Genomic DNA, 288358 nt, shown 5'->3' on the forward strand with positions numbered 1-288358 from the left:
TCCTGTCATCGCTCAGTATGCCAGCGGCGACGTCAGCAGTCCGCACACAGCCGGCCATGTTCAGCCCGCCCTTCGGTCGTCGCCCAGGCTGTCTGCGATGATGTCGGTCGGTTCGTCGGTCTTCTGACCGCCGGCCCTGTTCCGGCCGGTCCTCCTGCCGACGCCAGCTCTGTCGGCGCCGACGCGAGCTGTGTTGTCAGTGCATTCATTGCCCGCCCTGCCACGGGCAATCCTCTCGTCACCGCCGCCATCGCCATTCCCGCGGCCGACCCTGTCGTCACCACTGGCGTTGCCACGCCAACTCAAGCGGCCACTTGGAAAGTTGCTGCCCCAAAGTTGCCGACAGTTGCAATCCGAAAACAAAGGAAGTAGGTTACAGTACGCTTGTTCGCTCACTGCTTGAATACTGCTCAGCAGTGTGGGATCCGTACCAGTTAGGGTTGATAGAAGAGATAGAGAAGATCCAACGGAGAGCAGCGCGCTTCGTTACAGGATCATTTAGTAATCGCGAAAGCGTTACGGAGATGATAGATAAACTCCAGTGGAAGACTCTGCAAGAGAGACGCTCAGTAGCTCGGTACGGGCTTTTGTTAAAGTTTCGAGAACATACCTTCACCGATGAGTCAAGCAGTATATTGCTCCCTCCTACGTATATCTCGCGAAGAGACCGTGAGGATAAAATCAGAGAGATTAGAGCCCACACAGAAGCATACCGACAATCCTTCTTTCCACGAACGATACGAGACTGGAATAGAAGGGAGAACCGATAGAGGTACTCAGGGTACCCTCCGCCACACACCGTCAGGTGGCTTGCGGAGTATGGATGTAGATGTAGATGAAGATGTAGCGCTGACGATCCCGTCCTGTCTTCTTCCGAGCCTTTGGTTGCACCTTCCTCAAAAATTCGTATCAAGCCCCCGACGCTCGACCGTCCCCGTCGTCGTGTGGGGAGGCAACTTGCCATTCCCTTACGAGAATAAGGCATGCGTGATCCGTTGGGATCATTTTCTTGTGTTAATTAATGGCTTAGTTCAATATATTCTTGTGCCTTTCGCTGAGCTTTTGAAAGTTATCATGTTTGTCAGTTTCTTCTCTTCATCCGTATCAAACACCATGTGTTCTAAACCCAATGCTCAACAGTCTTCTTCATTGTATTTTGCGTTCTTATTCAGAGATGTGTCAGTTCAGGGACTTTCGTTACGTATGTTGCTTTGGTTCTGTTCCAAGCTTGTGGACTTGCATGCCAATTGTTTGTTTCCTGATTCCGTAGAGTTTCTGGAGGTCACTGACGGTGGCGAAACAATCTCAACAGAGATGTTCACGTCAGTGGTAAAATGATGTCAGACGGTTCGTCACTCATGGTTTGTGTCGCTTGTGTATATGTCTGGGCTCGTCCAGTGCCTCCTCATCAGTTTCCAGCATCTCCTGCTCTGGCTCCAGTGTCATTGATGGATTTGCGCCATCTCCTGCCATGAAACTTCCTGACAGGTTAAAACTATTTGCCGGACCGAGACTCGAAATCGGGACCTTTGCCTTTAGCCGGCAAGTGCCGAGTCTCGGTCCGGCACACAGTTTTAATCTGTCAGGAAGTTTCATATCAGCGCACACTCGGCTGGAGAGTGAAAATCTCATTCTGGATACATCCCCCAGGCTGTGGCTAAGCCATGTCTCCACAATATCCTTTCTTCCAGGAGTGCTAGTTTTGCAAGATTCGCAGAAGAGCTTGTGTAAAGTTAGGAAGGTAGGAGACGAGGTACTGGCAGAATTGAAGCTGTGAGGACGGGTCGTGTGTCGTGCTTGGGTAGCTCAGTTGGCAGATCACTTGCTCGCCAAAGACGTAGGTCCCGAGATCGAGTCTCGGTCCGGTACACAGTTTTAATCTATCAGGAAGTTTCATGTCAGCACACACTCCGCTGCAGAGCGAAAATCTCAATCTTCTGCCATATTCCACACGATTCAGCTCCAGGGGTCATCACCCGTGTCGTCCTGCCCAGCAGCCATGCCCGCCTACAATCACAGCGCCCAGCGCTGCTTCCGTCCTTCTGCACCCGACACGCGCAGGCGTCGGCACACCGGAGAATATTTTCCAATACGACACGGTCATCAGACGTTTCATGGACACATTTCTGTATGTGAACAGTCGTTGATACACTGTCTTTTACAGGTGCCACTAGAGGGAACCATCCGCGCTTCCGAGCAGAGTACGTATCAGAAACGCAGCGGCGCTGCTGTCGGGGAAACAAGTACCTTCCACATCACGTGGTTGCGGATGTACTTCAGTCTGCTGGGTACTTAAGACCAAGCACAGCGTGCAGAAGGCAGTAGTGACATTGAGGAATTGGTTTGTAACTGGAGGATTCAGTGTAATGCTGCTAAGAGCCAGGCACTACTAGTTACGAGACAACAGCATATGGCAGTGGACAATATCACGTAATGCGACACCCCATTCCTTGGGCACAGAAAGCCAGATACCTGGGAGTCACCACTGACCAGCAGTTGGCCTGGAAGCTTCATGTTGACGGAAACTAGAAGAATGCGTCATCTCTGCTAGGAGCTCTTTATCCCTGTTGAATGAACGGTCCACGTTGTGGTTGCAGTGTGGCCTTCGACTATACAGACCCTCAATCCGTACTAACACAGACTATGACCGCCCAGTGAGAAGGTGGGGGGTAGGTGGGTGTGGACTGCCGCCAACACAAATATAGTGAAATTGCAGCGCCTCCAGAATAAAGCACTTCGGAACATTTTCCACCTACCACTTTAATTTCCCAGCCTATAACCTTCACGAGGCAGCGAAGGAACGAATTGTGCTCGCGTGATTTCAGGAATACGCAGCAAAGCTGTATCAGAAGACACAGTCATTACCAAATGCCCTAATATCAATATTAGAACGTAATGAAGCAAATGACCGCTTTAAGTGCCCCGCGGCTCTACACCGAAGCCATGCCAATTCGTAATGGTCCCATGGACATTACAAAAGGCGAGACTTGGTTGTTAATGTAGTAATGTAGTAATGTAGTAATGTAGTAGACCACTGACGGCAATGTATGTCCCGTAAAGTGCTCCTACATAGTCGTAACTCTTGTACACATTACTCGTAGTGTGACGTTGCATTCGTTCACCAGCGCCGTTGACAGCTGCTGGATGCTCGTTGCTACATGTGGACGTGCTGCAGTACCTATCCCCAACGGATCACACACGTGCTCGGTGGAATTTAAGTCGGCTAAACGGACTGGCCTGTTCATTCGCCGTCCTCTCGTTCAAAAACTCCTCCATCTGGACCACAAAAATAACTATGTTCGACCCTGTTGGACGTATCCTCATATGGTGAATCGTTTTGGTTGTCGAGGTGTGATGATGTGGGCAGGCATAATGCTGCATTGGCGTAACAATCACCAATCTTCTAACACGACACACTTACCAGTCAACGTTATTATGACACTGTACACCTTCCCTATGTGCGTCTTTTTAGGCGCGCATTCGGTCCCGGCTTCGTTATTATGGATGACGATGAGCAACGCCACCGAATAGCGCAGATGGAGAAGCTGTTGGAGCGAGTGAGTATTGGGTAAATGGAATGGCCGACCTATTCCTCTGACTTAATTTCCGTCGAGCACGTGTGGGATACGTTGGGGAGACGTACTGCAGCACGTCCACATGCACCGACGACCATCCAGCAGTTGTCAACCGTACTGGTGGCGTGATGGGACATCCTACCTCAAGAACTCCTTACCAGCCATGTGGTCAGCATGGCAGCACTTCGCAGAACATGCATTGCCGCCCGTAGTGATCACACATCCTATTAAGAATCACATCCGACCGTTTTTAATCTGCAGGCTACCACCATGAATCCCGTTGACATCAGTGTCATTATTGTATTCGACCAATAGTGTCGTTTCTGTCGTGTCATTTGAATCTCTTTCAGTTATTTTCTGTGGTGTTCTGTGCTGTGCTGTACTGTACTGTACTGTACTGTACTGTCCTGTACTATACTGTAGCACTCCTTTCTACTTTTATGTGTATAAAATCCACTTTCCTTGTTGGCCGCCATAGTGGCCCATGTTGTTAATCCATAGACAGGATTCGATCCGGGACCAGCACGCCTTCCCCAAATCGCAGAAGCGGCGCTGTAACGCGTTTGGCTATCCACACGAGACCCTCCTATGTAAGTGGTTGATATTTCAAATGCAGAGTGCCAATATCCTTCTCGGATGTTTTATCCTTTTCCTTGTTTCTTATAACATTTTTCGTCGACTGTAAAACTTCCTGTGAAATGTTTGTTGTATGTGCACAATTTTTCTAATTTATTCTCAGCCCCCTCTCGTTTAACCATGTGTCGTGAACTTTAGGATCAAGAGCTTAGAGAAATGTGTAGGAAGTATACTGATAAAACAGTGTTCGTCAATTTTAGTCGCTAATGGGGTGTTTTTGTCGTATCTGATTTACACTTGATTGGTACCACACTTGCTTTTCTATATTTGGTGAGAACCTTGGACCGTACACCTCACAAAGACATATTTATTTGCCACATTTGAAAGATTTCGGAGCTAGGTCTGTTGTACCGTTTGATATATTAAAATACCTGGATGGAAAAACTTTGCCGGCCGTGGTGGCCGAGCGGTTCTAGGCGCTACAGTCTGGAACCGCGCGATCGCTACGGTCGCATGTTCGAATCCTGCCTCGGGCATGGATGTGTGTGATGTCCTTACGTTAGGTAGGTTTAAGTAGTTCTAAGTTCTAGGGGACTGATGACCTCAGAAGTTAAGTCCCATAGTGGTCAGAGCCATTTGAACCATTTGGAAAAACTTAAAAGTCAGACAGTACAGACATGCTACAATTTTGTGCACGCTTCCTTCATTCTCGCCTCGATTGTGGCTGTAACGTAAATGGATCTGCTCGATGTTCATATCTGAACATGTTACATACAATCTTTTAAGAGAGTATAAGTGTGGCCACTGAGATGTAAAGAACTATCCACATTCCCCGTACCTGCTCTGAGGCAAGGAGCCACCATTATGGATCCCAAGACTGCTTCTCATCATACGTCATGGCTCCAAATGTAATTCCATCGAGCAATTTCTACGCATCTCTCAGTTCCCGTCAACTTATAGAACATTTACTTACATGGCACGAAAATGCTGCGAGGGCATTTCCGACTCAACGAAGCATCTGCTGGCCGTGCTACTATAACAGGGATGACTTCTAGTTGCCAGCTATAGAACAGGGGGTCATGTGATCAAAAATAGTGCCAGAGGCAGAGATTCGTGTGACATTATTTTTAATGTCTTGTCCGAAAATTACTTCGAGCAGATATTGGAGAACCAGCTCGTGAAGATAACGTCTTAGGCCTCCTTGCAACACACAGACCTGAATTTCTCCAATAAGTTAACTTCCAGGAGGTTATCAGTGATCATAAGGCTGTGATAGCGTCTATGACTATGGGTATTACAAGGACTATTAAGAACGTCTGGAAGATATTTTTGCTTCGCAAGACTGACAGGATACAAGTTGCTGAGTAACTGATTAGTAAACATCAAATATTCACTGCTGAAGATGAAAATGAGGAGCACAAATGGGAAGAAATTCAGAAACATCGTTCAGTATGTTTTAGATAACGATGATCTGAGCATGGTCTTAAGGGATGGAAGATAGTTGTGTCAGGAAACTGCTTCATCACAGATTCAAAAGAAGTCAAATCGCAGCGACCAAACAGAAGCTGAACGAAGCAAAAATAAGCACAAGGAGAGCAATGACACATGTGTTACATGGCTTTGAAAGTAAAATTTTGCCAACCGGTCTGACTGAAAGCCCCAAGAGGTATTGATGTTACGTAAAATCAGTAAGCATATCTAAATCATCTATTCATTCACTCAGTGACCGTAGTGTTACAGAAATGGAAAGTGACAGAGAGAAGGACGAAATATGGAATTCCGTTTTTCCAAAGTGTTTCACTGCAGGATTCCCTACATTCAGGTATCGTACGAATGCCGAAATGGCAGGGAATTTGGACGAGTTATCGTGAAATAGAAAAGGAACTGTAGTCACTTTGTAGTGGAAAGACATCAGCACAAAATGGGATACCTACAGGGTTCTACAGAGATTGTGCGAAAAGACCTGCTGTCCTTCTACTAGCTGTTTAAAGTAAGTCAATGGAGCAACGAAGGGTACCTAGCGACTGGAAAAAGCGCAGGCCACTCCTGTGGCGTAGGACAGATGCACATAATTAAAGATCTACATGGGTGACTTTAATCGGTTGTAGAATTATGGAACCTACTTTACGCTCAAGTGCGATGAGGTTTCGGGAGAAAGAAAATCTTCTCTATAAAAATTAAAATGGATTCCTCAAACACAGATCTTGCGAAACTCAACACGATTTGTTCCTCCATGAGATTCATAGTGCTGTAGACACCATCACAAACTAATTTCAAAAGTACCCCAAGGAAGTGTAGGACAGTTACGGGATGGTTTAGTCGGCGCGACGGCGATACAGAGATACTCAACAGACTTCACTGGCAGACGCTACAAGTGAGGCGTTGTGCATCACGTAGAGGTCTGCTATTCAAATTTCGAAATATTAATTTCCGGGAAGAGTCGGACAACATACTCCCAGATACCTCTCGTGTAGTTACAACGACGAGAAAATTCGAGAAATTACAGTGAAGACAGAGGCTTATCGACAATCTTTTTTCACACACACCATTATCGAATGGAAAGGGGAAGGGGGGACTTACTTCGTGGTAACAGAAGTACCCTCCACCACACAACGTCAATTGGCTTGACAGGTATCGGCGTGAATGTAGATATAGACGCAGATTACTGTTCACAATTTATAAAAATGATCTAGTAGAATGTGTTGGAAACTCCTTAAGGCTGTTCACAAATGATGCTTTGTTCTATAATAGGGTAACAACGCCAGAAGACTGTAGCGATTTGAAAGAGGATGTGCAGAGAATTGATGAATAATGCAACGATTAGCATTGACGCTGACGTCAGTAAAAGTAACATATTGTTCATACGGAGTAGAAGAAATCCGCTACTATACAACTACACAATAGATGAGAAATTTCTGGAATGAGTACCTACCGTAAAATATCTACGAGTAACAACACGGAGCTACCTTAAGTGGAATGACCACACAAAACATATCGTAGAAAAAAGCAGATGCCAGACTGAGATTCCTATGACGAATCTTAAGGAAATATAACTCATTGACGAAAGAAATGGTATACAAAAGCCTTGTTCGAATGGCTCTCGAATATTTTTTATCGTTCTGGGGCCATTAGAAGGTAGGACTAATACGAGAGACAAGGAAGATCCAACGAAGAGCTGCGTGTTTCGTCAGAGGATCGTTTAGTCGTTACAGAGACCCTCAAAGAAGTCGCTACAAGAGAGGCGCTGTGCATCATGTAGAAGTTTATTATTGTAAGTCCAAGAGTGTACGTCTCGGGGAGAGTCAGATAACATATTACTTCCTCCTACATATGCTTCGCCATAACGAGAAAATTTGAGCAATTAGAGCTAATACAGAGGTGAACCGACAATCAATCTTACCACGCGCCACTCGCGAACGTAACAGGGACGATAGCATCACTTAGTGGGACCAGAAGAAACCTCCGCCACGTACCGTCAGGTGCCTTACGGTGTATTGATGTAGATGTAGGCAAATTGTTTTATCTCAGGCCTTGAGTATGTTTCCTCCCTCGTTATTTGAATGATACAGGATTTTTTTAAATTATTTAATGGCGAACTGGGTCCAGATCACACTTCAGTTCAACTTAAATAAATGAGTCTTAGCAAGGGGATGTCGTAGACAGTGTAGTAATTTTCCCTGACCATGATTTCAGAATTCGTGTCCGAAATGAATACGCTATCTTTGAAGCTGATCGTCATGCTAACATGTAGACATTACCATGGGCTACTTTCATCCAGGAGAAGAGATAAATTTTTGTTAAGTGGCTTGCGTATTGGTCTTTAACACTTACCTACCTGCTCCAGTACGAAGATACAGCTATTTGTATGGCTTGTAAAGAACAGATGACAGTGAAAAATATTTCAGCTGGTTGCATTTTATACGTTGACTGTAGGATGATCTTTGGTTTAAATGAGCACTTGCCTTCTGTCTTAAATAATAACAGTATTTTTAGCCTTTTGTGAATTGTTAGAACTCCTCCCTAAAATATTAGGACGGAGTTTTCAATGTGTTCCAGGATGGCTTGTTTATGTTATATGTTGCGTGATTAAGCAACCATATACATCTGCATTTCTGTAAATGAAATTATCTGTAGTTTAGAATGCTGAGTGTGTGTGTGTGTGTGTGATTGTTAGTGTTATCAGACACACATCCAAAAGATTTAATGTATTCTAGAGGTTGGGTTCTTCGAAATTTCTGTGTTTATGGACAGTCAGTCACACAGACCTGGGAGAGAGTTTCAGATACTTTGATATTTTATTGGGTCATGGTTAAAAGTACATTATCTAATGACTTTTACTGCCATTTTGACATACTGACTCAATGATTGTATAAGTTGTTAACTTACTCAACAAAAAAGAATTTTATGTGACCACAGATAACCTAGACTTTGCATATTCCTAACCTAAACAACGTCAACTGCTTACTTGTCTGTTGCGTGATGTGAGAGATGAAAAAAAAATTGTCTCTGTGTTTTTCTAGGACGCTCCGTGTCGTTCATCTCCAAGGGACAATGAGAGACGTGTCAGCAGCCGCTTCTCACTGTATGAAAAATTTTGTAGACGCGAATATCGTCACTAGCCTAAAGTGTAAACTAGAAGAACTGATAACTTTATGTTTTTCGTGAAACATCGGACTATACCTGTATCTATCTTGCATTATTAGTGCAAATGGCGGTCTCTCATGTTACATGTGTCCAGTGGTAATGTTTCGGATTCCACAACAGTGTAAATGCCTTCTCCCTGCGTTTCTCAGTGCAAGTGGTCATGAAAGACAGTGGCAAAGCTGGAATACGTCTAACAATGCAATCCGAAAGCTATTCATTAGGACCATTGGCCCTGGTGGTGATGGATTTAACTGAATGGAAATGTTTATGGTAGACATGTAACCCAGCGCCCCGTTAAAATCCTAGCGAGTAAAGAAGAGATTGACAGTAATAATCAGACCACTATTAGGGACATTGAAATTTCGTATTTTGCACATCTTCTGTCACTCACGAAGATAGAGCAATTTCTGATGACATTCTGGACAAGTACACCTTGAAACACTGTATACAGTAAGATGCGGGAGTGTTGTTTCTCCAACATGGCAGCTTACCTTGGTTCAGTTATTCACCAGTTCACACTGCAAACTGCACTTGTTCATAGACCACCTAATTGCATTTCAACCAATGATAGTGTCCGCCCCCGGTAGCTGAGTGATCAGCGCGACAGAATGTCACTCCTAAGGGCCCGGGCTTGACTCCCGATTAGCTCGGAGATTTCCTTGGGTGTCGTGTTGTCCTAATCATCATCATTTCATCCCCATCGACGCGCAAGTCGCCGGAGTGGTGTCAAATCCAAAAACTTGCACCCGGCGAACAGTCTACCCGACGGGAGGACCTAGTCACACTACTTTTACATTTTACCAATCATAGTCACTACAGCTGCTTGCATTTGCTATGGTGTGCGGTCTTGTGTTTCCAAGTTCTCATATGTATATTTTTATATACAGCCGCCACCACTTCCACAGGCCATAGAAGTATAACGACTTTGCCACTTAGCAACGTTATTTTTAATCCTGCTTCCTACTCCCGTTCATGAGACAAAATGCTTTGTGCCTGCTGCTTTGATGCCATTCCTGCGCATTACCGACATTGTTAAGCAGTTGTTCAGTAATGCTCAACGGTGCACTTACACACAAGGCGTCACGCGCAGCAACACTGTAGAGGTGACTTGCGATTAGCTCGCAGCGGCAAGTGTGTCAGAAATTATATCTCAGATTGTTTCGAAATTGACAGAAGATTACTTTGTGTTGCTCATTACAACAGAAGACCTGGAAAAACCTTTTGCACATGTACATAACATAATAACGGTAAGCATGAAACACATATAGTCCGCCATAAACAGTGCGCATTGCTTATTTAGAAGAAAAGAGGCTGCCATGGGGAGAAGGGTGTGTGCCAATAGTATCATGTTGAAATTCGCTGACCAATTTCAGTTTTTTCCATGATCTTTATTGAAATCTAAACATTCTTCCAGGAATAGATGAATGAAAAGGCGATTGGCAAAGAAACGGAAAGTTACAGGACGACTTTCACCCATGTTAACAAATACAGTTCCTGAATTCTGTCTTTTATTGAAAATTTTAGTGGAATATTCATAATAGCACGTGCAGAGATATCCAGTTTCTCATGTGTGAGAAAGAGCTGTTGCCAATAAAGATTTTGTTTCTAAACCTTCTTATTTCCCTCTGTATCAATGAATGAGGTTATTGACGGTTACGTAATGTTTTCCTGTGGAATAACTCCAGCATGCTCTTCTTTCCGTGTTATACTGTATGGTGTTCAGACACATTTGAAAACTATTTCTAGGCCCAATTTTGTGTCTTTCATGGCAAGCCATCCTAGGCTTACATTACAGCAACATAATGACCGGCCGCACACGGCTAGAGCTTCTATTCCTTGTATTTGTGATTGAAAATAACTACATTGGCCAGCAAGGTCGTCGGCTCTCTCCCAGATGACAACTTTGGGTGCACTATGGACAATGCTCTCCAACCATCTTCAGATTTTGTCGATCTAATGCTCCAATTCGACAGACTTTTGCACGGTACCCCTCAAGTGGACATCCAACAACTCTGTCAATCAATGCTAAGCCAAATAACTGCCTGCATAATGGCTAGCGGTGGGCGAACGCGTTACTGACTTGCTCAGTTCGTGAAGCTTTTTCTCTTGAATAAGTAATCCATTTCTTCTGAAACTATAATTATTTGCTTGTCTGTACACGTAAATCACATCTAGCGATTTCTGTCCCATTTAGATAGTTGATTCGTGGTGCGTCGAATTTCTTGACAGGAAAGAATTTGGCAAGGAATCATTGAAACAGTTGCAGATTTAAAAGAACGAAAAATACAGGCGTAAGACGCTACTAAGTGCCATAAAACCGCACTATCTGAACCCATAACTATTCTCGATATTTACGTTGGGACACACTTGGTTTCCATGCTCTAGAAAATTTTATTTGTAACCTCTGTTACAATCATTCGTTTTGTGTTGTTCAAACTGCCTACAAGCTTAGCATTTCAATGATTTTGGCTACAGCCATGGACATTTTCTGAACAGAAATTTTTTACTAACTAGTCTCGTCGTCCTATACGCCGCACCATCACACCGTGGGAAGGGGTGCTACTAACTTGACGCCATCTGCAGCAAATATATTGTTTCTCTCTCACCCAATGATACATCCTTTTTACAATCTTACAATTTCCTGCAAGAGTCCAGAACTTCAGTGATGACTGATGACACATGAGGATAATACTGAGTGAATACATGAAGGAAGCAGAGCTAGCGCATTTGCTAAAAATTTAGATTCTTTATTCATAAGACTTAAATGTCACAATGAACAAAACTGACAATTATATGTAATTTAAATATTGTGGAAAATGTTTTGTATTATTTATTCTCATTTATAACATCCCTTTCAAATCTTAAACGTCCTTATTTAATCGTTACTAAGAATTCTGAATATTCGTGTTACACATAATGTGAAATTTACAACAGACATCATCTTGCAAACACTTTTAAACACACTGGAGGAAAACTGGAATTAATGTTGTTCCCAATTCTGTTTATAATTAGAAATATAAATGAGTTCAGAATAATTTTAGCATATTACACGATTTATTTTCAAAAAAAATATATTTTATATGTTGGTTTTATTTTAAATTAAATCTAAATTGGTATTTCTCCATGCACCCAAGTACCTTCGAAGTAGAATTCTGCTAAGCGCATTTCCATTCATAAACGTCATTGTTAATGATACGAAAACGTCACTGAGATGTGTTTGGTATGTGCTGGGAAGGGGAAGACAGAGTAAGGAGCTAGAAAATTAATTAGTGCCTTGTTGTTCATCAATAAAATTCTAAATCAGAAGAGGGATAGTACACAGATTACGCAATGTACTAGATGTTGGATTGTGTCAGGTCGTTATCTAGATTTGAATTAAAAACTTCAAAAATATACATACGTAAAATCATGTTCATTCCATCTTCTGATTAATTAAAACAGTGCTTCTGACATATTTACTTCTGCCAGTCTTGATTCAATCCTGAAAGGAAGTTATTTCCTTACGGTGATGATTTATGGATTAAACACAGCACAAGCAGGCTAGTTAATAAATAGATTATCTTTTAAAGAATGATACACACATTTCCTACGAAAGTTTCAGTTAAGGTTCGTTTGAAATATAGTCATTAGTCATGTTATAATTAGAATACATTTATCTACATACATTGGCTTATAATTGTTAGTGCCAGTACACTCAATAAATTACAAGTGGAAAAGAAATAACATCGAAGAACAAGCACACATATATACAGTCACTTTATAATTAATTGGAGATACAGTACAGTTTATCGTAAGAGTGACCTTCAAATATCAAACCAAAATAACATTATTATAAGTATCTGGCTACTGCCAGTTGAGGTTAGTAGTAAGCAGCTCTTCTTTGGTTATACATTTCATAAAGGACATACGCTGGGTATGGATCAAGTTTGGTTATCCAAAAGACTGGAAACTGTCTTTCTTTCCTTCAAGGTAAAATGGGTCGCATATTCACTCTAATCTTTTACTCATGTGGGAGATCAAGGCTGGTTAACTATGTAGTTAACAGCACACAGGATCAATGGATAACAGCTAATGCTAGAAGATATCTTGGATTAGTTCCTAATGCGATTTGAATGTTATTACGAACATGAGCTAATACAGTTTCTATTAATAGATGTAATGTGCGGGATTGTATCATAGTGGTTAAATTTCTGATTTTCACAATTAATCATGTAACATGTAACGTAAATCGCCGAGTTTTCATTAAAATTCTTAGACACAGTGTAGAGCTGATGAAGCAAAGAAAATGTGAAGTGTATAGTGTCTACGTTACATCTACTGCTTTAAACTTTCTGTGTTGCGGAACTACAGCAAAGTAAAAAATAAAGAGTGTGATACATTCACTTTTCAGTTTGAAATATCATATCAGCTTCCCAGTTTTTTCTGACAGAACACGTATTGTCCTTACAGAAAAATTCTTAAAATCAAAAGATCTGATGAACATGACATTCCTAAACAAAAGTAACTCTACACGAATATACAGTTAAGATACATGTTCTACATGGTTAGCAGTCAATGTTCCTCTCTTATGTTTTGAGAATATTCTCCAAAATGTACATAACGTAAAATATGCTACTTTATGGTAGCGATTTCAGTTCTTCCTGTTCTACAAATCACAGCCAGAACACAATAAAACGAACATGCTTGTTTCACGTTCAAGCTTTGTCATTCTACTCAAAGGGAACATTACCATGGCTAGAGATATTACTCTAGAGATAAACATTCCAGTGATCTATTTCATGTGTCTTTACTCACACAGAAGGATTCATGGACGTTTGTACTACACATCCTTTACAGTTATGTTCAAATGACATGAAGAATTAAGGCTATAACTGTACAGTTAGAAGGTACCACATGCATGCACTTAATACATATTTCTGATACGATAAGCGTGACATCTAGATACACATTAGTTACTAAGAACGACTACACACATAATGGCCACAGCAAAGATATTCATAATAATTGTGAACTTGAGTAGACTTCCAGACAATGGATGATTAGGATGATACATGATACATTATATTGATAGACGTCACTAGACGATAAGTTATTTTGAATAGATCTTCATGGAGACAAGGAAACTAAGACATTTCCATTATGCCATATTTACAAAGCGTGACAACTTTGGCAGAGGTCACTCCTTAAGTGTATCAAATCATTAGGACACCCTTTTCCAGTGTAGAAGAAAACGACTGATACAATTATAAGAGAAATATCATTGACAATCTTAGTAATACGCACCAGAGAGGAAATCAGTTACGTGACCTGTCAGTAGAGTATCTCAGTGCAGAAGGACCACGCAGTTATATAATTTTAGATGTGGTGTTCAGCATGTTAATCACATTACTCATTCCTACGTGTATAAAACTACAACAAATAGAATATGTAGTGCCGGCTGGTGGATGTTTTCCAAAATCATCACCGAACTATGGTAACATTTACAATACAAAGAGGTAAAAGCAATTTATCCTGTTCTGGCGATACTTTCATACGGTAAGGATGTGTTTATCTGTGTGAAACAAACATCTCATGACGGAATGTGTTTCTGATATGGATTTTTTATAGTTCACCTTCTTGACCTCTATGATGTACTATTTCTGGTTACATTGGGTAATCGAAATGCATTATTGCAGTAATGTGTGCAACATGGTGCGTACTTCAAATTCTGGCATAAAACACCACGTCAGTGTTTCTCAACCCGAGATACAATAGGGACATTTTCACAATAAAATTGCAATGTAGAAATATATTCTAAGACAGGACCGCATACACCTTTATTATAAAGTAAATAACAAGGTGAAATTACCTTAGTCCCACACAGTTTTGTTTTCCACTACATGTTACATTAATTATGAAAAGGTAAAAGCATAGAAACTGTTATAATCATGCATGGTGATTTATTACAACCTCTATTTGTAAAATAATTTTCAACGACTTTTATAACTCTATGTATTACACATTGTAACAATTTTCTGAAGAGGAGAATATTAGACAACTAATTTAAAGATATGTTTCATGAGTTACAGCAGGCTATTAATACGTGAAGCATAGGAGTCTAAGTATGTTTCGAAACAGTATATAGAGGAAAATTTAGCATGTGGTGAGGTTGAGAAACGCCAAACACTGGTGGGGAGCCACTGTTGTGACACGGTAGGTCACTTCAATCCAAGAATCCGGTATTGACGAGCTTTTCCAGGAAGAATTTTACGTCGCCCAGCTCTGAGTCCTTTATTCCAAGACTCTTGAGCATTCCCAGATCGCCGTTCTCCACAGCCATGAAGACTGAGCGCAGGTGTTCCAAGTCCGATCTCATCAGATGTAGCGCCGCCCCGAAGTCCTCGATGGTCTGTGATTCTGAAATTACAAAAATACTGTTGTAACATTTGTTGTTCTCGACAGCAACAAGCACGAAAAATATTTGTTGTTGATTGCAAATGAACAGAAAAATATACGCGCTTAGTACTTAATATGATAACTTCATTTTATCTACTTTATCATATACTTCGAAAAGTCCATATACCAACATGTGACTTTTTGAATTTCCTAATTAATTAATTTACACCAGAGTGAGAAATTCTATCAAATGTTTCATAGCTTTATGCTGCACACAACACCATAAACAGTTGCATTGTGTTTATATCAATGAAAAATCAATCACTTTTCTAAAAGACTGAAGTAATTTTAGGGTTCAGGTTTACGTCGCCAACAAGATCATCACAAACGGAGTTCAAGGGGATTTTGTACACAGATAGGGCAGCAAATAGGCCTTGACATTTTCACAGGAACCTTCGGTCATTTGCCTTAAGTGATTTAGGGAAACCGTGGCATATTTAAATCTTGTTTGTGGGGATAGGGGGACCAGGATTGGGATATACTCGACAGGAATCTAGTTACTTAACGCTAGCGCCACTTTGGACAAACTCTCACATTATGAAAATTGAGTGCTACAGGCAGTATACAGCTCACCACTTTGTGTCAGAAGGCCCACATTAAATTAGTTTTGTATCACAGCTGTCATGGTTTGTAGATGCCTTTTTGCGTCCACGACGAGCTACATCATGAGTGATATTGACCTGAGGGATATATAGCATAGGTAATGCAAAACACCTGAGCAAATGCCATTTGAGCTGAGGTAGTCTACAGTTGCCCTGCTATTTACTTCTTTTGTGGACCATCAAGTAAACACTCCCTAAAAATAAAAACGAAAGGTAAGTACAATTTTTACATTCGTAGTGGGTGTGAAAGTGAACACTACATTAAAATAAACACAGTCTAATTTTTAAACCACTCTTTCGTGTTTTTGACATGACTTGATATAGAGTTTACAGAACCTAATATCTAAATAGCAACACTCGGTTTTACAGAATATGGGGAGAACGGAAACGTACTGAACACCTGTCTTGTTATTTGGAGGAACGAACTGAAGATGCGAGCGTTTCTTGGTGTTCAGTTAAAAGCATGAAACAGATCTATCACGTGTTGTAACATGTTTCGGAATTTCCAATCACATTTAAGAAATTAAAATAGCTTTCAATTTTATCTCTTTAGAAAGTACTATAAATCAAACTTTATGACGTTTATGTTGGTTTGAGATTGTTTTCGACTAGGATTTTACACTACTGCGATTTTTTTTCCGACGGAAGTATCCGCACAAGCTATAAGACCAGACTGTTATTTTGAAACTGCCGCTCACCCTGTCCTAGACTCTACTAGTTCAACGCTTGCTGTGTTACGGCAGGACTTTTGCATTTCAAAAATGTGTGGCGATACTACAGACAGAAGGATGAAGTAGTGGATTTTTGTAGAAAACTCGCGTGGGACAGCGAACGGTTGTTTATGATTGTTAAGTGTGGAGCTAATGCATCAGCATACACTGAAAGAACCTAATTGGCATACAGTCTGGACCAGAAGACTTTCTTTTATTAAGTGATTTAAGTTGCTTCACTACTCCGGGGATATTTACTTCTACGTTACTCACGTTGGCAGCTATTCTCGATTCGAATTCTGGAATATTTACTTCGTCATCTTTTGTGAAGGCTTTTCAGAAGGCTGCGTTTAGTAACTCTGCTTTGGCAGCACTGTCTTCGATAGTATTTCCATTGCAATCGCGCAGAGAAGGTTCTGATTGTTTCTTTCCGCTAACATACTTCACATACGACCAGAATCTATTTGGATTTTCTGGCAGGTTTTGAGACAAAATTTAGTTGTGGAAAGTGTTACAAACATCTCGCATTGACGTCCGCGCTAAATTTCGAGCTTCTGTAAAAGATCGCCAATCCTAGGGATTTTGCGTCTGCTTACAGTTGGTATTTTTGTTTCGTTGTTTCTGCAGTAGTGTTCTGAACCGTTTTGTGTACCAAGGAGGATCAGCTCCGTAGTTTGTTAATTTGTTTGGTATAAGTCTCTCAATTGCTGTCGATACTATTTCTCTGAATTCAAGTCACATCTGGTCTACACTTATATTATTAATTTGGAAGGAGTGGAGATTGTCTCTCAGGAAGGCGTCAAGTAAATTTTTATCTACTTTTTTGAATAGGTATATTTCTCGTAATTTTTTGGAGGATTTTGGGATTACAGTATTCAATCTCGCTACGACAACCCTGTGCTCACTAATCCCTGTATCCGTTTTGATGTTCGTTACTAACTCAGGATTATTTGTTGCTAAAAGGTCAAGTGTGTTTTCACACCCGTTTACTATTTTCGTGGGCTCATGAACTAGCTGCTCCAAATAATTTTCAGAGAATGCGTTTAGCACAATTTCGCATGATATTGTGTGTACCTCCGGAATTAAACAACTATTTTCGCCAATATATCGAGGGTAGTTAAAGTCACCACCAACTAGAATCGTAATAGTCGGGTACGTGTTTGAAATCAGACTCAAGTTTTCTTTGAACCTTTCAGCAACAGTATCATGTGAATTGGTAGGTCGGTAAAAGGATCCAATTATTATTTTAATACTTTTGCCAACAATGACCTCTGCGCATACCAACTCACAGGAACTATCTACTTCAATCTCGTGACAAGATAAACTACTTCTAACAGCAACAAACACGCCACCACCAACCGTATTTAGCATATCCTTTCGGAACATCCTTAGGTTCTTCGCAAAAATTTCGGCTAAGCTTATCTCTGGCTTTAGCAAGCTTTCAGTGCCTAAGACGATTTGAGCATTAGTGCTTTCTATTAGCGCTCGGAGCTCTGGTACTATCCCAACACAGCTACGACGGCCGCGCGGGGTTAGCCGAGCGGTCTCGGGCGCTGCAGTCATGCACTGTGAGGCTGGTCCCGGCAGAGGTTCGAGTCCTCCCTCGGGCATAGATGTATGTGTTTGTCCTTAGGATAATTTAGGTCAAGTAGTGTGTAAGCTTAGGGACTGATGACCTTAGCAGTTAAGTTCCATAAGATTTCACACACACACACACACACACACACACACACACACATACACACACACAGTTACGACAATTTACAACTGTTATACCTATGGTTTCTGTACCTTCGTTCTTCCTGTGTTCGGCCTGCGCCCTTTGTGACTGAAGCCCTTCTTGTGTTTCCCCAGGACACTCTAACCTAAAAAACCGCCCAGTTCTCTCCACACAGCTCCTGATATCCGTGTAGCCGCCTCCTGCATATAGTGGACACCTGACCTATTCAGCGTAACACGTAACCCAACCACCCTTTGGCGCAAGTCGAGGAATCTGCAGCCTACACGTTCGCAGAACTGTCTGAGCCTCTGATTCAGAGCTTCCACTCGGCTGTGTACCAGAGGTCTGCAGTCGGTCCTGTTGACTATGCTGCAGATGGTCAGTTCTACTTTTATCTTGCAAGCAAGACTGGCTGCCTTTACCACTTCTGTTCGCCGCTCGAAACCAGAGAGAATATCTTCTGATACAAAGCAAGACACATCATTGGTACCGACGTGAGTAACCATTTGCAGTTGGCTGCAGCCTGTGCTCTTCATGGCATCTGGGAGGACCCATTCCACATCTGAAATGTCCCACCTGGTATGCACACGGAGTTCACATTGGTTTTCTTTCCCTTCTTGGCAGCGATTTCCCTAAGGCCGGTATTACACTATCAAATTTCTTTGTCAAAGATTTGATCAAAGATGTGATCAAATATTCCGTCAAATATATTTGACAAAGATCTTTGACGTAGTGCCAGAAGGGGTATTACACTGTCATCAAATTTTTCGTCAAAGTTCAAGATGGCTGACAACAACTTGTTATTAACCGCAGCAGTTGCACTTACCGCAATTACATTGTGTGCACATGCGGAAAAGATGTGAGGGAAAAAAAGTAACCATACATACAAGGTTGTCAGTCTTTAATTCCTGGGATTACAAGTTGATAATAAATTCAGTTGGGAGGAGCACACCACAGAACTGCAGAAGCGCCTTAACAAATCTGTATTTGCAATTCGAGTGTTAGCAGACATAGGCAACATAAAAATGAAAAAGCTTGCGTACTTTGCCTACTTTTATTCCATAATGTCGTATGGTATAATATTTTGGGGTATATCGTAAAGTCAAACAAAAGTTTTCAGAATCCAAAAGTGTGTAATACGTATTATTTGTGGAGTAAATTCACGGACGCCCTGCAGAAATCTCTTCAAAGAACTGGGTATACTAACTACTGCCTCTCAGTATATTTTCTCCTTAATGAAATTTGTCCTAAATAATATATCTCTTTTTCCAACAAACAACTCAGTTCAGTTCATAAATACAATACCAGGAACAAAAATGATCTGCACAAGGACTTAAAAGCACTTACTTTAGTTCAAAAAGGGGTCAGCTACTCAGGAACACTCATGTTCAGTAATTTGCCAGCAAACATAAAAAATTTAGTTACAAATGAAGATCAGTTTAAAAGAAGCCTGAAAGACTTACTACTGGCCAACTCCTTCTACTCCATTGACGAAATTTTTCATAGAAACGAATTATGTATTTATTCATACTATTAGTATTGTTATTTCAGCTTAAAAAAAATTTATGTGTTCCACATCCACGAGGATCTCCTCAGCACGGATCTATGGAACGAAAAACTAATCTAATCTGGGTGAAGCCGTGGGTTTTACGACGACACGATGAAAGCATTCGAGAAAACTTGTTACGTGAGCTTACAGTGGAAGACGTCAAGTCATGCATTAATTACTTAAGAATGGACGAGCATTCATTTCTGTATGTGCTCAGTGAAGTGTATCCTCATATCACAAATCACAATATTCACTCAAGAACTGCTACATCTTCAGAAGACAGGCTCACTGTAACACTCCGATTCCTTGCTACAAGAGAGGGTTATGTTAGGTTAGGTTAGGTTAGGTCTCCAATCTTCTTAATCTATTTTTGTATTCAGGGTGCCTCACGTTGTAAAGCGCCTCATCAGCTTCATACATCTCTATTAATTTTGTAGTTGTCGGCACACACCAATTGTATTTACTGGCAATGTTTATAAAAACACTACAGACGACAGAATGCTGTAGCGATGCTAGTGCTCCATGTGGTAACATGTCACATTGCAGTGAACAGAAGACAAGCCATTTCTTTGATCAAATCTACAGCGAGGCCCTAGATTTGATCAAATATTGGACGACATTTGACAAAGTCCCTATTACACTATTAAATATCTTTGACAAAGTTATTGGACAAGTTATTGGACAAAGAAATTTGATAGTGTAATACCGGCCTAAGGGACAGCATAACGCGCCTAACGATGGAGCTCCCAACTATCAATAATCCCACCCTTTGTGATTGTCCGGATCTTGCACTCTGAGAGGTTTCCTCTGTAACAGGACAGGCGAGCATCTGTCTCAGTGACAATGTCAGCTGCAGACAGCACCTGGAACCTGTTTGTCAGACAAAGCGGGGAGGCCTTACGTGCGGCCGCTTGGAAAGCCTTTCACCGCCTGCTACGCCCCAGGGCCCATTCGACCACAGGTGAGGGGCCAGACTCAGTGCGTGCAGTAACTGTGCTGGCCACCGGTGAGGACCGATCGGAGGACTCTGACGTGCTGGACGTCCGTTGGATCCCCACGGACGGCCTACAACAGTGGTGCCCATCCACTGCGGCTTCAGGCTGTGTAACCGAGGCCATCAGAGCCTGAAGCTGAGAGCGAAGTGTTACCAACTCGGCTTGCATCTGCACACAACAATCGCAGTCCCTGTTCAAACTAAAGACTGTGGAAAAATAAACTCTGCAGATGAACGGACTATCAGCAAGTGCAGCGCGACTCTACTGTAGACCCTGACGAAAACGCACAAACTGTGTCTAATAAATTAGATTAATACGCAGAGATTCAAAAACCTAGCTACCGAAGCAGTCAGGTGAAACTAAATAATTCGCCCCTGATTAGGAATTTGTAATATGTCACAAAACAGGTTTACTTTCCGACGCAAACGAAAACGCGAGAACTGTGGCTATTAGATATTAAATAAACACGCAGAAACTCAAGAAACTAAATTATTAAAGCACACAGATGGTATTATCAAATTCGCTTCTGGTTAGGAACTCGTAAAAGTCACAAAATCGGTTACGTCCCTGCTGCTGCTTGTATCTCGGCCGGCTACTTCTGCCTGACTGTTGCTTAGTTGTTTAGTTAGTTTCATGTTCCATGGATCATTTTGCACAATGTATCGTAATGATGTGGAGCGGGTCATTTTACATTCACTCTCCAAAATAATTTATAAATAGGGCTACATACTAAAATTTTGTAAAATTTTTTATTCATAACATACATATGTGAGTTAGTAACTCCTACACCCCACGTTTTTACACATTACAATAACAGAAATTCTTCTACGGAACAGAAGCAGTTATCAAGGAGAAACATTATCAATTTGTTTTCAAATTTTATTTTGCTGTCTGTCAGGCATTTTGTGTCACTGGTTAAGTGGCCAAAAGCTTTAGTTGCAGCAGTGTACAAATCTTTTTGTGAAAAATACAGCCTTAATGTTGCATTAAGGATGTAATTTTTCTTTCTGGTATTGTAATTATGTACATAATTGTCCATTTCGAACTGCAGTGTATTACTTACAACAAACTTGGTGAGGGATGTAAATATGAATATAATGTGGAGCAGCAGTCAGAATGCAGAACTCTTCAAAAAGATGTCTACCAGATGATCATGGTGAACACCGCATATTATTTTTATAGCACATTTATAAACAATGAAGACTTTCTATCTTAAACTTGAGTTACCCCAGAAAATTAATCCATATGAAATAACTGAATGAAAATATGCACGATATGTCAACTTACTGGTTTTTCTCTACCCAAGATTTGCAGTGATTCTAAGTGCAAATGTGGCTTACCCAGGCTGTTTCAGGAGTTCCAAAATGTGCTTTTCTCAATTGAAATTCTCATCAATATGGGCACTTAAGAATTTTGAAATTTCCTATTCGTTCCATTCATCCTAACCAGAGGGGATCCATTCATTTTGTAGTAGCAGACATTATATTATAAGGAGACTCTAAACCAATTTACATGACCTTTAAGAGCAAGATAAAAACGTCTTTTCTAGACAAAGAAAGATGTTGTTTCTGGGGAAGAAACACTCTCCTTATGTGTTAATGTACTTGCCCTTTAGGCCAGTGCATCTCGTCCGACGTATTTCGTTGATCAAGAGATGTGGCGCAGTAGTTTTGGGTTGCCGTTCTGGGCATCTCCGCCCGATTGCCCATATTTAAATATTTTGTGATTTCCCTAAATCGATTAAATGTTGTGATGGTTCATGTGAGGAGGACAAAATTTCCTTCCCATGTTTTCCAATCTTTGTGTGTGCTCTGTCTCAAGCAACATTGTCGTAGTAAATATTTTGAGACCGATGTTTCCTTCCCTATTATGTCCCGTGAGTACACTCATCCCCAGAAATATTGTTGTGGAAGATATATAGTTATACGCAAGACGCTCCGTAGAATATAAATTTTTGTTTTTTATGCTACTGCCACAGCAGTATCAACCCCACGGTCATCTTGAGCGACATCTGCATCAAAGAAGACAAAATACGTTTACAGTACGTTAATATCTAGCGCATAGACTTCTGTATCAGTTAATGTGACTGCTTTCTTTTTCTCATAACATTATAAACTCACTTCACGCACCGATTTTCAGTTAGTTACACCTTAAAGAACAAAAACACACAGACACACAAATAAAATAATGCCTATCAATTCTTCACGCCGCCTAAAATGTCAACCTGCTAAATATTTTAGACGAAATAAAAATTTTAACTTATATGGGGGAACATCCTAACATTATATTGAGCTAAAAGGGAGACATAAGAAAAAGTCATCGAAAATTTCACCGATATTCTTGTAAACCTATAGTCGTTAAGTATGTTTCTTTGTTCTAGATAGTTCAGCAATACGAATGAAAAAAATCAGAAATGAAATTGTATAGTCTATGGTACCAACAACTCACAAATAACCTACGGATGCAACGGACGTTGACTTTACCGAGTGCACAACATCAAAATTCATATACTGATTACGACGGTTCTTATACGGATAATTACATGAGTGTTATTAGCAGAATGTAAGTAAAAACGTGATTTGTTAATGAATAGTATCTTGTGAAAATAGCTATACGCTAGAGATAAAATACTGTTCAGGTAGCTCGTACGAAACACATAAAATACGACTACTATCAAACGGTAAATAAAGAAATATGTTAAGCGGGTGAAAAACAAAGCTAGTTGAACATATTTTACGTGGCTTACGTAGATTTCTACCTCACGATTTCAGAAAACCAATATTCTGTAGAATTTATGCAGAAGCTGAATGTAAGAGACGGGACCTTAGAGTGAGAGACACTGAGCAGGCGGCTCTTCCTGACATGATAGCAGATTTGCTCGCCACAGGGGTCTGTATTTCACAGCGTCGCACTGCCACCTCGCCGGAGTTGGCCAGCTCTGGAAAAGTTGTCTCCCTGGGGTGGGAGTCTCCCTGGGGAGCGGCGCACTTCACGACACAGTTGCTTGCCTCCCCCCTGCATTCTCCGGGGATGGCATTCCGCCTGGACACAATAAGGGAGCAAACCGTTGACCTTCCCTGTACAGTTTCATTTCAGCTCTGTTCACCACATGTTGAGAACATCAGAGAATTTTGTAATTTAAGAATATGAACATTGTATACTCGTTTTGAACAGTACATTGTAATTATCATGTTATTGTGGCGTTCAAGACGTATTCTGGTTTGCTGCATCTCTGCACGATAGTCTACCCTTTGAAAACCTTTTCATTTTTGCATGTCTATTACTACCTACATATATCTGACCTAAGTGCTGTATTCAAGTCTTAATATTCCTCTACCGTTTTTACCCCCACATTTTCCTCGATTGCCTAAATTACGATTCCTTGATGGTCCAAGATGAATCCTATAAACTTTTACTCATGTTGTGCCATAAGTTTCACACCATTTCGATACGCTACATCTTTATTAGTAACACGACCTCCCCATCTTATCTTTGCGGCATTATCCTGTAGCTCGACAGTTCAAAACTGCTTATCGTCCACGTTCCATTTTCGTATAAGATTACACTCCACCCAAACACTTTGTGAAAAGACTTCTCAACACTTGTATTTATAGCTGATGTAAATAAATTCGTGTGTAATGTTAAAAAAATTTCACAAATTGTATCTTTACAGTGTGACGATTATACAAATTCCAGATAGATTAAGACTCCTTGGTGGACTACCAGTAAAAATTGAACCCTTGAATCTGATGTGAAATGTTGCCGACTGTGGAGTTCAAGCAGCTCTCACAAAACGTCTTCAGCAGTATACTTCTGCACTCTTCTAAGTTCGAAATGCGTAGATCTTCCCCTACAGGCCTACATTACAGATGTCACTCACTGCTCTCAGAATTGCATAATGCGTAAACACATTGCCCGCGATAAGCAAGTGTTTGAGTTTCATTCCCGATACGACACAAAGTTTCAATGTCAGTTAGTAGATTACCCTCAAACAATCAGTTTCAAACATGATGAGTTTTAGTATTTATCACCTGGCAAAGAAAAAAATGGTTCAAATGGCTCTGAGCACTATGGGACTTAACATCTGAGGTCATCAGTCCTATAGAACTTAGAACTACTTAAACCTAACTAACCTAAGGTCTTCACACACATCCATGCCCGAAGCAGGATTCGAACCTGCGACCGTAGCGGTCGCGCAGTTCCAGACTGAAGCGCCTAGAACCGCTCGGTCACTGCGGCCGGCGGCAAAGCAAACTAACGCCCTAAAAGTATAGCACCATTCGCTAGTGTTCGCCTGGGAGAGAATGAGACGAAAGTAGCTATAGCGTACACTTCGGTATTCTTATAAGTTTGGGCTGAACTATTTGTGAGTGTTACATTTCTAACGATCTCCACCAGTTGTACACAGTTTATTTTTTGTGGGTCAATATCTTTAAATATTTCCAGAAATAACTGTTCCACAGCTACGGTTTTTCACTCATAAGCCAAAACGTTATAACCACTGTCCACCGTGGCGTTTGACACCGCCTGGTAGCGTTTCAGGCACGTGACGCGGTAACAAAAGTATGTAAGTGGAGCAGACACAGGCGGGGGATCACCGTAGCGAATATTTGGGCTCCAAATGGGGAAATACCTTGAGATAGACGACTTTGAAAAAAGGTAGATTATTATTATGCAGAGACAGTGAACGAGCATCACGCAAACGACGAAGCTTGGTCGAATGTTCACGTGCTACGTCGTGAGCATCTACAGAAAAAGGTGAAGGACAGTGAAACTACAACTAGGCGCTAAATGGTTGGACGTCCACGGCTCTTCGCAGAAAGTGGGGTTCGGAGGCTTGTCTGCTCTGTCAAGCAGCATAGATGGTAAAGTGGGAATGAGCGTATGGCATCGTTGGCCGGGAGGCCCCATTCGCCCGGCCGCATTCAGGGAAGTTCGGCCGCTAAGTGCAAGTCTTATTTAAGTCGACGTCACATTGGGCGACTTGCGCGCCGGTAATGAGGATGAAATGATGATGCAGACAACACAACAACCAGTCCGCGAGTGGAGAAAATCTTCACCACGGCCGGGAATCGAACTATGTCCCGCTTGCATGGGAGGCGAGCATGTTACCACCGTGCTAAGCAGACGGACAGGATAGATGATGATCTATGGCATCTCTGCCGGAAGAGCACAATGATGGTGCACACACAAGTGTTTCGGAGCACACCATTCGTCGTACATTGTTGAACATGGAGCTCCACAGCAGACCACCCTTACGTGTTCACTTGCTGACACAACTAAATAGTAAGTTACGATTGGAGTGAGTACGGGACCATCTGGATTTGACCGTCGAATAATGGAAACTTCTCAGCTATTCGGGTGAATCACATTTTTGCTACACTAGATTTATAGTTGTCTCCACAAACGGCGTCATCGAGGTGAACGGCGACTCGAAACGTGCAGCGTGCCACGGACACAGGCTGGTGGGAGCAGTATAATGCTATGGAAGGTATTCTCCTAAGCTTGCCTGTGTCCTGTGGTAGGAATCGAAGGCACGCTGGCAGCTGCGAGCCACCTGCATCCCTTCATGCTTGATGTCATCCTTCAGCTGTATAGACGTCCGTGTGTCGGAGCCATAACCGTACTACATTAATTTGAGTAGTATTACAGTGAACTCACATTGATGTCTCCGAGACCAAATTCGCCTGATGTAAATCCTACGGGACACATCTAGGTCGCTATCGGGCGCCATCACAGCTTACACAAATCAGCGGCTCGGTATTTACGCGAATTACATGACCCTTGCGTAGACATCTAATGCCACACACCTTCACAAATCTACCAACAAACTGCCGGATCCCTGATACGCAGAACCAGTGATGTATTTCGTTCCAAAGACGGACAAACAAGCTATTAAGCAGGTGGTCAAAACGTTTTGGCTCGTAAGTATATTTCCTTGTTTGACCTCAACTAGTTTCAAGGCCTAACCCCTATTATTAGGTGCCCATGTTTGTTGAAGCTAGACGTAAGCTGTCATCGTATTACTCGGCAAACACAAGAATCAGAACATCTAACATGTGTCTGCTCCCTAGTTACAGACATAGAACCTTTGACTTAAGTGCTCGTTCACGAAATTAATTATGACAAAATAAACAAAGAAATAAAGTGTGATTCTTAACAGTTATTCCCAGTAGTAAATGAAAGCTTCTTTTCCGCCAGTACTGTTGTCCTTCAAAAACATAACAGAATATCTCAAGCATACCTCTTTGGGCTAGCTCTCCTGGAGTAAAGGAGGCTAGCCACAGCCTAAGGGTTGGTTTCACTCTTTAGTGCATAGCCTAAGGGTTGGTTTCAATCTTTAGTGGAGCGAAAGACTCACTCTGAAATTAAATGTTGATCTCCATTTTTTTCCACAAGACTCATTACACACTACAACGATGACTACATTTATTTACACTGTAACGTGCAAAAATTGTACGCTGTGTCTAAATAAACCACTTGTCTTTTGGATTCCGATGTCCCATCGTGCCGAAAAAATCAACTGTAGTGCGCTCTTTTTCTAGTTGCCTACTACCGTTCACACGTGATGATCCGTTTAACTTGGTACCTTTTACAGCCTAAATCTTTAAATAGAATAACTTTTCTGAGAACTTGATTGTCAATGAAGGATAATTTTGTGTGACAAAAGCTGTGAAAACTAGATGAGTTACTCTTAACAGTATGCTAGAAAATGATGTCTCATATTACACTTCTGAATATCGTTAAGTCCAGTACTTCTTATGATCATCTCATTTCTTCTTATTCGGGAGGACGACGGTTCAAACCAGCGCCAGGCCATCCTGATTTAGGTTTTCCGTGATTTCCCTTAGTCCATTAAGGCAAATGCCGGGACGGTTCCTTCGAAAGGGCACGGCCCGTTTCCTTCTCCGTCCTCTCCTAATCCGAGATTGTGCTCCGTCTCTAATGACCTCGTTGTTGACGGGACGTTAAACATTAATCTCTTCCTCCTCCTCCTTCTCATTTCTTCTTCTTATTCAGAACAGACCCTTGATCCCACTCATTTGGCGTCGTATCCTTTTTTCCAAAATTTACATGTAATCGATTTACTGAAATACGAGGTTTTGTTATCACGTTTCACCGCCTCCTAAGTTGCCAATGTCATGCTTTTCTCCCCCTTATGGTCAATGAATGTAATATTTGTAATAGGAAGCTGTTGTTACGGTCCACGTGGATATTTCCAGCGTCATTTTCTATTAATTCATTGTGAGTCAGAGGCAAAAACATGCACTAGTTAGAGCTGGAAAAAGAATGCATCCAGTTACGTTATAAAGTTAATTTGCTCTGCGGCCGGACTTCACTAGGCTTTGTCGAATAATTAATACTGTCCGCGAGGCATCCGCCATGAGAACGCACGACCTTCTGAGTGCAAAATCATGTACCGTTGTCCACCACACCGTAAAAACTTCACTCCCCCACGGAAAAAACAGTGCTGTTTTTGTCACTCTGAAGATGTGTATTCACAGGCGGGCTCGTCTGGCGAACTGGTTGAGAGGAGCGGTCGGCCACGCTCGACCGTCGCTGTATTGAGTTGCGTCTGCCCGTCTCAGTTCCACTTTCTACCCACGGACTCACACCACACTTATGGTGGCAGTTTTTATGTTCATTGCTACTTATCGACGGATCACTACGTCAGTAGCCCCTGTGATAAAGCTGACAAGGACGTTTATTTCGTTGAGTTATAATAAGACCACGTTGAATAGTACGTCTCATAATACTTACGACATCTTGCATCGGTGGAATGTCTTAAAGTGATTAACTGTTATCCATTATGATGACAAAGCCATGGTTTAGCCATATGCACATATGCAGATGACAGTAGTATTGCGTACACAAGGTATAAAAGGGCAGCAGCGTTTGCTTAGAGTTGTTAGTGCTAACACACAAGTAACATTGCATGAAATAACCGCCAAAATCAATGTGGGACTACAACGAACGTATTAGTTAGGACAGTGCGGACAAACTTGGCGTTAATGGACTATGGCAGCAGACAAACAACACGAGTGCCTTTGCTAGCGCCACGACATAGCCTGTAGTGTCTGTCCTGGGCTCTTCACCATATCGGATAAATCCTAGACGACTGGAAAACCGTAGCGTGGTCGGATGATACCGATTTCAGTTGGTAAAGCTGATGGTAGGGTTCCAGTGAGGCGCTGATCCCACGAACCACGTACCAGAGTTGTCAACGGGACACTGTACAAGATGATGTGGCTCCATAATGGTGTGGTCTGCGTTCACATGGAATGGAATGGTTATGCTGGTCCAGCTGAACCGATCATTGACTGGAAATGGTTATTTTCGGCTACTTGGAGACCATTTGCAGCCACTTATGCACTTCATGTTCCCAAATAACCATGGAATTCTTATGAATGACAATACACCACGTCGCCGGGCCACATTTGAACGCGACTGGGTTGAAGAACATCTGGACAGTTAGAGCGAATAATTTGGGCACCCTGGTCATCCGATATGAAAACCCCCGCAAGTTTATGGGACATAATCGAGAGGTCAGTTAGTGCACAATATCCTGCAACAGCAATGTTTTCGCAAATTACAGATGGCTATAGAGGCAGCTTGGTTCAGTATCTCTACAGCAGACTTCCCACGACTTTTTTTTGAGTCCACGCCACGGCGGGTTGCTGCATTGTGCCGTGCAGGAGGAGGTCTGACACTGTATTAGGAAGTATCTCATGACTCTTGTCTGAGCGTAAGTAAATGATATTAGCTGCAATAGAAATAAATATTGTTGTAAACTGGCAGATGTTTCGCCATCTAAGGTTTTTTGTCGAGAATAATGAATATTACATGTTACTAACAGTTGAGACTATGTCTCATAGATACACTACTGGCCATTAAAATTGCTACACCAAGAAGAAATGCACGCCGGCCGAAGTGGCCGTGCGGTTAAAGGCGCTGCAGTCTGGAACCGCAAGACCGCTACGGTCGCAGGTTCGAATCCTGCCTCGGGCATGGATGTTTGTGATGTCCTTAGGTTAGTTCGGTTTAACTAGTTCTAAGTTCTAGGGGACTAATGACCTCAGCAGTTGAGTCCCATAGTACTCAGAGCCATTTGAACCATTTTGAAGAAATGCAGATGATAAACGGCTATTCATTGGACAAATATATTGTACTAAAACTGACATGTGATTACATTTTCACGCAATTTGGGTGCATAGATCCTGAGAAATCAGTACCCATAACAACCACCTCTGGCCATAATAACGGCCTTGATGCGCCTGGGCATTGAATCAAACAGAGCTTGGATGGCGTGTACAGGTACAGCTGCCCACGCACCTTCAACACGATACCACAGGTCATCAAGAGTAGTGACTGGCGTATTGTGATGAGCCAGTTGCTCGGCCACCATTGACCAGACGTTTTCAATTGGTGAGAGATGTGGAGAATGTGCTGGCCAGGGCAGCTGTCGAACATTTTCTGTATCCAGAAAGATCTGTACAGGTCCTGCAACATGCGGTCGTGCATTATCCTGCTGAAATGTAGGGTTTCGCAGGGATAGAATGAAGGGTAGAGCCACGGGTCGTAACACATCTGAAATGTAGCGTCCACTGTTCAAAGTGCCGTCAATGCGAACAAGAGGTGACCGAGACGTGTAACCAATAGCACTCCATACCATCACGCCGGGTGATACGCCAATATGGCGATGACGAATACACGCTTCCAATGTGCGTTCACCGCGATGTCGCCAAATACGGATGTGACCATCATGGTGCTGTAAAAAGAACCTGGTTTCATCCGAAAAAATGATGTTTTGCCATTCATGCACCCAGGTTCGTCGTTGAATACACCATCGCAGGCGCTCCTGTCTGTGATGCAGCGTCAAGGGTAACCGCAGCCATGGTCTCCGAGCTGATAGTACATGCTGCTGCAAACGTTGTCGAACTGTTCGTGCAGATGGTTGTTGTCTTGCAAACGTCCCCATCTGTTGACTTAGGGATCGAGACGTGGCTGCTCGATCCGTTACAGCCGTACGGATAAGGTGCCTATCATCTCGAGTGCTAGTGATACGAGGCCGTTGGGACCCAGCACGGGGTTTCGTATAACCCTCCTGAACCCACCGATTCCATATTCTGCTAACAGTCATTGGATCTCGACCAACGCGAGCAGCAATGTCGCGATACGATAAACCGCAATCGCGATAGGCTACAATCCGACCTTTATCACAGTCGGAAACGTGATGGTGCGCATTTCTCCTCCTTGCACGAGGCATCACAACAACGTTTCACCAGGCAACGCCGGTCAACTGCTTTTTGTGTATGAGAAATCGGTTGGAAACTTTCCTCATGTCAGAACGTTGTAGGTGTCGCCACCAGCGCCAACCTTGTGTGAATGCTCTGCAATGCTAATCATTTGCATATCACAGCATCTTCTTCCTATCGGTGAAATTTCGTGTCTGTAGCACGTTATCTTCGTGGTGTAGCAATTTTAATGGCCAATAGTGTATATACAACGAGCATTGCTTAAGTAACGTTTAACGCGACAATAAAAATCATTTAATAATAACGTACCGAAAAACATGTCCATTAAAACCTGTTGTGGGATTTCGGGTTCTCATTCCCTGTCTTGACGTCAAAGAAAGAAAGGGAGTTTATTAGAGATGAAGTACTGAACACAGGGTAGTATCAGGCATTCGGCATCCTATGAGGAATCATCCTGGTGCAATTTACCTTAAGAAGAACGTAATTTGGAGTCCCGATCCCTGTCGTTCTGATTTAGGGTCTAGTTATGCTGTCGCGCGAAGTAGCCGTGTGGTCTAAGGCGTGTTGTCGCGGTTCGCGCGGCTCTCCCCATCGGAGGTTCGAGAACTCCCTGGAGCATGTGTCTGTGTGTGTTGTCCTTAGCGTAAGTTAGTTTAAGTTATATTAAGTAGTGCATAAGCCTAGGGACCGATGACCTCAGCAGTTTGGTCCCATACTCCTTACCACAAATTTCCATATTTCTACATCTACACTGATCTACCATCAGTCTCTTAAAGCGCTACTGCAAAACGTAACAGTATCCTAGAATGTACCGTAGGGTTACATTATATCAGAACACTAACCTACGTTACTGTTTCATCGTAGATTAATAGAAACGTTCCAGGCAGTTAGCTGATAATATTGAAGTAAGTTGGAGCCACCAGTTTACGGTTTTAAACTTCGATATATTCTCATTTTATCGGTTTCACATTATTTACCTGGATTTTGATGCTGCACACTCTTAACAGAAACTCGTCTGAATGTGTGACCTTGCCGTTCTCTGAATGGGAAGTGTGGTTAATTGTCACTGATTTAAAGTATTTATATGATAACACTAAAGTTTTCACTTACTGTAGAGAGTGAAATAACAGATTCTACAACAAGAAGTAAAATTCCACATAATCGGAGAAAGCCATAAAGAAGTAACAACTTGTCGCAAGTATGCAACAGGAAAGTTAGAACTTAGGCTAGATATAGGGGTAGACACTGAATATGAAAAATGACCAACACGAGAATTTCGCTCAATTTCTTATGGGAGACACTGAGCCATAATATTTTCTAACTACAATGACGTTACGGTAAACAAAGTTGATTCCTAGTTGGAGAGATAATAGAACAGAACCAGGTGCTACCATCACTTACAAGCCTGCAGTATTCGTACATCCTCGTTACTTCGTTACTGTCGGAGGACGACAGTTCCGCTGCACTTGTTTTGTCTAAGAACTATTTATAAGCTATTAATTTATTCGCTATGACTTCCATTAAAAATGACCTTAATAAAAAGTAACAGAAGAAACTTCCACTGAGGTGGCAAAAGTTACGAGATATCTCCTAATATCGTGTCGGACCTCCTTTTACCCGGCATAGCGCAGCAGCTCGACGTGGTGTGAACTCAAAAAGTCGTTGAAAGTGCCCTGTAGAAATTTTGAGTCATGCTGCCTCTATAGCCGTTCATAATTGCGAAAGTGTTGGCGGCGCAGGATTTTGTGTACCAAATGACGCCTCGATTGCGTTGCATAAATATTCGATGAGATTCATGTCGGGTGATCTGGGTGGCCAAATTATTCGCTCGAAATGTCCAGAACAATTATGGCCCGGTGATAATGGCGCACTGTTACCCATAAAAATTCCATCGTTGTTTGGGAACACGAAGTCCATTAATGGTAGCAGAGGGTCTCCAAATAGCCGAATATAACCATTTCCAGTCATTGATAGGTTCAGTTGGACCAGAGAACCCAGTCAATTCCATGTAAACACAGCCCACACTATTATGGAGCAACCACCAGCTTGCACAGTCTCTAGTTGGTAACTTGAGTCCATGGCTTCGTGGAGTCTGCGCCACACTCTAATCCCTACCATCAGCTCTTACCAACTGAAATCGGGGTTTATTTGTCCAGGCCACGGTTTTCCAGTCGTCTTGGGTCCAACTGATATGGTCACGAGCCCAGGAGAGCCGCTGTAGGAGATGTCGTGCTATTAGCAAAGGCACTCGCGTCGGTCGTCTGCTGCCCAGTAACGCCCACTTTCGCGGTACTCTTCCAACGGATATGTTCGCCGTGCGTGCCATACTGATTTCTGCGGTTATTTCACGCAGTTTTTCTTTTCTGTTAGCACTGACAACTCTACGCAAACGCCGCTGCAGTCGTTCGTTAAGTGAAGGCCGTCGGCCACTGCGTTGTCCATGGTGAGAGGTAATGCCTAAAAACTGGTATTGTCAGCACTCTCTTAATACTGTGGATCTCGGAATATTGATTTCTGCAACAATTTCCGAAATGGAATGTCCCATGCGTCTAGCTCCAACTACCATTCCGCGTTCAGAGCCTGTTAATTGCCGTCGTGCAGCGATAATCATGTCAGAAATCTATTCACATGAATCATCTGACTACAAATGACAGCTCCACCAATGTATTACCCTTTTATATCCTGTATTCGTGATGCTGTCATCTGTATATGTGCATATCCTTATTCCATGACTTTTTCCACCTCTGTGTAATAAGAATGGAAGAGAAATAACAATAATAAATATTGAGAGAGAGTGATTAGAAAGGTAAAAGTAAAGAATAAATTCATCATTACTACAGAAATACGTGGAGAAGATGAGAAATCTACGAAAGTGTTTTGAGTAACATTAAGTAATTTCAGTAGCTAGTGTACTCCTGATCAGCCGGCCTGAGTGGCCGAGCGGTTCTAGGTGCTACATTCTGGAACCGCGCGACCGCTACGGTCGCAGGTTCGAATCCTGCCTCGGGCGTGGATGTGTGTGATGTCCTTAGGTTAGTTAGATTTAAGTAGTTCTAAGTTCTAGCGGACTGATGACCATAGCAGTTAAGTCCCGTAGGTCTCAGAGCCATTTTGTACTCCTGATCCAGTCTCCTTTTCACTCTACCTTTGGGAGTCTCTTTGATCCAAAAGCAAATCGACAGCGTTGGCGAGTATTTGCCATTTAACCAGATGCGTACTAAGTGAGGTTCTGAAGGGCCATTCCGCCTTTTAGACTTGCCTTCGGATCCGAAGACCACTCGGAGAAGCTGACGGTCTACTAAACCTTTTTCTGTGCATTCCTGTCCTGATACTGAACCATTACCCTCCTCCACGGCATGTCATATCCTTCCGTCCTGGACATGCAGTAGTTGGTCTGCTTGCTCTCTTTTGGTTCTCTGTGAGAAGCTGAAGGTAAATTTCCCTCATTACTCACTACCTCCTAAATACGATTGCCTTATGCTGCTGTCTCCCTTCTGTCATTAACGACTCATAAGCAGGACATTCCCGTAGGATGTGGTTAGATTTATGTATGGCTCCAAATTCACAGCTGGTTTACTCTTTCTTCTGGATTCTATATACGTGACAATTGAGAAGACGCAATAATTTCGCGTGTCAGAGGCAGAAGAGTCCCATCTCTCTTGCTAAAAATCCGTAATACGCTGTCTGGTAAAGATGCGATTATCTTTACGAGTCCCTAGTATTTTCTAGTATTTTATTTCCTTCTTGCGGACATTTGTTTCTTCAGCAAGAAGATGGCAGCTCTCTCTGTGACATGCAGATCAAGAGAGACAGAGCCCCAAACACTACTTGCAATGCGTCACTTGCGCCAAATGCACCCTAGAAACGCAGATGAACCATACGGAGTACATTCACAACGGAGAGTTTCTGTCACCACCGTAGTAGGTATTTATTACTTACTCTAAAAATAGTGGCAAAAATATATCTTAAGTTTGTATAATTTGTTTTAAAATGTAATGTACAAAAAATAGTCCATTTAGTTAGTTGATGGAGGCCTGCTCGTATAGCGTAAGGCACAGTGCGCTAGCTCATGAGACGAGGAGGTAGGTTATACCCAAAGCAAATCCACGCGCAGATGAACGAGCGTGGCGGTATTCCTACCTGAGTGTGGTTTTTTGACGGTTTTCCACGCTCATTCAGGCAAATGCTGGGTACAAATTCAGCCTCAGCGTGTACTATACACAAACAGTTAAAACAGAATAACATACAGAACCAAGTTTACATGAGTCACAGACCTGATGGCGATGATTACTACCCTCTATTAGGTTACTTAGGCGACTGTGGCGTAAGGAAGGGGATCCGGCCACAAAGTGAAATAATGAAATAAAATTAGCCAAATACGGAAAAAGCAGATTCGTACTTAAGGGGAAAAATGCTATGGAAAAGAAAGAAGAAAGAAGTTGGCTATGTGAGGGAAAAATCGTTAAATAACTTTCGGCGAGGGCCAGAATGTTTCCGTCAATTACTGGAAGATCAGTTCTTGGACGTGTTACCCTAAATGGGTTCGTTTACAACCTGCAGCGACCTCGATTCTGACGCAGACTTTATATGCGAACAGTAATAAATTCGTTATAATATCTTTGCCTTGTCTTTGGCCTGTAGTTCAGTTTCCGTAGAGAATAATAACGAGGACATGGGTGAAGCAGATGACAAATTGCACAATATGGTGATTGACTGCATTCAACGACACGTGATTTTCCCTTTGATTGCAATTAGATGGAATGCAACAGTCCTTAACCAAAGGACGAAATTTTGTATAGCGTGTGAGGACTTGCACATGCAAGTAATTCCCGCAGGAAGCAGCTAATAGAGCTCCTCTATTACTATATTTGGGTAGCCAAATAGTAGCGATTACTTCCCGCTTGCACAGTAGCTTAATAGTCTTCAAAGATAAGGACACTGGCTAACATTTATGGAGACAGTTGCTTTCGAACACCCGCAGAACCTGGATACACGCTGTGTACCACTACAAGACAAACTAAGTGAACACTGCTAAGTAGTTGGGAGGCACGTGAGAAGGGAGTTAGTGTATGTGTGTGTGTGTGCGTGTGTGTGTGTTTGTGAATGAGTGAGTGCAAATTTGTAAATTAATAACAGTATCTATTAGATGTTTTCCTGAGATGTGAGTGCAGGAGGGTTGGGGGAGTAATGTTTCAAGTTTGAGGAGAGGGTGGACATCGATTACTATTAAGACAACCCCTCCACCCCGTCCTCCTCCCCCCCCCCCCCCAACACACACAAACGGATACGAAAACATTTGTATTGAAAGGTTGGCAACACTCACAACCTACATAGAGAACATATAAATAAACTTAAACACTATGCTGAGTGAGTGTGGAACACATGAAACAACAGCTCTAGTTCTTCTGTGAAGTTTTAACAAAGATAAGTGAAATTTAAATAGCACCAATGTAGTGTAAGAAAGAATGGATTCGAAAAAGATCGAAAAATTGCCGTGAGTGCATGAGCTACCAATATTATTCCGAAATCAACATCCACTAACAACGAAGGGATAAGCTGTGGTTCGCAGAATATACAAACAAGAGAAGAACATCGTTGTAAATTATAACCCAGTTTTATAAGGAAATACTGTTTTAAATCTACAAATACCGAAATTCATAGACATATTATGTACACACATTTTCACAGTAACCACAGAAGATGCTTCAAACATAAAAAGGGAAACGCCTCTGGTAAAAAATACTCTATTTGAAATAAGTTTAAAACCAAAAAAACAGTAATAATTGTATATAACGGGACTGAGCCCTGCTTGGCGCTCGAACATTCAGTGCGCGCAAAATTCCTTGCGAATCAGTATTCACCATGTTTCGAAGTTCAAACAACCGCCACAGAACTAGGATGGGCGTTGGAGAGCTGGAGTGTATACGCTGGCCCATACGCGGTAATTTCATCACGCACCGAGCTAGGAAGCAGAGGTACGTACATAGCACATATCTGTATTGTATTTGGTCTATGAGAAGTGACTCAGGGAAGTTTTATATACTGTTTGAGGCCTTATGCACACTTGCAACTAATCCATTGATCCTTCTAAATCTTATAATTGTATATTTCATATCATTTATGTTATTGTGAGGTTGCATTAAGTCAAAAGACTAATCGACATATTGGGTCGTCTTAATAAGCTTCACATTCCGAGCATCCATGTGATTTATAATTGTAGTTTCAATTCCAGTCTAGTTTATGTATACTGATAGGATTACTAAATAGAGCGTGATGTCGATCGACAGTGTTATCGTGTGCTATTGAAAGACGAGAAAGACATAGAGGCAATCTGACTGGTACTTACTTGGAGCCAAATACAACTCGCGTACAAATGTATGACAGGCTCACAAACCGCTGGACACACTGCAGTTTACATATACTTAACACTCCCCGTGCTCCTTTTCCTTCTAGCGTTTAACATGTAGTCGACGACGAGATCGTATAACAAAACTCGGTTGAGGTGGGGTAAGTAAGGCCTTTTACAAGGAACTATCCATGTGATATAGTGAAACCACGGCAAACATAAATCTGCATGGCTGGTTGTCGATTTAAATCCCATTCCAGCCGTTAGCGGTTGTATCTCACTCAGTAAATACATTCAGAGGAGAAAATGTATAGGTATTAGAAAATTGTGGAGCTGCAGGTGCTTCACTAAACCGAAATTTAAGACGATACAAGGGAACCGTCACTGCAGATACCGTAAATGTAAAACAGTATTTGAACTGCTCTATAAAAATTTATTTTACCTCACCATTCTACGATAGAAAGTCATGTTTTCTGATACATTTAAAACTTTGCCAACGGTAGACATGATTGCAGCAATGGTCCTTGGAGTATACGTGTGTTATTTTTTTAAATTATTTTTATAACTCTTAACTCTCATGGTCATCCTATATACTGATCATTTTGACAATGTCATTTTCCAGTTCTGTCCAGTAGAAAGGAATTAGTTCAAATGGTTCAAATGGCTCTGAGCACTATGGGACTCAACTGCTGTGGTCATAAGTCCCCTAGAACTTAGAACTACTTTAACCTAACTAACCTAAGGACAGCACACAACACCCAGCCATCACGAAAGGAATTAGTTATTCTTGATAATATCGGCTATGTATCCCGGAACTGAAATCTCAACATTTAGTTCGACTGTATCTAAGCAAGTTATAGGTTTACAAAATATTGCTACTTTTCTTGACAAGTATGTTGATTTATTTAGTTTTTTCTTAAATTAAAAGTATATTACGAAGAGAGAGAAGATAAAATATGATAGAAGAGGTCTGAGTGAGTGCTTCCATGAAAAGATATGCTCATGACATTTTTAAAATATAAAAACTACCCCAGAATTAAACAGAAAAATGTCGTCATTATGTATCTGAGTTTATAGCGTGACAGGCCCATCTCCTGCCTTGTGTCAGGTTTTATAGTTGACGCGCGGGGACTGTGAAATGCTTTCCTTACGAAGAACACCATTTCCTGCCATTTCTCAGCACGGATATTGCGGGTTGCGCGACTTAATTGCTATGTGCACAACAGCGCTTCGGCGTAACGAGCAGACTGTCGCCAGGCCTTTGTGCTTCGAAGAACAGTCCAAACAGAGCCGCTGACGTGTGCACAGGAAATGTTAACTGAAAAAGCCACGACCCGATTCCTTGCCAACAGGACGTACAAAGCCTTCCGTTTTCAGCCATCCCACACATTCCATCCTCGTTTGGACGGATTAAACCGCATAAAAGAGGGTGTACCTCACTAACAGTTCTGCTTTCAGTAAATTGTGGTCTGTGCCGTAATTAATTTGTCGCTACCGCACTTCATGCTATATATGCACTTTACGTCAGTTACCTCCCACGATGATGCGTATTAACATTCCAGCAATGATCTTTCGTTGGTTACCGACTACCCCACACAAACAACGCGTAATAACTAAGATTAAGCTCCCGGAAAACTGCACATTTTCACCTAACTTCGATTTGAAAATTCTCTGTTAAAAATTGAAGTTCACATACTCTTCCTTTTATTTACTCCACTTTTGGTTCAGACCTAGGGAGTACAAGGTGCGTGAGAAAAGTAACGAGATCATAGTTCTTATTTTTTTTTCAAATAATAATATTGTTCCTTTCTAAGTAGTTCCCTCAGGAGAGTTGTTGTTCGCAGTCTTGGTAGCAGTGCTGTAAGGCTTCAACTCGTAAGTCCTTTAACATGTCCTTCGAATGCATTTGAATGTTCTCCAGAGGTCAAAAACGATGACCTTTCAAGACTTTCTCAATTTCGGGAAAAGAAAAAAGTCGGAAGGATTCAGATCAGTTGAATAGGGGTGGGGGGTAGGGGGTTTGGGGGGATGTGGACACAATTTTAACGCCTTTTGAGATCATGGGGTGTTATCATGTTGCAGGTTCCACTTCTTTGCAGTGCCCGCTCTCACTCGATTCACGTTGCACGATACCTCTACTGTCAAAAGTCATGTTTTGAAATTGACCTTCTCCCCGAGCGAGCTTCATCTTCTACGAATTCTCGGCCTTCCAGAAATGATCTGCACCAGCGAAAAACTTGTGCTCCTGATAAGGAATGTTCCCCAAAGACTTGCTTCAACTTTTCAAAGATCACACTCACAGATGTTCCAAGCTTAACACATAATTTGATGGCATAATGTTGCTCCAAATTCGTCTGTTCCATTTTTGTAACACAGAACAAAAACAAAACTTCACTGATGGCGCTCTCAAAAATCACGTGATGGCCTTACGGAGCTGAAAGACTGACTGAACGGCAGGAAGGGATGAACATACTGATCTACACAACCAGAGCCGGCCGGAGTGGCCTTGCGGTTCTAGGCGCTACAGTCTGGAACCGCGTGACCGCTACGGTCGCAGGTTCGAATCCTGTTCGGGCATGGATGTGTGTGATGTCCTTAGGTTAGTTAGGTTTAAGTAGTTCTAAGTTCTGGGGGACTGATGACCTCAGAAGCTAAGTCCCATAGTGCTCAGAGCCATTTTTTTGAAAATTTACGTACTATTATTAGGATCTAGCTATAGAGGATAGCTTTTTCTGGGTGAAGGCACACCTTCGAGCGTAATATGGCCAATTAATGAGTTCTTGAGGTCGGAAAGAAATGGAAGCACTGAAGTTTTCACTCACGTTCGAGTAACAGTTGTGAAGAATCAACAGCGCGATTTCTCGAGGGACCTGTACATAGTATGGGTTACTCCACTGTTACATTTTACAGGAAATCTTAAGCCTTGCCTCGTCTTCAGCATTAAAAAGTACTCCAAATTTGCCTTGATAATACACTGCGCAAAAGTTGTAGCTGTAGCATTAATACTTGGCTTAGAGAAACAGAGGTAATAGCTTGACTGTAGCTTGTGATCGAGCGGTAGCCGAGGAACATTCGCATGTTGAAATCTAGTGTTTGCTAGAAAAACTGCTGTGAGATAGCACAAGGATACGAACACCTAGAAGATTTGCTCACTTCATTTACCGCTCACCATATTTATTACCCAGTATCGAGACACAGGACGATCAAAAATCTATACTTGAAGCGGTTAATGACAAGAATTATCATTCAGTACACACCCTCCACGAGTATTTTCGGAAGTTCCGTAAGTGTGGTGTCACATTGTGCCCTCAAAGTGATATGCAAGTCAAGAAAGGGCGGGTGGCATCTGCATAGAACGTCCCACTATAACATTCCACATATGATCTATGAAATTCGGGGTAGGTAGGTAATTTAATTCATGCTGAATGCCCATTTGTACTTTCTCTGAATTGCCGCTGGTTCAATGGGAACAAGAGTCGTCGCACACTGGAATTAATACAGATCCTGCTGCAATACCGAAAAGCCACCACTACCTTGGTTCATTGCCATTCTCCTGTGGCAGACACTGCTACAAAGATAGGAGGTGTCTTGTACTGATGATGATAATCACCTAGTAAATGACACCAAGTCCACCACAGTCATTACGTTTCAGTATGTTTCTACACGATAACGTGATACTCATTCTCTTCACATCAGTGTATATCGTTCGCGTGCACGGGATTTGTTAGTGTTCTTAAGCAGCTTGAAATAGCCTTGACTACGGCCAAGCAGTTAGAAACTGCTGTGAATGGGTGTATCGTGAGGCCAACCGAGATTTGTGTACCAGACATACCAAAGGTTTCCTCAAGTACTATCCGCTGTTGCGGACACTGTCTCGTCTACAGGATGTAAGGGAGCTATTACCTCTCGTACACTGGACTGTGAGTGGCGTGAGTGTCAATGGTAGGTGTAAGCTCCCTGCACACGGTAAACAGGAACAACGGAGACGTCAATGTGTACACCCATGCCCCTAAACAACATGTTCGACGAGCTATATCCCACGGAAACTGAAACTAAGCCAATGACTCACTTGATCTGTTTGAAACTTTCTGAGTGTCATATAAATGGGACGAAAATGCATATGCCAGGTTAACTGTGTGGCAAACAATGGTACCCTAAAGGTGAATTGGAAGCAAGGGATGGAAAGGAACATCATATGTACTGAGTTTGTGTTCCTGGTGTCCTCGTTCAATGGAGTGAAGAGACTATTTTAGAAGCACCTAAGGTAACAGGTTGTATCCAAGTGCATATTATGGCGCCAGTTAGGACAAGCGATGCCTGTCGTCTGTGCTCCGACCTCATACTTGGGTCGTTCCAGTGACTGGCAGATATGTTTGAGAACCTCAGCCTTTCTCACAGAGCTTCAACAAAGCTCACAATTTGCAGCATTGTTTCCACAACTGATCGTGGCCTCCTGGATCTGAGTCTCACGGAGAGCTTCAGAAAGATGCTCCGAATGTTCTGTAACTCGCTAGGCTGTGATTACCTAGACATGCACAGTAGGGCTGAGAACTTACAGTAACTCTAAATGGGTCAGGTATGCACTACACCTCATAGCCTGATACCCACGTAATAGAGTGTGTGTTCGGTGCACACAAATACTTTTTAGATCAGACAACATCTAACACAACGAGCTTTTCCAGGACCGTCAGTTGGCAAGACGAATGCCTCGGCTGCCACGCGAATGTGCAAACAAAGAGAGACGCGTGATGGAATTGTTGTTGTTGTGGTCTTCAGTCCTGAGACTGGTTTGATGCAGCTCTCCATGCTACTCTATCCTGTGCAAGCTTCTTCATCTCCCAGTACCTACTGCAACCTACATCCTTCTGAATCTGCTTAGTGTATTGATCTCTTGGTCTCCCTCTACGATTTTTACCCTCCACGCTGCCCTCCAATGCTAAATTTGTGATCCCTTGATGCCTCAAAACATGTCCTACCAACCGATCCCTTCTTCTAGTCAAGTTGTGCCACAAACTTCTCTTCTCCCCAATCCTATTCAATACCTCCTCATTAGTTACGTGATCTACCCACCTTATCTTCAGCATTCTTCTGTAGCACCACATTTCGAAAGATTCTATTCTCTTCTTGTCCAAACTATTTATCGTCCATGTTTCACTTCCATACATGGCTACACTCCATACAAATACTTTCAGAAACGACTTCCTGACACTTAAATCTATACTCGATGTTAACAAATTTCTCTTCTTCAGAAACGATTTCCTTGCCATTGCCAGTCTACATTTTATATCCTCTCTACTTCGACCATCATCAGTTATTTTACTCCCTAAATAGCAAAACTCCTTTACTCATTTCCTAATCTAATACCCTCAGCATCACCCGACTTAATTTGACTACATTCCATTATCCTTGTTTTGCTTTTGTTGATGTTCATCTTATATCCTCCTTTCAAGACACTGTCCATTCCGTTCAACTGCTCTTCCAAGTCCTTTGCTGTCTCTGACAGAATTACAATGTCATCGGCGAACCTCAAAGTTTTTACTTCTTCTCCATGAATTTTAATACCTACTCCGAATTTTTCTTTTGTTTCCTTTACTGCTTGCTCAATATACAGATTGAATAACATCGGGGAGAGGCTACAACCCTGTCTCACTCCTTTCCCAACCACTGATTCCCTTTCATGCCCCTCGACTCTTATAACTGCCATCTGGTTTCTGTACAAATTGTAAATAGCGTTTCGCTCCCTGTATTTTACCCCTGCCACCTTCAGAATTTGAAAGAGAGTATTCCAGTTAACGTTGTCAAAAGCTTTCTCTAAGTCTACAAATGCTAGAAACGTAGGTTTGTCTTTCCTTAATCTTTCTTCTAAGATAAGTCGTAAGGTTAGCATTGCCTCACGTGTTCCAACATTTCTACGGAATCCAAACTGATCTTCCCCGAGGTCCGCTTCTACCAGTTTTTCCATTCGTCTGTAAAGAATTCGCGTTATTATTTTGCAGCTGTGACTTATTAAACTGATAGTTCGGTAATTTTCACATCTGTCAACACCTGCTTTCTTTGGTATTGGAATTATTATATTCTTCTTGAAGTCTGTGGGTATTTCGCCTGTCTCATACATCTTGCTCACCAGATGGTAGAGTTTTGTCATGACTGGCTCTCCCAAGGCCATCAGTAGTTCTAATGGAATGTTGTCTACTCCCGGGGCCTTGTTTCGACTCAGGTCTTTCAGTGCTCTGTCAAACTCTTCACGCAGTATCTTATCTCCCATTGCATCTTCATCTACATCCTCTTCCATTTCCATAATATTGTCCTCAAGTACATCGCCCTTGTATAAACCCTCTATATACTCCTTCCACCTTTCTGCCTTCCCTTCTTTGCTTAGAACTGGGTTGCCATCTGAGCTCTTGATATTCATACAAGTGGTTCCCTTCTCTCCAAAGGTCTCTTTAATTTTTCTGTGGGCAGTATCTATCTTACCCCTAGTGAGACAAGCCTCTACATCCTTACATTTGTCCTCTAGCCATCCCTGCTTAGCCATTTTGCACTTCCTGTCGATCTCATTTTTGAGACGTTTGTATTCCTTTTTGCCTGCTTCATTTACTGCATTTTTATATTTTCTCCTTTCATCAATTAAATTCAATATTTCTTCTGTTACCCAAGGATTTCTACTAGCCCTCGTCTTTTTACCTACTTGATCCTCTGCTGCCTTCACTACTTCATCCCTCAGAGCTACCCATTCTTCTTCTACTGTATTTCTTTCCCCCATTCCTGTCAATTGTCCCCTTATGCTCTCCCTGAAACTCTCTACAACCTCTGGTTCTTTCAGTTTATCCAGGTCCCATCTCCTTAAATTCCCACCTTTTTGCAGTTTCTTCAGTTTCAATCTGCAGTTCATAACCAAGAGATTGTGGTCAGAATCCATATCTGCCCCTGGAAATGTCTTACAATTTAAAACCTGGTTCCTAAATCTCTGTCTTACCATTATATAATCTATCTGATACCTTTTAGTATCTCCAGGATTCTTCCAGGTATACAACCTTCTTTTATGATTCTTGGACCAAGTGTTAGCTATGATTAAGTTATGCTCTGTGCAAAATTCTACAAGGCGGCTTCCTCTTTCATTTCTTCCCCCCAATCCATATTCACCTACTATGTTTCCTTCTCTCCTTTTTCCTACTGACGAATTACAGTCGCCGATGACTATTAAATTTTCGTCTCCCTTCACTACCTGAATAATTTCTTTTATCTCGTCATACATTTTATCAATTTCTTCATCATCTGCAGAGCTAGTTGGCATATAAACTTGTACTACTGTAGTAGGCATGGGCTTTGTGTCTATCTTGGCCACAATAATGCGTCCACTATGCTGTTTGTAGTAATTTACCCGCACTCCTATTTTTTTCATTATTAAACCTACTCCTGCATTACCCCTATTTGATTTTGTATTTATAACCCTGTATTCGCCTGACCAAAAGTCTTGTTTCTTCTGCCACCGAACTTCACTAATTCCCACTATATCTAACTTTAACCTATCCATTTCCGTTTTTAAATTTTCTAACCTATCTGTTCGATTAAGGGATCTGACATTCCACGCTCCGATCCGTAGAATGCCAGTTTTCTTTCTCCTGATAACGACGACCTCTTGAGTAGTCCCCGCCCGGAGATCCGAATGGGGGACTATTTTACCTCCGGAATATTTTACCCAAGAGGACGCCATCATCATTTAATCATACAGTAAAGCTGCATGTCCTCGGGAAAAATTACGGCTGTAGTTTCCCCTTGCTTTCAGCCGTTCGCAGTACCAGCACAGCAAGGCCGTTTTGGTTAATGTTACAAGGCCAGATCAGTCAATCATCCAGACTGTTGCCCCTGCAACTACTGAAAAGGCTGCTGCCCCTCTTCAGGAACCACATGTTTGTCTGGCCTCTCAACAGATACCCGTACGTTGTGGTTGCACCTACGGTACGGCCATCTGTATCGCTGAGGCACGCAAGCCTCCCCACCAACGGCAAGGTCCATGGTTCATGGGGGGCGTGATGGAATTAATAATCAATTAATCAGACGACGTATTCAGGACCGTTCAATCCATCCGTAATCTCCCTAACGATTTTAACGAAATTTCCGAGAGAAAACAAATTTAATGACAATGACTCCCAACATACTGTGGAACCAAAATCTGGAAACACATTTAGGCTGCCGTCATTTTGACCGGACTGATAATTTACTCAAAATTGCAGCAACTCTCAAAAACCAACAAAGTTTAAACGGCTGTTCTGCTTTCTTGTATGGTCATAGGGATGCAGTGAGGACCACCTTTCCAGCAGTTGGAACTGAGACCGAATAGGAAACCTCTATCGATAAAAAGACATTATCAGCACCTATGTCAGCGTAGGCAGGCTTTGGTCCATGCACTCCCACGTACGCTTTATTTTTTGAAGTTAGAATCTGACAGGAGTGTGACACCAGCTAAGCCTTTTAAGATTTCTCTGTCACCTCGTCCTACCCATTCAGTTTGAGGTTCAAGACGGACCTGCAGCTGCAACTTCGTCGCTGTCGTGGAAGCGTCTTGCAGTCATTTTGAACAGTATACTGTAACGGCGCTCAAGTTCGCACGACGTTCCGTCAATTCGTCGAAATTCAAGTATCTCGTGCTACGGCCGCAAACCATTGGCGCCAGCGTGATGAAACATTTCATCAGAATCGTCACATCTGGCACATTGATCTGCGCCCATGTTTCAGTACACTTCCACCCTCTCTTCCCCCCCCCCTCCCCCTCCCATCCACCCCTACAGCGAGTTTGATTGTAGTTCTGTGCACGTGCATATTGTCTCAATACAAGTGCTCTCTGTAGTTTAGCATTATGTAATGTCAGTAAAGGCTGCCCTCGGCTAAATATTATGTTTTGCTAAATTATGATTACTGAATATTCTAATATTTTTGTTGCACCTGATTTCTTTGTTATTAGAGTTGTGATATACTCCCACCTTTCGGACGTTTCCAACAAATCAGGGACTTCCTGCAAGAAGGAACGCTGTCCAAACCTTACGTGGTTGGAACTGGATAGGTAAACAATTTAAAATCGTCGCAGCAGGTTAAAATTTACTGCACACGAAGATGGAGAAAACGCCTTTCGTTTTCGCCGTCTGGGATTGTAAGAGCTGTGGGAGACAGTGAGGTGAGGTAGCTACGGACTTTCCATCCAGTACAGATAATGGTAGCTGAAGTAAACAGGAAGTATCAATGTAAGATCCATATAAATAGCCTCCCAAAGGCGAGAGCATTAAAACGCTAGCATTTATTTGCCACAGCATTCGCAACAATGTGCTAGAGTTGGAAGCACTGCAGAAAAGTAATGAACCCCTCATCTGACCACTAAAATCACCCTCTGATGTAACTGAAAACTTACGAGATAATCACACCTTAATCATCATGACGATGACGAGGAGAGTAGGGGACGGTACGGGAGTCCCGCACCGCCGACTAGGCAAGGTCCTAGAGAAGATGGTTTGCCATTGCTTTCCTCCGACCGTAATGGGGACTTAATCATCAGATGAGACTTTAACCATTCACCAACAGTCAATTAGGATAATTAGAGTTTTACTCGTAGTGAGTGTGATAAGCCACCCTGTGAAACATTACTAAATGCGAAGCGAAGAAATTCTGGTCTTATTATTACACAGCAGTTTATGTCCAGACTGTCATCTAACTTATATTGTAATATGCATATCCCAGTAGACTATAGTCGGTTGTTTAATTCTGTATGAAAACTGTAGACAATATTCACTGCAGCCAATGATTGCACAGCTAATTGCTTCTGCTTCTACTTCGTTTTGTTATGGTGATGGGGACGTGTTATTATCTACAGCGTTGGGAGCTTTCTTTAGCTGGTTCCCGACAGGTAAGGTAACAAAGGGGGACGAGGGTGTCATAAAACTGTTTGTCACCGAAAGCAGTCCTCGAACAGTTAAATAACAGGATGTCACGTGGTCGCATCTCCACAATGCAGGGGTAGGAGGATAGCCCGTTTTCCATAAAACTATGTTGTGCTAAATACTAAAAGGAATAGTTTTTAGCGAAATGAAGATCTGAAACGCAGGTAAAGTACCCAGAACTAGAGACTGTGGGACTGGAAGTTGTCCATGGCTGTGCCACAAAAGAATGTTCGCTTCAACCTGAGTAACAGTGGCTGTGATTGGCTCACAATAATTATTTTGGTAGAAGGTTTATTTTCCCATATGTGTCTACGTGCAAGACTTTTGGTTGGTCATGTTTGGAGACCTCTAATGTAGTGGGAGAGATGCTCTGCCTGGCACCATTGTTGGTTAACAATGACAGTATCCGTGAGAGTAGGAACTTGTGAAATTTGTTTCTTAAACTGATTATTGGTCGGATCTCGCAAGGTCTGCTGCAGTTGGCTGGCAAGATACAGCTACGTTTTAGGGAACAAAGTGTGAACAGGCTTACTGCCAACAGACTTACTGCCTCAGGTGCTTCGTCGAAAATACACTTCACTTTAGCCAGATGCAGAGACAGATGTCTCCGACTTAGAGCATAGCACAGAGGCCGGGTTGGGCCCGGAATTTCAAGCCACCGCTGCAACCATCTTCCACTCTCATTCCGTCTAAGAGTGGTAAGCATGTGCTGGCAATGCAGCCACCGAGCTAAGGGGGACGTAAAGCTATTTAATTTACATTTAGGTTTAATTGTGCAGTTTTAACATTCACAGTCTGCTAGTTGCATCCCCCATGCTCTTTCATGAAATTAATGGTGTTTGTTTTTTTACAGGATTATTTCTTCAAACGAATAAACATTTTTTTCAGTCATTGGCCTTATCTGCACTATACACTGCAGGAAAGAAAACAAGTAGTACACCCTTTTAGAGGTTTCCATTCATTCTAGATGTATTGCTGCAGCAGTGCATATGGAGTACATGAAATGAATACATTTACAGATCGGCGGCAAAGCGGTTCTGAGGTACCAGGTATCAAGACATGCTGAAACACCCATCTCGTACTTGGTGTAGCCTCCATTGGTGGCGATGCAGGCGCTGACTCCGGCATCCAGTTTATCAAACAGATTACGAATATTGTCCTGGGATACGTTATGCCATGCCTGCTCAACCTGTCCACGTAGATCGGTAAGAGTTGTTGCCTGATGAGCCACACGAATCAAATCTGTCTCATCCCGTCAGTGCTCGACTAGAGACAAGTCTGGAGATTGTGCATGGGCAATAACATTACTGGCCGGCCGAAGTGGCCGTGCGGTTAAAGGCGCTGCAGTCTGGAACCGCAAGACCGCTACGGTCGCAGGTTCGAATCCTGCCTCGGGCATGGATGTTTGTGATGTCCTTAGGTTAGTTAGGTTTAACTAGTTCTAAGTTCTAGGGGACTAATGACCTCAGCAGTTGAGTCCCATAGTGCTCAGAGCCATTTGAACCATTTTTAACATTACTGCACTTCTTGCAGGGCACATTCAGTTAGTTTCACGGTCAGTGTGTGAGTGAACATTATCCTGTTGAAAAACACATCATCTTTCTGTTGCGAGAACAGCAAAAGAACGGGTATAACAATATTTTGCATGTAGCGAACGCTGGTTATCGTCCCCTCCAGATATACCAAAGGTGAAAGAGAATTGTAGCTGATCATACGCTAAACATTAAGGCCACGGATGGGGCCAGTGTGTGTCGGAGGAATGCACTCTACGAGTCTTCAACACGTCTACATCGCATGCGCAGACGATCATCATTTGCGTCCACACAGAATCTGTTTTCATTGGTGAAGAGCACGGCGTACCATTCCGAGTGATTCTCTGATGGCACAAGTCCGGCCGTGGGCTTCGATGCTGTGAAAGACAGGCTAGAGGTGTGCGTGCCTGTAGTCACACAGCTAACAGCCAGTTGACAGCAGTTCGTGTTGACAGGTCTGGGCTCACAAGTACTCTCATCTGTTTTGTGGTAGCCGTACTTGCTGCCACTGCTGCCCTTACAATACAAAGAGCCTGAGCCTGGCGGGCGTCTGTGCAGTGTGGACGTCCTGAACCTCGTCTTCGGGTGCGAGAATGTTTGCGTGACCACTGCTCAGCATCGTTGTACAACTGACGCAGCACGTCCAACTTGTGTGGCAGTTCTCCGAAAGGGCCATCCCGCACTCGGAAGACCACAGTTTGGCCCCGTATAGATATGGATGTAGGTGTATAAGAGTTCCGAAAATCTCTCATTTCAGTCAACTGCGATTCATCTACCTCTTGTTGTTTCCAGTCTGTTATGATGAATGTGCATACCTAACTAATACAATTTTACCTATCCCCTTTTCAGTTCGTCCACTTTGCATTCCCCTCCAACACGAACCACATCCGGTTCCATATGAAATACTAGTACGTCATATAAACACACTCCGCCTAAATACTTCTAGGAGACCTCACTGATTCCATTCCCACATCATGGAAAAAATCCACATTACCAGTATTTCATTGTTACTTTCATTTTTTGGTTAGATTATATTTTATATTAGTTATTATTTGGAAACAACAATGAAACAGCAGTCTAGTTGCTAACAGTACACCCAAGAAACTAAACTGAAAATTACTGACTATAAAAACAAACACAAGTGTACATTATTAGGTGGATAAATGGTCGTCCCTCTCAGTCGCCTATAAGTGGAGAGCAGTTTCAATAAAGAGGAAAAGTAGTATATTGCAGTGCCTGTGTTATTCTGATTACGATGCAAAGTTCCTTTGGATACGCATGTCCAAAGGAACTTTGCATCGTAATCACAATAACATAGGCATTGCAATATCGTATTTATATGCTGATACCAGGCAAGCGACTTTCAAATGCAACGTCTGACCTGTACGGGAATATGTATAAAGGATGTACGAGTACAGGTCGTAGACGCACGGTTGACAACATATGGAAGTTGGTCTGGCCGTGAGTCATGCACAGATAGCCAAATGGCAAAGCGACAGTTCGCGATAAGTGGGAAATACGGGTTTGGGTCCCGGTCGGGTACAAATTTTCATTGTCCTCATTCCATTCTACAGCTGATCGTAGTCCTTATGCGCAATCGCGAATTCATTTGATGTATTTAAGAATAGCTGTCAACTCTACAAAGTATGCATTAAATCTAGTAATGTCGGCCTCAAATTTACATAAGTGTCTGAAAATAATAATACTGTATTAACTTCTATAGAATTTCTAGAGTGGGCATTTGTAATAACATCAATTGCTGCAGGGAGACTATGCATTTGCAACAGTTGCTGGAGTTGTTAATTCCTCCAGCTACATTACCATCTCAGCCGTTAAGGGCCTCATACAAAGTAATTTGTATCACAAAAAGTAACGCAGCTGATACAGTAATTCTAGTGATGTATGTCGTAAAATTTGTCCTATCACTTAGATAGATGGGTAAATTCTACTCTTATCTTCTTTTCTTAGTCTATATACTTCAGAACAACTAACGGATTCGTTGAAGAATCCCATCTACACTCCTGGAAATTGAAATAAGAACACCGTGAATTCATTGTCCCAGGAAGGGGAAACTTTATTGACACATTCCTGGGGTCAGATACATCTCATGATCACACAGACAGAACCACAGGCACATAGACACAGGCAACAGAGCATGCACAATGTCGACACTAGTACAGTGTATATCCACCTTTCGCAGCAATGCAGGCTGCTATTCTCCCATGGAGACGATCGTAGAGATGCTGGATGTAGTCCTGTGGAACAACTTGCCATGCCATTTCCACCTGGCGCCTCAGTTGGACCAGCGTTCGTGCTGGACGTGCAGACCGCGTGAGACGACGCTTCATCCAGTCCCAAACATGCTCAATGGGGGACAGATCCGGAGATCTTGCTGGCCAGGGTAGTTGACTTACACCTTGTAGTGCACGTTGGGTGGCACGGGATACATGCGGACGTGCATTGTCCTGTTGGAACAGCAAGTTCCCTTGCCGGTCTAGGAATGGTAGAACGATGGGTTCGATGACGGTTTGGATGTACCGTGCACTATTCAGTGTCCCCTCGACGATCACCAGTAGTGTACGGCCAGTGTAGGAGATCGCTCCCCACACCATGATGCCGGGTGTTGGCCCTGTGTGCCTCGGTCATATGCAGTCCTGATTGTGGCGCTCACCTGCACGGCGCCAAACACGCATACGACCATCATTGGCACCAAGGCAGAAGCGACTCTCATCGCTGAAGGCGACACGTCTCCATTCGTCCCTCCATTCACGCCTGTCCCGACACCACTGGAGGCGGGCTGCACGATGTTGGGGCGTGAGCGGAAGACGGCCTAACGGTGTGCGGGACCGTAGCCCAGCTTCATGGAGACGGTTGCGAATGGTCCTCGCCGATACCCCAGGAGCAACAGTGTCCCTAATTTGCTGGGAAGTGGCGGTGCGGTCCCCTACGGCACTGCGTAGGATCCTACGGTCTTGGCGTGCATCCGTGCGTCGCTGCGGTCCGGTCCCAGGTCGACGGGCACGTGCACCTTCCGCCGACCACTGGCGACAACATCGATGTACTGTGGAGACCTCACGCCCCACGTGTTGAGCAATTCGGCGGTACGTCCACCCGGCCTCCCGCATGCCCACTATACGCCCTCGCTCAAAGTCCGTCAACTGCACATACGGTTCACGTCCACGCTGTCGCGGCATGCTACCAGTGTTAAAGACTGCGATGGAGCTCCGTATGCCACGGCAAACTGGCTGACACTGACGGCGGCGGTGCACAAATGCTGCGCAGCTAGCGCCATTCGACGGCCAACACCGCGGTTCCTGGTGTGTCCGCTGTGCCGTGCGTGTGATCATTGCTTGTACAGCCCTCTCGCAGTGTCCGGAGCAAGTATGGTGGGTCTGACACACCGGTGTCAATGTGTTCTTTTTTCCATTTCCAGGAGTGTATATTGATGCAGTTTCGAGCTGAAGGCCTAGACATGCTGTAGATGAATGGAATTTCAGTAAATAAATTCATTTAATCACTGTATTTTATACGGTTATAGAAATTCCAATGTTCAACGTGCTGGAGTCTGGGAAGGAATCTGTAGATTCAATTGATTACTGTGTTGTATATGGCTATACAGGGCGATGCAGCTGCCACTACTGATGTCTTACGCGACCCCTGTATAAATGAAGGCGTTCTACGTATAGGAATTGAGGGAAGAGCTATTTTCATTAAAAAGGTTCATAGTAAATTTGGGTGAACCTAAAGTATATTTCTGTAGATGACCAGAATAAGGTGCAACGACGAGAGAAACAAGGAGGTAAATAAACTTACCTGAAAGAGCAATAGCGACCTTCTCGACTCCTCCGAGTGGTGCCAGGGCGTCTCTGGCTTTGTTTCCAAAGAGTTTCTCAAGGTAGTTTGGTCCGTGGCTCGCTAGAAGTGACTGTAGAAAGGATGCTGTCTCTTCAACTGGTGGTCGCTTTGCTGCAAACAGTGACATGATTTTAATATTTGATTTGAGTACAAGTATACATTATTATTGTCATCTACGTAGTCGCCTTATCTATGAGTACTGCACCTAGCATCCGTCGTGACATATGACACAATTACAAAAATTTATGAATCTCTGTCAACACTACGTTCTTCGAAATATTATCTATGATTTTTCCCAAAGAAAGAATGGAACACAAAATTATTTATATACTTGTTTTCACGAAATTTATACGTATTAGTTTACTGTTTCTATTCACAAATCGTTTTTTAAGAGATTATTGGTATGGTATTCACGTTTTCAGAAAGGAATGGAGTTTTTACGGCTGTTGTAATGAATTTCCGTGCATTTGAATTATTATCCTGTGCTCTAATCTAAGGAGTTTATGCTCACACGCTTACCTTTCAACCGTAAAATATTATTACTTGTATTTACACTCCAGGGCGTAATGAAAGCTTCTTAGTTTGCCAGAACACACCATATGGAAGCGATTCAGTTTATTTCTTCCCTATAATAGTAATTCAAAGCTAATAGGAACGGAATGTTTCGACAATTTGTACGTAAAGTGTAGACTCGATAGTTTTACACAATGCGGTAAACACAGGTTACCAAGATCAGAAGAGTATCGGCAGATCTGCGTGCGGATCTTAGGCAGCTTTCCATGTTAGGTCAGGATACATCCGAGATGATTCGCTGTAATACACACGATATGCAAACCAGTAAAATATCGACACGCACGCACACACACACACACACACACACACACACACACACACAACGTCAACAAATGATACGATTCAGAGACAGACAACTTATATTTTAAAGCGAAAAATGTCTTTTGATGACAAGGAATGCCTCATCAGAAACAGAGCACTAGTACGGGACGAAGCAAAAAAGTAAAGAAACAGTTGTATAACACTGATACATCTTAATATCTGTAGTTGATGGTCGTAATCGGTAAGAGTCGAAAATTTTGTTGCAGCTGGAAACAGGAATCCGTTTCTGTTGTAATCACTACAAATCCCCAGTTAAGATGGTACGTAACAATATGCTGGTTAGTATAGATGAACGAGTTATCCGAGCCTACGTTCACACTCAACTTCCCACTAGTTATCAGTTTACCAACTAGCGCCGTTACCATTTCATGGATTACAAACGCTCCAAACCACTAAAACTGTGGAATGCATCCGTTGTTGCTATATTATTGTGTTTGGTATCAATCCATAATTAGCAACATGTGTGTATCCATCTGCTTTTAATGTGCTACAGCGTCACAGAACTTACGTGTTATCAAACCTATAATTACGTTAAGTCATCGTTAGCTGGTCACTGATTCAGTTAGAAACAATAATGAAATATAAAGTTCATTCATTTTTAAGGTCGTGAAATGTGAAGAAGGTAAGCTAAGAGAAACATTAGAATCTATATGACTGAATTTTTTGAGGAGTTAATGGAACTATGAGACATAAGCAATGACACATTCCAAGGAGAACTGAAAATATTCGCCGTGAAACTGAAAACTATACAGATAACACAGCATAAATAAACTATATGAATGAGAGAATACTTCCAGATATTACATAGCAAGCATAGCATAGAAGAATCTTCGGGAGACTAAGTAATGGATTGATAGAGGGACTGTACGTAGCAGCTATGCGTACTTTGATAAGGGGAATGATAACAATGAAGTATGTTTCACATTGTTGCTCCAATAGTCACTTCTGTTGCCGAATAATGAGCCATTCCCTTTCAGAGTAACAACGATTTTTGCTCAATATACGCGACAATTTGATCATATGTCAAAATTTTGCAATAAAATTGACTTTTTTGTGGTTTAGTGACAAAATTTCTGCTTTTTTATTAACAATGTATTTTCTTCTATATTCCGCCAAAAACTTGTTTATGTTTGCGTTTTCGTTAGCCACGTCACACCCAACTAGTTCGCGCCGTACAGGACATCGGTGAAATGTGGAAGCATTGGGTGCGAACGGGAGCTGCCTATCTTGCAACTATAAAGTTGTGGAGATGCATACTGACTCTGTGAAAAATGCAATAACAGAGAGGACTCGCGTGACTGAAATTATCTTTGCACCACAGGTTAAATACTGTGGTGAAAAACAATATAGAAACGCCAAAGCCGCAAACCACTACCATGTCCCATACGGTGCAGCAGAAGCGTTAGCGTTCAAAAAAGCTTCCAGTCGTCTCCGAATGAATAAATACAGGAGCTGTATGGTTTTCAAGCGAACCTTATACTTTTTTTCCTGCAAAAAAGTGGCACATTCGGGTAACGATAATGAAGCTGTATAGCGATCACGCGTCGTTCTTTCCAAAGTAGATCATAAAGGCTTAATAACGATGAGATTGGCGACTATGGTGGCCAGGGTGGACGCGAAAAATCAGCCTCGCCCTCACAAAACAATGAACAATGCCAGCTATGTGAACAGGGGCCTGCTCTCTTGGAACACAGGATCACCACTGGGGAACAAACATAGTACCATGGACCGGACATGATCAGCTAACACAGTCACATAATTCTTGGCAGTTCTTCGACTGACGAGTAACCATGGTGTACTACGATATGGCTGCCCAAATCAACTCTGAAACCTCGCCATATTTCACTCTTGAAGTGTAGACTCGTATAGAGGGGGGAAAGAGTGTGCAACAGGACTCAACCGAAAAAATTATTTTCTTCTGTCGTTCCATAGTCCAGGATTTTATGACTGCGTCACCAACTTTACCCGTTACGGGCATATCCATAACCAATGTGTGGTTTTGGAATTTCATTTCGCCCTATAATTTCCAGTTTCTGGAGCTCCCTTTGGATTGTTTTGTTGCTGACAGGGTTTGCGAGTGCAGTCATGCGGTAAATTTTGCAGCTGTTGTCCTCTGCTTTTCGTCACAATGCTCTTCAATGAATGACCGTCATGCCCACTCAACACTCACTTTCGCCCACGTTGTGTCTTTGCGCTTTCCAGTATGCGGCGTAAATCTACGATATGGTGCCTCTTGAAACACCAAACGCTTCGGCTTTCCCTACGTTCCAATTTACTTAACTCCGACATGATTCACGGCCAGTTAGACAGAACACTGTTGTGGCCGTGACTGACACTTCCAGCATATTGAGGACACTGCAGAGGAGCCGTTTGTGTTCAACCTACAGGCTTTTCTAGCATCTGCATTTATTTTCAAGCATTCATTTCTCACTGGTTTCCACATTTTTGTCCAACCCTTGCATTTACATTTTCTTAACCTATGCTGTGAAAGTCATGTTTTTATTCTTTCGTCTAACTGACTTGTTTTAATTTTATATTACTGTTTGCGTACTGTACATTTTCGAGAGTATTTTCGGCTTTCGTATCTGTTTTTTTTTTTTCATTTCGGTTTATTTATACACCGAATCAGTAATAAGATAAGTATTTGCGTTCTATGCTATTTTTTGTTGTTGTTGTTTCTTGTTTTTTGTTGTAATAACCCACAGTCAGTTTCTTGCATATTACAATATAATTATGGTTTTCGACATATTCTGCTTCATTTGAAACTTTCTGCGTGAGAAGGTATGTTACTTCGTGACCATCACTTCACAGCAAGGACTTTCCTTACATTTATCGTTCATTTTCTTACACCACGAATGTTACAATTTTGGCATGCCCATATTTGGGGCACTAAGTGTAAACACTTACTAAACTGAAGTAGATTTTTGAGGTTGATAATTGTAATGATATTGTCAGCGGTCACTGCGGCTGGTGGATGTTACACTGTGTCGCTATATTGGTAGTGTAGTATACAGCTGCATTAATGTCACTCCTCACTGCAAAAAAGTCAATTTTATGCAAGAGTAGATGAACAATGAATGTAGGTACTTAACATACAGGGTGTTACAAAAAGGTACCCCCAAACTTTCAGGAAACATTCCTCACACACAAGTAAAGGAAAGATGTTATGTGGACATGTGTCTGGAAACGCTTAATTTCCATGTTAGAGCTCATTTTAGATTCGTCAGTATGTACTGTACTTCCTCGATTCACCGCCAGTTGGCCCAATTGAAGGAAGGTAATATTGACTTCGGTGCTGGTGTTGACATGCGACTCATTGCTCTACAGTACTAGCACCAAGCACATCAGTACGTAGCATCAACAGGTTAGTGTTTATCACGAACTTGGTTTAACAGTCAGTGCAATGTTTACAAATGCGGAGTTGGCAGATGCCCATTTGATGTATGGATTAGCACGGGGCAACAGCCGTGGCGCGGTACGTTTGTATCGAGATAGATTTCCAGAACGAAGGTGTCCCGACAGGAAGACGTTCGAAGCAATTGATCGGCGTCTTAGGGAGCACGGAACATTCCAGCCTATGACTCGCTACTGGGGAAGACCTAGAACGACGAGGACACCTGCAATGGACGAGGCAGTTCTTCGTGCAGTTGACGATAACCCTAATGTCAGCGTCAGAGAAGTTGTAGCTGTACAAGGTAACGTTGACCACGTCACTGTATGGAGAGTGCTACGGGAGAACCATTTGTTTCCGTACCATGTACAGCGTGTGCTGGCACTATAAGCAGCTGATTGGCCTCCTCGGGTACACTTCTGCGAATGTTTCATCCAACAACGTGTCAATCCTCATTTCAGTGCAAATGTTCTCTTTACGGACGAGGCTTCATTCCAACGTGATCAAATTGTAAATTTTCACAATCAACATGTGTGGGCTGACGAGAATCCGCACGCAATTGTGCAATCACGTCATCAACACAGATTTTCTGTGAATGTTTGGGCAGGCATTGTTGGTGACGTCTTGATTGGGCCCCATGTTCTTCCACCTACGCTCAATGGAGCACGTTACCATGATTTCATACGGGATACTCTACCTGTGCTGCTAGAACATGTGCCTTTACAAGTACGACACAACATGTGGTTCATGCACGATGGAGCTCCTGCACATTTCAGTCGAGTGTTCGTAAGCTTCTCAACAACAGATTCGGTGACCGATGGATTGGTAGAGGCGGACCAATTCCATGGCCTCCACGCTCTCGTGACCTCAACCCTCTTGACTTTCATTTATGGGGGCATTTGAAAGTTCTTGTCTACGCAACCCCGGTACCAAATGTAGAGACTCTTCGTGCTCGTATTGTGGACGGCTGTGATACAATACGCCATTCTCCAGGGCTGCATCAGCGCATCAGGGATTCCATGCGACGGAGGGTGGAGGTATGTACCTCGCTAACGGAGGACGTTTTGAACATTTCCTTTAACAAAGTGTTTTAAGTCACACTGGTACGTTCTGTTGCTGTGTGTTTCCATTCCATGATTAATGTGATTTGAAGAGAAGTAATAAAATGAGCTCTGACATGGAAAGTAAGCGTTTCCGGACACATGTCCACATAACATATTTCTTTCTTTGTATGTGAGGAATGTTTCCTGAAAGTTTGGCCGTAGCTTTTTGTAACACCCTGTATACTAAGGAGGCAAATAAACTGGTACACCTGCCTAATATCGTGTAGAGCCTCCGCGAGCACGCACATGTGCCGCAGCACGACGTTACATGGACTCGACTAATTTCTGAAGTAGTGCTGGAGGAAATGACACCATGAATCCTGCAGGGCTGTCCATAAATCCGTAAGAGCACGACGGTGTGGAGATCTCCTCCGCACAGCACGTTGCAAGGCATCTCAGATCTGCTCAATAATGTTCATATCTGGTGGGACTGGTGGCCAGTGGAAGTGTTTAAGCTCAGAAGAGTGTTCCTGGAAACACTCTGTAGAAATGCTGGTCGTGTGGGGTGTCACATTGTCCTGTCGGAATTGCCCAAGTCCGTCGGAATGCACAATGGACATGAATGGATGCAGGTGATCAGAGAGGATGCTTACGTATGTGTTACCTGTCAGAGTCGTACCTAGACGTATCAGAGGTCCCATATCACTCCAACAGAACACGCCCCGCACCACTACAGATTCTCCACCAGCTTTAACAGCCCCTGATGACGTGCAGGGTACATGGATTCATGAGGTTGTCTCCATACCCGTACACGTCCATCTGCTCGATACAATTTGAAACGAGACTCGTCCGACCAGGTAACATGTTTCCAGTCATCAATAATCCTTTGTCAGTGTTGACGGGCCCGGGAGAGGCGTGAAGCTTTATTTCGTGCACTCATCAAGGGTACACGAGTCGGTCTTCGGCTCTGAAAGCCCATAATGATGATGGTCGTACGGAATAATCCCCGCTTCATCGCTACGTCGGAGATGCAGAGTCCCATCGCTCGTTCGCCGACTATAATAGCACATTTAAACTCACCTAAATCTTGATAAACTGCCATTGTAGCTGCAGTAACCAATCTAACAACACTACCAGACACTTGTTGTCTTATATAGGCGTTCCCAACCGCAGCGCTGTATTCTGTCTGTTTACATATCTCTGTATTTGAATACGCATGCCTATACCTGTTTCTTTGGCGCTTCAGTGTATTATTACACAGGATATTTTACTCGACTGGTGTTAGTGATATCAGGGTTTCAGTGAGCTTCAAACTTTTTCTTCTCCGTTGTTCGTATTTCCTCCCCGTATCTGCAGTAGCCCCCATCATGAATAATTTCACTGACGTAGGGTTTCGTCGAATTATACTGTTTCCTTAGATTTAGCTAGCTTATTTAATTTCTTCCATAATTCACTTCTCAGTTTCCCTCAAAATGTCACTATTATAATTCCATGGCCCTGCATCACAAAGGAATATCGAAGATTGTTTAGTGGTATGAATTACCACCTAGGCTGGGATATACAGTTTTTGCAAAATAGACTGACTCACTTTCAAGAAAATCTGTTCTAACTGCGCTTGAGGAACCAGGCGTTAATTCGACTAATGTTACTGTTCCAAAGAATATAGACATTACTGTTATTAAAAATAGTATTATACATTATAAAAAAAGTGAGAAAATCACAAATGATGGAGGAGTCATGCAAGAAGATCTCATATTATCAGCAGAGCTAGAGGAAGTTTTACAATGGAAACTGAGCAACGAATACGGGTAAGTGGGTTGTACCTGAACCATCTTTACGTAGTGGATGACACTGCACTGTTTGCGTCAAGAGTGGATAAAATTTAACCACGAAAGAACTTACTTAGATCAGTTAGTTTCAAATATGTCTTGAAAATAAATAAAAGTAAGGTTAAAGTAATGTAGCATTTAGTCATCCCGAATAAATAAAAACACAAATTAACAATGAGGCCCAGAGGAAAAGTTGTTATATTAATAGCTGTGGATGAAAATGACTGGGTACACAAGAGAAGAAAGCGAAATAAAACAAAGCTTTCGATGAGTCTGAAAAGAAAAGCGTGCAAGGAATGCGTATTATGAGTTTTAGCATATCAGAGAAGAGCACCTCAAAACTGAACGTTGCTCAGCGATCAGCAGCAATATGCATGTTGAAATTACCAGGAGGGACAGGAAAACAAGTAAATTGATAATGGAACAGACGGGATTATGGGATGTGGTTATAACCGTAATGAGAGTGAAATGGAGATGGTCATCCCCGTTTTCAAGAAGGGACGTCGAACAGATGTGCAGAACTATAGACCTACATCTCTAACGTCGATCAGTTGTAGAATTTTGGAACACGTATTATGTTCGAGTATAATGACTTTTCTGGAGACTAGAAATCTACTCTGTAGGAATCAGCATGGGTTTCGAAAAATACGGTCGTGTGAAACCCAGCTCGCGCTATTCGTCCACGAGACTCAGAGGGTTCACAGGTAGATGCCGTGTTTCTTGACTTCCGCAAGGCGTTCGATACAGTTCCCCACAGTCGTTTAATAAACAAAGTAAGAGCATATGGACTATCAGACCAATTGTGTGATTGGATTGAAGAGTTCCTAGATAACAGAACGCAGCATGTCATTCTCAATGCAGAGAAGTCTTCCGAAGTAAGAGTGATTTCAGGTGTGCCGCAGCGTAGTGTCATAGGACCGTTGCTATTCACAATATACATAAATGACCTTGTGGATGACATCGGAAGTTCACTGAGGCTTTTTCCAGATGATGCTGTGGTGTATCGAGAGGTTGTAACAATGGAAAATTGTACTGAAATGCAGGAGGATCTGCAGCGAATTGACGCATGGTGCAGGGAATGGCAATTGAATCTCAATGTAGACAAGTGTAATGTGCTGCGAATACATAGAAAGATAGAGCCCTTATCATTTAGCTACAAAATAGCAGGTCAGCAACTGGAAGCAGTTAATTCCATAAATTATCTGGGAGTACGCATTATGAGTGATTTAAAATGGAATGATCATATAAAGTTGATCGTGGGTAAAGCAGATGCCAGACTGAGATTCCTTGGAAGAATCCTATGGAAATGCAATCCGGAAACAAAGGAAGTAGGTTACAGTACGCTTGTTCGCCCACTGCTTGAATACTGCTCAGCAGTGTGGGACCCGTACCAGATAGGGTTGATAGAAGAGATAGAGAAGATCCAACGGAGAGCAGCGCGCTTCGTTACAGGGTCATTTAGTAATCGCGAAAGCGTTACGGAGATGATAGATAAACTCCAGTGGAAGACTCTGCAGGAGAGACGCTCAGTAGCTCGGTACGGACTTTTGTTAAAGTTTCGAGAACATACCTTCACTGAGGGTCAAGCAGTATATTGCTCCCTCCTACGTATATCTCGCGAAGAGACCATGAGGATAAAATCAGAGAGATTAGAGCCCACACAGAAGGATACCGACAATCCTTTCCACGAACAATACGAGACTGGAATAGAAGGGAGAACCGATAGAAGTACTCAGGGTACCCTCCGCCACACATTGTCAGGTGGCTTGTTGAGTGCGGATGTAGATGTAGATGTAGAAACTGTAGATAGACGAACGGATGATTGATGGACCAAGGAAGTTCTTCGCATGATGCCAAGAGATCAGTAACGACAAAGACGACGACCAAATGCTGGTGGTTTAATGACATTAGAAACATCAGGAAGCAACACTGATTCTTAGGGCTGAAAGCTGTAATTCTTTAAAAGGTTCAGAGCGCATTATTATACATGACTGGAAGTCAAATGGCTGACAATGATGATGTTAATAATGATGTTCATAATGACAATAACTCATTAGTGGTATGTCACTCGGGGTCTACCCCTTCAGTTCAAAGAGTTCTGTGACTGGTTCAGTAAAATGTAGAGAAAAGTTAAGATGTCCGTTTTTAATGCTTCAAATGTTCAGCACAGCACACAGAGCTTTCATACAATCATAAGAAACTATCCGAATGGTACCGGGGTTGCCCAGAAAGTAATGCCCTCGTTTTCTTTCTTCGAGGATTCTTTATTGAACATAATGAAAATTACACACACGAAAGAATGGTGTCTTTCTATACACCCTACTTTCCACGTAATCTCCATCCCGTTCTATGGTCTTCCTCCAGCGTGAAACAAGGGCGTGTATCCCTTGTCGGTACTAATCCCTGTCCTGGTAGCGGAACCAGTGCTTCTCTGTGTGAGTCACCTCCTCATAGTCCTTAAAATGTCTTCCACGAATGGCATCCTTTAATGGTCAAAATAAGTGGAAGTCCCAAGAGGCTAGGTCAGGTGTGGCAGGTCTCAGGTGGGACAGCCGTGGATGGTCTCCCCGAACGCTGCAAATCGTGTTCTGCCGAACCGGCTTCTGATGACCTCACCCTCCGTGCCCAGCGAATAGCTGTACTTCTGTGGACAGCAGATGCCCTATAGACTTTGCACAAGCGTTTGTCAATATTCCTCACAGTTTCTTTTTCTGCAGCGATAAATTCAATGACGGCACCTTGCTCGTAACGTACATCACCTAAAGACGCCATTGTGAAACTGTCCTGCAGCTACGCTATCTGTCAGAAGTGACGGAAACTTGGCGCGCTCACTCAGGGGACTTCAGCGTAACGTAACGTGTCGCATTCGTAGCATTGTTTTCGGCTGAGAACAAAAATGCGGTGCGTTACTTTCTGGGCAACTCTCGTACTTCTTTGGAACGTTGTTCAACATGTGCGTCATTGTCGCACCTTCCTCGGTCTTGGCGAATCATCAGAGAGCCATTCCGTACTGCGTCGTTTTCTGGTAGGTTAGTGCTGGTAACACCAAGTCAATTCTCCAGTGATGATTTTTTTCCATTTTTTAACTTCAATCACGTTGCTGCCGACGCCGACGCCTCGTTGCTTTTGTTGGGATCTCGAGGTGTACAGATTAGACTTTGCAAGCACTTTTCTCTTCCTGAGAACGTTGCGGAGAATATCTTGAACCCTTGATTTATAGACGTTCTGTTCCTTTTTCCGTTGCTATTTGTGACACAACAACGTTGACACACCACGGGTGCACGTCCATACGCTGCTCTAAAACTGACTGATCGAATGCACGTCTGCGCTGACGTCGCTTGTACGTCAGAAATATAAACCGTCGCGGAACCTTTTGGACGGACGGCGTGTATAAAACTTTTCTCTTTTTCAGATTCAGACATGATTTCATGAAGTGCTTCTAATCTACTATACTGCGCTTAATCATCTTTTCAAGCCGTAAAATGTAACCTAAGAGATTTAGTTTTCTACTCGCACTCTTTGTAGCATAATTCTGAAAATTTCATTTTTATTCCTGGTACTGAGTACAATTGTCTCTTCATTCGTATTAAATACTTTGTATTTCATACAATATGAATCAATTTTTTTATTCTTGCAAATAATATTTCCACGTCTCAGTGATTTCCCCATTTTTTCGCAAAACTATGACAGTGATACAGGAGTCCCAGCACACAGTCAAAAGCTTTCCTTAAATGTTTCAGCAGTTTTAAAAATACATCTCCGTGATTTACGTTCACTGAATATCGTTCTCTATACAGGTGCTGTATTTTGCGCACGACTGTTTATGGATTTTCCTGAACAGTTGTTTTCGCATAATTATTAGGTTGGTGCATAAGTTCGTAGCGTTTTTGAGTTGCATGTTGGTATTCCGATTGCTCTGGGTTTGGTTATCGATTGTCATTTTTTTAATTTCTAGTCCACTGTTGATATCTGAATTAATGTATTGTCATTTTGACATCTGCAGAAAGTGAGTGGAGGTGTTGACACTAGAAAATGGAGCGCCAAGTGGAGAAATCGGAACATTTCCAACACATTCTGCTGTTTGAGTTAAAGAGAGGGGCAACAGCAACGGAGGCAGCCAGAAATATTTGCGCCGTGTATGGGGATAACGCCGTTGGACACAACCCATCAAGAAAATGGTTTTCTCATCCTGAGGATGATCGTTTTGACATTAATGACACACCCTACTCTCAGGAAGACCTTCGGCGTCTGATGAATATCTTTCAGAGGCATTAATCCACAATGACCCATTTTCAGTGTACTTGAAAACTGGCAAATGCGATGAACTGTGATCATTCCACATAGGGAACCATTTTGCATGGACTATGTAAGGTTAAAAAATCGGGTGTATGGGTACTGCATACTCTAAGCCAAAATCTCAAATACCAGCGAGTTTCCATATGCGCATCTCTGCTTGCTCGTCATCAATTGGCTCGTGAACAACACACACCATTCCTATCCTATATCGTTACTTGTGACGAGAAATGGTGTCTCTATGCTAACATAAGGGGGGAAAAAGGGAATGGTTGAGACCAAACAAAGCAGAGACTCCACGTACAAAGACCAGAGCGGATCCACAAAAGATAATGTTATGCATCTCGCGGGACAGCGACGGTGTACTACAAATTGCTTCCCGAAGGTGCAGTCATCACTGCCAACATTTATTGTTAACAATAATTGAGAAGTCTTGCAGAAGACGGCGTGAAGTGATACTACTCCACGATAATGCTCGCACGCTTTCTGCTAGACTGACATAAAAACACCATACAGGGGTTGCGTTGCGAAGTCATTCCGTACCCACCTTAGTTACCCGATCGTGCGCCCTCAGATTTTCACCTTCTCAGCTCTCTATCGAACAACCTTCAGGGAACTTCCTTTCGGGATGAAAATGCGATCAGGACATGGCTCGACGATTTCTTCGCCTCAAAACTACGTGATTTCTACAGTCTCCGAATCTAAAAGTTACCTCATCGGTTTCCGAAGATCCGCTAGGCTATCCAGGCGGGTCGGGGAATGACAAGGCACCTCATTAGTATACTGTATAGGAAACCAGCATGGTAGATTTTTCACTATCGTAATACTAACGCAGATGGTGTCTCTTTTACTAAAACAGTAGTTGCCTCTGAACTATGGGCGTCGTTTTAGCGTTAAATGAGGTTAATCTGAGTACTTTCTCCAAATCATATAGGACGTATCCAATTAGGAATGGCCACAAATGAAGCGAAAAAAATTTTTCTTGTGATTAACGACGTAGGTGAAACGTAGTCGAATTATCGTCCTTGTTATTCGTTCCGCAATAGACAAAGAAAAGCCCTTTGCTCTGTTTTAATTCCAGAGTTTGGCGGCGAAAATTGAGAACTCGCCAAACTTTTCCCTCTCCATTAATGCCGTGAAATTTGTTCTTAAGACAAGGAAATAAGGGTGCCAGAAACACAATCAGAAAAAGCTCTACCAACTTAAATCAAGAGTTACCAGCGCATTATAAGTACTCTAAAGACATAAGGCCCTCGCGCCACTAATTGGTTGTCTTATAAATTGGCCGAAGTGGCCGTGCGGTTCTAGGCGCTGCAGTCTGGAACCGCGAGACCGCTAAGGTCGCAGGTTCGAATCCTGCCTCGGGCATGGATGTGTGTGACGTCCTTAGGTTAGTTAGGTTTAACTAGTTCTAAGTTCTAGGGGACTAATGACCTCAGAAATTGAGTCCCATAGTGCTCAGAGCCATTTGAACCATCTTCTAAATTCTCGCATAAAATAATAGCAACCAACAATTTTCAAATCTGCTTATAGAAATACGTATAACTTAGAATGTTTCGGGACTCCATGAGAGTACCGCTTAGTTAGTGTTTACTTGTAATGAATGATGAACACTATCTGACAATACTGAGATGAACACGTATCGTTGATAGAGATACGATTTACGAACTTTTGCCTGCTTGGCAAGGAAAGAACTGCATTCAGCTTGTGCTTTCATTTGCTAACGAGGCTTTCAATTAACTGACATCACATCTCTGTAATTCATATTACTTACAGAATGGTACCAAAGCCATTTTGCGAATTGCATTGGCGTCCTCTCGAGCAGGTCGCACGTTCTAACTAGTCCCCTTTGTACTAGGGAAGGTACTACTCAGGTCCAGCCAAGACGTTCATGATTATGACTCCTCGGAAATCATTAATTTCGTGTCTCTTTTGGTCAGGATGTTTTCGCATACAAACTTAGTTCCAACAGTATTCGGTAAAAAATGGCTAATCTGTCTTGTCTTTCTGCTGACATTATGGGTTTACAAGTGTGTGGAGTGCTGTGAATGGAATGTCACTCTGTAAGGGTGTGCTTAAATGGTCTGCATACTGTAAAAGTTGTACTTGAGGTACAGCAGGCATCAACGGTATTCGCCACGCACGCTGCTTCACTAATGCGTCTTTGGTCACACGCTACACATTGCCAAATGGTGCCTGCGTAAATACTGCGAACGCTAGATTGCCTGGCGATTGGCTTAGTAGATGAGCCTCTATGGTTTTTCTTTTCTGGCAGGTTTTATTAACAATTCTGTATTCAAATGTATGGATATGTTAGCCGAACTGGAAACAGTGAAATAGAACAGAAGTACTTTGCGGAAATAATAAAAATAGCTACTATTGTATTGTGTAACAAGAGAAGTAAGCGCGGAAAACACAACACATGGACGTCTACACACTTGAGTTTTGAAGATTTACGATACTGTTTTGAGTAGAAGAGGGAAGAACCCATCAGCTTCTTTTTTCTTAGCATGAAGTACGTCAAGATGACTAATATTTATTTCAAATTAGATGCTACACTGTACATAAGTTTCACTTATGATCTGTTCAGTTAAACTGTAGATTTGTCAGCCGGCCGAAGTGGCCGTGCGGTTAAAGGCGCTGCAGTCTGGAACCGCAAGACTGCTACGGTCGCAGGTTCGAATCCTTCCTCGGGCATGGATGTTTGTGATGTCCTTAGGTTAGTTAGGTTTAACTAGTTCTAAGTTCTAGGGGACTAATGACCTCAGCAGTTGAGTCCCATAGTGCTCAGAGCCATTTGAACCATTTTTTGTAGATTTGTCATATTTGCCATGTAGCTGTCAGGTAAAATTATTCTGATAAAATCATTGCCTGCAAATTGTTTCGAGCAGTTAGTTCATGAGGCCACTCGACTAGTAAACAGTTGTGAAAAGACACTTGACCTCTTAGCAAGAAATAGTCCTGAGATAATAAAGGATCAAAACAGATAGAGGGAATAGTGAACACAAGATTATCGTAACGAGACTGAATACCGTAACTTCCAAACTACCAAAATTAAAAATAAAAACAAAAGTATGTCTATTCAAAAAAGTAAATAAAATTTCGCTTGACACCTTCGTGAGTGACAATATCTACTCTTTCCAAATTAACAACTGAAGTATATACCAGATGTGGCTAGAATTCAAAGAAATACTATCGGCAGCAATTGAGAGATTTGCACCAAATGAATTAACAGAAGGCGGAGGTGATCCCTCATGGTACGCAAAACAGGTACAGAACGCTGTTGTAGAAACAATAAAAAAAAAGCATGCCAAACTTAACGAAAGCAGAATCCCAAGGAATCGCGATCTTTTACAGAAGCTCGAAATTTAGTGCGGACTTCAATGTGAGAAGTTAATACAACGAAACTTTGTCTCTAAACCTGGCTGAAAATCCAAAGAGATGATGTATGCCAGCGGCAAGACCCAAACCCCCGCCACAAAATGACTTGTGGAATATAGATTAGATAATTTTACAGTAAACTTATTTTTCTCTGCCCAACTACATTCTATAAACTTTGAAGCAACATTTTATGTTGGGAAAACCAAGCTATTCCTTAAGCTAGTCAGTGCCATAACACGATTGGGGTGTTGGTAGATTCTTTTGTAACGGAACCGTTTGGTCTCCAATCACTTTGAAATCTGCATAGCCACATGCGTACCAGATAGGTGACCATATCTACCATAAATCTGCGGCATTAAATGATTAACAGCATTGGGAATACGATAAGATGTTTGCTAGCTAGTAGCGGAGTACCAAGTCACTAAGAACTTTGCAGTGCCTCAGCACTAAGGCGGAAACGCTGAGCAAGGTCCCACGAACGCAACAATGGCAGCCACTATGCAGGACAACGGTAATATTTCCACACTGTGCTGCAAAGCTGTGTAGGATTACAACAGTGGTGGTCCAAATCACTTTGAGAACCTCGCATAATGCCACTGCACAGGGTGTTTCAAAGTCTTTGCGGCAGATCTTGCGTAGTAGATCACGTCATGGGGAACACCTTATGTTGAAGTCAAACTGTTCTCTGATCATTTCCATAGACGATAGGCGTCATTTTGTAACCGGTTATGCTTCTGTGACGAATCAGGCATTAGCACTATGCGCCGTAGGTATGTAATGTGTTTCGCCTATCATGCAGTCATCAGCTCCATGTGAAAGGCACTAGGCTGATCACACTTTAAGTTCCTCATTCGCTTCTAAAACTTCTTTCTCCGCTTAGAGATACCCATTCTTGCAGTTTTGTTATTGAAAATCGTTGTATAAATTTACTAGGGTAGGTAGTATGTTGTACACGTTGTTAATAGACGCTGCATGTTCAGTGAAATCTTGTCGTCACAGGGCCGGCGTATGCTAAATGTCCTCGAAAATTTTGTGTTAAAAAAAAGACAATTTTCTGAATGACTTTGAAACACCCTTCATGTTATGCCGTGATCCGTGTTTCAGTACCGTACGTCTCCATCTACATCTTCTGCTTCTATAGTCAGCAACCTGTTCACGGCGCGTGTCGGACGGTACAAATACACACTACTATTGCAGTGTACCGAAGCGAATGAAGCTCATATTTATAGAGTCAACGCTTCATTTCTGAATAGCTTCTTTTCACAGGATACTACTTATATTAGCTTTGATGCTTGATACATTTTTTGATGCACAGCAAATAACGATATTTCACCCCAATTTTTGGAATTTATAAGTACCATCTTCCTAAACGCTCCATGGTCTCCACATCTTGATGAATTCTTCCTAGCTTGACCTTTCTTTGTTGCAGTTCCGCCTTCACATTTAAGTCCAACAGCTGACAGACGCATTAAGTTAGAAAGTATTTAAATATTTGGTGCAGAAGTTACAAACAATAACAAAAAGCTTCTCTAGTTAGTAAGTTGCACAAATCTCCTCAACTACATATTAATTAGAACAGAATTTTCTTCATCATCGAGTTCTGGGAACCGTGGAACTAGTAAAAATGTTAGTCATGATTTGCTTCTTCAACTTTCATTTTTTTTTGGGGGGGGGGGGAGGTGGTGACATTTTTCCATCCACTCAATGAGCTATTTTCTGTTCAATTCGAAAACTAACAAGCTTTTCTCCATTTCTTAGGAGCTCCAGGCATATTATTTGTCCGTTTCTCAATTTTATTGTTTTGTTTGTTTATTTCATCTTCGTCCAAGTATTGAAAATTTTTCGCGGTTAGCGTACATTCTCACAGTGATTAAACTTCATGGACACAATGAATATGGGACGTCTTTACCGGAATGTGTATGAGGTTCGATTGATTATTGAAATGGAGCCAAAAAAATTATTACTTTTATGTCTTCGTACGACTTCTGTCTCTCTTATTTTGTCCTTAAGCGAGATGGACGTTGGGGACTGTAGAATAATTCTGCAGTGTCTAGCAAATTCTCGCAATCTAAACGTTTCGCGAAAAGATCGTCTTCTTCTTTACAAGGAATCCTGTCTACCCTCTCGGAGCAGATCTTTTATGCACAACACTAGTGGTCCTATTACACTTTTCTCAGCAATCCTGACGTTTCGGTTTTCTCTGATGAAGATTCACCGTCCACAAAACGAGCTAGTTTCTGTTATTCTAATGTTCTCCGAGCCACCCACCTATTTCAGAACATAATCCGCGTGCTAGGACTTCACTAACAGACTACAGTGTGATGCCTAGTCGAACACATTTTGGAAATGTAAGAATATTTATATCCGTTGACCTTCATCCACGGATCGCGAGATGTCGTGTGTTAACAAGGTGCACTTTGTTTCTTACGAGTGATGCTTTCTAAAGCCATACTGAGTTATGGATGGATTTTTGTTGTCTCTAGGAAACGCATTATGTTCGAGAAAATCATGCTCAAACTCTCAGTATTTGGACTTTTATTCCACCATCGTTTTATGTAACTTTATCAGATTGTTTATATCAGTTAAGATACTCTTGTAGCGTTGGTATGCGGATTCAGGCTTTCTATTCCTTCCTTTGTGATCATAGTTTAGCCATTTGATTGAGTGGCTTGTCGATAGCATTTTAGTTTTTGGTAATTTTTCCCAGTACCAGTTAATAGCAAATTCCGTACATTCGCATGTCGAGATCTGGAGGCATCTGTAATTTGAGAGGTTTCTGAGAAGACGGATTGATGCTACGGGTGGATTTCCGTCTTTCACTAAATCAGCTAGGTATAGAATATGATTAAAGGTCTTCTGCTTCCTTTTTATTTCTTAATAAGTTTTTCTTGTTTTGATATTGCTGAGAAGAGGTAGCGTTTATTTACATTTTGTGCCTCATTGGTTCCTGTTTGCAGAAGATTTTGTATGACTACGTAAGCTCCTGTGATTCATACAGCTGTAGTACATATTTTCGTTAATCTTACAGAATTGGCAGAGACATTGGCAATTGCTTCTTCATCTCAGATAACGAACTACGAAGCTTGTACACACAAAATTATTACGAATAAAAGATTTCATTTATTTCGTAAAAGATACAGCTAACATGATACATAATTTCAGAACAAGTGGTCTTTTAAAGTTTCATTGAAACACTCGAAAAGAAGTGTTAGTTCGTTAAAACTGTGGCGGTATGGAAATAAGAAATATGATGGTCACTGCCACGTATACTTTTAAGCACATTTCTCCTGATAAGATATTCACTAGACGGCATGTTTAAGAAACGGTCTTCTCTTACGACTAGAGTATATCAACTACGCTGTCAGTAGAAATGGGCTCCTAATTCTGATACTAAACTAAAGAGTGAGCCATGGCTGCACAGAGGAAACCATCCCAACATTCACCTGCATATTTTAAGGAAATTATGCTAAACATAACACAGAAACTTGGGCAGAGAAACAAAATTGCCGACTTTTGGTATGGGTTGATTCCATTTCTCACTTTTCACTGAAATCAAGTTACGCGGCGTTGAATGCGACGGATCATAGCGTAACCTTGACTGAAAATAATTGAAGAAGGACTAGTTCACCCCCCCCCCCTACCCAAGGGATCTGCCCCCCCCCCCTCCAGTTACCAAGCAGGGTTTCCATTTGGCAAAACACAATAGAATTCACGTTTCCGTCTGCTCATCGAGATTTAGGCCTTCCACGGTTTTCCCAAATCGATTAAAGCGAATCGTGGGATCGTTCCTCAAGAACAATTTCTTATCGTTGCTCTGTTCGAGTTCATGCACTATTTCTATAAGAACTCGTCGTCGACAAGAGATAAACCACAAGTTTCCTTTTTTTCCCCTTTTGTTTTTAATACCCGCCAGTGGTGACGTTACCGACCGTGTCGTACTAGTTGTTACCCCAGACATGTAACGGGTAGTGTTCTAGGAAATGCTCTGGGGGACTCTGTACCGGCGGTGTTTGCATCGATCTTTCCAGGTATTCTGGACGATTACGCGATGCGATTTCTCTTTGACTCACCGGGAACTTATTCCTAGACTTGTTCAACGTCACAGATAAAGAAGCTACTGTGAGAAGAGGACCTTCGCTGCAGGAACAATTTTTCCTCGCGCGGACCGGAAGCCAATAACGATAAAAAGCTCTAAAACTCCTTCCGAACAGACCTCCGAAAGTTCAAAGGTACCAGGTGAACACCTTGTCATCCTCAGCTGACAGGCTGCACTAGGTGAGGATATGGAGGGGCATATGGTCAGCACACCGCTCTCTCGGCCGTCGTCAGTTACCGTGACCGCAGCTAATGACCATACCTAACACAATATCATAGTGATGCGGAGAGAGACACCTTCACTGGCATTTGGTTGCCAGCTTCTTTCGTGTCGCAGTAAATAAAGCGCATCTATTAGCGATGTTTAAGGGAATGAAAAATGTATTCACCGTGAAGGAACAAAATACTGGTGTAGGGTACGTAAAGGATTTATTAAGATTAAATAATGTTGCAAATATTGTTTCCACGTAAGGGAAATATAAGACACAGAAGGAAACACTTGATATTAAGGCGAGAAGGAGGCATCAAATCAATGAAACCCTGTCAAATGCCCTATTGCATGACCTCTCAAACTCGAAAAACCACATTACGGTCTCTGGGAGTGGGTATTTATATCACCTCACACCCTCCTCTGCCCCCTATCCTTTTTCATGTCCCATTTGCAAATAGGGTGCTGGGAGAACAGTTTCCGATAAGTGGCGCTGTGATTTCGAATGTCTCTGATTTTCCCGTCATGGTAATGTTTCATGATACAGGTGGGAGAAATTCCTTATTAAAGTTCCCAGACCGACGACCTATATTCCTGAATCGATCCAACGAAGGTTTTATGAACCTCTATCATTATTGGGGTACATTTCCTTTGTACTCTTCGAATGAATCTCAGTGTGGCATCTGCCTCTACTACATCCAATTTTACGTGGTTTTCCAGCTTTAAATTCCTCAGGTTTAAGGTTTCCTGTGATTTCACTAGCACAAATGAGGGTTAATTCTGTTTGCACGGAACAGGTTACATCAACTTATCTCAAGGTTTAATTGCTAACACCTGCGCAATGCACTGATACCCTGCTCCCTGATCGGCGCCTTGCAACCTTTTCTCCAGTTGTGAAATCCCTTCATAAAACAGCAATATCCACATATATACTCATGGAGATTCCGACGTTACCTGTTAGTTCATTCATATGTACTGTGGGCATTAACTACTCTGTAACACTTCCTTTAATGTGTATCCGATGTTATTCTCACATCTGACAATTTCACATTACAGACTTCGTGCTGGGTTGTCTATGCTCAGAAGTCCTCAGTTCAATGGAATACTCAGTCCGATACTAGTAAGCATGTATTTTGTTCATTAAGTGAACTGCGATACTGTACCAAACGCCTTCCAAGAGTCAAGGAACACGGCACCATCAAGGACACCGCTGTAATTTTAAACTGGAAGTGAACCGCTAATGATATACACCTACAAAACAGCAACCAGCTAGTGACCAGAGCAAAGAAGTTTTTCCGGTGCGCATCCAGCTGGACGGTTTTGTCTGACTCAGTTTGTTGCAATTTACTGTGCTGTGTCGGCCATATGCTGTAACGTGTCTGAGTCACCATGAACTAGTACACCAGTATCGTGCTATGCCATATTCACATTGTTAAGGATTATCGGAATGCAGGTTGGTGGGCGGTACGCTGATACAAAACAGAAGGCTTGCACCAATTAACCGCTTTGCAGGTTCTTATAAGTGCATGAGATAAACAGGCAAATCTACTCACAGAAAGGATAATGGAAAACTACTTAACTGCTACCATAAGATTTTTTTTCTATATGATGTATTGAATTCATACCACTTTAGGATATCGAGACTTTCGGTACGCCATACAGTTCTTACCCTGTTTCCTTTTTTTTTTAATTTTTTTTTTTTTACTTGCTGATACGAGAGCATCCCTATGCAGTTGGGCCACAGTAAAGAATGCATTTAAATTTTTGTAACCTTCATAGTCATCCCACGTTACTAGGGCGCTGATTTTGGTGGGTGAGCCTGTCTGTCATCACTTTTTTTGTATCGGATATCACATACGCCTGTTTATTAAAGTGCAATTTAAAAAACTTAATACACTCTGGGTGTTTAATATTATAGGTTGATTTTTGTTATTGTTTTTACGTATCGAAAGGACGGATTCTATAACATTTAAGGTCACTTGACCAACATGAAACTTGTATGGATGCTAATATTCTTGACGTTGAGCATTCTAAATTCAACCAAAACGAAACCAGAAAATATAAAAGTGGAGAAAAACGAAGTATTTGAAAGAAAATAACAAAGAATGCATAGTAAATTGAGAAATAATTAAAACTGTTAATTAAATAGGATAATTTTGGAAGTCGCTTGTGATAATACTGAGCATTACAACATCTCTTGCAACCGTAATCAACAGGAAATACCTAGGACTAACAGATTCAGAATGAGGGACGCTTGAGCCACATAAATATAAAAAGTCTGCTTTAAGATTAATATTTTTCATGTAATTAATGTAAAAATAACTGGTAGTCTAAATTTTATTAAAAGATTCCCACATTGTATTGACAAAGGAAGTACAAAGTAAAGAGCACTTACTCGAGTGAAATTTAATGAAGCCCTTAATAAAAATTTACAGCAGAAAAATTTAGCTTGACTTAAACGATATTAGAATCTAAGAGGTCGAAGGGACCATACTAAATTTCAGCAAGCTGTTTGAAAGTCATGAAACGAGCGGAGTTCTATCACACCTCAAGATAACCATACATCCGTCTATCGAGTGAGAAAGAAATAAAATGCGGGAGATGCGGCTTAATTTTGGTAATAGACAGATATAACTAAATTGCAAAGAATCTAAATAATGGTCTCCTGGGTTGTAGCAAAAGATGTCATGAGCTCTAGTGTGAGACATAAAAATGAATTGGAAGAAATGTAGATACGTTTAAGTTATTTTTATCTTGGAAAAGTTATAGTGAAAACAAACTGTAATTACTTGCCTCCGTGCTTTCACAAAAACCAGTTGAACAGCTCTGACGACAGTGATGCTGATAGTAATCGTACATTTGTCTTTGTCGTGGTGAATTAGATTCAGAATTCGGTATCTGCTGGAAAATGGCTCTGAGCACTATGGGACTCAACTGCTGAGGTCATTAGTCCCCTAGAACTTAGAACTAGTTAAACCTAACTAACCTAAGGACATCACACACATCCATGCCCGAGGCAGGATTCGAACCTGCGACCGTAGCGGTCTCGCGGTTCCTGACTGCAGCGCCAGAACCGCGCGGCCACTTCGGCCGGCTATCTGCTGGAGTCGAACTGTGTAGAATCTAATAAAACTATTCGAAATGACTAAATGTTATTTTTACTTAGAGAATATTTTCGCAAATTTTCTAGAATAATGAAAAGTTATGCAGGGTGTAACTAAATTCCCTTTTCAAAATTTGGGCACTTCTAGTGGGAACCAAGCTGGTTACGCTTAGCACAGGAGCACAGTCCAGAAATGTACTGTTTTCCAGCTACACGCAAAATACCACTACACACGTTGCTCTCTGACACCTGCTGCCCGTCGTTGGGATCAACTTACCAGTAGGTCTAGATGTGACGACCACCGACGTCAACACAGATGCAGTACCGCTGTACCATATTCCGGTACACACGACCACCAATCTCTCGCCCTACAGCGTCCGTCTCAGACATAATCAGCGTCAGTAGGTCTTCCTCGGATGCCACAGAGATCTCGTAAGTCAAGCATTTCACGTGACTCCACAGGTAGTAGTCTAGCGTGTTCAAATCAGGAGAACATGCACGCCAAAATGTTGGGCGACCCTGACCTATACAGTGTTGTCCAAATCGTTGGTCCGGATGATCTCGGACAGCACGTGAAATATGAAGTGATGCGCCATCGTGCAGGAACCACTTGTTTTGAGCTTCAGTCAGGAGCACATGTTCCAACAGCCCAAGCAGTGTGCCGTAAAGGAATCGCAAGTACGCGGCACCATTGAGATGTGGTAAAAGGAATGGCTCAGTCACACGTCCATCCTGGAATCCTACCCAAATGTTGAGATCGTGTCGTTACAGAAACGCATTGGGGCGCGCAGCATGTGTGTTTCCATCATCCCACACCTGACTATTGTGGGAACTGAGAACACCTCTCCTGTTGAAATTGGCTTCATCCGTGAAAAGGAACGATTTACGGAAGTCGAGGTCTTCCACTTGACGGTGCAAGAACCACCTACAGAAATGGGCTCGTGTCGCATAATCCTATGGCTGCGTTGCCTGTATCTTCTGGAGGTGGCACGTGTGTAGCTGCTGTTCATGCAGAACATGCTAGACAGTTTGGTGATCCACATGCAATCCATCTGCTATGTTTCTGGTATCGTCGTGGCGTCTTCCACAAACTCGAGTGTGCAACGCCTCCGTGGAGCAGCGCAATCGGCTGTGCTGGTGGAGAATATAGTCCTCTCCGAGGCCCACTAAAAAAATGGTTCAAATGGCTCTGAGCACTATGGGACTTAACAGCTGAGGTCATCAGTCCCCTTGAACTTAGAACTACTTAAACGTAACTAATCTAAGGACATCACACACATCCATGCCCGAGGCAGGATTCCAACCTGCGACCGCAGCGGTCTCGCGGTTCCCGACTGTAGCGCCTAGAACCGCTCGGCCACCCCGGCCGGCCCGGAGGCCCACTGATACTCGGTAGCAAAGAGGGAGTGCGAAGGCTACTAGCTGCGTGGCAATCGCTCCGCATACAGCCCTCATATTGCACCGATCTTCACCGAACAATAGCATCATGTCGGCCTATTCCGCAAACGTGTAGTTCACCGTAGTCAACAGGAACACATAAAAAATGAATTTTAGGTAAATTTTGCTTTCTGTACAGTAGTGAATGATTACTGCTGTACAGTAGTAAAGTACGAAAACAACAAAACTGTAGTGGATGTGGGACAACACGTCGTCGGTGAATGACGTACGTAATACGTTAGTCAGTGGCGCCGAAAATGCGGAGGATATGAAAGCTTATTGTGGTATTTTGCGTTTCGCGGGGAAACGGCACGTTTCTAGAAATGAGTTCCTCTGCTAAACGTAACTGTCTTGGTCCCCGTTACAAGTCCTCAACGTCTATAAGGGGAATCAGCTACACCCTGTATAAATTACACTGCAGAAACGAAGGTATTATCTTTGTATTTTTGGTGAAATCAACAACGGAAATAAGAACAGTAGTGGATCGAGTTGCAGAATTTTATTCCTCGTAAATAATGTGAAATATGGAAAGAAAAAATAATAAATACGCCAACACGAGGTAAATGAACTTTGTCCAGGAAAAAAAGGAAGCCATAACATAAAAATAATATCTTTCCTGTAAGTTCAAGAGTAAGTGAATAGCAATATTGGAGCGACTGAGATATGGTCATCCCGCCAATTAATTGGCGTCTGATCGGAGCAATGTGAAATCTCATCAGACCTGGAACAGAATCTAGTTTGTGTATGGACTCGGATTGAATGATCTGCCGTAACAGAGTCCCCAGGGCATTGTAGTATCTAACCGCTGGCCACTGGTAGAGAGACACATTATCAGCTATGATTTCCATGTAGATCTTTTGGCACCTTCTGACATTACTACATTTTGTGCTAAATTAACTGATGAGGAAATACGGACTTCGTTCATAGTGAAGTCCTAGACGATACGTCAACTGAAAGGTACATTAAACAAATTATTAATAACTTAATTTTGTATCCTCTACAATAGGCAAAAGAAGCTGTAGTAGAGTCCAAAAGTGTGACATAATGGGAGAAAGAGGTAACCGGAAGTTGAATAGGTGATCAATCACTGTAAATAGTGGTCGAATAGTTTCCGCAATTCGGATATACGCATATCAACCACACCCTGGCTCTAAAAAAAAACTGACTACTCTAAAAGAGGGAAATGCTGAGTTAGAATCTTTTATCTAGAAATCAGTGTCATGAATGAGTGGAGGAATGGACTATTCGCACAAGAATCTCTCTTCAGTTTGCTGAATTATTATTTCTTATTACACATTCGTCTAGATGGAAGGCGGTGGCCAGAACAATTACAGGATCATAGCATATACCAAACCAAATTGACAATTATAGGTTCTTGGTGTGGGGAGGTCTTATGTTGCTGGGACTGCAGACCTTTGAATTTTCTTTCTTCACTGGAGAACTACTAATAACGCATAGATATACAGAGATAAGGCACTATTATCACATACACTATCTGATCAAAAATATTGGGACACCACTATGTAATGCAGAATTGACCACTACATGTCACGAGAAGTGGACCAGCCGGTATGAAAAGAGGCTGCGGGTATAGCATTGTCAGCAGAGAAGCAATAGCAGCAGAATGGATCCGTCAATGTTGCTTATTGACTTCTAAAGTGGACTACTAAGTGGATGTCAGCTAAGTAACTAATCCATTTTTGTAGCCGTTGGTCAGTGACGTTTGACGTAGTATAAAGAGTGACGCCATTGGACAGTGGATAAATGGAAACAAGTGATTTGGAGAGGTGAATCACGCTGTACCCTGTGGCAAACCGATGGAATTGTTTGGGTTTGGGTTTGGCGAATGCCTCGAGAACGTTACCCGTCGTTATTTGCAGTGCCATTAGAGAAGTACGGTGGAGACGACGTTACGGTATGGGGGTGTATCTCGTGGTCCACGTGTGGTCACCTTGTTGCAGTTAAGTAAACGTTAAATACGGAAGAATATGAAAACATATTACAGAGTTGTGTACTGTGTACAGTAAACGAACAGTTCGGAGACCATGAGTGTCTCAGTGGAAAATGCTGAAGCAACATCTTAAGTGAAGCCATTGTCAGAGAATGACACGGCGGTCGGTCAGTCCTGATTGGCCCATCTGCCTCAGAACGCGATGCTTGAATTTGCTTTGTGAATCAATGGTTGGTGGACAATACTATGCCTGAAATCTACTGACCCGCTCATAGTTCAGGCCTCTACCCAATATAATACTTTTGGGATGTGTTAGAATGTCGACTTCTCTCAGGACTCTAGCATCCAACATCACAACCTTCCGTGTTTGAAAAACATTTCCGCCATTTGAATGTAAATTACCATTCCTTTATTTCACACAGTCATGATTTCGGCTTTATAGCCATTCTAAAAAAAAAAAAAAAAAAAAGGCTCTGAGCACTATGGGACTTAACATCTATGGTCATCAACCCCCTTGAATTTAGAACTACTTAAACCTAACTAACCTAAGGACATCACACAACACCCAGTCATCACGAGGCAGAGAAAATCCCTGACCCCGCCGGGAATCGAACCCGGGAACCCAGGCGCGGGAAGTGAGAACGCTACCGCACGACCACGAGCTGCGGACAGCCATTCTCAATCGCAAGTTCAAATGTCACAGAATTTATGACGTGTCTAAATGAGATGTCATGGACGAAATAATACATTTTTCTGGTCTTTCGAAGAGGGAAATATGTTAATATGTTAACGTCGAATATAGATCTAAGTTTCAAGAAGTCTTTTCTAAATGTATTAGTATGGAGTTACACATTTATGGAAGTGAAACATGGACGACAAACAGTGGGGACAGGAAGTGAAGAGAAGCGTTTGAGATGTTGTGCTACAGAAGAATGCTGAAGATTAGATGGGTAGATTACCTAACTAATGAGGAGATAAAGAGAAGAACTGAGGGGCAAAGAAATTTGTGACATAACCTGACTGGAAGAAGGGGTCGGTTGATAGCACCCATTCTGAAACATCAAGGGCTCACCACTTTAGTACAGGAGGAAAGTGTGAGGTGTAAAAATTGTAGAGAGAGACCAAGAGGTGAATACAGCAAGCAGATTCAGAAGAATGTAGGTTGCAGTAGTTATTCGGAAATGAAGAGGCTTGCACAAGATAGAATAGCGTGGAGAGCTGCATCAAACCACTCTTCGGACTGAAGACCATAACAAAAACAACAACAGTATCTGGTCTAACAAAGCAATCATTGTATTACAGGATACGAGTACATATCAAAGATACACAAAGCTGACATTGTGCACGGTGCAAAAGACATCAATAGAGTGTAATGTCTATTTGACAGCCAATACATTGCTGTGGACTACATTCATCACGTCCATGCATACATCATGTGTCGAACCCAAAGAGCATTATCGAAACCCTTTGAACACTCTCTAAAAGAATGTGTTAACAATACATTTATAATGCGTCCCAAGCAGCAACGGACATTCCACTAAGGATAGCGGAAGAGTGATAAACACCAGAAGTCGTCGAAATGACGCCTTTAAGAGAGAAATTCATGACACGGTTTATCTGTTATACACCTCCAGGAACACGGTTAGAATCAGCAGTATTATTTGGAAAACACGGTGTACAGACCGTTTAAAGACCAAGATAATCAATGTGCCGCAGTTTGGGTTAAGACAAAGATGACCCAGTCACAGCATCAGGGATTTACCAAATACCAGGCAGTCGCCGCGAAATGTATATCGAGATGAACGGATGATCTGTTAATGTCATGACCTAGGTACGTAATGAAACAAATGGCTGGAACAGACAGCAATCGGCCACTGTTGAGTATGTCGGACATTCTATAAAATTCGACAGAGCTCAAGTCCTATCTGTGACATCTAGATCTCCAAACATGAAACAACTTCAACAAGAAAGAGGAAAGCCTCAGACGAGGCGGAAGCTGTATTCTGTCTTACAGACAACGACTTTCACAGGTAACAAGTGAGAAGGCACGCCAGCAATACTGGTGCAAGGGACACAGGGACAAAGCTGCCGCGATTACAAATAACCTCCTCTCGTCCGACAGTAAAGACCAGGTCCTCGGAAAATGCCACCGATAGTAGATTTAACCTCTGCCCGAGAGCTCGACTGCAACTATGACGCTGGAGATAAGGTAGATTTGAGCATTCGTGTTTATATTTTTGTTCAAAGCGTTCATGATTTCAGCCAATAGGACTAGAGACAATAACCCGGAACTAGAAGTAGAAGGCATAGGGGAAAGAATCCCCAGTAAGCTTTTGCTCGACGTCACTCCTCCACGAACAACTGACAATCATTCTTTGGAAATACTTCCTACTCGTGCTGGCGAAACTTCACATCTTCACATAAGATGTAAAAGCCGAAGCAGAAAACCTTAGGCAATATTTCGTCCTTGGCATACAACGGGACAGGCAGCTAGGACCATACCAATAAGTTCGTCTTCCACATCTTCCGTAGTGTCATACAACAACGACCTCGTGTAAACCCACAGGAAAAATATACCCACCGTAAACATACCACAGACAATTATAAATTGTGTTGACAAGGTAGCCATTCCAAACTCGATGCCGAACTTCATCAGTTCATAAGCATCTGCCTCACGCACATTGCTCTCTCAACATCTTGCACCGCCTGAAATATTTATTTGCGCCCATTGATTCTTCACCCAAGCATACTCAGTTTAGTACACTCTTCAGATTTATTAATTTATTTATTTATGTACTCTGCATGATAGCCCATTACATAGTACTCTACAGGGTAGGCAGAATAAAACTTGCCCGGGAAATATCTGATGTACCTTAAGATGGGCAACCCAAGTTACATTACACTCAGAGCAGATCATTTAAGTTTTATTGCCTGGCTTAAGATTTGTCTAACATTTTTCGGGCCTCTTTTATTTTGCCCGCCGTGTACAATAGGACACATGCATTTTCTGCTGTTAAGGAGGGTGTTAGAGGTATAAGTGAACATATTTCTGTATGGCAGACTACGGTTCGTTGGTAGAATACTAGCGAAGTGCCACCAGTCTACCAATGAGACTACTCACAAAAGACTCCTTCCACCCATTCTTGAACATTGTCCACGTTTGTGAGGCCGGTACCAAATAGGACTAACAGGGGTCATGAACGGATACAAAGGAGGGCAGCATGAATGGTCACAGGTTTATTTGATCCATGTAAGAGTGTCACGAAGACTCTTGAATATAGACGCAAACTATCGCGTAAAACTACTTAGAAAGTTGTTAGAACAAACTTTAAGTGTTGAATCTAGGAATGTATTACAGTCTCTTACATATCGATCACACAGTGATCGCGAAGACAAGCTTAGATTACTTACAGTGCGCACGTAGTCATTTAAGAATCGTTATTCCAGCGCTCCATACGTGAATGGAAACGGAAAACGCTCTAATAACTGATACAAGAAGACTTATTCTTTATAGAGTATAGATGTTGATATAACAGATAGATCCACCTGAAAATAGAAGGAAATATGAATTCATGTGATACTGGATTGATACCAAAGCCATTAGAGACGAAGAGCTAGCACATCCGGGCTAAGATGGGGAATGGAATTGGTCGTATTCTTGCTTCTGAGAGCGTTTCGGTATCGGCATTGATTAACTGCAGGAAACAACGGATACCTGAGTCTGGAATGTCGGGCGTGGGTCTGAACCCGCCAAAAATATCGATACAGAAGCAGTGAGCTCAGCGTCGTAAGGGGCATAAAATTTGTTTTGTCAAACCTTCACCTACAAGGTATTCACGTTGTTCTAGTGTATTTTCTTAACATCACGGCTATTTGATATTTTGGCAGTTCTACTGTTCGGCTTGAGAATCGTTTTCCTAACACAGCGGTTGACAAGAAACGTGTTATATGTAAACATACATGCCGCTACCTAAACCAGTGTCTACACTGTCGCCAAAGTAGTTAGGAAAAGCAGTCAAACGCTATACGCAATGTTTAATCACGGTTCAGCATTTGTCTGATGGAATGCTGTGGGCGTGGAAACTATTAAAGTGACATTAGAAGTTCGAACGTAAAAATGTGCCTCTTTCGACTCAAAAACCCCGCCAGCTTACCCCACGCCCGTAACACAAGTTCTTGTGGTGTTTCTCGATTTTGACGTAGGTGGTTCAAAGCTCAAGTGCAATAATATTTCAATACTCAGAAAGCAAGGAGACCTTATGGTATTCACCAAACTGATCATCAATGTCGCAGGCTGATCACAAATCTATCCGCAACACCCAAGTGCTTAGGATACGTGAAATCGCTTACGGTAATCTGTTCGTCCGCTGCGGACGCAAATCATGGGGGTCTCTGGTGCTGTTGTAGTGGAGTAGGCAGTGTGCTGCTGTCGGTTGTTACTTTACCTGTTCCCCAACATCTAGAGTAATGTAAATTAAACTGAGTCATCATAAGAATTTACGTCAAAATAGATATAGTTAAGACATCAGATACTTTCACCGTAAACAGCAGGTGCTATTATTAAAATCGGTGAAAGTACTCAAAGAACACCTTCCGGTCTCCTAGCCTAGATACTCAACAGACTCAACAGACTTTCCTCAGTTTCATTTTTCGTGTGAGCACGACTATCTTATCTTGTTGTACCTAATGACAGATTGTGAAAAGGCTTTTCTCATCGTGTAATAGCTGTCTATCACTGAAGAAGAGCCGAAATTTGAATGAGCGCTAGTCCACTGTCTATGCTTTATTCCTGAATAACAGTGGACCAGTTACTGAGTGAACTACCGATGACTTGAAACTCATCGAACATTTATAAGATTATACCGATTATACTTTGAATACAAAAATATAATTCACATTTAACCATCATTGGTGAAATGTAAATACACCTGTTATACCATACTTGGGGTTGATTGCTGGATTCAAGTCTTAATCTTTACAAATCTAGTACAGTCACGTTTCTCAAACTCTGTGTTTTTGACAAGACAGAATTTATGTGATTTTTTTCAGCTTTAATTATGTATTATAACATGGAAACCCGTCAACAGCCGAATTAATTATTCCTTCTGAAAAGAAACCTAGCCGTCTCCCTTTAGCATGGCAATATAAGCAATCTGTCACGGCATTATCTTGTGATGTCCAGTTGATAACCATACATTTCATTTGTTTGGAGATATTGAAGCTCAAACACTGTGATTATCGTATTACCATGTGTGACGAAATAGCAGAACACATTGTAAAAAGACTCCATACCCTTAGTGAAACTGTTAATCATTTATATCTAGCAAATACAGTTCCAAAAATTGTAACACTGAATTTATTACTTACTTACTAAATAAAAAAATGTACCATTACTTACGTGCAGATGCAGTTGTGCAGCGTGTGGATGCAGTGCTTGAACTAGGATGAAAGGTGTGTAAGAAAGGTTAGTGCTCAAACTTAGCCAGGGTGTTTCAACCACTTCCACTTAAGTGCAAATACCATGCTGTTTCAACACTACGTGTCAACTACATTGCAGTGTGCATTTTTGTGATTGGTCTTTTGGAGATGTCAGAAGGGAATTTCTGTCTATATCTATCAAAAATTAAGCTACGGAGCTGGTATCATTTAGTTCAGTCTGTAAGGTGCTGTGAAAAAATTAAATTACAAGTGGTGACTCATTAAAACAATCTGAAAGTGAACTGGCAGTCGCGGACGCACCTGTAGCTTATCATCACTGTATCGAATACTTTGCAGTCCACTCCCTACTATACTAATGTAAACATTTTTCAACATTTAGCCACAACTAACGTATAATTTCCCGAAAGTTACTAATGAAATAAGTGAAAGTAGGTGTTCGCAGTTATATTAACACGAAACTAGATACACATTAGTAATTAACGTAAAATTTTCTTTTACGTAAACTGACGATATGTGTCGTAAATGTCACGTTCAATTCAGTTCTGTATTACTGGCGATATTTATGTTCTGCTTTGTGTTATGTACGTCTAGTTGTGATGTGATAGTTTCGAATCAGTCCTACAATTTCCACAAGATTGCGTGATTATGCTTTTCCATTTTTTTTTAATTTTGTTGTTGTAGTGCTTAAAATATTCATGAACTTATTCACATACTTAAATGCTTTCAGGTAATATAGTTTGAGCTCTAATTAATTAGCTTTTCATTCCCTACTAAGGAATTACATTACCAATTCCGAACATCTTACAACGATTTCTGTTTGTATTGACACGTGTACTAATGCTTCTTCTTTCTCCACCAGTGATAAGAAAATACGCGGTCCTGTCACATTAACGTGACCACGGCCTATTTTCAGTGTCACCGTGCAATAACCATTCACAAGTGGTCGGTGGCACGACTATCAGTAGAGGGTATAGCTCGTCGAGAGGACGCGGATACAGTGCAGTCGCAAGAACTTCCTGGCAGATTAAAACTGTGTGCTGGACCGAGACTCGAACTAGGGACCTTTGCCTTTCACGGGCAAGTGCTCTACCATCTGAGCTAGCCAATAACGACTCACGCCCCGTCCTCAAAGCTTTACTTCTGCCAGTATATCGTCTCCTACATTCCAAACTTCACAGAAGTACTCCCGCGAAAGGCAAAGGTCCCGAGTTCAAGTCTCGGTCCGGCACACAGTTTTAATCTGCCAGGAAGTTTCATATCAGCGCACACTCCGCTGCACAGTGAAAATCTCATTCCAGTGCTGTCGCTGTCGTAACGAGGAAACGAAGCAATTTATCTGTCGTCCAAAAGGACGTGATCATTGGCTTTAGGAACAAGAGTGGAAGTATTTCCGAATCGGCTAAGATTATAAACTGTTCGCATGCCGCAGTGGTTAAAGTATTCCACAAAATGGCGCTATCCAAAGTCAGCACCGAGGTAACTGTGGTGCACCACGGGTCATAGATGACAGCAGTGAACGACTGTTGCGGAAATGTGTACTGGCGAATAAACCTTCAACTGCTGAGCAACTGACCGCCCATATGAGCCAAGGGACTATCAACAATGTCTCCTCAACGACCGTTCAACGAACGTTGCTACGTATGGACTTCCTCAGCAGGTGCCTGGTTCAGGAACCCATGCTAACTGCTGTTCGTCGGCGACGAAGGTTGATGTTCGCAGGACAATACCGGCAAATGGAGCACTACTGAGTGGTGACACGTGGCCTTTTAAGTTGAATCACGTTTTATGCTCCATTAGACTGAAAACGAACACGCCGCAGTAATAGTAGGAAGTAACCAGACCGCAGTAAGGAGCATTATGATACGTGGAACGTTTTCGCTGCATTCACTGGGTGATCTCGTCATCCTGGAAGGCACAATAGATCGACACAACTATGCGTCTACCTTTAGGGACTACGTCTACCACTACAGGCGTTTGTTTACCCTCGGCACGATGGCATCTACATGCAGGAAAATGCAACGTATCACACAGCTTACAGTGAACGTGCGTGGTTCGAAGAGCACCAGAATGAGTTTATTGTATTTCCTTGACCACCAAACTCCTCGGATTTTAACTCTATCTAGCATCCGTGCGACCACACCTACTGGGCTGTTCGCGCCATGGATCCTCAACCGAGAAACCTATCGCAGCTGGCCAGGGCAGGGGAGTTGACATGGCTCTATATCCCAGTTGGTACCTTCCAGAATTTGACTGACTCGCTTCCTGTACGTCTTGTTGAGGTCCACACTGCAAAATGTGGGTTCACATTAATGTGACTGGACAGTGTATAATACGGCACCATAACTGATATGGTGTCCAATAACATAGTGTATATCTGTCTATGTATCTCAGTCGAGTGACAGACACTTCGTTTTCAATGAGAAAGGTTACTATTACTTTTTAAATATTCATTTCTATTATTCGAAAGGAGGAATTAAAGAATGTTGAGGATTAACGTCCTTTCGACAAGCTCCAGCTGGGCAAGAATGTGGGAAGAAATCAGTCCAGCCTATTCGGAAGGAATAAATCTAGCATATGCCTTAAATGATTTAGGGTAAGCACGGTGGTTAGAGGGTAATTTGAATCACACTCCTCCCAAATGCGATTCCACTGTTGTAGCCACTGCATCACATCGCGCCGTCGCTTGGTCTGTTTACATGTGAGCTTACATTTATGATCTTCTGGTTCATATCTTATTATTTTCTTGTCGTTTCGCCTTCCGACATTCATCATTACTAGCCGCAGCTACATTTTTGCGTTACTTTAGATACATTTTCCATTTATAATTATCTTTACGACTCACACTAGACGGTATACTTGGACTGCGAGCCATTTTCCAAAGCATAGAGAAGAACTCATGTTCAAAAAATATTTATATCTGTAAAATGATGGCTTTACACCATCGTTTTTATATTTGTAGGCATAAAACTGCGAGTTGCCCTTTTAGAACGATTCTGATTAAAAGTATTAATGGAACGCCTCATCCAGGGTCTACTATGTTAACTCTGTTTAGGGACTAGGAGTCTCTGTGGATTTTCAGCATTGTTTGAGTGCGTGGCTACTTAACAGCTACGTAATGTTTTACCAGTAGACTTAGGACTGAATTACAGAGTTAACTGACACACTAGCAAAGTCATTACCAGTGTTTCAATGTGTAGTATTGAAGTACGTAGCTGTCAGATGCAGTTTGTGCAGGGTGTGTTCTACAGATCACAAGTAATGCAACATACTAACGGTATGTACAGGGTGATTCAGCTACTCCTACCTGTAGGTTTATGCAACCTGCAGCACCATCAAGTATCACATGTAAGATTTTCATATTCTCTTACTCACTATACACAAACTATTAAACCCATAGTGAAAATGAACGGGACCTTTTTGTAGAAAATTTAATGTAGTTAAATTTTGTACTAGGGTATGTCTTTGCTAGAGGGCATAGTTCTCAAATTATTCAAGAAAAACGTATAAAAACAGACCTTCAAACTCGTTTTTCTTGAATAACTCTAAAACTGTGGCCTCCAGTGAAAACGTATACTAGTGCAAATATCAATACATTAAATTTCCTACAATAAGGTCGGTCATGCGTATACTTTCTATAGGACGAATAGTTGGCGCATAGCGATCAAGAGAATATGAAAATCTCACGCATAGTTTTGAAGGTATTGCAGGTAGTGTAAAACCCATAGGTAGGGGCAGCTGAATCACATTGTATGTCAGGTAGGCAGTATCTTTAATTTAGGAAGTATGGGCCATGCGTGAAACAGGTGATGCACTATAGCCTCACAGAATGACATAGCCCGACTGTAAGAAACCACGTGAAATATGACCTGACAGAAGTTTGGTTTATTTCCGTTGCTGAAAAAGAGAAATGTTTGTGTTATGTTTACGATTCTCGAAACTGAAACGTCTAAAGGGCTCTACATTTACAGAATGCTTTCCGCCTCTAATTATAAACTGTAAACAACTATCTTATTCATCTCTCAACTCCACATCGTCTCTTGAACTGAACTACACCAGTGTCTACATTATCTATGTAAGTAATGACTGTTGATGGCAAACGCAATAAAATAAGCATTTATTAAAAGTATTTGTGGCTAACTGCGTTCTCTGTCAGCAATCCTTATTTAAATAGCAACCACGGAGTTCAACAAGATCTAGTATGGATGAAATACCTAACATTCTAAGTAAGGATTGTTGTCTCTCCAGGAACTGTAGAAATATTTTATTGAATAGTTCTCTCCATTTCAGTGTCAGCTTCTAGTACATCGATCTCTCGACGATACCGTCTATATTCTACAAAATCTTCCACATGGGAGTTCACATTGTCAGGAGGTAGTAGAGAATGTTTATGTGTGACATGCTAGTGATCTTCGCTGTTTTGACCTTTCAGTTCCGTCTATGAACATTTCCTTTGCTTACATACCTATAAGTGTAGAGAATATTACTCTAATTACCATAATACCTGTACAATTTCATCATCACTCCTTACATTTCTTCGATGGTAGCAGTGCTGTCTGAACAACATAACAGAAATATTCTCCTCCTTAACGAAGAATCAAATCTTTAGCACTCCACAACATTTTTAATTTGTAAAACTCTTATTTTGTATGGGCGATGTGAATCTGTAACGATATTCCCAAAAACTCAGACGAAGTTTATACTTTTACAGCTTCAGAATACAGTTGTTGGCGAACATCCTACTAAAATATAAATTCTTTCCTTTCATTGTCTCTAACTCACTCTTTTATGACTATCCCATCTCTGCTCCTTCTTGCCCATACAATCCTATATTGAAACAATATTACTCTTCCTGAACAGCTGCTATCGCTGGCAATTCGAAATTATTCTGTTATGACTTCTTGTGTTTCATACGATACAAACAACGCCTTATAAAACATTACAATTATTGATTTATTTATGTTATTGATCTCCTTGTTTCTGGCCTTATCCCGTATCTTCAAGGGGTCGCCATATCAATATGGGTCTGTCAATGTTAGTGGTAGTGGGATACATTTCCTGTCGCCACACCTTCCCACTTGGGTCGGAATTTGTGTACCACATCTATCTACGTCTTGTGTTAGTCCACATGAAAGTGTAAGACCATTTTCAATGTGTTCGTGAAGTCTATAACTGAGGCGGGACGTGGGCACCAGCCCATTATACACCTAAACGGAAGTGGGAAACCGCCTAAAAAAAACATCCATCTGTTCAGCCCACCATCCCTCGCCGTTAATCCTCTGGGAGGATTCGACCCGGGGCCGACGTTCCTGCCCGAATTACAGAAGACCTGTGCAAACGCGTGCGGCTCTCTGGGTGGATCATTTATGTTATTCATAATTTATGTTATTCAGGTTGTTTTGCTATTATCAACTCATCTGATATTATTATAGTTATTATTGTTATTATTGAGTGCCGTTATTAGTCATGCTGCAAAATATAAACTTGCATATATGTATGTATGTATGTATTAAACTGGGGACCTAGAAACGACGGAGAGGCTTCGTCCCGCTGTAACCCTCGGTAGTTCACAACCCACAACAGGCCACAGCAGTCCACCTACCCCACCGCCGCCCCACACCGAACCCAGCGTTATTGTGCGGTTCGGCCCCCAGTGGACCACCGGGACCGTCTCATGCCAGTCGGGTGTAGCCCCAAATGTTCGCGTGGTAGAATAATTATGGTGTACGCGTACATGGAAACGGTGTTTGCTCAGTAATCGCTGAAACAGTGTAACTAAGGCAGAATAAGGGGAACCTGCCTGCATTCGCCGAGGTAGAAGGAAAACCGCTTTATAAACCATACACGGGCTGGCCGGCACACCAGACCTCGACACTAATCCGCCGGGCTTATTAGGGCTGGGGAAGGGCACGCCTTCCCGCTCGGGAAGCAGCGCGTTGGATCGCGCGGCTTCCCGGGCAGGCTAAATATAAACTTACTCTTATAATTGTTTCTTTACTGGACTGAGTGGAGTGGTACAGTGGTAAGATACTGGACTCGTGTTTGGGAGGGTGGCGTTCCAATCCCGACGTCACACGTCCATTTTTAACTTTTCCATGATTTCCCCAAATAGCTTAAAGCAAATGCCAGGATGCTTCCTTTGAAAAGGATAAGGACTATATTCTTTCCCATCTTTGCCCGAGGGTAGTTTGTGCTCCATCTCCGACGAACCTGTCGTTGCTCGAATGTTAGAATCATAAATTTCTTCTTTCTGCTCGTTTGTGTAATATAAAAATAGGTGAATCAAAAAACAATTATAGAAATTGCAAAGCTTGAAAACGTATGTTTGGTAAACGTTCTGATAGGTGTAATTCTTTGTTCGAAGTATGTGAGAGATTGAGGACAGTGAAACAACATAATACATTCAGAAATTCCCTTCGACACGCAAAAGACATCATCAGTAATTTGATATAGAATTGTGCAATAAACTGCCAACTAAGGAACACCAGGTGCTGAAACAAAAGTAGGAGCAACGTGTGGCAAGTACATGATAAGTGCTGTAAAGGGTCGTGGTTGTGCTCGTGGGGTGCTTGAGTGCAGTGGTCGCCTCACCCTGCCCAGCGGGAACCACGAGGAGGTGTTGAGCTCTCCCGCCGGGATGGTAGGTGGGGGTGGGGGTAAGTGGGAGAGGGGAGGGAGGGGGCAGGACCGGGCATGCAGGAGAGGAACCATGCGGTGCACGCATATATCATCTCCTGTGCTACAGCAATTCTACTATAAGCGTGTAAATTTGTTTCAGTTCTACAAGACTGGGCCCTCTTAAAATATAAGACCCACGTGACTGATTCGTTTAGTTCGATATTCCTAAGATACTTAGAAGTGCAAAATACTGTTTTCATTCTGATGCTACACAGACACGACTTCTGCGCCAAACTCTGAAAAACTTGTCTCGTAAAGAACAAAGAAACATCATTTGCTCATTGCTTGCCTTACTTTTTGACGTGAAAACGTCTATCCGCTCGTCGTTCGAGCTGTCGTGTGTAAGAAAATACCGACATATTTGAATCGCTCATAGCTACGAGACTAATAATGCGTAAACAGTGGTTTAGCCCACAACAGATAAATCATGTTTGTATGTGTTTGTAGCGAAGTATTTGTTTTGCCTGTGACATCGTTGTACCAGTGTAGGCGCATTAGCTCTGTGTAAAGTTATAAATTGGTGTAGCGTGGTAACGCTTTCAGGTATGAAGTAGATGCAGATGTAACTGCGAAGAGCTTACGGCGCACTTCTAGGTCCCAAACTGGGACAATAAAAATATTCACCGAGATATAAGTGAAACTCAGTATGAAATGCAAAATCATAAAATAATGGAAGCTGTCATATCATATGACTCATAAATACGCTCAGAATTATAAAAAAAACTAGAGTCAAAGAAAATCCCACGTCGAAAGGAATCCAAAAAGCCCGAGAACGTCCAGTGTCGAGTCAGTGCAAGAGCTATGACAGCATCGAAAATGAACTAAAGAACGCGACGTAAAGTGTTTACATAGCTGGCCCATCGGGCATGCAGCGGTCAGCGTCACTCCACACTTGTAATTTATTTATTCTGTAACCACTGTACAACGTAAAAATTGTATTAAAGAGACTGATTACTAAATTACATATTAATACGAAACCCTTGTTATGATTTCTTCCCGTCGCTTACACGAAAACTCTACGGTACGGACCCGAACTGCGCACACAGAAATTATTTTGTTGCTCATTTTCTGGCGCGAATATTTCTGTGGGATGGAAACCTGGCGAATTAGATGTAAACGTGTAGCTCTGTAGTGTGATCACGTGCAGAATGTAGTGCCGTATTTGTGTTGTTGCTAGTGATGAAGGGAAAAAGAGAGTGTAAAACACGGTGCCTGTACATACGCTAACTGTACTCCTCTCGAACAGCACCAAGGTCTATGTTTCTGTCCCCATCCACCTGGCGGATGGCTTTTAATGGTTCTGCATGCTGTTATACTGCGAAACGACTTTGGCCTTAACACAGAATATTCGTACAGCCTCCTATGACCAGAAATCTTGTGCCATTTTCTCCAGCGCCTTGCTGACCAGCTACTGTAGATGAAAATTTTAAAAGTGATCCTTTACTTCCATAGTGAAGAACACGCAATGATGAAGTACTTAAAATACAGTAAATTTGTTTGCCAGATCTGGGCTCCAAACCGCACGCTAACAGTGCGTGCTTGTCGGCTCTACCTTTGAGATCGGTCTTTTCTCTATGTTCTCAACCCCTGAACATGAAAAGTACGGAGTGATTCTTGAAACATTTTCCTATAGGGAATTATTGTTTCCAGTTACTAAATTTTGAAGTATAGAACTGGAGCAGAAGGTGTTCTAATCACGTTTCGTAGTTGTACATCCATGGAATATAATTAATCTAAATTAAGGGTTTTGTTTGTTATGATGAAATAATTTTGTTCATTTTTGCTAATATTTCTGTAGAATCTTGTGAAATCGGAATGCCTACGGAATATCTCCTTTTCTGTTTTATTAAATGCAGAGAATTAGTTTCATCCATGAAATTCCACCTCAAGCGTTAGTCGACAATATTTCTACTATCCCCTGTAGGTTGGTATGTATGATAGTTTGTTACTGATTATCAGTGCGGAGAAGAGTAATGCGAGGACTCCTAAAGCGAAATGATATAAACATATCTGCAAATTTTTAGTACTGTAAAGATGAGAGGCAGTAAGATTCAGGAGTAAATGATAGTATGCGTGAGGAATAAAGGAACTGAACAGGATAATATCTTCAGGCGTACAGGATGACTTCGGAAGAGGCTCCAAAACGAAGGACAGTAATAGTACTGATGATCTGAAGCGAAAACGGTCATGTGAACATACCTTTACCAATAACACTTATCTTCTGGATTTGCAGAAACCTTCACAGAGCAGCCGGAATCAATATTTTAAGTTAAATTTTCTATGAAAATACTCCGGTACACGTTTATGCTTTACATGAATATTTGAGAAGAGAAATTAACCAATGGTTAATTTGTGTCTAACTATTACAACGGTTTAAAAATGTAGCCTTAGTCCTCAGGCGCATGGAACATGATGGATCGCTGCTCTTCTTATGTGAAGAGATAGTAGAAGAGACATGACTGTCTTCCTCCCTCGGCACATGGTCGAGAAATAGCATGTGTTGATATTTCTATCGATGTGATTTGTTCAGCTTCCAATTTTTGTACCCTGAGGTGACTGGTAGTGACGATTTGACTGGCCATTTGAATAACAGAAGTTAAAACATTAACACAGATATTTACGAAGTCTATTGGGAAAGTAAGGCCCGATGGGGTGCAAAACGGAAACCCCAGTGAAAATCCGATGAAGCTTTGCACAGATGTGTTGGGCAGTGTCTCTAGTTTGCCTGTCGATCGTATCACGTGGCTCTTTCCAGTTCTGAGCGCACAGTGAGCACGTAAAGATGCTTAGAACCGTAGTGTCTCCCGCCAAGTATGAGGGCCAGGTGTGAGAGTTCGCCTAATGCCATGCAGCCCACATAACATAACTGTCATACGTTTCCCCCTGCATGACAATTCTCGGCCGCAGTCCGAAGGGCAATGAAGATGCTCCTGCAGCATTTTCGATGGAAAGTGTTTGATCACCCACAATAGAGCCCGTAATTGACTCTGCTCACGTGAGCCGCTGGCTACGAAGACAACGTTTTGGCACAGACAACGAGCTGTAGATCAGCTTAAAGAATTGGCGGGAAGAACAGGCGGCTGCCTCCTATGACGAGGGTATGGGAAAGTAGGTACAACGCTACGACAAATGTCTAAATCGGAGCGGCGACTATGTAGAGAAGAAGCTGGAAGGTGTAACTAACTGTTGCAAATAAAACAATTTCGATTATCACAGTGGTTTCCATTATGCGACCGATCAGACCTTACTTTTCGAATAGGCCACATATTTAATACTTCCGCATAAAAACAAATTATGATCTGGCATTTTAGCCGAAATTTAGTAATATAGTCAATGTAAATTTTTTATAATGTATTGAAACATATAAGCCTGTCATGGTTCTGTAACAAAATTATAGGAATTTTGTGTATGGGGTTTATTCAATTTTATAAAGACATTAAAACCAATCTAACATGACTATTTTCACTTCAGACTTTTAGTACTATTGCTTCCATGAATATGAATTTCTCTTCATAAATCATCCTGTACATTTCTTTTGCAACACTTTACCAGAATTTATTTCAGTAGGAAATTTTACCACTAGAGCAGTATTAATATACTGATCTTTTCTTATTCAACGGAATGGAACGTTATAAGGTCACATGCAGCCAGGCATCGTTACTAGTAACACTGAAATATGACTTCCATGATTTCTGTTATAGTAAATTGTGGTTCTAGTTCATACGTTCAGTGTGTAACTGAATTGTACCACAAACTATCTAATAACTGATCAGGCTGCACACTGCAGTTCCCATGCATGCAATTGTTTGTCTGAACGAACACAACACTCTCATACCGTTTGCGCCCAGCACAACCACGACAGCAGATGGATGGCCAAGCGCTAAGTCTGTTGCCTCAACAGGTGATAGGTCAACAGGTGGAGACACACCAACAGGTACAGCTCCACTCGTAGGTTACGTATCCTTTGCTCAGACAAGTTTCTGGTGCCACAACTGTATTTCAAAGGTCGGCTACGCTAGTTGTCGGCTTTTCACATTTTGCGTGAATAACTGATTGTAGCCTATAACACAATATCTGTAGGTGTATTATATCTCACGAAGAGACGAAACACTGGTAAATTATTTACAGTACAGACGTAAATACTTAATAAGGGTTTCACATTGATTTTCATCCTCTTAGGCATTGTGCTTAGTGTAACTTAGCAGAAGTCTTTACCAGTTTTACTCTGTAAACGCGGGGCCGCTTACGAGTGGATGTATCGTTAAGATTCGTATCCTATATGAGATATTACGTTCATATTTTACTGAAGTAACCCCAAAGCTTTCTAAATAGCGGAAAATAAGTTACACTGTAGCTGAAAATGATTCGCGTACTTTAATGCTCCGATTGGTGTGGCGATTAGACATGGAAATTTTCTCAGTTTTATCTTGTATGTAACATTGGTTAGTCGTCCAGGCGAACTCGATTTACCGTATGAAAGTATGAAACATATCTTTGACGTATAACTTGTGAATTTAATTGCTACAAAGGTAGCTGGAAAATTAAAGAGTTTTTTTTTTTTTTTTTTTTTTTTTTTTTTTTTTTGCATACGGATGGGTTCTGTGACGAAAGGAGGAGACACCAATCTTTCTGAGAGATTATATCTTTCCCACCAATCTTTCTGAGAGATTATATCTTTCCGCCGAGCCGGGACACGAAAGAGAGTCCTTATATATACTATATTACCACCTGAGAAAAGTACAGGAAGAGATTGAAATAGATTTTGGTATACTGCAGCTCGAACGGTAAAGTTTGATTTTAGAAGACTGAACGTGTGAATCACATTTTGAGCAGTAGCACAACTTGGATGACTCAGATAGTCACAACGTTGAACTAAAGTGAAACATGGGGTTCCGAATACTAGTACAGCAGTTGAAACCTTTTGTGAAGAGTCATTACAAAATGCATCATCAATACCCGTACTTCGTTGCTGTTCTCGGTAGAGTTTGGAGAGATTCCTTTTCTCACATGTTACTAGGTCCTCATTATGAGAATTAAGCTGGCATAGCTTTTACAAAGATACAAAGTAATTCAGGGGAACATAAAAATAACAAAGGCGCCAAAAACATGGTTAGGTTCCCATATGTGTGGTTTAGAGACCTCGAACATTAAGAACCGGTATCTCGGTTTGTCAGTGCAGCGCATTATCGATCAAAGCTTCGAGGTTTCGCTGGAAATTCGTATTTTTAGAAGCATTGTTTCTGAAAAGGCTTTCTGACTGACAAACACGCCTGTCTGTCGCTTGCTGAGAAAAGCAGGTCTTGGAGAGGTACACTTTTTTTTAACAAATCTGAGCCGGGAGCGCGCTCGTGTAACGCCGCAAGTAGGGCGCAGGTGTGTGGGTCGATGTGACAGCGCCCCGCCTTATGAATAATGAAGCGAAGGGCGTTGCGTCATGCGACCACTCGACAGCTGTTTACTTCAGCGGGCTCGTCTCCGACAATAGCAGCCCTGTCTCATCAGTCACCGAATCCTCTTGCCGCATCCTAATCAGACGTGGCCAAACTAACTTCGCTGCCTCAGATGGTCTTCACAATGCGACGCATGTGCATTCGTATCCAGAGTTTAGGAGAAACAATAAAGACTAGCTAAAATGGCAGCAACCGCCAGGAGCATTAGTACTGCAGAAAATTACCCCAATGCTACTTCAATCGGTTTGTTTTTATACTCATATGACGAAGGTCGTGGGACACCTCCTAATATCGTGCCAGACTCTCTTTTTCCCGGCATAGCGCAGCAACTCGACGTGGCATAAACTTCACGAGTCGTTGGAAGTTCCTTGTAGAATTATTGCGTCATGCTGCCTCTACAGACGTCCATAATTACGAAAGTGTTGCCGGTGCAGGATTTTGTGTGCGAACTGACCTCTCCATTATGTCTCATAAATTTTCGATGGGATTCATGACGGGCGATCTGGGTGACCAAACCGTACGCCCGAATTGTCGAGAGTCTTTTTTTCAAACCATTCTCGTATAATAACACACATAAAAATTCCGTCATTGTCTGAGAACATAACGACTGTGAATGGCTGCCAATGGCCTCCAAGTACCCGAATATCCAGAGGACCTAGTTCATTCCATGTAAACACAGCCCACAAAGTTATGGAGCCACCACCAGCTTGCTCAGTGCCTTGTGGACCATTTGGTTCCTGGGCTTCGTGAGGTCTGCGCCACACTCGAACCCTACCGTTTGGTCTTACCAACTGAAATGGGACTCATCTCAGCAGGCCACGGTTTTCCATTCGCCTAGCATCGAACCGATATTGGCATGAGCCCAGAAGAGGCGCTGTAAGCAATGCCATGCTGTCGGTCGTCTGCTGCCATAGCCCATTTACATCAATTTTTTGCCACACTGTCATAACAGATATGTTCGTCGAACGTTCCACATTGATTTCTGCGGTTATTTCACGCAGTGTTGCTTGTCTGTTAGCACTGACAACGCGACGCAAACAGCGCTGCTCTCGGTCTTTAAGTGAAGGACGTCGGCCAATGCGTCATCCGTGGTGAGAGGTAATTCCTGAAATGTGGTATTTTCGGCACACTCTTGACTCTGTGGGTCTCGTAATACGGGATTCCCTAACGATTTCCGAAATGGAACGCCTCATGCGCCTAGCTCAACTACCATTTCGAGTTCAAAGTCTGTTAATTCCCGTCGTGCAGCCATAATCACGTCGGAAACCCTTTCACATGAATCACCTCAGTACAAATGATAGCTCTGCCAATACACTGCCTTTTTATACCTCGTGTACGCGATGCTACTGCCATCTGCATATTTGCATATCGCTGTCCCACGACTTTTGTAACCTCTGTGTACAACAGACAACAGCATGTTTGCAAGGGGAACGGCATCTGATGCCGTTAGAGATAGGCAAGATTCAATTTGGTCGAGTGAGATGGTGGAATCCTTTACTGGATGATCTGCAGCTCATAGCCGCCAGTGGACTGGAGGTAGTTCAAATCCACAAAGAAACTACCTGGGCTCAACTAATTATGCTTCTTTAGTTCACTGACTCTGGCAATAATTTTCTTAAGTTCCACAGTTTCAGCACCGCCAAGATTCCGTTACGGACGGTAGAGGCCAAGGATGGGTGATGATGACCAATTTTGCTGTTATTTCTGAAAAAGGAAAAGACTACGTTACAGTGTCCTGTATAAGTGCAGTAACTGCAGAGCCAAGAAGACTCATTAAGTCAAAGGAAGGAACTTATTGAGTGGGAACATCAACATGTACCCTTACTTACACCTCAGATAGGACGGTTCTCTTCACAGGATACGTTTTCGATGTGACAAGAGTCAAATACTTGTTATTTTCAGTCAGAAAATGCATCAAATCTTTTGACTCTGGAGGGGCACTGCGGGTGTGCTACTGCTCTAAGCTAGGTGGATCCACGGACCTCCATGTTTCTCCTCATGCAACTTTGACTGGATGGGTCTACAGAGATGAGAAGTGAGCTCCTAGCGTACAAAGGGTGACGTGTGTAAAACAGGCCACGCTCTTCCGGAAGTTATCTTACTATTAAGTGTTATAAGATTTGCTGGAATTGGAGATACTTGGTTCATTGTGTATTGGCCTTTGGAGCAACGTTTACGAATCTGTCACAGATGTGCCATAATATCCGTAAGAAAATGAGCGCGTCCGAATTTCGAGTAGTAAAAATTCATTTCCTAGTATATTAGTGTTCTTAAATGTTTCGCTGGCAAATCTGAAATTTCTCATACTATGGAAGGTATGTTGGGAATCTCCTCTAACGCTAGAACGAGAAGTACAAATAAAATTATTTGAGACTCACAGGATGATTTCGGCTACCAGCTTGTTATGTGAGCAGTTATTATTTAGACACAGGAAAAGCTGTGTAGAAAGGTACTCGTGAAGGTATGCCTTTTATCGTATACAAATTTCATTTATTCTGTGGGCATGTCGCAATAAAGAATAATGACTCTGGTTAGATTGATCCTATGAATACGTTCCATTCCGTTGTACTTTCGCTGAACATTTCCCATTGGATCAAAGAGATCCTTGCACAAAGTCGTTGCAAACTTCTCGAATTACTCGATTTTCTTTTACTTAATACCGTACTTTAATTAACTGTAAATTAAGCATCAATAATTCGTTATTGTTACATTCTTCTTCTAAAAGAAACGCTGCAGTACATCGCAGTTGCAGTTAACTGATCTGCGATCACCTGACGAGAGATTCACGCACGACTCAGTCACGTTACGGAAGTTCCGCATATTCCTACGAATACTTAAGTACCAGTGCCACTTTGAAATTGCCTAAAATAACTCATTTTTCTAAAACTCCCTGATTACCAAATTCTTTAGGAAACAAATCAGTGGAAGCACTTCTCGACTTTGTTCATCCATTCATTCATTCACTGTGGATCGTACAGTCAGTTATTCTGCTTCCAAACTGAAAAATATAGCAGTGGCCATACGACGTTTGTGACCATCGTCTTAATAATCATTCCGTTACGTCCGCCATTCTCTCCGAGTCAAACAATACACTGCAGTCCCACCACAATAACAGCAAACTAAACAGTAATTCTTCCTAACATCTGAGTACTTGCATCTTAATCAATCACAATGCAAGCTCACAAAGGCAAATTCTCAGTCTTATCAAATAGCCCAAGGGATTCTATGTCGTGTAAAATTCAGCCAAAGTAATGTACTACCAGTCCAATAAACTGCGCTCCCGATGGATTTAAATCTTTATGCAAAGAATAGGAAGACTAGACGTTCAGCTGCAGTCACATTCCAGTTAGATGTGCTGTTAATATTAGTGACAGAAAACTGCCTTCCGTGTGCTTCGGGTGCTACCTGTACGTGGAGTGTGCGGTGATGTTTGAGTAATCTGGTGAAGGATTTTCGCGTTTAGTTGATGTCGTGATCGCGTGCGCTCAGAGCTAGTTATCGACCTCTGCCTTCAATTATTCAAAGCTCTCGCTACTGACGTTGCACCATAAGGGCACAATATTTCTTCACTGAATGAAAGACTGCGAAAACTTCGGACTTCGGAATGAATTCAGAAACTTAGACGTATTTCCCTCTGTCGTCCTTGCTGTGGAAGGAAGAAACAGTTAGCAAGCAAGTGCAAGACAACAATTCTGTGAATGCCATACGACTGTGCTTAAGTCTACATCGTGCGTAGTCCAATAAAGACGCTCCATGCAACCAAGGGACCATCCCCTGCATCCTGTCAACCCCCAGATGTGATTCTCATCGTCAGTATAAATTGCATATTGACAAACTGAACAGCATCTAATACACGGGGACACGAAGTTTTAACTTTTAACAGCTTTTGTCTCCTAATCAATGAAATTTGATTCCCGACTGCATAAAACTTCTGCTATAGTAGTAATGTTTAAAATCGTATCTCCGCTTACTTCTTTCACATGCACTTAAATTGAGCAGAGTTTCTCAATAAGTGTGAGCTAATCACCGGAAGTTTTTCTTCTGCACAGAAAATAAGTCCATGGAAAAAAGTAAGTGAAGTAGCTGAGGTTCAAGAATCTGGAACAACGTGCTCCTGTACCAGGAAATGGAACTCTTGTATTTGAAATCCGTCAGAAAACTGTGCAGTTCAACTGTATATTTAGTACACTTGCAAAATGATTTTTCATTATGGTATAGTAATGAACTTTCGTGAACCATCATTCTGTTGTAGCTGCGTAGTATCGCTGCATACTAATAGGAAAGTTGATTGCTGGTTGAGCTTCCGTAAGAACACACGTGGCGGTTTGCGTGATGCAGGGGCTGTGAGCGTGACGTAACGTCGCGTGGTGTCCAGTAGCCAGCGAACGCCTAGTGCCTAGTGCCTAGAGCCTAGTCCTTACCTGCGGTGCAGAGCCGTGTGTCCTCGTCGTATCCGTCAGGGCAGTCTGGAGCGCCATCGCACAGATACTGGATCGAGATGCAGATGCCCTTTCCTTCACCACCAGGACATTTGAATGGCTCGTATGGATGACAGGCCTCTCCTGTGACAAATTCCATTACTCTTGGTACCGCTCCAAATACAGTAGAAAGTTACATGTAAAATGTAGTGTTGCCACACATATAATGACATAAAATAGGCACTCTGAGTCAACAGCAGCATGGGCACAAAACACGATATTTTTATATGTGGGAATTACATACTAACCTCTTCAGTGCGTCAATAAACACAGCTTGACAAAAAACTTTAAGCACCCAGAAGATACAGACGGATGTCAGTGTAATTTCGTCCACGTAGACGCAATCGGCGGCTACGTGAATGAATAGATTTCTAATTCTCTATCACAGGGAGAATGACCACCAGAGTAGATTAGTTTTGCTTGTTTTGAGGCATGGTATGGTATGTAAGTTGCGTGAACAGAATCAGATATTGCGCGATCACTGTGAAGGATACGGAGACCCCACGTACGCGCGTGAGAAAACGTTATCAGCACTTAACAGAGTTTGAAAGAGGCCTCAGTGAGCGTCTCCATTTGTCCAACTGGTCAAATCGTGCAACATCTAGGTGTGTGGGGCATTCGGATGCGACAGTGGCCTTACGTTCAGCAGCATGGGGGCATGAGGATAGGCGTACTCATCGTCACTGTTCCGGACAACCACGTCTGACCACAAGGGAAAGTAGATGTACTGTGCACTAGCACATTATAAACCTTCACATCAGCGCCTATCAACCGAGAACAAGTAATGGGCTCCCTACGACATTCTGTGCCACCCAACACCGTTATCAGCAGCGGAACTAGAGACAGTACTGCGTGCAGGCTGCCGTAACTCCAAAACACAAAGTGCTGTGTTTTCGATAACGCCGCGACCGGGAAGCATGGACTGCTGATGAATGGCGAGCAGTGTGCTCAGCGATGAATCGCCGTTGTGCACTACGCTGAATAACCATCGTCGACGAGTATGGCGGAGACGTGGGAAGAGGTCCCAATCTCCCGATGTTCCGCAGAGGTACAGCGGTGCTGCGTCTGGCGTAATGGCGTGGGAACCTTCACGGTCGACTTCAAGTCACGGCTAGTAGTGATTGAGGGAACTCCGATTCCACAACTGTATGTTACAGACATTCTGTATCCTCATGCGTTGCCCATAACGTTAGAGAATCGTGGCGCCATTTTTCAATACGACAATTCAAGCCGAAGATGGCACATGTCTCCATGAACTGTCTGTATGTTGAGGTACTCGCGTGGCCAGCAAGATCTCCAGATCTGTCCCCAATATAATGTGTGTGGCATCCAGCTCTGACGTCGACTCCGTCTCAGTGCCAGTGTGAAGGATCTCAAGTACCAGTGTCAGGAGAAGGCGCAACGGCTATATGAACCCCTTGCCAACCGAATCAGTGTATGCATCCAGGATGGAGGGGCTGGTACACTATACCAATATCTGGTTTCATACTACCAATTTCTTTGTAATTTTGACTTTATCTTGTAATCACTGCAATAACGTCACATGAAGTTTCATTTCCTTTCCTACTCCCCTTGCTTGTGTTTCACATTGTTTGTCAGGCCGGGTAGTTGCAGGATCTTTCACTGTCATACCTAAATCGTTTAATGACATTAAATACCTACACGGATAGTATTAATGCCCGTATATCTAAATGATTAATGTTTCGGAGTTACACGACTAAATTACTGCCAGACTGTCAGTATTTTCGCGAATTATTATTAAGATTATACATTCAGGATGTCAATTGAAAGAACATTGAAACTCAGGATATTTCGACAGAAGTTCAGTGACATTGTGGTAGAGCAAGCTACAAGCCCTGCTTCTGAGTGAGCATATATCTTAAGTGATACTCGATGAAAATGTGTATCCTGTGGTGAGGAAAATGCAGAGGTTTTAGCCATCATGCTGTTGGCCGTTACATACTCTGATCAGCCAGAACATTATGACTACCTACCTAATAGCCACTATGTCCAACTCTGGCGCGGACAATAGGGGGGTAGGGTCGTGGAATGGAAGCAATGAGGCCTTGATAGGTCGCCGGAAGGAGTTGACACCACATCTACACACACAAGTCCCCTAATTTTCGTAAATTCTGGGGAGGGAGCGATGAGCTCTGACGTCATGTTCAATCACATCACAGACGTGTTCTATCGGATTCAGATCTGATGAGTTGGAGGGCCAGCACATCAACTGGAACTCACCACTGTGTTCCTCGAACTACTGCATCACACGCCTGGCCTTGTGACATGGCACATTACCATGCTGAAAAATGACACTGCCGTCGGGAAACATGATCGTCGTGAAAAGGTGTACGTGGTCGGCAGCCAGTGGACGATAATCCTTGGCCGTCATGGTGCCTTCCACGAGATCCACTGGACCCATGGATACCCACGCGAATGTTCCCCAGAGCATAATGGAGCTGCCGACAGCTTGTCTCCGTTTGCAGTACAGGTGTCAAGGAGCTGTTCTCCTCGAAAGCGACGGATTCGCGCCCTCCCATCGGCATAATGAAGAAGGTATTGGGATTCATCAGGCCATGCAACGCTCTGCCACTAGACCAATATCCAGTGTCGATGGTCACCTGTCCATTTCAGTCGTAGTTGCCGACGTCATGGTGTTAACATTGGCATGTGCATCGGCCGTTGGCTGCGGAGTGTTCGGTGTGCTGTGCATTCAGACACACTTTTACTCTGCCCAGCATTAAAGTCTGAGGTTAGTCGTGCAGTTTCCGAAATGATCTTGCCGAGCCTCTGGGCCATCAAAATCTGCCCTCGGTCATACAGATAGATTGCTCGGCTTCCCCATTCAACAGACGGACAGCACGCTCACTGATACTACATGCACCGTGCTTGTGTCTGACAGCCATTCCTCACCAGGTGACGCTGCTATCGCCTGGTGGGTTTTAGTAGGTCGGTGTTCATAATGTTCTGGATGATCAGTGTATTTAGAATGAGACGTCTGGGGCGTTGTGATGAAATGGGAATGGCTGTATCCTCTAAACTATCTAAGAAATCTGTTGACGTTCTGAATACAAATAATTTGTAGAAACTGTGATCACTGACGATATCTCAATGTATCCCTGTCATGAACCACTATGTGGCAGCAAAATGTATGCTTTCGGGTGTCATATCAAGAAAATCGCAAGTCAGATATTAAAATGCACCTTGGAAATGATAAACATCTGCAGATAGAGGAGAGTGTTGTACCTAGAGGATACTGTACCTTATTGACACAGTTTAAAAAGCGTATATTTCTTCTTTAGATTTTCGGTCTAGTTACTGACGTTTTCTCTTTGCTTTAAGCTTGACAACCATGTGTTCCCTTGCGGTTGTCAAGTTGCGTTTTTATAACTGTAAGAATAAAAACCATTTAATTCAAGAACTGTTAAGGCATTGAATTATTACCGTTTGAATTATGCAGAAATTTTGTAAATTGGTGACCCCTGAAATACTAAAGAGCGCTGAGGCCCCAGGAAGTGTGCCAAGTCAAACGGTGACTTTACGTCACGACTTCAAACCGGTCCAGACGGAGACACAGCTTTACAATTGCAAGACGATCTGCAAAAGCGAATTGACAACCTTTAAATTCGAATCTTGATACGAAAGAACAGAAAGTTATCTCCCCAAATGACGAGACAGGACGGAAATATGACAAGCAGTTTTCCTGCTGAATGTAACGTAGTTTCCACTCAGCAAATGAAGGTGGAGATTGCGAAGTTCCTACCAGAAAAGCAGGAACTGTGGTTCGTGATTTTGGATTTTGCGTTTATGCAAATCAACGCTATCAATGATCACTCGATATGTGCTATGGTGGTTAACAGTTTCGATGCCCGGGCAGTGTCAATTGTTACGGATATTACACTCTTAAGACAAAAAAAAAAAAAAAAGACGCATCACGAATGAGTTATCCGTATTGGGACGGAAATCGTTAGATATGTTCGTGTCAAGAAATGATTATAATTTTAAAAATTGGATAATTCATTGAAGAGAAAGAGCTTGTCAACAAAGTATTGGTTCACCTTTGCCCCTTATACAAGCAGTTATTCGGCTTGGCATTGATTGACAGAGATGTCGGATGTCCTCCAGAAGGTTATCGTGCCAAATTCTGTCTAACTGGCGAGGTAGAGCGTCAGAATCCCAAGCTGATTGGAGGACTCTGCCCATAACGCTCCAAACCTTCTCAATTTGGGTAGAGAATCGGTGAGTTTGCTGGCCAAGGTGGGCTTTGGCAAGAAATAAGACACGAAACCATAGAGACATGAAATTTTTTCTGGTTGTGAATCGTAGTTGAAACTGGGGAAAACATCCGTTAAAATTTACTGAACGGAGAAATCTGATCACAGCCTACATTATAAATATTACAACATAAGAATAAAAATGCGTTTAAACTATTTTACATGTTAGCGATCTCTTGCAAATAACTGTATTTCCGTTTTAACTTTGCATACAAAATATTATATGAGTCATGAATATAGAGAACTATAGTCAAATAACGTTTTGCGTTGGCTAAGAACAGCCGGCTTAATATCATCTGTCAGAGGTAAATCTTGAAAGAGATATCCTGCCTCACATCAGCAAGAAAGAATATCATTTACTCATGATATGCGGTGTCAGTGCTGACGAATTCTTGTAAACTTGGCACATATTGTTCTGGAACTGCAGCTGTAATGGGGCATAATACTACTGCAGTGCTGCAATGTAATTGCTGAAGATATAGCGAGGCTTCTGAAGAAAGGTGCTACTCCATGGATTGCCGTTTTGTTCCCAGTTCGAAGTGATGAACCCATATTTCATTGCTTGTGAGGATGTTCGACAAGAAACTGTCACGATCATCCTCGTAACGCACAAACAATTCAGCAGAGATGGTCCTTCGGTGCCTCTTTATGGTGTTCTGCTAGCCAGCGATAAACCCAGCGGGCATAGGCCTTTGAATACTTGTCAGCAGTATTAACTAAGACTTCCAGTTGTGCAGCAAGGTGTTTGATTGTGATCCGTCCATCACCCCGAATGAGAGTGTCCGCACGTTCCAATACTGCAGCAGTCACAACTGTGTACGGCCAGCCGGCAGGTAGGAGATCGGACAAGTTTGCACGACCGTGTTGCGATGGTTGCAGACGCCTAGCCCAACGACTCTTCGTGCTTTTGTTGATTTCCAGGCCTCCGTTGACATTATGCAAGCTCCCATGAATATCTGCGGATCTCAGGTTTCCCGCAAAAGAAACTCAATGACAGCTCTCTGCTCGGAAAGCACTTCCGTTGCAGACACCAATTTGAACGCTGCCTGTAGAACCGCCACCAAACGGAACTTCATGAAACTACAGGGACTGAAGCGGGAATATTTCGCAATGTCCCACAACAAATTCTGCATATTTTCAGCCGAAAATAGCTGTGAAAAAATGCGTTGTATTGTTTATTTAACGTCTGTCGTAAATCATATCGTCTTTGTGGCTGGTGCTTCAATGATGTTGCAAAGAGCGTTTTCTTCCAGTTCATAGTAGTACGATGTCGTTTGAATCACCATGTGCGGGCGTTAAACAATAAGAAAGGTAAAGTAATTCCTGTTTCGCAAATTGCTTGGCATGTGACAAGGCTACTGCCTAGCTCTAGCCGCGCCCGGCTGAAACCTTCCACCCTCACCCTGCGTCCCACTCTCCGTTGCACTCGGAGCGCTAGATAGGAGCGGAGCCGCAGCGGTCGTGCCCGCAGGAACCACAAGGAATCTTATTCCGGCTGGCCAGATAGTGATTTGACCCCCAGTCCTCCCGAAAAAAAGTGCACTGTATACATCACTGCACTATCTCGCTCTCTGGCATAGAAAAAAAGCATGGTGTGACATCCCGGTTTTTATTTTAACGATCCTGGTTGCTGTGAATCCGAAGTGCTCCCAACAGCGACCACTGTACTTTTGAACTTCTTGAGTCCGAAACCATTTCTGGAGACACTTTCACGCAGGACAATACTCACCCAGAAAATACAATGAACACTTTGCAATCTTCTCTCCGTGACTGATCAGGCTTCAGTTTTGCGTCTGGTAATCCTTCAAATTTTTTTCATATTACACATACTTGCGTATAAGTTGAGTGGTGATCTGCTAGTGTCACTTATTCCGCAACAGATAAATCGAATTGGGATCAGGTTACTAATATTTTCAGCTGGGTACACACTCCTCAGCATAGAATTAATAGCACTATTCATTAAGTCTGAATTCTCCTCGAAAGTCGGGAGCTTCTAAGAACTGAACTTGCAACCAAAGCAACGTGCTCTTCTCGAACCACAAATGTCTAAGTTTTACACTTGTATTTGACACGTCAGTGACGTTGTTCTGAGCGTTCGATACACAGACTAGTGTACTGGAACACCATGTGCCTGTCCCTTATTATTCTTGCAGACACATTGTCATTCTGTAATCCCCATTCTATTGTCATACATCGCGAGTGAATCGATACACTGCATTTCGCGTTTTACTCTCTTCTGCTACGTTTTTCAGCCAGGGCCTTCTTCATCGCTCTTTGTTTCACGCCGCATTTCCTCTGACAACGCCACGGCGCTGTAATAGCGCTTAGTTCAACAATTTCAGTTAGAGAAAGCAACGTTTGCTTTGTTTTGAATACGTTTGTTAAAACGATGAATAGTTTGAGACAGCATTTCATAAGCACAGTTCCTAAAACCAACCTGTAATACGTACGTTTTAATTGTCACTGGGCTACATTACGGCATTGTTCTCTGTAAAATGTTACATTTGAAGGAAAGTGTAAATATCAGTCACTAAACGCAAAACGCAATCATTCACATGCGCTTAGAGAATGTAAGTTATGACACTAAAACACTGAAACAATTTTGAAGTGATGTAGCACTCACACAAAATTTTTCAAGGATCTGTTTCTCAGAGAATGCTGCAGTCGTACACAGGAACACAGATTTTATTCGTTGAAAAAGTGTGTGATCAAGTACCCAGCAGGAAGGTTTAATGTTTGAATTGAATCCTCACATAGAGACCGTGAAAAGTTCATTAATACATTAGTTCGGAGGATTATAATTGTATAGTGGAGAACATTCCTGAGTGTACACAGACATCCCGAATTGTTACACTGAACACGTATCGCAGTAAATGCTCAAAGGGACCTCCTCCAACGTAAATACTGCCTCCGCTCGTCATCGCATGTGTGCCGCAGATGATGAGAAATGTGTGATGTAATTTCTACCCTCTGGCAGGCTGTCAAAACGCCCAGTCTGAGAAATAGTTCACAAGCAACGACGGTGAAATACGCCACGGGCCCCCCACGCTCACACAGATAAACATCCGGGCTGTGTATTGGCCCAGGAATCGATCGGTCTGACTCTACCCATTTACCATCAACGCTACTGTGGATTAATGTACCAGGTGCAGCAGACTGTAAATTGCGTCACAACCACAGTGAGCCTAGTGGAGCTGTTGTTGGGAAGCTTTGTCTTGCAACTACCTGCGAAGTCAAATGACATGTGTCGAGTATTCGACTGTCGTCTCTGCCCGTGCGCAAATTGAGGAGCCTATCAAACAGCATTAACTACAATGTGTGTTGTGATCGTGTGTAATACGGAGTGTTACGCACTTTTTGAGGCACTGAGCATGGATAAATTAAACAAATCGAGGCCTACGCTACTTTAAAATTTTAATTGTCTAAATATAAAGGGTCCACTTATGTTGAAATTTGACACACTCTGTGTATAACATTTAATGAAATCTCCTACACTGGAGACCGTAAAACTTAAAATATTCATTCATTTATGGACAAGTGGTTAATCTCAAAACTGGCGAATAGAATATGTGTAGAGATAGATTTCTAATGTGGTAGTTAAGGAAAAGAGACTGGCAACTAACGGAAGTGCTAGAGCAACAACAGAACAGTAGAGCATGATCATCTACTATAGCATGAAGCGCTTGGAAGGAGGTGTCTTTCACTTGAGAAAATCTCTTATATGACAAAATATTTCTTATAGCTACTGGAAACTAGTGTATTATCTGGTTCTGATACTTGATTGAAAGAGCAGCAGTATTCAAACAAAATATACACTGAAGTGCCAAAGACACTGGTATAGGCATGCGTATTCAAATACAGAGATATGTAAACAAGCAGAATACAGCGCATCAGTCGGCAACTCCTATATAAGACAAAAAGTGTCTGGCACAGCTGTTAGATCGGTTACTGCTTCTACAGTGGCAGATTATCAAGGTTTAAGTGAGTTTAAGCGTGGTGTTACAGTCGGCGCACGAGCGATGGGACACAGCATCTACGAGTTAGCAATGAAATGCGGATTTTTACGTACGACTGTTTCACGAGTGTAGCGTGAAAATCATCAGAAACCCTGTAAAACATCAGATCTCCGACATCGCTGCTGACGGGAAAAGATCTTACAAGAACAGGACCAACGACGACTGAAGAGAATCCTTTAACGTGACAGAAGTGCAACCGTTATGCAAATTGCAGCGGATTTAAATGCTGGGCCATCCACAAGAGTCAGCTTGCGAACCATTCAACGAAACATCATCAATATGAGCACACGGAGCCGGAGCCCCACTCGTGTACTTTTGATGACTGCACGACGCAAAGCCTTACGCCACGCCTGTGCCCGTCAACACCGACATTCGACTGTTGGTGACTGGAAACATGTTGCCTGATCGGACAAGTCTCGTTTCGGATTGCATCGAGTGGATGGAAGTGTACGGGTGTGGAGACAACCTCATGAATCCATTGACCACGCATGTCAACAGGGAACTGTTGAAGCAGGTGGAGGCTCTGTAATGGTGTAAGGCGTGTGCAGTTGGAGTGACACGGCACCCCTGATAAGTCTAGATACGATTCTGACAGGTGACACGTACGTAAGCATCTTGTCTGATCACCTGCATGCATTCATGTCCATTATGCATTACGACTGACTTGACAATTCCAGCAGGACAATATGACACCCCACACGCCCAGAATTGCTACAGAGTGACTCCAGGAACACTCTTCTGAGTTTAAACACTTCCGCTGGCCTCCAAACTCCACAGACATAAACATTATTGAGCATATCTGGGATGCCTTGCAAAGTGCTGTTCAGAAGAGATCTCCACCCCCTCGTACTCTTAGTGTTTTATAGGCAGCCCTGCAGGATTCATGGTGTCAGTTCCATCCTACTTCAGACATTAGTCGAGTCCATGCCACGTCGTGTTGCGGCACTTGTGCGTGCTCGAGGGCACCCTACACGGTATTAGGTAGGTGTACCAGTTTCTTTGGCTCTTCAGTGTTCCGCGTTTCGTTAGGAAATGTTAAACTTACTACCGATTTATAAAACATGTTGTGTGGTGTGGTGTGTGTGTGTGTGTGAGTGTGTGTGTGTGTGTGTGTGTGTGTGTGTGTGTGTGTGTGTGTTTGAGAGAAAGAGAGAGAGAGAGAAATGGAAGGGGAGAAGAGAGAGAGACAGATAGATAGAAGGAAAGAGACTATACCAGAATTACACAACCTACGTTCATTTGTTTTATGGTGACTAACGTCGATGTTTCACTTACACAATGAATCAAGTTTCGGTATCGAGACAGTGCCAGCTGTAGCCTATTGATTAGAAACTACCGTAGAGTTTCCGGTTTGTTGTCGAGCAGTAGTCTGCAGCAGCGAAATTTCGTTGGGTACATTGTATTGGGTTTGGGTACGTCTTGTTCGCCTGAAGAGTTCAGTAGATACCATTATAGTGCGATAGCAGGTTTACATACCTGGCTCTTACTTGCGGGGGGTCAGGGATTTTCTCTGCCTCGTGATGACTGGGTGTTGTGTGATGTGCTTAGGTTAGTTAGGTTTAAGTAGTTCTAAGTTCTAGGGGACTGATGACCATCGATGTTAAGTCCCACAGTGCTCAGAGCCATTTGAACAATTTCTTACTTGCGGAACTGTTGGCAGCAGTTTATCCATTAAGCGTTTAGTAAAATTACGAAAGTGCATATGTGATGCAGTGAAAGGCAGCTCGGAGTCTACAGTATCGATACCATCATTCTCTCTTCCCCCCCACTCCCCCCACCCCCTACCCATCAAACCACTGATGTTTTCCTTGTAGTACAGTCCAACTTCAGCTACTACTGTACAGCAGTTGCTTCTTCGGAGAAATTTAATAGTGTAACTGAAATCGTAATCTGTTTCACTTCGCACAAACTGTCTTTGGTCTGGAATGAAACCCAGCGTGGTAGAGCAAGTAAGCTAGAGTGTCTCGTTTACGAGTTTCTCTGATATACACAAAACAACTATATTTTCTTAATAATCAAAATCTGATCAGAACGAAAACAGATGGGCAGATAATGTATGCTGGTCACCTACTGGCACAGAAAAAGCAGTTAAAAATTATTCTAGAAGTTGAAAATATCGCTTCATACAAAGCTTATCGTAGCACACCACATCTGTAAGAGGAAACTATCTAAAGAGAATAATAGCGTCACAGGCTCCCTCATGTAATCCTCCTGGACACTTTGGAATGTTCATAATCTACTGATGGACAGACGTTTCAGGTAGCTTCTCAAATAATATAACAGTTTCAAATTTTTATTCGAGAGGAACGGACGTAGTTGCCAATCGAGGTAGTTAAATCATTGCTCACCAAAATTCAGATTTCTGAGGTTCTTAGCAACGCTACTATCGCTTAACGTATTCGAACTGTAAGTTCTTGTTGTTTTTTTCTTTTTTTTTAACAGTTCACATGAAATTCACTGCTACCATTTGACATTTCATTCATTTCATATCTATATCCACATTGTTTTCATTTTCTTATGATTCAAATCAACTGGTGCGTATGCGTATGACAGCCTAAACCACTGTCTTCCGCCATATGCAATCCTTTGATGGTGCTGTTCCCCTAAGGTAAAATCTATTATCTTTTTTTCGGAAAACGAACAGAAAAACCTAAGTAGCATTTAAGTTTCGGGTGTTGCCAGCGTTGTCGGGTGGCTTGAATTGGCTAAGGGATTGCTGTTGGTAAGTTGATGGTTTGGGGTCAGATCCAAGTCTGGCACATATATGTATTTATCACTACTTATAAATTACATTACAGGTTCAGAGCTTCTTGAAAGGGGTTTCCCTGATATAAATTCGTGTTATTGGGATCTATTCAGTAGAGCTTCATTTGATCCTTTTATGTCATCTCACTGAAGTTCATAAGAAAGGAATCTAAACTAATGTAATTTATTTCCGAATAAGGTAGACTACAAGGATCTCAGTCGTCCGGTTCTGCAATCTGGGGCACATGCGGGCTTCATGTCCGCTTATACGTGATTTACTACCTAGCACACAACGTTAGGTAATCTGCGGAGATCACCGAGTTAGAGTAGCAATTGTAAAAAGCTGGAAATGAACTCACCAGAACAGAAGTTCTAATCCCCGCCCAGCCATCTAGGTTTAGGCTATGTTTCCCGCAGAAATCATCAGTACAGAACATTTTAGTTTTACCACTGCATATATGACTCTTTGGTGGGCTGTGTATTTTCTGACTATGGCGTGTAATTTCCAAGGGATACTGAATTAGAATTTTTTTACTTATTCTTCTTCCATCCCGCACGCCTCATATGGGCAGCGAGAGGGCTGACAGCCATTAGATTTCGCCACTCTTCACCAAAACTAAATTAGAAAATTTAAAGCATGGTAAAAATTTATACGACGTTTGAAAAATAAATGTTTTACAAAATGAAATACGTGGGTTCAGTTGTGTAAATTAAAAGATAAAAACCTGAATTTTTCGTTGATTAAGATATACGCAAGTATAAATGAAGTGATGACTTTATGTAGACTATCAGAGGCAGGTGCATGATGGTATTTGTAGCAATTGGGGTTCTGTGTAGGAAGGGGTTTTTGTGGGTGGATATTTGGTGGGGCGATTTGGGAGACTGACGATGGATGAAGTTCCGAATCGAGCCTTAGGATGTGGGCGGATGGGAGCGCCAAGGAAAGGAACCCTGACAAGGGGAGGAGAAGTGGGTTCTAGATCTGACAGGACAGGTGGATTTGATGGTCGGGTAAGGGGAGACGACTAAAGTTTTATGTGGAGAGTGGAGACATGTAGTGTTGGGGGAATGTAGTGGCGTAAGCACGGGAGCGTACCCGGATCAGGAAGCAGGAGGGGAACTAACGAGTTTTCGTGTAACGTAGGTCGGTGATGCTGAAGGTAGAAGAGTAGGATGAGGAAATTTATAAGTTGGTAGAAGATTCGGGTAGGGGAGGTTAAGCGGATACGAAGGACTAAGCGTAGTGCGTGGCGTTCCAGGATTTGTTGAGCGTGCTAGAAAGAGGAAGGAGCTTAACTCCATACCGCATTTGCATAGTAGAGAATGGCTGGGATCAGGGAATTATAGGTTTGGAGGCTCGCGGAACGGTGCAGGCTTCATGTTCGACCGGTTAATAGTCTTAGTAATTTTAGTGCAATGTGAGCTTTCTGTTGAATGGTCAGTACATAGGGCTTCCATGTTAGTCCGAGGCAACTTTGGTGTGTAATGATTCAGACGTTGACCACGTATAAACGGCCTCAGTTATAAGAAAGAACGAACAGTCAACGAAATGACAAAATGCAGTACAACAAACAGGTCCCGTCTAGGACCTAGCACCATTACATAATAAGACCAATGCTGTTTATGTAATGAAGAAGGACAGTTCTGATTATATTAAAGCAAGAAATATAATACACATAGTACCACGTACTGGGAGCACGCTACTTTATAGACCTTATATTCTTGGCTTACAACACAATAATATGCATCTAACGTAGAAGTTCAGACGGTGCCGTTCAACGGCCATGCGCCAAATCTAATACTTTGCTTGACAGTGCGTACTCTCAATGTCATGGCAATTGATAAGATTTTCATTCTTTGTTTATCAAGTTGAAAGTCATGCCTACAGTGGTATAATTTCATCTATCAGGAGGTAGCATACTGTAAATGTTACAAAATTTGTATCACAAGATAAAAGGTTGAAACAGTAATTAGAATTTAATAAGACTGTGTAAATTAACCGTAATTAATTCCGATTGGAAACAAACTTAATCTGTTTTGTGTCTATCCATTAGAACAGAAATAATTAAATCGAGCTTATCAGTTCATTGTGTATTGATATTGACTGCAGCATTATTCATTATAAACCGCACAGGCCCAAACAGAAATAAAACATTTATCATATTTGCATGAGGTAATTGAATAGATGGACGATAATGTTAACTGCATTTTGTTACTTTTAAATCTCGTGCTCCTAGTGACTGTTTTTTTATGCTTAAATACGATTTTTGACATTGAAGAGAGTGATGTTACGGGAAAACACACAGAAAGAGAAAGAGATAGGAAAACTTAGCAGTGTGACGGGACATTTGTTGCAAATATGGTTATAAAGATATTAAATGCTAAAGAGAACTAAGCAATGAAAATGATTAGAGGATATTGTGTCTACAGATATCTTTCTGAAATAAAAATGGAGGAAGATTATAACGTCCCATCGAAAACAGGGTTATTAGAGACGGAGCACATCTTCAGACAGTGTCAAGGATGAAGGGCAAAATCGGCTGTACCGTTTCTATTGACCCATCCCGGAATTTGCCGTACTAAGTGATTTAGGGAAATCATGGAAATCGGTGATCTGGATGGCCGGACGAAGATTGGAACATTCGTCGTCCCGAATGCGAGTCCATTGTGCCAACCACTGCACCCACTCTCTACATATCTTGCCTAAACAATCTTTCACATTATTTTTGAGTTTACAGACGTATCATACTCTTAAAATACAGCAATAAGGCCTTGTCAGCAGCCCAGTGGACGCATTGTTGTCGAGCATTACACACCTTTGGGTCATAAATTGGATTACGTTAACATCTTCAACTTTTGTAGTTCTGTCGTCCTGAGTTGCGTGTGATGTTACGGCATATTGCTAATTTTTGCTTTTGGACCTTCTAACTACAACTAAGTGTAAGTAGAATTTAAAATATTACCACACCATAGTAAAGCGAACCACCAAAGCTGTTTATAACCTATGTATACATTGTCCCAAAATGTAAACTAAGTAGTAAAAATATGTGCGTGTTACAGGCCACTGAAGATGCCTTGCAGAGAATAAAGGCGAAACTCGTATGGCACGAAAATTGTGTTTCATTCAGTTGTAGTTATATGATCCAAAAGAAAAATTATCAATATACTGGATTACCTTAAATTTAAACAAAAATTCAGATCTGATGCCTCTAGAATCTGGTCATTAAAAAGACGTTTGCATTGCACTGCCATAACAGTCAGAAAGAATCAGGCCAAAACCAAGGGTGTGTAGAGCAGTGCATTGGCATTAAAAGTTTTAGACATCAAAGAGGTAGCCTGCGGCACCAAAAAGGTCATCTTCAGTCAATGAAGAGCCGTCAAACGAAGCGAGAGCGAGGAAATGTCACTACTCTTCTACAATGTCGGAAGTCACAATACCAGCAAGTAACACCGTTAGAACAGTAAAGAACAATCATTTTCCCGGAAATGTATTTGTCATACCGTGATATTTCATCGGTACAGGAGTACGGAATTCTGATACAACACAGATGCGCATGTAGAATCAGTGTGTAGAAGCGGGCCCTACACATCCATTAGCATGTACGGTACTGAAATATTACAAAGCAACTACAGCACACAGCCTGTTCCTGGGTTAACGTACCACAAAATGGCAGCAACATATATCGCCTCCAGCACATAAAAAATGAAAAGTAGGCAGAATTTGCTGTCCTGTATACGTCAGTATCAATAGGAACCGAGTAGTAGCACCTGTGGACAAGAGCTTTGACCTTGCCGAAGAATATTTCTACTGGACTTTTTAAGAGAAACCGTACTCAGAAAGTCTGGGTAGGAATTTGATTCTAGTGTACAAACTGCTCTTTATTCCAGCGAAATAAGTACAGTTTTCTTCTGATTTCACGCCCAATCGACAGCTTGTTTGTAAGAGAGAGAGGGAGAGACAGAGAGAGAAAAGAGAGAAAGAGAGCACAAAGGTGCGTGGCCGTCATGTAGTCGGTAATTGAGGATCCCAAGCACGAGATCAGATTCACCGAGATTAATTTGTTGTTTAATATACAACATATATGACATTTATCTTACTACTACACGGCTTCGATTGATACGTGGAAACCACCATGGAGCTGGCTGAAGCATTAGCGAAGTCGAGAAAACTCACTGAAGGATTTTTATGAGCTGAACGCGTACTAGCGGACTGAATCTATAGATAGTCTTAAAAAATGGTGTCTCTAATCTCTCATTCACAGAATAATACATGCATCTCTGTTTTTACCTTGTCTAACCATATGGCTTTCGGACCATTGGCCGTAAAAAAATCATCAGTTATGTTACCGCATTTAAATATGTATACTAGTACCCGTTAACTGCCTTTCAAGTCCTAAATAACAAAATGGTATTATTCGAGTAAACTATCCCACATGCGACACTTTATTAGTTTTTATTAAATTGTTGATTCACAAGGTTGTTTAGTTTCTCTCTAAATATGCTACCGAACTACGTTGAGCAAAACGTACCTCAGACAACCAGGAATTTAAATGGGCGTTTTATCTGATCACTCGGACTACTTTCCGTATGTAATGACCTAGATACGTGAGCAAGAGGGTAATTGTGGTAACCACGCATTCAAATGGTTCAAATGGCTCTGAGCACTATGGGACTTAACTTCTGAGGTCATCAGTCCCCTAGAAGTTAGAACTACTTAAACCTAACTAACCGAAGGACATCACACACATCCATGCCCGAGGCAGGATTCGAACCTGCGACCGTAGCGGTCACGTGGTTCCAGACTGTAGCGCCTATAACCGCTCGGCCACCTCGGCCGGCACCACGCATTCAACGGCATCTGTACGTCAGCAAAAGGGGAACCTAAGTCATGGATATTTTGTCTCATTCGTATCACACAAAGCACTGACTATATTTGTAAACGTTCAGCAGTCTGTGTAGTGCCTCAACATAGACGTCTACTCACCTTTACGTTTCTGGCTTATTCAATCAAACAACTGAGAAACAATGAATGCTGTGTATTACTGCACTGTGTGCGTTTGAAATGACTATTCAAGGGATAACCCTTCTGAATAGAAAACGCGTTAAAATGTTTCAGACGAAGTGATTTTCTATTGAGACACATCGTTTGTAACTAGTCGCATTTCTGCCATAGATATACGTAGAAAATTTCTCTGTGACCAAATATCAATCTTCCGAACATTACAAGGTGAGAAATATTTGTGAAAAACTCATCTCTGTTGCTTTTACAAACTGACACCTCGCTGCCTTAAGCGATCGGCTTTAAAACAGCAATATCTCGTATGATTAACTCTAAGGGGTTAGGATTAGTTGTCGGATGTTTATTTCTAACGGCTCACTATCATATCTCTGAACGAGGCAGGGGACTATATGAAGCGAAAAAACTCATAAAAAGCTCTAGCGCCGTCCTGCGACCTAAATACACCCACCTGCACTTTAAACGCTCGGATACGCCAGTTCCTTGTAGCCCCATTAAATGGCAGGCTCGGCGATTGCCTAACAAAGGCCCTGCTGTGTCCATCGGCGAGCAGCTCGTCAGAGAGAAGCAGTAATTCGATGGCAGACGCGAACGGCACATTAAACAACAGCGTGGGGTGGGCGCGGCGACAGCGACGGCAATTACCGGCCCGCACGCTCCAGCTGCAGCCGTTCAACAAATTGGCCCTTACCGGCCGTGGCGGGCGGGATTTGTCCCGGCCGCGCCTCTGCCCTCGCCCGCAGCCGCGCTCAGCACTTTCTGATCCTTTTTCGGCTTAGCGTGGAACTCTCTGCTCAAAATCACATCCACGGATTGTGTTCCCCACGCTTCGCGTAGAGAAAGAAATTAATATTTAGCTTCGCATAAACTGTGTGACTCCGTTTTTTACTATCAAATAACAAACGGATAACCCATAATATTGCAGACGAACTAGTTTTCACGTACGGATTACGAAGGAAAGGGAAATGGTTCTTAACCTAGCACAAATATGGAGTGTACATACATATACCCCCTCTTAAGAGTCGTCAGACGTATTTTCTCTGGTGGTGGTGGGTTGGAGGGGAGGGGCCCAAACGATAAGGTCATCGGTCCCATCAGATGAGGCAAGGACGGGAGGAATTCGGCAGTGCCCTTTCAAAGGAACCATCCCGGCATTTGCCTAAAGCGATTTTGGGGAAGTCACGGAAAACCTAAACCAGGATGGCCGGACGCGAACTTGAACCGTTGTCCTCCCGAATGCGAGTCCAGTGAGCTAACCACTGCGCCATCTCGCTCGGTTTTTCGGCAAATACCCGCAGTTTAGTTTTTGCAACGTGTAGCTGTAGTCAGCCCAAACAAATACTGCTCATCACGTTTTTCATGTGACGCTCAACGTCAGTCTAAAGTGTCGGTTTGTTTAACGTTACAATCAAAATGATGGAAATTTATGTTTGCATTCGACACAGGTGTCCCAAATTAGTCTAGTGCGATATGCTTTTTATCTATGTATATTAACAGAGACAGTAAAACACGAAGCGACAGCATCACCCTGGCCCACGTTGATTGTTACCGTCTGCAGAAGCGCTGCTACATCAATGCTAGAGTACTGGTTATTCTTGTTTTACTGACCGTGTTAATACGTATCTATAAAACAGTTAATCGCAGTTCGCCAGTATGGGACACCTCGTAAAGTTGCTCTTTAAGGGGTCTACCACAATTTTACACATATTAAGATCTTCAGCTTTAATCGTTTAATTTTCTTCACCTACTCCCAACTGTCATCATACCTCTTCTTTATTCATCTACGTAATTTCGTATAAGAGAGATTTAAAAGAAAAGCTTTATCCATTATTTGTAATTTCGTATACGCGTGTGATGAGTTGTTCTGCTGGATGTCTTATGACATTCCAACTGACTTACCGAAGCTAGTTACATTAGTCTTAACAGTTTAATGGGGATTCAAAATCACAGCGCCAATCGGTATTTGTCACATTTACAATTCAGTACCTCAAGCGAAAGATGAAATAAGTGACAGATACAATCCTTGAAATGTCTATGATTAATAAGAGGATGCCGAGCGGTTCTAGGCGCTGCAGTGTGGAACCGCGCCTCCGCTACGGTCGCAGGTTCGAATCCTGCCTCCGGCATGGTTGTGTGTGATGTCCTTAGGTTAGTTAGGTTTAAGTAGTTCTAAGTTCTAGGGGACTTATGACCTCAGATATTAAGTCCCATAGTGCTCAGAGCCATTTGAACCATCTTTCAAGAAGAGGATGTTTGGATATGTAGTCTCGTTTAGTACCCACTGAGCCACCTACCTAAAGACAAAATAAAATTCTATATTTTTTAATCTGAATTTGTTTTTCTTTCTCTCGCTTGTTTCTGCTCAGCATGTTTCTTGTCACTGCCCTTTTTACTTCTCTGTGTGTTTGAATTTTTGCATACCAAGATTCATATCTGATAGTCATGACGTGCAAAGCGACGGAGATCTTATGACGTATAGCCCATATGCAAGAGGAATGAAGATTAGATTTTAACATCAGATCGACGACAAAACCATTAAATATGGAAGTTTAAATCTCCGTCTAACCGTCAAGGTTTTGTTTTTCTACATCTTGTCTCAAATTATTGCACGCGAATGCCGAAATAATTCCTTACGCAATATACTTACGACTTTCTTACCAATTTTTGTTCCATCTGAGTTTACGAGTTGCTTCCAGAGTCAATGAAGACTCTGCCCTCTCTAGCCTCTTCCGTATTAGGCTTTTCCTTGTGTGATTCTTTCAATGTGCATCTCTCTATTTTCAGTTGCCTTAAGTACACAAACTCAACAACTTGTTCTATAACATTTTTGTTAACTCTGACTGCAAACTTTCAGTTCATTTCTACTCCTCACAAAACTTCTGAATATATATTATGTTCGTGTGTGCCTGGGTCCGTGTATGTATGTGTATGTGTGTGTGTGTGTGTGTGTTGGGTGTTGTAAGTGAGAGAAGAAGAGAGAGAGTGGAAGAGAAAGAGAGAGAGAGAGATAGAGAGAGAGATAATTTATGTGTGATTGAGAGAGAGTAAGTAGGATTATCAATTGTAAAGTAACACGTAGGTAGCTCTATCATACTGTTGCCAGTCTGGAATGGGAATTTGTGTTAAAATCATTTTTCACTTGCAAAATAATTGACACGATCCACATCCGACTAGTCGTAATTACAATACACAGGACACGTAACTAATTAAGAATTAAGCACTTAACAAACCCAGCATAGTGATAATACGTTAGTTTTCCCGTACATGCTCATTTCGGCATTTTCATTTTCTATTCAAATTCTTCTGCAGTCCATATAGACTTTATAAATTTATGCATAAATGGGAGATGATAAGATCTGGTCATTTGTATTTCTTATTCATCAGAGTATATTGATATCAAAACCTTTTCAAAGCAGCAGCAATTGGTGTTCCCTAAATCATTCCCATAGGCTAATGATTATTCAAGTACTTTCATGACGTAATGTATCTGAAATTACAGCCTTACTACATACGTTTCTGAAACACCTCATGCACATAGAACAGATTTATTCTTTCCAAAGTATTGTTAGCACAAATTAAATCAAACGCCGGCTCTAACCCCTGCAAAAGTTGTAACTTCTGTTTTCTGTTTTAAGAAAACCAACCAATGTGTGTTCTCTGTAACGAAATTATTACTGTTCCTAAGGAATATAATATTTATTGGCCACCGCCACGAGAAAAAGCATCTTGCACAGTTTTATAAAATCAGGGAAAAGGTACGTGAACGTAAACTCGACAAAATTGAAATGTGTGCTTTGTTTTCCTCAACACGTGTTTAGTAAACATCTCTATGAAAGTGAAGCCATTACGAATTGCCAATGAAATCACGAAACCAGCCAAGCCAGTCCCTGATGGTGATTACATTAGAAGGTGCATTTCAGTTACACCTAAAGAATAGTTTCTAGACAAAACCGAACAATGGAACAATTTCAACAATCATGAAGAATTCGTGTAAGTGAAGCGAGAGACAACAAGAACACTGAGGGCAGGAGAGATAAAATTCCTAACTTTCGTGCTGAAGTAAATTGAGGAGGTAGGACAAAGAAACAACAGCACACAGTTGTTCCAAAACATGAAGCAAGTGAGAAGCAGAATAAAAGACGAGTCTCTAGTCATTAATGATAAAAATAAGAAATGAAAATTGACACAGAAATGATCGTAGAAAGATGGGCAGAATACTTAGCTAGTCTATTAAATAACGAAGGCACAGAGGAAATGCTTCAGCAAATAGAACAAGAAAAGAATAATGAAACGATTAACGTTGTTAAGAGTATGCGAGAGCTGCAATAAAGAATCTGAAGAGAAGCTGCCAGGAGAATAGGAAATACCATTAGAGATGATCAAGGACGGAGGTGAAAACCTCATTAAAGAGTTGACCAGAATAATTAAAATTATACTGAAGCTGGAAGAGATACCAACAGAATGGAAGCTAACCGACACTGTATCAGTCCATAGAAGGAAAATAAAAAACTGTAATAACTGTACGGGGATCTCAGTAAATGGTTCAAATGGGTATGAGTACTATGGGACTCAACTTCTGAGGTCATTAGTCCCCTAGAACGTAGAACTAGTTAAACCTAACTAACCTAAGGGCATCACACACATCCATGCCCGAGGCAGGATTCGAACCTGCGACCGTAGCGGTCTCGCCGTTCCAGACTGCAGCGACTAGGATCTCAGTCCTTAATACGATATACAAGTTCTTAGTATTGATAATTCTGGACATACTTGAGCCATAGTTGGTAATCACAAAGCAGTTATCAGATAAGGAAAATCTATAAAAGACCACATAATTATTAATAGAAAAGTGTGGGGAAAATATTGCCAATTTGAGAAACGACTGTTTACTACAATTGTAGATTTTTCAAAAGCGCAAGATAGAATCCATAAAGTAAGACTATACTAGATACTAAGAGTGTTGGGAGTACTTTAGTAATTAATCATTCTAGTAAAAGCATGTATAACAGAAAGTAAAGCTAAAGTAAGTAAAATAACATGAAGGAATGTCAAAGGAAGTGAAGGTACGAATTGGGACACGACAAGTTGAAGCATTGTCACCCATATTACTTAACTTTGTCCTTGAGAAAGATGCACGCGCAATGAAGAGACTATAAAGTGGCATAAATCTGAATGTAAATCTCCAAATGCCGGTATATGCAGATTATATGACAGCTGCATCAGAGTGAATAAAATAAAAATTGTGGGAACAGTGAAGGACCTGAACCGCGGTGCGAGTTAGGTGGGAATGGGAATCAAACCAGAAAAGGTAAAAGTAATGAAATTAAGTACAAGGCTGAACCACAGCGTGACTGAGGTTTACGGGTGAGAGAGATGAAGTTGAAGATATTTGAGAACTTCAAATACTTAGGGTCATACTTCAACTGACGGAATAATGTCCAGCTAGAAGTAAACCAACGAATCATTAGTGCTTCCAGATGATATAACAGCCCTAAAAACAATCATGAAATCAAAGGTAATCTTAAGCGAAAGTTAAAATGAAGGCATGTATTACAATAATTCCCAAGTACTGTTTTATGACATAGAAACATCGAGTACAACCAAGAGAAATAGTGAAAAACTGATGTTGTTTGAGAGAAATATCATGAGAAAGATTTTTGGGCCAGTAAAGGAAGAAAGAGGATGGAGGTAACTGAAAAATTAAGAAATATATGCTACGTTGAACCAGATTAATATCGTAAGGAAAGTAAAGGCTAAGGAGTTACGATCGGCTTTACATTTTGCGAGGACGACAGAAAGTGTGTTCGTACAAAGGTCAGAGGGAAGCACCACCGGAGAAGACCAAGAACGAGATAGGAGGATAGATTACGAAAAGATCTGCAAAAGACAAGGATACAAATGGAACTGGATAGAAGCTGCACAGGGCAAAATCTGCTGGGTGCAGTTTGTAAGGTCGGCGCATGACCTCCAAGGTTCCTGATCGCCGGTTAAGTAAGTAAGTCAGACTAAGTTTGAGCCAAACCTCGAGAAAATCTTGGATTCAAAAGAAAAGTTTCATGACTCTCACTAAGTGTACTAGCGAGTAATAAAGTGTACCTTAGATTTTCATTGAATATTGAGCTTGTTTTAAACAACAATAAATTTCCATAGAAATTTACTCTTTAATTGCTGAAATTCCAAACTTGATATGTAGCTCTCATAGTCTTGTATTCCGGACACGTATTTTCTGGGTCCTCTACGGCTACACAGTGGGACGTGGTGACGGGCCTGTTATACCGTGCTGACGTCACACTTCGTGATTCACTGCCAGGCCCACAGCTCGTCCGGTAATTTTAGGTCAACGTGTTCCACACACGCATGACCGTAATAGCATTGCACCACGTGTCAGCTTAACTCCAAGCTACATTCATAATGTGCCACTACTCAACCCACTTTAAATACTTTTCATGTTAATTTGTTAGTTCCAAGTTTACCGATAAGCAGTAATTCCGTGTAACGAGTCAATTGACTAGCTGTAACTTTAATTAGCATTTTAATGTGGCTATATCTTGACTATTTACAGATACGTTCACATAACAGAAGAGAAAGTTTACTCACAGACGTGACTGGTAGGCAGTTTCTGTGACTGTCTATTAAGTAAATAACGCAACGTAACCGGGCACTATACATTAAGGTTTTATTTACGACGTGCTTTGGGGGCTATGCTGTATCATCAGGCTGGAGTTCCCTGTTTATCTCACGTGCGTTGCGCCTTTGTAAATAAACGAAGTAGAAATATCTAGAATATTTTAAAATTATCACACTGATGGTAGATTGATTTTGGTGAATTAGTAAGACGAAATATTTTGGAACTGATTTGACAAACGTGCAGCGCTGTGCATCTTCGTTACTTCCATCACGAGCTCTGCATTTGAGTTTCACAGATTCACTGCTTACGAACATTCCCAGAGAAGATACAAGTATTTAGCGTTCCCTCGCTTACAAATATGCTACAGGTCTCTTTCGTTTTATGGTGTACAAAGATTATCATTAGGTTATACATACGTGGTTATTTCTTTTTACAAATTTCTACAGTACTGCTACGTATTTATCATATTTTTTCCATAACCAACCAGTTAGGTAAAAGGAGCAGAGGTCAATGTGTTGCTCACGTTAGTATGTCATCTTGAACATTCGCAGATCCCTTAATCACTTTCCACTGCTGACTTCTTGTCATTTTTCACGTCTCTATGAAGCTTGTTACATTTCTGTTACTGAATCGAATTACACTTAACAGAAATACGTATGTACTCGGGACTCCGTTATTCCCGTACGTAAACGGCTATGTAGAGAAAATTTATGATACAAGCTTGAACCGCTTGTGCGCTACGGAGTTTAATAGTTTCCAGAGCCTGTGCTGCAAGACCTCGTTGATAAACAGAAGGAGAAATTTATGTTTTCCTGTTACCCTTTCCTGTAGAGTCAGACTAAAGCTGCTAGCCATCAGATTGTGCAATATTCTGCATAATAATAGTTCTATATGAATAGAATCCACTTTATATGCTATACTTACAGACGACTGGAAAGGCGTGAAAGTAGCATAGCACCAAATCGTGGATCCCGAACACATTCGATGCTCAGAATGTAACGTAGTGCATCAGTGAGCAGAGTTCTTGGAGAGTGCGTTCGAGGACGTGTTCCTGAGAGAGTTCCATCATGAGCTAATCGGAGTTCCAACTCCCGTTCATCGCAGATCATCTGTCCGAAGAAGGATCTGCTGCTCTTCGGCAACGCATGATACCACTAAAGCAGTGCTTACGCTGTGTATAAGACTGTAGCGCGCAACAATCGGACTCAGAGAGAAACTTTCACAGACTAGGAAAACCGTAGCAGGGGCACGGAAAAGTAATGTCCTTTCTCTGCATGTCGATGTTTGTTATTTATCAGCTAACTGTGTACTTCAGAGTCATGCCAAAGCCATATTAAGGTTAGAGTGGCCCTTTTACTCGTAAATAGCTTAACTTCAATTTTGTGTCTTTTGCAGTTTACACTAAAATGGCCTGCCAAATATCAGAAGTAGTACATAACCGGAATCGTATGCTTCTTGTGTTCCGCTAGGACAGTAACGCAACTGTTGCTACCAAAACTTTTTGCGATGTTTATCCAAGTGCATTACACGTTCGTAAATGCCAAAGTGGATTTTCTGACTGCCCGCATCTCGTGGTCGTGCGGTAGCGTTCTCGCTTCCCACGCTCGGGTTCCCGGGTTCGATTCCCGGCGGGGTCAGGGATTTTCTCTGCCTCGTGATGGCTGGTTGTTGTGTGATGTCCTTAGGTTAGTTAGGTTTAAGTAGTTCTAAGTTCTAGGGGACTGATGACCATAGATGTTTAGTCCCATAGTGCTCAGAGCCATTTCAACCATTTTTTTGATTTTCTGACTCATATCGATGAGGAAGACCAACAACTGCACACAATGACAAGTTAAGGGCGGAAGTAAAAGCAAATCCTTGTCATTCAGTCGAGGAACTGTCACATACTCTTAACCAACCTTGGTCAACCACCTGAGAACATTTGCAGTGGATTGCTAAAGATAAACAAAGCTAACCGATTCAACCACATGCAACTTATTGCTTCAGCGGCACCATATAGAAGCTTCTTGTGATCACTGGATGACTGGATATGAAACAGGCGTCGTCTGTGATAAAAACGTAAACGATAGTGGCTCTCACCAAATGAATCGCCCCGAAGTACAGCTAAGCTAAGTACAGCTAAGAGTATTTGCGGATTCGTTGGTTTTGAAGTGCTGAAACCTGGAAAAACTGTAAATGGAGACCTTTACTGTGAAAAAATTGGTCGAGTAAATCAATCATTAATTGAAAAGTGCCCGGCGACTGGCGGTATTCTGCAACACGATAATGCAAGACCGTACTGCGCACGAAGAACGCTGGAAAAAATTGATGAATAGGGATGAGAGGTATTGTCTCGCCCACTATACTCGCTCGATATTGCGTCATCGGATTTCTATTTATTCTGACAGCTACTACACTTTCTATGTGGCAGGAGATTGCAAACTGCGGATGTTGTCCACATTGCCATCTCCAGAGTGAATATATGCACAATGGTCAGGAAAAGATTGTTGATGACGAGGGTGATTACATCATTGATTAAAAATAAAATCTTATTAACAATTGATCTGTTTGAATTTTATGTGAATAACGCCATTACTTCCCGGTTTCCATAATAAAGCTGTCTCTTGAAATTGAGTATTTAAGTGCCATTGAATAAATGTGTTTCTATGAAACAGAACTGTAGGCATTTCAGTTGTTGTGCCTGAAGATATGTGCACCTGGTGTTTGTTTGTAAGTAACGCTTCTGTTTACACTGACATCCACGACACGTCGATGTTTGTTATCAACATACACCTTGGCGACGAAGTGTCTGTACAACACTAATAACCCCTCATGCCGTAAATTGACAACTTGCGCACGGCTTAAGCATGTAATGACCGCTCAGTGCACGTAGACAGGCTGAATAGTGTAGAGACAACGCATTGTCCCGTTCATATAGGAAGTACAGTGCCCTTTGCTGAATTTCACAGAAAAAGCAGATTTGCGTTAACTTGCATTACACAGTGACTATCTGTGGTCAAGAAAAGTACTGAGAAAGAGATTTTCATCTTCTTGATGCAATAATTTACCAACAGCCGTATGATTTGTAGAAGTTTATTTTATTTTATGAACTTCTATGTGCTACCAGTTTCGGCATTACATTGATGCCATCTTCAGGCCCCACTCGTCATAGTGGTAAAATCGTTATACACGGAAGGAGCCATGTAACTGGAGCCGTGAATCAAGCGTCCTGCAACACCTCTTGGTGGCCAGGCCACACAGACTTCCGTGTATAGTGATTTTACGACTATGACGAGTGGGGCCTGAAGATGGCATCAATGTAATGCCGAAACTGGTAGCACATAGAAGTTCATAAAATAAAATAAACGTCAACAAATCATACGGCTGTTGGTAAATTATTGCATCAAGAAGTTCATGCCAGCCGTCGTCCCACGATCCATAATGGATCAACTAAGATTTTCATCTGGTTATAATTTAAGTAAAAACGAAATTGTCATTTATGTTTCTAAAACATTGAACGGGAGCCCCTCTGCGACCACTGACGGATCTCTGATTCCATCTAACATGGTTTCTATCGTCGGAATGGAAAGATTCTTCGTTCAGGACTCTTCGGGCCAATAAATTTTTCTTTCGCTTAATAGTTCCCATCGCCTCTGACACTGATTTTTATATGTGAAAAAGGCAAAGGGGCAGCAAGACTCGGAGTCCACGCTAAATTGGTTGGTCCCTGATAACTGAATGGGTAAGTTAATTCAGATGTCGGAGGAAGACGAGGGAATACAGTATGGTGTTCCAACTAAACTTTGCGAAGATAACAATTTTGTTTTAAGATACTGGCAGAAGTAAAGCTGTGAGGACGGGCCGTGAGTCGTGTTTGGGTAGCTCAGTTGGTAGAGCACTTGCCGGCGAAAAGCCAAGGTCCCGAGTTCGAGTCTCGGTCCGGCACACGGTTTTAATATGCAAGGAAGTTTCAATTTTGTTTTATATCTTTTCTGTTAAACGCTCTTACAACACACCAGCCGGCATACTTTTAATGATCACAACAAGATCTGTGTGTATACGCTAGTATTATCACTCAAAGCGTAACTAAGTAAACAGATAATAAAATAATTACATTCCGTGGTTTCCACCATTTCATTACTTTGAAACGTCATGGGAGCATCATGTTTGTCGTTATGCATCTGCCCATCACTCGTAACTTGCGTGGAAAGTCTGAATATGCATCTCTAAAATCAAAACTTTGCTACCAGACGAATATCTCAACTAACACATAATTAATCTTCACAAACAGTATATATATTTGAGGGGACATTGAGAAGCTCACCGGCATATCTGTTGCTTGCTAACCAGTATGGTATTATTAACGCTCGTATCATTACATTACCAGTGTAATACTTACTGCTCCTTAAATCATTAAAATTTCCCACCAGGAGTCATAAAACTGTACATGGTTTTCTAAATTTAGAGAAAGCATTCGACCGTATTCCACAGTTATTTATTTAGTACGCTCTTACAGACTACAGCATTCACGAAGAACTCTTAGACTGTAACGAAATGTAGTGCGGGAAAATTAACAGTATTGCGCGTTGTCATCTGACCCATAGCTCAGCATTCCAGTGACAATAAATATGGTGCCTCAAGGCTGAGAACTGACGTTGCTGTTATTTATTTAATCGTCGCACTGGCAGAACCTAATCTGGATTTTGGTCCACGTTGTTGTCGTAGTTGTGGCTTACTTTGGAGACGAACTAATCAATTGTACAGAAATTACTGCAACAGTTCGCGCTGAAGATCCTCAATATAGACTACTGGGAACCAGTTGTCCTTCTGAAACCTTCCAGATTAAAAAAAAAATCTGCAAGAGTCGTATGCGTTCTAGTAACGTCAGGTCTACCAACAAATTCATGCAAGAATAAGTAGTGTCAAACACACTGGGATCTAAATGGGCCGAATGCTACAGTCTAAATTCGCCCGAATCCTGTGTAACAAACAAATGCCAATATACACAAAGACAAATTATGAAAAACTCTTGTCCATATGATTGTACTGACTGCTGGGCGATAAAAGAAATCAGTGAAAAGTAGCGTCCCGAGATGCGAAAAAGCAAACCCTGATAAAGTGGGAAAATGATAGAATGATAAAGACGATGAACGAATGTACGTTAATTTTTTTAATAGTTTTATATTTTCTTCGAAAACGAGCTCTGCTTCATTTCATTTCAGAACACCTCCACGATGTACAACAGTGATGGAAGATAAGGTTCTTCATTAGGTCTAATGTGGGACCTTCCATTTACACCGAGTTATTCAAGTGTTTCACACGGAACGTAAGTCAGGCTATGTAGAAGGAAGTTCATACAAACACACCCCTTATATATTGACGTGCTAATTCGCTCGGTTGGAGTCGTTGTGTATGTAATTGATGTCTATGCAGCCTGTCGGGAAAATATACGGTACACTGCATTTTTCATCTCCGTCTGCTACGCCGTATTCCGCTACACGATGACTAAACGTGGGCACGTTTCAGCGGATAATGCCTCGCCATTACTGCCTCCAATAGCTACGTTAATTGCAGTAATTAAACCGTGTCAAACAACCTGGGGCGCCAATGAAAGAAAATTCAGGCAACACGACCGGCGCTGTAATTTGGCTTCATTCAAACGTCGACGACAGGTGGCGGTAGATACCGGCAAATGCAGACCTCGCCCACTACCCTTCCCCCACTGCACGAATCAGTCTGTAACCAGCAAAAAAATATAAGAAAGAGAACGCTGTGTACTAAGATGAGATCTCGGCAAGGCGCGAAACATTACGTGACGCGGCACAGAAGCGAATGAACTGATTAACATAGAAATCGTAGTGGACCATTTCAAACCATATTTCAGACCCAAAGAGACCAACTTCCACTTCTTTCCACACACCTGGGCACATGTAACCACTAACAATGATTCCCTAACTGAAAACTGAATTGCGTCCGTCTGTTTGGCATCCGAAACAACAGTAGTGCACGCAATCAAAGAAATGGCTTTGAGCACTATGGGACTCAACATCTGAGGTCATCAGTCCCCTAGAACTTAGAACTACTTAAACCTAACTAACCTAAGGACATCACACACATCCATGCCCGAAGCAGAATTCGAACCTGCGACCGAAGCGGTTGCGTGGTTCCAGACTGAAGCGCCTAGAACCGCCCGGCCACATCGACCGGCTAGTGCACTCAATCGAACTGCCTATAATCTTACTCGAGGGACCTTCCTGACAGATAACAGAATTGGGGCTTCAAACCAAACCATACAATACGAGCCACGTAAGCGCACCTATATGCTTATTGTGAGAAAGGTAACCATGATAAATGAATCAGGGAAATGGAAATAATTCCAAGCGACTCTCTATTTAGCATTGGCGGCTGAATCGAACGTAACAACAAGTCGTTCATTAGACTCCCAGAAAAACATAATTTGGATTTTGTTCAGGCGGTCAGAATGTTTAGACTATTTGAAGTATATCATAAACAGTCTGCGGTCTAAACAGTCTTGAACATGTCAAACACTGTCATTTTGCGGTTCTGATATACCAGATATGTTGGTCGCAGACCAATGTAAGGTCACCCTCGAGGAACCACTCGGCAAGAAACCGATACCGTACTTTAACTGCACAACGAATTCCAACCATACCTGCAAGACAACTAGACAACTGTTCGCAGTGAGCTATAGGAATTTCCCTACAAACGGTGTATCTGATTATTAGGCTAAGGTCGTATGACAATATATATCGCGCAAAATGTGTGCGATAGAAGATAATTACGTGCAAAGGAAACTACTCTGTAACTGTTCATCTCACAAGAAATGAAACAGACGGTGTTTCAAAAAAGTACTCTGGTGTGCAAAACTTACGGACAAAGGTAAATTTCGCGTGACGCGTCACTGTCAAGTAACATAGCTCGATTAAACTTGTACCATACACAGAAAGAACTGCTACAAATAGTACACAAGGTAACTGAAAGAAATCGGCAATGAGACGAACGGAAATAACACTCTTATTCAAAAAAATGGCTCTGAGCACTATGGGACTTAACATCTGTGGTCATCAGCCCCTAGAACTACTTAAACCTAAATAACCTAAGGACAGCACACACATCCATGCCCGAGGCAGGATTCGAATCGGCGACCGTAGCGGCACGCGGTTCCAGACTGAAGCGCCTAGAACCGCACGGCCACACCGGCCGGCACTCTTATTCAAAGACAATGATTACACTGATGGTATCGCTCTTCATGGTGATCCCCTGGGCATTTCACAAGGTGAAGTATGGTTCTTAATAGGGTGTGTGACCAACAAGAAGGGCCTTGCAGACTCTGCAATGGTTACAGGGTGGTCCGTTCTTCTACCAGCGCGGTTGACAGTCGCTGGATGATCGCTGGTGCACGTGGACGTGCTGCAATAAGTCTTCCTAACGCATCCGACACGTAATAGATGGGATTTAAATCGGGACAACGGGCAGATCAGTCCTTTAGTAGAATATCCACTCGTCCTTAGGGCTCCCCATCTGCGCTGTTCTATGCAGTCATTCATTGTAGTCCATAAATATGAAGTCAGGACAGAATGCACACGTGAAAAGAGGCACGTGGGTAACGAGTGATGATGCTCATGTTTCGTACAACGCCCGTACAAAGTCCCAATTTTTACACACCAATTTTTAACTCAGTCCAATCTAGCAACTGTCACAACAGTCTCCAAGTAGAGAAAATCCCCAACGCAGCCAGGAATCGAACCCGGAACCCTGTGATCAAGAGAGCATTCCTGTAGAACAAAGAGGGTATGTATTACCACTTTGTTTGGGATCCACAGATTTTGATAAAGTCACTGACGCAATTTCAACAAAATATGTGTGAAAGGACCTTAAGAAAAAAGTTATTTATCCAGCCTTTATTAATATAGGGAAAATGCATACGGCATTGCTTCCATAAGAATTCATTAGGACGGCGAGAAAATCAGAATTGAAAGAAATGTCACGTAATGAGTTTCCATACGACAGAAACTGTTCTCAGAAACGACATCGGATGTTTTGGGAACCCTAAACTGTGGAATACATGTCAATCGAATGTAAACGAAACACTTTCGTTTCCGTGATGACATTTGCACTGTTTTCCTCTACTACAATTAAACTGAGGTGACTCATGGAAGAACTTCATAGTGCAAGTGTTAATGTAAATCTGGAAATAATAAGACTAGAAAGATATGTAATGAACATTTCAAAATGAAAATAGTCAATATTAACAATGAGATGATAGAACTAGTTAATGAGTTTCTGTATTTAGGGCAGTTTATGTCAAAGACTGGCTGGACAGGAAGGAAATAACCAGAAAAGTAAAAAATGCCCGCAAGTCCTTTCGGTAAATTAAATAAGGTATTCAGAAAGAAGAACGCAGGATGTCTGAAATGGAAATATTACATTGGACGTGTTTTACTAATTCTGAGTTAGTTAAGAGTACGTGGATGTCTAATGCGAAGCCATTCGAAAACTGAGGGCTCATCGGCCGTAAATGAAGAAATATGGATAAAAAAATAGATTACGGGAGAGAACGGAGAGGAAGAAGTAATTACAACCACGCTGAATATGAAATGTTGGTAGATACTACGTTTATTGAATAGACTTTAGATGGACCAAGATAGTTATTTTCTGGAGTCCAAGAGATAAAAAATGATCGAGACGATTACCTGATGGGAGGTGGGTTAATAACATCAGAAAACAGGAGCAACATCGATTCACCCCCACATAAAGACCATAATCCCAGGAGAAGCCTGGAAACGACCTTATGCGGCAGTAGATTAATGGCTGATGTTGATTTCGACGATGATGATGAGGAGGATGAAAACGACGTTAATGCTAAGAATGGTTACTGGTGTATGAAGAAATCGTGCTTAAGGAGCGTACGCTACTTTAAATTTTCATTGGTGGTCAGAGGGCTACTGCTAACGCTCAGACGGCGAGACTGTACGATATTTTATTTGGTCTAGACTTCCTTTTCGTGAGCAATAAATATCCACTGTGATGAGCTATTATACTGGATTGCTTTTACACTGGTAAAGATATTGACTACCTAGGTTCCTTACAATGTTTTCTATTGGTTGGAAAGACGAATTTCTTCCCCTTAGGGCGATTCTTGCGGACCTCTATACATAAAGTTTCCAGGAAATGATCATTCGACTTGAACCACTTTTTAAAACTATGATAAGTGTGTTTTCATTTATAAACCTGATCCAGTTACATGTTGTGGATCTGTTGTATGAAAAATAGCTTATGGTCAAGCTAACTGTGTTTGTATTCTTTCCGACATCTTTTTCAGGAGGTGTGGTTTATGTTTAACTTTCGGACACTAGTGTAAATTTTTGGGGTAGCACACCATGGAACAACAAAATGGCAGACTATGGTTTATTCACATCCTAGTGGTTATTTTCAGACTAACGGCTGCGGAGTTCACGTTTTCATATTTCGCCTAGATGAGCATTGATTCTATGCCGTACCCTCTAGACATGCCAGGTCTTCAACTAAGAGACAGTATTCCTTTTTTCATCGGTATCTGTCGAACGTTTTGAGATTAAACGCCATATCTTGGAGAATTCTTTGGTTTTGTGTTTTTTAATTACCCTCGAGAGCGACGTCCTTGAAGCGTTATAATAGTTGGAGTTGAACGATCATCATTGTCGGTCTTATTAGACACTGAAGAGTCACTTCGTTTTTGAAGTAATGATCTTGGAGGACGTTAATGGAGATAGAGCACTCATTCAGTTTCAGAAGTGTGCAAGGAGCAATCGAATATGGAAAGACTCATCATCCTTCCTCTGGTCATGAAAATGACGGGTAATTCAAACCTGGGTGGGAGTGATTGGAACTATGGTCGTTAGGTATGCGAGTGCGGTATCTCGACTACGATACACCTTTCTAGGCCAGTAGGAAACTTCTAGACTTACGCAGGATTGCGAACAGAAGTACTATTGCTGTTGCCACCATTCACTATGTTTCGTTTATGGAAACGGTCAGTAATTGTGGTTTCAGTAGATTCGACTGACTAAATTACTTAGAAATTAGAAATCAGTGTTTACTAATGTGTCACCACAATGCTGTCCTGCTCACAAGAAGTCCTCCGGAACCTATAGACAGTCACCAGCACGTTTGTTTCTTAAAATTGTGCAGTTAAGATTCACGTACACTATCACTGGTGTAGGCGTGTACAGTCATCCATTCTTGACGTAATTTGTATTATGAATTTTCGTGCTTAAAACGGTATACTGTCACCGGAGCACAAGCGTTGCATTAACATTTAGTGACACTGACGCTTTGATATTAGTTATTACTACTTCAAAATTTACATATTTCAGAATATTTGCTAGTTTTACAACCATATCAGTAAATTAGACTCCCTAATGCAAGTTCATTGTGGCGATGTCCGGTTGAGAGACGTAAAACGATTGGAGACACCTTAAGTGTCTTGCAGGAGTATTATAAGAACTCGTCATTGCAAGAGATGGCTGCTGATAGCTCACAAAAAAGACTTTTCAGCACATACTGCAGCATTACCCTGTGAATCTTCCGAAATCAATGAATAGTCTGGCATATAAATTGAAAATTCTCTGAGGTCGTTGCTAATCATGTACACTAACGTTCCTAATAATAAGGATACTGGTAACTGTCGTGAACTTTATGACACGCTCGAGGTACGTGATAATATATAGATGATTAGTGTTACAGAACTGTAGATACCCTTCACGAAAATCTGATATGACAGTATGAAGCGCTGCTGTAAGACACTCTAAACATCTTGATATGAATTCCGAGGTAAAAAAAATGTTTACAGAGAATCTCACTCCACTCGGTTTTTATGTGAGTCAACATCTGTAATGACTACTGAACGACAATGACGAGCAAATTGTGGACCAATAACATGATAGACATGTTGGATGGACTACATTTCAGTGAACATAGAAAAAATTATAACTGCTCTTTTTCACAAGGCTTGCAGAAATTGCTCTTAGGACTCAACATAATGTTCAATGATGCCTCAGGCCACTACACTTGATTTATGTATGTACGCTGGTCGACAACGTATGCTGTCAGAATGCCCCAACCGTAGCAGAGTTCAAGTATGTTATCAACGCTGCACAAAAGACAAAAGTGCCATTTACATTATGAATACTGCTTCATACGCTTTTGGTTTGAAGAGGAAGGAAAACAGCGCAATTGCTTCCATGGCACGAGTCCAACCTCCGGCAGCCTCATCCTGTCCCATGCCCCTTGCTGGGATCCAGCTTCTAGCCAACACTCTGGTTGACATTGTGTGGTCCGTCATAGTTATACGTATGATACCTACTCCCTGCTAAGATCACACTACGAGATCCAGTACTCATTCGGGTCTGTGTACAGAACTCTTCTATCAACAACATCCATGTGTACATCACTGTGATACCAGTATAACCTTTAAGAGCCGAAATATCGTGCCAAGACAAATTCATTTCCCGGAGACCAATAAATCAGGCCCATTCCAACTCACCCATACACTGATATTGTACCAGCTGACGCCAACAATACATCCCGGAACTTACTTTTTATTTCCACTTGCTTAAATGGGTCTTCCGTGGCTGTTATTTGTGTTATATTGACGTCTCCAATCACACAAGAGAGAATTCTGACAGACACCGATTCAAACAAATCGTGGTTGGGTCTGTAAGTCGGTAATTAAAAACCTACTTGCTCTTTCATTCACTGTCACTTCTTGAGAAGTTTCTTTACCTATCTTCCACAATTCAACAAATATTGGGGTTTCGTGGCTTACGACTGATTCTATAAACTCTAGAACGCTACAAGTCCTCTAATACTCTCTAATGAAAACTGAAAAAGATTAAAAATTGTCAACGGACAACTAATTCGGACACTGTATACGGGATAAAAATTATGAGGAAGACTGGCTGCTTAGTGAAGTTCAGACGTTCGTTAGTGGCCGATACATTATGAATACTGCTTCATACGCTTTTGGTTTGAAGAGGAAGGAAAACAGCGCAATTGCTTCCATGGCACGAGTCCAACCTCCGGCAGCCTCATCCTGTCCCATGCCCCTTGCTGGGATCCAGCTTCTAGCCAACACTCTGGTTGACATTGTGTGGTCCGTCATAGTTATACGTATGACACCTACTCCCTGCTAAGATCACACTACGAGATCCAGTACTCATTCGGGTCTGTGTACAGAACTCTTCTATCAACAACATCCATGTGTACATCACTGTGATACCAGTATAACCTTTAAGAGCCGAAATATCGTGCCAAGACAAATTCATTTCCCGGAGACCAATAACTCAGGCCCATTCCAACTCACCCATACACTGATATTGTACCAGCTGACGACAACAATACATCCCGGAACTTACTTTTTATTTCCACTTGCTTAAATGGGTCTTCCGTGGCTGTTTTTTGTGTTATATTGACGTCTCCAATCACACAAGAGAGAATTCTGACAGACACCGATTCAAACAAATCGTGGTTGGTTCTGTAAGTCGGTAATTAAAACCCTACTTGCTCTTTCATTCACTGTCACTTCTTGAGAAGTTTCTTTACCTATCTTCCACAATTCAACAAATATTGGGGTTTCGTGGCTTACGACTGATTCTATAAACTCTAGAACGCTACAAGTCCTCTAATACTCTCTAATGAAAACTGAAAAAGATTAAAAATTGTTACCGGAAAACTAATTCGGTCACTGTATACGGGATAAAAATTATGAAGAAGACTGGCTGCTTAGTGAAGTTCAGACGTTCGTTAGTGGCCGATACTTGCAACTGAAAACAGCTGCAAGCAAGTAAGAGCCGGTTATCCGGACTCGGCATGCGCATTTGGTTAATAAGTCCATCTTGTGTGTCAAAGATACTTGTAAACCGTAAATAACGAACCGTTAATTCTTCTCTCGTCTACACACCGACAGCGGGAACCTCACATTCTAATTTGTCGATCTCCGTGAAGCAGTTCATCTTCTTGTCTTAAGGTACATAAACACCACGTCGAAACAGGCCAACAAATGACAATCAACCCCTTCATCGGCTTATATTTGCTTATCATGCACGGGCGGCAAATCGGAGATAACGAAGCGGTTCGGTGTGCTGGAGGTATCATCAAAGCGTTGGCTGTTCGTTGGCCTTGGGTCCTCTCTCCTAGTGTGAACATCGGGGTCGAATGTTCGTTGGTTTGGTAGCGATTTGCTGCTTCTTTAGAATTTGTGTGTATTTCAGTTTTTTAGGACAGCCACAACTCGCACTTACTATGTTTTATTGATCGGTCTCAGTCTTTAACTTAACATGAGCATCTTCAGAAACTCTAGAGTAAACAGTTTAAAGTACGGTAATTGGTTGTTAAATTCAAGAACAAAACCCATCAATACAACATACTGAATGTGACTTGCGTCTGCCCTGAAAAACTCGCTGTTTCCCCTGCAGCGAATGTCTGCCCTTGTTAAGGTTGTGTATTTAATGTGTTTAAAAATACTGGAGTATGGAGTGGAATTACGGAGAGAGCACTAAGGCTGATAGAGCTTTTTTAGTGAACCGGAATGTTTACCGGTCCATACGAACAGCAATTATAGAAATAAATTGACAAGGTTAGCCACTTGGATTGAAATAAGTGAGCCGTTAGAGAGAAATGTGCACAATGTGAAAAAGAAATCGGAGTCTTTGTTGACATCTTTTCGCTGTGAACGACAAAGAGAAACCAACAAAACTGGGAGTCTCCATTAACCTCCCTGCTGCACATACAGAACTCCTACAACAGGTGTCATTTTTGGAAATTTTAAGTCTTAGACAGTTCAATAAAAACTCAAAGTCTGTAGCTTTCTTTAGGAGAAAAATTATGAAATAGCCCATAATCCAATCCAGCTTTAAGGCAGTTCCAGCACATTGATCCCCACTTTTTAAAAGAGAGGTCGTCCATATGTATCGTTTCTTCTTCTTCTTCTTCTTTTTCTGGTGATCAGCTTCGTGCAGTAAAATAAAGGCTTCACATGCTACGACTGCTAAATCCTCTTCTTCCCTCATAATATCGACCGCTGAAACTGTAATTAAAATACTACTTTATAACAACAACAAAATTGGAGCAATGTCGACAGTTTATCAGAGTCAGTCGCAATTCCACGTGGCCGAATTCTTCTGCCTCAAGTCCTTAGTTTGATGAGGATGAGAAGCCGACCGCCAATGCACTGGCGACAAACGTCCGGCCGAATCCAGTGTGTCGTTCGTAGGCCTTCGTCGGCCTGGACTGTACGCGCCGAAGGAATTTGTCAATATTGAACTACGCAGGTTAGGGTCTGTTGGCCGTGGCGCATTGTAGACCATTTTAATACTGCGCACAGGGACCGCAAGTGAAAACTTATGCAAGAAGAGGTGAGAGAAGTTTGTCGGGCTGATGAGACGGAGACCGGCGCCGCACAGAGGAGTCGTTTAGGGGCGGCTGGCCCAGGTGCGTCTGCGCCAGCAGGGACGATGGGACGCTGGCCAGCAGCTCCACAAAGGTTAAAGGTGAGCGCACTCAAGCGCCGCCTGCACTCCACGGCCATTGAGTTTGCCGCCTATTTTACGGATATAACTTCCATTACAGGTAATGAAGCGACACACCATTATTCACATAAGCCTATATACACAGCCGACAGGCGTACTCCGGCAGGTTGTGCGCTCGGTTCTTCTTGGAAGGGAGGAAGTATGGCGTGTTACGGCCAATTAACTTGGCTCCACGCAGCTTGGCCATGCTTTTAGGATCGAACACCAAGTTCTGACCCGATGCAGAAATTCTAGGTGAGCAACTTTAGTCACGAACGATGATTAATGTGAGTCACGTCTTGGAAACTGTACACTGTATTTGCATTATTATGGACGTCACTTGCATAAACAAGTCTATTTAAACACTAAAAACGTAACCTCTGAGAACATAACATCTGAGTACTCTTACAGTTTAAAGCACATTTGAATCTTACCTACTCGATCACAGCTGTGGAAGCCCTTCCCATGTTAGTTAGTCAGCCACACGTTCCATGCGTAATTTTGCACGATACATCGTGATGATGTGGAACGAGTCATTATACATTCACATTGGAAATTAATTGAAATGTACGGTTACATTCTGAACATTTCTAACGTCTTTTCTGTGACTTAGTAATTTCTATCCACCACCTTTTCTATATTACAGAAATAGAGAAACAGAAATTCTTCTACTGAAGGAAAGAAGTTGTCAAATTTTACTTTGCAGTTTGTCAGACATTTTATGCCACTGGATAACTTACCCAAAAATTTTGTTGCAGCACTGTGCACTTCTTTTCGTGCAAAAGACAACCTTAATGTGAAGTAATGAATGTCCTTCTTCCTTCTGGTATTGTAATTATGTACCTCATTGTTCCTTTTGAACTGTAATGGATTATTTACAACAGAATTCGCGAGGGAATACATGTACTGTGGAGCGGTAGTCAGAATACCCACGTCCTCAAACAGATGACAGTGGGTGAGCACTTTTAAGAAGTCTGTTTACGATTTCTTCTGTTTCTGTATTTATGCATGGACTGATTACAATACTAGTGTCATCGGCAAAAAGAACTAATAGTGCATGTTGTATATTAGGCAGAAGTCCGTCTACATACACACATCAAAAAAAGTTTTGCATCACCCCAGAACTCCTGAAGATAGATGTTGACTGTGGATATTGTATCAAAGACACAGTCCATTTGACTGTTCAGAGATGTAACTAAACCCGCCCAAATGTGTAAACAACCATGCAACACCTATTAGACGGAGGGGGTCCGACAGCCGATCAGTTCCAGTCATTCCACCAGGCAGGAGGTACACGGCCAGTGTTGTCTCTAGTTCAATCACGCCTAGACAGTCAATACAGCGGTTCGATCGCGTCCGCATTGTTACTTTGTGCCAGGAAGAGTTCTCAACAAGGGAAGTGTCTAGGCGCCTCGGAGTGAGCCAAAGCGATGTCGTTCGCATATGGAGGAGATACACAGAGACAGGAATATCGCTCGTAAGAACCCTGACAGCAAGGACACCATCTTGAATAATGCTTTTCGTGCAGCCCATAGAACGTCGTGTTACGACTCAAACTGTGAACAGCTTCACTCTCGACGTCATGGCGAGGTCCATCTTTGAAACCAGGACACCATGCAGCGCGATAAAGATGGGCCCAACAACATGCCGAATGGACCGCTCGGGATTGGCATCACGTTATCTTCGCCAATGAGAGTCGCATATGCCTTCAACCAGACAATCGTCGAAGACGTGTTTGGAGGCAACCAGGTCAGGCTGAACGCCTTAGACACACTGTCCAGCGAGTGCAGCAAGGTGGAGGTTCCCTTAGGCTTTTGGGGTGGCATTATGTGGGGCAGACGTATGCCGCTGGTAGTCACGGAAGGCGCCGTAACGGCTGTACGATACGTAACTGCCATCCTCAGACCGATAGTGCAACCATATCGGCAGCATATCCGTGAGACATTCGTCTTCATGGACGACAATTCGCGCCCCCTCTGTGCACATAGGATAACGGCATCGCTCGACTAAAATAGACAGCATGTTCTCCAGACATGAACCCTATCGGTCATGCCTGGGATAGATTGAAAATAGCTGTTTATGGACGACGTGACCCACCAACCACTCTGAGGGATCTACGCCGAATCGCCTTTGAGGAGTGGGACAATCTGGACCGAGAGTGCCTTGATGAACTTGTGGATAGTATGCCACGACGAATACAGGCATGCATCAATGGAAGAGGACATGGTACTGGGTATTAGAGGTACCGGTGTCTACAGAAATCTGGACCACCACCTCTGAAGGTCTGGCTTTATTGTGGTACAATATGCAATGTGTGGTTTTCATGCGCAATGAAAAGGGCAGATATGATGTTTATGTTGATATCTATTTCAATTTTCTGTACAGGTTCCGAAACTCTCGGAACCGACGTGATGCAAAACTTTTTTTTTTATGTGTGTATATGAGAAAAAGTAGTGGACCTAAGATTGAACGTTGGGGAGCCCGATACATGATTAAATTTCTCCTCAGTCAGAATTATGTCTCTAGACTATGTTGCTTGAATTGCTAAGCACGACTCTCTGCATTATTTAGGTTAGATATGACTTTATCCATGGGTTCGCTATACCATCAATCCCATAAAACATCAATTTATCTAGAACAGTACTGTGATTCACAGAGGCAAATGCCTTAGAGAGGTCGCAGAAAATACTAAATGGCGCTATGTTATTATTTAGTGCTTGTAAAATCTGGTGAATGAAAGTGTGAATGGCATTCTCAGTAGAGTCACCCATCTGAAACCTGAACTGTGGTTTCCTAAGGATACTATTGTTGCTAAGGTGAGATACTATTCTAGAATACATATCTTTCTCAACAATTTTGGAAAGTGATATCAGCAGCGAAACAGGTTGGTAATTATTGACATCACCCTTATCGGCTTCCTTAAAGAGGGGTTTAACAATGGTATATTTCACTATTTCTGGAAAAATATCTTGAATTATTGATGCATTACATATTTCAGAGAACACTAGGCTCATTGCATGGGAACAAAGTTTTAGTACTCTATTGGAACCACCATGAAAACCAGATGATAATGATAGCTGGGACCTGAACCCAGGTCTCCTTGCTTATTAGGCAGGTATGCTAGCCATTACACCACCACAGCATTACACCTTATATAGCTGCGTGGACTACCCCAGTCGAATGCCCTCTCTAACACAAACTTCAATCCACATCTTCAGCTTTGTACAGGGAGGACATTAGACTAGGGTAGCCTGTGCAGCTATGTTAGCTAGAATGCTGTGGCTGTGTAATGGCTAACATCTGTGCCCAGTAATCAAGTAGACCTAGGTCATGTCCTGGCCATGGCAAAAATTTGAATTCATTTCTTCAGCTTCCATCATTATGGTAAATAATGATAAGACTCAAATGTCTCAAGGAAATTTAATTATACCAAAACCAGATGAGCTTTTATATTTGAGAGAATGTGTAATTCACCTAATTTCAGAAGGAGAAGTTGGTCATATATTCAAACAGTATGACTGAATTTTGCGAAAGCTACATTTTCAACATATTGGTGTGATTCTGCTCTTGAACTATTTATCCATAAGCGTTTTACTAAGTTTAAGAAATGTTTATTAAATGCATTTGTTACCTGTGATCATCATTTATAGGCATTCCATTCAGTTCAATAGTGATGTTATCTTGTTGTGTTGCAGGTTGTCCTGTCTCTCGTTTCACGACATTCCACGTAACCTTGTGTTTGTTGTTGGAAATACTGATTTCTGACATTATGTGTATGCTCCTTGACTTTTTAATAACCTTTCTTAATAGTTTTGAGTAGCTTTTGTAGTGTGTAACTGCTGAAGGATACCTGCTTCTTCTTGCCAATAGATACATTTTTCCCTTCACAAGATATTTTGTTTGGTCTAGTGATCCACGGTTTTTAAATGTCTCTTTAGTGTCCTCTCTGTTTACCTTATGCAGAAAGCTATTTCCAACTAATGATATGAATTTATTATGAAATAGATTAAATTTTATGTTAACATTTGGTTACTAATAAATTTCGTTTCATGTTCTCACCTGTAAACTATTCTTAAAAACATTTGTCCTGCAGTCATTACTTATTCTAATTGTTTTCCTCTGAGGAGTATCCATACTGTAAAACGCTATGTTATCTGTCCTAGCTAATTGCGCATCATGATCAGATGTTACTGGGTAAACAGTTATTTTCATGCTTTGAGCCGGCCGAAGTGGCCGTGCGGTTCTAGGCCCTACAGTCTGGAACCGAGCGACCGCTACGGTTGCAGGTTCGAATCCTGCTTTGGGCATGGATGTGTGTGATGTCCTTAGGTTAGTTAGGTTTAATTAGTTCTAAGTTCTAGGCGACTGATGACCTCAGAATTTAAGTCGCATAGTGTTCAGAGCCATTTGAACCATTTTTCATGCTTTGAGTTTCATCAAAGAAAACATTATCAGTTAGGGTACCATTATTTTTACCGACGGATATTGGAAACTTAATTGCTGGGAACAAATTGTAGGGTCCAAATAAATTTTCAGATCATTTTTCATAGCAGAATCCCCGAGAAAATCCACATTAAAGTCGCCACAGCCTATTAAGTGCTTGCTGCTGTCTGACACATAGCACAGTGAGGAAACCATATTCCTCACAAATAGTTCAAAATTTCCCAGTGGAGATAGGTGTACTGTTACAATTAAATCTGAACCCTTTTTTAGCATTATATCATAAGCACAAACGTTATGTGCTGATCACTACAAAATCTACTTGTCTCGTTGTTTTTGAGTTTTTGTTCTGTCTTCATTTATGTAAGAACTTTTCCTTTTCCCATGTTATTTCTGCATAAGTAAGCTGCAAAAGTGTAATCTTTTATATGTAACTTATTTAACCCTGTGGTCATGTGATGCTCAGACTGGCACAGGATGTCAGTCTTTCAGAACTCTCTAAATTTTCCAAACAGACAAAAAGCCCTTCTACCTTACTAATTAATCCTCTAATACATTGATGAAATAAGCTAACCTTAGTTTTTTGTGCATTATTAAGCATTTTGTGGGGCTCTTCTGTTATTTTCACTTATTTCAAAACAGGGTATCTGAATCCTGGTTCTAACCTAAAAAGATGGCCCTCTGACACCAGTAACCACAGGTTCTGTGTGATGGTGTCCCACAGTATATTATCTGCAAGAAGCTTAGTCAACCTATCTTTCTCTCTCTTATTCGGGTGTTGGCAATGTCTAGTATATTCCCATCTCCAAACTGTTACAACTGATACTGCACTCATATGAGATTTCGTTTCAGTCAGCAGCGGCGTGCTCAACTCAATGTTCACACGGTTCGTAGCATTGTTTAACCAAGGCTGTTCATCGCACTGCAGGGCCTACACGAAATTCACACTTGGATGTGTAGTTGCTACTCTCACTTCGTCCAGTTTGCGCCTAATGCAGTAACCACTGTTCTTAGTCAGGCTGTTACCTGCTCTAGCTTCTATAATAACTTGATCCTCTTTGCCAAAACCTTTGCACAGATTCCCTATGTCCTCTGTCACCTGGCTAAGGCTAGCATTTCGCTTAAAAACACTTGTGACCTAGTGCCCTGTCCCTTATTTGTCCTGTACCATCTGGCCTATATCCCTTTCATGACTACGACCTAGCAGCAAGATTCTTTACTTCGTACTTTCCTATCGTGTTTGTATGTATTGCTTATGTGACAAATAACGTCCGACGCCACTATAATCCCAGCAGTTTCCCTTTCTGTCAAGATAATAATTAACCTAAAAATGATTAGATGCCATGTCGCCGCTTCTTCGTGGTAGAGTATGCGTTGATATCCATAACAGTAGAGTCTTGAGATCAAATCTGTTTAAGGACAACTGTCATAAAATAAGAGGTAGTATGATCGTGACAGTGAAGTGGAATGTAATATATAAACAGAGTCTACATGTGGAATTATGTAGAAAAGAATGCCAATCAAATGTAAGTCAATAAAAATATAAAAATAGTACAAATTAAGTAGTCTTTATTATCGTAAACCAGACTTGTCTTCAACCATATCTCTAGACGTTAGTGAAAACTATTTGTTCAATACTATACTGAATGGCCGTCCTAAGAATCGACAGTTGAATTTTCTCTGGTGTTTCGGAAGATATTTGCAGTTTCGTTTATGCAATGTGTGCTCGTAGATGGAGTCATCCCAAAATAGTAGACCTACTATTCATCGCGTCTTTCACGCGACGGTCAGTGTCGACGTTAAGGGTCGCTATGTTTCCCGTTACAAACAAAGTGATTTTTTAAAGCAGAATTTTACTTGCCCATTGAATACAGTAGTCCCATATTAGTGAAGTGTGATATTTGTTTTATCGATATGAATTAGCAGGGACAATAAAACACGAAGGATAGCCGGTACTCCAGGACAGACTGCGCAGCGCTGCTGCATGGCGGTAGCAGTCGGAGAGGTCTAGAGCGGTAGCATGAAAGAGGTCACGAGCAGTCTTTTTTTATTCCGACTCCAGCTACACATTGCAAAAACGAAAGTGCAAATATTTGCTAAAACACCATATAAATTGCTCTGACCATTCCTAGACCGGCACGTCCGCATGTATCCCGTGCCACCCAACGTGCTCTAGAAGGTGTAAGTCAACTACCCTGGCCAGCAAGATCTCCGGATCTGTCCCCCATTGAGCATGTTTGGGACTGGATGAAGCGTCGTCTCACGTGGTCTGCACGTCCAGCACGAACGCTGGTCCAACTGAGGCGCCAGGTGGAAATGGCATGGCAAGCCGTTCCACAGGACTACATCCAGCATCTCTACGATCGTCTCCATGGGAGAATAGCAGCCTGCATTGCTGCGAAAGGTGGATATACACTGTACTAGTGCCGACATTGTGCATGCTCTGTTGCCTGTGTCTATGTGCCTGTGGTTCTGTCAGTGTGATCATGTGATGTATCTGACCCCAGGAATGTGTCAATAAAGTTTCCCCTTCCTGGGACAATGAATTCACGGTGTTCTTATTTCAATTTCCAGGAGTGTATATATATTTTACATTTGTGCATTTAAACTATACTTGCCTGAAAAGTAATCGCTTCGGTTACACAAAAGCGTAGAAATTATGCTATCAATTAAATTTTATCAAATGACATTTGTATTCTATTACCGCGGGACTGCTACGGTCGCAGGTTCGAATCCTGCCTCGGGCATGGGTGTGTGTGATGTCCTTAGGTTATTTAGGTTTAAGTAGTTCTCAGTTCTAGGGGACTTACGACCTAAGATGTTGAGTCCCATAGTGCTCAGAGCCATTTGAACCATTTTTTTGTATTCTATTAGGATACAAAACATTCGATGGTCTAATACTGGATGATGTGCGGTTCTAATTATGTAAAAAACAAACAACCAAACAAAAAACAAAGATAAGTCGTTGGATCCCATTTTCTCTTTTTTACATTTATTAATATTTCTTTTCCTACCAATTCTACCAGTACTACCGGTAATCCTATCATTTACTACTTCATTTATGTAATGTATCAAAACAGCCTAACCGTAATTTTGGTAAACCATAGGTTTGGTCGAGTACAACTCTCCTAGAACGTTTTCCTTCTTAAAGTTGTCTACGATTTCTGCAATGAAACTGGAAGGTATGAATATTAGCACAAAATAATCCCCACAAGCTTTCGTTTTCCTAGAATAAAAATATTTGAATAGCCACATATAATTATGCTTACCAGTAACGACATTCAGGAGCTCTCCTTCTTTGACATTTAAACATTGCAGTTTTGCCGTCATTCTGTACCGATCGTGGAGATACCGCACTGTCGCTTGTTGTTTCAACCACGTAATAAATATAACCTGTTTCTCCACCGTGTGCTTTTGTTTCCTGAACAACGGGAGATATTTCCTTGTGAGTCTCGGCGGTAGCCGCAAGCTGTAACTGGCCGGCAGAATGGTATGTGGCGCCAAGGCAAAGCGACGCTAGGGCTAGCAATTTTAGACTCTCCGCCTATCGCCTGATGTTCATTTTAAAGCTCTCCCGCAGGCTCTCTAAGTTGCTGAGCCACGATACCAGAGGGATGAGACAAAACTTTTCGTGAAGTGGTTATAAAAGCTTTCTCTTAAAATTACCTAGAACAGATAATTCGGAACTCTGTTCGCGTTGGAAAGATATCAGGTGAACAAATTCAGTCTCTTTGAATACGTTTACACTGACACTGAGATTAATGGCAATGTTACTCTTGTGACAACAGTGGTCAGAAAGATTGAAAGAATTACAAAACAAAACAAAATATTAATATTTCACTAAAATAAATGAGAAGGAATGTATCTTTTCGACAGATAGAAGAAATAGTAATACAATTTTGATGTGGAAATGTAGTGGATGTACTGCTAGCATTCAGTCGAATACTCGGGAAAACTGGGCAAATATCTACATAAAAGGATAATTAGAGGTGTTTGAGGCCACGTTTTTGTATGTACGACATCAGGAAACTAAGAAACTACGCCTACTGCACAGAAAGTTGAAAGGAATGTACAAATCGACAGATAGGTAAATATAATCTGAAACGGATATTATATCACAATGCAGTGTGTCAAGCCTTCATAAAATACCGCAGTAAACTTTTTCCATTATGTTAAAACTAGCAGTCGCTCAAAGATCCCAGACACTTCAAGACGAGCCTAGGAGAAACAGATTATAGCAAATCGAAATGTTGATCTCTGTCTTAAAATGTCCCTTTTCGAGAGAAAATTTCGAGTTTTCCTCAGTCTCAATTACCGTAACGTTGCGAAGACGAGTAACATACTACTCAGTACTAGCGACGTTCAAAAACATTGAAACCGAGAAACCTTAACAAGGCCGTAGGTTCCAGAGCACGAAGGTACTTGAACGCAGAACTGTTCTCAGTAACTGGAAGCGGGTACAAGCCGCAGTCATCAACAAAATAAATCGAAGAACTTTTCATCGAACAATCTTCCTCTAGGCCTGATTTCAAACTAATACAACACGTGAGACGAAACGATGTTTTTGGAATCGTCCATACATCCCCTACATCATGAAAAACCCAACTCCCGTCACACACGACGTCGTAAAAACCGTGGACTGGGATAACCATGTCCAATAGACCTTTGTAGGGCCGATAGAAACTATTAATTCTTTGTCAGAATGTCGCTTGCTAAAGAAAATAGTTTGATATGTTTGCTCCTTGAATGCACATATTAAAACGCAGAAAGCAGTACGCTGCAGTGGGTGGAAAACTGTCTTCAGATACGGAAGTGAAAACAGAAATGTGAAACGACAGGTACATTCAACGTTAAACATTATTGACTTACATTATTGACTTAACGAGTAGCACCTGTTGTGGTGCATGAGGTAATTTTATCAAAAAAGTACTATCCAGTTCGATACTGATGAAATAACAGTTTGGGAAAATATTGGAAGTTATCTCTTAATGTTGATAATTATAGTTGCACACACACTTCATAGAACGCAAATGTTCCATAGATAAAAATGAATTCCAGAAATTTTTCCAGGGACTTGAAGGCCGCAATGGAGAGAGAGAGTTGGAAAGGTTGTGAAAATGACAGCAGTTTCGACGAATCTTCGGTGCAAGTCCAAGTGAGACCGAGTCAGCCAAAAAAGTAAAATGTATCAAGTTGCCACATGTGTCCACGCCTTAAAAACACAAAAACTGCCAAAACACGTTCTAAATGTAAAAAATACATGTGCAACGTGTATTCCACTGACAAAAAGATACGTATTGGCAGTGATGAACGAAAATAAATGCTAAGTTGGTTCGTTCGTGTACCTGCTGTCATATTTTTATTAATAGTCTTTTTTTGCAGTTTACTTATTCTGTCACTATTTGATCTCCAAACACGTTTCTGAACATTGATGAAGTAGATTTCCTTTGCGTTTTAAGTTAATTCCAAAAAGTCGGTTTAACAGGGCAGTGTTAATACAAGAGCCCAAATTGTTGGTAAGGTTATGTATTTTTTTTTATTAAGGACTCATTTCTCACAAATAGAAGCATTTCTTTTACTGATTCCTTAATAGAGGTTTAGAGAAATATAAAATTAAATACACTTCAGATGATTTTTGTTTTTGGGGTAGAAAGATACCCCATGAAGCTACAAACGTCAGTCTAATCAAAAAAATGGCTCTGAGCACTATGGGACTCAACTGCTGAGGTCATTAGTCCCCTAGAACTTAGAACTAGTTAAACCTAACTAACCTAAGGACATCACACACATCCATGCCCGAGGCAGGATTCGAACCTGCGACCGTAGCGGTCTCGCGGTTCCAGACTGCAGCGCCAGAACCGCGCGGCCACGTCGGCCGGCCCAGTCTAATCAGCGATTATAGTTAAGGATTAACATTCTCTGAGATGCAACAGTTAAAGAGGCGTAAGTGCGTGGAGTGAATTATGTTTTGAGTCAGAATGAGGCTGTGTGTGATGTCTGTATATTGGCGGTGGCCGCAAGTTGTTTCGTGTGGTTGCGGCTTTAGCACGAGCCACAGAATTTTGTCCGCCTTTACGGCAGCGGAAGAGAATATAACCACTTTGTCTGAAAACCGTTGAAGCATTTCCCAAGAGAAGCTTAGGAGAAATATGGAAAGAAGTTTAATTTCGTTGGCTTGCGAGAACGAATGGAGTCTGTCCATCCACTTGCCTGGTCGAGAGCCGCAAATCCCTGGTGTACTTCCACACACAATCGTTTCACCAAATACAGCAAAACAGTTTCTTCCAGTGATAAAATAAAAACGCTACAACAGCTAGCCATATATTTGAGAACACTGACTCGTAAATTACGTTATTAAGAAATACTTTTATTTGCTTTGAAGTCAATTTCCGCCAAAGCGTCAATGTTACTGCCTTACTCTGTGGCATCGAAATGATTATCACATATTTCAGTCAGTGATTAAGGAGATAAACTTTTGACGTCACTGAAAGCATCTAATTACCTACAAATTACGCTTTCCATTAATTTGTTTTATTTTCTTTCATATTATCCTTTGACCTGTATAAACAGGTACTTTGATAGGTTGTATGTTGCTGCTTATCTTTACTTTTGATTTCCTCTTATGAAACAGTAATCCTTCTATTGTTCTTGCCCATAAATATATTTATTTATTACCGGGAATTAAGGCGAAATTAATTAACTTCAATTGCTATAATGCCATTTTGTATCAACCTTCCAATGAAGTTGCTGTGAATTAGAACTGTGTATTCGTCTACAAACTGTTGTTAAAGAATTCACAGATTAATTTTTTAGGTCTTCTATAATTCGCCGTAGTCAGGAGCATTGTATATCAGCTGATTTGAGGAAGAACGTTGGCGACGTACATCACATCACTGTAAGAAGGTGAAAAAATTGTTATGTAGGACTTGAATACAATGCCTGACAAAGAAATTGAAGCACCCAGAAGTGGAGGAAATCAAACTACATAGGTTGAGAAGGTATGTAATGTTATTCCACTGATTACAAAATCGAGGAAAAATTTACGATGAATCTTGCAGTATGAGCCCTCTTCTCAGTATGCCGTTGTACCCCACTTAGCTTTGTAGCTCTGATGCATGCACTCACTAGGTAGGCAGGGGTGTAATTAGGGCCACTGTATCCTCTTCTGAGGGTATCTGTCTTGCAACTGTTATGACTGGTCCTGGAAATTTGGAAATCTGTGGTAAGGTCTTATGGGACCAAACTGCTGAGGTCATCGGTCACTAAGCTTACTCACTACTTAATCTAACTTAAACTAACTTACGCTAAGAACGACACATACACCCATGCCCGAGGAAGAACTCGAGCCTCTGACGGGAGAAGCCCCGCGGAGCGTGACAAGACGCCCAAGACCGCGCGGCCACCCCGCGTGACTTGGTCCTGGATACCCTGGATACTGACACTGGGACGGAGGTGGCGTCAGAGTTTGTCTCAAACGTGTTCTATCGGGGAGAGATATGAGGATCTTGCAGGCCACGGAGGAACCTCAACATGACGCAGACAGTTCATAGAGACCCGTGCCATGCTCGGAAGAGCATTGAAATCTAAGTTTTCTCACCTCCCGCTTAACTGTCATAGTGCTTGCAGTGGACCCTGATGCAGTTTGGAATACCTGTGTGATGATCTGGAAAGATGTCTGCCTATTTATTACACAACAGACGAGGTCGGCCTGTACGCTCACGTGGGAGGCAGCGCTTAAGAACGCCGGATGTCCGTGACGTACAGCTGTGCCGTATGAGTTCACTCAATCAGGGCCAGTCGTGACCCGAAGTAAAACCAAATGGCTCCCCACAACATGACGGCAGGGTGACACTGATTTGCCTCTCCTAAACATTAGAAGAACTTGACCTCTCCCCAGGTCTCCGGGATACTCGCCGACGATGGTCATCCAAGGTGTTGTAGAACAACGATTCTATTCCGGCGGACTTGTGTCGAGGTCCGGTGTGCCGGCCAGCCTGCGGATGTTGGCCGGCCGGGGTGGCCGAGCGGTTCTAGGCGCTACAGTCCGGAACCGCGAGACCGCTACGGTCGCAGGTTCGAATCCTGCCTCGGGCATGGATGTGTGTGATGTCCTTAGGTCAGTTAGGTTTAAGTAGTTCTATGTTCTAGGGGACTGATGGCCTCAGAAGTTAAGTCCCATAGTGCTCAGAGCCATTTGAACCATTTGAACAACGATTCGTCTCTGAATACAATGCGACGCCATTCATCAGCCGTCCTTGTTTTTCAGTCATGCCACCACTCCAAGCGCAGCAGTTTGTGTTACTATGTTAATGGGAGTCTTCGCATGGACAGTAATTTCATAGTCCAGCTGCTGCTAGTCTCCGACCGACGGCGTAGGATGAGACAGACTGTTGCTGGGTTATTTGTTCTCGCATGATAGCCACGTATGTGAAAGGGTTACGGTGTGCTTGGTGCAAAATACGGCGATCCTTCCTAGTGGGGGTCTCACGTGGTCAACCGGAATGTTGACGACGTGTATGCGTGACCTCACGTTACCATGCAAATCAACATCTGACCAGTGCCACATCCCAAATACACGACATGATCAAAAGTATCCGGACACGTTGCTGAAAATGACTTACAGGTTCGTGGCGCCCACCATCACTAATACTGTAATTTAATATGGTGTTGGCCCACCCTTAGCCTTGATGACAGCTCCCGCTCTTGCAGGCATACGTTCAATTAGGTGCTGGAAGGCTTCTGGGGGAATGGCAGCCCATTCTTCACGGAGTGCTGCACTGAGGAGACGTACTGATGTCGGTCGGAGAGGCCTGGCACGAAGTCGGCGTTCCAAAACATCCCAGAGGTGTTCTATAGAATTTAGGTCAGGACTCTGTGCAGGCCAGTCCAATACAGGGATGTTATTGTCGTGTAACCACTCCGCCACAGGCCGTGCACTATGAACAAGTGCTCGATCGTGTTGAAAGATGCAATCGCCATCCCTGATTTGCTGTTCAACAGTGGGAAGCGAGAAGGTGCTTAAAACATCAATGTAGGCCTGTGATATGATAGTTCCAAGTAAAACAACAAGGTGTGCAAGCCCCCTCCATGAAAAAAGACCACACCATAACACCACCATCTCCGAATTTTACTGTTGGCACTACATGCGCTGGCAGATAACGTTCACCGGTCATTCACCATATCCACACCCTGCCATCGGATCGCCACATTGTGTGCCGTGATTCATCACTCCACACAGCGTTATTTCACTGTCCAGTCGTCCAATGTTTACGTTCCTTTCGCCAAGCGAGGCGTCGTTTGGCATTTACAGGCGTGATGTGTGGATTATGAGCAGCTGCTCGACCATGAAATCCAAGTTTTCCCACCTCCCGTATAACTGCCATAGTACTTGCACTGGATCCTGATGCAGCTTGGAATTCCCGTGTGATGATTCCTGGATAGATGTCTTTCTGTTTATTACACATTACGACCCTTTTCAACTCTCGGCGGTCTCTGTCAGTCAACAAACGAAGTCGGCCTGTACGCTTTTGTGCTGTATGTGTCCCTTCACGTTTCCACTTCACTATCACATGGGAAACAGTGGACCTAGGGATGTTTAGGAGTGTGTAAATCTCGCGTACAGACGTATGACGTTAGTGACACCCAATCACCTGAACACGTTCGAAGTCCGTGAGTTTAGTAGAGTGCCCCTTCTGCTCTCTCACAATATCTAATGACTACTGAGGTCGCTGATATGGAGTACCTGGCAGTAGGTGGCAGCACAATGCACCTAATATAACGAGCCGGCCAAAAGGGAGCCCACTGTGAGGCCCCATTCGAAGTCTGTTAGGTGCTCAAAACGCTGTTTTAAACGGGTACGCAGCATCTCCATGTCATTCACAGTAATAATTCAACACCTGATACTGTTCACGTCCGTTATAGATCCTACTTGGCCAGGTAGCAACACTAAACACGAACATCGCTAATGCAACCTGTTGGCCGTCCTGAAAATAATTTCAGCTCTAATCATTTTACATGTTCGCTGACAGTGTGAATGTATACGATATTACATTCACATTTGACCATGTGTTCTGGGTGCCTCAAACTTTTTGTCAGGCTCTCATCGCATTGTTGCTTGCAATATTATAAAGGGAAATTGTTAATATCAGTAACATAGTTTATAAAGTTTCTCTTAACCCTTATTATGTACTGTAAATAAATGGTGTTTTACACTGGAGAAACATCTCAGTAGTTATTTGTTCAGTGAAACAGTCGTTTATAGATAATAAAATTCCGACAAATATATTAATAGCAATAAGTGCTACACAGAAACCTCTCGTACTACTTTCAATACTGACAGGCTACATGATATACGAGTGGCCTATAGGCGGGATTCCACATTTCAATCTGACAAGTGGGTGCGTGGTGCAGGGCCAGGTGTGTCTATTGGAGAACGAACTGAACTGTGAAGTAATTTAAGATGCAAAGTATCTCGCCCGAAAGCCGTTCAGAAGATATCAACTGCGAAAAGTGGAAGAGATGAATTTGTCGATCATTTAAATCCATCTGTTTTCGTAGATGCACTGATATGTACAACAGAAAATAATGAAGAAAAAGCCGCTGCATTTCATTAAGGCGATGGCTTGTGGCTCCAAACGTTCATTTGCTTTGTCTGTTGAGGGCAACAATTGGACACTATTCTATTGTTCTTTTTTCCACTCTCCACTTACAATGATACGAGAAGGATGCAAATTTAGTTGTGAGAGGGCATATTCTCAGTGGAACTTAAACAAGCTGGACTTGCCGAAGAAGATTGTGACGATAACCGCCGCTTCAGGCTGCGTGGCCACGCGGTCACCGCCTGCCTGGCAATCGCAACTAGCGTCTACGGTATAGGTACACTGAAGAGCCAAATACACTGTAAATTTGCCTAATATCGTGTAGGGCCCCCGCGGGCACGCAGAAGTGTCGCAACACGACGTGGCATGGACTCGACGAATGTCTGAAGTAGTGGTGGAGGGAACTGACACCACGAATCCTGCAGGGCTGTCCATAAATCCGTAAGAGTACGGAGTACGGGGGGGGGGGGGGGGGGGAGATCTCTTCTGAGCAGCACGTTGCAAGGCATCCCAGATATGCTCAATAATGTACATGTCTGGGGAGTTTGGTGGGCATCAGAAGTGTTTAAACTCAGAAAAGTGTTCCTGGAGACACTCTGTAGAAATTCTGGTCATGTGGGGAGTCGCTTTGTCCAGTCGGAATTGCCAAAGTTCGCCAAAGCACAATTGACATGAATAGATAGGTGATCAGACAGGATGCTTACATACGTGTCACGTATAAGAGTCGGGTCTAGACGTATCAAGAGTCCCATATAACTCCAGCTGCACACGCCCCACATCATTATAGAGCCTCCTCCAGCTTGAACAGTCCCTGCTGACAGTCGGGGTCCATGGATTCATGATGTTGTCTCCATATCCGTACAAGTCCATCCGCTCGATACAGTTTGAAACGAGTCTCGTCCGACCAGGCAGCATGTTTCCAGTCGTCAACAGTCCAATGTCGGCGTTGACAGGCCCAGACGAGGCGTAAAGCTTTGTGTCGTGCAGTCATCAAGGGTACACGAGTTGGCCTTCGGATCTGAAAGCCCATATCGATGATGTTTCGTTGAATAGGTCGCTCGTTGACATTTGTTGATGGCCCAACATTGAAATCTGCAGCAATTTGCAGGAGGGTAGCACTTTTGTCACGTTGAACGATTCTCTTCAGTCGTCGATGGTCCCTTTCTTGCAGGATCTTTTTCCGGCCTCAGTGATGTCGAGGATTTAATGTTTTACACACTCGTGAAATGGTCGTACGGGAAAATCTCCACTTCATCGCTACCTCGGAGATGTTCTGTCCCATCGCTCGTGCACCGGCTACAGCACCATGTTCAAACCCACTTAAATCTCGATAACCTGGCATTGTACCAGCAGTAACCGATCTAACAACTGCGCCAGACACTTGTCTTGTATAGGCGTTGCCGGCCGCAGCGCCGTATTCTGCCTGTTTACATAACTCTGTATTTGAATGTGCATGCCTATATGAGTTTCTTTGGCGCTTCATTGTAAAATTCTGATGAATTTCTGACTACGGATCATTTTACTTCTGTTATTCGTTTGACGAACATTTAAATAATTGTCTTTTTTGCAAATAAACGAAAGATTTATGTTATGTGTGAATACATTACAGTTCGTTTGCTGCGAAAAATTTCTGGCCAATTTCAGTAATCGACCTGACGAAACCACTATGAAGGTATGACATTACATGACCAGTTCAGGTCGACCTTTACAAACACTTCAGGTTATGCTTTCTTGGTTTACATCGAGAGAGGACTTGGTTGTGACAATCCTAAAGAATCACTTAGCCCTGGCAGTATGACGATGGGCGAACGAAGTGACGAGCAAAAATCCGACTACTTAGGGAATTTATCTATGTGTAGGTTGAAAAATTGACACTAAGCGATAAGTTCAACAGCCCGCATCCCGTGGTCGTGCGGTAGCGTTCTCGCTTCCCACACCCGGGTTCCCGGGTTCGATTCCCGGCGGGGTCAGGGATTTTCTCTGCCTCGTGATGGCTGGGTGTTGTGTGATGTCCTTAGGTTAGTTAGGTTTAAGTAGTTCTAAGTTCTAGGGGACTGATGACTATGGATGTGAAGTCCCATAGTGCTCAGAGCCATTTGAACCATTTTTGATAAGTTCAACAAGGGTCTGTATGAAGAGGCACTTGTTAAAATTAGCCATATTGTCCTAATTTTTTTGTTAATGAATTTTCTAGTATTAGAAGCAACATTTTATTTACAATAGCAGTATACTCGCACCGAAGAGAAACAGATCTATGAGTATTTTGACACTGTCGACTACCTAGCGCCTCTGCCTGATTCCACACCATTGTATTACAAGCCAAAAACAATAATTGTCTTCTCTGGATGAGCCCTAAAACATAACTTGAAATCTATTCAAGCTATCAAATTCTTTCGTTTAAGGGAGTAACAGACTTTAAAGAAGTGGAACAGTAAGTAGACAAAGGAGAAACAAAATCGGAGAAACAGTACCAGTGATTTAAAAACTTTTTAAAAATTTAAGTAGTTTCGAAGTTTTTATCAGTTTAATAGTAACTGACCGTTGTTTGAGCATTTAGGTTTTGATCGGAATTGATTACCAGCACAAACAAAACAGGATGTATAATCGATCTCTGGACGTCCAGGAATCGAAAATCATAATGTTAGGAAAGGAGAATTCGTCGAAAGAGACTCATCTCTATATAACAGAGCACAGAACTATTTGTAGCTCTCTGGAGAACTGATGCTGTATGTATTTCTTTGTTAGCCAAAAGTCAGTAATGAGTTCTATTCGAGTGCCGGGAAAGAGGTTCAACATCTGGAGTCAGAATACAAAAATAGCATAGTTACCTGCTCCAAGCCCGAAATTTCAATGAAAAGATTCCCGTAGACGGATATTTCCACGCTGTTGGAACTCATTCGTATCCTGATATCGGGCTTATTGACATCGACTAGGCATACTATCATTGGCTGTCACGTTCTCACGTGGTTTGAAGTATCATTCTAATATTGACGTATCTGCTCGAAATCCGAGCAATTACATTCCTTACTAAAGAAAATACTAAATTTCTCCAACTCGATTTATCTACGCGATTACTTAATAAAAGATGGCATCTAATAGGGTGGAGCGACACCTCTGAGAGTGCTAGATAATGTTTCTGTACTTACATTGGTGCACTGCCTCCTTGTACCTAGTGACACAAGAGAGACCATCAGAACCTAGGATCACTCCGTTTTGCAGGAATCGCGATTGCATGTTGATGGTACTATTTTGGAGCTCATCCAATTTTAAATTCAGTTGCTTAATTCTAACTCCTTGTTCGATTTACTAAAATTTCCTTTCTTTAACTACCATTATTTCATAAAATCTGGAAGCATATATACCTCACCATGTGAAGCGATAACTGGAAGCGCTGTTAGAGCTTGAAGATTGTTTATTTTTGTCTGAAAAGTCTTCGCTACACAAACGCCGAAAGAATAAGAAAATCGGTGGCTTTTCATGAGTCGCCTAACAACTGGCACAACTCCTATCCCTCTCCTGTCACAGAACTTCCTTTTACCACTACCGGAGTTTGAGGTCCTCACGGAATAAAAAAAAGTTAGAGTTAACCGTAAGATTTGATTACTGCGTGACGTGTTTATTATGTAACTGTTACAGGGATCAGCAGTTTTCTAGGATTTGTATGTGATAAAGCTGAAGTCGACATGTGGCAGCATAGTAGCCACGCAGCGAGGAGGAGATACGTGTCAGTAGCGCTCAAACACAGATAACGACGAGAAAAGGAAGTAGAAATGTAAGCAGGAACAGCATGTGTCGTTAGGAAAACGCCAAAGGAAGAAACCGACTTGGGCACAAAGTCATAAAAACTGACACTTTATGGCTCTGTAAGCCAGCACAGATCCATAGAGACAGTGCATGAACATCTTAGCTGTAGAATTTATTATTTTATGAACCGTAGTATTGACTATACGAGACGATAAAAGAGATAATCGAGAACTTTACAGGTTTCAGCCCTCCATCAGCCCTCTACCCAAGGTAGTAAAATTAAAAAAAAGAGAGGACGATATGAAACTGAATAAGCAGCTAAACTGATACCGCCTAAAAATATAGTGAAGCAATATAAAATTTCCACATAAATTATCTATCAACATACTTTGTAGAAAAAAAGCACCCGGAAAGGGAGGAGTAAACGGAATGAAACTTGTCGGGTGGGGAAAGTATGTGGTATTATTTCATTGTTTACAATATGGAGTCAAATTAACAAAGAACTCGGCACTATGAACGCGTTTATCACTATGACGTTGTATCCCTCTAGCCTGAATGAACGCCCTGTTTCGGTTTGGGAGGACGTCGCAGAGCCGTTGTATCCTTTCCTGAAGCAAGCTCACATATAACTATTGCAAATGCTTCTTAATATCCTGGATACTGACACTGGGATGTAGTTGCTTCCAAGGTGGTCCGACACGTGCTCTCTCGGCGACAGATTTTTGGATCTTGCTGGCCACAGGAGACCTCAACGTCAAGCAGAAAGTTCATATAGACATGCGCGATGTACGGATGGATATTGTTCTGTTGAAAAATGGCACTGTTACATCAGAGATAAAACATGAGGGCGCAGGTTGTCCGTGTCCGTAGCGATTTCCCGTCAGAGTTCAGTCAGTAACAACCAGCCGTGACCTGAAGTCAACCTAATGATTCCCCTCACCGTGACACCAGGAGTAACACCGCTTTTCCTTTCGAAAACGTCGGAAGAATAGCTCCCGAGGTCATCGCCACACTCGCCAACGATGATCATCTGGGGTATTGTATTCGTAGAACTACGATTCATAGCTGAACACAACGCGACGCAATTCATGACCAGCCGAAGCTTTCCAGTCACGGCACTGCTCCAAACGTAGTGTTAACAGCAGCCTTATCATGGAATGTTAATTCCCTAGTCCGGCTGATGCTAGTCTCCGATCAATGACGTGAAACAGAATGCTACATGGAATACAGACCCAAATGAGAAGGGGCTACGATGTGCTTGGTGCACAGTACGGCGATCCACCCATGTGGTGGTCAGACGTAGTCAACCGGAACCTTGACGATGAGTATGCCTACTCTCATGTTCCCATGCAGCCCAACATTAAGCCACTGTCACATCCCTTTCTACCTCTGTCAGCTTCTGATAACGCTGTTTCGAATGAGTGCGCAGCATCTTTGTGTGCCTCACCTTCTGACGCTGTTCATGCATTTTATATACTGTATCAGGCCTTGTAATAACACTAAACGCCAGCAACACTTATGAACTTTGGTAGCCGTTCTACCTATTACAGAGAATTAGAACTCCAATCAGTCACATGCTTGCCGCTTATGTATATGTGTACGAAGTTACATTAAAGACCGACTATTTCTTGCGGATGCTTCACTTGTTTTGTCAGGTAGGGTATGTACGCTGAGGTGACAAAAGTCATGGGACAGCGATACGCACGTATACAGATGGCGGGAATTAACTGACCTTCATCGCAGGATAGTAGTTGGAGTTAGACAAGTGTGAATTTCCGTTTCGGAAGTCGATTGGGAATTCAGTATTCCGAGATACACAGTGTGAATTGCCTGCTGAGATTACCAATTTTCAGTCATTACCTCTCACCACAGACGAAGCAGTAGCGGACGGCCTTCGCTTAACGACCGAGAGCGGTGGCGTTTGCGCAGAGTTGTCAGTGCTAACAGACAAACGACACAGTCGTTAAGTCACCACAAAAATCAATGTAGGACGTACGACAAATGTATCGATTGGAACAGTGCTACAGAATTTGGTGTTAATGGGCTATGACGCAGCCGACCGATGCGAGTGCCTTTGCTAACAGCACGACATCGCCTGCAGCGCTTCTCCTGGGCTCGTGACCGTATTGGCTGGACGCTAACTACTGGAAAACCGTAGCCTGGTCAGATGAGTCCCGATTTCAATTGGTAAGAGCTGATGGTAGGGTTCGAGTGTGACACGGACCCCACGAAGCCATGGACCCAAGTTGTCAACGAGGCACTGTGCAAACTGGTGATGGTTCCATCATGGTGTGGGTTGTGTAGGCATGGACTGGACTGCGTCCTCCGGTCCAACTGAACTACTTGGAGACTATCTGCAGCCATTCATGGGCTTCAAGTTCCCAAACAACGATGGAATTTTTGTGGATGAACGTGTACCATATCATTGGGTCATACTGTTAACGATTTGCTTGAAGAACATTCTGAACAATTTGATTGAATGATTTGGCCATTGAGATCACCCGAAATGAATCCCATTGTACAGTTATGGGACGTAATGAGATGCCGGCTCCTGCACAAAATCCTGCACAGGCAGTACTTCCGCATCTATGGACGGCTATAGGGGCAATAGGGCGCAATATTTCTGCTGGGGCCTTCCACCGACTTGTTGAGTCTGTGCCATGTCGAGTTGCTGCACTACGCCAGGCGAAAAGAGGTCCGACACGATATTAGGAGGTATCCTATGACTTTTGTGACTTCATTGTGTGTATATACATACATTATATGTGCAAGAGACGAACCACTGTGTTGTCCTGCGTGCTGGGGGTGGGGGTGGGGTGGGGGGGAACTTAGCACAAATATTAGTGACTTTCTATAATATTCGATTCTCATATAGATCTAAGGAGAAACAATATTCCATATGCCACAATATGAGTCTTAATCACTCTTATTTTATTTTGATGGTTTCACTGCAAGATCTGTGATGAAGGAAGCGGTAACTTTACATAGTATACCTCGAATACTGGTTCTGTAAATTTAGAAACCAGGGTATCTGCAGGACAACATGGGTTTAATGCCAAAGATCCTCACGTAAGTTCCATAAGCAACTCTAGCACACTTTCGGGTTATCTGTATGGGCCTGATACAACCCTAGCAACGCACTCCGATGTTTGGTGTCTTGCTGACTTCATGATGACTTCTAACACTAAAGTAGTACTCTAAATTTTTCTGCTCTGGCGTTTTAGAAGTGGCTTCTATTTCAGATGTGTAGTAAATTCCCAGAATACTCCCGACAAATCTAAGTCTTCCATCCGTCATTTCCACTACAAATTTCATCTAGTCTTCCTGTTTAATGTCACTTCTTAATATTACTTAAACGATGAGACAGGCACCAGAATTTACCACTACCATAGGATAAACGGTGGCTTGTTAACAAACAATTTTTTGCATTGATTTAAGAATGTCAGAAAATATTGAAGTTTTTACTAATATTTGTATTTCGTATGAACGTATCATTCCTTACTATAATTTGTTTCGAATATTGAGCTGTAAGTCACCATTCACAGCTATCTCGATCTGTCTGAAAGCTAGTGCATAAATAAGAGTGTCCTTGTCGTAACTACAACTTCACAGCCAATATATAATAAATAATCTCTGTTTCCAAATGTTATTCTTTTCGACTTTCGTTGTTTCGCAGAAATCATTCCGTTATTATTAAACAACCTCTAATTCTACGAAATATGGAACCCAGTCATAATTACTTTACTTGATATATGTAGATAAACGCAGAAGAAACATCTCAGGTAAGTTTATTACTTTATAGCTTTTGTAACTTTATCGTCCTCTGGTTTGTTGATTTTCAGTGTACTATCCCTATTTTTCATGGTTATTGGTCTTCGTGTTAAAATTTGTAAGTGTGGTAAAGCTCCCAGGATATTCAAGCTCTTAGTAAAAAATGTGCAAATAGAACACCCAGTGACCACAATCTGAAGTAGTTTGTTTCAGATATGAAGGATAATAAGACTGCAAGTAATACCCAAGATCTTGTGTAGTCACTGCTTCTCGTTTGCTACAGACAGCCATCTGAGTCTTGGCCGTATTTCCTCATGTGGAAGGCTTGTTTTCCGCTCCGGCGGCAATAAGAGGGGCGGAACAGAGGTATCGCTTCTGAGGAGGCTCCCTTTCATCACGTAGGAGGACCGGACACACCTGAGCTGCTCCCCACAAGCAAATCCCAGTGGGTAGAGCACGGAAAATATCTTACATTTTATGGAAAAAAAGCTATGTGTAGACGAAAACCCTTTCATCGGAGATACTGTTCGTTTAAAGATAATAAGATGTAACGACATAGAAAACTAAATAAATGAGAGCCACTGTTTTTATATAGACCTTTATTTGTTACAAAGCAGACAAGGTTTCTTTTGCCACTTTGTAGCACACACTAACATGCTAGATGTTCTGGATTTTAAATGGGGAAGTGTACCACAGTGGATTTTTTCCAGTACATTCGAAACTTCCCTCTCATGACAGGTTCTTCCAGAAACCACGAAAATGTGAAAATTTTAAGAAACGTAAGTTTTACGGACGTTGCTATATCGAAATGTTTGTAACAAGTGAAAATGTTCTAGAGAATGAACGATTAAGAAGTAAATGAATATAAAACTAACATTTACCACTGGGCTCCTACTGAAAGTGCATCTTCTTGGATTGTCTTCGGTGTCCACCTTTGTACATAATTTTCCACATGCAACAGTAGTCAACCATTATACGTACACTCCACATTCCAGATATCTACTTTTCATCAATTAAAATCCTATTGCAAGTGCACATCAAGCAAACGCACCAAAATTGTCAAGAAAGTAATTTACAGGAGAATGAAGAAAGTGAGTTTTGACGCCCCTATCACATCAAGTTGTTTGTAAAATTCGAACATCTTCTTGAGTCAAATGATGTTATTTGCTACACTCTTGTTCATCAAAAGGTTCTGTACTAAAACTTCAATTGTACTTCATGCTCGCAATTCACACTGACTTATAGTTCTCTCTAATACGTTATCCATTCTCAATTTAGATTTATATCCCTGTAAAAGATTAATTTTAATTTCTTAGATGTGAGCTATTGCCACATAAGATCAAGACATTGATAGCATTTACTGTGTCTGTTTTAAGCCGTAAAACATTGTTGCCTCAATCTAAGTCTGATGTGTAGAAGCAAAACATTTTCAAAGGATCACACAGCAGATGTGAAAAAATGCTTTTACCGACATATGTGATTATAGGGATAGATCGTCTGATACTGAAATATGTTTTCCATTTATCTAACTCCTGAACCCCTCAAAATATGCACAGATCACATTTTGAGCGTCCTACAATTTCTTCTGATATGTTACACTCATTCAGAAGTACTGAACATCAGCACTTTTCTCGAAAGGTGTAATATCTCGCTTTCTTTATCCTATTTTGCTGTGGTTTTATTACCACATCTGTATCAAGGTGCATCTACATGATTTATAGACCCACGCGAAGCCAACACACATCCAACGGAGAAATCAATGAACGGGCGGGCACAAAAACAAAGCAGCTGTTTCCTTTGTACTGACAAGTGTAACACGATTAGTCCGAAGCGGTGTCAAACATGACAACATTTTCTAGAAATAAGGCAGAGGTGGCGTGGGATGTGGTCATACGGGAGAGCCAAGATAACTTTCACTCTTGTTGCGCCATGTAAGCGTGGCAAACCGTGATATAATTCACGTAAATAGTTCAACTTTCGTTTGCTATATTTTACGTTCATTTCCTAAATATTCACATTTCGTTTATTCATTAAGAAACATAATGTGATACGGAACTTGAAGCATTTTACACCTACATCTTTGCTCCTTAAGCCAGCTTATGGTGTGTGGCGGAGGGAACTTTATGTAGCAGAGTCGCTTCCCCCATATCGCTTTCCAATCGCGAGTGGTTTGCTGGAAGAACGAATGGTGATAAGCCTGTGTGTGGACTCGAATCTGTCAAGTTTTAGCTCCACTATCTTTTCTAGAGATATGCGTAGGAGAAGCGATATATCAGTTGGCTCTTCCGGGAACGCACGCTCTCGCAACTTTTTCAGTAAATCACACCGTGACGCAGGTCGCCTTTCTTCCACCGTCTGCCACTGGAGTTAGCTGCGTATCTACCCGACGCTTTCGCGTTTGATAAATCAACCTGTAATGAAACGTGCTGCTCTTCTTTCTATATTCTCTGTTTCCTCTATGAGTCCCCTCTGGTTCGGATCCCAGACTGACAAGCAATACTCAGATATCGATCGAACTAGTGTTTCATAAGCTATCTCCTTTTTCGATGGACTACATTTCCTAAGGATTCTTCCAACGAATCCCACTCTGGCGTCTGCCTTACCCGCGGTTAACGTTATGCGGTCGTACACTTCTTGATGTTTTATGGAAGTTACTGTTTTTAGTGATTATTCTGCTATTGTGTAATCGTACAAAAGAGGTTCTTTCTGTCTATGTATACGCCATACGCTACACTTTTTTACGTTGAAGGTTAATTTCCACTCCCTGCAACAAGTGTCGATCCTCTAAAGGTGTTCTTGCATATCGCTACTCTTTTATAGTTTTGCTCTTTCTTTGTATACAACGGTATCATCCGCAAAAAGCTTCATAAAATTTCCTACGTTATTTACTGGGTTATTTATATATGTTGCGAAAAGTAATGGTCCTATAAAACTCCACTGGGGCACTTCCGAAATTACTTTGACGTCTGAAAACCTCTCTCCGTTCACAATCACATGCTGTGTTCTGTTTGCGTCAAACTCTTCAGTCCAGTCATACATCTGGTCTGATATTCCGTTCGCTCGTGTTTTGTTCATTAAGCGGCAGTGCGTATATTGTATCTAAAGTCTTCCGTAAGTCAAGGATTACGGCATCTGTCCGTGAACCTATAACTACTGTTTTTTGGGCCTCGTGGACGAATGATTCACACCATCGTTGTTTTCGGAATCCACGTTGATTTCTACAGGGAAGATCACGGCTTCCATAAACTTTAAAATTCTACAACAAATCGATGTCTGTGATACGGATTTATGGTTCTGTGCGTCTCTTCGATGACCGTTCTTGAAAACCGGAATGACCTGAGCGTGTTACCAATCATTATGAACTCTTTGCTCCTCCAGATATTTACGGTACACTGCTGCTAGAAGAAGGACAAGTTCTTTTGCATATTCTATGTAAAACTGAATTAGTATCCTATTATTATTTTTGGAATATGTTTAAAAATCCATTTAGATACACTTAAACCATAGAGCAACTGCTATTCAGCGTTATTGATTAGTGGAATACATATAAACCTGTTTACTGATTTGCGCCTGAGACTAAAACCGGGTTCGTACTGACATGATTTGTGTTCTTTCGTCTTTTTCTTGCCAGAGCGTGTTACTGATAGATCACGCTTTCTTTAAATGTTTTATTCCATTTTATCTTTATTGTACAAGATGAACTTGTTTCGTATGTTGATTGTCGTGAAACGTCTTATAGTCAAAGGGATTTGCAAATTCACAGCGAGATAATCATCTTACGAACTCTAGATGTGACCAAAATACTGAAATACACACAATACTTTATATTTTTCACGTTTGAAAATATATCTTCATTTTGTGAACCATGGTGTCAGTTTCAGTTCCTACCCCACGAAGTCTCGAAAGCACTTCCTGTTTTCGTTCTTTGTGCGTGCTTCTGTTAATACGAAAACTTCCGCAATTGTAGTGTTAGCGGTAGGATGTATATGGCTCTGAGCACTATGGGACTCAACTGCTGAGGTCATAAATCCCCTAGAACTTAGAACTACTTAAACCTAACTAACCTAAGGACATCACACACATCCATGCCCGAGGCAGGATTCGAACCTGCGACCGTAGCGGTCGCGCGGTTCCGGACTGTAGCGCCTAGAACCGCTTGGCCACTCTGGCCGGCTAGGATGTATAAATACAGTGTTTAAATAACATTGCTATTTATGTTGAGGGTATGTTTCTTCTCCTAGCTGCTGTTGCCTTTGCTGCCTCGTACGCGCAAATGCATCAAAATTTTGCCCTTTATTTTGTAGCATTAAATGCTGAAGAAATTATAAAGGGCGATCAAACAGTTTCCGTTCGAAGGCCGTACAGTCCAGAATCGGTATGCCAACAAGACAAAATCACTGTGAGCACTGAGGCAATCCCGTCACCGGCGCACTGGATTAAAGATACCCGTTTGGTAAAACAACGAGTCTGCTGCGTGAAAAAGACGGTAAACACCTGCTGCACATGCGCGTCCGACAGGACTCGTCGACCCTTGCACGCCTTTTCTAATTTCCTCAATCCTGAGCTTCAACTTTGTGAACGAAATGTTTACATTGGTGATTAATGCATTGTTCTTGGACAAAATAAGACTGAAAGACTGAATATAAAAATTGGTTCGATTCGCAAAAACTTTAGAACGTTTTCAAAGTAATTTATGTTAGAAAACAATTGAAATATATTCAATACTCGGGAAACTGAACGTAAGAAACCTAAAAATTACGAAAACAACATCACTGGAATGTGAAAATGTAAGCTCTTTCCCAACGTAGTGCAAGTGCTATATCAAAAACGATATAGTGCTATATCGTTGTGGTGAGATAAACCATCACTTATTCGGTATTGTAGAGTAAATTAGCATATTGAAGCATGGTCTAAGGCATGCTAGTCCAAAATTACTAAAACCAAGCAGAAATTACATTTATTTTTCGAAGACATTCTGACATTACGATAAACAACTCGTTTACGCAGTTGTTAAAAGCTATAGGGAACATAAAGGGACAAAAAAAGTGATGCGATGAAAGCAGATGGTTTAAATTATATGTTACAATTAGGCACAGCGAGTCATGTTTATTCCCTGAGCTACAAAAAAATTAAATTTGGATGTAGCATATATGTTACACGGGGACTAAGGAGGTTAAGTGACCGATGGCGTGAAAATCGTGTTGGGAGAGATCAGGTGGGTGCGTGAGTGTCTCCCGCTTGAGTTGGTGTAATTTCTGCGTTACGATATTTACGATATGGGTCCATGCATTATCATGAAGCAGTAGCACCCCTTGGAGCACCATTTCTCAACGGTGGTTTTCGACAGGCGTGCTCCCACATACACATTCTACACACTCCGATGGATGTCTACCGGTGTTCGTCCATCGGTAACCAGAAAAAATAAATAAAACGTTGGTCCCGTTTAAACTCATTTGCTAATAACGTCAACATAGTTCACGTTTTCTAATTTAGCCCTCGCACGTGGGAAAGACACGAACGCCGCTTAATCCCATGCCTATATTTCGCTGCTTATATATCCGCATCGGAGTCGCGCTACGTTAGATATAAGCTGCAGCAACGCCCTCAACGTTTTGATGGTTGATTGGTTCATACTGAGGGAGGGGACCAAATAACGAGGTCATCGATCTCATCCGATTAGGAAAAGTAGGGGAAGGAAGTCGGCCGCGCCCTTTGAAAGGGACCATCCCGGAATTTGCCTAAAACGGTTTAGGGAAATCACGGAAAACCTAAATCAGGATGGGCGGACGCGTGTTTGAACCGCGATCCTCCCGAATGCGAGTCCAGTGTAAACGTTTTGACCAAGCATTATATTTGTACGTACCATGCCTTAAAGGGGATGCTTAGAAAACCAGAGAACACAGAGTTGCTAGCACCAATACCACGTTACAGATGTTGCGCGAACTACGAAATGACTTAAATGATCAATGTCGTCGCGAGAATACATTGGTTGCAACTATAATTTATTTTAGTAGTTTTCTGCATCGCTGTAAGGCGCTCGCTTAACATATATCTTCGAAGAATAACGACTGTCGGAATTCACAGTGAAGTGTTCAAGAGTTTCAGTAACGTAGGTGAATATGAATGAATAGGGGCGCCAGCGGTGGATGATATGCTGTGTGTACTCAGTTATAAGTGCCCTTGCTCCCACAGCCCCCAAAGGGCTGAAAAGCCGCGAAATATATTCACGAGGCCGCTGTCAGAGGGAAGTGGGCCTTGCACGAGTTGCCGAAGAAAAAGTGACGTCACGGAGTCGCGAAATTGTGCGCCTCTTTCGCAGCAGAGGCATCGCAAGAGTTTGTGGACGACATCAGCATGCAAAAGTTCTCACTGCTATCGGGAAAGCGCTCCATACTTGGTGCTCTCTATATTGTCTATAAGGTAGTTCATTTTATAACGTGATTATCATCCGCATTAACTGATTCATACAGCGCGTCTTCTTTTATTTATTGCATATTAATTAATGTAAGAAACATACCAGTGTCTACTCACTTTCCATTTATTAAATCACTAATGAATAATACAGCAAATACTAGAGGTAACCTCAAATATGTTCACCGTGTCAAAGTGTAGGATAAGATCCACCAAACTGAGTGGATGTGGTTAATTTTAGAAATTTTCTCCTGACTGTCACGTACGATCTGGTAAAGAAAATATTGCCATATAGCGGTTCTTGTAGGAATCCGGTGTGTAAGTTGAAATGTAGAAAACACTTCCTCACCGCTTCATTGCTGTATTAAAGCTTGGGGGAGATTTTGCTGTTTGTCTTAAGCTCTGAAAATATTTTACTTTGTGAAATAGTGCTGGATTTAAATTAATATATCTCTGATAATTCGTCTTTTAATTTATTAAGTATTCCTAGCACAGAACGTTTCCATACTGGGATGAGAGTATGGTGCCACCGGCGAGTTAGTATCCTTGTGCAATACTACCAATTTAAGAAAGAAGCTATTTGGCATTTCCCGCTAATAGAATCATTATTAGGCGTCAAAAGCGTCAATGTCCTTACGTCAGTGAACTGAAACTGTTATTTTGCTTTCATTTTGTATTGCAGAAGTGAAAGTGTACATGGAACTCATCTTCTTTGTGGGCCAATGATGTCAAGCAAAGCGCAATTAAAGCTTACCGTGAGGACAGAAGTCAAAGTCACGCAGCGGTATTATTTTGGGTGCCCCTTGGCTGTGTATAAAGAAGAATGCATAGTATAAAAGACTCTCCGGCAAAGTTAATAGTAAAGAGCAAGGAAGATCAACGGAGAAGGAAGGTCAACAAATTGACATTTGGAAACAGTTTCAAGACCATATGGGTGAAAGGGGCAACACCGGCGATTACAGAGAAAGGAATTCGTTTTTCCATTGAATGCACACGCAGTGGCTGTACAGGAGTCCTTGCCGTCTAGTACATCGTCGAGCCAAGACAACACACAAGAGTAAAATTAACTTCAGCCTTTGTCAGCTCCTTTTACCGCACTTCATGCCGACAATGACACTAGCGAGTCGTCGTTTCATTTAACAACGTATTGTCATCTCCAAAGAAGTCTATACCAAAAGCGTCAGTCAGGAAACAGAAATCACTACTTCTTACATCCACGTAAAATATAAATGAAACCCGAAAAAGATTGGGAAAGAAAAGAAAAATGTATTCTCAGCCAGACAGTTGGAAGAAACGTCAGGCTAAGAGGAGAGCACACTACGGCGATCCAGTATCGGCGAAATTCTGACTTCAGTGTCAAGACAACTTCATGGAATGTTGCCATGACAAATGTGTTGCTGCAGTGAACAATGTATTGTTATTTTAATGAGATATACAATTTTCCTACTGTTCATATTCGCCGGAATTATGACCCGATCGCCTTATTTGAAGTCCTTTCGATTCATTTTGCGGAACTATGAACAATATCTATGTAGTGTTATTTACTGGAATATTTAGGCAAAATGACCCAACGTTTAAATATTATCGTAAAAGTATATCTTATATTAAGATTTTAACAAATTTTGACCTTGCGTCTGAGGCGTCTTGTCACGGACCGCGCGGCTCCCCCCGTCGGAGGTTCGAGTCCTCTCTCGGGCGTGGGTGTGTGTGTTGTCAATTGCGTAAGTTACATTAAATAGTGTGTAAGCTTAGGGACCGATGATCTTAGCAGTTTTGTCCCATAAGACCTTACCACAAACTTGTTAACTTCAAAATTTTGACCGATTCAGCCGATCTTACTCCACATTTCAGAAGAAATGTAATTCTGGAAATCATTTCTGCAGACTGCACTAACTACTGTCAATATACTACATTCTGTTTAAGCTAAGAAAGACTATAAATGAATGTAATTATATTAACAATCAAACCTGTATTTCATAAATCTGATAGTTTTCCGGATATAACAAATAGCTTCCTTTTGGCTACTGCTGTGAAATTAGTGTGTTAATCATTCTCAAATAATACAATATATCTACACGCTCTTTATCTCATTGTTTACTGTTATGTTGCTAATAGAGATGTCTTATCCTCGTATGTTTAGTACCATACAATCAGTAAAAGGAACTTCCTTTTTCCTTTGAATCTATAGCGAATCTAATTTCTTGCCACTTCTTTGTAGGCAGTTTCTTATCGTTCTTCACGGCTGAATACAGTACGAGAATCTCATTCTTATCCCTAGAAAAGTATGCAGGGTATCATACCTGTTAGGTTTGTGTTTTGTGTTGCGGTTGTCGGTAATTAATAACACTTCATTAAATTGTAAGTAATGTTAGTAATCTAATATATAGTTAAGCAGTTTAAGAACACTGGTAAATGAGACCAAACATTCCATCATTTGTACAAGAAATTTCTTTTATAGTTTACAAAACAATTTTTCTACTCGCTTTTGCAAATTAGTGTTTTACTGACTTTGTTTTCGCTGTTCATGAAGAATCCGTTACGACAACAGGAGTGAAAATAAACAAAACATGGCTCCTGTTTTGTTTTCAGATCTACACAATAGAAAACGGCAGTAAAAGAGTATTGAATCTTCTCTTTTTTATGTCCCAAATTTGTCGTAAATTTAAGACGCAGTATAATGTAATGAAGCATGAATTTCGACTGTCCACGCTTCTCTATCTCCATCTACAGTGTTGTGCAAATCTTAAGGGCGAATGTAACTTCCGCATGATGTGTCACTACCAAGTAACATAGCTCTATGAAACTTAGACGAGGCATAGAAATAACTGCTACAGTATTGTCCAGAAGGTGAATGAAATAAATAGGGAATTATCCAACTAGAAACGACACTTCCAGGCCAATTCAAAGAAAATAATCACACTGAAGTCATCGCTATTTATGATGGTCTCCGTGGTATTACAAAAAGTGGGACACAGTTCTTAATAGGGTGTGTGATCAGCACGGACGGCAGTGCATCCTCTGCAATGTGTTCCTAAGCTGGTCAGAAGGTTGGAAAGAAGTTCTTATGGTAGGGTGTTCCATTCCTTCGCCAGTATGAGTGACAACTACTGGATGGTCGGGGTGACTTCAGTGTAATTACTGCCTTTGAATAAAAGTGTCGTTTCTGTTCATCTCATTGCTTATTTCTTTCACTTCTCTGTACTATACTGAAGAAGTTTTATCTACGTACGGTCCAAGTTTCAGCGAGCTGTGCTACGTGGCACTAGCACATCACGCAACAGAAAAAAAATGGTTCAAATGGCTCTGAGCACTATGGGACTCAACTGCTGTGGTCATAAGTCCCCTAGAACTTAGAATTACTTAAACCTAACTACCCTAAGGACAGCACACAACACCCAGCCATCACGAGGCAGAGAAAATCCCTGACCCCGCCGGGAATCGAACCCGGGAACCCGGGCGTGGGAAGCGAGAACGCTACCGCACGACCACGAGATGCGGGCTCACGCAACTGAGTACATTATAGAAATTCAATGATAAAAGTTGAAAAACTTCTCCTCCATTCTCATCTCGTCCTTTGCCACAGACACTGGTTTTTCGACATTCGCTTAAAATCTCAGTTACAATAATTAAAAATTGAGAACAACTTGAACTTCGGGTAGAATATGTAGCAGCAACAAATAAATAGTCTCTTCTTAACAGTTGCAGTGTACAACAACAAGCCATACTTTCTACTCTTTAGGGTTAAATAGTACTGTTACCCGATGCTAACAATGTTCTATACTACAGTTTTCCACCATCATTAGTCCAAATGTCGACCCGCGATCTGAGTTTGTGGGATAAATTCTACATTGTACAAACAACTGACCAAATTTTAAGAAAAATGCTCTGGTCAGCCATAACATTAAAACCACGTGTGTTCTTCGTGTTGTATTACCCAAAATATCAGCAGTTCGTCGTAGATAGCTTTGTACCTGTGTTTCCTGCGTGATCGGAGATACACCTCCACTCGCAGGTCAAACATTCTCTGTGGCTTAGCACATCACCAGCTGGCGTTCGCTCACAGCTCAGGTCTTTTCAACAGGATTACAATCCAGTGAATCTTGGGCCACGGTATAAACTCAAATACATGCTGCTCCCTAGACGTCTTTAACATAATGCTGTTCTTCTTGTATGGATACTTGCCTTGTAGTAAAATCCTATTCCGTTTCTTGTGTGGGTAGATATCACCCATGAGATGATGCAAACGGACGCCAGCAATATACAAAATTTTCTACAAATGGCTGTGTACATGCTGTGGGATGTGTACCAACGATACGTTAGCTGACTGGCGAAGTTGATCATGTATGTGTCATGAACTTATAACGCCTCCTCATCTACCAAGCGATGCATACCATTTTTCCTTCACCCTGTATTTGTCGTTGCATGATTGCGTGGCTGTTTCCAAAAAAATAGGTAGAAGAAGAGAGAAAAGGGAACGGACCCTGACAAGGGTGAAAGAGCCAGACACGGAGCGAGAGAGATGGTTGGGCATTTTGAGCTCAACGAATCTATCCCCTCACTCTCCCCCAACTTTTGAAACAGAAGAACTGTTCTATAATTGGCGTCGTTGTCGGCACAAAATGGAAGCAGCAGCCCCTCGTAAGGATGAAACAAGCTAAACCTAGAGTGAGAGATTTGACTGCATACTTCCAACTCAACAGATCATATCCCTCTATCTTTTTTTAAGGAAGGGAGCTCTTTCTCAAGCGGGGGCGGTTTTCAAACATTCTTGGCTGGACTCTTAAGTGCACAGACGTTCTTCTTGGAGCATTCCTGTCTGATCTTGAGAAAAAAATACCGGAATGTGTTTATTTAGTGATTTGTCGTTTTTAATTCATTTTCACTCAAATCTAATTGTCATAACGAAACGTCTGATGTTATTTATTCCATTTTTGATAGTACTTTGGCGTACCTAGAAAGATGTTTTGAGGTGATCTTTGGTCATCACAGTAACCAGCTATGTGTGGGTAATTCTATTGTAATTTATTATTGACTGAGATTCATCACTGCAACTTTCGTCAAATTAATCAATATTACCCGTGAAAACGCTTAGGCTGATTTTCTTTCGTTCTAACGAGTTTCTGTGTTGGCAACAGTCACAGGCGTGTTGTGGTGATTCTCACGCTGCTACTTATGATCACGATACAGTGCTTGAAGCTCGGGATATCTGACAGAAGGAATACCCATACGGTGGGAGATTTCCGGTCTAATAGTGATTTTTCGGAATTTTCTAAGAGTTTCGTGGAACTCCCGGTATTCCCCAAGCAGTGCTCAATTACCACTCTGTCACCACTGTATTACCGTAACGAACAGTATGTAATAGAATGACATGCCTTCAGTGTGTATCTTCGATACATATGAGGGAATACGACCCCTTATCTTTATCACAAACGATTACCTCACTCCCTTGGCGATGACTGCATTTCGCTTCAAATTAATGTCTCACTCGTTATGTGTTAGGGGCCACTTGACGTTTATAGTGAACGTTCTGGTTTCTAATGTAAAGGCGCGCTGAATCACGTACTCTTGTTCTGAAATAAAGAAATAAGAGGTTATATTTGAAATTTACAAGTTCAAATCACCGTTTGTGTAACAGTATCCTCAGAATTCCCGAGATTTTCCCCGGACCCCAATTTCTGTAATACGAAACAGTAGCAGGGACTGCGCAGTAATCTCCTTTCGGTAATCCAACCGCAGCCGAATGTTGTACGTGCTCCGTTACGTCACTTTCCATCTTCTGTCTGCTAATAAGACGTTATTCCGTTGCGCGAAACCAGATAATTTATTCAGCGGGCCGTATTTAGTTGTTATTACATCCTGAACACTAATGTAACAAGCAAGGAAGGTGACTTGAGCGAGCAAAGCAAAGATAGTTAAGTTAGAAAGGTAAGCTTTCAAGTGCATCAGTCATTTCTCTGGCCATGTAAACCTTGCAGCAATGCTGGAGGCAGGAATATCGAGCGTTTGCTGTAAAAAGTGTGGTTTGAGAACAAATAATGTTTAACATTTCATTTCTGTTTTCATCTTCACCATTATCTCAGACACACTACCTGATCTACTGTATTTGGCTCTAAGCACTATGGGACTTAACATCTGAGGTCATCAGTCCCCTAGACTTAGAACTACTTAAACCTAACGACATCACACACATCTATGCCCGAGGCAGGATTCGAACCTGCGACCGTAGCTGACGCGCGGTTCCAGACTGAAGCGCCTAGAACTGCTCAGCCACAGCGGCCGGCTACTGTAATTGGTGCAGTTAAAATGTATTCATTCTGTACTTCAGCTATAATTAAAGCAATTGGCCCTTATGGTTCACTGTTAATAACGTTACATCTTGTAATATCACACGTCGACTATTACAATGTAGTGGTGTTACTGCAGTACAGCGTAGTTACGGACATTTTGCGCGGATGACCTAACCGTCAAGCTTTACCGAGTAAACATCACAAAAAATTGTTGCTAACGTAACTAGCCACGGATAGAAATTTAAAGTTCGCCTACCTGTGACTGTTCAGCTGAAATTATTATTTGCCGATGATTGTCTTAGCAGCTGCGCTCTTTGGTGTAACAGATATTATATGGGTAGAATTAATTTAAACTCACGCACTTCCCAGCGCTGGTTGCTGATTGACTGTCGATGTACAACCGCAAATCCACTACGGTGCGTTTCAGACCTATGGTTGTCCGACAAACTTTGCTCGATTCTACATCTCCTCCCGTATTCTGACCATATTATCAGGTTAATTTTCTCCATCCTGTCCAGCTACACCAAATACGGTCCTAGTGATGAACTGTAAAGTGCGTCCAGCATGAAGTCGTCTTATCGATACCCAGTCGAAAAGCAATGAATGGTCCCTTGACTAAGAGCCATTGCCCATGTTAAGGAGCATTGTGGGGGCTGTGTCCTCCTATTTACGAACTTCGAATCGAGAGTAGCCCTGGACCTCGCTTCTTGATATCTTCTGTCTACTGACATTCTGCCTTCCGAGTTGCTGAGTTTCTTCTAATGGGAATACTTGACTTCACACTTTCATACGAAGATATATAGCTCCTACGCAGTTTCATCATATGTCCATATTTATTTATTTTATTTATTTATGCATTTATTTTACCTGGCAAGATTAGGGCCTTCAGGCCCTCTCTTACACCTAACCAGGCATACTCAGATTCGACAAATTTCAGTTTCTACAGAACATTAAGGACATATTACATGTTATACAATATTAATGTTAAGAAAAAAATAGAGATTATAAACGTAGTACAATGATAATTATAACAATCAAAAATTAATTATAACAATCAAGAATAATAATAATAGTAATAATAATAATAATAATGACTATGTATATGAAAGTAAACATATTTTTCTTTTATGAATGTCAGTCCTATTGCTAGTTGGGAATTTTCTCGTTATATTCTTGCAGCTTGTGAGTTATTCTCATCAAGCAGAGACATAAGACGATAGAATGGGGTGAAAGAGATATAGAAGAGGTAGATAGGTTAGAGGAAGAGAAATAGAATGGTAAAATTCGAAGCTATGATGGAGAGGAGAAAGAAAGAGATGAGAGGGGCCCAACAATGGTGGCTATACCGTCCCTAATATGTAAGTCTTGAGTTCACTCTTGAATGTTGAGTGGTTCCGGATAAGACGCAGATCACAGGGGAGCGCGTTCCATAGTCGTATGGCTGAGATGGAGAATGACATGGAGAAAGATTTTGTGTTATGTATAGGTACAGCCAAGATGCTAGACGTATCCGATCTGGTATTGCGGTTGTGGAATGATGATAGGTGTTTAATGTGAGAAGATAAGTATTGGGGGCACCAGTGGCTAAGAAATCGATGAAGTAAGCACATCGTGTGGAGATCGCGTGCCTTATGTGGGCGTATCCAACCTAGCTGGGAGTATGAAGGACTGATATGATCATACAACCGTATATTGCATACGTATCTAACGCAAGCGTTCATCACTAGCTCGAGGCGTCTCGAATTTTCACTATTTGTGCCGTGTTGAACTACATCACAGTAGTAAAGATTAGGCAAGACTAGTGTTTGGACTAATTTTTGTTTAACATGGGTTGGAAATATTTTTCTAAATTTCTGAATTGCATGTAGGGAGGAGAGCGATTTCCGGCAAGCTGTAACTGTTTGTTCTTCCCAGTTTAGGTGTTCATCCAAGATTATTCCAAGGTCTTTTACTGTTTTTTGGTATGGTAGTTGGGTACCATTGAGGTGTATTTGAGGGACTGTTTCGTGAAAGTACCGACTGATTAACTTTGGATGAGATATAAGTATGACCTGGGATTTCTTGGGGTTTAGTTTCAGACCTAGGTTCTGTGCCCATCGAGAAACAGAGCAAAGATCTGCGTTCATACTCGCTACTGCGTCAGCAAGGTTCTTGGGGCTTGCACTTATGTACAGTTGGATGTCGTCGGCATATAGATGGTAGTTGCAGGAGTGAATCACTGAAGAAATATCATTAATGTACAGTGAGAAGAGTAATGGACCAAGGACGGAGCCTTGGGGAACTCCAGAGCGCACGTTTTTCCATGATGACTTTTCCGACCCACAAATAAATATAAGTAGTGCTATTGAAGATGAGTCCGTCAACGGAAACTAGTATTCTTAGTCCGGAGATTTGAGACAATAATTTTAGTAACGAAACACTGAAGTTTTGTTTTCTTTTAAAATACAATGCCTATTTCGTAATGAATTTCTTCGACGTCAAATAATCAATATCCACTGTCACGCTCACAGGGAAAAAATATACGTATTTGCTCAGGAGTTTAACTGCGTTCATATGTCACACAGAGTAATTCATCTTCAGAATTCGAGAAAGACAAAATTAATTTCTCCTCTAATACTTTAACTTACTGTTCTTTGTACTGCCTGTAGAGATTCCGCTACTTTTTTCTCCGTAGCCCACGGCGATAGAGGCGACGAAATTCCTTACCGTCAAACGAGACTATGTTGTCATCTGACGTACCACAGATATTAATGAAGCAAGAATGGTGCTCTTGGGGGCCACACGCCGCTGCTTAATTTCCTCCTTCATTTCTATGCCTTCATTCCAGTAAGTGAGCTCATTCTATGTTAAGCTACAGGAAAAATCATGTGGTGTTTGCACCACAAGGTATGGGAAAACTTGACGATCGACGTTGGGTACCGCGTGCTGCTTCGTTAACTATGAAGGAAACATTAGAGATATATCAGCACAGAGGCTTACCAACTGTCGTTCTTCCCGCGGACCATTCGTGAATACAAAAGGAAAGGAAAGAACTAACAGTGGTACACAAATGACACTCCGCCATTAGGTGGCATGTGGAATATATACGAAGATACAGACTGAAATCCGACAGAAAGCTTAAATTTCTAACAAACTCCAGTGCCAGCATCTGTACACAAATGGAATTAATCAGTAACCATCCAAATATTCAAACTGGAAAGGAAGAAGGAACACTTTGGTTTAAAGAGCCGTCGACGACGATGTAGTGAAGGCGGCGCACAAGCTCAAATTTGACAAAAGTGGGGAAGGTCTACCCTGTTCAACTCAGTCTTCCTATTATTCACTGGAAAGTAATAACTAATGTTACACATTAATGTGTAGTGCTGACGATGTCACTAAAGATGCTATTGGTGACGTGGAATGGATATAAAGGACCCACTGTACCATTCATCTGAAATGATGAAAGTAAACCACGTATAATCTACGTTTACTTGTTCATATACTAATCTGAGGCTCGCCTCCCCCCCCCCTCCCCCTCCTCACATACACACAGACGTGGAGTCCAGTTTTTTAACCACTCCGCCTCTTCGATTTGCGTGGACACAGCCGGTGTAAAACGATATAATGGATAAACAACAACATAAGTAGGTGTTGTACCATATTAGTACGCACTCATGGGTGTTCAGTGCTGGGGAAGTGAACTCGTATTGATAAATATAACAGACCATTAAATAAACCACATACGCTTCTCCTACGATCCTAAGATTCACTTGTAATTCGTAGCAACCATGATAGTATTTTCCGAAATATTCTCTGATAACAGTTTTCTAGAAGTATTACACTCTATCTTAAAATGACTTATAGAATGATATGCATTAAGTTTAAACATTACTCAACAACTTTTCGAAGATCGTGTAAAATGAGAAGTGAAAAATGTAGATCTATTGTAGACTGTGACAGTGATTCTTCCCCTTTCGCAAGCGCTCACTGCCTATCTAATTTCTCGATACTTAAGTACACCCTCATTCACAAAGATATTTAAAGTTAACAAGTTAAACGATCGGATATGGATGTTACTTTAGTACAACTTGATCAGAGATTATGAGATTGGCCAATTAAGTTTGAATGTAAGCATTTAGAGAAGCTCGTGACGTATTCGAATTTTTAAACCCCAGCGTAAGACTTAGATACATCGTAGCCACATTCATGCAGTGGATGGTGGACTTTAACTAACGCTTGTGGAATGGATGTGAGTGACACGTCAAGTTAATGAAATAATGCGCTGGCAGTGTATGGCGTATAGTACTGTCTGCTCGCACAACCTTCCCTCACTTGTCAGAAGCAAGCAATTTAATTTAGTTTAACACGCTAGGAACAAAAAACGCGACTTTAATAATGGAGTTCTGCATAGCGTGCTTTAATGACATTACGAAAGTACCAAACAATTCAAATTGAATAGCGAACGGGTGTCAGAAACATTAACACAACTGGAAATGTATAAAACAGAACTGAGCGGATCTGAAATCGTAGTGTGGTCCCACATCAATTAATTTGACGCAAATAATACATTATTTTTAATGGAAGTACATGGAATTCTGTTGTGTATAAATAGCAATGAACATGGAGGGGTCGTTACAAACTTTTTCGAAACGTCTTCCTTGTCCGACTTGCCCCGTCTCGTGTCGTCACTTATCACACTTTCTGCTTCCGTCTTGCAGTAACGCTATTAGGTTGCTGCTGAGTAGTCGTTATTCTTAGTTATTTGCCTTTTCTGTTTAAATATTTCGTTAAGTCTAATATCGCACTACATTAATTTTTGACCTTTCTATCGAATCGGCATATATAAAAATTCCTCTACAAAAAATTATAATTTTTTTGTTTGTAACGGAAACATACAGATGTTTTCCGTTGGCACTGGATGTCGCTTGACACACTAGATGAGCCGTACTTGTCAAGCAACAGCCAGTGTCAGTTGAAAACATTTGTGTGGTTGTTTCTGTTACAAACAAAAAGCTGCAATGTCTGTAACGGAATTTTTATATACCGATTCGAAAGAACGGTCCAAAATTGCTACAGTGCGATATTAGGCTATTATCTGTGTATCTTTCATTCTATGACAAATCACATTGCTTAGTCAGTAATGGTTCAAATGGCTCTGAGCACTATGGGACTTAACTGCTGAGGTCATCAGTCCCCTAGAACTTAGAACTACTTAAACCTGACTAATCTAAGGACATCACACACATCCATGCCCGAGGCAGGATTCGAACCTGCGACCGTAGCGGTCGCGCGGTTCCAAACTGTAACGCCTAGAACCGCTCAGCCACACCGGCCGGTAGTCAGTAATGAAACTGTCATGTTATCTGTAGTAATTGATTTGCAGGCAGCGTTAAAAGAAGAGCTAAGTGGAGATGCCTAGATCGATAGAATGCCCGGAAGCAGTCCGCAATCAAATGAATGAAATAAGCTAGGATGATGAGGAATCAACTTTCTTGACTCGCCATTTTACTTAGGTCGTCTGCGAACAGGTACAAGGCTGAGACGACCAATTATTTACATGTTTGTCTATGTGTTATTCTCAGATTGTGGCAATTATGTATTACTAAAAGTTCGTCATTCTTACGGTTCAGCTGCGGATGCCCATGACCTAAAATTCATGTCGTTGTTCGATTTTGCATCAGTTCCGTCCCAACTTCGCCTGCTCTTGTAACAGCCATCCGCACGGTAATATTATCAAAACAGTAAAGAAAGACTTATGTAGGTTGTAAATGTGTGAAGCTGCTAGCCGAGCAGGATACCTGCCACACAAGAAGACAGTTGTATTGGCCGCGCTAGTACATACGCAGAGTTGCGCATCACTGTATAATCTTTGTATTTGGAAGGAGCTCCGCTTTCACGCAAACATTTCAAAGACATCATCACTCTGAAAATAAACTCTTGTTTTACTTATTTTCATACCTTGCATGAATTTTACACTTTTGGCTAAGTTCTGTCTCAATGAGTCGCCACTTTTTGAGTTCTCTTGGCTTATTTTATTGTTTCTGGGACCACTGCTGTCTAGGTGATCTCGAGGTGGGTGTTATAGCGGCTCAGTCCTCAGGGCGACATTCAATATCACCATGAATGCACACACTACTGTAGCTCGCGTCATTCATATGATCGTTGTCTGGATCTAAGCAAACGCAAGATTTTTCATTAAAGGCGAGGTGGATCTAGTACATCGCTATTCAGTGTACCATTCCACGAAAGAGCTATAAGCTGAGGAGACGGAAGATATCTGTCAATGGCGTTCAACGTAACGAAACCAGGACATTATATGTCGATCCGAAAAGCACCTGACTGTTGTGTGGGTGTACACTGAGGCATTTAACAAATGGCGAACAACGATGCGGTTGGCTTTGCCTTTGTTAAAAGTCCACGTGCCATACGATCTGTAGCCACATTTATTGCACAGTTCATACTGTAAAATCGAGAAGTGTCTTTTACCCATACCAGTCGATACTTATAGTACCAGTGCCTTACTGATACCTGTTCAACTGCTAATTGATAGGAATTTTGCTGTTCATATTCTCTGTCTACCTTTAACCAACGTGCGTATTATTTCAGATGTATTTCAGTCAACCGTCAGTAAATATTTGCCCTTGCAGAAGGACCTGACGATGCGATAAACGGATAGCTTTTTAATCATGGCGGACCGAATGTAATTAGATTCTTTGCAAGTATCTTCTGTCTTGCTCACGATCTTCACTCGTCCTTCTAAGAGGTTTCTGTTAAAGTTCGACTTCCGATCCACGCACTGTATATTTAAGAGCACAAAAATTGGCCAGTGGAGATAATAGCCAGACTTAGTCTGGTACAACACTGACGGGAATGAAATGCAACATACCATATTTTTCTGTTTAACATGGGAACATGAAGACGACGAAGTATTACTTAAAAAATTACAGGGAAGTGATCTTGCCTGTATTCCAAATCTGTGCTGGTATTCTCTCTCTTTCTGTATATATAGTGCATATTAACTGAATAGATAAAAGCTTGTAAATGATTTTTGTAGTTGAATAAACAACGTGCAGGTTTTATATGCAAGGTGTCTCAAGTTCGAATCCATGTGATTTTTTTCCGCCATAAGTGAGACGTTCTTCTGGTTCAACAATTTGTTGTCTATACGAATTTAATTGATTTGCAGCATATTTTCCACGGGATTTTGGCTTTAAATCAGTGAGATTCACTTCTGGTGGAGAATGACCTCCATGGAGTCTATAAGTTAAATTTACTACTTCTATTTAATGTAGTAAGTGAGAATTATTCACACCGTTTTATTTATTTTACACGCTAACAGATTGACTGTCTGCTGCGGCGAGTTAAGTCTCCACAGCACACCATTTGTTCTACAGCAGCGAATCACAGCACAAGAGTAAGGTTATTTACCCACACGATATCCCTTCAATCGAGGCCATACCTCATCATCAAGAGTGTTTCGTGACCGCGTCATTGCTCTTATGAAGACAGGTAATTTGACGGCGTCTGAGGCCAGGAACGGTATGGCGTTCTTTAGCGCACAGCACAACACTGGATAAAACGTTTTCGAGACTTTGGAGTATCCACTAGGCGTGTAGTAACTCGAGTTTGGAGTGTAACAACACCCGGCCAGGCTCATGACCTTGTCAGCACGTCACTGAAAAATTATTTTTCAAACGCTGTGCAGTTGAAATATACTGCTACGTTTCCTGGGTCTCTGGATACTGTCTGATGCCGGCTCCGGGATACCACAACACTCAGAAAACGTACGGCCATCAAGGAGAGGTTTCGTGATGATCATCGACTCTACGTTATAGGTACAGAGAGCTGGCTTAAGCCAGAGATAAATTCTGCCGAAATTTTTACAAAGGTACAGACGGTGTTTAGGAAGGATAGATTGCATGCAACCGGTGGTGGAGTGTTCGTCGCTGTTAGTAGTAGTTTATCCTGTAGTGAAGTAGAAGTGGATAGTTCCTGTGAATTATTATGGGTGGAGGTTACACTCAACAACCGAGCTGGGTTAATAATTGGCTCCTTTTACCGACCTCCCGACTCAGCAGCGTTAGTGGCAGAACAACTGAGAGAAAATTTGGAATACATTTCACATAAATTTCCTCAGCATGTTATAGTCTTAGGTGGAGATTTCAATTTACCAGATATAGACTGGGACACTCAGATGTTTAGGACGGGTGGTAGGGACAGAGCATCGAGTGACATTATACTGAGTGCACTATCCGAAAATTACCTCGAGCAATTAAACAGAGAACCGACTCGTGGAGATAACATCTTGGACCTACTGATAACAAACAGACCCGAACTTTTCGACTCTGTAAGTGCAGAACAGGGAATCGGTGATCATAAGGCCGTTGTAGCATCCCTGAATATGGATGTTAATAGGAATATAAAAAAAGGGAGGAAGGTTTATCTGTTTAGCAAGAGTAATAGAAGGCAGATTTCAGACTACCTAACAGATCAAAACGAAAATTTCTGTTCCGACACTGACAATGTTGAGTGTTTATGGAAAAAGTTCAAGGCAATCGTAAAATGCGTTTTAGACAGGTACGTGCCGAGTAAAACTGTGAGGGACGGGAAAAACCCACCGTGGTACAACAACAAAGTTAGGAAACTACTGCGAAAGCAAAGAGAGCTTCACTCCAAGTTTAAACGCAGCCAAAACCTCTCAGACAAACAGAAGCTAAGCGATGTCAAAGTTAGCGTAAGGAGGGCTATGCGAGAAGCGTTCAGTGAATTCGAAAGTAAAATTCTATGCACAGACTTGACAGAAAATCCTAGGAAGTTCTGGTCTTACGTTAAATCAGTAAGTGGCTCGAAACAGCATATCCAGACACTCCGGGATGATGATGGCATTGAAACAGAGGATGACACGCGTAAAGCTGAAATACTAAACACCTTTTTCCAAAGCTGTTTCACAGAGGAAGACCGCACTGCAGTTCCTTCTCTAAATCCTCGCACAAACGAAAAAATGGCTGACATCGAAATAAGTGTCCAAGGAATAGAAAAGCAACTGGAATCACTCAACAGAGGAAAGTCCACTGGACCTGACGGGATACCAATTCGATTCTACACAGAGTACGCGAAAGAACTTGCCCCCCTTCTAACAGCCGTGTACCGCAAGTCTCTAGAGGAACGGAGGGTTCCAAATGATTGGAAAAGAGCACAGGTAGTCCCAGTCTTCAAGAAGGGTCGTCGAGCAGATGCGCAAAACTATAGACCTATATCTCTGACGTCGATCTGTTGTAGAATTTTAGAACATGTTTTTTGCTCGAGTATCATGTCGTTTTTGGAAACCCAGAATCTACTATGTAGGAATCAACATGGATTCCGGAAACAGCGATCGTGTGAGACCCAACTCGCGTTATTTGTTCATGAGACCCAGAAAATATTAGATACAGGCTCCCAGGTAGATGCTATTTTTCTTGACTTCCGGAAGGCGTTCGATACAGTTCCGCACTGTCGCCTGATAAACAAAGTAAGAGCCTACGGAATATCAGACCAGCTGTGTGGCTGGATTGAAGAGTTTTTAGCAAACAGAACACAGCATGTTGTTATCAATGGAGAGACGTCTACAGACGTTAAGGTAACCTCTGGCGTGCCACAGGGGAGTGTTATGGGACCATTGCTTTTCACAATATATATAAATGACCTAGTAGATAGTGTCGGAAGTTCCATGCGGCTTTTCGCGTGGCGTGCCACAGGGGAGTGTTATGGGACCATTGCTTTTCACAATATATATAAATGACCTAGTAGATAGTGTCGGAAGTTCCATGCGGCTTTTCGCGGATGATGCTGTAGTATACAGAGAAGTTGCAGCATTAGAAAATTGTTGCGAAATGCGGGAAGATCTGCAGCAGATAGGCACTTGGTGCAGGGAGTGGCAACTGTCCCTTAACATAGACAAATGTAATGTATTGCGAATACATAGAAAGAAGGATCCTTTATTGTATGATTATATGATAGCGGAACAAACACTGGTAGCAGTTACTTCTGTAAAATATCTGGGAGTAAGCGAGCGGAACGATTTGAAGTGGAATGATCATATAAAATTAATTGTTGGTAAGGCGGGTACCAGTTTGAGATTCATTGGGAGAGTGCTTAGAAAATGTAGTCCAGCAACAAAGGAGGTGGCTTACAAAACACTCGTTCGACCTATACTTGAGTATTGCTCATCAGTGTGGGATCCGTACCAGATCGGGTTGACGGAGGAGATAAAGAAGATCCAAAGAAGAGCGGCGCGTTTCGTCACAGGGTTATTTGGTAACCGTGATAGCGTTACGGAGATGTTTAATAAACTCAAGTGGCAGACTCTGCAAGAGAGGCGCTCTGCATCGCGGTGTAGCTTGCTCGCCAGGTTTCGAGAGGGTGCGTTTCTGGATGAGGTATCGAGTATATTGCTTCCCCCTACTTATACCTCCCGAGGAGATCACGAATGTAAAATTAGAGAGATTAGAGCGCGCACGGAGGCTTTCAGACAGTCGTTCTTCCCGCGAACCATACGCGACTGGAACAGGAAAGGGAGGTAATGACAGTGGCACGTAAGGTGCCCTCCGCCACACACCGTTGGGTGGCTTGCGGAGTATGAATGTAGATGTAGATGTAGATGTACCAATTAGTGTTTGCGAGGACAACGTCTATAGTGACTATCGAAAACTGACATTCGTAATCGAATCGGGATTGTCTTCAGCGAATGATGGCCAAGCAGGAGTGTACAGGACGCAGTATGTCCATTTCAACCCCAAACACAACCATGAGTCATCTCGCAGTGGCCGTGTGTCTCTGGCAGTTTTGGAGCTGGCTGTTATCACATTGACTTGGAATACTTCACAGGATAGATGGTAGACTTGATGCTGCCCATTATAACTATATTGTGAGTAATATCGTTAGCCCATTAATGCTACAACTTTATAAAGAGAGACTACTCTGTTTACAACAGTATTAATCTCCTACAACGAGCTGTAGACCAGCATAGAGAATTGGCGCAAAGCACTGGCGGCTGCCTCCAATAACGAGGGTATTTGAAAGCTGGTACAACGCTACGACAAATGTCTATGTCGGAGCGGCGACTACATAGAAAAGTAGCTGGAAGGTGTAGCTAACAGTTGCAAATAAAATGTATTTTATTTTTACAATGATTTGTATTTCACGACCGATCGGACATTACTTTCCGAATAGCCCTCGTAGAAACAAGTTCTCTTTTCGATAAAGGAATCACGGAACGAAATTCTCTATGTTATCTCTATGACATTTCGTTTGGTGCAATTTTTGCGTTACTTTGTTTAATCAGTAGAAATCACGAAATTAGTAGAACGAACGATTCACAGTTCTTCTTAAGATATTTTGGCCCCCAAAAGCGCACAGTATCTGGCATCTTTACCACTCAATATTTGTGCCGAAGGCATTCAGGTTCAGTTATTGTCTGCAGTTTGCGAAGATGCGAATCCCTAAGGTGGTTAATATATCATTTTTAGCAACTTCCTCTCAGGCAGCTATGATGGTGTTCCAGAGGTCAGTAATGGTTCGTGGCGCTGGGTCGGGCGATTTTCATCGCATGGTCCGTTTGGTTTCTGCCCATACGTTTTCAATAGGGTTTATGTCTGGTGCTGAAGATGACCGATCTAGAAGTGAAATCTCATTTTGTTCTGAAAATAGCTCCTGCGCCACCGATGGCATGTGTGTAGGAGATTGGTACTGTTGTAAATAAATTAGTCCTCATGATAAAGTTGTGGAATTAATGGGATAACAATATTACTCATAATACAGATATATTTGGCAGAACGTTGTCTTCATGTGAGCAGAGATGATACCCGGAGGGGGAAATCACGGGCTGTATTGTGGGTGATCAAACATTCCCATCAATAACGCTGCAGTAGCTTCTTCAACGCCCCTGTAGCGTGCGGCCGAGAATTGTCATGGAGAAGGAAACGCATGGCAGCGTGTGGCCTGCATAACATCAGGCGAAATCTCTCACCAGGCCTTCATACAAGGTGGGAGACACTATTTTCCAGGCATCTTTACGTGCTCACTGTGCGCTCAGAACTGAGAAGGGCGATGTGAAGCAACCCACTAATATACTACAGATACTGCCCAACACATCTGTGGAGAGCTTTACAGGTTTCTCACTATTGTTTCCGTCTCACGCCGATCGGACCTTACTTTCCGAATAGCCCTCTTATATTAGTGGTATGATTCTGTTTATGCAACACAAGCTAAAACATACTTGTAAGTATTTTAGTGTTTTTCCACTGTCGATTAGTGAGAACATTAAAGAACACTCCTCAGCATTGTACGTAAAAGGCCCCATTTCACTTCTTAGAATGTGACATATCATATTATCAAGATATGGACATACAGAAAAAACTAATACCAGCGTATATGTGGCACAATAACGAGAACACTTAAGGGTAAAACAAGAAAAGACACAGAACTGAAATTTTATAAAGTCTTGGAAGTTTCCATTATATTATATGGGGCAGACAATTGGACGCTGAGAAATAAAGATTTAGGGCAACTGGAAGAATCAGAAATGAAATTTCTAAGAACCGTGAAAGGCTGCAATATGAAAGACAAAATTAGGAACGAAGTAATAAGGGAAAAAATACGGATGCTGCCAATAACTCAAAAGGCAATCCAGTCCACAGAAAAATGGAGGGAACGTGTACTTCGTATGTCATCATGAAGACATAATAATTCCAATTCCAAAAAACGTAGGTGCTGACGGGTGTGAATATTACAGAAATATCAATTTAATAAGTCATGGTTGCAAAATACTAATACGAATTCTTTACAGAAGAATGAAAAAACTGTTAGAAACTGGCCTTGGAGAATATCAGTTTGGATTCCGGAGAAATATGTGAACACTTGAGGCAATACTGACCCTATAACATATCTTACAAGGTAGGTTAAGGGAAGGAAAACCTACGTGTATAGCATTTATAGACTTAGAGAAAGCTTTTGACATGTTGTCGGGAACACTCTCTTTGAAGTTATGAAAGTTGAAGGTGTAACATACCGGGAGTGAAAGGCTTTTTACAGCTTGTTCAGAAACTAGATGGCAGTTTTAAGAGTAGAGTGGCATGAAAGGGAAGCAGTGGTTGAGAAGGGAGTGAGACAGAATGGTAGCCTATCCCTGGTGTTATTCAATCTGTACACTGAACAAGCGGTACAGGAAACCAAAGAAAAATTCGTTGTAGGAATTAAAGTCAGCGAAAAGAAATAAATGCTTTGAGGTATGCCGACGACATTGTAATTCTGTCAGACACAGCAAAGGACTTGGGAGAGCACTTGAACGGAATAGACAATGTCCTGAAAGGAGGATACAAGACGAATATTAACAAAAGCAAAATAAAGATAACGAAATGTCGTCGAATTAAATTAGGTATGCTGAGGGAATTAGATTAAGAAATGAGGCACTTACAGTGGTACATGTATTTTGCTATTTGGGCAACAAAGCAACTGACCATGGGCGAAGTAGAGATGATATAAAACGTAGACTGGAAAAGGCGAGAAAAGCTTCTTTGAAGAAGAGAAATTTTTTAACATTGAATATAGACGTGATTGCCAGGAAATTTTTTCTGAAGATATTTGTATGGAGTGTAGCCATGTATGGAAGTGAAATATGGACTATAAACAGTTTAGACAACAAGATAATATAAGTGTTTGAATATGGAGTTGGAGATTAGAAGGGTATATCACGTAACTAAAGACCAGGTACTGAATGGAACTGGGCAGAAAAGAAATTTGTGTCACAAGCTGACTGAAAGAAGGGATCGGTTGATAGGACACGTTCGGAGACATCAACGGAATCATCAGTTTAGTACTGGAGGGAAGTGAGGGGGGTTAAAAATCGTAGAAGACGACCAAGGAATGTATATAGTAAGCAGATTCAGAAGGATGTACGTTGCAGTAGTTACTCGTATATGAAGAGGCTTGCACAAGACAGAATAACGTGGAGAGCTGATCAGACCAGCCTGAAGACTGAAGATGAGGACAACAGAACCAACAAAACTTGTCACCAATAGGATGACATGAGATTGTTAGACCGGAATAGACCCTAGACCAAACGTTGAAGAGGCAGAAGAAGAAGAACACAGCTAAACGATACAAAAAAGATGATAAAATCAGCATCTGCGAAACACGAATTTGGAACGTTGATATTAACTTTAAAAATCCACGAGGTCTTTTATTTATCAGCATGACAGTGCTTCTTGTCTGGTTTCCAGCGCTAGCGCGTTTTCTGAGGGCTTGCAGAACTTGAGGCGGGCCATGCAAATGGCGAGAAAGCAGGGGCTGTAACGACTCGCGTCACACGGGAGTCGTTGCAGGTTCTCAAGTGGCAACTTCTAACCCATTCATTTCACAGCTCAGATCTCGCACCAAGCGACGCCATTTGCATAAGAAGTTGAAAGAGAACCTCGGTGGAAAAATTCTGATGATTTCTATGCGGCCGGGGACACAACGACGACCTAGTTAAGAGCGTTCCTGTGACCTGTACACTACACTCAGTAAGCGCTCTCCGGAGCTCACCGAGTTCGCTAATGTCAAAGGTACCTGCGTTACAAGTAATGAGCTGTACTGTATATACAACGTATATCGTACAAAACATGTGGAAACAAATGAAGAATATACGTGTCTGCCAGTACCGATAATTTCCAAATGAATTGCAGCCTTCCATGTAAAGTGAACAACAATAATATTTCCTAAGTTGAATACGATTTTCCATAAGTTATAGTACGCAATGGGTTCAAAATTTTTCACTGTAATTACTAACTATACCGTTTTTATGAATCAAGATACACTATCTTTCCTTTTTATAGAATGATTAATTTTATTTTAAGACAAGACTTCCCGAAAATATGAGTGAAGTGATATGACATTTATTAATGTACTTCTAATGTACTGAAAACAAGGCAACGAGTGTCAACCCATCCCAGTTGCACTACCAGTGTCATGTAAACATCTCACAATTTGATAAAAACTACGCTGTGCCGATAACTTTGGTCGACTCAATCAGGAAAATTGTCGAATGTTTTCCACGCAAACAGTTATTATTAATGACGTCCCTCTTTTCAAGAGACTTCAAATGCCGTTGAGAAAGAGCTTCGAAAAAAAATGATGAAAAGAACTACTTTTATTTAAAAAAAAGCTTCTTAAGAAAATAAAAAAGGTAAGTCTGTCACTCAACTGCGAATTATCTCTTGCTTGAAGCTCTATTCCACTACCTGAACCGTTTATGAAGTATTACGGACGTCCACATTACGTCGGTCTAAGGCGATTCAGTCGTGGACTGCGCGGCTGGTCCCGGCGGAGGTTCGAGTCCTCCCTTGGCCATGGGTGTGTGTGTTTGTCCTTAGGATAATTTAGGTTAAGTAGTGAGTAAGCTTAGGGACTGATGACCTTAGCAGTTAAGTCCCATAAGATTTCACACACATTTGACCATTTTTTTCCACATTACGTACAAATAATATTTGGTGCTTATATATGTTTTAACTTCTGTACTCTTTATTTTAATTTCTATACTCATTAGATAAATTTCACGGCTCGTTATTTCTAGGAATATAATGAATATTCATAAAATACAAGCCCCACACGAACTTGGGGTCCCTCTGTAAATGACGTCATCGTCATTGGGACGTTAATCTCTAAACATTTCTTCGTTCCAATTTCTTCTGCAAGATCCCCATTCTTCAGAAACACATTTTTCAGTACCTTTATTAACAACTATGCAAGGTTTACTGAGAGGGCTGAAGGAGTAATTGGGTTCCACTTTCATTTACTCAGCTTACAAATTACTGAAGGAACTACTACTTGAAGTACATATGGTTAATAGTGCGTAATTCTTATGAATCTTATAAAAGTCACAGAAATATGCATTATCATTTTTCTGCATAATGTTCGTTGACAAGAGTATTTCAAGTATACGTGAACTCAGTTTAACACTTATTATGTGCAGTCATTCGAGAATGATTACCATAAATCTAAAAGTCTGTTGGCCTGCATTTTGATGCTCTTCATCCTTTGTAGTTTTCTTTGTGTTAGGTAATACACACATCAAAAAAGTTTTGCAACACCTCGGTTCCGAGGGTTCCAGAACCTGTACAGAAAACTGTAATAGAGATCAACATAAACAACATTTCCGCCCTTTCTATTGCTCATGAAAACCACACATTGCATGTTGTACCACCAAACAGCGAGAACTTCAGAGGTCGTGGTCCAGATTGATGTACACACCGATACCTCTAATACCCAGTAGCACGTCCTCTTGCCTTCATGCATGCCTGTATTCGTAGTGGCATACTATCCACAAGTTCATCAAGGCACTGTTGGTCCAGATTGTCCCACCCTTCAATGGCGATTCGAGATATATCCCTCAGAATGGTTGGTGAGTCACGTCGTCCATAAATATCCCTTTCAGTCTATCCCAGGCATGTTCGATAGGGTTCATGTCTGGAGAACATGCAGGCCACTCTAGTCGAGCGATGTCGTTATCCTGAAGGAAGTCATTCACAAGATGTGCACAACGGGGGTCCGAATTATCGCCCATGAAGACGAATGCCTCGCCAAAATGCTGCCGAGATGGTTGCACTATCGGTCAGAGGATGGAATTCACATATCGTACAGCCGCTACGGCTCCTTCCATGACCACCAGCGGTGTACGTCGGCACCACATAATGCCACCCCAAAACAGCAGGGAACCTCCACCTTGCTGCACTGGCTGGACAGTGTGTCTAAGGCGTTCAGCCTGACCGTGTTGCCTCCAAACGTGTCTCCAACGAATGTCTGGTTGGAGGCATATGCGACACTCTGGCAAAAAGAATGTGATGCCAATCCTGAGCAGTCCATTCGGCTTGTTGTTGGGTCCATCTGTACCGCGCTGCATTGTGTCGTGGTCGCAAAGATGGAGCTCGATATGGACGTCGGGAGTGAAGTTGCGCATAAGCAGCCTATTGCGCACAGTTTGAGTCGTAACACGACGTCCTGTGGCTGTACGAAAATCATTATTCAACATGGTGGCGTTGCTGGCAGGGTTCCTCCGAGCCATATTCCGTAGGTAGCGGTCATCCACTGCAGTTGTAGCCCTTGGGTGGCCTGAGCGAGGCATGTCATCGACAGTTCCTGTCTCTCTGTATCTCCTCCATGTCCGAACAACATCGCTTTAGTTCACTCCGAGATGCATGGACACTTCTCTTGTTGAGAACCGTTCCTGGCACAAAGTAACAATGCGGACGCGATCGAACCGTGGTATTGACAGTCTAAGTTTGGTTGAAGTACAGACAACACGAGCCGTGTACCTCCTTCCTGGTGGAATGACTGGAACTGATCGGCTGTCGGACCCCTTCCGTCTAATAGGCGCTGCTCATGCATGGTTGTTTATATCATTGGGCGGGTATAGTGACATCTCTGAAAACTCAAAGGATCTGTGTCTGTGATAAAATATCCACAGTCAACGTCTACCTTCAGGAGTTCTGGGAACCGCAGTGTTAAATAGTATTTATGAGTTGTCATTGCTTCATAATTTCGGATTATCTTTAATATTTCTATAAATGCATGTAACGAAAATTTTTTCTGCAGTTCTAGATATGACGTAGACAAGTGACTCGTGCCAGTTTCACCATCTTATCTTTCACGAAGCCTCGCAAAGTACTCATGTGAGTTTCTTTGCATTTCTTGTCTCCACAAGTTAGTATAGGTATTCATTTCTGTTTTATTGATGAAACACTACAAATTATTTATTGCATATGCTGTGTCAGGCTGCGTCAGAAATTATGCATAACGTATCCTAATCTCATTTCCTTGCGATGCAGTACAGAATATTTTCATATTTGTTTGTACCTTTATTAGTGACGTTTGTTTCGTGTATTGCCAAACGTAACATAATATTAATACCAACTACGAAAATCAGTTGCTGATGCTACTTTCCATCTGTATTCTAAACAACTGACAGAGTTTTCAGCGAAAATCCAGATAGTGTAGGAAGAATACTTAGGATGTTTATTTCTTTCAGATAATGTTAGTTTTCTTAGATTTTTATACTTAATTTTTTGTACCTCTGTGTTAAAAAGCACACGTATCAAACTCATGACGCAGTAAGAATTGTTGAACATGGAGCTCTGTAGCAGATGGCCTCTACGTGTAGCCATGTTGACGCAACGACATCGTCAGTTACGATTGTAGTGGGCATAGTATCCCCGAGATTAGACTGCGGATCTGTGGAAACGTGTCGTTTGGTCGGATAAATCACTTTTATCGTTGTACTAGGTCGTTTGTCCGGATACGCCGTCATACAGGCGAGCAGCTTCTAGAAGTGCGTGAATGGCGCAGGCCAACGTGTCATGCTATGGCGAACATTCACCTGGATGTCCAATGGACCTGTGCTAGTAATCGAGGGCACCATGACAACTTTGTACTACCTGAACATTATTACAGACAACATGCATCTCTTCATGCTTGACATCTTAGCCGACAGTGATGGCGACTTCCAGCAGGACAACTCTCCGTATCGTAAGACCAGATTTGTACTGGTTGTGGTTTGAGGAGCATGATAATGAACTCGTCTTGATGTCAACGGCCACCAGATACGTCTGATCTAAATTCTACGGAACACAGATTGGACGTTATCGGGCGCCAGACCAATACCCACAAACCACCGGCCTGTAAATGATTGAAACTGTGATTAGTGCATAGACCTCCGGGACCTACCAAGGACTTGAAAAATCCATCCCACGTACAATCACAACTGTAGCCCATTATAAATGCTGATCAACATGCTATTAAGCAGGTGGTCAAAATGTTTTGGTTCATTACTGTTCAGTTGTGTGTGTGTGCGTGCGTTCGTGTGTGTGTGTGTGTGTGTGTGTGTGTGTGTGTGTGTGTGTGTGTGCGTGTGTGTTCGGTACTTCGTAACAGCCACAGTTGCCTGCACCTAGATCTGAAGAGATTCTTGTATATATATATCCGTAAAATAGGAAACTTCCATAAATATTAATCTATTTTTCGTTGTAAGCAATTATTAATGTAACTTTTTCTGTCCATCTGTTGTTCTATACAACGCACTGATCATGACGAAATATCTGAAACGCTATATTTTATATCTTCAGCATGACATAAATATTGATGAGATGACTTCACATCACAACACATCGTTATCGAGCTTCATATAAAAAGCGAAAAATACCTTTTCCTTTAGATGTTCCGTAAGTGGATAGATTAGTGTTGATCTAAGTGTGCAGTACAATATGGTGTGCAACGAAATTAAATTGCGGACATAGTCACGCTTTACATTGCCAGATGTCTAATTTCAAAGCAGCAAAGCTGCACGGAAGGCCTCTGATAGAAAGGTTTCACAAATAATTTACTGTCATTTCGTCGACATTGCTGCCTTTGCGTGACTGTCATGGGCGGACGAGATAATCTGTAGATTAAAAGCTTCGCTCCAGAACCACTTACTGAAAGGGGCACTTAAAATCTCGCAACAAGGTTAAACCAAGAGACTACGGCTTCATTATAACTAAGGTATGCAACTTATTTAAGGAGATTACAGTATAATTTGACAAATGGTACGTAACACATATTGGACTTTAAAGTCTGGTTTAATTTTTACGTAAAAACCTACTTTTTTCTTTGAGTAAATTCTTTTAATGTGGTGATTGAAATTTCATGAGAAGATCCCGTCGCAATGAAAACCGCCTTTGTTTTAATGATTGCCACTCCAATTTACGTATCATGTCTATGGCACTATCTCTTGTACTTTCTTTGTATTTTTTCGATGTCATCCGTCGGTCCCATCTGATACGGATCCCACATCGCACAGCAATACTCCAGAATAGGGCTGACAAGCATGGTGTAAGCAGTCACTTTAATAGACCTGTTGCACCTTCTAAGTGTTCCGCCAAGGAATCGCAGTCTTTTGTTGGCTCTACCCACAACATAATCTATGTGATCGTTCCGATTTGCGGTATTTGTAATTGTAATCCCTAAGTATGTTGTTGAATTTACAACCTTCCGATTTGTGTGACTTATTGCGTAATCTAAATTTAGCGTATTTCTTTTAGTGCTCATGTGAATAACTTCACACCTTTCTTTATTCAGCGTCGATTGTCACTTATCGCACCATACAGTTATCTTATCTACATCATTTTGTAATTCGTTTTGGTCATCTGATGACTTTACGAGACGGTAAATGCAGCGGTGGAGACTTTAATAGTCGAACAAACAATTGGGAAAATTACAGTTTCATTAGTGGTGGGCGTGATAAGACATCCTGAAAACATTACTAAATGCATTCTCTGAAAGCTACCTAAGAGTGATTCTTTGGAACTTAATATTTATTTATTTATTTCATTGATATTACAGGGTAACCCACCGCCTTGAAATGTAAGGTGGGTCGGATGCTTCTGAATCTTACAGCAAAGACTTATCATTGTTTCAATCTTATTAGTATACAGTTGTTAATGTTTTTTTTAAAAAAATAATGTAAAGAACATAACATAAAAAGATTACTCTGAGGTTACAGGGAAATTAATGCTTAAAAATTGTTTAAATGGTTCCGTAGTTTGGATCCCCCTCATGATGGGAATCTGTTGGGTCTAATGACAACAAATAGACCTGACCTCTTTGACGACTACCACATCGAAACTGGTATCAGCGAGCCGGCCGCTGGGGCCGAGCGGTTCTAGGCGCTTCAGTCTGGGACCGCGTGACCGCTACGGTCGCAGGTTAGAATCTTGCCTCGGGCATGGATGTGTGTGATGTCCTTAGGTTAGTTAGGTTTACGTAGTTCTAAGTTCTAGGGGAATGATGACCTCAGATGTTAAGCCCCATAGTGCTCAGAGAGATTCTTTTTTTCTTTTGGTATCAGCGAAACGGCGTGGTTGTAGCAACACTGATTACCAAAGTAGTCACTGTAAGAGAACTTCTAAAGAAAGAGAGATTGCCGCATAATATATGAATGTGTGGTATCTGTTCCTTCAAAAGAACAGACACCACGCAGATTTCGCAGCTCTAAACCCTAAATGTAAATGGAAAGGGGATCACTGCTGTCACCTGCAACGGGACATTAAGTGGAGTCAGTGGCGACGAGCTAAAATATGTACCGGTCCGGGATTCGAACCCAGTATCTCCTGCTTACTAGGCAGGTGCGGTAACCACTGCGGATAGGTGGCGCTGTGTTGGAGGGTGGAACGGCCGTGAGTCGTACCCAGACAGACCACGCAGTTGCGATGAGGCTGTGTCCCGGATGGGCAGCGGTTAGCGCATCTGCCTAGTAAGCAGGAGATCTCGCATTCGAATCCCGGTCCGGTACACATTTTCGCTCGTCGTTGCTGATTCCACTTAATTCCTGCTACACCTGACAGCAGTTATCCCCTTTCCATTTACAAAAAAAAATGGTTCAAATGGCTCTGAGCACTATGGGACTCACCTGCTGTGGTCATTAGTCCCCTAGAACTTAGAACTACTTAAACCTAACTAACCTAAGGACATCACACACATCCATGCCCGAGGCAGGATTCGAACCTGCGACCGTAGCAGTCGCACGGTTCCGGACTGCGCGCCTAGAACCGCGAGACCACCGCGGCCGGCTTCCATTTACATATACTGCATAATTGGTGCAGAACAAAGTTTAGGAGCTAGAGAGATGCTGAACGAAACGAGTCAGGATGATGATGATGATGATGATGGATTTGTGGGGCTCTCAACTGCGCGGTCATCAAATGGTTCAGATGGATTTAACAACTGAGGTCATTAGTCCTCTAAACTTAGAACTACTTGAACCTAACTAACCTAAGGACATCACACACATCCAAGCCCGAGGCAGGATTCGAACCTGCAACCGTAGCAGCCGCGCGGTTCCGGACTGAAGCTCCTAGAACCGCTCGGCCACCGCGGCCGGCTGCGCGGTCATCAGCGCCAGTACAAAGTCCATATTTTTTAATCAGCCCAAGTGTTTTTCACAATCCAATCTAGCCACTGTCATGAATGATGATGATGATATTGAAACGATGAGGACAACACAGACATCCGTCCCCGCGCAGAAAAAATCCCCAACCCGGCCGGGATTCGAACCCGGGACCCAGTGATCCAGAGGCAGCAACGCCAGCCATTTTTTTTATCTTATTCAGTTCTATCTTGTTCGTTGATTTTTTTCGTGGTGGACGTGCGATGACACTTGTTCAGGTTGTTTGTTGATCCGTTTACTCAGTTTTTTTTATTACACATGGTAGCTAACACTCTGACCGAACACGCTAAGCTACCGTACCGGTTGCCACTAGACCATGAGCTGCGGACAACGAGTCAAGATAGCAATGCGTGAAGCCTTCAGTGAATACCGTAACAGAATATTGTCATATGGTCTTTCACAAAACTCAGATAAATTCTGGTCGTATGTAAATGCTGTTAGTGGCACCAAATTTAGTTCAAATGGTTCAAATAGTTCAAATGGCTCTGAGCACTATGGGACTTAACATCTATGGTCATCAGTCCCCTAGAACTTAGAACTACTTAAACCTAACTAACCTAAGGACATCACACAACACCCAATCATCACGAGGCAGAGAAAATCCCTGACCCCGCCGGGAATCCAAATTTAGTATCCAGTTCCTACCGAACGAGACAGGAACTGAAATTGAGGGTAGCAAAACAAAAGCTGAAATGCACAACTACCGTCCAGTATCCTTGGCATCGATTTGTTATGCAATCCTAGAAGATGTTATTACCTCAAAAATAATGAGATATCTCTAACAGAACGACTTCGTCTGTGCCAGACTGGCATGGATTTCGGAAACGTCAGTCATATGAAACCCAACTCTCACTTATTTGGTTCAAGGCAGTCAGGTAGATGCAGAAATAACTTCGGATGTGCCCAAGGGAAGTGTTTTGGTACTCTCGCTGTTCATGTTGTACATTAATGACCTTGCAGACAATATTAACAGTATCCTCATCCTTTTTCAGATGATGCAGTTATCTATAATGAAGTATTGTCTGAAAGAAACTGCATAAATATTCAGTCAGATTTTGATGAAAATTCAAAGTGGTGAAAAGATTGGCTACTTGCTTTAAAAGTGAACCAGTATCACTTGTCCATTTTCCTGCTTCAGTCGCGAAATGTTCATGGGAAGAACGATTGCTAGTAAGTGTCTGTGCTTAAGCTTCAGATCACAGTGTGTGGTAAATTGGAATAAGACTGCACAGTGTCCTGCACGCTGAAGAAAAAATGCAGCTAGCAGTATACTCGGGTAGATTTCCAATTTTTCTTATCTTCCTCTTGTGTAAAATCAAAAATATTTCTTCTCCGGCACAGGTAATAAATTAATTAGAGATGTGAGTTGATAGCTGACTGATGCTTGCTGTAAATACACTGTGAAAGGTACGTTGATGTCATTACGATCATCGTCTTCTATTATTTATACACTGCTATCGGATATTTAGAGTTTACTGCTCTCATGGAAGTTACATATAACAAGTTAATCAATAAAAATAGAAGTATTCTTGTTGTTTTCAGTACATTCAGTGGAGAAGAGGAGGAACAGAATTCAAGTTTTCACGCTTCGCAAACATAAAGAACTTTTTTGTACAACAATACATTATTAAAAAACCAACGTTAAGCAACGTCGATTTCTGTTTCCGATTCTGACAGCCAGAGCAGTGAACAGTTGTACACTTCGCCAAATACGATAAGATTTTCTATTCTGTATTAGATTGGCACACTACATTAATATGAAGCAACAAACAAAGCCTCTAGAGAAGAGGTGTTTGGTTTTGAAGTGCGAATTTAAAAACATTCTTCTACTGTAGATGGAATGAAGACAAGTACTTACTTATATGAGATTTACGGTACCTGTGTACGTATGAAACTGATGCACGTGATATAGGACCCGATGTGTGCAGATAAGAAATTTTTCGTATAAATGAGTTCTCTAACTCATTTTCTGTGTAAACTTATTGGGAATCTGAGCAAAAATGCTGAGAGTATACAACAATGCGCAAATAATTTTTCTCCTTTAGAACCGCCTGTGTGCTTGAAAAGAAACTAATACAGTAGTGAACACGATTGATTTAAGTAAACTGTGCTCGAGAAATGAGAGAAATGTTAGCATACAAATAGTTTTGCGTAGGTACGTTTTTTTCTGCATTACAGTACTACGAGTGAAAGAATGTTCTGACAGTGATTCCAGGGAGTCGACCGGACAGTTTAGGCCTGGCAACAGCCTTGACCCAAAGCGATAATGCCAGGGTGTGGTCTGCTGCGCGTCATCGGTAATCATTCAGAGTGGCCCACTCAGGCCTCAGGTAAATGCCTTAGCAAAGATAGTAGCTATAAGGAAAACAACCCTCGAGTAAAGTAGCTTAACTCTTCTGAAGATCACAAGTGCCATTAAGGGAGCTTAAATAGAAGCACGCCATTACACGAATTATTTCAACAATTTACAAGTAATTAGCTATTTTTGTATGCTTTAAATCAGACGAAACTCTAAAGTTGGTGCTCATAAGATGATGCAAGCTCTAAACAAATATACTTCATTTCATACGCCTATTTAGAGGTTATAATTTCATTTCTGATAATTTGATTACCTGTAATCATTATTTCCTCCCGGTATCTCCTTCCTCATTCATTAAAAAGTGTTAACCCGCTACTACACTCAGCATCCCTTGCTTTGCAGTGAGAAGTACTCCTCTCCAAAACTAATTTCAACAATCCTGTTGAGATATTGCACATTATTTTTACAATGTACCCTACTTGTCACCGATTCCAAGGTAAACATCCATCTGATAGCTGTATACAATGGTGAGTGAAAACATTATGACCACTGCCCACTGAGAGATTGAATGTCGCCTGGTGGCGTTCCGAGCACGTGACGCCGTAATGCAAGAATAAAAGCGGAGCAGAGTCGAATGGAGAATCACTTCGACTGTGACACGGACCACAATGGGGGAAATCCACTGATATAAAAGAACTCGACAAAAGCGGATTGTTATGGCTCGGCGCCTCGAAACAAGAATCTCGGAAACTGCGATGCTGGTTGGCTGTTGACAGTCGTGAAAATCTGTGGAACGTGTTTGAAGGGTGGTGAAACTAGGAGTAAGTGTCAAGGATGTTGAGGATCAAACTCCATCACAGAATGTGGATGTTGGACTAATGCCCTTTGTGTGAACCAGGCTAGATGCCCATCTGTAGAAGATCCTTAGGTTAGTTAGGTTTAAGTAGTTCTAAGTTCTAGGTGACTGATGACCTCAGATGTTAAGTCCCATAGTGCTCAGAGCCATTTGAACAATTTGAAAAACCTATTCACAACACATGCTTGCGAGAGACTGTTATACTCTGTATTACGTGATTCAAAAGCTGTACTGACAATGAAAGACCTCTGAAGACATCTGGAAGAACTCTTGTTAACAGACGACAAACTGCAATACGTCCTCTCGATGATGCGTCCCCGGATTTCCAAATTCATATCAAGATATCGGTCTAGCCAACTCAAGAGGTGGATGTCTTCATCTGCGAAATCAGCTATATGTTTAAGTAAAGTATCCCTATTTCTTTTGGAGTTAGCATTATTCTTCCGATCAACAACGAAGATGCGAATCTCTGTATCTCATGTAATAATATGCTTCGCGAGACTAGAACCATCACCGCCGCCAAATTGGTCTCTTTAGACGTCCCAGTCCCTTGCTAACTCCTCAATAATTGGGCATTCTACGACTTGCAGTAAACTCATTGTCGCACTTCTGATGTACAGATCAAATAATATCTCCAGTACACAGTATGTAACTCCTCATAAAGCTCTGACCTCTGCAGCTAAATGTCTTACAGGTAACGCTGGATTCTTTGGTGCGATTAAAACCAGATACTGACCCGTTATTGTGTGGTTAATATTACTTACCTACGGGGAACGTTTACTGTATTTCGGAATCGTCATCCCCGACTCAGAATGACTCTCCATTTCTCGTCGATGAAGCTATGGTCTGCGTCAAGCTTTGTGGTGTCTAACAGCTCTACTCCACAAAATATAGTCTCAATGGTGTCTTTGTTGAATTATGTTATACATTTAAGTCGATAATCTCTGCCCACAAGGAAATTATGAACATCACTGAATGTTATCGAGATAGCCCATAGAATATCATGGCCAGGTCTCTAGCCAGAAACAACTTTCCGTGAGAGCAAATGTACAACCGCTGTAAATGGCGTGTGTGTACTTGACGGGTGGCTGGAGAACACCCTTTACTTCGTTGTATTGTGACGACAGTGGTATTCGGTGGGCATGATTTCCCTGGTATGGCACTGGATTGTTGTTCTGGTCGTTACCAAAATTGAAGAAAGTTTTTGTCAAAATTCATCGGACAGTAACTTCACACAGTATCTCACAATTTAGAAATTGGACCTTTAATATTCAAAATGACAGTGGTTGTAAATACAAAGCAAGGAGCACGCACCCTGTCTTGATGAAAATGCAGTGGAAAATTAAAAATAAATCGGCACATTGAGTTCAGCAATTCAGAGATCAATAACTGCCAAAAGATGGAGTTTCAATGATTTCTAGCTTATTAATAAAAATTTAAAACTGATAAAAAGTTTATAAAGCCACTTACCCAAATTAGTTACGAAATCTAGTACCTTGTGAAAAATGGATCCGAATGTCAGAGATCTCGCTCATATTTTTTTTCAGTAACGTCGTACATACATACACATCCAGTGATGACAGGCCCTGTAGACCAGAAACCGCTTCCACCAACTGCCTGCCGGCCAGTGTGGCCGAGCGGTTCGGCGCTTCAGTCTAGAATCGCACGACCGCTACGGTCGCAGGTTCGAATCCTGCCTCGAGCATGGATGTATATGATCTACATCTACATCCATTCTCTGCAAGATACCTGACGGTGTGTGGCGGAGGGTACTTTGAGTACCTCTATCGGTTCTCCCTTCTGTTCCAGTCTCATATTGTTCGTGGAAAGAAAGATTGTCGGTATGCCTCTGTGTGGGCTCTAATCTCTCTGATTTTATGGTCTCTTCTCGAGATATACGTAGGAGGGAGCAATATACTGCTTGACTCCTCAGTGAAGGTATGTTCTCGAAACTTCAACAAAAGCCCATACCGAGCTACTCAGCGTCTCTCCTGTAGAGTCTTCCACTGGAGTTTATCATCTCCGTAACGCTTTCGCGATTACTAAATGATCCTGTAACGAAGCGCGCTGCTCTCCGTTGGATCTTCTCTATCTCTTCTATCAACCCTATCTGGTACGGATCCCACACTGGTGAGCAATATTCAAGCAGTGGTCGAACAAGTGTACTGTAACCTACTTCTTTTGTTTTCGGATTGCATCTCCTTAGGATTCTTCCAATGAATCTCTGTCTGACATCTGCCTCACCGACGACCAACCCTATATGATCATTTCATTTTAAATCACTCCTAACGCCTACTCCCAGATATTTTATGGAGTTAACTGCTTCCAGTTGCTGACCTGCTATATTGCAGCTAAATGATGTTCTTAGGTTAGTTAGGTTTAAGTAGTTCTAAGTTCTAGGGGACTGATGACCTCAGATGTTAAGTCAGAGCCATTTGAACCAACTGCCTCCATTCCTTTCTATTTTGTACTCGGTTCCTCCTGTGTTTTCAATAGCGAGAGTTGCCAAGTCCTTCGCCGGGTCGTCCATCCAGCGCTCCCTTGATCGTCCTAACGGGTTCAAATGGCTCTGAGCACTATGGGACTTAACATCTGAGGTCATCAATCCCCTAGAACTTAGAACTACGTAAACGTAACTAACCTAAGGACATCACACACATCCATGCCCGAGGCAGGATTCTAACCTGCGACCGTAGCGGTAGGGCGGTTCCAGACTGAAGCGCCTAGAACCGCTCGGCCACAACGGCCGGCTCCTAACGGGTATGTGGTTTTTGGTTTCCACTCAAGTGCCTTCTTCATCTGTCTTTTTTCAGGCATATGGACTACTTGTCCCGCCTAGAGGGTTCTTCTGCTCTTCAGCCTCTGTATGATCAAGAGGTAGATTTCCTCGTTCTTCCTCTTCCTCTAGTCTCTGTCTTCAAGAATCGGTTGTTATATCTTTCTCATTACTCTCCTTTCAAATATTAATAACTTTTCGTTTTTTCTTTTAGTCATGTTCCATGTTCCTCAGCAGCATCTGACGTGAACACAAATTCGGTGTCACAAACATTTAACTACCTAGTTGGATGGGTACGAATGGGAAATATATACTGGTCACTTACCTCATGACTGCTTGCAGGTAATGGAAGCTCATCCTCTTTGTCTGCATCCAGAAAGACTTATAATTTACCCCACGGGCTCTTCTCCATATTGTAAATACGACCAAAAGCGCTACTAAAATATTTTCTTTTAAAATTTTAAAATACATGACACAGTGTGGAAAATCTCACTAATGGAGGATAGAGTAATCAGTCGAAAAAGTTTCGAGACCGAGTTAATGAAAATCAGATAAACGTTAATATGGTGGTTTTAATGATTCAGGTGCTCTACACAGTCTCCACTCAATCCCTCCCCCCCCCCCCCTCTCACCCCCTCCTCCCAGTTGATTACAAAGCACAAAACGTTCATATAACCATTTAGAAGTTCTTTAAGTTGTTTTCAATTCGCGCGTCGTATAGGCTTGAACATCGGTTGCGTCGTCAAAGCGTTGACCCATCATGTGAATTTCTGCCCTTTGTCGTTTTGTGGTAGGTTCAAATTGATGATATCAATTCTCGTAGTATGTGATAATTTTTTTCTAGAAAAAAATTCAGTGAAGTCACTGCAGGCGTCCACGCGTAATTTCTTTGTTCTGGAGTAAATTTTTTCCGTAAAATCTTTGAAAACAGTGTTGTCTTCTTCAAAACATTATGAAAAATGTCTTGAACACTTCATTGAGACATGTTTCACCATTTCGATTTGTAACACAACAACGATGACACACTACGATCGCAAGTCCACTACTTAATACTACCTGATCAGAACTGAGTGGTCGAATGCAACTCTGTTGTTTACAGTTGTCAGTTCAAGTTGCCAACATAGTTACTGCGCTGACGTCGCTTGTACGCCAGGAATAAAATCAGTATCTGAACTTTTTGGACGAACGCTGTGTCGAAGTCTTCGTAATATTCTCTCGGTGTTGTGCCGGATTCAGTGAAATAGAGTATCGTCGTCAGGCAGATTTTAAAATAACCTTTACGACTGATAGGCTTAGCTACTTTCTCTGTGAATAATACCACAACAGTGTTGTACGAATGAAGAAAATGATCTACCTCACGAGGACGTGTCGCAATAAGAAATATGCCCACATCGTTACATGACACATGTCATCCTTATGCCATTGAAGAATAGATAGCTCCCCGAACGTTAAAACCACATTACATCACTGAGATGGCATGTTTCCGCGAACTAACGTCGTGTGCTGCGCTAAATACTGTTAGTAAACATTTCAGTGTGAAGAATCTCTTGAGGGGGAACCATTAACGTTTAACGTTACAATGAGACAGTGACAAGAGTATACTAACAGGCTTGCGTGTGTATCGATCACTCTATTACGAACAAAAATATCGATTACAAACACATTAGATGATAAATGGTGTATGCTACGTCACTGCATTTACATTGGAACATTGCCACTGTTATTCTGAACCGATTAAATGACTCTGAATAGCAGCTGTCAAACTCGAGAATGGTCTAGGATCTGAGAATTATGTTAGCTTAAGAATTCTTGTACTGTAATGATGTTGTAAGTTGACGTCTGACCTCACGATCTGAATTCCCTTCTTCGCTACACCACGCGTTGGGAAACATGACACATATTGAACGGATATGACATTCGGTCGTTTAGCACATGCCATACAGTATTCCCAGACATACATCCTACGGAGTATTTAGTTCGATATCGCTTACGGTCATTTTTTCCGTAGCTGATTAGACCACCAAAGATCAGAGGTTTTTTGATATCATACTAATATTTAGAAGAAGGTCGCAATTATCTTGTATGATCATTTATGACAATATGGTTTCCATTACAGTGAGTTTCTCACACTACCCACTGATGTTACCAAGCGAACATAGAGATACATTCTGCAATGTATACGTCTTGCCTTCGACCAGCCCCAAAATTACTTTTATATGCGTGGATGATTCTCTATCCTAAAGTACAAGAGATACTCAACTGCACGGAAAACCGCACAGAAGTTCGCAGAAGACTGTTTCTCTTACTAGACACATGGGCGGTATTCTATGAAAAGTCTCTCGAGAGTCATAAAAAAACCAAAGCCACATGGTTAATTACATGAGAGGGTCTAACACTACGTGTAAAAGGTGCTAGTTATGTTTCACGTATACGTTGCAGTGTGACAACTGCATGGTGGCAACATACTTTGGTATACATTTGCTCAGCAAACTTTTGGAAATACTATGCTTTCTCTTTAGTTTTTATGTTGTCTCGTTCGGTCGCGTCCGTTTGCTGCTATTTCTTACGGCCGTTTCCTGTGTCAAGAATCGAATGTGCGAATAAATTTTTGTGACCTGAAATATGGCTTCAATATCTCAGAATATTTGTGGAGAATCTATTCTGCAGTACCACTCTAACACTTATCGTATTACCTCATGATAGCTACACAGGTCTCTAAACCTTCTTTCATTTTGTACGCTACTTTGGAAGAGGGCTAGTTTTTCACACCTCATTATTATCTCATGTAGGTTTTTTGAAAGTCGCGTTAGATTTTAATCTGAAAATGTGCCATAATTCCCGTTCAAGTTCCGCAGACTGAAGTGGTACATTGATTAAGATATGGGGACTACGAAATGGACCCGATCAGTTTTGTTCCCCATAACTGCCCAGTCCGAGCTTTTTGCGCTATGTCCTTGTGTTTCACTAGACTTTAAACCCTAGTCTTCCTTACTTTCTTCTACATAACCCCAGCCAACGTTACATCTTAACGTGTAACTGAACTGATTGCCCATCTAATTTCCACAGCCTGTCATATATCTATGACCATGGAAGCTATAACTGCATAATGGCTACTGTATTAGTCTATACGTAATTCTCAAACATCTCCATGTACTACAGAATTACTGTAGAACAAAAGAAGTAGTCGAGGTATTTATTTCAAGCTTTCATTACTTCTGCCGATGGGTTCCACGGTCATATGATAATCCCTCGATGTGTAAACTTCTCTACTGTATCTCGCACGTTGTATATATTTCTTCTTCCGTGAAATTCTTTTTATCTAACGAAACTTATGCGATTCTTCTCATCATATATGGCCTGCCCTTAAAGTAAGCGGATATAAAACATGTCCTCCCAAAAATAATGGAGACGTGATGATGAAACGTTCCTGATCGCCTGCAGCGCGCAGCGTACTGGATAACATTTCTAACCACTTCGCATTGTCTACTGCACTCAGGGCATGTTGGCGTTGTTGATGGTAGTACAATAGTCGGATGGGAAGTTTGTCGGTCCTCTGGTGCTCTTCCAGAGCCTAAGACTGAGAGCCTCTACTAGCCGTCGCTTGTTCCCTTTCCTTGTTATCTTTATTATCAAAAAAATCTGAATCTGCATCAACATGAATAACATTAACAATAATGATAATAACAATCACACTACTTTCTACATACACTCATCACATTCGCCGACATTAAACCGCTACACACCTGACACGTTTCACATGCGAGTGGTGAAGGAGTTCAGTTATCAGTCTTACCATTGGCAATGAACTAGACGGAAAGTATCACGTAAGACCAAGTCATTTGCAGTATGTCAGTTGTACCATTAGTCGAGATAAAAGGATAACTGAACTTGAACATACGCTGAACATACCTTCTAATTTCTAACTTATTCTTGTATATTTCAGTGACTTGTTTTTATCCGCTGTTGCCTCCTACTTTCAACATGAAAATTTACCGTTAGGTAGCATCACACAAAAGCAGTTGCCCATGCTTCCTCTCTATTTATTCAACTGCATTGTAGATTATATTATTCTCACTTATTATGATATCTTTAAACAAGCCACAAATATTTTCCATTGAGCTATCTGAAAGCATCACAGTGGTGAAATCGGAAAATAGTTTACCGCGCGCTAATTACATCAAGATAGCGAGTAATTATGTACATCAAAGGGAACAATTATAAATTATGACACTACTACCGTGTAATCAGCTGCACTGTACAAGCGATGAAGAAGACGGAACACAGCACTGACTTTCCTCAGATTCTCTCTTGTAGTTGTAACTATAATTATTTGGATTTCATCTTTGATAGAACTAGTCTTTTTAAGTACAATGTTTCTAAGCTTGGCATTTGCAGTTACTGTTTCCAGCTTATCTCAGTTTCAGTCTACGACTGGTTTTAGCTTATACCCATTTGAAGCACTTGGCATTAGATTATTGTTAAGATTTCACGAAAATATTTTATTTGTTCATGTGCATGCATTTATAATAAAATATCTCTCTCCTTTGTAGCCGTTGCACAAGAAATACCTTAACACATGCGATAGGCGTATTGTAAGGCTTTCTATGCTTACATAACACAATGAAACTCTTACGTCCACGATCCCATCGTGCTAAGAAGACGATCTCTTTTCTGCTGTTTTACTTAAACACAGGGAGCTCCAAGAGTCTATGGTCAACTTCCAGCATTATTTGTTGTGCCATGACCAGTGAAACTTGTGGCATTTTTCTATCGAGTATGTTATCTCTCCAACAGAAACTCTGGCGTATTCCTGTAACTAAGTTTATTTTGTTTGTGAAGCAATCAAAGTTACGCTATCACGCAACATAAATTGCAGAAGCTGGTAGCTCTTCCCCTGTGAAACGTACGACGCAACTTCGCAGAAACTTTAGCCTGTCTTGAATTTTTCAGTTATGTTAGAAATATGCAGCTTCGGTGTCGCACACATTTTACTTTTTCCCAGGATTCAATAAAGGGAAAGCACTTACCTTTCTTCAGTGATGTAAACTTTACTTTAAGCCTTGAACGTAAGGCATAAAACTACATTCGTGCAACATTTAGATGGGCCATAAGTCACTTAGTGTTGTTTAAAATAACGTATTCTGTAACCCACTACAACTGTATATAATTCAGTTCTCAAACTGCAAGGGAGAGTGGCCAGATCATTGCTGCAGTCGTTATATCATTACGTTACAATTTATTCGCTATTTTTAGCCAAAATGAAAAGGCTTTTGTCTTAATAGTTCAGAAATCTCATTGTTGTTATAGTCCTCAATATGAAGACTGGTTTTATGCAGCTCTCCATTAAGTCCATTCTAAGGCAAGACTATTCATCTCTGCAACCTACATCCATCTGATCTTGAGTCCTGTATTCGTGTCTTGGTCTCCCTCTGCAATATTTATTCATCCACTCTTTCCTCCATTAGTGAACTACAGATTCCTTGATGCCTCTGGATGTGCAATGTCAACCGATCGCTTCGATTAGTCAGGATTTGCAACAAATTTATGTTTTCCCCAATTCCTTTCAGTGCCTCCTCTCCAATTATTCGACCTACCCTATTGATCTTCTGCAATTTCCTGTATCACAACATTTCAAACGCTTATATTTTCTTCTTAACTGAACAGCTCACTTCCGTTTGGTTTAAAATTCAGACATCTGCATAAAAGACACCACAACATTAAATTTATATTCCATGTTAACAGTTTCCTCTTTTTCAGAAATGCTTTTCCTGCTATTGACAGTCTGAATTTCATATATGCTCTACTTCCACCATCGTAAGCTATTTTGCCAGCCAAACCTCTAAACCAGTCTACAATGTTTAGTGACTCATCTTCTAATCTAATTTTCTCAACATTATCTTAATTAATTAGACTACATTCCATTCCCTTTATTTTCAGTTTTTAATTGTCATCTTATACCCCCTTTCCAAGACACTACGCATTCCATCCAATTGTTCATCCAAGACATTTGTCGTCTCTGACAGAATTACAATGTCATCAGTGGACATTAAGGTTTTTGTTACTTCTCTCTGAGCTTTAAATCGCTATCAAAAATTCTCCTTGATTTCCTTCACTGCTTCCTCAATGTACAGATTGGATAACATAGGGGATAGGCTACAGCCTTGTCTCACCCCTTTGTCAATTATGCCTACCCTTTCATGTTCATCAACTCTTATAACATCAGTCTAGTTACTATTCGACCTGTAAATAACTATTTGCTCGCTGTATCTTATCCCTGCTACTTTCAAAAGTGCGAAGAGTGTAGTCCTGGCGACATTGTCAAAATCTCTCTCCAAATCTGGAAATGCTATAAATTTAGCTTTGCTTCCTTTTAAACATCCTAGAGAATAAGTTATAGTGTCAACTTTTCCATGACTTACTAAACTGATAGTTCTGTAAAATTCGCGCATTTTAACATATGCCTACTTGTAATTGGAGTTTTTATTTTGTTCTTGATGTCGGAGGGTATTTCTTCGGACTCATAAATCTTTCACATCTGATGGAGTAGTCATGTCATATTGGCCACCCTAAGAATCTCAATAATTCACAGGGAATATTGTTTACTTCAGGGGCCTTGTTTCGACTTCTGTATTTCAGTGGACTGTCAAATTCCTCACGCAGTATCGTATCTTACGAATCATCTTCATTTACGTTCTCTTGTGTTTCTATAATAATGTATTTAGTTTCATTTCCTTTATATAGCCCTTCTATACGTTCCATCCATCTGTCATCTTTCCCTTCTTTGCTCAGAACTGGGTTACCGTTTGAGTTCTTCATGTTCATGCAGCTGCTTCGCTGTTCTCCAATGCTCACTTCAGTTGTTCTATAGACAACATTTATCTTTCCAAAAGCCGTGCATGGTTGTACAGCAGTCAGTTTTTCCTACAGCCATACGTTCATAGCCATTTTAGACTGTCTCTTAATCTCATTTTTGGACATCTGTATTCCTTTTTGCCTGCTTCATAGAATACATTTTTTTTGATACCGTTTCGTCAATTAAATTCAAAACCTAGTGTGTTATTTAAGGATTAATGCTGTGATTGTCTTTTTGCCTATTTGTTTCTTTGCTGCCTTCAGTATTTCATACCTCAAAGCTACGCATTTGGTTTTCATTGTATTCCTTTGCAATGTTTCAATTCTCTGTAAAATATGCTTCTAACACATTCCTAGCGCTTGGGATTGTACATTGCGTTGTGTAACGTATTGGTTGGGACATCCAGGAACAAAATATCGATTGAGATATTGATTCATTATAGTTTCGTAGCGTATGATATTTTTCAACGGCACAAATGATAAGTTAAGCAATACATGGTAAAAACAGGGAGCTAAATTCATCTGGAATGTTGATCTCAACAGTATATTTCATCGAGTTTTTTATCAAATAGAAAAGAAATAAAAATAAAAAACTCCCGCAACATAGAGTAATGTCATATACTAAATTTTTATTTTTTAAAGTTATCAAACTACAAATTGCTAACGTTACTGTTATTATGGTACGGGTGATTTTGCTGGAGGAACGCTGTACTTTTATACGAAGTATAGTATGTGTAATTCTTTTCATGAAAGTATCTTGTGCTTTTATTTGAAGTATACTTTCATTACTGCAAGTTACAGTTAAACAGAAGACCTTATCGATTGTCCTTACCTTTTTAAACTGCAACTAACTCTTCTCTCAAGCAAATGAATGCCCACCAAGGTAAAGATTTCTTTTTCTACTGTTAGTATTCATTGATTGCTATGACAAATAATTTTGTTTTTCGTCTAGGTTGTTTCTCATCTGAAGGGATATTCAGCCTACAATTTTTTATTTTTTAAACGTAATTTGTTCCCATATATAATCGTTTACGTTCACCTTTACGCCTACCAACTTTCGGCTCGTCATCAGCGATGGATTTAACGTCGTAGTTTGACACAGACGTTACAAGTTGCTTCCGATAGTTTAATTAATGCAGGCTACACTACTATAGCAGTACTTCGGGTTACTACTATTGACATCTAATGTTTCGAATAATGCCGTTTTGGTTCAGCAACCAAGAGGAGCGCTATTGGGATGAGGAACCCACCATTCGCTCACACATGTTGATGACAGCCCACATCGATTTTGCTCTTTGTTTCTGTGACTGTATTTCATCTGAGTTCCTGGATACATTTGGCGTAGGTAGCGTATCTGAAATATGCTCTTGAAGTGAAAACTTCAAAGTCCCAACAATTAAAAAAAACGGGGTCTCTTAAATATTATTATTTACAGGGACAATGTTAACAAAAGACTACGGAAACATAGTACCTTATTATTGGTAAAAGCTAGCGCCTACAGTTGACTCTAAATAATAATTGACCCATCCTATCTTTCACAAACCAAACGGCTTTGTAACTTCATCTTCTCACATCGCACTGAATATAGACGTTACTGTATACCATATCAGTAAGTTTTCTGTACAAGTGTTTTAGTTAGTTACCTTCTACGATCGTCCCACATCATGTACAGTAATGTGAATAACATTGATATTGTTAATAATAACAATTTCGGGCATATCTTGCACAATACGGTCCCTCTTTATTTTAGGATTGCAAGGTTTTCGTCATAGATGAAAGATACCTCTCTTCTATTATTTGTTAACGGGGTCCTGTCATGAGACAGCCTAAACCTTATGTTGTGACCAATCCTTATCGGAAATATCAGTTATACATACTTTCAATTACGGATCATCTAGTGGCTATATATTTGCGTACGTCGTTTCAGAGAGAGAAAAATTCAAATGTGTTATGAGAAACGATACAACGCGACAATCCTTTCTGATTTCGGGTATTCAGAATAAACTCAGTGTCCTAAATTAATTTGTGAGTGCCATATACTTCCGGCATCGAATGTTACTACTGGGATTACGACTTCATCTTCCACATTCGAATTTGTGTGTGAAACACTGCATCCCGCGTTACAAAAAATATTCCATATTCCATTCTGTAGCATGATAATACTAGTTCTCGCTACTCAAGGGCTTTGCAAAGTGTCAGTGCCATTCTTTGGTCTCTGAAGGCTTCACATTTGTAACATGCAGAATATATTTCGAAACTGAAGGAATAACAACCTCTTCATCTCAATAAACATGCACGAACTGCACGGTAAAGTGTGTATCATTGTAAAAATTGTGCAGCGTATCTCAGAACACTTTTCAAACCATGCATGATAGAGCACTTTCTTATCACTTTCTACACATGCACGAAGTTCACGTTCGGACACATTTTTTGAGTGATAAATGTGTTTTTCTTTATTTTTGAAGCGAAAGTAGTTATATCTTTTAATGTATCTGATTTCTGATGCTCTAACAATTGTTTTAGACAGCAAAATAATAAGTAGAAAAGTCTTCAGTTGGACAACTTGGCTGTGTAGGCCTACATATATGAGCGCTTGAGAGAGGGACTCACACCCCGAAACTAGTTTGGCAAAGGTTGAAATGTGTATAAATAAAACAGAGCATCGGTGAAATCACTGTTACCAAAAGACATACTGGACATAGCCAACAATATGGAAACACCTTGAAAAACGCGTGCTTGAACATAAATGCAGATACTAGCACACCATGCAGGTTGCACTGTTATATTTGACTACGGCGGCACCTGCGTAATGTCCTCGATACGTTACAACTGTCAGTCGCGGTTAGAACAGTGTTCTACGTAGTTGTGAATGCGTTATGTAGAAGCTATGTGAATTCAAACCTCGAAAGACTGTTGGTGCTCGAATGATGGGTGCTTATAACCACAGTAGTCGAAGTGTTTCGTGTTTAGAGAGGTACCGTATCGAAGATTTGTACCACACATATGGAAAGCGGGAAAACATCACCCGCTAAGTCAAAACGCTGACGGAAGTGTGTTTCGAATCATCAGGACAAGCCAGTCACTGAAGAGGATTGTGACGAAAAATAAAAGGACGATAGCTTCAAAAGTCACCGTAAAATTGAATATCGCACTCATGAACGCTCTCAGCACAAAAACATCACGAAATGAGCTCCACAAACTGGGAACCGGTGGGCGAGATGGAATTCCAAAAACCCCTCATAAGTGATGTAAAGGCCAGTAATAGCAGTAAGTGGTGGCGAAGCCATAAATCCTAGAGTATGGAACAACAGAAGACAGTAATTTGGTCGGATGTGTCTTGTTGCACATTGTTCCTGGCCGAGTTTAAGTCTCAACGCTGAAACATTTCGGGAATTCACTGATGATTTGGGCAGCGATATCATTATATTCCATGGGCCGCATGGGTACTGTGCTAGGTCGCACAATTATCATGAGACCACTATGGCTGGTCAGGTCAATTCCATGGTGCAGCCCCAAGACCGATGCTGTGTTCCAAGACGACTGGGCCGCTGCTCACACAGCTCGCCTGGTTTTGTGAGCACGAGGATGAACTGTCGGATCTCCCCTTGCCACCACAGTCAACAGATTACTGTTGAGCGTTTGTAGTCTACTTAGAAGAGAAAGTAATCGCTATCCATCCCCATCATCTTACCACAACTTGCTACTATTTGGCCAGAAGAATGGTATAATATTTCCTAGAAAACCCTACATAACTCATATTTACCAAACCCGAGACGACTGGAAACTGTTTTGATTGCCAGAGGGTTTCCTACACCGTATTACGGATGATAGTGTGTTGCGTTTGTGGTGTTAACACTTCTTTGTCCATGATCTGTACACTGTCAGCTATAGACCAGCAAACAGGTTTCCTTAGAAAATAATGGAGAAGGTCATGGCTGATATTAGTGATGATACTGTGATCGCAACAACCAGATTTGTAGATGAACTTAGATGTATATTCTGATGTTATACTCTTGTATAGACTCAGGTTTATTCTTTTAAGCTACATTCACTAGACCTCGAACCAGTAATGTTTCCTTTGTAGTCGTCTTGTACGATCTAGCAAAGTGAATACCGAACTCGCATTCCGGAGGGGTGGGTCTTCAGATCGCCATCCAAATACCTAAATTTTTTTTTACATGTGGCTTCCTTATCACGGTTCCTGGAAAGTGTCATGGTTTGTTATTTTGACCCACTACTTATCAAACTGAGGTATTGCTGCAACTCTGAAGATCACGTTCTCGACTCTAAGTCAAAGTTTGACATTATGTTTATACGTTGTGCATCCTAACTGATCCCGATTGTCTAATGGCTAGATCGCTGCAATTCTTGGAAACTGTCACGGTTGTTTTTTTTTTTGCCCACCACTTGTCAAACTGAGCTATTGCTGTGCTCTAAAGACGACGTTCTCGATTGTCAGTCGAATTTTGACTTTCTGTTCATATATTGTGTATCTTAACTGATCCTGATTATCTAATGGGTACGCCGCTGCACTATACTGACATCAATATGCGAAATCATAGTTTAAATTTCACATCGACAATGGCTCTTTCACTTCTCTTTGGCTCTCATTTCAATCTCTGTAAAGAAAACTCCGCTGTAATTAGCTTAATACCTAACTATAATTCGTATTCGTCTATAATTTATTGCTTTTTCAGTTGTCTGTCAGTGTGAATAACATTTGAGAGATACGAACATCACGTCTAAAGGCAAAGTTTTTCTATTTATGTCGCAAAGTTATGTCGCAAAGTATCGCTCTTCATTTTTATTTAGATTTACACCTGTCTTCTGTGTTCCATTTCTGTGGTAGCACGTTGCATTAAAACGTAATTGCATATAACTTTCAGTAGTTCCATAAATGTCAATAATCCCATACGTTAATTTAATATCATGTTTATCATTTGTACTTGCAGTTTTTTCTCTTTTGTTACATGCTTATTTACATTTAAGCTTCTGTTACATATATACTATATTTTTCTATATAACAAACGTTCGTCTGATGCCATCTTCTCAGAGTTTCTTATTCAGTCCGTAAACTAAAATGTTTGTTGTCAGATATAAGGTTTCCCGGCTGTTGCTATTGTTATTGTTAAAATTTAGCCTAGTTCAGTAATTATTATTTTTTGTAAGTCATCAGTTGAATAATTCCTATCGAATTTTCTGACTTTGTACCCACAGTGTGATATCAGTGTATGAAAGTATTTTTCTTTCGGAATGTCTGTAATATCTTTCGTTAATTTCCGTTTTTTAGTTTTCTACATTATACTGTCTCTCTATACTTGCAATAACGAGCGGCATGGACAGTATTCCATTTCCGGTAGTTCAGGCTTTTCTGATTCTTGAATATTTTGCAGCTGTTGTGATTTCTTAGCATGACGTATCCACTATACGTATTTTACTGGTACGTACGAACATGTTTACTCTGTTATCATTCATTCATTCCACTCACTTCTCAACGGCTTAGGGCACTGTCACCAGGAAAATTGTAACTTACCATACTGTAAATGGCGTTCATTCTTTGATCTCAGATGACCTCACTAGAATTACGCTGGTTACCTACATGAAATTTTGATCATATGATTAAGGATTTCTTGCAAGTACGTCTCATGCGATCATCCTAGTACGAATTTAAGTTTGTTTTTACAATTTTTATTTGTGTTAGTCTTTTAAACAACAGCTGTATGGGCCTCAGACAATTTTTCGACTGTTTAACGCAAAACAGCACCAGTCATGGGTAAAAGTTATGCAGTGGCTGAATATTCTATTTCCATTGTCATTCCGTGGATTTTTGGAGAGTCGTGCTACTTGCCAAAGCCTCATCCTATTCGGAGTATCCTATCAAGAAAGCAATGGAAATACTATTGGGAGACAACCTGCTCAACTGAGACAAGGATTGGCTTTTCAAAAATTCATTGAACCTAATTATTTAACGTCTGTGCCGTAGAAGGAATTACGGTTCTGATTCTTTGCTACCTGGCATTTCAACACCTACCATAAATTTTATTAATTAATCACATTTTTATGTAAACACTGTAGTGGTGCTAATTTGATGCTTAATACTTTTTTATCTTAGACACATATGTGTTATCTGTGACTGGTGCTGTTGTTCTGATTGCGATATCTGTGAAGCATGCGTATTTTACTCCAGAATAGGCTATAACTTTGCGTCGCGTAATTTTTAGCATTTCAGAGTATAAATAGGAACGCTTAGAGACGCAGAATTCAGTCACCGACTTGCCTTGAAGATGGCTGTAACGTTAACAGCCGCCATATCGGCACATGAAGTATTTCTGTCCCAGACGTAAGTCCAAAAGATGAAAGGATATTAAAATATTATATTTCTTAGCTATTAACGAATTAAATTAGATAATTTAGCCGAAAATCTAAGGTAACTGATAGTTTAGACCAAGAGGACAACCTTTGTCTCTTTTTCGGTATGATATTTTTGTACACAGGCCTTAATATATGGCTAACGGTACATCCTGTTACTATTACTATTGTTATTATTATTGGTTTTTTACCCATAAAGAGCGCAGCTAGACTAAACTACATGGCCAATTCCTTTTTCTGCCTTCCTTGCTGCCCAAACTCCCTCATTCGCTCGTTGTGTTTCTGTTTCCGGTCCTATGTCCTTTCTTCTTGTCGGCTTCGTGTCTTAGGCTTCATCTGGGTTATTATTATTATTATTATTACTGTTTTGCCTAGTGTGTAATCCGCAGTTGTGGTTTGTGAATATGATTCTCCACTTTTCCTATAAAGATCAGCCTATTTTTTATTATACATTTTTTATTGCATTTAAATTTATATTAATTCAGCCACAGTTTGGAGTACGTTACCAATTTCCTTCAATGAAATCATGCATCGGACATACCCAGTGCTCTTAATTTCCCTCTTGGGAAATACAATGTGTGTCATTCTTTCGTTACGAACTATATGAATAAATTTTCATCTAAGTTCTAGCTGTCTACTGTTTCCATTTTTTTGGACATTAAATCACAAAACTTTCCAGGTAATTCCTCTACTAACATAAGTTCATAGGTTTCCATAGTCTGAGTCAGTGTTCCTAAAATTCTTTCGGAAACTAGCACATGTCTACGTATAAAAATAAATAGGAACCACAGTCTAATGCTGAAAAGGATTTTGGTGACACATATTTCTTCTGTGTCAGTTCTGTAATTTTCTAAGCAACACTGTCGTTGCTGAAAATGTACAATTTTATGGGTTGCTTCCGTAAATCCTGGGTAAGCTTCCTGGTCCATGAACTCTTCATCTTAATTAATGTAGCTTTTACGTCCTCAATGTTTCATATAATTACATCGGCGATAAAGGCATTGTTCGTTATCCTACAGTGGATACGCTGTTTATTGGAAGTAATCTCCCACTGTGTTCTGCAGGTGTATTCACTCTAATTACTGCTAACCATAACCTGCAAATTTTGTAATTGCCACGACAGCAGCACGATACCGCCACGCACTTAACATTGATTGCTGAATCTCTTATTCCTACTGTCTTTCATTGTCAAACACATGTGAGAAGCATATATTTTGAAATCCAACTCTAGAACGCTGCGTTAATGCCACCAATGTTTAGCATGCTCATGTATAAGATTGATGACGACCAGCGGTAACAAGAACTGAATTGCATTGAATTTCAGTGTCAGCAAGGAAGGCCCCATTCGTCACTCCAAGAAACCTATTTCGGTGCAGACACAGGGGCTCAAGTTCCTATCTGCGGCCGTGTATTTCCCCGGAGCCGAACGTCCGAATCGATCTTCAGGCGAGCCAACCGGTCTCCGGATGTGCGGCAGGGACACGCTAAAAGCCTATGGTGAGTATACGTCCGCTATAGACGTAGCAGAAGCCGTGTAAATGTCTTCGACCCTCAGTCCGGAAGGACAGAAACCTTTAGCTGTAGCAATTTCTGATATAAAGTTGGCAGAAACTTTAGAATCGTCCAGATGAAAAAGAAACTGCGGGCACCACCAAGAAATAATGAAAGGTTTCCCCGCGACCAACGTCGTTTTCACGGAAACCACATAAAAGCTCATGCGGACAGTTGCAAAAGATCGTAAAAGTACCAGGGCACAACTAAAATCGAACTTTCTTTAGATAAAACGTTGTTGTATCTACAGAGAAAACGACTGACTCAGATAAATTTATTTTATTTTTGACACAATCACGTTGAATGACAATAATAACAACCGATTTATGCCATACTTTGGCCGCTTACCAAGTTCTATACGTCATAGACCGGACTGGGTGAACAAGAAGTTCACAAGATGTGTAGTACTAAATTTAGCATATTTTGAACGCTTTGTTTGCTAAAGGCAGCCTTTGTGATATAGAGTCTGAAGATAGTGTATCGCTAAAACCGTTAATGACTATTTCCATATTAAGCGTTTGTGCCTAAAATAAGAGCAAATGTCGCATCAAAGTTTACTATCCAAAAAACTGAAGTCCAACGATATCACGACAACAGACAAATCCGGTGACAACGTAATGACCTTCTGCAACGCCTCTTCAGATTTTGTGGGTTCACTCTTTTGTTTTTAGTTCGGTTTAACACAATAAAATATACATCACCATTTGTCTAAACCACAACCCGACAGATATACAACAAATTTTTCGATTAATCCAAAAATAATCGTATAGTGATTCAGGTCGTAGACCTACATTAGAAAGCGATGGAAAGCAAATCGACATCAGGACCTCTGGAGTTAGTGTGTTGAGGAAACGTGTAGTAAAAGTAAAAGATACTATGGGCGATTTGTGGTGACCAAACGTCTGCAGACATCGAAAAGTAATACAAAACTGTTAGTGAGATACTAGTTTAAATCACGTCATCCAGTGAATCGAGGTCAAGGTTCGTAATTTATTGGTAATGTATGTCTGAAATAGACCAAGTGTCTTCCGTGTTGTATTATTTCAGGCTGTTTTCAGTACACGAGATTTAATATTGTTGCCGTGCTGATCTGTATAAAACGCCTTTTCCGAGATGAGTTTATAACTCTTACTAAAAAAAGGCAAAGAAGCATAAGAAACTAGCAGTCGACTTCACATCCCTCGTTACTCATGTTTGTCGACTGACTGTCATGTTATTTGACAAAGTACTACGTACTGACATATTGCCTCGCTTTCACTGACTGCCCTCCTGAACACATGTGTCTGACTTTATATTGCACGTCTATGTTTTGTATATTTTCACGTTATTTCGATATATCCTGCTTTTGCTGAGGGGAAATGAATGAGAGTTAATATAAATTAATTCCTGTCTGAACGCCAAAAGGAAGTGTCATTACAGATCACAAATCTGCTCATGTAATCGTGAGTCAATAACAATACAACTGTGTAGAGCGTATTTCATCTTTTATGTAGCTTGATATGCATTTTAGTCTGATTACGTATACACGGCGGGTATATAGCTCAGTTTGAACAGTAACAGAAATGAATCACTGGAATTTCAGCAACGAGGGGCTTTTATCTCTGGCTGGATTCCCGATGTGGCTTCCAATTTTCCAGCGTGGTCCGACCAGAGTGTAGCAATATATCGGGCAGGTTAAAACTGCACATAGCTCTGGCATGTTTTGTAATCACGAAATAATATTTTATCCCAATTTATTTGGTCTAAGGCTCTTAATTTACGATACTCTCTCTTATTACAATATAAGTATCTCCATAAGAACTATGTCAGGGTGTTGTGGAACCAGGTTACAATCCTCTTACTGTTACTCGCAGAAAATTCGTTGTGAATCATTTGATTTTTTTCGCGTACTAGGGATGAATTTCAGTCCGACGTATTCTCACCTTATAGCTGCTTAGTCAGTTTTTTTAAATAGACAAGGGACGCTAAAAAGAGTCAATTAATGGTCACTGATCCTAAATCAAACTTAGTTTTGCACGTATTATCAAGTATATACCAATATCCTGGATAATGGGTGACATCGTTTCTACCTCAGTCGTACATTGACATAAAACAGCTTTACCTCGTGAAAATTATGCGAATGAGAAGTGCGATAAAATCAATGTCACTTTTATTTTAGTAACAGAGTTTTTATACGACAGTAAATATGACTAGAAACAAGACAGTCATTAGATACCGTCTGGAATATTCACTACATTCAAGAGGCATCATAGTACGCTATATTTCCATAGTGGTGCTAAGAAAACTAAGCATCGCTGCAATCTATTTGACCAGATAATTTCATTTACTAAAGTGGACGCTAACTCAGCTTGTGTTTGCCATTTCTACCACTTTTACGTGGCTGAACCGTCGTCCGAAAGAGAGTTTCCGACTGAGAAATTGACATATTTCTGTTTAGAATGATGACAATGATTCGTATTGACTATGATGGAGACGGCCAACTACCAATTTTTGAGGTCTTTGAATTCATTTATCTCATGAAATGTCATCAGATTAGATAAAGACAACAGTTACGAAGAGTAAGGTACGAATATTTAATTTAGAGTTTAGTTTCACAACGGAAGTGTTTTTTTTTAAGTTTTATACCAAAAACTAGAGTCTTGCCGTCGATTTATTTTCGTTGTGGTATCAGTTGGAGGTGGTGGTGGTTGTTAGTGTTTTACGTCCCGTCGACAACGAGGTCATTAGAGACGGAGCGCAAGCTCGGGTTAGGGAAGGATGGGGAAGGAAATCGGCCGTGCCCTTTCAAAGGAACCATCCCGGCATTTGCCCGAAACGATTTAGGGAAATCACGGAAAACCTAAATCAGGATGGCCGGAGACGGGATTGAACCGTCGTCCTCCCGAATGCGAGTCCAGTGTGCTAACCACTGCGCCACCTCGCTCGGTCAGTTGGAGGCATAGTGCCACTCTATGATATGAACTTGAAAATAACGCAACTACATGAACGATATAGGCTAGTTATACAAGGTATTTTTTTTTAATGAAGACGGGAAATGTTGTCATACTCTCCAGACCGGGAGAGTACTGGAAGGAAGGAAGGAAGGAAGGAAGAAATATTGAGATTTATCACCCGTTCGAAATGGAGGTAATTAGAGAAGGAACACCAGCTCGGATTGTGTAAAGATTCGGGAAGGAAATCTGTCGTGCCGTTTCAAAGGAACCATCCCGGAATTTGCGTGGAGAGATTTGGGGAAATCACGGAGAACCTAAATCAGAATGTACGGGAGTTGATTTGAACCGTCATCCAGCCGAACGCGAGTCACTGTGCTAACCACTACCTCACCTCACTCAGTGAAATTGCTGGATTCAGAATATTTCTTCGCATATGGAAATAATATAAGGTCGCATTGCGTGCGCGATGAGTAAAGCTCAATAGAGGGTTGGGAGATAAATGGCACTTCCACGGGAACAAGTTCAGGATGATATTATTTTGACACCGAGCTAAATATTTACTATAGGCAGATTCAGATTTCGGTACTCCGCAGTATCTGTAAATTACATCAGACTAATTCCCGGATCGTTCTTTCGAACGTCGATATCATTCCTAATCCTTGTGAAACTCAGCTTGCGCTGCGTCAGTAACGGCTACGTTGATGACTAGACGTTGATATCCTGTCTGCCTTCCTTTTCTGTTATTAGTGATAGTAATCATTTTTGAAACCTATCGATTTTGTTTAATCACGTGGTGAAAGAATACTAGTTTTTATGCAATTCTTCGCCGTTTATAGTTGACTTCAAAGAAATTGTTCAGTGTTCGATTACATAGGAATTGTCAAACACTTGAACGTCTGAAACGTCGATGTTGGGAGGGAGAGGCGGGGAGCCGTCGCCCTAACCGCCACTCAAGTCGGAGAGGGCTGCGATGTATTAACTCAATCAGCTAATGCATTCGCCACATACTTCACCGCTGACAGTCCCTGGGCCCCCTCTGCCGGGAAGCTCTAATCGCCTTAGTCGCCATTTATTTTATTATATCAGCAGTCTCCCCCGGGATTATTATAATATCCTCACGACGTGTATGATAGTTAAACTGTTTCATTTAATTAAAGATCTTTCGCGTTGGCCCATACTTCATTAAACAATCACTGTTCAGTTACAAATACATTTATACAGAAATAAATTGCAACATTGTGGGAATATTTAGAGTGAAACTGATTATGACACCAAAAATTATTAATGGGAATATAAATAATGGATTAAAGTTTGAGACAATAACTATAAAATTACAGCTATATAATCAGAGTTGCTTCACATTCTATGAACTGATATTATGTCGCATCAATAAGCGTTTGGGCTGTATCAGTATTATTGTTTACCTGGTACACTGGATAAACTTGCGTTTCATTGAAATTTTACGGCAGAGGACTAGCAATCAGAAGACATACATATTCTCTCGACGACGTGTATAGCAAATTGGCACGTCAGACAAGAAGAATTTTATGCTATTCCGCGAGAACATGGCCCTTCTGAGCGTCATGTGAGTGTGCGCTATCTTATTAGAAACTTAATTAGAAATGTACCAAATACAGCATATTACATTCGTGTGTATGATGTTCCTTAATTACAGGTTTATATCTACAGCCTCAGCAAGTCGTAATAAATCCAGACTGTTGATGAAAACTCCTTCAAATCCCCTTGCGTCACATTTATTGTGCATCATGTGATGTTTTCTGTCAGTATCGAACGCAGTAACAGAATTCTGTCCCATTGTCGTGTTCCAACACGCAGACGCTCTACCTTATGCTGACGGAATGTGAAACTTTACTTCCAGAATGAATCTTTTAGTTAGGAACAACGTGTGCACTATTATGAAACTTCCGGCAGATTGAAACTGTGTGCTGGGAGGGGACTTGAACCAGAATATTTTGCCAAATCTCTTAAGGCAAAAGATCTCACTGAAAATGTTTTCCAGAAGTAACTGACAGGGCACCTAAGAAAGTGGAACCAATTTTGAGAGCTCTTAGTGAGATGCAAACGGTGAGAACATTTGTAAGTGGCTTGGAAAGGGTGGCAGAGGAGGCTGATTAGGATTAAACGTTTCGTCAACGACAGACGTTAGAGATGGAGGAGACATGGACTAGCCAAGTATGGGGAAAGAAATTGGCGGCGACCTTCTTGAAGCAACCATCCCATTATTCAGCTTAACCGATTGACGGAAAAGACTAAAAACAGGAATCTGGATGGTCGGACGGGTTTTCAGTTCAGCTCTTTCCGAATGACGATCCTGTGTATTTAGCTACCTCACTCGGTCAGAGGATACTGGCTCGATGGACGATCCAGGCCCATATTCACGTCAAAAAGCGTAGAAGGAGCCACAAATCAGCGTCCCTGTTGTAAAGAAAGTTTAGCTGTTCGTCTGGTTTGATACTGTATACAATAAAAAGAAAAAGAGACCTTTCATTTTAGGAACGTAGCTTTACTCGCGCATTTCAAGAAACAGAACTATCGTACTATTCCGAACACACAGGAAATTAGCAACCCCCGGTAACAAAGGAGCAAGAAGGAAATAATGAATGAAGTGTTAGGGTTCTGCGACAACAACGCACAATCGTGAAGGGTGAAACGCCTTTCACTTTTATTCAAACACTGTTCGTTTGTTCCTTTCCAGATTAAATTAACGGCATTCCCAATTCCCAATTACGAAAAATCTGGTTGAAAATCACGCAGGGATACAAATTTACGTAAGGGGCATTTACGAAGTTAGATTGTACCCTCAGCTGATCTCTCCATATAGCTGTGCTGAATACGAGCCAACAGCAATAAGAATTAGATTATCAGGCGCAGCTGATAAATTACACCGTATCTGATTAAGGGACAGCTTCCCCCTTGTAGCGTCATAAGGTAATCAATATGAATTGTTAGCACTGCAAACTGTATAATTGAATTACGCGTGTAAGCTTGTTGTGAAGAGAAAATGAAACTCTATTACATAGACAATATGACGATAATTAAAAGGGACGAGTTTCGGTCCTGCATGTATGTGCAAGGTACACGCAAACATTTTGCGCTAACAGTATCTGAAAAATCAATTAAGAGAGGGAGTGAGGCAATAAAAGTAATTTTTTTAAATGAAAGAATACTGGTAATAAAGGACAGATGTGTAATATAAACGAACTGCGACATTAACTTTTGCACTGAGCGATGCCCATTGAGAGGCGAAAAATTCATGAAAGGGAGTCTAATCAATCTGAAATTTTGTATCGTAAATTAATAAATAGGGGCTATGCTGATGCCATTTTCATCCCATCTTAATTGTAAATATTAGGTCTTTTTCCACCAGAAACTGAAAAATGTCAGTTTACTCATACGGCGAAGTGAATTTGTAATTTACCTCCTTACGTTCAATTCAGTCACGGCTTGTCAGCTTACCGCTACTGCGTGATTTTGCTTCTTTTTTCCAATATATTTACATCAGAGCATCATCTGTATTAAAAAAGAGAGAAAGGTTTATGGCTATATATGCCCCTGATTAAAGGACATATAATATATACATAGATGATACCAGGGACAGCGAAAGAAATATCGTCCGCTTCACATGCGGAATTCCCGCAGAAGTCAATAAGACGGGTTGAGAGACCCACAAAATGATTTAGATCTTATGCCCACATAATCTAAATCCTGCTCAATGCGGAAACTGTTTACAACAATGTTAAAATCTTGAAAAACTACATGATAGAGGCAACGAATAAAAAAGCTTTCGAAACACATAAATTATAATATCTCAAAAGAGTGACGTAAACTGAATATTATCTGGAACAAATATTATTGGTTGTATCACAGCAGACAAGTATCGGATTTAGACTTGTTTTCATTCATATATATTCTTGACTACACACATTGCTAACAGAATTACGTTTTCTCAACACTTGTATATCGACATGTTAAAATGTTGTAGTATATGGAATAATGCAACCAGCAGTAACTCTTTAAAGGAATTTAGCTGTAGGATTTTTATATACACGTCGTCCTTGCCGATGAAGGAAAAGCGCAATGTCGAAACTGTCATTGATTCGGTTTGCTCTTCTGTTCCCACACATCATACGCTGTGTAAATATCAGGTTCATGTTTCTGTTTTGTTGAAATAGTAGACAAGTTTCTGTGGTTCATACTCTGTTTGCCTTAACACTTTGTCGTACACTGAACATAGTGTTCATTTCTGGTTGTAATTTAGTAAAATAGGAAAAAATTGATCACTGTCGGGAAACTGTATGTCTTCCTATAATTTACTGGGTATGCTGGTTTCCAGGTATCAGTAAGAAAAGAACATGCCTCAATGAACAGGACCTTGCCTTATAAGGCAGTCTGTCAGAACGCATATACAAGTGCGGAGAACTCACGCGTATAGCCTTGTCACTTTTTATGGGGGCGTATGTGTCGCTGCATTTCATCAGGAAGTTACCAAATGTGGTACTTAAATGTTCAAGCATGTACTGCACACTTTACGTGTAACTCTTTATAAACCGTGCAGAAATGATCTTACACGATTGAAGTTGGCCTGGTAATCCGAAGGCAGAGAGTTTGCCTCTAGGTCCGTGATTTCAGTTTGTTTGAAAAGCTGGATTTCATGACTATTGCTGTTTCCTTCCTACTGTTGCGCTGGATAACGGGTTTATTAAACATTAACTTTTAAAGAATTTGTCAAGAGTAGTATCTACGCAACTTTAGACGAATCAAGAAAACATGAACTAGGAATTTTGTAACAGTTTCTTTTTCACCGTCAGGATCTCATTTAAATTTTTTATTTACTGTTAGCAGTTTCTGATCTCTACAAAATGCATCATCAGTTCTTGTGGCCTTTGTGTCATGCACAGTTTAACTACAGACTATGAAAAAACATGCTTATATTGTTTCTGCCATTTACTTACACTGTTACGTGAGATTAGTTATCACTATTCTTTCTGTGTTGGTGGATTAACTTTCAACTCACGGCAGTTAGTAGTAGAGATCACTTAGATTTTGGAACAATCTTACTCTAGTCTCGAGGATTTCCCATTTTTGAAACATTGCAGCCATAACTCTTCATGAACAATGATCAACAGTCAACGTATTATACGAGGCTCAGGCGTCGTGTAGGGTGCCCCGAACAGAGTAGATAGAAAAAAAGGAATTGGAAAAACAGGGAACAGCTTGTAGAATTTAGTATTTTTTTTAAAATACGCCCATTTAAGCGTTATGACGTCGCAGCACCAGTATGGAATATCAAAGAATACCTCGCATTCTTCATTTTAGAATCTCCTCCCAGAATGACTAAGATTTTAAAGAACGGAAGTGAGATACAAATAACTGTATCCTGAGCGAGAATTGAAAGATAACGGTTGTGGCTTAAAGGACAAAGCAAGGAAAGTAAGATTTCAACATGAATATTTGGGCTGTCTATGATATGCTCTCTGATATCATGCGCTACGTCTTCATGTATTCGACACATCAAATACATTTGTGTGAAACAATGCGAAAGAATGCTTACGATTATACTTTGGCAGGAATGACCCTGATAATGGTATTGAGGGTATATTATAAAATTACTTTAGAAAACTGGATTTAATATAAGAATGAATGTACAAAAAAAACTGACAGTTTCTGAAACGTCTAAAATCGTGTAAATGCGACACTTTACAATGATTTGTGTATAATGAAAGTACAAATAAATGATATATGTGCAGCAGACGCACAAGCGGACATTAATTTTCTGTAGAAATTTGTGTTCTCTTGAGGAATCTCATTTACTTAGAGCCCGCAATGTAGATCGTAGCAGCAAAGCACATTTCAAATAGTAGTTCGAGCTACGGAAAACATGGAAACGGCGCTGAAGAACGTAGCGGAGTTGTCTGCAGTTTCATCTTATTTAGTATATTGAAGCGTTTATTAGTTCACAAAATTATAAAACATTTTCGTTATCGAGCTGTGAAGGTATACGTTAAATAGGTAACAGGTGTTTTTATACACTCCTTTTAGCACGTATAACAGTATGAAAATTATAAAACATTTGAAAGACTTAAAACCACAAATTTAAAATTGATGATTACACATATTAAATCCACATGGAACCGCTTACGTATTTCTTTATAGGATGTGTTTTGTGAAAAGTAGTGAAATTAGATCCGTGAACGGCAGCAGGAGTCTATGTTAGTTACATATCCACAAAATGATCTGGAGTAATTTTATCAATAGCTTATTTAACTGACTATTAAGTTACTAGATTTTACCACAGACTTTTCACCGTCGTTCTAGGTAGGAATGGGTTTCTCAAAAGCAGTCCTATGAACATAACTGACGATCACTCCTCACGCTCTATTAGAAATTCTTCGTTTAATTATTAGAAACGAGGGGAACAGTGCATATTCAATTTAAGCATTGTACATACTGACGGGTCCGTCGAACTAAGTAGTATTGACTCGGTTTACATCATTATTAGGGACTAATTATTAATTTTTTCACCAATTCGTAAATCCCCTCCCCTCCTCCTCCTCCTCCTTCCACCCCCCTCTCCCCTCAGCCAAACACAAAATTTGTAATTTTTCAGAGCATTTGCTATAGATTAGCTATGATAAAAGCTACAACTTTCAATAATACGTGGACTACCAAGTATTTAAACTCGTTCAGTTAAAAGAAAATGATAACGTTTGCTTCGTCTCCAATGCTCGCTTTAAAGACAGGAATATGGTATTGCAGTGACTGTGTTGGTGAGAATAGCGATACAACGTTCCTCCTTCCTTCGGACATGCATGACCGCAGAATAGGCCCTGCGGTGACTTAAGCTGTTTTGAAATGCATGAATCCACTGTTTAAACCGTCACCTGTATAAGGGAATGACGACAACGAAAATTTGTGCCGGACCGGGATTCGAACCCGGATTTCCCCTCTTACGCAAGTGCGAATACATTTCATGTATATTAGACAGGATACTAAAATCTGAGGTGGTACTTCGTAATCATTGAATGATACAGTTCAGTATAATAGATATCAAATGTAACGCTCTGTAACTGGATACTGGTGTAATGTGAGGGTGTAGCTATCACTGAAAGTATTTATGAGAGCCTAGAACAACGGCCGACTGCGCTATATCCCAAGCAGAGGTTTCGCCCCAATGGAAAACATCTCATTCCACGCATCTCTCATTAGTCTGAGTGGGGTGGAGTCAAAACTTCATTTGATTCAGGCTTAAACGAGCTAAAAGTTGGTACACCGGAAGGATTGTATTCCATTTCACTTTCCGGTTAAAATTACCCAGGTACCGTGTCCTATATGAAGCACAGATCACTTTGCAATCCACTGTTTAAACTACCATTGACAAATTCAGTTTTCTTTCCAGATTAACTATGTTAAATCTATTCTGCGCTTCAATTAACCTGATGCAGTGTAGTATCGCCCAGTCACCTTTTTAATAATGTCTGCACATGTGAAACAACGATAGATGGACGTTGCCGTTACAAGACGTTTCCTATTATTACAATAACCGGTTTTGATTTGCACCTCAGCAAGGGACCAGTTTAAGCACTATAGTTGTTTTGGCATTACTGTAGAGCTTGTGTGATAATCATGAACTTCAAAATTTATATATGGTTACCACAGTAAATGTTATATGCCTAAGTGTAGTATTACATTGCAGAAATTGTCGTGATTGCTTCTCGCTTGGGTCGTTAATGTGACTGCTTCGGATAATGATTTTAGAATCGTAGGATCATTCAAGAAATTCTCGACAGTTAGGTGTTCCCGATATTTTTAAGCCGACCAGAGTGGCCGTGCCGTTCTAGGCGCTACAGTCTGGAGCCGAGCGACCACTCCGGTCGCAGGTTCGAATCCTGCCTCGGGCATGGATGTGTGTGATGTACTGAGGTTAGTTAGGTTTAATTAGTTCTAAGTTCTAGGCGACTGATGACCTCAGAAGTTAAGTCGCATAGTGCTCAGAGCCATTTTTGATATTTTTAAAAGTTTCCGCCACCGACAACTGATCGCTAGCGGTAACACATGGTACTACACCAGATAAAAATTTACCCTGTGTAGTTTATGGAACATTAAATACATAATTGGTTAAAGAGTGACCAGTGCCGAAAAATATTTCTTAATTGCTATGGGGTGGTTAAAAATGGAAGAGTCCGGGCGTTAAGTATATTCATTACAAGTCAGAAATAGCGAGAACTATTGCAGAAACCGGGTAAAGTTCATAATCTGAGATGGTACCGTATCCTGTTCCCATGATTTACATTGTCTCTCATTTTAATATCTTCAGTTTTTGCTTTTGTAACAGAAATACAAGAACATTGCTATCAGTGGTCAGTGGTATGTAGATGATACGGCTACTGCATTAAAACGCGTCGGAAAACGCAACGAAAACGGCCTAAAATGTCTTACAATGGATGGGAAACGGAAGGACCTTCTTTTCGGTTTACGAATCTCATCTCAAAAGTGCAGACAGCTGTGTTCTGTCGTATGCACGATCAAAAGGCATACAGAGCACATAACCGCCTCAATTTGCACTGTAATCTTTGGCGACAGCTAGGAATGACAGTGGATAACGCTCACAAGTCAAGTGAGGAGGGGAATGAGGATTATTATAGTGGGACATCCAGAAGCCTTGTTTATTCAGAAAATTCTGGTGAACTTTGAGCGCAATGAACAGCAAGTGCAAAAATGATTCTACTAAACATATTTACATGATGGACTGAATGAAAATTCCTCATGCGATGTTGCGAGTGTTCGAAATTATGAAACTTTCAGATGCTTTTATATATCATCAACACTTAGGGAAAAGTTGATTTTGATAAGTTATTACAATTAATCAAAATTTTAGAATGTTATATTATTACTTACTTGAACAAATAGAAAATATTTAAAAAGACATGGTTAAAATAGTAATACATCGATTTCAGATTATAATCTTAGAAACCACAAGCAAACATTGTTAAGATATTGATACCTCTCTAAGTGCCTTTACATCAAAAAGATATCTTCGATGCTTTTCAGTTGGAGCAAACATATTTATAGTTGCTGCTGCAAATAAAGGTGGGAAAGTATCAAAGAATGTGGCGCTGTCAGTCGAATATACAGGGTTTTTGTTTTAACTTGAGATAAATAAATATTTCGAAAACGGCGGATCGGACGAAAAAAATGTTCTAGGTGGAAGGTTAATGTTAGTAAAGGGGACACCTGTCCGTGCTACAACTGGTCACCTACGAACCACTCCTCCTGCTTAGGCACGGTCAATTTTGTATTTACAAATAGAAAACTCAATTTTCATTGTTTAATAGAATTCTACGCCAAAAAATATGTACGGCTTATGTAAAGCATTGTTTTCCATTCGTGGTAGATGACGCTGTAACCGAACAAATATGAAGTGTGCCTGCTTTTGCAGTTACGAACCAACACATTTGATTCTATTTTTCATTTGCGATGTAAATGTATACCTTTACGCTCTAACAGTTGATATTTATGTTTTAAATTTATATTAGTATTGAAAATTTCATTGTACAGCGCATTATGGTTAACCGTTTCAATAGGCTGGTTAGAAACTACGTTTAACGTCATCCAAGAACAACATCATGGACATAATAGTTTTTTGTTCCCATCGGGATTCTTGATACCGACAAGTCTTCTTGCCTCTCACCATTCGAGTGCTTGATTTGGGTGAGTCCCCTTGTCCCCCACCATAACTGTAACTTACAATAAATGCTCAAACTGATGACCTACAATCTCGATGCATTTATTAATTTGTGCTTGGAATGTATGCACACAACGTAAAATCGTGTCTGGTGGAATGTTTGTGCAAGCATTTCTGATACGTTCTGTCATGTGCTGTCGGGTCGTAGGTACTTCTGCATACCGTTTTTCCTTCAGATACCCCACACAAGAAAAAACCCGGCCACGTGAGGTAGTGTGACCTGGCAGGCCACGCTACCGGCCCACCTCTACCTATCTAGCGCCCAGTCAAATCGCGATTCAATGCCTCTTCAGCTATTGTGGAATAAAGAGCAGGACATAAAGGTTTACATTTACATCGTAAAAATATCGTAAATGAAATGTAGAATCAAATGCGTCGGTTCTTAATTGTGAAAACACGTATTTGTCGATTACAGCGCCATCTACAGTGAATGGGAAACAATAGTTTCAGTAAACTGTGCTTTTTTTTGGCGTAGAATCCGAATATACAAAAAAAAAAAAAACGGGAGTTCGCATCTGAACGTACAAAGCTGATCCCCCACACGGAGATGTGGTATAGCACAGACAGATGTCCTCTTTACCAATACTACATCTACATCTACATACATACTCCGCCATCTACCATACGGTGCGTGGCGGAGGGTATCTCGTACCACAACTAGCATCTTCTCTCCCTGTTCCACTCCCAAACAGAACGAGGGAAAAATGACTGCCTATATGCCTCTGTACGAGCCCTAATCTCTCTTATCTCATCTTTGTGGTCTTTCCGCGAAATATAAGTTGGCGGCAGTAAAATTGTACTGCAGTCTGCTGCTGGTTCTCTAAATTTCCTCAGTAGCGATTGACGAAAAGAACGCCTCCTTTTCCTCCAGAGACTCCCGCCCGAGTTCCTTACGCATTTCCGTAACACTTGCGTGATGATCAAATCTACCAGTAACAAATCTAGCAGCCCGCCTCTGAATTTCTTCTACGTCCTCCCTCAATCCGACCTGATAGGGATCCCAAACGCTCGAGCAGTACTAGCTTTTCCCTTTGAACGTTTTTTGGTACCATACGTCGTTTTCGGGATATTTATTGTCTCAAGTTAAAACAAACATCCTGTATAGCTAACCGCAATGATATCATGGTTTTATGCACAGTGTGAACTCTTTCCTGTAATTTCTGCTATACAGAAGATGCGTTGTGGGTAACTCACTCTCACTGTTGAACCCAGTGTTTAACAGACATCGTCTTTATTGTCCCTTCGGTAAAAGAATCTTTTGTGAAAACATAAAACTGATTTTTAAGCTATTGATATAACATGTCCTTCTTTTAGAAATTATTGTTTTCCTAATAGCCATATGATTCAAACAACAGAGTGTAATTATCACACCGTTCTTTTCTAATCTCTTATAATTGGCAACTATCTGATTATTACACACTGAAACATAGCTGTATGATTTACAGAAAATCTCCAACGGAAAAATAGGATTGAATTTCATGCTTCTTAACCATTTCTTTCTTAAAATTTTTCCATTCATGCACACTTCAGTAAAATTATTGGAAGAAATCAATACAGTTATTCTTACGAAATATGTATATCTCTACCATTAATGAATTTTTAATTTGAATCGTAAATGTTTTGCAATTCATGCTAAAACAAATTACCAATAAAAATTTTGGTGCGTTAGCAAACCATGCCAGTGCAAGAGGTAAATGACGATCATTTTGTTCCAGAACTACTGAGCACTATTGTGTCAATAAATCAAGTGTGGATTTTAACCTGCAGCAGAGGTTGCATCATTCTCCAAATTCTTGCGTAATGTACCAGGAGGATTCCACTGGTACGTGCGTAGTAGTGCCTGTGGTGGTGCGTATGCATGCAAAATATGGTGAAATTACCTAATGCTGCGCACCACGAAGGAATATATTATCATAATATCTCTATCAGTGTTCGATATTCTGTACGAAAGTAAACTATATAAAGAGTGAGACTTTTCATCATCGCCGATGAACCTGCCCGTTACGCGGTACTTTCTTAACTGCAGCAACCGTGGAAGATCAACAAAGATCATTATAATAAAAAAATGCTGGTGTAGTAAATCATTGAACTAAGCTTTAAGTAGTGTTTCGGATCGAGCCCCATGGATGTTTTAGAAATTATTGTTTTCCTAATATCCGTCTGTAATATAGCTAGTAGATTTTAATGATGACCTTAGATAACATGAAGGAGTATTTTTATCCTACATATTATTTTTTCCACCAAACTTATGTCAATGAAAATTGTGAAAAGGTTTTCATTTCAAGGAAACTGGAACGTTGGAAAAAAACGGCACAGCTAGTTGTTTGAGGAAACGGCCAATTATGCGTTATTCAGTGTCTAACTTGAAGTTAGACTTGTGATTGGAACAATGTAATATTTTGAGGTTTCAGAGATACCTGTGCATGTAAGAATGGTTATTCAGTGGGCTGTGAAGCCGCTCGCTGATAACGATTGATGCCTGTCTTGAAGACAAGCCTGCAGAGCAGGACTGGCCCGGTCACAGAATTTCTTTCCAGCAGTCCAAACTACAGCTGCCTCCAAGACCAACAGCAGATTCTAGCTTTCAGACAGATAACCAAGAACGCGCACGTTAAGCGGCTTTTTTCATCGTTATTCGCGAGTCTACGACTGCCTACACCACATCATAAAGTGTAGGATAAAATTTCAGTGGGCTTCACCGAAGTATTAGGCCTTACTGCAATCCGTCGTTTTAAGTAACAGCTTCGAATGAATTGTTGCGCCTAAAACAAATTTTACAACGTAACACTTGGTTTTATCCAGAACTGATTTGTTATCCGAGACGTTCTGTTCTGGCTGCATATGTTTTGATAATTCGTCATCTTTGCCAACCCATCGTCCACATGAGCGACATGACATTGATTTTTCGGTTATTCTTTATGTTACCAGATATTAATATTGATACGGAGCTTTCTGGAGACGTTTTGAGAAGTAATGTCCTCTTATGAATAAGCTCATCCTAACTTAACTATCTTCAGTACGTTTTCCTTTGTTGTATTAGAATGAGATGGGAAAAACCGCTTCATCGAGTACAAGAACGTGATTACAATTTACAGGAGGAAATTTTGAGAGGAAAAAAGTGACTGATATCTGAAATATCTGAGGAATGGCTTGTCAAAGATGACCAATTATCATAATACCCTAGTTTGTCGATGCGAACGCACCGACGCATGTACGTTGCAACAGTACGCTGTGCTCAATTTGAAGGCCAGTTATCCGCATATTACGTTCTAAATGCTTTTATTGACTCATCTTCCTCGTAAAAAGTAATAGTATAGAAATTATTACCAGTAGTTTACAATTATATTGGTTCGTACTTACCAGTTTTGGCTTCTGAACTTGTTCTTTCACGTCGGACTTCATACGCAACGGTACCTGGCAAATTGTCGTCGAGTATCAGAGCCTCTCATCGATTCATGCAGATACGTAGAGTTGCCAGGTCGTCGCGTATGGAGTCATTTACATATAAAACAATATTTGCTGTCAAAGTGAGACTCTTTGATGAGGGAATTTGTAGAGAAAGGCGTAGGCCAACTAATGGCAGTAGGATATCAACTTTAACGCCAGAGCTTGCCCGGGAAGACCAGCCAGCAGAAGGCCAACTGTTGCTCCCGCCGTGGCAATCCCCGGGGTCAGGTTATTTTCCAGGATCTATCGATCCCCGCCTTGAGGCTGTGATTCCCAAGCTATCCAGCAACTCATATCTCCTTTAAGATGAAGCTCTCCCCTAGTCCAGCTCCTTAATTCAATCATCCCAATGTAAAAGGCAGGAGACTGTCATTTCCAGCACCTGTTGTTCTCTTCCATTCACAGTCCAGCTGGTCGAAAATGTCTCATGTGATTTGAAAATAGTCATCTCAGTTATTGCTACTTACAACAAATTCGCTGGCGCAAAATGTACTTGCCGTGCACTGCCACAGCATTATACTATTTCTTTGGTTTTAGATAACTCATCTTGAAAAGGCTATCCCTCTCAGACACGAAAAGCTTTTCTTAACAGATATCAAAAATATTCATTTTACAGTGTGCATCATAATTTCTTTAGATAACAATCAGCACAAAATGGTTAATATATACTTTTAAATGCAACAAAGTCTTAAATTTTAGGACATAAATTACGAAGTGTTCCACATCGTTTTTGCAGACATTTCCCATGCATGAGATCACATGTGCGGTGCGAAGTGAGGTGCGTTGTCCAGAAGGTGCTGTAACGGGTACGGGTGCAGTGAGGTGCAAGAAAAGTGCAACAAAGTGTGACAATAGTGTTTCAAGACTTTTATCTGTTATGTACATATAAATTTGTTGTGACGACATATAAATGTATTCTCTGTTATTTTATTTTATAGTGAAAAGAGAGAGGAAGAAGAAGAAAAGAAAAAAGTTGATAGTTGAGCAAATCACAATACATGAAACGAAAGATTAACGCTGATTAATTGATAACAGCTAGTGGAGACTTCACAATTTACTGACATGTTTTCTGTTATCTCTGTATTGTGTCGATACCCTGCGTACATTGGTAGCAGTAACAGACATTTGAATCTAATCTGCGTGTGTACCAAACTCTGTCAGTGATAAATGCTCAGCTGGGTTAAATAAGGATTGTTCCTATTGAGTTACCGATATATTAAATGAATTTAGTACCAAAGCGGTAAAAATACAACTATCCTGCAATACCAGATTTACGTGCTAGTGCTGTACGCAGGGTGTGCATTACCCTGAAAGGCATTAGACAGTAATGGAACACAAAATATCACACTCCAAACGTTAAATCGTGACAATTAAAAGCAAAATGACGTCGCCACGTGCTCGGTGGCTCGTCGAGAACAGAAAGAAAAGACAACGGAAAGAAAAAATGGAAAGAAACAGACCAACAAAGTGTGAAACAGTGAGCAACAGTGTAAGATACATCATTGTCGAGCTCGTAGTTTCTGTGCGTTGTTGGTGCACTGTGGTGCTTGTCGCGGGAGATGCTCACCGTTCCTTTTGGCACTGAGGTGCCCGTACAGGCGACTCAAGTCAATGGCCATGACAGTCTGCGGTAGGGCGGCGCAGAAGGCGACCAGGGTGGCGGCGGTGAGCGCCAGCTGTGCACAAGCTCGGACCATGCTGCTGCGGCTGGCTGGGCTGCTCTGCGTTGCGCCTGCGGCTCCGGAGGTCGACTTGCGAGTGCCGCCGCTCCGGCCAAATTGTTTTATAATCTGCGCTGCGCCGGCCCCTACCGACGCCGGCCCCCCACCCCCGGTGCTGCGCCGCGCTTCCGCCAATGAGCGCCCGGGACGCTATCGAAGCCCACGGCGACCAATCAGCGAGCGGCGTCGGCGCGCGTGCGACCCGTTTCTACCCTCCACCCGCCGTTCTCGCCTGCAGTTCTTGCGCCCCCGCAACCCTCGCGTAGCCTACGCACTACAGGTTTGAGTGGAAGATTCACGTACGCCGAACATTCCGTGAAAGAGGAGGGTGGGAGGGCTGGGTCGAAGTGGAGCCACCCACACTGGTGAATCCCCATTCCCCTACCTACTGATACCTGACACGCGGGTACCTCGGCTCGAGAGCGACGAGCTACAGTCACATCGGCTTTGTATTGCGCTCGCTGGCGCCTGCTTGCAAACAAACTGCTCCTGACTAACCTTTATAATATATTCTAAATTTTACACGTACTACTGTATCCTTCCCAGAATGAGTCATGTTTCCTTTTGTATAATACATAGTGACACCGACATGGAAGCCTTCTCTGGAAGAATGTTATGTGGTTGCCATAATCTACCTCTCACTTATTTAGTGTCAGGTTAACAGTATCCCACCTTATCTCGGTGCTACATCGATAGAACAGTCATTACCCAGTACACACACCTTCACGGAAATAAAAATGTGAAAGCTATGATTCCTCTCTCACTTCGCAGCCACCAATCAATAACTGGCATGGAGTGATTCCACTGAATAATTAAAATGAGTTGTTCGATATTCCAACATATAGAATTTTGATTACATCATGATGCTGCTGAGTTATGCCCCTGGGATGCCATGTTAGAAATATCCAAATACGACTTCATTTGCAGCTTGTTAGTTCATATGAGAAAAATGATCATTTACTTTTAAAAGACGGTAATGCGTGAGAATTTGAGAAAAAATCTGTTTGCAACAACCGGCACTTCCAATTTTTCAAAACTTTTTGAGACTCTGTTGACTTCTGCTATCAAATTTTTCGAACAGTTGTTTCGCCAAGAAAAACATAATGCTTACATATTAAGAAATTTGAACCCTTTGAACCCTTCGAGCAGCTATAAGGAATCAGTTCTTTGACACGTGTTACAGACATGTCATATTTTTCCGGGTCGCTCGATTTGAGACAATGCTGGACCTAAACTTGTCTCTTAATAACGTGGCTACACCTTAGAAGCTAAAACTCTGTAATCCGTATTTAGTGTCATATTGTTAAAATGTACAGAGACTTTGGTAGATTTGACCTGTGAGCTGTTTGTGAAGGCAGTGTTGGACTTAAGTTACAGATTTCATATTACATCCTGTATTTCGAAACTGAAACTGATGAACTGTCGCTGTAAAATCAGATAACTTGTTCCAGGTACTGGAGCCCCTGACGTGATGTGTACTACGAATAAGGTGTTAAATACAGATTTTGTTGTTATTCCAGATGATTTATACATATACAGGGCGGGTACGTAAGACGTAACGCCCCTTTTATTTCGCAATCGATTCAAATATTGAAATGAGGTTTTGGGCAAGTGATAGCTAAAGGGGCACGTAATCTTTTTGAATGTTTAACGGAACTGTATACTTTTATAATGGCATTATAAACTTTTTGAAAGGCTATTAAAGTGATAGAATGCTTGTTACTGTTGGCATTGAAACTTTTCGCGAAAATATACAAGAAATGCGTTGAAACTGAAAGAGAAGGCGGCTGGAATCGATTATTGTGGTGTAAACACTTCCGAGTGGGAATCTCATGCCAGGCTTCGTCATTGTATCAAACTTTTCGATTGTTTGCTTCTTTTCACAAAAACTGTTCTCTTTAACATGGTGAAATACACACAACTGAAATAGTTTTCCAAAGCGGTTTCTTATACGCTGGAAGATAACACTTAGTTCAACCTACAAAAATCGTAAATGACTCTGTACCTATGTCTCATAATAGAGGAAATCCGTTTTATTTAGCAGTCTAGGCCCATAGTATTGCTCTATATAAAAACGTAGCCAAGTCTGCGAGGCCACCTTAACGGACTTTATACCACAGTAGCTGATTGTCGTCATGTTGTCTTTTAGTTTTAGCACTTTACTTGGATACTTCAGTGAAAAATTACAAGGCCTACAATAAAAAGCGTTATATTCCTCTTTCCAAGCGTTCCATTTAATAAATTTACTTCGCTATCTCGATTTATACAAGAGTTAAGAGTATTAATCATTCAACAGACTTACGTACGCTCTGCCTACTATCAGTCGCAGAAAACGTCGGTGCTATATATATGGAAATTAAGCTGTTCCTCCCGCTGTCGTTTTCTGCAACTCGCAATGTTAAATGTGGCCGTAAAAACCCACGTGCGAGATTTTCATATTATCTCGCTCGCTGCGCTCGGACTATTAGTCCTACAGAAAAAATGAATAGGACCTTTATGTAGTGAATTCAATGGAGCTAAATTTTGTACTGGGATGCGCTTTCGCTGGAGGTTATGGTCTTCGAGTAATTCAAGAAAAACATACAAGAGCGACGTAAAAACGCACCTCCATCTCCACACTCGTCCCTCACCAGTCAGGAGTTGTAGTATGTTGTCCGTGGCTCTCCCTCCAACCACTTAAAATAAAAATTCCGACTACACGAACTATTCCCGATATTTGACCGTTTTTAGTCTCTGTTGATTGGACTATTACTTCACCGCTATAGTAGGCTATTCCGTTAACGTTATTAATTTAAACGCTCACCGGAGGGTAATGAAAGCGACTTTGTAAACGCTACGCTAAAATTAATTACGTTGGAAATTTTTCCGAACTTAACCTTTACAAGCACAGTAGTTTCGTAGTCAGAAGACCTGACGTATACAACGATGTAATTTTTCATTTTATGCTGTTAAAATTCACAAAACTGTTATGTAAACTTTACACAAACCTCAGTTTTCTGAATTCACGTGGTGTGAAACCAATTGAAATTCATCGACAGTTGAAGGAGACGTGGTGATGGAGTTATGGATGTGTGGAAAGTGCGTTCGTTGGTGCGACAGTTTAATGAAGGCAGAAGATCGTGTGACAACAAACTGAAACAACCTCGGCCTTGCACAAGCCGGTCTGACGACATGATCGAGAAAGTGGAGAGAACTGTTTTGGGGGATCGCCGAATGACTGTTGAACAGATCGCCTCCAGAGTTGGCATTTCTGTGGGTTCTGTGCACACAATCCTGCATGACGACCTGAAAATGCGAAAAGTGTCATCCAGGTGGGTGCCACGAATGCTGACGGACGACCACACGGCTGCCCGTGTGGCATGTTGCCAAGCAATGTTGACACGCAACGACAGCATGAATGGGACTTTCTTTTCGTCGGTTGTGGCAATGGATGAGACGTGGATGCCATTTTTCAATCCAGAAACAAAGCGCCAGTCATCTCAATGGAAGCACACAGATTCACCGCCACCAAAAAAATTTCGGGTAACCGCGAGTGCTGAAAAACTGATGGTGTCCATGTTCTGGAACAGCCAGGGCGTAATCCTTACCCATTGCGTTCCAAAGGGCACTACGGTAACAGGTGCATCCTACGAAAATGTTTTGAAGAACAAATTCCTTCCTGCACTGCAACAAAAACGTCTGGGAAGGGCTGCGTGTGTGCTGTTTCACCAAGACAACGCACTCGCACATCGAGCTAACGTTACGCAACAGTTTCTTCGTGATAACAACTTTTAAGGGATTCCTCATGCTCCCTACTCATCTGACCTGGCTCCTAGTGACTTTTGGCTTTTTCCAACAATGAAAGACACTCTCCGTGGCCGCACTTTCACCAGTCGTGCTGCTATTACCTCAGCGATTTTCCAGTGGTCAAAACAGACTCCTAAAGAAGCCTTCGCCGCTGCCATGGAATCATGGCGTCAGCGTTGTGAAAAATGTGTACGTCTGCAGGGCGATTACGTCGAGAAGTAACGCCAGTTTCATCGATTTCTGGTTAGTAGTTAATTAGAAAAAAATCGGAGGCCTTAGAACTTGAATGCACCTCGTAGTTCGCGCTTAGCGAACAGGAGGATATGAAAATCTCGGGAGAGGTTTTTAAATGTCAGTATAAAACGACGTCGTTAGGGGCAGCTGAAACAACCTGAATATATATATATATATATATATATATATATATATATATATATATATATATATATATATATATATATATAAGCTAAAAGTCACTAAGGGGGGATAATTGTGGAAATTTTTTTAGTTATTATTAGTTTCCATTGATATTTCGCAGACTTATAGACCAACCGTGATAATTACGATACGATACTGCAGCTCCTGCATTGTCCAGAAATGTGATGCAATATTCCTTCCGACGTCCATGCACATCCGAAGGAACACTGCAGCCTACTTCTGAACAACGCAAGCACTGCAGTATTTTATTTGCCGAACGACACCAGGCAAGGACTTACATAAAAATGTCGTTCCTGTACGGGAATATGCATAACGAATGTACGAGTGCAGGTTGTAGACACATGGTTGACGACATATGGATGTTTTGGTCTGGCCGTGAAGCGTGCTCGTGTACCCTAATGTTAAGGCACCGCTGGCGATAAGAGACAAATCCGGGTTCGGGTCCCAGCCCGCAGCAAATTTTCATTGTCGGTACACTGTATATATTTCGTATACACATATGGCCAGTCTCGCGGCCTTGCTCTGTCGGAAGGTACATGTGTGTGTGTGTGTGTGTGTGTGTGTGTGTGTGTGTATCGGATGGTAGGTGGGTGGGTGCACGCCTTTACTTGTTATCCTCGTGTACTATAATTTAAATGTGAATTAAATTTCCTCTGTTTCCATTCCACCTCCAACTTGTTCAGAAAACATTTTTAAGATTTTTCTGTTTAAAATGCAAACAAAATACCATAGCAAGAAAACTGTCAGGTTGTACGGTCAGTCCTAATTCATACTAGCGAACTTCTTAGTTTTATAAATGTAAAATAACAAAATTGCAGACTATAGAGAATAAGAAGACGAATGCTGAAGATTAGATGAGTAGATAGATGAGGAGCAGATGAAGAGTTACTGGATCGAATTGGAAAAAAAAAATTCATAGCACCACTTTACTAAATGAAGAAATCGATTGGTAGGACACATACGGAAGCATCAAGGAATTGTCATTCTGGTAGGGGAGGGAAATAAGGGCGGTAAGAGCAGTTGAGGGAGACGAAGGTTTGAATATAATATGCTGGTTCAAATGTATGTAGGTTGTGATAGCTATACAGGGATGAAGAGACTCGCATATGATAGGCTAGCATGTAGAGCTGCACCAAACCAGTCTTCGAACTGAAGGCCACAAGAAGAAACGTTATCTTTAACATGTTGTCTCCTTTTTTTCGGCCTCTTTTTTTCGCAGTTGCAAATATACAAGTTGTATGCGTTAAACACCGTCTTTTGCAACTGTAATGAAAGTCTTATTAAGACCAAACGAGTTTCACATCTTCAGTAGTTACTGTGACAATATCGTTCTTTTTTCTCTGACAATTTTGTGTGCTAAAATCATGAATCGTGACTAACGATAAAAATTAATACTATTTATTGTAGTAACTAAAAGCAAGCGGAGAGTACATGATGTTAGTGCACAAAATTGTAAGAAAACATAGTATTGTTACAGCGAGCACTGAAGGCGCTTTAGAATAAAGCGAAACGCACTTTTTTTAATCGGACGTTCATTATAGTTGCAAAAGACTGTATTTGACCTAAACTAACTTGCTAACTTTAACTTCCCGAGGACTCCGTGACACCTCAAGATCATATACTAATCAAGTAGAAGAGGGATGTACAAAGAAATTAATCGTGGCTTTGTTGAGGGTGTCATCGCCCAAATAGCCGACATCAAATTAGTGAAACCACAAAAAAAGTGGTACGGTGGATGGGTTTTCTCCGCAACATGAGTCCCAGGCATTTAATACTGGACGGCTTCCCGCAGTACAGGTAACAAAGGATGACATTGATTCCTTGAATCTTAACGTATAAGTTTGAAGACCGATGATTCGTCCACTAGAAGAGAAGCTGAGACGAATATTTACTGGATATCACATTTACAAAAAGGGCAGCAACTTTTTATTGGCTCAACAATTTACATTAAATTATCATGCAATGAAGCAGATATCCGGGGTGTATCAGAAAGGATCATTCGATTTTAAAAAATCGTAACTATTATGTTACTTGAGCTATGTGCGTGAAGAACGTACCGTTGGAAAGAGCAAACTCTCGAAATTTACATGGTTCCCGCTAAGTATCAACAGTGTGCACCCACTTCCGTTCTAGTAAAAGTGATGTCAAGACAACAGAAAGCGTTTTATGTTCTTCGTTTTGCGCAGTGCGATTCAATAATAACTGTTCAGCGTGGCTTTCGCACTAGAAATTATGTGGATGCTTCTACAGCACGGAGCATTAGACGATGGCATGAACAATACCGAGAAAGAAGTTGTTTGTGTAAAGGCAAATCGCCGGGCCGTCCCCGAGTGTGTGACACAGACGTCGAACGCATCTGCCATAGTTTCACAAGGAGTCGGCAGTTCGATAGCTCAACATGCCCCCAAAGTACGTCTGGCGTGTGTTGCGTCGACGTTTACACATCAAACCATACAAAATTCTGTTACTGCAAGCTCTTCGTGAAGGTCACAAACAACAATGTGTGCAGTTCTGTAATTTCGTTCTTGGCTAGATTGAGGATGACAGTTTTCTTCCACGCTTGGTGTCTGGTGACGAGGCAGCATTCCAGTTAAATGGAAATGTGAGAATATTGGGCACAGAACAAGCACATGAAGTTGTACAACATGAGAGGAATTCTCCAAAATTTAATGTATTTTTTGCAGTTTCACAGGATAAGGCGTATGCTCCACTTTTCTTTACGGAGAACACTGTTACAGGAAGCACATATCTCGATATGCTTGAGAACTTTCTTTTCCACAGTTGGAGACTGATTCGAACGAGTTCACTTACCAAAGGGATAGGACCCCGCCGCACTGGCGTCTGGAAATGTGAAAATTTTTAAATTAAAGGATTACTGAACGATGGATCTGTCGCACTGGACCAAATGAGTCAGCCTTACATCACGGGCCTCCAGGGTCACCTGACCTGGCAGTACGTGATTATTTCTTGTGGAGACGTATAAAAGACTCTGTTTATGTGCCTCCGTTACCAACAAGAATGAATGAACTGAGACATCACATAACAGCAGTTGTGGAGGCTGTAACTCAAGACATGCCCGCTGCGGTGGGGGAACAATTCGAATACCACATTTACATATGCCGTGCACCGCAAGGGGGGTATACTGAACACCTATAAAAAGGTATGAAAAAAAAAGCTTTTTGAGTTACCCGTTCACCAAAAAAGAAAATTTATTGTCTGTGTTTATTAGTTTCAGAAATACAGACATGCCAAATCGGATGATTCGTTTTGATACACCCTGTATTATGACTGATCTTTCCGGAAGTAACAATTATTATAAACGAGGCCGTATATTCTGACTGTTAATTCGAAGATCCGCTCATTCTGATCAATTTTTCAGTGTCAGTAAAAATTAATTCAGAACTTCTCAGCTTTCAAACAACGCTGAAGACACAATATGTACTGTTCTAGTAACTCCTTATTTTTAAGTTTAAAGCTTCATCAATAAGTAAATCACCAATCACAGAGCTCCGCTGAACGGAATTTCGTATACCAGATCATCACTGCGTCGATCTAAATTAATTTTGAGAAATTATAGGAAACATAAATCAGGATGAGTCGATTTCACATAAATCAGCCCTTTAGATCTACGGATCCTAAGTGGTACCAACGCGCTATACACCTTACGCTGTAACACTTAATAATACATAGAAAAACAGTAAAACGAAACGCCAGCCACAGCCTGGATATATCACTTTGAAGATAAAACCACTTCCGCTGTAAATACTTTAAATAATCACCAACGGTTTATCATTTTAGCTGCATTATCAGGTGCGATAAAGTAAAGTCAAGATCTGATTAGAAAAGGGAATGGCATGACCACGTGTTCATAGGCAGCAGTTTTTTGCTCTGTAGTGGACGTAAATTATAGAATAGCATAAACCAACATGTAACGCTACCGTGATCACTTTCTCGATAAATGGTGACCTGTTTGCTCACCAGGTGCTGCTTGGTACTCCTGGTATCAAAGCAACGTATCACGGGCTCTACGTCGTTTTATGCTATTTTATAACTGACGCCCGATACACTGCGGAACATTGCTGACTATGGACGCTGGATCATCCGACTATCTTTTTTAATCAGAACGTTGCTTGATTTACTGTAACTGATGATGGAGCTATAATTCTGCGAAACATTCGTGTTTATAAATAAAGTATTTACAGATGAAGAGATTTTATCATCAGAATTATTTCGGAGAAGATACTGCTAGTTCGTAACTCCGTTTAGGAACACTCAATAGCAGACAATACCTTCGTTGTGTACCCCATTGCTCACTTTGCATTATAAATTAGGAAGGCGTTTTTGTTTTGAAAGAACGTGCTCGACTCCTCTTCTTTTGAGACTGTCTCGCTCTGCTTCTCCCTCAATTTTTGTTGTAGTTTTCTTGTAGAGAGTTTACACATGATGTGCACCTATGTTTTCTGGATGTAGTATCATCATACTTCTATTCTATGATTGTCACACCAGCCTAAGATATGAGATAAAATTGTGCGTGCCCTTCGTACGGAAACTTTATAAATTTTGTTTTGTATTTCTTAATTATTTGTACGTCATGATTATCCATTTTGGTTATTTTTGAGCTAAATTACTGTAACTTACATAATGTGAGGCGTGGAGAAGGCTTACATCACAAGTCATTACGCATAGTGCTCGAATATCTCTGGAGACAGACACTTTGAATGTCGATGAACTGCAGAACACACACTTTTAGTTTTCAACAAATTACGTGAACCAGTTACCTGTACGAGAAGTTCAAAGTTCATGGTAAAAGCTATTTATGCTGAGGAATTCTTCATTTTATGGTTCTTATCATTGCTTTTGTTTATGTATGTAATGAGATAATAATAACAGTAGGCCTAATTTGAAAATAACGTAAGAGTATATGAGAAAGTGTTATTTCGAAACGTACTATTCAATCTTCGCGAGATTTCATTTCTTTAAGAAAACTTACATTAAATCAGAAAAATGGATGGTTCCAGATTTTGTTTACCGTAAGAATGTGTAATTATTACAGTCACGGTGAACAAGCATATGCAAATAATAACGCTAGTGAATACAAACTGAAGTGAAAAGGCACTAGTAGAAAATTAGGCTTTAACCTCCTGTGGACGATGTGATCATTTCATGCAGAAATAGTGCTTAGAGTCAGAAGCATAGTGGAAAACGGATAACTAAATGAGAAACTGTGAGCTATCACTGTATTACCGTTATTATTTCCTAACGAACATTATTCTCGTGTATGGAAGAAACATTCCACTTTCCGATAGATATCAGATTCACCTGTTAGTGTAGCTTCACACGTAATGCCACAAATATGCCTACTATAGACTGTTTTTCAAGGTTTAATCGTTGAACTTCTTTCAGCAGACCAGACGTAGATAGCAATGTCACCAGAGTTAGACGTGCTACATTTCATTTCAAGGGTTTGTAGAAGTTTGCGAGAGATAAGAAGAGGTGGGCAGAGTCGCCACTGCAAGGTGGAGCAAGAGAACCCATTCCACAAAAGGACCGATATCAGGCTTTATCATCACGACGAAATCCAGCGTTGTCTGCACAGCTTACAGTTACCTCAGGAGATGTAGTTTCTCGGGAACATGCTATAAGAGACTTAGAGAAAGTAGGGTGAGATTTGTTAACGGCTGTAGTTACACTGCTGAGGTACAGCAACACAGAATTGTAGTTGATGAAGACTTCTTAGAAAATGTGCGATAAAGTTTGTCCCCATTACGAAACAGTTTTCTTCCTACAACTGTATTATTTGAGATATAGTGCCAGCTGACTTTCAAGAAGAATCAGGAAGATAGCTGGGTCTAGTCATATTTAAATAACTATCTCAACACACGCAAAGACCACCTCAGTCTGCACGGTGTGGAATGAAAGTTCAGAAGTAGTGCTCGTTTAATTCTTCTGTTAGATAAGTTAGATAAGTTCATTTTACAGTTTAACTTTCAATTCGGTAAAAGTTGACTAACACCTACCGCTCGACGTCCAAGCAAGCCCGGGTAAAACACAGTGTTTATAACTGTGTAGCACCACCTACTTTTTTACGAAGGGGTTCTTTTCAAATGCAAAGAGGCAGTCATTGCCTTTTGTCTTTGGCAGGCTAGGCATTAAACTTAACAGAAGGCAGACATTTTCTGTTTCACTTGGCAAATGGTCAACATATTGTATTCGGCAAATGTGAGACATGTCTCTAAAGAGAAAAAGAGATGTTGGAGAAGCGAAACGGGAGTAACTTCAGCAAAACAGGGTATTGTGATTGTATAAAAGAATTGTTCACTTAAATAGAAGTTTAGAACTTCTAAGTATTCACAGTGGTAAGTTGTAGCCGACTCTACAAGTTGTAGAGATGTTGAGAAAACACGCGAAATCTATATTTTAAATTATTGTTGCAATTTTAAAGATTACCAAAGAAATCGTTAATTTCTAAATATTGCTACCCTTATTGCATGTCACTGTAGTTATCTCTAATGTAAGATGATGTCTTCTGTCTCAGATATTGAATTAAATGTCTCACAGTCAGTTTCGTATTTTGTGGGTCCTTTATATTGTTACCATAGAGCTGTGAAAACTTGAATTTTTCTTCTATTTCGTTTCGCATATGATTCAGTGTAAGTCGAAAGGTCTAGAAAAAAAAGAGCTTAATGAATTTGTCTACATAAAGGTTTCTGCAGTTTTCACTTAGTAAATGTAACGTTTCACCAGGAGAAATAAAAAAGAAATTTGAGGAAACGTCGAAAAAAGGACAAAAATTCAAATGTAATTAAGCTCACTGACAAGATTATAATATGTAATTATTATTACTGTCTTTATTATTGTTGCAAGAGCATGTACAAGAAAGGATTTTCAGTCTTTACGGAACCGTTTACGAGAAGTTTGATAGGCATGAACGTCAGAGGGCGTTTGATTTACACTGTTCTAAACGCTCTAGAAATAGCGTACCAGCATAAAAATTCTATAGTATATACTTTCATTTATATTTTATTATTAACTTCTCTACGACAACTGAAAGTAAAATCTCACTCTTTCTTACCATTCTACTATTTACGTGTGATTCCGCCAAATAAGCCTTAGAATTCAACGAGATGGATTTTGTAAAATGTAATTAACGTTCAGTCATCATATCGACTGATTTCAAGGGCTATAAAAATTCGAGCTCATGGGTGATATGAATTAATGATGCTACTCCACGAAGTAATTACGGATATTCCAGCCAATAAAGAAATTACAGGTTCAGATATTTATTTGTTACCGCGAAATGTTACCAGCTCATCTGATAGTAATAATATGCTGGTTACTACAAACTGCTTTTAACATGCCCACTTACTCCTGGAAAGCTGATCAACAAAACCTCCAAAAACAACAGTGCGGAAATCAAAGGAGAAACGTTAATCAGAAATACAAGCGTGTGCACGTATGTGGATGCTTCTGTTTTCCATTAAGGGATTAATCGATTGGAAAGCCAGAAGAATCAGCTACGAGATATACAATTATCACAGTACGGAAATTGAAATTGATTTCCAATTTTGACGCCTGCCGCGAGAGAGATTTCAACTAGCTAGTCAAATCCGCATTGATGTCACTTGGAGGCGGTTATGTAAAACTTAAAAGTTCGCATTCGATGAGCTTATGGTCTGCAACTTGTTTTTATAGTACAGAATTTCAAAAAATGGCTCTGAGCACTATGCAACTTCTGAGGTCATCAGTCGCCTAGAACTTAGAACTAATTAAACCTAACTAACCTAAGGACATCACACACATCCATGCCCGAGGCAGGATTCGAACCTGCGATCGTAGCAGTCGCTCGGCTCCAGACTGTAGTGCCTAGAACCGCACGGCCACTCCGGCCGACAGTACAGAATTTGGCATGATTTCCAGTTTATGAAATACTTTTAGCCTCTTCTTTGTCGGTCTGTGTCTTCAACTAAAAATACTTAATTTTTGAGTCTGTTTTGATGAAAAAATGCTCGACTTACTTTACCGAAAGTAGTTCCATTGTGATTTCCACATTATTATTGAGTTATTAACTCAGTATAATATACATAACATATCTTTCTGTTTTCTAACATGGCATGCCACCATACTCTTGATGGCATGCTAATTTCTAAGTCGATTGTTTTATAGTTCTTGAATAAACAGAAAAAGTAGTGAAGGATTTCGGCATAGGATTACTAAGAAACAGATTAATTTCAATGCATTTTATTGTACTCCGCGTGATTCTCAGAATAACAGCCCATTCATAATGACGAAATTTAGCTGTAACTAGATTCCGTAAAAAAAAGTGATTTTCATCAGAGCGGATCCTAGAATTGCACAAAGAGTAAAATAACAAAAAAAAGTCAGGAGAAATTCAATGTAATGAACGCAAGTGTATGCGTGTATGTTCATTTCACAGTGCTGTCAGTCGACGAAGTTTGCTGGAAAAGCAGCACGCAGAAACGAGACACAAAGGTGGTGTACCACCGGAAATTGAAGGCAGATAGCTGCTTTTGACGTCAGTAAAGCGCGCGACGTGAAATGCGGCGTTGCCGCCCGCTACTGTAAATCCGCTGCCGGCTTGACAGTAGCGCACAACCTTCCAATTCCGTAACCCGAGTAGGCGTGTACATCCGTTGTTCTCCGCTAATAAAAGGTAAGAGCTATTTGGTTTGGATTGTGCCTGTCAATTCTGCGGAGGCAGCCACAACGACACTCCAATAATCCTTAAAAAACAGTCAGCTGTGCCGAGACAAAGAAGATACAAACTAATCAACCCTCATTCCCTGTTTTCATTAACGACAAAGACACGAGGATACGGGTAGGGGGTCAACCTGAAATAACGACCGTAGGTTTTGTACTGCGGCGATTTTATAAAACCACGAATGATGTCCATGGCTATGTCATTTAGTTACTGGTGAACTCCTGCAGATCTTGTCAATGAATTTTTATCCTGCATCAAAGGACACACTGACCTCGAACTTCATCGCAAACTGAAATTGTCTGCCGAACTGGGGATCGAACCCAGAACATTTTCCTTTCGCGGGCAAATGCTCTACCGAATAATAGCTATCGAAGACCTGATACCTCAATCGTCAGAGAATTTTCCTGAGAAAGGTGAAGGTCCTGGTACCGATTCCTAGTCTGCCATACAGTTTTAATCTGCCTTGAAGTGTTTGTAGCTTTCATTAAGCAAAATTAGGCGAAGATTATTAATAATTCACAAGATAAAATGGTTACGAATACTATTATTCTTTTATTGCAGTGGTCCACACTAAATACAAATATTCAGAATGGCCATCGCTAGGTCGATTAAACTCATTTTACTTTGGATTCTTTACTACTGCACAGTTTCAGCTCTGTAGCCATCCTCAAGTGTCTGAAATACGTACGAGATGCAACATAGTTGAAATGTTCTAAAAAATAAAAACAGAAAAGGGAACTTAGAGTAACCCGTCAAAAGGTAATATTTCGCTTACAGTCGAAACTTTCGTGTAGTCACACCAAGAAATAATTAATATAGAGTAATAAAACTGGGTAATACATTTGTCTACGTAACATATTTAAGTGATCAACATTGCAGGATCACAGGTAATGTGAGAGCGAGATACACCATTGCATATGTGAAATACTGGTACGTTAATAACCGGTGTAGCCGCCAGAATGTTGAATTCAAGCATGCAAACGTGCATCCATTGTGTTGTACGGGTGCCGGATGTCAGTTTGTGGGATGGAGTTCAGGGCCGGTTAATTCTGGTTGTAGAGGACGCTGGAGTTGTCGTCCGATGACGTTCCATATGTACTCTATTGGAGACAAATCTGGTGATCGAGCGGGTCCAGGCAACATATCAACATTCTGTATAGAATTTTGGGTTACAACAGCAGTATGTGGACGAGCGTTATCTTATTGGAAAACACTCCCTGGAATGCTGTTCGTGAATGGCAGCACAACAAGTCGAATCACCAGATTGACGTACAGATGTGAGTCTGGGTGAGTGGGATAACAGGAGTGTGCTCCTGCTGTCATACGAAATCGCTCCCCAGACCATAGCTCCATGTGTAGGTCCAGTGTGTCTAGGCCAAAGGGAGGTTGGTTGCAGGCCCTCAAATGGCCTCTTTCTGACCAACATGAGGCCGTCACTGTCACCAAAGCAGAAGTAGTTTCCATCAGAAAACACAACAGGTCTCCAGCCTGCCATCTAATGAGCTCTCACTTGACACCACTGAAATCGCAATTGGCGGTGGTTTGGCGTCAGTGGAATGAGCGTTACAGGGCGTCTGGCTCGGTGCTGTACTTAACGTAACCTATTTGTAACAGTTCATTGTGTCACTATGGTGCCAACTGCTCCCCAAATTGCTGCTGCAGACGTAGTACGACGCGCAAATGAGATACGCCGAACACGATGGTCTTCCCTCTCGGTGGTACCACGACACCGTCCAGAACCAGGTCTTCTTGCGACCTACATTCTCGTAATCACTTTTGAGAGCAATCAAGTGCAGTGGCTACATTCCTGCCAAATGTTTCTGGAATATTGCAGAAGGAACATCTAACTTCTAGTAGCTCTATTACACAACCCCATTCAAACTCAGTGAGGGGTTGATAATGGTTTGTTTGTCACCTTAAAAACGTTCTTGACTAACAACAACTCACCACGTCCAAACTCAAAGGTAACTGACGCTCACGACCATTACAGCGTGAATTGAAAGCAATCCTGATTTACGCCTAATAGAGGCGCTACTAGCGTCACTCTAAAGCAACGGGCGCGTAATTTGAATAGACATCATTTTTCAGATGTGGAAACACACCTACTATCTTTCATTTATGTGGAACAGCTCCTTCTTGGAGTTGCGATTTTTTTTCCTTCAGTGTATAATCAAAGACTTTACTACATTATGTTATGGGGTACCACTGGGCACACAACTCGATCGCCTCTGGTTTGCAAAGCCGCTGATTTCGACAGCATGCGTTACATTCCTCAAGTGTTACGGCCGGTGACTGTGCCTTATCTTCCACCTTTTATGACGTTAATTTTCAACAAATTAACGCATGACCACATGTTCCTGTGCAGTTCTGACCTGCATTTCTACGGAGAATGTTACACCGTTGTTCTGCCAGGCATGTTCTCCACATTTATTACCCAGTGAGGGTGTATTTGTACACCACCACTCACAAATTACAACCACTGATAAACTCTAGCATTAAGCTGAAGTGGCACAGAACGACATACCCGTATCAGTCATCCATGGTCAGTCCAACTAGACTCCCAACAGGATTAGAATCATTGTTGGAGCCAGAGTTGTCAGCTCTGTATACTAAATTTCGCTCACCGAATACTCCAAAATCACCAAAAAATTAATCATGTATTCATCCTACAACTATGTATACGTCCATTAAATAAAAATCTGTTATTTTTTATCTTTTCTGCTTTGAAAATTTAATGGCCAGCTCTGTATTAAACGACAACAGGCAATGGAAAGCATCCTAAAACGCAAAAATACCGCATATATTCTCCAAAACGGTAAGAGTTCGTGGATTTTGACGAGTCATATAAGGCACGAGGTCAGGTCGTATCCCTCTCAAGTCGCGCATCTTCAAAAAATGGTTCAAATGGCTCTGAGCACTATGGGACTTAACATCTATGGTCATCAGTCCCCTAGAACGTAGAACTACTTAAACCTAACTAACCTAAGGACATCACACAACACCCAGTCATCACGAGGCAGAGAAAATCCCTGACCCCGCCTGGAATCGAACCCGGGAACCCGGGCGTGGGAAGCGAGAACGCTACCGCTTCTAAACTGTCATCATTAACTTCCCATAATTCTGCAGCTTCTGTACTTTGTTATTCCCCAGAACATGACTTGCCTTCAACTCGGTTGCTAAAGACTTTCTGGCAATCAGGTTCTGTCACATTTTCCGCTAATACATCACCAATTTCGTCTGCATTCAGTGCTTATTTTTTTTATGTCTGTCCAAAAAATCCCCTAAACCTCCGCTAAATGTTCAGGTTTTTTATGTAGCTCGTTTAGTCTGTTGTTACTACCTTCTTCTGCTCGTCACTTATAGTCCCTGTCTGTTTGTTTCTAACACGTACAGACGGTTTTGGTAGCGGATTCAAATTACTACTTACCGTCTTGTAAACGCTAGCCCTTTCACAGATGACATTTAGTTTAACGGATTCTGGGATTCTGTACCATTTCTTACGTTTAGCCCCATTTTCTGTCGCCTTGGTGCAACATCATCCTCTCGCATCGGAGAATACGATCGATAATTGTGCACCTGCTCCCCATTATTTTGCCTATCATTTGCTGGATAGCGCCACCTCATTGTTCTCTGCTCCTGCTGTTTCCACGGTACACGCCAATTGTGTTAACGTTTATATTCTGCCGCAGTTCTGCACTTTTTGGTGGTCTGACATTAAGATTTGCATGCTCCTCCTCATGCAACAACTTCTCAACTTTCTCCAAATAGCTAATGAATTTATGAACGTCATCCGCCGGAGCTGCCGTAATTTTGTTTCGCCAGTCCATGGGCACTTTACCTTGCAGGCCCATAACAATTTGTTCTAGCTCGACTTCATTGTTTAAAAATGATAAATTTGTCATCCACTTTAACGCAAACTTTCTTACGCTTTTCTTTCTGGGATTAAACTTTTTACCAACCCAGAAGCTATTTAGCAAGTCCATTTGCTTTTGACTACCCCAATATTCTTTAAAAAACGCCTCCTTAAATTTATCTACAGTATCTTACTGTTCAGTAGCGATAATCTCCCAAAGTCTAGCCTCTCGCAAGAATTTAGAAGTAATAAACCCTATTTTTGTCTGTCGACCACAAACTAGGTAGAACACCTGCAAAGTCATTCCAACATTCTTTTGGGTATACATTTCCTGTTGGATCAAAACGTAAAAGCGGCATGTTAGCGACATATGATATTTCAGACGATTCTGCTACAAAACTACACCCACTACTGTTAGTTCCATGTCTGAGGTTAGTTTCAACTTGGCATGATCTACTGCTATGTCTTCCAACTTATTTTCAACCTCTTATACCGGGTTAGTTAGCTGAAGAACATTTTCTTCAGATACACCCACTCGGTCAGACCCACTTTTTACTTCATTTATACATTTGGCATATTCAGAACTGATTTTACTGTCTAACAATTTGTGATCGTTTACACATATAGACTCTACCGTCGCTATTTTGACCTCTACTTTCTGCACACTTTCTTTTATCAATTCTATCCTTTGTTTGTTTCCAATAGCAACTTTTTTCAAGGCATCTGTTAATTCACTTTTCACAGTTTTAATGCATTGTTGGCACCTATTCTCAACTTGAGAAATTTTGACATCCACTTTACTTTCTAACGAATTCAAATCATGTTTCCATATTTCTTTTAAAACCGCAGTCTGATTTTCAATTTTTTCATAATAATCACTAGTTTGCTTTCCAATTTTCTAACCAATTGTTTCAGCCAAATTAGTATGTCCTACTTTTATAGAACCCATTAATGCTGCAAACATTTCTTGCCTACTTCCATGTTTCCTGTTTACCATGTTCCACAGGTACTATACCAATTTTGGTACCCACATTTGACACATTTGTTTCCGTAACACTACTCACGCCGTCATCACACAATTGGTTGTTACCGATTTCATGGTTAATGTCACTTTCAGGATTTACTTTAACCCCAATAGTTTCACTAACTGACATACTTGAAGGAGATTCTACTCCACTGTCCGTAAATAAACAAATATCATCAAAAACGTCTCTTTTACTTTAACATCTACTCCTTCTCTTTGTTGAGGCGTGCTAGTTTGTAAAGCACTTACGATGAATAAGAGTCCTTCCTCTTTCATCGTATCTACAGACTCTTTATCACTTTCCATGTTACTTAGTCTCTCAGCACACACACACACACACACACACACACACACACACTCACACACACACACACACGCAACAAATGTAACAAACTTATCTTTCGTTGAGTGCTGCAGCCTCAGCGTGCTGAAACTGCGAGTCCGACCTCATTCTTCTGCTGTACCAGTTTCAGGGTCCCCGCTTGTCGTGTAAGTTGGCAGCGTTGCCCTGCCGTACTGCTGCTCGTTGATACCGCTATAACGCCGTCTACTGCTTCGATGCGCCGTCTTTGTTGTTGTGACTGTTTAACATTATTTTCTTCTTTCTTGTAAGTCTCTCCGGCGACAAGAAACGGGTTCCGTTCAAAATTCCGCATGTACAAATTTACTAAATTTTTCATTATCGTTCACTATACGTCTTTCACAAAAATTCTTTCAACCACGGATTCAATGTACAACGGCTTTTTAACTGTTTTGCTGGCACAGCTGCGCCATGTGCGGCGGTGCTGTTGCTTTTCATCCTTTACCTGCACCTACCTGTGAACTTGTTGCAACAGACAGCCGGTAGGAAAGCCGAGCAGAAACCTACCGTACTGCAACTCACACCAGGCTACATACAACGTAACTATTCTAAGAACAGGGAAATACTGGCAAAACTTCAGTATATTCTGAAGTCAAGAATTAAACGTACACTGCCAAGCCCGTGATAATCCTAACACTGTCATGCACAAAGCCTTTCATTCACGTTAGCAAGTTTATGGTAACGTATTTCCCGAAATCGGAATATCTACTAACGAGGGAACCTCTCCATCGCACCCCCCTCATATTTAGTTATAAGTTGGCACAGTGAATAGGCCTTGAAAAACTGAACACAGATCAGTCGAGAAAACAGGAGGAAGTTGTGTGGAACTATGAAAAAAATTAGTAAAGTATACAAACTGAGTAGTCCATGTTCAAGATATGCCACATGAAGGATTGTCTGAGCTTAGGAGCGCCGTGGTCCCGTGGTTAGCGTGGGTAACTGCGGAACGAAAGGACATTGGTTCAAGTCTTCCCTCGACTGAAAATTTAACTTTCTTTATTTTCGCAAAGTTATGATCTGTCCGTTCGTTCATTGACGTCTCTGTTCACTGTAATAAGTTTAGTGTCTGTGTTTTGCGACCGCACCGCAAAACCGTGCCATTAGTAAACGAAAGGACGTGTCTCTCCAATGGGAACCGAAAACATTTGATCGCAAGGTCATAGATCAACCGATTCCTCAGCAGGAAAACACATCTGATATATTCTATACGATACTGATGACGGCATGTGCGTCACATGACAGGAATATGTTGTCAACCCACCTAACTTGTACACTTGGCGAATGGGTAAAAAGATTCTTCTACCTTGCCCGATTTAGGTTTTCTTGTGGATGTGATAATTACTCCCAAAAAAGCGATGAAAACATAAGAGTTTGTCACATAAACTGAAAATAAAAAATTAAACGTTTCACTCGAGGGAAGACTTGAACCGAGGATCTCTCGTTCCGTAGCTGCTCTCGCTAACCACGGCACCACTGGGCTCAGACAGTCCCATTGTCCTTGATGTTGCTTATCTGCGCATAGACTACTCAGTTTGTATATTTTACTAAATTTTTTCATAGTTCCAGACAACTACTTCCTGTTTTCTCGATTGATCTGTGTTCAGTTTTTCAAGGCCTATTCACTGTGCCAAGTTATAACTAAATCTGAGGGCGGTGCGATGGGGAGGTTCCCTTGCAAGCACGGATTCTTCTTAAATGAAAATTCTCGCCACACTATTAAGTTTATCGGTGTCTAATGCACTCCAGCTTTTAGTCACCGATCTGGTCAATATGCCACGTGGAATTACTCTCTTTTCTCATACACGGAATTACTTAAAAAATTCGTACATTCTAAAAGGCCCACCGGAATAAATATACCTTCACTTTAAAGCACTTTTTAGGCATGTAGCACAACTAAAAGTGGCAAACTGTAACTTCTTTCGGAGCTCATACTGCACACGACCGTACCATTGAAGGGCTGGGCTCCGACTGCTTTAGATTGCTGTTAACACTCTACATCTCCAAGAGAAAAGACGCACGAAGAATACTCCGTTCTGATTGGTCAGTTTTCTTTAAGACCAATAGAAAAAAATTATTCTCCCGCATTAGTTCGCGCTTTTCATGACTAACCAATCAACAAATAACACACTATCGAACTGTACTTTTTCCCGAAATAAATATTTAACATTATGATATTTTGTTTATACTTTACATTATTAGCTATTCTCATTTGCACTCGAATTAGCTTTCCTTTTACCATAAACTTACTTAACGTATTATTATACAAAATTTCCGTCGTCTGCATTCACACTGTCTTGAAATTTTCTCACGCCAGTTCGTACTGCGTTAATCAGTAGAACAGTGATCTACGTATTTACTTTAGACCACATTCACGCATCATTCACACTACTAAACTGTACAAACATAAAGAAACAAAAAAGTTTTCAAGAAATAAATATAATAATTCACAAAAACATTCCCTTTACCTGTATCTCGACTGTCTCTGGACACTAGTGTCCTCTACTGTCCTCTAGAAGATGAAAATTAAGAGCTACATACTCGACTGAACCCACTTCGTACCATCTGGCACTGTGCACGCGTGAGTTATTCTCCCGATACACAGGCTCTAGACAGGAGCGATATAAGGCGGCAGGCCTCAAATTAAGTAGATAAAATTCCGTAGGTATATGCCAAGGAGCTCACCTGTGTTTGTTGCTATGTCACGGCACCATTGTAACTGAATGCCCCGTAGTTCCTTCCAGTGACCACTGCTAACACTTCGCATTAACTTTCTCCAGACGGTATCATGTATCTTGCTAAGTTCAACGATGTACCTCAAAAATCTCTGTATTTGTGCAATTTGTAGTTTGCTTCCAGTTTCTACAGTAACACACTGCCTACAGACCGTAATTTAGCTCTTTGAGAAGTCCTATTCTTTCACTACAGGAAGTGCTCACAACCTTACCACCGATCGTAGTACTGCAGTGGTTAATAAATTGGATTCGCCTTCGTGAGGACGACGAACAAATCCGCGTCCATCCAACCAGATTTAGGTTATCCCGATTTCCCTAAGTCACTCAATGGAAATGTTGGGATGGTTCCTCTGAAAAGAAACAGTCTAGTTCGTTCAACATCTTTAGAACAATCTGAGAATCTCTCTGATGACTTCGTTGCTGACGAGACGTAAAAACCTCATCTTCCTTTCATTTTTGAGAACCGAGGTATTTCAGAATGCTAAATCATAGGTACTATAGCTCTGAACTAATACTGTGTTTGGTGCAGATATTCTCCGTTTCCAAACACAGCGCTGCTTAATGAACAGTGGATTCTGGGTTAATTTGATGTTCCTTTACACCCAAAACGCAACGAAGCATTGAAAGAAGGGAGTAAGCAGCAATTAGACATTTTCCTGGATTATTCTTTTTATTAATGAAGTCAGTAGCGTTTTAGTCTTTCTCCTGCAAGCTCACATAACATGAAAGTTTTTCCTCTTGTTAGGATACAAAAAAACCCTTCATGGCTCACATATTATTAGTGACGGATCAATGAGCGTGGCCTTAATGACAGGACAGATCTAAAATTGCACTCCTTAGTCATAGAAGTAATAGGAACCGCTCTACAAGTTAGGAATGGACAGAGAAGGGGAAGAAGTAATACACGTCAGTTTTCGTTAAGGATTTGAACTAAACAGGAGTCTATTCTCTTAACCCAGTGCAGCTCACGAGGCATATACGGCTCTTAGCCCTTTAAATGTTGCCCTCCCAGGGAACACCATGTGCAAGCGTGCACGTGCAGACTCAAAACCCTTGATCATCGTTATTTTAAAGAATTTTTTATATCGTTATTTCATTATAAACAAAGTACCTCGCTTTGATATAGATTTTGAAAAAGAAACTATAATACACTTTCGAAACTTGTCGAAACATCGCCAAGAAAATAATTCTGATATGAACATTTGCTATTTCGAAACAACACTTTTAAGTTGAGGGAAGCTTTTCGTAACACATTCAAGGAACTCAGAGAGAGCAAATGATATTAGGCTTTGTGAAAAAAAGACTCTTAATTTTACTGCAAGAGAATTAAATTCTCCTCTCTTTAATACTGACACTGGTCACTTTGAAATGTAATTGCTGGAGCTAAAAAGCAAAGAATTTTTGAGGTCGAAACTTGAACATGTTTTTGTGTTATATACAAATGATTGGCAATTACTAAACATATATGGAAATTGTATATACGTCCTAATCTCCTTCTCTGCCTTCTCTCTGCCCATCTCCTCCTTACCCTCTATTTGCTCATCTCCTCTTCTCCCTGTCATTTTTCATCTCCTCATCTTTCTCCCCGTTTTGCCCACAACCTCCCTCTCCGCTCTCCCACTGTCCATCTCCTCCTGCACCCCCTCTCATAGTCCAAAAAAAATGGCTCTGAGCACTATGGGACTCAACTGCTGTGGTTATCAGTCCCCTAGAACTTAGAACTACTTAAACCTAACTAACCTAAGGACATCACACACATCCATGCCCGAGGCAGGATTCGAACCTGCGACCGTAGCAGTCGCATGGTTCCGGACTGCGCGCCTAGAACCGCGAGACCACCGCGGCCGGCTCTCATAGTCCATCTTCTCCTTTCACCCCAATCTTTCTTCGTCTCCTCCTTCCCCCTCTCACTGTCCAATTTCACCTCCTCCCATTCTCTGTCCGTCTCCTCTTCCCCTCTCTCTGATCTTGAGCCTTATTTGTTGTTATTGCAAACGAAATCTTTATTGGGAAATGAGTTCACTTAAATTGAATGGGTAAATCGCTTAGTATCATTCATACGAAGGGTACAGGAAATACTTCTCCATCTGCTGGATCCGCCAGGATAATAGCATCAATAACAATATTTCTCCAAATTTTAATCAGTGAACGGGTAGGAATTCAAAGTTTCGAATGGCTTAGATTCCATAGCACAGTAGTATTCTAATCATAAGCTGACAAGCCTTAAAAACAACATTCCGCTTTCCACTTAAAAGCGACTCCAACGAAGGAAACAAAACAGCACATTGTTGTATTATATGTAAGGAGAAAGAATATATGTGGAAGAAACAAGTGTCTAATTGCTCAAATGCCCTGATATCGCTGTTAAAATTGACTGCTGGGAAGAAAACGAAACTACACATTTTCACAGCACAGCACTTTCCTTCACGCCGTTGGTTTTAACAGAAAATCTGTAAATTGTTATTTAAGAGAAATGTATGTCCTAAGTCCGTCTGAATGTCAGTAAAGCGCCACGTAACAGTTTAGAGAAAAACGGTCAAGAACTCTTCGAGATTTTTGCTAACTACGTTTCCCCTTTACCTGCTAAATATGTATTTATATACTACATACAATTAAAAAATATACAGCCAGTCTCTATTAGAATTTTTATGAGATCATAGTTAAAAAATTTCAAATAAATTGTTTAAGAACTTTTCTAGATTTTGGCTAACGTTTCCCCTACATGTATTATATATAAATTTTTGAACCACGTATATTAATGAAATATGTAGCCAGTGTCCATCCGAAAAGTTATTGGAATATGGTGTAAAAAGAGGAAAAATGTCGGTCAAGAGCTTTTCGAGATATTTACTAACAACGGGTCCCCTTTATGTATTACATATATATTTATATACCGTATAAACTGAAAACATGTAACCTATGTCAATATGAATATTTTGTGGAGTACGGTATCGTATAAAAACCTGAAATAAATCAGTAAAGATCTTTTTTGAGCTTTCTTCTAACGTTTCCTTTTTGTGTATTATATACACACTTCTATATCACATTCACTAGTATATTAGATTATAATGTAAAAATTTTAACTAAACAGGTGACGAACACTTCGAGACTTTTGATAACAACTTTTCCCCTTTATATATACCATACATATTTGAAAAATGTGTAGCCTAGGTCCGTGCGAAAGTTTATTAAACTATCGTGTTAAAATTTGAGGTAAATATGTCAAGAACATGTCGAGATTTTTGGTAACAACGTTAAACTTCATACATAAGTATGGATTTTATATACATACTTATACACTGTATATACTAAAAATATGCAGCCTGTGTCTGTCCAGACATATGTTACACTACCGCGTAAAAATTTGAAATAAGTAGGTAGAGAACTTTCCGAGATTTTTGGTAAAAACCGTTCCTTTTTATATTGTACACACACACACACACACACACACACACACACACACACACATATATATATATATATATATATATATATATATATATATATATATGTGTGTGTGTGTGTGTGTGTGTGTGTGTGTGTGTGTGTGTGTGTGTGTGTATATATATTAGAAAATTTGTAGCCGGTGGCGGTTCGAATGTATATTTAAGTAGCGTGTAAAATTTTGAAGTAAATCAGTCTAGGACTTTTCAAGACATTTGCAACAATTTCAAATTACAATTTGTCTTTGTATGGTAGTGGATATTGGAGAAAAATAAATGTGAACTTATTTGTTATTTCACTTCACAAGTTGGCTGCTTTGAAAGACCTCGACAAGGAAGATATGTTGATTTTCAACACCTGAAATAGTAGTTTTGACTTACACAATCAGCTGAAAAAATTGCGTTTGCCGCGCATTCCTTATTCAGGTCTACATATTCATGGGAAGAATCAATTTCAAGCGTCAACCTTATGGAGAGTAAACTGAGAAGTCATTTTACTGGTGAGAACGCGGAATCACGGCTAAAATTAAAAACAACTACATACAAACTTCACTTACCTAAACTTTCCAAGGACTTGCAAGGCCATTGTTCACATTAGTGTCTGCTAGTCAGCGTCATGACTTAATTTTATGGATAGCTTCCAGTTTAATGCTATCAATAAAAATACCTTTATTAAGTATGATACCAAGTTTTATTCAACGCACCTACAGTGTAAATAAAACTTAAGCAGCAAGTTTATGAAGTGAATATTAATGAGAGATGTGGAGTGAAAGAAGATGTGATTTCGAGTACTAAGAAAGGTATGTTGAGATGGTGTGGACATGCAGAAGGGATGACCAACAGGTTACAGGCGAAACAAGAATAGAAGATGAGTGCGGATGGTAGAGTTGGAAGAGGTCGATCTCAGCAAAAGTACATCAGTCAGACTGAGTATATTTTTAACAAAGTGCAGCTGAAGAGTACTCTAATTAAGTTAATAAAGAACTGGCAGTAATTATATCAAGTTATCAATATTTACTTCAAATGGGTTTAAGTATCATACGAGGAACGACCGCTTTAACTTATATTCACCTTCTGTGTTTTATTATTACGAAAGTAACATGGAATGTCTACAATATATATTGTTCCCCCTAAATATTACGCAAAAATATCGGTAAAGCACTATCATCACATCCTAAACAATGTTAGCATTCTTCACTATAAATCTTGCAATTAAATCTTGAATAAGCTGACTTTACTTTCATGTGCAGGTCTTCAGTCTGAACGTCACGTGAAGCACTAAATATGTAGAAGATATATCGGTACGCTTTATGAGCTCAATTTCTGCCGAAATGCTGGTTTTGATAGGCAAAAAAAATTTTATTACAACGTTCTCGGTCTCCGCAGGAACGAGGAGCACGGGATCTTGACACAATCAATAGCTTGACCGCACATTTCGCTAACGTGTCTGTCTGGCTGGGAGCACAAATGGAATTATTGTTGAACCGTGCCCCGTTCAGTTGATTGTCGTATCTGCTGACGTCAGAAACGAGGCCACTTCCTTCCTGCACGGATATAGTTCAAACGTGCGCTACGTCTCTGGCACAGCAAGATGAGCGCTGATCGCGTTTCTTTGATTTCCAAAGCTTTCCGCGTGTCCATTGTCGAGATGTCCTTGGAGATGTACCATTCGCTCAGTTAAACAGTAAGTAGGCCAGGAACCTGCAGCAGCTTTTTCAGACAATGTTATATCGTTTGGGACAGTTGAAGAAAAGGTAAATGGTCCATTCTAGAGTATTCCTGCTGGCTTTCTTTCATACAGTGGAAAATTAAACTCGCCTTTTCTCTGTGGTAATTATTCACAGTGCAATATGGACAATATTATATTAATATAGTATACAGAGATAGTAAAGATAGGGTACAAAGCAGAAAAGTAAGTGGAGTAGTGTTTTCATGGTTCATCGACAGCTTTATTGTTAGAAGGAATATTTAGTCATTATACTTGTACTAAAAAGAAAATTGGCGGTGACTTTCGTTGAAACCTTCCCAGCATTCACCGGATTTCATCCAGGGAAACTGCTGGAAATTTAAATCGGAATGACCAGAGAGATATCTCAGTTTCACTCATAAAACTCACTAAACTCCGTATGAACAGGCCTTGATGGCCCAACGGTACTGACCGACCGCCCTGTCATCCTCAGTTCAAAGGCATCACTGAATGCGGATATGGAGGAGCATGTGGTTGCACACTGCTCTTCTCGGACTTGTCAGTTTACCAGACCGAAGCCGCTGCGTCTGAGTATACTAGCCCCTCAATTTGTCACAGAAAGCCTGAATGCATCCCGAATGTCAACAGTGCTCGGCAGACCCGGACGTTCACCCATCGAAGTGTTAGCCAAGCTCGACAGCGCTTAACGTCGGCAATCTCGCGGAAACCGGTGTTACCACTGCGACAAGGCGGTTGGCCAAATGCCGCTTATAACGAATAAGTAATTCAATGTCTCAATCACAGAGCCGCCTCGCTCAGTTAATAAGTGAAAGTATCATTACACACAAAAAGTGCAGCGGCCGAACAACAGACAATTAAAATTTTGAGAAACACAACTAAGACACGGACTGAACATGACTGGAATTCAAGTGGAAATTCCGGTTCAAAGAAAAGGATTAGTAATGTATTGCTAAAAAGTATCGTGGGCTTACCTAATGTCAAAAGAATCAGGATTCTGAATTTTATGCTGCTTCAAATTACAAATCACATAAAGTTAGTTCACCAAAGACCGGAAGATTGTAAATTCTATGTTGTTTCACATTAAAAATTTACATAAATACAGAACACCAGAGACATTGCGTTGAATTAATTTAGAAACTAATATGGCTGCACAAATGATTCGAACTGTGACCCTCCTGCTAATATCAAACTGAAATCTAAGTATGCATCGAAATGCAAAGCATTTGTTATGTAATTAAAATTTTGAAAATCTTAACATCTGAACGCTACGTTACGACTGTTAGTAAACCAGTATTGGAGACTTCCACTGCACTTATTCTTACAATACAGTTACTTAACAGTCTGTAGCGCATAAATTGCTATTCAGGAAATATGAAAAAAAAAATCAGAATGCGCAAGACAGGTGATGAAAGTCAGAAATTGATTTTAAAAAGCAATTTTTAATCTCCTATATTTCATTAAGTTGTGATTGTCTCCATGTATGTGTGTTTCATCCATTTCACCACAAATATGAACATAATATATAGTTAAAATAGATATTTCGAAAATGAAGCAATTAAATGGCTTAAATTGTAGATATGCCTTCTATATTCAGCGCCAGTTCTGTCTTTATATTTATTACACGGTATGAGATTTGGATCAAGGTGAAGTGGACAGTAAAAACAAAACCGGAAAGGAGTTGCATGAACAGAATTGTGTAGCTTTGCCACAATTCGTGCTACGATATTTCACGTGACCTATCCCAGGATGAATAAATAGCATCATCAGTGAGATTTAGTTGCGTGTTGTGTACGCCCTGAAAATGGAAAGCAGAAACTCGATGTCGTGAAGAGGATCGCAAGGTCTCAACTTACAAACTACAAAATGAGGCAAATGTTGGTACAATTAAAGCGCCAAGTTCTAGTCTGAAATACCTACACAACCTCTAGTCCTCTGCATCCACACACCTTCCACAACACGAATGCTTTACCGATTCGGCTAATGTCCACCACCACTAACTCATACTAGGCTCCTATCTCCTGTCTTACCACCCACAAAAAAATCAGGAACATGGAAAAACCATGTTTATGCCGTCTCATCCTCAACGCCCTACCCTTAAAAGTTCATATTCGTTGCATCCTATAACACTGTTAACTTCAAAAACTTCCGGGTCCAGATCCTAAAAGTCTTTGTGAAATCTGCCTCTCTCGTCAAATCAGATATGTCATTCTCTCATCGCTTCATTTTCTCATATCACGGCTCTAAGCCCTCTTCCCTTTTCATTTCACAAAAGCTGAATTAGCAGCTACCATCAGTAAATTCCACTTCGATTAATCAACATTCCCTACACACTAATTCAAAGGCACTCGTCCGTATAGTAAATTACTTCTCTTGATTTATCCTGCCCCTTCCAGAAATGGAGCAACAAATGCGATATGTTTCATTTTGCTATATATTAGATGTGATTGATTAATAAAGTTGCTGCGATGCCCCCTATTTTAATTTGTTGTGTCCATTGGCAGTGGACGCGCACTTGAGCATGAAATGCTTGTCACATGTTCGAATATGTAACAGGCACACGCGACACTAGTATTTTGAAACGAGGCACACCCATTGGCTGCGAATGTGCACTTGTACGTCAGGTGCAACGCAAGCGCCACCGAAAGTTTCCTGGTGCTGTTAGCTATGTTGACCTACAATTTGATTTTCACTTGGTAAGAGGTATGTGTAGATTGTGGCGTTCATTGTTTGAACATTTACAAAGCACGTGTTGCCACTTTGATGTTTATTATTAAGCTCAGACACTGTCATTGCAGGAATGTTTGTATTCAAATAATTAATTTCAGTTACATTTGAGCTTTTTACTGCATTAACACTTTTGTATTCATTGTTCAATGGCAACTATGCATTGCTTTCTGTTGCCTCAGTAGGCCAGGCTTGAAAATGAACTTACAAGGTTCGAAAGTAGTCACCTATACCCACACATCAAAAAAAAGTTTTGCATCACCCCATTTCCCAGAACTCCTAATGATAGACGTTGGCTGTGGATACTGTATCACAGACACAGTCCCTTTGACTGTTAAGAGATGTCACTAAACCCGCCCAAACATGTAAACAACCATGCATGAGCAGCGCCAATTAGACGGAGGGCGTGCGACAGCCGATCAGTTCCAGTCATTCCACCAGGAAGGAGGTACACGGCTCGTGCTGTATGTAGTTCAACCATGACTAGACGGTCAGTACCGCGGTTCCATCGCGTCCGCATTGTTACTTTGTGCCAGGAAGGGCTCTCAACAAGGGAAGTGTCCAGGTGACTCGGAGTGAACCAAGGCGATGTTGTTCGCCCAAACATGTAAACAACCATGCATGAGCAGCGCCAATTAGACGGAGGGCGTGCGACAGCCGATCAGTTCCAGTCATTCCACCAGGAAGGAGGTACACGGCTCGTGCTGTATGTAGTTCAACCATGACTAGACGGTCAGTACCGCGGTTCCATCGCGTCCGCATTGTTACTTTGTGCCAGGAAGGGCTCTCAACAAGGGAAGTGTCCAGGTGACTCGGAGTGAACCAAGGCGATGTTGTTCGGACATGGAGGAGGTAGAGAGAGACAAGAACTGTCGATGACATGCCTCGCCCGGGTCGCTGAAGGGCTACTACTGCAGTGGATGACAGCTACCTACGGATTATGGCTCGGAGGAATCCTGACAGCAACGCCACCATGTTGAATAATGCTTTTCCTGCAGCCACGGGACGTCGTGTTACGACTCAAACGGTACGCAGTAGGCTGCATGATGCACAACTTCACTCCAGACGTCCATGGAAAGGTCCATCTTTGCAACCACGCCAGCATGAAGCGCGGTACAGATTGGCCCAACAACAAGCCGAATGGACCGCTCAGGATTGGCATCACGTTCTCGTCACCGATGAGTGTCGCGTATGCTTTCAACAAGACAATCGTCGCAGACGTGTTTGGAGGCAACCCGGTCGGGCTGAACGACTTAGACACACTGTTCAGCGAGTGCAGCAAGGTGGAGGTTCCCTGCTGTTTTGGGGTGGTTTTATGTGGGGCCGACATACGCAGCTGGTGGTCATGGAAGGCGCAGTAACGGCTGTACGATACGTGAATGCTATCCTCTGACCTATAGTGCAACCATATCGGCAGTATATTGGCGAGGCAATCGTCTTCATAGACGACAATTCGCGGCCCCATCGTGCACATCTTGTGAATGACTTCATTCAGAATAACGGCATCGCTCGACCAGAGTAGCTAGCATGTTCTCCAGACATGAACCCTATCGAACATGCCTGGGATAGATTGAAAATGGCTGTTTATGGACGACGAACCCACCAACCACTCTAAGGGATCTACGCCTCTTCGCCGTTGAAAAGTGGGACAATCTGGGCAAACAGTCTGTTGATGAAATTGTGGATAGTATGCCAAGAGGGATACAGGCATGCATCAGTGCTACAGGGCGTGCTACTTGGTATTACAGGAACCGGTGTGAACAGCAAACTGCATCACGACCTCTAAAGGTCTCGCTGTATGGTGGTACAACATGCAATGTGTGGTTTTCATGAGCAATGAAAAGGGCGGAAATGATGCTTATGTTGATCTCTATTCCAATTTTCTGTACTGATTCCGGAACTCTCGGTACCGAGGTGATGCAAAACATTTTTTTTATGTCTGTATAATTACTGGAACTGTAAACAAACTCTCTAAAGATTTGCAGCTATTAACTGCCAGAACTCTCCAGAAATTTAAACGGAAATAATGGACAAAAATTAAAAATACACAATTATGATACTGCGCAGTGTATAGGAAGCCTGTGCCAGAGAATCTACGGCACAGGAGGAACGATATTATGGGAAGAATAAGCTACAGTCACCTCAACGTGGTTGTAAAAGCATGTACAAATCTTAGCCGTGAGCAATAATGTCTTGCACTCTCAAGTTTTGTGTGTTTGTTCTGCTCTTACCCTGGATATTATTTTATCGGAACAAGTTGACACTGGAATCCTCAATTAAAATAATCGTGTTTGTGTGATTCGCAGGTTAGAAATCTGGGGCCGAACCGAACAATAACCCTGGGTTCGGTGTGGGGCGGCAGTGGGGTGAGTGGATTGCTGTAACATGTAGTGGGGAATGTGAACCACCGAAGGCGACGGCGGGGACGAAGCCTCTCTGACGTTTTTAGGTCCCCAGTTCAACACAATGCAATACAATAGGAACCTATGGATTAAAACATTTCCTTTGTCAAGTAGTTATTCTTCGTATATTCTTCATCAACTTATCTTGGGTGATGAGCTCGTAACCCGGTAGAGTTTCCATTACAATCTATTTGTTTTGAAGGAGATGTATTGCAACCCCCTCAGAGTTCCAAAGCATTGTAAACTTCGAAAATGTAATAACTGTATTTCAACCTCCTGGAGAAAGAAAAGTAAGTTTAGGAATCAACGTACCGTTGACGACAAAGACATTAGAGACGAAGCACAAACTAGGGTTGGGAAAGGCTGGAGTAGGAAATGTGTTGTGCCCATTCAAAGAATGCAAGCCAGCATTTACCTTAAGTAATTTCGGGAAATCATGGAAAACCTAAATCTGGATATCCAGGCCAGTGTTCGAAAGGTCGTCCTCCCGAATACGAGGCCAGTAGTCATTCTAGTTCAGCGCCTCACTCAGTACCTTCTGGTCAAGTCGGAATACCGTTATCAGTCACGAGGAAGTCAATAACAAGTCTTCTTCAGTTTGTTGTTGTTGTTGTGGTCTTCAGTCCTGAGACTGGTTTGATGCAGCTCTCCATGCTACTCTATCCTGTGCAAGCTTCTTCATCTCCCAGTACCTACTGCAACCTACATCCTTCTGAATCTGCTTAGTGTATTGATCTCTTGGTCTCCCTCTACGATTTTTACCCTCCACGCTGCCCTCCAATGCTAAATTTGTGATCCCTTGATGCCTCAAAACATGTCCTACCAACCGATCCCTTCTTCTAGTCAAGTTGTGCCACAAACTTCTCTTCTCCCCAATCCTATTCAATACCTCCTCATTAGTTACGTGATCTACCCACCTTATCTTCAGCATTCTTCTGTAGCACCACATTTCGAAAGCTTCTATTCTCTTCTTGTCCAAACTGGTTATCGTCCATGTTTCACTTCCATACATGGCTACACTCCATACAAATACTTTCAGAAACGACTTCCTGACACTTAAATCTATACTCGATGTTAACAAATTTCTCTTCTTCAGAAACGATTTCCTTGCCATTACCAGTCTACATTTTATATCCTCTCTACTTCGACCATCATCAGTTATGTTACTCCCTAAATAGCAAAACTCCTTTACTACTTTAAGTGTCTCATTTCCTAATCTAATCCCCTCAGCATCACCCGATTTAATTTGACTACATTCCATTATCCTCGTTTTGCTTTTGTTGATGTTCATCTTATATCCTCCTTTCAAGACACTGTCCATTCCGTTCAACTGCTCTTCCAAGTCCTTTGCTGTCTCTGACAGAATTACAATTTCATCGGCGAATCTCAAAGTTTTTACTTCTTCTCCATGAATTTTAATACCTACTCCGAATTTTTCTTTTGTTTCCTTTACTGCTTGCTCAATATACAGATTGAATAACATCGGGGAGAGGCTACAACCCTGTCTCACTCCTTTCCCAACCACTGCTTCCCTTTCATGCCCCTCGACTCTTATAACTGCTATCTGGTTTCTGTACAAATTGTAAACAGCCTTTCGCTCCCTGTATTTTACCCCTGCCACCTTCAGAATTTGAAAGAGAGTATTCCAGTTAACGTTGTCAAAAGCTTTCTCTAAGTCTACAAATGCTAGAAACGTAGGTTTGCCTTTTCTTAATCTTTCTTCTAAGATAAGTCGTAAGGTCAGTATTGCCTCACGTCTTCCAACATTTCTACGGAATCTTCAGTTTACATGTTCAAATTCGATTCGCTAAGAAATTGAGACGGGCTCCTATTTTCTTATTACTGAAGAGCAATGAACTATCCCAGGAATGGTAATGAGGAGTTCCAGGAAAGGACAGAAAACAAATGTTGCAATTTAAAACACATTTTCTTTTATCGCACATTTTTTTCAGTACCGGCAACCATATAATTAACAAATCAAAATCTGCTACCTGCCTTGGCATCCCATTTGGCCCTATTCGTGTGGTACAGTCATAACCAAGTTCTTGTTAACTGGAACTTCGTATACTGGCGCAATAAGATTGAGTATAGGTAATACTGAATGCAACTCTAAACCAAGGAAAATGAAAACCACACACAATATGATTGAGTTTAAGGTATGCTGTGGACACCAGAACAGCAGCTGAAGAGGAGCGTAGCTCTCCATCAAGACGTATTCGTTTACCGCTACGTCAATAAATGGGAACAGTTGACAATATTCCAGGTACTCGGACGTGTGAGGCATGCTTGCCGTCCGTCGTCCCTGCTGTTCTATCTACACATAGACGAAACAATGACTGAAATAAATGAAGCTTTCAGGATTGGGGCTTAAATCCAGGGTGAAAGGATATCAATGATAAGTTTCGCTGATCACAGTGATATCCTCACTAGGAGAGCACGTCAAGTGCCATAACCCGATTTCCCAGAAACTTCGCTCAGAGGAAGCGCTCTCAAAATCAGCTTGTCCATACATACTCGATCGTTTCTGAGAAAACGACGGTCTAAGTTTCTGAGTAGTTTATGGGCCTTTTAGCGTCTAATTAGTTCAAGTGATGCGACGTCACAGTCGGTAGTCTCGCGGTTTCACACTTTTGCAACCTGTGTTCGAAATCCAACTATCATTTTTATTTTGTTTTGGATTTATCTACCCATGTTGAAGTTGTTTACCGTGAAATTACTGTAGTGTATCTCGATTCATAATCAGCTGCAACCCCTAGTTTTCGGTAAGTGAACCGTCTTGCGTTTTTTTGCCGCGAAATTATTGCCAACGCTTCAAATCTTCATAAATGTTAACGATGGTCTTTTCTCGAGAGAGATTCATACGAAGAAATATCACTATGGGAAACCTCCCTTCGCACAATGCTCGTGGTGTTGGGAATTTCTATGTTCCGCCTGTCTCTGCAGTCGGTACCATCCAAGAGAATACACCAAACCTTCCTGAAGGATTAACATAACAATAAAATATAAAAATTAATATAAAACTTGTATAAGAATGAAATATAAGAATATGAGAATTTAATCAGATTATAACCCCTGAAAATACCATATACACATGTATTATATAATAAATGTATGACACTTATTGCTAAACCTAGTTATAGTTTTACAAATTGATAAGGAACATTCGTATAGTAATCTTCTACGGACATGGAGAGATAAATGAGAAAACAATATCGTCTGAGATCAGTGTGTGCAAAAAGGCATCTAAGTTACTTCGAGGTCTTTGATCGTCTTTTTCTTAGAAAGAGTCTAGTATTTACAGATAAGCCGAAACACGTGTTCACTTGCTTTGACTCCTCTTCCACTGAGCGATGTTTCTGGGTAATCGGATTGTGTCATTTGCCGTGTTTTCCTCGTCAGTGAAAGTAGGCAAGGATAGCCGGACATGTTACATTCAATGGGTAATATAATGGTTACACACTGTGGATTCAGAGTAAACAGACGTTTGAAACGGTGAAAAGAGCGACGGCTCTAGACAGTGGATGACTGGATACGAGTGATTCTATACCCTGCGGCAATCCGATGGAAGGGTTTAGTTTTGGCGAGTAGTTGGTTAAAGTTACTTGCCAACAGTGAAGAATACGATAAGGGCGTATTTTTCGTGATTAGGATGAGGTCCCTTTATTGTGCTTAAGAAAACGTTAAATGTGGAAGTGTATGAAACTTTAATTTTACAGCATTGTGCACAGCGTCCAATAGAGAAACAGTTCGTAAAAGAGATTTTTTTATCAGCATGACAATGCTCCCAGTCGTAAAGCAGTGTCCCTTACTTAATCAATGATTTGTAGAAAATAACATTCCTTGATGGACTGGCCTCGCCCGAGTCCCGACCTAACCAAATACGAGACGTTTGGGATGAGTTAGAGCATCGATTTTGCCTCAGACCCCAGCGTCTATCAGTACTTTCTCCGGTTCCTGCTTTTGATGAAGAGTGAGCTCTCATTCCTCCAGAAACACTGAAACAACTCACTGAAAGTGTCCCCAGCAGAATTCAAGCCGCCATAAAGGCGAACGGTGGACACACCCCATATTAATGTTCATTAATAGTTATCCGGATACGTTTGATTAGGTAGTGAACCTGGAAGCAGGATGATGCGATGTTTCAGTGGCTTTATCTTAAGTATCGAGAGAAGTGGACCTCGAATAAAAATGTGACGTACAGGCACACTTTTTCTATAAAATGCGACAACTTCTGTAGTGAATGTAAATATTGGACAGTGATATGTTTCGAAGGTATCACACTGGCTCTGAGGATCCCTTTTGTGATTGAGTAGAAAAACAATTTGTTTGTTGTTTTGGAATGCTAAATATGTTTTACTTTTTCCCTTTCTTTTTTCTGTTTACCTTTTACCTTCTTAGTTCTTAGGTGTCAGCATGGTGATGGAAAAGGACTTACAAATTCCAATCACCTTTCTTTTCTTCTGTTCTTTTCCCAATGGGACCGAGTGTTCTCCAGTCCATACTTTGTTACGTCACCTTATACAACCTAAGAATGCCACATTCTGTAAATGTCCTTACTGATAATGGGATAAATATTCGCTTTTCTTTAAACGTACTTATTAACTTAGTGGCCCAAAAGTGTGCGGCTCGTATGTTTACCCATGAAAGTTGTGGTACATTCTTTGTGCTACTCATCCCAAACCACGGTACGGCAAATAAAGGACAGCAGTATGTGGACACTTTGCAAAAATTTAAGCGCACCACCAAGTCCAAACGCCCAGGAATGTTGACAGAGGGCATCCATTCTGTTGCTGAATAACGCACGCCCACGTGTTACCAAGGTAGTTTCGACTACATGCAGAAATTGTGCTGTGAAGTCGTTACACATCCTCCGTAGGGTCCCGGTACTCCCCCCCCCCCCCCTCCCGCTACGCCATTTCCATATTTTTGGGTGCCTGAAGGAAGACATTCGTAGCCGTCGATTTCCTTCGGACGAAGAGAAGAACGCCTTGGTATATTCATGGTTTCATAGGCAACCCAAACATTTTTCCACGTATGGACTGACCGTCTTGGCCTCACAGCGGGCTAAATGTATTAATAGCTATGGCCATTACTTTTGAAATAATAAACTGTTTACTTACTTTTTTCACTTGACTTCCGCGTATACGTAAATAAGAAAGAAAACTGATATTCAGCTTCCGAAAGATCTTGTGTACCAAAAGCAAAAAAGTGCTAAGTTTTGTTTCATAATTTGCAAAACAGAGAAACTATTACCAAAGAGGTGAAAATCGGTCCTCGGAAACAAGCTGTAAGAAGATGGTTGGTTGGTTGGTTGGTTTGGGGAAGGAGACCAGACAGCGTGGTCATCGGTCTCATCGGATTAGGGAAGGATGGGGAAGGAAGTCGGCCGTGCCCTGTCAGAGGAACCATCCCGGCATTTGCCTGGAGTGATTTAGGGAAATCACGGAAAACCTAAATCAGGATGGCCGGACGCGGGATTGAACCGTCGTCCTTCCGAATGCGAGTCCAGTGTAAGAAGATGGTTCAAATGGCTCTGAGCACTATGCGACTTAACTTCTGAGGTCATCAGTCGCCTAGAACTTAGAACTAATTAAACCTAACTAACCTAAGGACAGCACACACATCCATTCCCGAGGCAGGATTCGAACCTGCGACCGCAGCGGTCGCTCGGTTCCAGACTGCAGCGCCTAGAACGGCACGGCCACTCCGACCGGCTAAATTGGAAGGAACATATAGAAAATGTTGTGGGGAAAGCTAACCAAAAACTGCGTTTTATTGGCAGGACACTTAGAAAATGTAACAGATCTACTAAGGAGACTTCCTACACTACGCTTGTCCGTCCTCTTTTTAGAATACTGCTGCGCGATGTGGGATCCTTACCAGATAGGACTGGCGGAGTACATCGAAAAAGTACAAAGAAAGGCAGCACGTTATGTATTATCGCGAAATATGGGAGAGTGTGTCACAGAAATGATATAGGATTTGGGCTGGACATCATTAAAAGAAAGGCGTGTTTCGTTGCGACGGAATCTTTTCACGAAATTCCAATCACAAACTTTCTCCTCCGAATGCGAAAATAAATGTTGACACCGACCTACATATGGAGGAACGTTCACCAAGATTAAATGAGGAAAATCAGCGCTCGTACGGAAAGATATAATTGTTCATTCTTTCCGCGCGCTATGCGAGATTGGAATAATAGAGAATTGTGAAGGTGGTTCGATGAACCCTCTGCCAGGGACTTAAATATGATTTGCAGAGTATCCATGTAGATGTAGATGTACTCACAATCATTGTGCATTTCCGTGTCGCGAGTTTGTTGTGAATAATGTTTCCCACGGCCAGTGCCTTCTCGTCGTATTACATAGCGGACGTTGCGTGTCAAACTCTATATTCGGGTGCAGTACGGAGTATTGCCCCAAGTATGTCCAAGACCGCTTTCCACGCCGCCTTCATGTTCCTGGTTGTGGTTCCACGGTCGCCCCTTCCCCCGAACCCCCGTCGGCGGCAGCCACTTTGGACTCTTCAATTGTGGCCAACTCGAACAAATGGTAGTCAGACAGGATCCAGGAGTATTGTCCCCGCATCAGACTGTGCAGCACACAAGCATCCACCCCTCACAACTTGTGTCGTTTTTCGGCCTTCGGGCAGTGCCGCTTCCTCCACTCAATATAATGGCCACGACGATCTGTACCGCGATGGTCGTGTCTTCGATGTTATCCGTGCCTTCTGCATGTGCTATAATGTCTGATGCACCGAAGCGCTACCCCATTATGGCCAGGACGTCGGGCATCGTAGTGCTGTTGCACGTCGCCCTCACTCCATCGAGCGCCCTCTCAGGAAGGACAGCCCTCTCATATGGTTCGCTCTGACGGACTCTGTTATGGACGTTAGCGGCATCACTAGGGATAACGCACGACTTTATGGCTTATTGGACATTTATATGCCGACTTCGAACTTATCAGCGATATGAACCTGACCCCATCTCCTCCCCGCCCCCCTCCCGGGTACCTCAACGTCAAGTGTGTTTCTGGAGGAAGTGCTTCATGATGTACTTCATGCGAAACACATTGGCGACCGGATTACCTCGCAACTCTGACGTCACCTACATGCCCTTGTCGATCCGAACATCCTCTCGGACATTGCCTGGTGAGCCATTTGGATGTCAAGCTTCCATACAACATCCAACTAAAGCTCTTATATCTACAGAACTATTAGAATGTAGACTTCGGCATGCGGATCATGTGTATCTTGTGACGTGAGACCGCCAGCTCGTCACTTCTGCAATACCGGATTCTGTTTGCTGTGTTCACAGTCCTGCTTCAGACATGGCTACCCCTCCTCCACGTCCACCCTGAGAAGTCATGTGGATTCTCATGCTTCAGACGACAGAGCAGCGCAGCCACCTAACAGCAGACCAACCACACTACCTGCTCCCCAATCCCTACCTGAGTGCAGTGGCAGATGTCGAACATTCACGTCCTGTCCACTCCCCCCACCTATCCGCTGTGTTGGTTCTATGCGAACGTCGGGCACGCTGCTCGTAAATGCCGCCACCCCTTCGCCCCCGCCCCCCCCCCCCCTCTCTGTGATGGAAAACCCGCTGCGTAGGCCGCTGTAGGCGCCACGTTCTATACTTCTTCTCCAAGGTGCTGCCTTCAACATATCAGTCATCATTCAGTGATCATCTCACGTCTATATGCCTCTACATGCTCGATAGTTTAACCTGGTACACTCCGCTTGGCTAACAATGCAGACATCAAAGTCCACAATGCAGCAGCTCACTCCTGATCTGAAGATCCTGTGGACCTTCCACGTGGTGGATGTCGAGATTGCTGTCCTCGGAATTGACTGCTTTAAGCACTTTGGCCTCTCACCGGACATCCAGTCTGCTGTGCTGTTGGATCATACTTTCGGCACATGCGTATCAGATTCCTTCACCTCCACTGACTACAGCCCCCATGTCTCGCTGTGACATTTTGGTCCATCCATAAATCCAAGTGTATACTTCTGACAGCTTAACTCGCCAACTCCGTCACAGAGTTCTTACTCCAACTTCGTGAGATCGACGCCTTCATGCCAGCAACAGCACGCTCTGTCAGCTAGCCGTGGACGCTTCTGACAACCTGACTTATGCATGACACGTGATTGATGCTCTTCCTGTGGTGTCACCGCTAGACACCACACTTGCTGGGTGGTAGCTTTAAATCGGCCGCGGTCCATTAGTACATGTCGGACCCGCGTGTCGCCACTGGTAGTGATCGCAGACCGAGCGCCACCACACGGCAGGTCTCGAGAGACGTACTGGCACTCGCCCCAGTTGTACGGACGACATTGCTAGCGACTACGCATACGAAGCCTTTCTCTCATTTGCCGAGAGACCGTTAGAATAGCCTTCAGCTAAGTCTATGGCTACGACCTAGCAAGGCGCCCTTAACCATATCTGGAGAGAGTCTCACTTGTATTATCAAGAGCGATGTACCGCAGAAGTGAATAAAAGTTAAGTATACGAGAAGCTCCGTTCTTTTCTTTATAGCATTCATAACGTATCCTGTTCCAGACTTAACGCAAGACGGCTTGAGTTGACGCGTGCCCTTTCGGCTACCTCCCTTGTGTCTAGACTGTCTTGTCTAGACACAGCACTTCCCACCACGATACTGCCTGCAGTACCTCCGGCCGACCACACACACACTGCTATTATACAGATTCGACAGGTCAGTGGTGGTTGTGACAGCCCCTCCTTCCGTTCGCACCTCCTAGCCATTTTAAACAGTACCTGTCATAGGCTAATGACCACTGGATGTCCTCCCATCTGTTACACGGCAAGGCAAGCGCGACAGCTAGCAAACTTAGCCACACTAAGGCCACTGCGCAGTAACTATTAGATGCAGGTATAGTCCACCCCTCTTCTAACAACTGGTCTTCACCTACGTGCCTGGTCGCTAAGAGAGATGGTAGCTACTGGTTGGGCGGAGACTGCGGTGAACTGAACACACACACAATAATTGCAATTATCCCATTCTACACATCCAAGACTTTGTGCAACAGCAAAATTAGCATCACGTTCGGATTGATTCTCTCTGTCTTGAGCGTACTGAAAGCTCAATAGCTCTTTAAAATAGACGCTTTTCGCTTTTTTGACATTGAATGAGAAGTTGTAACACTGTAATAACTACGAGTAAATTATTTTTCTCGTTCTTTCAGTTTTTTTAGACTGAATAACAGTTTTGCTTAAGGACGAATTACTCGAGACGTTACTATCAGCGATCTGTGTTCTACGTTCTGACGACAATTACTTCCCCTTTTATGTTAACTGCTTTGATTTTATCCACGATTTTTTGAGCATGATTTTTCGGTCATGGTCTATGTTTTCCATGCAAAGAAGAGTCTCTTTATTTGGGGCTTTACGTCATTCCTGCTTACGAAGTGTCTCTTCACTTTTTGTAATGAATAATGTGTTGTTATATTTCATTCGTGTTCCTTTGTTTTGGAGGGGGATAGTGCCAGTGATAGTGTGCCTAATAAAATATATTCAAAGCGTGTAATAATCAAAAGACGTGTTGCCTACTCGTAACGCTTACAGTATAGCCACTGTAACGCTCCAAAAATGTGGCTCCCGTTTGGTGAATGACCTTTTCAGTTTACATTACACTTGAGAAAGTAAAACAAAAAGAATTGCTACAGTTAGGGATTTATTGTGTTTAGTCTGCAGTTGGTGCGTCTGAGTATTACTAGTAACTATGCTCCAGTCCCTGAACTTAGTTACACAAATGGGAATTAAACTCAGTAACATATATTTTTGGTATCCCAATCCTGAGTAGCCGCGTGTTTAAGATGCAAGGTGTAGTTACTTCCGAGCCTGCCAAGGAACACATCATCTGTTATCCTTCCTGCTGGTAGTATAACTGAATCTTGGCAACAACACAGATCACATTTGGCAAATCTGTGACCGACGACTTACTTCCAGGAATGCACAAAATTATCCGCCCACTTCATCTGATTTTAGGTGTCATTTCCATTGAGCGAGATTTTTTATTTTCTACTGAAAGTATTACTAAAGGTCATAAGTTTATGATTTTGAGTCCAGGAAAATAGTGCCACGTGGAGATTGCAAATAATCTCGACTTTCACGTTACTATTTGTATGTCCTAGCAATAACTGAACGAATAATTAAGAGACAAATACTGCCCTTTTTTGTTGTCTGTGAGGTAATGTGGTTGCCCGTAAAGCCATGGCTTGCTGTTACAGTGCTTCTAAAGGGCGTATTTTTAGATGTTCTGCTACAGAGATACAAGCAGCCATATCGAGAATCCATTTTGAAAACTTAAGAAAACTTCTGCATGAAATGTCGTCTTACTACTTTTCAGTATCTCATAGTGCAAGGCCGAAAAGCTTAAGATACTGCACATCTGATAATGAGTCTTTCCAGTTCTGTGACGCAGTGTTTGGCTTTTGAGAATACATTATTTTGTTTATGCCAAATTTCTGTATGACGCGGGATAGAAAGCAAACACAGACACTTTTTAAGTCCAAAGTGGTAAATGTAGTATTGTATGTAGTAAGTGGTATTGTATGTAGTAAGTGGTATTGTATGTAGTAAGTGGTATTGAGCTGTAACTGGTGCGTTCACCCCTCTGTTAATCCAAAAGCCAACAATTTGTCGCAGATGTTAGATATTCTCCACTTGCGACTCTGTTTCACAAAGTTTAAACGACGTTAGTAAGTTTCAAGTGAGCAAATTCCAATATGTAACTGTAAGATAAATACCAGAACTTCAAGTAAGAAAATAGCACTTGACAAATACACTCATAGAGCCGCACTGCGGTTATCTGGTCGCACGACGTCTTACGTTAGGTGGAAAGTATCGTGTGACCGACTTTCAGTACCTAGATGCCGCTGTAAGGCGAGGTAACTGTAAAGTTTGAATTCTTCCGATCATGCCACAGGCTGCAAGCTGTTGTGCGAAATTGTTTCCAGAAGTATTCTTCTGTTACATGTGGTTTAGAAAGTTAAACAAATTATATTTGAGGTTACATCAGACTGATGACTTTAGCAGACAGCCAAAATGTGGTTAAATTAATAAAGGAAGGAGTGAACTCGAACCCATGACTTTGACTCTGCATTGCAATACTTTTACCGCTAGGCCAAAAGCTGATACATCAGTATAATCGCTCGAGAGGGAAACACAACACTTCCTCCATACACTTCTGCATCCTTCAACGTTACAACAATTTGCACATAGACGAAGTTAGAGTTCTGATGGGTAGCCGTTTTTCTGGCCAACTTAAGTGAACGATTCGGACATAGTCCCTATGGTGGCAAGCCGGCTGCCAGGTTATATGTCTAAGACAGTACACTACGTGTAATCGCTTTAGAGCACGTTGCCCATACGAAAGCAGATTTGACGCATTGGTAGATGCTGCATTCCTTGAACGACAGTAATGGAGGTAAGAGAGGTCAAGCCCCAAATTCAAGGTACCCCACAGATGCCTCTTGAGCAATTGCGGCTGGTATATTCCAGGTCAGTACGTAACCTGATACCAGTGTCTTGTCTACATAACCCTACCCCCTTCTGCTGCCCAAGCCCGTAGGCCATTGTGCCACTTAAACAAGGAGGGAGAATGTAGATGACCCATTAACTTTGGCCATTCTGACGCCAAAATAAAGGTCAACATTCTACCATTGATCTAAACCAATAGGGTGACTTAAAATTCGAAGGAAAATAAGTTCCTTCTTCCTCTCCCACGTACCTTTCGCTTTAACTCTGTAATTCAGTTACATGATGCTCATCATTGCAGGTATGTGCACGATAGTGCAAGGATAATCAGAGTGATCAGCTACAATTGAAGTGACAATGTGATTTAGTTAGGAGGGATCAGGATGTGCTTTTTTTTTAGCAAGCAATAATAGGAATATACATGCTACTAAATTAATATCAGGTTTATTAACAATATGTACATATATTTTATTTGCTAACAAAGTTTTGCAATACATTTAATTTTTGTTAACAATACTTTCAGCAAGTAGTTATACGTATTTTGAATGATACTTTTCTTACACTAATACTAGCAATTGTTCTTTGTACACATATAAAAACATTATTTACAGCTAATATTTCTTTTCTGATACTGTTTCTACACAATAGATACTTCGCTTACATACAGTTATAATTCTTTTATACCACTGTTTAAATATGGAGGCATTTATTATTTACATGGGAAACAAGATGACTAGCAGTTGCTTCTAAATAAATATATGTCTCGTTTCTCATGTAAATAATAAAACCTCCATATTGAAACAGTGGTATAAAAGAATTATACACGTGCACACACATTCACTATTTACAAATATCTATCCATCCACTCTCTTTCCTCCACCCACATGAATAGTGCAAGTACAGGAGGGTTTTAATCCTTTTCCCACAAATTAACCATTTGTCATCATGACGCAACGAATCAACTTTTAGTTGCGATACAGTGTGTATCTTATGGCCTTTGAGATGCACCACCACCAACACTACTGAGCAGGCACTCACAATCCTTAATCAAGAGAGCCATTGAGGTTGCACAATGCACACCCTTAGCCTGCCTTAGAGTGGAACCTTCGTCTCTGCAGTATGCATACATTTTTGATTTAAGACCCATCATCTTCCCCATCGACTAGTCTATCAATAGGCCTGTAACTTTTTTTTTGTTTTAATGAGATACGCCATAAGAATTTTCGGCTGCATATCACGCTGTCTCGAATTTGTCAAGATGGCACCTTATTACTTTACATGGACCGCAGCCTTTCACCCATTACTAGTTACTATCTGTACCCATAAAAAGAGCTTTGAATCTGCGAAATGATGTCATGCAAACTCATAATGGAAGTGGTTCATGTTGACTTTGGATAGATACAGTATACACTTGCCGACATAAACAGGTTTAACTAATCCTTGTTTGAGTAAAGTGGCCCATTTAAAATTTGGCGTGGCATTATAATCTCCTGAGCCAAAATTACAACCCCAGCAACAAACTATGTGATTTTAACGGTCGTTTCTCAAATTCTCCATGACTTGTCCTAAAATAGAGTAATTTATCTATTTAAAGAAATACTTTTCAAAATCACATGTTGTAAGGACCGTTTATCCTGTGATAACATCAATATACTACTTCAGCCAGCTTGGCTAATTGGAGCAGATTGTGCAGGTGACTTTAATAAGATCCACTCCGTAACTGGGATATTGTTTGAGGTTTTTGTAGTGCATTATGTGGCTGTGTTTATTCCCCAGTGCTGTTATCAGCTTTTGGAGGGAATCACTGCGTGAAACTAGTCTCTCTGGACATAGCAGCAAATTGCTACGAGCGTCATGCTAAATGTTAAGACAGGCCACTTTTGCCTACGCGACACATCCTACATCAGAATTAGCAGCAACAGCGTTGAACTTATCCAGGCAGTTGATTTCATCATTGGACAGACATAAAAACCCTCCATTCGGCAGAAACTGTTGTATGGCATGCCTATATAAGTATAAGATGTACACTAACGTGATCAAAAGCATCCGGACACCTGGCTGAAAATGACTTACAAGTTCGTGGCACCCTCTAGCGGCAGTGCTGGAATTCAGTATGGTGCTGGCCCATCATTAGCCTTGATGATAGCGTCCACTCTCGCAGCCATGCGTCCAGTCAGGTGCTGGAAGGTTTCTCGGGGAATGGGAGCCATTATTCACGGAGTGCTGCACTGAAGAGAGGTATCGATGTCGGTCGGTGAGGCCTGGCACGAAGTCGGCGTTCCAAATCTCCCCAAAGGTGTTCTATAGGATTCAGGCCAGGACTCTGTGCAGGCTAGTCCACTACAGGGATGTTATTATAGTGTAACCACACCGCCACAGGCCGAAAGCTATGAATAGGTGCTCCATCGCGTTGAAAGATGCAATCGACATCCCCGAATTGCTCTTCGACAGTGGGAAGCAAGGAGGTGCTTGAAACATCAGCGCCACGCAAAACAATAAGGGCGGGGGGAGTCAAGCTGCCTCCATGAAAAACACGACCACACCATAACACCACAGCCTCCGAATTTTACTGTTGGCACTACACACGCTGGCAGATGACGGTCACCGGCCATTCGCCGTACCACATCCTGCCATAGGATCTCCACATTGTGTACCGTGACTCGTCACTCCACACAACGTTTCCTCACTGTTCAATCGTCCAATGTTTACGCACCTTACGTCAAGCGAGGAGTCGTTTGGCATTTACCGGCGTGTTGTGTGGCTTATGAACAGCCGCTCGACCATGAAATCCAAGTTTTCTCACCTACTGCCTAAATGTGATAGAAATTGCAGTGGATATTGATGCAGTTTGGAATTCCTGTGTGATGGCCTGGGTAGATGTCTGCCTGTTACACATTACGACCCTCTTCAACTGTCGGCGGTCTCTATCAGTCAACAGACGAGGTCGGCCTGTACGCTATTGTGTTGTACATGCCCCTTCACGTTTCCACTTCACTATCATATCGGAAACGGTGGACCTAGGGATGTTTATGAGTGTGTAAATCTTTCGTACAGACGTATGACGCAAGTGACACCCAATCACCTGACCATGTTCGAGGTCCCTGAGTTCCGCGGAGCGCCCCATTCTGCTCTCCCACATTGTATAATGACTACTGAGGTCGCTGATGTGGAGTACCTGGCAGTAGGTGCAGCACAACGCACCTAATATGAAAAACGTAGGCTTTTTGGGGTGTCCGGATACTTTTGATCACATAGTGTATCTCAAATCGGAGGATGTTGTGTACTCTTCCTTACTCATTCCCAGGTTATTTTCCTTGGTGTAGCTATGGACACACTGGAAAAATCCCCTAGAAATCCTGTTTTAAAGAAGGATCAGCATGTCAACATCTTTCAATAGTTCGATGCTGACACATGCTCTTTATAACATCGATTATCATGAAATCGTTGGTTCAATATAATAGAAGACAGGACCCAGCGTGTATGTGTCCATGCATACGCTCCAGAATTTCTGAAAAATACCCGCAGGCAACCATGTCAGCAGCCATGCAAAGTCTTGCACAGTCCCCTGAAATAGGAATGTTGAATTCCTGAAAAATATTCACAGCAGGCCTATACCCTGCATCCCTTATGGCATTGCCTGTAAGAGTATTGGTTAACGAGGTTATGTCAGGCAATATTACTTCATTGAGTCTCTCCATGAAATTCAGATATTCGTATTGGAAGACCCTGTTGTTCGTCACAAGCTGAAACTTTGCATTATCAGGGCGTATAGCTGTAGTGATGTGCATTACCTCCCAGTTCATGGTTTCAGCAAGTCTCCAAAGTGGTGGATGTATAAATCGAAGAAAGTGTAGCAAGCGGAGCATAATTATTGGTGTGATTCAATTGCTGTGAAATGTATTTTTCAGTGTCCTCAGGCAGGACACTAACCTGATCATTTCTCAAGCCAAAATCGCCCAAGTGCTCAATAACAAAGTGAAAATGATATGTGCTTAAATTGTGGAAGGAAATAGGTATCTGTCATGACAGTTTATACAAGCGTTTGAACTTTAATATTTGGCAACTATTTATTTACAGCTCGTACAAAATAGATACGTGTCTCAAAGTTTTACTGAGATTCAAAGTGGTCACCAGCATTGTGTATAAGCCGCTGCCAGCGATGTGGAAGACGTAGGCTACTCTTAGCAGTGCCAGTTGTGTTGACACTTCGAGCGACGTGGTTTATTGCTCGACGAATTTGTAGCAGTTCTGAAGCGAATGCCGTGAAGTGTTTCCTTCAGTTTAGAAATCGAGTTGAACTTACGAGAGCTTAAGTCAGGGGAGTGCAGTAGATGGTATAGCACTTAGCAGCCCCATCAATCACACAAATCAGTAACAGCTTGCACTGTACGTGCTTGAGCATTGTCCTGCAAAATGATGGTCAGGTATTTCTGTCTCTAAGCTGGTCGTAGGTTGTGTTCCAAAAACGAACAGCATAGAGACAGAAGTGATGACACTTTCTTCAGGACCTAACCATCATTTTGCAGGACAATGCTCAAGCCCGCATCTCGTGGTCGTGCGGTAGCGTTCTCGCTTCCCACGCCCGGGTTCCCGGGTTCGATTCCCGGCGGGGTCAGGGATTTTCGCTGCCTCGTGATGTCTGGGTGTTGTGTGCTGTCCTTAGGTTAGTTAGGTTTAAGTAGTTCTAAGTTCTAGGGAACTGATGACCATAGATGTTAAGTCCCATAGTGTTCAGAGCCATCTGAACCATTTGAACCAATGCTCAAGCACCTACAGTGCAAGCTGTTACTGGTTTGTTTGACTGATGGGGCTGCTAAGTGCTATACCACATTCTGCACTCCCCTGACTTAAGCCCTCGTGAGGTCAACTTGATTTCTAAACTGAAGGAAACACTTCACGGTATTCGCTTCAGAACTGCTATAAATTCGACGGGCAATAGACCGCGCCGGTCGAAGTGTCAACACAACTGGCACTGCTATGAGTATCCTACGACTTCCACATCGCTGGCAACGGGTTATACACAATGCTGGTGACTGCTTTGAAGGTCAGTAAAACTTTGAAACATGTACGAGCTGTAAATAAGTATTTGCCACTATTAAAATTCAACCCTCGTATTTCGAGTTGCATGCATTGTATGCAGCTCCACAGAACTTCCTCGTTGCATGACAATGGTGTCTAAGTGGCCCAATCCAATGGCAACCCACAAATATGACAGTCAAACTGCTTTCTTCTATAAGTTATCATTCTTCTAGGATCCGGTCATGCATTTATTGGTGCAGTAAATACTTGCAAGTTGTTCAGTCTCACAATACAACCTCTCACAGGATTATCCCCCTGTATGAATCGAAATTATTGAGATTTGAGTCATATGAGCACGCAACGTGGTACACCACCGCATTTGGTATGTGTCTTTCTGTTAATCTGTTATGGGAGCCTGTGAGGTCATCCTCACAATGCACTACAGGGGCAAGGAGGCACCAAAAATCCCTGTATACAACCAAGGTGGCAAAACTCCTTGTACTGGTCATTCTTAAAAATTAAGAACTTTTTTGCCTCACTGAACATTTCCACGCATACAAGTTCCTGGTTAGAACAATGTACGAGATGCTTTGCTAATTTCTCGCTTGTAAAAGATGGGTTGAGACATCTTGGACCAAAATTCTTTGCATTATTGTATTTTGACAATTCAGTGATAAATAGGTGGAACATGTTGTTGAGTCATAGATCGTGCTGTTACTCTCACTTGGAGAATTATAACAAATTTACTTGTTTCAGGTGCTGATCAGCTACTTTTGATAAGTAGAAGGGTCTGACTACTTCGTGCTTTACGTCTTTATCCTGAACATTGTGCTTCTCTTCCAGCTTGCTCTCTTCTTTCTCCAGTTTGTAAACATGGGCTTGATATATATGGTTTCTAACTCTAAACTTTAGATGCATCCTGAAATTTGATGTGATGCAGCTGAAGTTATAATGGTCTCAAACCTTAGATATATGTCATGTTCCGATAAGTTCAGCACGTTATTCGTAACTTCTCTTTAAGACAGAAGCGACCATGCAAAGCAAAATTCGTCATCTGATCAATATTTTACACATCAATAAGAGCATGTTTGGTGGCAATGTCATTTTGATGACATATATACTTGTAACCCCCAGTTACTGGGTCAGAAAAATGGGAGTTCATCTAGGTGGAGTACGTGACTACTTGCCTTACCTGACTGTTTTCCTACATTTTGAGAAAATTATGCAGCATGGTATTCGAGGTTAGAAGTTTGAATGACACTTCAGTTCAAGAGCCCCATAATATCATCCAGTTTGGCCCCCCTCCCCCCCCCCCCCCCACACACACACTTTTCTCCAAATATAACAACGGTTTTCTCCTAAACGACATTGACACCTTTCTATGGGAGGGAGGGGGGTGAGCTCACAGAATAGAACTGCACTACACTTAATGCATATTGTAAACAATTATGGGACGCTGCCTTTCAAAACTGGGGAGACAAAGGTTTAAGAAAGTGGTGGTATCTAGGTAGACTACAGTTGGATTATCTATGCACACATACAAGATGTAGTACACAAAAGTGCTTGCATCCAGAGAGTAGTTTAAAATTATCATGTGACTAATCTAGAACTCGTTAACAAGATGGGCAAGAGAAGTGCTCTGAGGTAAGCATCCAGTTGAAGGTTCAAGGTGAGTTGATGGCTGATGTTGAGATGAAAGTGCAGTCAGAGGGCTTGGACATGGCAGTGATGAGCCTGAGTTTTGATAGGTTCGAGTGTTGTGGTTATGAGTCCAGGTGCATTGTTAATAGGCCTGGGTGCAGGGACGCAGCACTGACAGGTCCAGGTGCGATGTCACCAGAAGAACAAGCTTCCAAGACAAGGATGGTACCTCACACCGAAACCATAACTAGCATTTTCACTACGAATCACAGAAAGTGGCGAATAGACCCTCAGAAAAATTTCCTTATACCACGATTTCAGCTTGCTTACTTACATCTAAGTACAGTGTCACTCTGTCCGGTCGGTAATCATCGATGAATAAAACAGCACTGTCTCTTTACCGAACCAGCAGTGTGACAGTTGTATTAGATGAACTGTACGTAGTATTTAAGGTTAATTTTAATCTGTAAGAAGAGACTAGTGTTTTGTTCTGTACCAATCTAGAGTGACAGTAATGTGTACTCACGATATTCCTGTGGACGTGGATTGTAATAAAGTTACGAATTTCATCTTGTTCAAGTAGTAACAAAAGGTTGTGATATTTTATATGTTTTAGTATCATCATAGTCCCTCCAGGAGTAAAGTTAAGAACCCACCATTGTACCGATGAGTGTTGTTTCATCCTGTGCAACAGTGGATGCAGCAGTTGTATCATCGATGGATTGGAGCATAACGTTTTTGCCACAAGCCCTTATCTGGACAGACCCAAAATTCCTGAAAGGAAGAAGAAAATGATGTCATTGATAAATATCTGGTGTGTGTAACGATTCCTAAACAAGAATTATATCCATGTGGCAGTTATAATAACTACTAGTATTTACATAACGGTTTGTCAGCATACATGTTGCTAAAGTACACAGATCACATTTCATCATCTATTAGCATGTTGCCTCTTAGCTATGCATCAGGATAACTTCCTCCTCATCTGTAGCAATGTCGTTACCCAGTGGACTTAGGAAAAATGTCTCATAAGCAAGACATCCAAGTGTAAAATTATTGCAGGAAAAAATTATTACTCATGTTTATGTGTGTTTACTGTGATAACTGGCGTCATACCCCATGAACTCACACTGGACATAGACATTGCAGCCTGCAGTGGGTAATTATCCACATCACTACTACAGAATAGAGTCATGGGTTGCTTTTGGGAAACGGTGTCATGCTCAAAGTGAGCGACCACATCACCTACCCTTTGACTTATACTCGTATCTACAATATTATCGAAGCCTCCTTGAAACAAGAAAATTTTATAAGCATTTTATGCAAGCATATTTATATGACACTATAATGTGAATTACTAATAATACTAATTATGCATCTGAGTGTATTCAGTTTGAACACATCTCTCTAAATTCACACTGGGGAATTTGTCATCGTTTGTGACTGGGAAATAGCATCACGCTCAGTTTGAACGACCATTTCATATACCCATTGATACGTATCTATAACATTATGAAAGTCTTCTAGAAACAATAACATCTTATTAGCATCATATGCATCTGTAATTATACAAAGCTCTTATTTGAATTACATGTAGTAGTACTTATGCATCTGACACTCTATAAGTTGATCACACTACTGTGAACTCACTCTATCTACACAAGTTCTATGCAACTCATCAGAGACCTGAGCAGCCCTCGGTATTTCTGTAAAAGGGCAACAGACAGTGTCATATAAGTATCATACACAAATACACACACACACACACACAGAGAGAGAGAGAGAGAGAGAGAGAGAGAGAGAGAGAGAGAGAGAGAGAAACATATATTTTTTCACTCACCCTGTTGTTCAACCAGTGTGGCATTGTGTCAACTTCATGCACAGGCGGAAGATTGGATATGCTCTGGCAGTCCAGTGTCAGAGGGCTGGACTCGCCCTCATCAACACCTATTCCCACAACCTCAGTGAGATATTTTGTATGAGGGACAAATGCCTTACGCCAGATAATCATATTACTGACGCATGACTCAAGTAACGTGGGACGTAGTTCATCATTTTAGGTGTATATGGTAACAAATTCAGACCAAGTCAAACACATTTGACTGAGTAAAGTATATCCAAACCAACTAGTCGCACCAATACAGATCGTATCCAGCTCACCCCCCCCACCCCCCCTCTACACGGGAAGTGACGCAGGAGAGTATTTTCATATGCAAATGATCATAAAGGTGATGAATGGCATACTACAAGAGATTGTCCCAAGCACCTAGTGCCTTTTGTTGCAATGCAGCAATGGTTCTTGCAGGGTATGGAGAACGAGTAAGTTCATAGTTCAGCATGTTCCACACGTGTTTAATTGCAGAGAGATCTGGTACTCTCGCTGGACAGGCGGATAACACCACGTACAGCATAGCGACCTCTGGCTACTCTGCCTCACAGAAACACTACACACAAGTGCAAGTTGTAACTTTTGGCCCTACACTCTATGAAGCCTGGCATGAAACCTGCGTGCCTTGGGCGTTTGCACTCTAGAAGAGGAAACTCACTAGGTCTACACCATATACGTGTAGATCCACCGCTTACGTACAGACTGATCCTAGACTCATCATTGACAACAACAGAGCCAAATTCCACACTCCAGTCGACTCCTTGACGACACCAGAGTAGTTATTCTTCATAGTGTCAGGTGTCAGTGGAAGCTCGGTCGGATTCACATGTCATTTTCGTCCTGTCGCAAGCAGGCGATTCCTAAAGGTCCCTGAAGACACAGCTTGTTCAACATGTGTCCAGATTTCGTCCCTGGATGATGTTCGCCACGCCACCATTGCTCAGGTAATGCATCTATCTTGGCATGCACCTGTACTACGTGAACGCCCAGAACCTTGTCTTTGAGTGTGGCAATGTTCCATAGAACACTGATGAAAGCATCGATACTGTGACAAACATCTGCAGAAATCCATCTATTGTTCATCCAGCTTTGGGTGGGCCAGTGTGACCCCATTCAAATGGCTAAAGCTGTTCAGGAGTACTAGAGAAGAGCAGTCCACTCCTGAACTGATTCAGAGAGATACATTCTCTCCAGAATGAATGGGTATCCACTCTCTGAATCTGACAGGCTCCTACAGTGACATCAGTATGTGGAATGAAGATTCTAAGACAGGGTGCTGCAATAAGCGTCCTAGCCTGTATGCTGAATTAGTCACTATGACGTAGACTGTATACAGTGTGTTATATATGTGTTTAAAATCTTAACGTTGAGAATAACTTTTGTCAGCCATGAACAGAATAGAAAATAAAGAATGGTCGCGTCTTTAGAGCGCTTCATTAAGGCAGAAAACGCTTTCTCGCGTTTTATTTCTGCTGTTGATTTGAAAAGACAGCTAGCAAAGAGCTGCTGCCCATCAGTGCTTCAGCACTGCTCTATGGAGCGAAAGTACTTGGCTCCCCTTTCATTCGTGACTCAGCATGGAGCGGATCGCAGATGTCTCACAAGTCAGTGCACTATTGGCTACTCGCTCCAGACTCACGGCAGCCATTCACGGCTCCTGAGTCCGCTCGGAGTGGATGACAATTCGACTCAAGAGTCACCCTGTACTTTGCATTCTTACCTGATTCTACGATTTGGCTGGCAGTCTTTTGGATTGTTCACTGATTCAGTTTGCAGATTGACTTGAATCTTTGCCTCATGCTATCCACTGGAATTCAACTCATCGTCGATATTGTTTATAGTAACAATTATGATATGCATATTACATTATTAAAATTTTGAATATAAAGTTATGGGATGAGTTTTTTTACCTTGAGGCTATTAATTTCTCAAAAACTACACATTGGATTAAAAAAGGGAAAAATTTGTGTTCAATATTTGTAAAAGTATATATGTGATGTCTGTTCTTTCAGATAAGTCTGAAGGAACAGACACCATTTTGTTCCTGCAGCCATTGTTTATCAAGACACAAAGGAATTAAAGACATTAGCTGCCAGTGGGTAATGGTTTATGTCAATGTGACAAACTGAAAATTTGTCGTGGACCAAGATTCCAACCTGGGACTCCTGCTTACTAGGCGTATGCGTTGACCACTACATCATCCAGACACAATAGTCACCACAGCCTCACAGACAACTTCAGCACGCCTCGTGTTCAAAAAAATGTTCAAATGTGTGTGAAATCTTATTGAACTTAACTGCAAATGTCATCACTCCCTAAACTTACACACTACTTAACCTAAATTATACTAAGGACAAACACACACATCCATGGCCGAGGGAGGACTCGAACCTCCGCCGGGACCAGTCGCACAGACGTGTCAGAGCCAAACTCTCAATTTATATCACACACTACTGATATAGTGCCCCTGCTCATTAGCCTCATGACATGCAGCATCTCGGCAATTCCCGTTCAGAACTAGAACTTGATGTGCATCTGCACTGAAGGGATCATTGGTCATCATCACCTTAATTATATAATTATATAATTATATAATTAATTAAGACATGCAGTAATGGGAAACTGTCCATCAAGAATGTTCGATATTTATCACCATTTAAGATGTCGTCGATAAAGACTCGGCCAATGACTTCGTCACCAATTGTTCCACACCAAACATTCACGCTCCAAGGACGCTGATGTCAATTTGGTGTGGCCAATGTGGGTTTTTCACATTTCAATAATGCATGTTGTGTCGATTAATTGTACTGTGGTTCATGAAGGTCGACTCGTCACAGAACATTACTTGAACAAACACATGGAGTTTCTCTGTATTTGCTGATGCGACCACTGGCGAACTGTTATTATGTTGTGGAAATCATTGGCATGGTTGTGTTGACGGAGAGAAGTACCAAACGGATGATATTTTCTATGATTCAAAATCCTGCAGACTGTAGTTTGACTGATTCCTAATTCACGATTTAATTGCTGAGTGCTAATGTGTGGGGTTATGATTCACTGCAGCTACTATCACAGTTTCATTATTATCTGCAGCAGCTGTTGTTCGACGGTTCCATTTTCGTGGTTGTATGTTTCCCTTGGTGGACAACTGTCCAATAAGCAGACAGGAAGAAGCGCGTGATTGCACCCTTTTTGGAAAACGTTGGGCTTCAAAAGTTGTTGCATTATCGACATTCCTGTTACGTTGTCCATAAACGTTAACCATATCATTTTCTCTCCTATCGTAACAGCCTGCATTCTAAGCAACAACGCAGTCACATTATGAAGGAACGTATTTAAGTAATCAGGAACGACGTGCACACAGCGTGATCCACTCAATGAACGAATCAATTAATGTTTCAAAATAACTAGACAGAGAAAACAGCAAAACATAGAGCCATTAACCACAAACGTCGTTTTTATGTCTTTGATCCAATGCATTTTTTCTCAAAACTTGGCCCTTTATGAACACAGTTATGTTATTTGTTGATTACAGCACTATCTATCACACAACGACGAAAGTGTTACATAAAAAGTTATACATTTTTTCTCATCGAATCCGATTTTACTATAAGAATGGGATGTTATTATTCAAGATTTCAAATTTGCCGCTTCCCCTCCGCTGCCCCACCTCGTTGGGCTGGGCAGGAGGCTCAACGTTTGAACTGCCGGATAGCATTTTTAA

At 41.5% G+C, this 288358-nt stretch overlaps 1 protein-coding gene across 2 annotated transcripts; it reads right to left on the minus strand.

Moving 5' to 3' along the window:
- Positions 1-11609: 11609 nt before the first annotated feature.
- Positions 11610-233441, minus strand: LOC126249668 (IDLSRF-like peptide). 2 transcript variants are annotated; one of them, XM_049951350.1, is made up of 4 exons: positions 233246-233441; positions 100335-100472; positions 52683-52835; positions 11610-15191 (listed from the first exon to the last, which is right to left on the minus strand). In XM_049951350.1, the coding sequence occupies exons 1-4, from the start codon at positions 233373-233375 to the stop codon at positions 14998-15000; spliced, it is 615 nt and encodes a 204-aa protein (XP_049807307.1). In that variant the 5' UTR covers positions 233376-233441; the 3' UTR covers positions 11610-14997. The 2 variants fall into 2 exon arrangements, with proteins under 2 accessions (XP_049807307.1, XP_049807306.1); XM_049951349.1 differs by having other exon boundaries at positions 11612-15191; positions 100335-100475.
- Between the last annotated feature and the right edge of the window lie 54917 nt (positions 233442-288358).

Source organism: Schistocerca nitens, chromosome 3 (genome assembly GCF_023898315.1).
Source record: "Schistocerca nitens isolate TAMUIC-IGC-003100 chromosome 3, iqSchNite1.1, whole genome shotgun sequence".
NCBI lineage: Eukaryota > Metazoa > Arthropoda > Insecta > Orthoptera > Acrididae > Schistocerca > Schistocerca nitens.

Bases quoted from the DNA above. Each gene is read 5' to 3' on its own strand.
- LOC126249668 (XM_049951349.1), bottom strand. From the start codon at position 233,375: ATGGTCCGAGCTTGTGCACAGCTGGCGCTCACCGCCGCCACCCTGGTC. The intron at 100,476-233,245 runs GTGAGCATCTCC...AATTTGTCACAG, and splicing joins CCTCAGTGCCAAAAGGAACG to GAGAGGCCTGTCATCCATAC. The intron at 15,192-52,682 runs GTAAGTTTATTT...TTGTAATTTCAG, and splicing joins GGTCGCTATTGCTCTTTCAG to AATCACAGACCATCGAGGAC.